Source organism: Lathamus discolor, chromosome 2 (assembly GCF_037157495.1).
Source record: "Lathamus discolor isolate bLatDis1 chromosome 2, bLatDis1.hap1, whole genome shotgun sequence".
In the NCBI taxonomy this organism is placed as follows: domain Eukaryota; kingdom Metazoa; phylum Chordata; class Aves; order Psittaciformes; family Psittacidae; genus Lathamus; species Lathamus discolor.
The window spans coordinates 92,439,795-92,728,152 of record NC_088885.1 but is presented as its reverse complement, the minus strand read 5'-3'; the positions used below and the strand labels follow the sequence as shown (position 1 = coordinate 92,728,152).

At 41.8% G+C, this 288,358-nt stretch overlaps 1 protein-coding gene and 1 long non-coding RNA gene across 3 annotated transcripts; one reads left to right on the top strand and one right to left on the bottom strand.

The window, feature by feature from the left end:
- Positions 1-19,689: 19,689 nt before the first annotated feature.
- Positions 19,690-58,096, bottom strand: LOC136009308 (uncharacterized). Its single transcript, XR_010610485.1, has 3 exons — positions 58,053-58,096; positions 20,433-20,501; positions 19,690-19,732 (listed from the first exon to the last, which is right to left on the bottom strand). It is a non-coding gene; the product is annotated as an uncharacterized LOC136009308 (long non-coding RNA).
- Positions 58,097-96,155: 38,059 nt separating this feature from the next.
- On the top strand, positions 96,156-263,800 carry EPB41L4B (erythrocyte membrane protein band 4.1 like 4B). Of its 2 annotated transcripts, XM_065667749.1 has the most exons (26): positions 96,156-96,505; positions 146,912-147,016; positions 157,417-157,459; positions 159,663-159,741; positions 162,669-162,713; positions 163,503-163,555; positions 167,705-167,825; positions 168,452-168,539; positions 169,101-169,189; positions 169,890-169,959; positions 170,132-170,301; positions 170,391-170,500; positions 172,453-172,483; positions 172,978-173,011; positions 174,066-174,133; positions 191,695-191,890; position 192,488; positions 197,488-197,603; positions 208,432-208,557; positions 219,805-219,872; positions 232,625-232,729; positions 236,887-237,025; positions 237,498-237,575; positions 257,810-257,878; positions 262,004-262,167; positions 263,731-263,800. In XM_065667749.1, exons 1-26 carry the CDS (start codon positions 96,224-96,226, stop codon positions 263,798-263,800), a joined length of 2,520 nt encoding a protein of 839 aa, XP_065523821.1. In that variant the 5' UTR covers positions 96,156-96,223. The 2 variants fall into 2 exon arrangements, with proteins under 2 accessions (XP_065523821.1, XP_065523822.1); XM_065667750.1 differs by lacking the exons at positions 191,695-191,890; position 192,488; positions 197,488-197,603; ... (6 more) ...; positions 262,004-262,167; positions 263,731-263,800 and adding an exon at positions 176,939-178,361.
- The last annotated feature ends 24,558 nt before the right edge of the window (positions 263,801-288,358 follow it).

Genomic DNA, 288,358 nt, shown 5'->3' with positions numbered 1-288,358 from the left:
CACAGTTGTATTAGCAATGCTGTATGTTTCCTTATGGAGATCAGCTGAGGAGCACTTTTCTGCTGTAGAGATTGGCCGGACAAAGGCTATCTCATCCCATGAAAAAAAAAAAAAGGTATATTGATTTCATTTCCTGTTCTACCTGTCTAGAAACCTCCAAATTTAGCTTCAAAATGTGGGAATATGTCTCAGCCCATCACAGACAACTACCCAGTGGTTAGCAAACTCATCTAAAGGGAAAATATGCAGGTTCAGTTCTCTACTCCGCCCTGCTACAGTGTCAGACTGTAACCCAAGTCACTCATATATTGTCATTCAGCGAACAGCTACTTAGTGGTTCAAGTAGCATCTATGGGCTGCACTGATTGTGCTCAGAAATCTCATGCTGAGCATAATAACTTTGCTGTGAAAAGCTTCTATTTGGAGGAATCATCATGAATAACTATGTTGTCAAAACAATCTCTGCTGGCACCTGACAAGCGACCAAGATGCTCTTACACAAATGCATGCAGAGTGTGTGTGGGGTAGGGACATTGTCAGGTGCTGATAAACATTTTCTCTTGTAAGCCATGAGGAAAGCTGATTAAATGTCTGAACATACAGCACAAGGACTGCCCTCAGCTTCCTCTGAAGGCAAGGATAAATAGGAGTTGCCTCCTGTTTCCATGTTGCAGGGGGATATCAACCCCTGGCAACTTGTTGATGCTCATCATGAATGCAGGAAAAGCTGCAGGACAGCAGCTTCAGGAAAGCCGTCTGGAGGCCAAGATGTGCTTGTGGCAACACAGGCCTTTGACCAGATCCACATTCACTCACAAGCCACAAACCCACCTGAAACCAGGAAGAGCCCTTCCCGAGGAACCTTCAAGAACAAGACTGTGTTCTAGCTGCTCAATATTAATGTCTTCACATAGAGATTTTTCCCTCTCCCACTGAAAAGCCACAGTAAATAGTAATGCCAAGGGAAAAACCACTTCTGAATGAGGTAAGGGGAGAATGAATGTCTGGACTTTTTAGTTTTAATCTTTTGCTCATTGAACCTGAATTCAAAGCCTAAATGATCCTGGGGCAGAGAATGACTGTATTGTTAGCTGTTGTGTGACGTGTGCTTTGACATCGATTCATTAGAACTCTCACAAAAGCATAAGTTTCTACATTCCATGTTTTAGAGACATGCATCTTAAAATCGCAGCTCTAATAGGCTTTATTTAAATAAAAAAAAAAAAAAGCTAATTATTATTGCAAATAGCGTTCAGCTGAAAGACATTAAGGGAAAAAAGCAGTTTCAGGTTTTCAGATTAAGTATTTCATCATATTTTGCACAGAAATTCCAATTTGCGTCTCCCCACGGTAGAGGAGAAAAACAGATTTTAAAGAAAGGCAAAACCCAGCTGGCACTGCGATGGTCAGAGGGAAGAGGCAGGCACTTCCCAAACTCATTCCTCAGATTTTAATTTTAAGTTAACTGTACCCTTAAGAGAAACAAAGGTTCGCTGCTCCTGTACTAACACTGCTCAACAGCTATAATGCAGCTAGAACAAACATGTAACCTGACCTGCTATCTCATATGCGTATAAGAAACCCTGAAGTTACACAGTCCAAAGTCAAGCTGAGACATTGTCCTGAGTGTGGGTGTTACTGCCCTGGTAAACAGAAACTGAGACTTTTGATAACCAGGAATATTGCTAAAGTAATAAAAGTTCATGGAGGCTGCAACCAGAGAGAATTTAGATGCAAAATAATTAACCATGAAATCATGATCTCAGCCAAGAAAGAAGTGCCAAGATTCATTCAACTAATTTCAGAGGCTTTTTTCATGGTCATTAAAAAGACAGGAGAAAAACGATCTTATCTTTCATTTCTCCTCCCACTGCGCAGGAGAGTGATTGCCATTACTTTCTGAGTCAATTTGTCTGTAATTATATTCATTGGTAAAAAGATAAGACAGTTTAGGGTATAAAAATTAAATAACAAGCCTGATTCGTTGGTGTTGTCTGATTACAGCAATATCACACGGAATTTGTGCACAAAGATCAAAGACTGGAAAGCTTCGGCAGCTGGTGCCAGGGTGTAGGTACAACATCACGTCCGTGTAACAGTACTCATCTGGTGGCCGAGCCTGACTCAGCTCCTACAGAACCACCTGGGAGTTTTCAGGGCTTTAAATCAATGTGATTTTTATATTTTCTTTATTTTGTTCCATCTAGGTTGATCTGAAGATCATTCTGTGAAAAGGACTCACTGATTCGACCTGTGGAAGTTGAACATGTGTGTGGGTGCTCTGAACTATTCACAGTGGCCGTGGGCTGGAATACAAGAGTGGGTGAAGTTTTTGCCGCAGAGGAAAAAGCATTTTAAAAATGGCAAATAACTTAAATAGAGACCATACCATATTTGAACATTTTTTTTTGTTGTTTCCCAAGAAATGTGCTTCAGCTTTTTATTTTGTGAAGCGTCTATCTTATACACTGTGCTGTAAAATGTTTTTTTCATGGCTGAATCATATAAAGTTAAATATGATAACACAGAAATTAAAAAGGTGGGCCAGATGGGAGAGCTGGGGAGGCACAAAACCACTGTGCAGTTGACAAGAGTTAACAAATACAAAGCCCCTTGGCCCAGAATCAACATGTCTAAGTGCAGGAGCAGAGGCAAGGCCTGGTCTGGAGGGCAAAAAAATAAAGTCTGGGGCTGATCTATAGCTACTCCATTAAGTGGCTGTTGGCAGTTTGGAGCTCAATCCTAAAACAAAACTAAAAGTATTTAAGACTGAGAGCAACTTGAAAATGCTTCTTATTGAGGGCAGAATATACAGGTATGTATAGACTTTAAATTTTTGCTGGAACATGCTGATTATGAACTTGGGGGGTTATTAGATCGTGACAAATTGATTTACTAAGCTTAATAAACACTGTCTCATTTGCAGTCGAGCTCTGTTTTCGGTTTGAAAGACAAGGCAGTGACTTTCCAGCTGTTAGCAAATTTCTAAACAGAAGAGGGAGGAGAACTGCTTGCAGCTTCTGTGCTATGTGTGTGTTTGTGGAACTCCGAGGCATTTCTACTTTAATAAGTGACAATGGAACATGAATAGCAACATGTTTACAATGCATGACTTTACTGTGATTGTAGCATTTTATTTCCCAACTCTTCTCATAATTCAGGGAAAAAAAACCAAACTCAAACTGGAAGATAAAAAAGAAAACTAGAGAGAGGTACCATGGTGCCATGTGGAATTAGTAATGCGTTACACACAAGTAGCCTCGGTTCCTGTAGCTTCCTGGATGACATTCCTCGCTGTCTCTGGAGGCCTGGTGCCTGGAAGAGCTCTTCCAATATGCAGCTTGTGTTGAACAAAATTTGAGCTTGGGACTCAGTGGGCAGAGCCCTGTGCAATAATGGAAGCCCTGGGTTGAGCTCCTCTGGATACAGAACTTCCCCAGACTCCCTTTGTCATGCCTTAGGGTGAAGGGAGCTAGCCCAAAAGCCTGTATGATGCTTCACAGGCTGGGGACCGTGTGTTCCCCAAGGCAGGGAGACCGCAAACAGCTGTTCCTCTTAGGCAAGAGAACACTGGGGCAAACACGCGTGTGTCTTTCCACAGAACAAAAGGGATGTGGGGCCCTTTCCACAGCCTGCACAGCAGGCAGGAGCTCTGCATTCATGCGGCACGGTGCTCCTGCAGCCCAGATGGTGACTGCTGTTGCATGCGACAGCCAAGTGCATCTACCTTCAGAAAGGCCACGGGGCACAAAGGGGAATAAAATATTAAATTGTATTTGATAAATTTTTAATACAGCGAGACCAATGAATTGAAGGCCAAAGCTACTTGCATTAGAAAATGGAATTACAGTATTTTGTGGAATTAAACCGAAGCTGGGATTTTGAAGAGCATGGTTCCATGCTCCACTCCAGCAGCAATACTGTGAGTCACTCCTTTCAGCGAATAATAGCCCTGTGTTCCACTCCTTGGTACTTTCACATAATTTACATTAATTTGAGAACGCAGCTCTCTTGTACTGGATAAGCTGCTTATCAAGGTGACATACAGCCATTGTAGCTTCACACAAAATCTGTGACAATTAGAAGATTTTCTATTTTACCCATATTCATTTTGGGTGCACTAAATATGGCAAATCAAGATAAAATATTGACCCATCTGTGAAAATAAATGTAACTCAGTTTGAAGAACAGAGCCTTCTTCACACATGAAGAACATGACATCATTTTTTTAAACCAGTGTTTTTCAGGCCTAAGGTTAATGCGCAGTCTGAATTTGCTCCTGCTGGCAAGGCACTTATCAGCGTACACTATTTTTTCCTTCAGAGCCAGGAGCAAATCATATATTTGCCTTCAAACTGTAACGTATATGTTGAAGTAAATAAATGGTCTCAACTCTCCCACACTGTTTTAGGAAGAGAGGAAGCAGTAAGTTGGAAAGACTGATGGTCTCGTTGCCATTTTTTATTATTATTGTTTATTTTCTACTTGATAAGCCAGAACCATGCAAGTTGGACAGAAAGATTAAATCAAAATGTATCATATCTGTGTCATGCCAGCTGCGAGAGAGAGATCTTATGTATTGCAGTCTCACAGGTAACGATGTTTAAAACATCTGTGGTAAAAAAAAATGAAAGAAAAATAAAGAACAAGAAGAACCCTGAAGACTTCTTCTTTGACTGACACAACTATGTTCCAAAATCAGGAAAAAAAGCATTGATTACACAGCCATTACAGAATACACCAAGGCACATAGGCTGACTTTGACAGCGAGAGGAAAGAACACTTAGATCACAGTCTGAGTTTTCCAGTACAGGGTGTTTTTCCCAAACCCCAAAACATAGTGTTTGGCCTTTTCTGTTATTAACAAAATCAGTAGGAACTTTATCTTCTAAATACACCTCAATTTTCTTAAAGACTGCAGCGAATAAATGGGGCATCCTGAAATTAAGTCAGCTGGGAGCTGTGCTGTATCAATGAAGGGATGTGGGTGCAAGCCTCCGCAAGTAACTCAGAGCAACAGCTCATGAAGTTTCCACAAACCTGTGGCTGTCAGGTGTGATTGCTCCTTCTTTGTCTTAATCTGCATCGATGAACTTCCTGCTTTATTTCACCTTCTAATTTGAACAAGAAATAATCACATGAAGAATTAAGTATGAATATACCTGGTGTCTTAAGAGTCTGCCAAGCCAGTTGCTGCTGACATATTCCCCGAGAACGGCAGGTCCCTGTGAGCTGCCATCTCCATCACACTGTCCTCCCTGCCCTGCCTGCTGGGGCAGTGTCCCCTCACCCAGCAGTGGAAGCTGAGGTCTGGGAGTGACTGGAGAAGCTGGGCCACAGGCTGAGTGTGTCTTTTACAGCTTTAAAATCATAGAATCATAGAATCATAGAATGGTTAGGGTTGGAAAGGACCTCAAGATCATCTAGTTCCAACCCCCCTGCCATGGACATGGACACCTCTCACTAAACCATCCAACACAAGGCTTCATCCAGCCTGGCCTTGAACACTGCCAGGGATGGAGCACTCACAACTTCCCTGGACAACCGATTCCAGTGTCTCACCACCCTAACAGGAAAGAATTTCCTCCTTATATCCAATCTAAACTTCCCCTGTTTAAGTTTTAACCCGTTACCCCTTGTCCTGTCACTACAGTCCCTGACAAAGAGTCCCTCCCCAGCATCCCTATAGGCCCCCTTCAGGTACTTGAAGGCTGCTATGAGGTCTCCACGCAGCCTTCTCTTCTCCAGGCTGAAAAGCCCCAACTTCCTCAGCCTGTCTTCCTGTGTTATCTTTGGATATCAGCGGGGATGGAGAGAGGGGCATTCAAGACTAGCACCCAGACTCCAGCTAGTCCTTGGTTTGTTATTTATGCTTTCTGCTTTCTCAGGCTGCTGTTCGATCATGTTTCCCTTTCTCTAGTACCTTCTGATGGGCTTCACTCAGGGTCTTGGGCTGGATGTCTGGTTTACTCATTTATCATCAAGCTCTTTGCTGCAGTCAAAACCTTTCCACTGCTGTGATTCCATCAAGCCACTGCAGTTCTGAGCAGCACTTGGTATTTGACAAGCATGATTTTTCTAAAGGTAATCTTTTGTTGTACAGTTTTTCCAGCCAAATAGTGTATTTGGTGGTTAAAACTCATGACACATCAAAGAGGCATAGAGATCCTTAAAAATGGGAAAGAAGTACCCATTTTTCCTTTTAGACTACTAATTTATTTTGATTGTAATGAAGACTGGCTCTAAAGCATTGCTAACATTGAATTGGTTCTTGCTACCATATAGCTTCCTTTTTCTTGTTGCTTTAAAGATTTGTTGCGACCAGCAGCAGAGTCAGACCTGAATTAAGAGTATCTGCTGAGTACATTTACAGATCCTCAGGGAGTACTAATACCAAACCGAGCACCCAGTCACTTTACAGAAGGAGTTGAAAGTCTTGCAGATCCATCCCTGTGGAACTCAGCAGACCTCAGCAAATGGTTCCTTAGGCATCTCCCGTGGGCATTGTCCCTGCTCCTTTTCCCCATCCCTGCCTCCCAGGCAGGGTTTAAGAGCTGCCTCAGGACAAGACGTAAGTTGATACTCTGGCACAGTATCTGCATGTCTCTGACTGCCTGCAGGACCAGATAACCTCTGTTTCTTAGAGGAGTCACTGCCACCAGCAAATATGCAGTGTATGTGAAGCCTTGTGCCTGTTGTGGGTAGCAGGTGCCTGACACCAGAGTACCCAAAAGAGATTTCTTCAACACATCCCCCAGGCCACAAAAGATTGCCACTTGAATTTTTCAGAAACATGTCAGTAAACTTTCCATGTTTGTTACCTACCTTGATTTCTTTTTGTATTCAGGCAGTCAGTGTAGGTTTTTAGCTTTTATATCCCAGCCAGTAGGGTTTTTGTTTGGCATTGCTATTAATTCCACTGGATTAGAAAGCGCTTCTGTGAAGGATGCTGTCTGAATGAGCAGTGTTGTTATTTATTAGCATGCACACATTTGCACACAGATCATGAAGGACAAGATGATTTCTGTTGAAGCTGGGAAAAGACAGCATGGGTATCATTTGTTCAGGCAGAGAGTAACCTTGAAAATGCCAAGAGGGAATGAAGCTGCCTCACTAGATGGGGGATGGCAGGGAAACTTGCTGCATTGAGCAAGAGCGAGCAGTATTTAGTGTATAATAATGGAAAGGAGGATAAACCTCTATTTTAAGACCGTATTCTGGTTGTGTAGTACCTCTGCTTTTAAGGCATCATCCTCTGCTACAAATAGTTAGCTTATATATACCCTTTTATATAAACACACTCAGTATGACTGATGTAAGAGTTTTGTATCTAGGTTTTCTATGACTATACTTATATGCATGCTTAGTATTTGTGGTATTCTACATGTGTATATACATATTATTGTACCTGTCAATACACTACATCATTACTAGCTGGCAAATTATTTGTATTATAAACCCATAATACACTACACCATTACTAGTTGGTAAATTATTTGTATTATAAACCCATAATAGAATACGGTTCTATTAGTTTACATATTAACAGGTATGTAAAACAGGAGCAGAATAAATCTCCTGCCCACTTAACAGGAAGGCGTTTCCTAGTGTACAGCTGCAGACCAGGACATTTTGCTATTTTGCATCTCTTTGTAGTTTGTCAAAAGTTTCCTGAAGGCACAGGTTTCTTTTTCTCCAAAGGCACTGATTCAGCTAAGCCAAAAACTCTTGGGTGAACAGAAACAATTTTCTTTTCATGCAGCTAAAGGATTTTTGTTTTTTTGCAACCAGGTGGAAATGTAGAGGGTTTGATGAAGTTGGAGTGGATTATGTCAGCTTTACATTTCCTATAGAACGACAGAAGCATGTAAATTTGTAGTTCTACCCTATTCACTTCATCAGATTGAAGTGTAATTTTTATTTGTTCCCTTAGGCAGTACCAGCGTGCCTATTTTTCTGTACTAGTTGTAATCAGGCAAACAGAACCTGACAAAGTCAGAATTACCCAATGGTGTGAAAAGTGAGTTTCAATGACCATAATTCTCATATATTGAGGTTTGATTTGATGAAAATCTGATTCATGTTTCTCTTCATTTCTGTATGTTTTTCATCCAGTGTAGCGAGTTCTGCATCTCTGCCAAAGTCCTTAGACACAAGGTGAGGGCAGAATGAGGCTGACTCAGAAGGAGAGTAGATGGATGTGAGCAACTTTTCAAGGTTGAGTAGAAGCAGGCCTGAAGAGAAGCACTTAAAATCACAGATGAATTGTCCATTCTGGATCAAAATGCCAGAATTCAGGAATTCCTGATCCTTCTTCTCTTCTCAAACCCCAAGACTGAAAGAGGTATTTTGGCAGCCATCCATACAGGTTGGGAAAGAGAAGCAATTGCTGGCAGCTGGCTGCAGAGGGTCACTTTTAAGACAGAAATATAAAAGAGCTTGTCTGATTTTTTTTCCCTCTCCTAATTAGGTGATTTGTGACTATATTCTTATCAGTGACCTTATTAATGCATCTGTAACCATTCTCATTAGCTTCAGAGTTATCCTTGGGATTTGCCTAATGAGAGTGTGCGCTATCAGGACATCAGATGCATTGCATACTAGCCCTCACTGGCAATATACTTTCCAGAGAGAACATAGTCTATGTGGGACTGCCTTCAAAAGGAGAAACAGGCTACATGAAATACACACATTCAAAATACAACATATTTTCTGATACTCTCATCAATAAACCGAATGGTGACGAGGCAAGGTGTTTCCGTGCCCTCCATGCTGAAGAAAAGAAGCTCCTGACACTGGTCAGAGTAACTGTACAGGCAAGCAGGAGGGATGGGCTACATCCAGGAGCTGTTTGCTGCACGCTGCAAATGCTGTTGTGCAGTAACTATTGTAAGACTGATGGTTTGGTCTACCCATTATTTGGAAGCATCAGCTTTCAACAACTACCAAAAAACCCAAAAGAAGGCTAATTTCATTACAGCAAATACATGGAAAATGAGCCACAGAGTATCATAAGCCATGAAGTATTTATTTCGATTCTCTAAAGTGGAAAAGAAATTAGAATTGTAAAGGTTATTTGATGAGAACTAGAAAGACTTGAGAGAAACTGAATCACACATGAGAAAGTGATCCTTCTTTGACTTGATCTCTGCCCTAGTCCTCAGTACTCATGTGAATGATAGGTAAAATGCTGCCAGATCAGAAAGGGTCAATTTTATACAAGTGCAAAAGATGCCACAAGGTATAGACTTGTGGAGAGTCTCTTTGCATTACCCATGCACAGCAGTTTTCATGCTTGCAGTCCAAGCTGGGATTGGAATTTGCAATGATCTACTGTAGATCTAAATAGCATCTTGTAGGCATAAGGCCCTCTTATCGCGTGCAGAGGCTTTCAGTCTGGGTCTGGTGACACTTTAATTTTGTGGCACTCCATTGAGGTAAGCTTTTGCTGGTGTGCTTATGGAGTACCGCAGCAACCTACCCTCCACTACACAATGTGTTGTGCTTGGCTGTCATGCTCATCTTGGGGTTGTCTCACCAGCAGTGTATTACCCTGGTCCTCAGCCATCTTCTCCAAGCCTTTCTTGTGGCCTCGCCTTGGGAAAACAGGGAGCACTGATGCCCATTCCACAGTGGGAAGCCCACAGGCAGGGACAAGGTCACCACCATATGCCAGACACATTGTCTTCTCCTGGGCACCATTCTCAAAAAGCTAAACTGTTTGACTTGTGTCCTGGGTTCAGCACTAGCAGACATTTTTCTCCTTCTTAGTAGCTGGTGCAGTGCTGTGGTTTTGACTTTCGGCCTGGGAACAGCGCTGATAACACCGATGGTTTTAGTTGCTGCTCAGTAATGTTTATTCTGACCAAAGACTTTCTGGTCTCGTGCTCTGCCAGGGAGGAGGGGAAGCTGGGAGGAAGCAGAGGCAGGACACCTGACCCAAACTAGCCGAAGAGATATTCCATACCACAGCACGTCATGCCCACTATATAAACCGGGGGCAGTTACCCAGAAGGGCTAGATCACTGCTCGGGTTGGGCTGGGTATCGGTTGGTGGGTGGTGAGCGGTTGTATTCTCTTCCCTTGTTATTTCCCTTATCATTATTATCATTGGTGGTAGCAGCAGTGGTTTGTGTTATACCTTAGTTACTGGACTGTTCTTATCTCAACCAAGGAATCACATTCTTTCAATTCTTCTCCCCATCCCTCCAGGAGCAGGGGGGAGGAAAAAGGGGGGGAATGACCGAACGTCTGTGTGGTTCTGAGTTACCGGCTGAGCTTAAACTATGACAACTTGTCACGCTTCTCACTATGCAGACAGCACAATGACCTTTCTGTTAGTGACAGCTTTTGCCATTTGCTTCAAAGTTGATAAAACCGCTGTTCTCCAGGAGTCCTATACTGACAGTGTTACCTAGGCCATTTCCACCCCATCATGTTTATTGAACACGGACTCTAATTTTATGAATCCTTCCCAGTGCCAAGCAGCAGGCCCTCATGCCACCAGGGCATGTGGGGAGAGGGGAGCTCTTCTGTGTCAGGGGAGAAGGTTAGAAGTGATGGCAAGGCAGCTCAGCCCTGAATTAATGAAAGTGTGCTCGATTGCTTGATCTGCTGCCAAGTTACTCCCAGCCTGGAGCAAAAGCAAGGCCTGGAACGGGCACATGTCACTGAAGGAAGCTCATTTGCAAGCTGAGGACTGTAGAGAGGGAAGTAAAACAGAACCAGTTCCCCCTGGATATGTCTCTTGTGATCCGCCTCTTTCTGTCTTTTCTTCCATGAGGAACTTGAAACTGGCAAGCACCAGTGGAAACAGCACCCCACACTTCACTCAGAGCCCTTGACATGGATGAATCACCACTGTATGCTAGGTCTTCCTATCCTTACTACGTAAATTGTCTTATTTCTTTTCTTTGGGTAGCTTCATGTCCAGTTTGTCCCAGAAGAGAGAGTTAAGGCTTGCATTATGAATATATTAGCTGTATCCTTCTCCCTCTTTGTGTCAGTTTTGTCTCTTCATCAGGTTCCGTCACCCTTTCCAGAACCGAACTCTAAATATATTCTCATTTAGTAGTCAGAAATATTCATTCTTCAAATGCTGAGGCTATTCTCCCTCTGTCTGTAGTTCCTGAGCAGACATGTTCCAAGGGCTTGGACTATTTTTCAAGCAATACATCCCCATTCTGGGTCTGAGGGTTGTGGGAAGAAGGACTTTTACTCTGCCTTGCAGAAATAGCTTTCCTTTAGACCTTGTGTTCAGACCTTGGACAGCACGAAGGTAGACTCTCTTAGCTGCTTTTCCCACAAGCTGGATCATATGGAGCAGGCAGAAAAGCAAATTGCATCAGGCATGAACAAACAAGGAGCAGAAACACCCCATGCTTCCTGGAGGTACAGTCAGCTCCTTATATACAGCCTGCTTGCTCAGGTGGTGTGGCCAAGCCAGGGTGCAGCCAGAAAGTTTGGTGTTGGCTGCCTTGTATGGTACCTCCAGAGGGAAATCGGGGGGACTAAACGTACCATCAGGCTACACCAACATGTAGTTATCATACTAGCTATAATGCTAGGTATTAGTGTGTCAACCATAAGACAACATGCAGCTTCTTTGTTGTCTTGAATGGCCAGTTTACAAGCTAAGCTTCCCCTGACATAGGTGGGAACTGGTTGCCTGTTGAGACTTCATATGCAGAGAAGGAGCTGGGCTCCAAAGTGCTTCAGAATCCATATTCTGTGTTATACGTAAACTGGATTTTGGTTGCTCTGTGTCTTTTACAGCCTGGATTAGAGGCATTTACAGTTGTATGTCTCCTCTGATACCATCTCTGTGTTCCTGTCTTCCAAGTGCTGTAGGAAGAGGAGGAGGAGGAGCAGCACAACCTCAGCAGTGCTAAGGAGCACAGCAATGTCAGTGCCAGCAGGCAGAGAGGAGCTGACATGCAGAGAGAGCAATTTAGCCATGCTGAGCTAAGGGCTCACTTCAGCTGAACAGAGCCAGATATAAACTTTGTTTCCCAATAAGTGCCTTTACATTATGCTTTTATAGAAGCTAAATAAGGGTACTCTGGCAGAACCATTAAGCTAGGGAGGTTTACGACTTTCAGCAGGATCGCACACAGCTTTAACTAAATATATGTCCTTTGCCTATGATCTTAAAACCAGCTGAATATGTGAGGAGAGATATACTACTTTTGGGTATTTTTTAGGAATCTATTATGGAATTAATAAACGGAGGCACTCAGCCACCTCTGGGGTTAAATCCAATCGTATGGAGTGCAACAGGGTACTCAGATAAACGGCTTATACAAAGAACTGCGGTTATCTTGCTTGTAAGGTGTTAATAAGGATTCTTTACATCATTTCAAACTGCAAGGCTTATGGAGGAATGGTATAACTCTATGGTGTCAGTACAATACTGAGTGCAGCTAAAAGAAGACCTGGAAGTAAACATTGATTTAAAGTGAGCAAGTACTGTAGTAGACATGCTTGTTAAAATAGGACTGCATTTGCTTTATCAGGTGCAGCAGTAATGAAGCAGTAATGAATTCTGCTTGGTTGATTTGTTCTACGCAGTTTAGCTGCTGGGAAGGAGCTTATAAGGGAGTTGGGCCCTACTACACTGCTGTAGTGATTTTTATAAATTCTTTTTATTTGATAGATTAGCTCAGATATAATTCTGCTCACCGAGTCCTCCTCTAGTCTTTTGGTAGAACTGTGGATGCCAGCCTACTGAGATTTTATGGGAGCTGTGTGTGCATGTCTGTTTTTTCCATTGCTCTCATCAAACCATCTCTGTTTGATCAATGGAAAAGGTGTTCCTCACACTATGGCAAAACAAAGCTATGCCACAAAGCAATATACTCAAGATATTAATTCTAAGGAACTTTCAATCAGATATGCAACATTGGCATGAATTTGCAAAGATTATTGCATCTTTAGAAAAATACGGAGCTCTCAAATCATACTTTCAAGTCCTATTAGGAATTATGAGAGTGCAACATGCATGTGGGATTTTTTCCAGCAATTTTTGCAATTTCTTTTCTAAGAAAAAGGTATTCTGCTTTTTCTGGACACATTATTTTTTCTTTTTACTTTAGGGACAAACGCTGTATTATTAGTATTTCATTTCTTCACTCTCCTATTGTCTAAAAAAAACCTCATTAATACCTATCTCTCAGTATTTCTTCTAAAACAACTGGGTTATGGAGTGTTTAATAGCTTTGTCTTCTTTAGTCAATTCCCCGTGATTTAGATAATTCCCAGTTTGACAGGGTCTTGGACTTTTTACAGCACGCCTCATTGAAGGATCCCAGAGCACTTTACCAGAAGGCTAAATATAACTTCACATTACCTTGAGAAAAGAAAGTGAAAGTGAGAAAAACTTTGGATGTGGGGGGAAACATAGTGACAAAGGATGAGGAAAAGACTGAAGTTCTGAATGTGTTCTTTGACTCCGTCTTTAATAGTAAGTACTGGGTACCCAACCTGCTGAAGTGGAAGACAGGGACAGGTAGTAGAATGAAACCCCTGTAATCCAAAGGGAAAGTCAGCGACCTGCTACACCACTTAGACATGCACAAGTCTATGGGGACAGATGGGATCCACCCAAGCGTACGGAAGGAGCTGGTGGAAGCACTCACCAAGCTGTGCCCTCTTTAATTAGCAGTATGTGGTGAATTAACATTTTAGGAATTAATATGCTAATGTTGCTGGTAATAATCTACATAAAAACTTTATAACAAGTTTAATGGTTTAGCCTGGCCAGAACAATTAAAATGCCTCAAATATGTCACTGCTTTTCTACAGGAAAAGATACCTCTAACATCAGTGCCACAACAAATGGCTCATGAATGGCATTAGCAATAAAACAAGGACATCAAATTAATAAAATTTCAGTAGAATGGTAGCTGTGTTTTGGTTTATAGCCATCTTCACTGGAGAGGTAGCACAGCACAAATGGAAGACAGTATGCAAATCTTGCAGGCAGGAGGTAGTCTTCTCTCACTTCTACAAGGCCCATTGCCTGAAGGCCAGAGGGTGAGTATCTGCAGTTAAGCCTGGAGGTGATGCTTCCTCTGCATTGCCTACACAAGGTGGGTTTAGCCTAAGTGAGGAGGAGCTGTCTCTCGAAGTGAGATCCTCTCTCCCGTGTTGCACCATTTGATAGTGATGAAAAGCCATAGCACCCTGTACCAAATATCCAGAGCTTCTCTTTCTTTAAAAAGAAAGTGCATGTTTTTAAATATGATACTGTTTAAACAGGATTGCATGTTTCAGTGGGAATAAAGACTTTCTTTCTAAAATACTTTTTCTATTACTGGACACCCAGATAAAGGTAGACACAACCCATCCCTGGTCAAATAATGGAATTTATAAGTGTCCAGAAGAACCAGAAGACACAGTTATTCCAGAAAGACAGAGGAAACTCAGCATACATAGAGTTTGACTTGTAAAGTCTCCACACAAGGAAGAAAATAGGTGCACTTGTGAACATGAGCTGGAGAGAAGAGGAATGTAACTAAAGGGGAAAAAAAGCCAAAACCATATTTCACTGGGATTAAGTAATGTTGTCCCAGGAGCTCATCCAAGAGTAGAGAGATTAACATCTTACAGAGAAACAAAATATATGTCCCCCCTGTAAGCACTCACCTTGCAACATCCAGTGTAATGTATTTACCCCCTGCATAGAAAGGGCAATATTAAAAGCAGTGACGAGCTGCTGTTGAACAGTTGCTGTTCACTCCTCCAGTGACAGATGAATATCTCCAGCCTAGTTGTGTAAATCAAAATCATTCAGGCATAGTCCTGACTCCTGACTACATTTGCCCATGTGTCTCAAAGCTAATCCAGCCCAGCCTCCAACCTCCTCCAGGTTACAGAGAGGGAATGTCCCTAGGAATAAGCTGTAAGGACTGCAAATGAGATATGCTTGAAATTCTTAAAAAGAAAGCTTTGCATCCATGCAAACCAATTTAGAATGATAGGTGTTGTTTCCCTACTCGATACAGGTTTATGTTAAAAATCTACATGGCCAGATGCTGTAAATATAAATCAGTACATGAATGTTCATTTAAGAAAATATAAACCGTTGAAGGCATTCCCCTGGGAAAGCTAGAGTACATTTTTCAAGATCCCTAAACCCAGGAAATTCTCATTTGCTTCATTTACGAGGCTATTTGGTTTTGCTCTCTGAGGTGGAGCGCTAAATCAGAAGGGAGTCAGGAGGACTCCATCTTGCAGGACTCTACGGGGTTCTGCATATGTTGCACATAAACTCAAATTCAGCACTTTGTGGTGCTGTTTTCTGCTGTTTTCTGGCTGTACCCTGTCTTCATTGAGACACAGCTACCTTTGCAAATGGCACTTTGTGGTCTGTGCCAGGGAACAGTAATGGTAATGACAGGTCTCATTGCAAAGACACAGTAAGGTTAATCAAAAAGCAGATGACAAGATCCTGAATTCTTTTTCAGCTGAGTTGTGTAAATAGTGTTATGAGGCTGCTGAATGGCTGTTTTGCATTATGGCTATTAATTACAGTGAAGGTCAGCAAGGAAGAATAAGCTGGTATTTTTCATACAGCGTGTCCTAGAGATTGCTACTGTGTTAGAGCAATGAAATACAGTGCTCCACCTCTTTCCACTTACCACTTTGTGAAAATGAGTTTCAGCTGCTGAAAACATTAGGTAAAACCCATTGCAGTATTCATTGGGTGTAGGCGGTAAAGTGTTGCCAGCAGTGGGGGCTATTACCTGATGAAAGTCGACTTACAAACACGGTAAGCAGAGGCCTGTGGCTCTCAGTGCTGAACGCAGCCAGTTGCAGCCATCTCTGCAGTGGACCCACTGCAGGACACAGCCAAGCCCATCAGCCATGGGTGGGTGTACCGGGGACAGCACAATTGGTAGCACTGCTTGGGGTGGGACGTAGAGGAGTCGGGCATGATGGAGTGAAGTTGAGCTTAGTTAAAAAACAGGGGTGGGGGCAGGGGAAAAGTGTTGTTTTCGTATGTATCTTCTTTGGTTTTCACTGTCCAAATCTATTTCAATTGGCAATAAATTAAGTTCATTATACCCAGGTAGAGTCTGCTTTGCCCATGATGCTAGCTGGTAAGCGACCTCCTTGTTATCTCAACCTGCTAGCTTTTTCATCTTATTTTCTCTCCCTGCCCTTTTTAAGGGGCAACTGCGTGGGTGTCTGGCTGCTTGCTAAGGTTAACACAAGTGAATATCTAAGAAGTTAATTTACTGGGTCCTTTCTCATTCCAGCCCTACATCTGACACCAGCTGCCTCCATACACTATACATGTTTTACTCTTGTCTCGCTGCTAGCTTTTCAGCACCACTGCCTCTGAGCCAAGAGGAGTTGGATTTCTCAGAACTGTAGAGGGAGGAAGAATAATTTGGAAGGACCTGCTGAAATCTAACGTGTAGAACGTAATAGGATGGAGAGAAAGTGATACAAAACACATAACAGCTAGGGAAAAGGTTAGCTGGTGCAAAAGCAAGGACCTACTATTATGTGGCTACAGGTCCATATGCCTGTTTACTGGAAGTGTCATGGATGTACATACAAACCTTATTGACACAGTGCCATATTTTATGTCTAAATACTTATTATAGCAGAGGGTCCTATATGTGTTTTAAAAAAAAATGTACGGGAAGGAAGATGATTTTGATTCAGTTGCTTATCTTCTTGGTATTATTATAAAAAATAACTGGTGATCAATAAAAAATACTTTTATAATTGAACACATTATTTTCATACAGACCTATCTACTTGTTATGTATGCTATTCATGGGCTCATTTGTTCCCTCATGACAAAGGCTTTGCACATGATACAGCTATTCTTTTTTACTCTGAAAGGTTTTCATTATTAGTAATAGCTTCCTGTAAAGTATCATGTTTCTGTGTGCTGGTTTTTCAGATGTACTTGCCAATACACCATTTATCAATATAGCAAATCAAGACATATTCTGAGATAATTATATTAAGTAAATGACAGAGCCATTTTCCTGAGAGGACCATTTTGGAAGGAGTTTATTGCTGGAAATTCGGAGATAGGTTTTCCTGTACAAGCTATTAGCAGCTTTGCATCTCCTCTCATTTATGTGCTTTGACAAACATTGCAGACTTCCTGCAGCAGGGAAACAATTTCTATGGCCAGGGAGTTTATTGTGAAAGTTTGTAGTTGAGCAGGTAGTTGCACTTGAGTGGAAATTGCTTGCCAGAATCAGCTACTGACCATCAGCATTTAATTTATGGTGTATTTTTAAGAAGTCTTTCATCATAAATGAATGACTCTATCAGGCACATTTTTGACATGTTTAGGGCAGTATCAGGATGTACTCATCCAGGAAGTTGGACAAAGCTTTGATCAATATTTACTTGAAGAGACAATTAATTTTGTTATTAGACACAGAGGGGATTTTATATATCGAGTTTCTACCTACTAAATCCAGAAAAGGGTGAGGCCCATCTGTCAGTGTGTGAGCACCAAGGTGATTTCCTCTCCTCCTCTGTATCCCAGCTTAAACATTTTATGATTAAAAACTAGTGACGAATAAATTACACAGCAGGTGGTTAGGCCAGGCAGGTAACTGAATGACAGATTCAATGTTGTGTCCTACCAAATTCACTTGGCAGATACCATAAATACAACCCCTCTTACAAATAGCTCGGCACTGTGAAGCTCTTCCACCTCTGACTGAGTTGTAGACATTTTCTTCTGTATCTGCATCTGTGGAATTACTGAGCCTTCACTGAAGTGGATGGTCGTCTCACCCAGCACAGTGTCTTTTCCTGTCCTGTTCTAGAATACTCTGTTTAGGGTTAGACTTCCATGCCCTGTAACTAAGATTAACCTACAGAAGTGCAGCATGTCTGCTGGCTTTTTGCACAGATAAAATCACAAATGGGTGAATGTCTATTTGTTACACATGTTGCCTTCTATACTACCACCTACCACAAATGCAAGCACCTGGATTACTCAGATTGAAATTTCCAGTGACTCATTTGGGGATTAAAAAAAAAGGAAGGGGGTAATATGAATTCAAATGTAGTTACTGACCCAAAGCCTTGATGAAATTGATGGGCCAAAGTAATTTGGTGTGGGTAGTTCTTAAAATGTATTCTGTAGATGTGAATTCTAGCTACTGCATGAAATGGAATAGATTAGGCAAAACACTTGTATTCTTTCTTTTCAAAACTGATGTATTATGAATAACCATGTCATCTTAATTCCTGTTGCTAGTTTGCAATGATTATTTGGGATGACTACTTTGAACACTTTTATTCCCTGATTTTCCCTGAGAATCTTTTAGCAGACAGCTGTCTATCAGCAGTGCCCTGTGATCTTTCCTCAGAGCTTAAAGATGACCTAAAAGGCTGTCTAAGGTTCCTATGAACATTGCAGTGCTGTGGCAAGGTCATAATTTTATGACGGAAGAGTTCTTTGTATGGCACATCTATTAACAAGTATAAACCAGAAATTCCCTTTCAATTAAAATGCCTAAGCAATCAAGGGTAAAGTTAGGGAGGAATGCCCCACATTTAGAGCTGATGAGGAGTCCAGCTGGTTTGTGCAGCTTCTCATGATCCAGGGAGGCTCAGACTTCAGATACACATTCAGATGGCACCTGTGTGTCGTCCAAGCCAACATGCCTAGTTGGATGTGCCTCTCTGGCCTGCAGCAAACAGCAGCAAAGCTCATTGAAACGTCATAGCTCAGCTGTGAGTCTGAGTCCTGCATCTCTTTCCAAAATAGCCCATGGGTTCCTATGTTGTTAAGGAGCTTCTGACAATTTCACTCTCTGGGCTGGTAAATAAAGAAAACCACGGAAGTTTAAAAGATGCCCAACCTTTCATGTATCTTATGTCACCTTCTAATAGTCTGAAAATCACAAGAAGCATGCCAGAATGACAACTTCAAATAAACAACCATTAATGTTGCTCACTAAAAGTAATTTGCATCTCAAGAAATAGAAAGTGTTCACTTCATAGATAGTTTTTTAAATTAAGTTCTTCATACCATTCCAGTAATCTAAGAACCAATTTTCTCTTCCTCATTTGAGGTCTAATCAAACCTGCAGAGAAAACACTGTTCTATTTGTGTTTGTAGAGACGTGAATGCACCCCCTTCACCCACTTAACTAAAGGGCTGGAAGGTTTTATGGTGGTATATGTAAATTTGCTATTAGCAGTTATAATGAAGTTAGCAAGTCAAAGGAGTGAAGTACTACAGACTTTCCCAAAGCATAAGCAAAGGGCTCCCATTGCCTTTGAAGAGCAAGACTTCTATTGCAACTTGTAGAAACACTAGAAAGTGAAACACAGAAGGTTTTGTTTGTAATATTTGTTTACTTATTGGGGAGGTTACTTCTAATTCAATTTTAAACTTCTTGAAGTGAGGGTCTAGTCTCAGCAAATTCTCTGTGTTTCTCCTGTAGTTAGGGAAGAGTGGCAAGTAGTTTCAGATCTTCTTCAGATCTTCGGATCATTCTTCCTCCTGATCTTCAGCAATTGACAGTGGTGTTGTTCGTGGAACATTGATAGGATATATAGATTATAGAGATCAGGGCAAGCAACTTAGAGTTCGGTGCCTATTTTTAAGATGTTTGTAAGTCTAAGTGGGACTAATCCTAGCCCAAAATTAAGGGCTTCTGAAATAGAATTACTGGAGACAAACACACATTGGGGTAACACAGAAAGCATTGCCTACTGAAGCTGGAAATGAGCTCTAGAAAAAAAGGAAAGAAAAACAATCAAAGCAGCTGTGTACAGTGCAGACCACAAGGCTCAGCCCCATTCTGCTTACACAGACATTCTGCATTGCGTTACGCACTACAAACTACCTGATCCTCAGCTGTTCCCCCAGAAGCATGGGGATCTCCTGTGAGGTTTGAGTTATGTGCCGCTAGCCTTTTCCCTGTTAGATGGATAGTCCTGTCCTTATCCAAGAGGGTCTGTAACTTCTCAAAAGGCAATAGAAGCCCATGATTAAGTAATTGATTCACCTCCACAATATATTCTATCAACAAACTACCCTTTCCTCAATAGATTCAGCTCTGGGAGTCTTTGCAGGCATGGAACTGGAGGAGGTATACCAAGTGTGTTTGAAACATAGACCCAGATGAGGCTTACAAATAATGGAGAATGGAGTATTTTGAAGGCTTCTATGATTCTGTCTCTTCCAGTAAGCTGCAAACCTCTTTTTTCTAGTCAGAGAGTTTCTCTTTAGCTTCCATATAAATAGGAAATTTCTCCACAACAGTATTTGAAATCCTAGATATAGCTGCAGTTTGTATTCGCTTTTGGGAAGAGATTTAGGCTAAGAATTAGATGATAGTGTCTCTCATCATCTCTCAGAAAAAGCCACATTGCAGCAGAATACTGAAAATGGGATACGGTGAACAAAAGGATATGGAAAGCCAAAATACCTCCACCGTCTTCTTTAACACTCTGTCCTCCTTGATCAGTGACAGGCAATCCTCAGACATTTCTGACACCTGCAAAAGCATAAAAGAAGCAACAAGTGGTATCTTCCTCTGAAGGAGTGAAAACTGGCCCTATTTTCCTCTCTCACATGTACAAAAATAAAAAGCGGCATTTTCTTTTTCAAGGTTATGCCCTTTGTAGCTTGCCTTTTCTCGGACCAAACTAGCTTAGATTATTTCAAAGAAGTTCACATTAAGTCACTCGGGGAACTGAGAGGAGGATAAAAAGAGAATAAAAATTATTAGAAAGCTAAAAAGTGGAGAAAGAAGCAGCTTTGTTCACCCTGTGCTCGAAGGCAGTTTCGTCAGTACACAGCACAGATACATGCACACATTCCCAGTCTACTGGGATGAAATGTCAGCAGCAAGAGCAAACAGAAAACTTCAGAGAGATTCACTATCAAAAACATCAGCATTGGGAAAAATATACCACTAGTGCACTTATAAAAAAAAATATCAGAGCAAAGCCAGACCCATTGCTTAAAATGTTTCTCAGAAAGAGCAAGAGAGGCAAGCTTGTGTTGTAAAGGCTGCCCCACAATTAGAGAAGTTTTTAAATGTGAATGACATGTTAGGTGTCATCTGCTGGTCTGTCACCTAGGCCAGTAAGAACTATGTGGCTTTTCCTCACCCACAGGCTTTGCAAGGGCTGCTTCCCAGGAGTCTTCACGCTGCATGTTTTGCACAAGCACCACTGATGTAGATAGACAACACTTCAGGGGCATCTGTGGCCTCCTGATCATTCACAGGAACCAATGTCAGCAAGACTAGTGAATGCCTCAGTTGCCTGTGAGAACCAAACTGCAGTTCTCCTGCCCTGCAGCTGAGGAGAGGGGGTAAGCAGCAAATTGTTGCAGTTCCTGATGCCAGTCACTTGGGAGCATAAACGTACATATGCACAAAGGCGTGCTAAATCAGTCAGGTTGCAGGTGGTTCAGGGGTCTCTTAGCTGGGTACCTTCAGCATGGGAAGGAAGCTGAATTTTGCATTCCTGCAAGAAGCAAACCAAACCATAGATTTGCTCATCCTGGAGCTATGGATGATCTGGGTTCTAGACCTAGATCAGTGCTCAACAACTTGCCAGTTTCTAACTGCTTGCCAATATCTTCTCACTGTTTCTTTTCCTTTTGTTTTCATTTAGCTGTGTGCCAAGCACTGAAGCAGCTTGTTGCTTTGCTATGACTGCCAGCTGCTTGAGTATATATGGCCCAAAAGCAGTTTTGGTGCTTGGATAGGAAAATATTGTTGGCTGTATTGCCATACTGGCAGATGGCAATTTCCCTCTTTCTGTCATCACATAACACATTTTTAGTGAGGAGTTTTAGCCAAAAAATGAAAACAGACCGTGTGCTTTAAGTAACCTGAGTGAGTTTTGACCAAACTTGACTCTTTTGCTGTCCTCCTTATCCATCTTTGTGTCATTTCTGTTCCCCAGGAAATGGACATGGTTTCAGCCCCCAGCAAGCATATGTTATCTGATGACAATATTGACAGCTGCCTGGCAAGACCATCATCACATGTACATGCCCTATGAATCTGCACTATTTCTCTATTCTTGTTTGTATTTCTCTTTCACCTCCATGAAAAATGTCTTCCTGCAATATTTATTCCTTCAGTGAGCCGCACTGTTTGCATGTCTTGTGCTGAGTCAGAAAATGGCAATATATAAAGCAGTTGTACACAGCAGGCAGTGCTAAACGGCTGTGATGCTCGCCAAGTAAAGAACTACAGCAGTAGAGAGTGAGGGGTTGTCGTCCCCCAGGTGCGATGACAAAACCTTCTGTTGCATGACTGCATAGTTTTATTCCCACAAAGCTCTAGCTGGCACAAAAAAGTGGATGATACCCAGCTTATGAGTAAACACTCAATTTCTGTTGTTCTTTTATTGTTTAATAGGCTATTTACCAAATGTTGTAGAAGCTCAATTCTGAGAAAGGAGCTGTTCTTTGCTCTGTGGTCCTTTGTGTAGCATCTATGACTACAGTTCTCGGCACTTGACAAACACTTATTTCTGCTGTGCTCCTTCAGGTCAGAGAGGAACCATCGTCATTCTTATCTAGAGAAGGAAGCTGAGTCCTGCACAAGTACTGCTCTCCTGCTGACTGGTGGCACTGGCACCTCTCTCTCTGGGAGGCCCCAGCACAGCACGAGCAAGCCTCCTTTCCAGCCTCCTCTCTTGGACTTGCACAAGCTGGACACTGTGGGCTCCAGTTTAGCACCCTGGCAGCAGAGACTCTGAAGTTCATGGCCATTGCAGAAGAGCTTGGTTTGCCTTGTTCCTCATTAGGGGCAGGGAAAGAAACTGGCCCTTGAGAATTTCATTCAGGAGCCTTGGTTATGAGATGGACCAGGGCAGAAGGAGCTGTTCTCCTCCTGCATGGCTTGCTTTGTTGGTTTCCCACAAGCTGCTTTGTATCAGAGATTAAAATCCAAATTTTAAAAGCAGCAGTTCTACAGATTGGTCCATGCTGGTTGAGGAATAAGACCAAAATTCTTTGAAAAACACTGGAGAGACAATCAGCAAGCTCGTTCAGGAAGTTTAGATTGGATATAAGGAGGAAATTCTTTCCTGTTAGGGTGGCGAGGCACTGGAATGGGTTGCCCAGGGAGGTTGTGAGTGCTCCATCCCTGGCAGTGTTCCAGGCCAGGTTGGATGAAGCCTTGAGTGGGATGGTTTAGTGTGAGGTGTCCCTTCCTATGGCAGGGGAGCTGGAACTAGATGATCTTGAGGTCCTTTCCAACCCTGACTATTCTATGATTCTATGAGGCAGGGAAACAGGATAATTTTAAATTACTTTGTTGATTTCAGTGTTAGCACAGCTAAGTTTTGGTATTTCACTTTGAAAGCTTATTTTTTTTAATGTACAAGAGGCATTTGAGTTTAGAATACAGATTAGTTCTATCCTTGTATTTATCACGTAATTCTAGGTGATGTGTTGTGTCTTAGGTTTTTAAAATATTAATGGGAAAATGCAAGGATCTTTCTTTTCTCCTTCACCACTGCTCAAGGATAACACAAGAGCCTACTCACACACATGACTCATTGAAATCCATGTGCTACAGTGCTGGGGCTTAAACACAATGTATTTGCTCTGGTTTAGTACCTGAAGTCAAGGAAATGCCTTTCTAGGAAGGTTTAGGGTCGTTACAGTTTTTCAAGTGAGTAATCTTGCTCTAGGTCAGCAATAGGGTAGGACGCTCAGCATTGCGGCAGCACGGCAGCACCGCAGTAGCACCTGATCTGCAATAAGATACCTGTGAAACTCGCTGCACAGGGCTTGCCCATGCTGGTCACAGAGCAAAATCCCCACAGACCAGGAGTTACGAGATCTGAAAAGTGGGCAGGCTGATAAATCACTCAAAAATGCAATTATCTGTCATTTTTCCCCTTTTCCTTCATTCAAGGCATTTCCTTTTCTCTCTCATTAAAGGTGACTGGAATAAAGAAAAACATTTTGTAAACATTTTGTCACATCAGACTTCAGCTTTGCCCTAAATTTTGTATTCTTCCATGGCCAGATAAAACCAAACACTTAATTTTATTCAAAGTAGTTCTAGGAATTTTTGGCGTGATCAGTAGGACTTAAAACCCATATTTTTTTCCTGTAAAATGGATTATTTTTTTTCCCTGATGAAGTTTTGACTTTTTTCTGTTTTATCCCACTCTATGCACAGTTCTTTTCCAGTCACCCTGACAACGGCAAGGCTAAATGCTGAGCATCAAAAGGCTGCTTCTTTCATACAGTGCTATGAAAAGTCCTTTCAGCTAGACGCAGTGATTGCTGTCAGGTTGATTATTGCCTGATGACCAGATTGTTCTGCATCTAAAAGGAGGGTACGAGTATTCTTCTGTGGACATTCCCCTTAATGAGTCTACTCAGGACGCACTTGTCATTGATGATGTTGTGTTAGCATTGAAGGGAACTGACTTGTCAAGTTCACTACTTTGAAATATTTGGATTTTTTTGAGCTTTTAGCTTTTTCACTGTCCAGTGTGTGCTCTCTAACTACTCCTTTAACTTTCCCTTGTTCTGTATGCTGTGGATATATATGCTAATTTAAGGCAAGAAAACTTGTTGTCAATCCATGTTATATTTCCTATGTATAATAAATGCCAATCTAGGCCTAGAAAAACTGGACCCAGCTGCTTGAGGTACGCTCAGATCAGGTTTTTTAACCCTTCCCAGAATATCCACTCAAATATGAGTAAAACAGAAATTAAGCAGTTGGATTGGCGCAAATCAGACCAGCTACAAAATGGTAAATATGAATTATCACTATATTACTATTTTATGTCTACATATGCTTAAAATAACAAAGCATTAAACAAGGCCCTCAAAATTCTAAACATAACACAGCAGCAGCAATATATACAGGACTTTTGAAAGCCTCCTTCCTTCATGTGACAAGTAATAGAAGGAAAAGTGAGCTGTAGAAAAATCATTTCCTATTTGATGTTCTTTATTTCTTTAACTCAGCTATTTATGTGATGAACAATAAATGCTATCGATATATAGGAATGCAGCCAAACATGCATTTAATTGCTGAAGCAGAAAAACTTGCCTGTTTTTAACTAGGAAACATTATAAACATTTATAAAAGATCAAATGGTGGGGTTTGAACATCTGTTTTACATTATTAGTATATGTGTGCAAACACAGACCCTGCTCTATGGCATTTCACAGCCTTTCTAAAAAGTAGCTGTATTACTCCCCAGAATAATATGGGCTTTTCTAGAGAAAGGACACTTCTTGAGAAAGCTAAAGTCTATTGGATTTCCAGAGATTTGGATGCGCACCTCCCTAGTCTTGTCTCCAAAGCATCAACCTACTCTTCTCAGTGCAAGGGGTGCCAGGCTGAGAGTCAGCAGGGTTGTGGGCAGGGATACTCTGTCCTGCTGGGATGGAGGCATACTCTGGCATGCCAGACAGCACAGCACAAAGACGTGAAGCTCCTGGGATCCCAGGCCATTCCTGGAGATGGGATGCCACTTTTGGGTTGGGTCTGCAATGGCTGGTGTGGGGCCAGCTGCTGGGCACCTTGTGATGGATGCAGCAGAGAGGTGGCAAGAGGGTGGCAATTGGGAACAGCAGGCTGTGTGGAGCTGTGGGCCGTCACCTATATATCAGAGAATTATAGAACGGTTTAGTTCGGAAAGGACCTTAAAGCTCACCTAATTCCAGTCCTCCTGCCATGGGAGGGCTACCTTCCACTAAACCGGGTTGCTCAAAGCCTCATCCAACCTGGGCTTGAACAATTCCATGGAGCAGCCACAGCTTTTCTGGACAGCTTGTCCCACTGCCTCATCACTCTCACAGTAAAGAATTTCTTCCTAATATCTAATCTAAATCTCTTTCAGTTTAAAGCTATTCCCCTTGTCCTGTCACCACATGCCCTTGTAAAAATTCCCTTTCCAGCTTTCTTATAGGCCCCCTGGAAGTTGTTATAAGGTCTCCCCTGAGCTTCTCTTCTCCAGGATGAACAACCCCAACTCTCTCAGCCTGTCCTCGTAAGAGAGGATCTCTAGCCCTCTGATCACCTTTGTGTAGACCACCCAGAGCTTCTAGACCCTCCAAGGGCCTGGCCGCCCTTCCACTGCAGTGCCACTCTGTATTCAGGGCCACAGCCTATTTAATGACAGCATGTGGGGAGGGCCAGCCGTCTCTCCTGGTCTGTCTCTGACTAACCCCAGGCAGCTGACGTAGTTTTGGCAATCAAGGAGTGGCGGCTGACTCACCGTGATGCCGGGAGAGTCAGGGGAAATGTGCCAGGTGATGGATTTTGGTCCCAGCAGCTTCTCCCTGTACCTCCAACAGCAACAGCAGGTCCCAGCCTGCCAGTGCGTTTATATTACTGATATGTTTATTTTTAGAGTTTGTTCTATGATAAAGCACCAAGTCCTAACCCCTACAAACAATGCATGATTAATGTCCCAAGCAGGGCAGGCTGCTATAAAACTACAGATTGTGTTCTCAGTTTGAAGATGTTAAGTTAGTGAGTGAAGTACCTGCCGGGCACTCCTGTCTAGAGTGAGGCAGGGTAAGGAGAAAGCAATGAACTCTTGAGGGAGAAAATAAAGATGAGAGACTTCAAGAAGAACTAAATGACTAAACAGAAAAGAAATATGGTTTTTATGGTGTAACATTCTTGCACACTGACTTTTTCCATGGCTATCTTCAGGATATGGGTGGAGCTGCTGTCACAGCTATGCCTGAAATTGAGCAAGGCTGGGCTTTTGTACTTATATGAGAACAGAGATCTGACCAAGAATTAGGTTTCTTTCCTATTTCAAACACAAACTGTTTCTTTAGCCCTTTCCTCAATATTTCATTCCCTTAAACAAAATATAGATGTTGCATTACTTATAAAACCCAAGCAGTTTCTCCTGTGTTTCTTGATCACTGTGGTAGCAGGAGTGTACGTGTTACAGCACAACCTTGGTAGGGGTTTCTCCCACTGGGGAATGCGGCTAGATTCATTTCCCCAGGGCTAGGGCTCTGGAACACAAATGTCTTGTAGAAGATGAATTCATATTATTTTATAATGATTTTTACAGCTAAGCAAAAGAACAAGAAATGTGGCTCCTCACAGATCTAGAACCCTTCATGTTCCCCAAAATCTTAAACCCAGACCTTACTGGGGAACATGAGAGTGAAGGTGTGCTGTGTGACATGACTTTCTGATTCCACAAAGAAAATACTGCATGTATTATGCATTCCCCGAGCAGCAAAATGTGAGGGTTTGACAGCTTTCTGTTGTGATTTTAATTCTTCTGCTTTGCCTCATAATGGTGAGGGTCTCTTCATTTGTTTATTTAAATACCCACTGAAACATGTACTAAGCAAACAAGTTATTTGCATTCATGTTTGGTTGTATCAATTCTCTTTTATTTTGCTGTGAAAACTGTACACAAAAGCTGACACAGCGTTAATAAGCTACTGTCAGGGTAATTATCATGAAGAAGAGAGAGGTTTCCCAAAGGAGCATCTAATCCTTTTCATTTCTGTTTATCACAACAGGTTATTAGTAAACAAATCCGTGTTTATTTTACTCTTTGTAACCCATGCACTGTTATTTCCAAAACAGGGCTCACTTTTGCAAAGGCTTGCTACCATAGCTACCAAGCTACCTATGCTTGCAGCAAGAAATGAGTCCTCTTCTCATTTGCTTCTGTAGGGAGAAGCTAATTGGTCTGAGCATAAAGAAGCAAAGTCTTACATACCTTACATGACTGAAAGAATAAACATTGTTTTAATGTAGCAGATCATTGTAAGAAATTGGACTATTATCAAGAAACTTTATGATATTATTAGTAATAGCATCTAGATTTGATACCTCAGTATTCAGTATGGTTATACCTGCACCTTGCTGTCCTGGTGTGGGCCGTCGCCTTTTGTACAGTTAAATAACAATTGTGCAGCTGGGAAAATGTTTTTTACAACCTTCTGGGGATTTTTGTGCTGTTGCAAGAATTCTGGAGCCAGTAACACAAGTCAGCTAAACCCAGCTTTTGCCACTGTGGAGATAAGCAAGCTTAAGTAGCAAGGCTGGAAGGAGGCCTCCAGGCACCCTGAGGGTGCAGAGGTGGATAGTCAAAGATCATATAACTTGGTCCTCTGCTGCAGCCTCTGCTCGAACCTCTGAAGAATCTGTGCCTGCCATTTCCCTTGAATCAAGGGGTTAAGGATGAGAAAATGTATCGGAAAATGAATGGTGCTTATCTGGACATGGAATAATGGTGTTTCTTATAAACACTGAAGCAGACACAGAAAGTTTAACAGCAATATATTAAAGTAAAATTTAAATGCAGACTGCTTAGGCAGGATTTTTATTTAATACCAAAAGCCACTTTTATAAAAAAAAATTGATCTGTCTACCAGTCACACTGGAGATACTCAAAATGCAGTTGTAAATAAATATGTTACATTCAGATAGTGTGTGGTATTTCCAAGAAGCAATACAGGGCATAGAGCCAGTAAGTTGTAGGGCTTCTGTGAGAATGCAGTACCTGTAACTAATGGATGCTGATGGTCAAAGCTTTTGAAGTACTGTTTTGCACAAAAGGGAATCACTCTTGGCTTGACTGGAGAGGTAACTCTTTCACCCAAGTAATTTCATACCACAAAATCATCACAGTGATCTGCTCAAACAGGTGAAGGTCTTTATTCTTGTCTTTCATTAAGGCTCTGATATGTTGACATTACTGATGTTAAAACGATACCTGTTAATTAGTAGTAGTGCATTATGTCCCTTTCCAAAAGCCTGAAAGTGACAGTGATTTGGTGGTTACTTGGAGACTTGCTTCTGCACCTGCTAAAAACATCAGGAATTAGTAGGTAACTGTCCTGGCAGTACTCATACTGTACAAAGAAAACAAATGTCTGTGGCATCGTGAGCAAGCACTGTGTATCTTCTTATGCCTCATGCTGCCATCTCAGCTTACTTTATGGCTATCCCTCTACCAGGAAAATAGACAAAAGCTGGAAGACTACAAAAACAGCTTGTGCCAGAAGACTACATTTATATCTTACCAGCCTGTCATACACTGTCCAAGTACATTTCTAATACTTACCCCATCCACTGTCCCAAACATGATTTATTAAGGTTAACGATTCTTCTGTCTGCAATAATCAGTCATTCTAAGCTTCATTAGTTCAACTCCAGTGTATTTAAGGACCTATCATTAATTAAATACAGCTAGTACTGAGATTTGTAAATGTAAAGTGCCATCTGAAGACTAACTATTAATAATTGTCAGATCCTTGTGAAAATTATGGAAGTACATCCGTATTTCCCCCCACGTAACATCCCTGTGGGGAATACAAGTTCTCCATCAAATTTTACCTGGAGAGAGATGGATATGAGTCCTCCAGAGCAACTTGTTTCAGACACCTGCATTTGGCGCAAGCTGCATGTTGCACCACATAGTCCCCTTCTCTGTCTAATGCCCCGTTTCTGTGTGTATGCTCAGCAATAGTGTGCATGGGCTTGGGAGCTGTGTTTTTTTTCCCTCAACTTTCTGGAAATATCAAATACTCTTCATCATGGGCTCAGTGTTTTCTATGCTGTAGTTGTGGCTTTAGATGTGATTTCCCACATCTTGCGCATGAAGGGGCAGTGTGGGATAATTCTCCTGCTCCGCCTGCAGTCCATCTGCAAATAGCTTGCACTGGGCATAAATATACACTTGCCTGCTACAGAAACTAAACCAGAGGTAACTGTGAGGCAAAGAACTTCCTCCTCAGGGAATAAGTAGCAATGGAGAGGATACCAAACTGAGAGCTTCTTGTTAGACCATTTCCACAGTTCAGACCTAAAGTTTGCTGTTGAGGATTTGCTGAGATGAGATGCACAGACCTTTGGCTTTAATGCTATTTAGAAGGAGCATAGCACTGTATTCCAAGTCCATTACGATTTCTGTGGAGATCTTCTTTCAGGGGATATTACTGCAAGGTTGAATGAGTCAGTGTTTGACAAGTCAGAAGTGCAGAATCCCACAAGTGATCTATCTGACTGAAGGTAAGTAGCTCTAGTATTTTCCCTTCAAATAATAGTAAACTTACTTAGAAAAAAATTAGCTCTTGGAAGTACATTAAGAAGAATACTTCATCTAAGGAAGCCTGAATCTTGCTGTGGGCTGACAGGACATGCCATGTTTCGCTCCTTTTCCTGGCCATATTGTCCACTGGAGCAGGGAACACTTCCAGTGGACACTTTCATATACAGGGTCTTGATGGAAGATAAGTTTGCAAAGGAATATCCAGCACCAAAAACTAGGAAGAAAAGATGTTCTCATGTCTGGTTTATTTTCTCTTCCATTCCCATCATATCCCATCACATGTAGATGATTTGTTCTGACAGGTCATGAGCAGACGAGAGTGTTAAAGTTTCCTCTGCATTTCAGGGTAGTTTGGTGGAACATTGATTCCATTTCCAGGTCCAAAATCTCACATGTACCACACTTCTGATCTCTATTGGCCATCAAGGGTTTACCCAAGTACATATAGCAGACCAGTAGACATCATCATCCAGTAGTATTTAAAAAAAAAAAAAAAGAAAAAAGTAAATAAAAAAGTAATGAATGAAAAATTAATGCCATTTACAGGATCTATAAAAAATTTTTGATCATAAGATCATTAAATATTTAACTGTGGCATTTGCCACTACTGCACATAATAGTTTTGTGTGTGTGTTCCAATCAGGAACTGGCATTTTCCCTTTTTAAGAAAGGAAAATTTTGCATTCCTTTGCTGTGTATGCCTTTAAGTGTAAAATTTGTCTACGCAGGATATACATTTCCTGCACTGCTAGAACTTGAACAAGAGCTTTTGATTTGTTGTTCAGCTCAATAATCGGTATCTTATTTGTTTATAGAAATATTTCTCTCTAGTTGATTCAATAAATTCCATAGACTTATTAATCAATAGTATTGAAAAGAAGCCAAGTAGTTATTTTGACTAGTCCATTACAAATTCATTATTAATGATCAAAATATTGTTAGCAGACCTTTTACTGATTTTTGCATGTGTGAATTTTATTCTCACCCTGTTGAAATAGTACATCTATTCAGTAGAATAAATAAACCTTCAATGAAATCTAAAGCTTTTATAGATCTTGTGAAACAATCTTCAAGAACTTTTGGCTTCATATTGTCACAGGTAAAACTTATACCTGACTAGGAGCAGATGATGAGACAACAGAGAAATACAATTGCTTCCTCTGAGAAAGTGTTTAAGCTACAAAGACTGAGTGAAATAGATTTGACAGAAAGGAAAAAATGAAGTGTACATCTAGCCACAGAAAAAGAAATGTGCAGTAAAAAAACTTCCTGGGGTTACTATATTATAATAAGCAAGCTTTAATACAGTCTTTTTTTCATTTTTCATCTTTTATTACAATTTTTATTATGATTTAGCTTCCAGGACATTCCCCTTCAAAATCCAGGCAAACCACTTCATAGTGTGTTTTATAATAAATATGAAAATTCTTCAGTGAACAAGTTAGTTTAAAAATATTCTTTTGCAGATGGTATTTGTTTTGGTGGTTGTTACTCGCTGCTTCTCAAAGCCCTGAGGAATTCATCAACAATTTTTCAGCTAGTACTTTTTATCTTTTGGCGGTTTGTTTCTTTGTGCTGTAGATACATGTGTTTGTGGGAGGGTGCAGAGGATAAATACTATGCATCAAAATACTTTAAAGAGATAAAAAGAAGTTAATTAATCCAAGTGCTCAATAGAAACGGCAAATTAGCCCCACCCTTTCTAGATATGTGCTGTGAAACCTAGATAAATTCACATTTGTGGATATGATTTCTTCCTTTTTTGCTTCACCACCGCCTTATAACACATATTCTTTTCTCGGGACTTGTCTACAGAAATGTTTTCTAGTCTTGTCATTTGTCTTTGATCCATGTATTTGCTTGGCGAATCCCATCCAGTCTTCACAGAATCACAGAATCACAGAATCCCAAGGGTTGGAAGGGACCTAAAAAGATCATCTAGTCCAACCCCTCTGCAAGAGCAGGGTAACCTACAGTACATCACACAGGAACTTGTCCAGGCGGGCCTTGAATATCTCCAGTGTAGGAGACTCCACAACCCCCCTGGGCAGCCTGTTCCAGTGCTCTGTCACTCTTACAGTAAAGAAGTTCTTCCTGATGTTAACGTGGAACTTCCTATGCTCCAGTTTACACCCATTGCCCCTTGTCCTATCACTGGATATCACTGAAAAAAGCCTAGCTCCATCATCCTGACACCTACCCTTCACATATTTGTAAACATTGATGAGGTCACCCCTCAGTCTCCTCTTTTGCAAGCTAAAGAGACCCAGCTCCCTCAGCCTCTCCTCATAAGGGAGATGTTCCACTCCCTTAATCATCTTTGTGGCTCTGCGCTGGACTCCTTCAAGCAATTCCCTGTCCTTCTTGAACAGAGGGGCCCAGAACTGGACGCAATATTCCAGATGCGGCCTCACCAAGGCTGAGTAGAGGGGGAGGAGAACCTCTCTTGACCTACTAACCACTCCCTTTCTAATGCACCCTAAGATGCCATTTGCCTTCTTGGCCACAAGAGCACATTGCTGGCTCATGGTCATCCTCCTATCCACCAGGACCCCCAGGTCCCTTTCCCCTTCACTATTTTCCAGCAGGTCACCCCCCAACCTGTACTGGTACATGGGGTTGTTCTTCCCCAGATGCAAGACTCTACACTTGCCCTTGTTAAATTTCATCCAGTTTCTCCCCGCCCAACTCTCCAGCCTGTCCAGGTCTCGCTGAATGGCAGCACAGTCCTCTGGTGTGTCAGCCACTCCTCCCAGTTTTGTGTCATCAGCAAACTTGCTTCATCTGATCTCCATGATTTGCCCTACTCTTGTGTTGTCTCAGTGCCATCTGTTCTCAACTCCTATCTACCTTCTGATGCTCCTGTCCAGAAGCAATGTCTTTCTCATCTCTGTCATTGTTTCTGTCCTGGGCTTTAGTTCCTCAAGATCATTTCTCCCTGCATCCCTCTTTCTTGTCAAAATCTTTCCTGTACCCTGCACGCAGTGGCTCCTGATGTTGCTGCCCCACCAGTTTCAGCTGCTCTTCTCGCCCTTTGTAACACGAAATGTATCAGTATACATATGTTTATAAATTAATTTCTATAATTATTTTGCCATGATTCTTCGATTACCTGCATTTTTTTTCTGCATGGAATAGTATCACATAACTGTATGTGTGCATATTGTTCAAACAGAAGTGGATGGTTTTGAAGGGATTTGAAATGCTGGTTGAGCACATAGGTACGTACACACAAATATATACATGTGCTTTGGTTAATCCTGATTTCTTACTTTAAAGAAGACTTCTGTGGTTTAGATATACATTTTTATATTCATCCACTTTTTTATTTATTCACATAGTTTCACTCTGCACCCTTAAGCTATCACAGATATTTTATATGATGGTACTTAACTGTGTTCATCCACCAGAAATGTTTATTGAAAATTAAAATGTTCCTGTTTGTCTCTTTCTGGAGATATGCACATTGAAGATTAATAGATTAATTTCTATTACATGAAAAGAAAAAAGACCTTGGTAGTACAGCAAAATGCTTAAGTTAATCCTTCTACAACCAGAAATCCTACCTGAAGCAGTTAGTTCAGGTTTTAATGGTTGTTCCACTTTAGCCATGACCAGCTCACTAACAGTCCTACTACTTGAGCTTTATCTTCATTATTGGTTTAATGAACTGAAGAAAAAAAGATCAAGCTAAACGCATGTAAACATTCTGTGAAGATGTGCTGAAACTCATTAAAGGTAAGGTTTACCCCATTAAACAAGGGGTAAACTGCCTTACATGGCCTTTGCATTGGTGAAGCCTGTTCCTGCAGTTTCCTGGGAAAGGAAGAGCAGAGGCAGAATGAGGGATCCCACAACATACCCCATTAGAAGAGTACATGAAGGGTGTTTTCATTTTAACACATCCCACTGCAATATGTTGGTGCCTGTTGAGTGAGTGGAATAGGCAACAACACTGGATAGGTTGTCCTCAGGCTGGCCTCAAGAGACTGATGAGAGTAGTCTCTTATTGACTCTGCCTCCTTCCTGGAGAAGTGGCACTTGCACGCCCTTCCCTTACAAAAGTGGACTAAGGGGTTTGAGGGGCAGAACCAGTGCCAAAGCCTCTGGGGAAGACAAGACCCCACAGGATGTGAGCACCCTACAGTCGCCCAAGTCTACCTGTCTGCGTGCATTTCCCTGCTTGACTGACATCTTCCCTGTGGTAAAGAAAGGAAGAGAAAAATGAGGCTGAGACTGAAGTTCACAGACCTCCCTGGTCTTTCACGGCTGAGGGAAGTTGCATCACAACTTCAGTCTTACGAATCAGGATTTGCTCACTTTTCTTTCTCTGCAGAAGCTCTAAGGGAGAAGCTGTGACTGTGAGGGAATACTAGAGAAGCACTGCCTATAAGGCAAGTATGTCAGAGAAATACAATCTAAATTCACCACCTACTGAATCTGCGGTCCTCCTGTACATCTAGATGTGGCATTGCCACTTTGGGCTTTAACCCAGCCTGCTCTCCACAGTCTCACCAGGTTGGGCTGGGAGAAAGGAAAGGAATATTTGGCCTAGCTACATGTTTAACCCAAAGGACAGCATGCCTTTCATCTTGAAAGACAACAGCAGATTGTTTGCTTTTGAACGTTCTTAGTTAGGAACTGAATGTTGGATGTCTTCAGCTGCCAGTGAATTAATTTCTGTCTGAGTTAAAATGAAGTTAACATTGTAGATGACAGTCCAAGGCTGGGTTCAGTATATTGGGTATGCAACAATTGACTGTGAAACCCTTACCCTGGAACTAAATTTTGGTCCCAGACATTGTATGTTTCCAAGTATTTCGATGGTTGAATACCTCACATCCTGTGACAGTCATGTTCTTGTGTCAAATCAGGAATACTGGTGGACAAGCAGAAAGGGTTTTGTTCTTCTTTGAGTTTCTCTAGCCTAGTTGCATAAGATTAGTCATTACAGTCTTACACTAATAGAGTTTTTACCAGAAGTATAAGTCTTATGCTTGAAATTAGGTTAATATGTGTGAAATGTCTTCTTTTGCTTCATTGCCTGCTGGCCATGGGCACATAAAATTGGGAAGAGGAAGTGCTCTTCTTAGTTCCAGAATCAAAATAGAGAACAATGGGAAGAACTGAATACTTTTCCATATTTTTATGGCTTGCCCTCAGCTCTAGCATTGGGACTAGCAGTCATGGACCATGTTAGAAACAAAGGCAGGTAAAATATCCTAACTACAATATAGAAGTGGTTTTGGTAGCTTCATTCGGAATTGCACCAGACTACACAGAGGGATCATGATACAGGCTTGCAAGAGTTAAATATCTTAGAATTCAGTGCATCTCTCTGTATGCACATTCATCACAGCTGTGAAAAAGTGACATTAGTCAGAAGTTCAAGACTCATGCCCAGCATTCCCAAACTGGCAAGTTTTTAATTACTTTAACATTCACATTTGCTTGCTTCCATGTTCCTAAAATGAAGATTAATTTTCATTATGCCAAAGTTCTGAATGTCACAGGATTTCTGTAGTCATCATTCACAATACTTGCCAAGAAGTCTTAGTGGAAGCAATTCCAGCTGTGATGGAATGTGTGTATGGAAGTCTGGAGGTTGATGAGGAATAATTGCACAATCCCAGTGTCTTGATATGCATAACTTTGTAAACGCTTTGCTTAAATCTTCAAGTAACAATGTGATTTCCAAAAACCTTAATGCATGCTTTGTTTCTAAATAGTGTTTTAAGGCAGTATAATAGCTGGGGGTATACTAGCAAGTAGAGAAGGTAAGTTGCTATAAACCGAAACAAAAACTAGTTGAAAGTTCTGAGTTGTAAGAATTGTGCTCTGTGGTATAATTTGGGCTGAGGGGGATTCATGATTTACACTAACAATAAAGAAAAGAACTTAGAATACTGTAGGTGCTTTATTAATATAGTCAATTTTTTTATTATGCGTATGAAGAAAGATGGATTATCTCATAAACATCCTTTCTTAAAGACTGGGCAGTAACTGAACAATGAACTGTGAACAAGGCAGTGGTTGCAGCAGCAGGTAGGAATAGAAAAATTACTGTTGTGCAGAATGAGAAAATGAACACCTTGCATTGAGGAACATCTGAGACTGCATTACCAATGTGGCTTTCAACCTTTCTATGCAACTGCAGCTGTGTTCCTGTTTTTTTCTTATTTCTTGTTGAAGCTGTACTACAAAGAACCTTAACAAGCTCTTGAAGTCCAAGTGATAGCAAGGTAACAGAAAACTTAACAACTACTACAACACCACGTGTTGATGCATGATGAGCACTTGAGCTGCTGTTTTAGCTCCCATGAAACCCTTCTAGAACATGGGTATTTGCTGTCAATTTTTTCTCAAAGAGAAACTCTAAATGCCGGCGGTGGTGTCTTAAACACCCTATCTCTTCATGAGGACAGGGCTAAAAGAGCCTGTCTTCTGCTAAAGCTTGGGTGTGCTGCCAGTGAAAAGTTCAAACTTAGTGCCAATGGCACTGAGGCCTTTCAGCTCATGCTCTGGAATTCACTTGTGTCAAAGCCAGTCTTAGGCAGACGTGGGCTGTCCCTGACCCCGCATAGCCCAGGCAGCCTTCACTCCATAAAGTTACATCATCCCATGAAACTGCCCTGCACCGGCATTTGTTCTGAGCTGACAGAAAGGCAGTTCAGCTCCTAAATTACCTTGCCCAGATCTGGGTGAAGAGAAAGGTGCTGCAGGCAGTTCTCATAGGGCCACCTCCATGTGCCTTGTGAGGCAGGGGCTCATGGCTCCCATGCTTGCTCTGAGTGACCCTTTGGCAACACTAAACTCCCACAGATGCTTCACCCTGGGGTTGTGGATGCTAGGCAGATACAGAACAAGGAAGTCAGAAGGCAGAGCACTGAGGAAGTGGAAAGACATGGCTCTGGTCTGAAACTGTGCAGTAGAAGGAAGACAGAAATTGGACATGTTCCCAGATTAGCACTTGGGAAGTAGATAACTTAATTTCTTTTGTATTGAATAATTTATTGAATATTTTAGCACCACATTTCCTAAGTGTAGCTTACTTTCACAGGCAAAACCACAAAAAGATGGTTGATTTTCAGACATCAAGTTTAACCATCTCTCAGTTATTGACAGCAGTCAAGTTCAGCACTGACCTGCTGCTGTTGCACCTCTGCTGCTTTGCCAACACAACTTCTGCATCCTCTAGACAATGCAGGAGTGCTTAATGCTCAAAGGAGATTTGTGCTCCTCCTGTAGTGCATCCCCTACTTTGTGCTGTAACCAGTTAGAAAGCTTTCGGTACGATTCTTCTCTGTGTATTTATTTCCTTTGTCTTGTAGATAGCAGAGAACCTCTGTTCCTTTCAGGCTGCCCCTGCAGCTGAGCCCCTGTCAGAAAGGGTCATCTGTCTGTCCCCCTGCCTTGTGTCTGCCTGCCCTTTTACTTGCGTTACTGTGAGGAGGGCAAAAAGACCTGAAACCACAAGTTTGAAGAGGGAATAAGACATCATTTTCAGCAGCAATACAATCTTAGATCAGCTTAAACTGACATAGAAATGACACCCGCCATATCTATATTGAGTTATTCCCAGATACTTAGCAGAATTGGTCCATTTAACCTATGACTTTGTTTGCAAGACAGATCACATCGTAACAATATGAAGTTAAGGTTTTGGTCTGTCCATTACTGACAACATGCTGATTTATGACTATTTCGCCAGTTATCTTCCATCAAGTACGTGTTGTTCATGCCTAACCAGAGTACCAAGATTTCATTGCCACCACAGCACCGCAGTCCCTGTTACCAGCAGGGGCTGCTGAGCATGTTGACACTGATGGGGTTCATCACAGCCCCATCGGATACTCAGCAGTTCCCGTGCACTGGGACTTGCTGGGTCATACCTGACTAGCAAAGCCCACTGCTGGATCATGATTACTCTGTGCTGGAAGCAATCTCAGCTGCTGGCTGAAAATCATTTTGTGCTGCTTGCAAAGAGAAGAGGAATTTATAGGGAAGATGTATATTTTGAACATTTGGACAGAGCAGAAAGGGAGAATGTGAAAAAGACATCATAAATCATACCTGTATTAAGTAATTTAAGAGTAATTGATTACTTACAAGAAGAGCAAGAAAACCATTTTAGGAGCCTTTGTTTTCAATTCACTTGTATCTGGCAATCAAAAGATATAATAAATCTGTGTGGGGGCATGACTGACAGACTGACTTACATTATGACTTGCTGGAATAGCATAAATGTTTGACATAGGCATAGTTTACATATGTTAAAAACTGTAAAATATATGCAGACCTTGTGAAATCAGTGGCAAGCACTGCATGCTGGTTGGACGCAAACTTATTGTATCTCAGGAGATGCCCCAAGCTTCAAACCACAAACTGCTACCATTTGCCCTTGTAAAAAGGTAATCAGCACGGCCTGTTTGAGATAGATCTCACAGGACTTCTTACAGTTTCTCATAAAAGCACTTATCTCATCCCTGGAGCCTGTTTTTTGAGAAATAAATTTACTTAAAATGTATGCTAAGGATTTCCAAAATGCAGATAAATAAGAAAACACTCAGTGTCACAAACAGGGAGAGGTAGTTGCAGTATATTTTCCAAGACATTAGGGATTCAAATATATACCTGGTGAGGTCTACAGGGGTATCACAGTGAACCGAAGCCCTCAGAAATAGATTACGAGCTATTCAGGGACTTCAGAAATCCTTCTGGATGCATAATCAGTTTCTTTAGGAACCCAGTGCTTCCAGAAAGCTGGCCCACCTCTCATATCTGCAAATGGCTATACAATGCAAGAAACACCTCCAAGGCAAAGGAAATTAATTTTCTGTAACCAGCTCCTTCTCATAAGTGATTTAGATGAGCAGCGTGAGTTTTAGTATCTGAGCCATTACTGATAAATAGTTGAGCTCCAGCCTTCAGGATAGCAAAATGTGTTTGAAATATTCCAGCCATCCCTGTTTACAAGAACATTATTTTTTTATTTTTTGCTCTCTTAAAACCCCCACCAATCAGTACAGTTTTCCCTTTGCAAAAGTATCAATACCATACTACAAACGATAATTGCATAAATGAGACCTTGAAGGTGAATGCAAATATAAAGCCACTTAATGTGAATTTTGTTCTACTTGATTTTATTGGTTTGTAAGATTTATTTTTGGTTTACTTTTTGGCTTCAGTTCTGTCTCTTCGTTTGCTGTGCCATCAAAAGTTTTCCCTCCCTTACCATTATATCATTAGCAACCTCCAAAAAACTCTAATGGACGAGTTCTGCCCCCACATTAATGTCTAGTGACAGATTGTAGCAATGAGTAGTTAGCTTGTAATCCTTACAACTGTGTCCTGGGAAACTGACTGCTGAGCTAAGCCATGTGCCCTGAAGCTGCAGAGCTACAGATTTCTTTGCCTCCAACAGCTAGTGAGCACTGAGCAAGACAGCTACAGAACAAATCTTTCTGTCAAAAGCTTCCTTGCCTGTTATGTTGGGAGGTTATCAGAAAGACCTGCAAAATCAGAATTGGTTTAGTAGCTTAACTAATTGTAATAGGGAGTAAAATCCTGGATTCCTGCTGGTTTTCGTCTTTGGTAATGATCTGTGATCCTGGATGGAGCTGAGGTAGAAAGTGGCACCGGGCTGACTCTGTTAGTGACAGACACTTTCTGCTCAGCCACCAGCCAAAGCTGAAAATTATTAATGGGCATGAACAGCAAGGCCAGATGGCACTGCCTCAGTTATAGGGCCAGTTTTGGCTAGTGAACCTCAAACACTGTAACTACACTGTTCCTAACCTGAAGCACAGGTTGGCTGAAGTACAGAGGAAACAGAAAAAAAAAAGGGGTATGAGGCATTTCTATGTTGAATGTTCACCTTAGTTGCAGGGGAGACAAGTTAATAGGTCATTCTTGCTTGACAGACTTTTTATTTAGGCACATCCATACTGAGATGAGATTTTTCCATACTGCAAAGATGCTTCAGACTAACTTGTTTGTATCTACTTGTTTAGAGAAAGGAGGGACACAGTTTTAGCTGCCACAGCTTAGCTATTTCCAAAAGTGAGACAAATTCTGGAAACCTTTGTCCAAAAAGCTCTGTCATCTTAGAGCTCATGGGCCAGCTTAGTCCTGTTTGTTGTGTGTAAAAGACTTTTTAACGCCTAACATGCATGAGGCTTGAGAAAAATCCACCTTTGATAGGATGGTGAGGTTGAGAACCACTCCATCCAGATGGGACATACCAGCAACGGTGTCATATAAGGCTTTCAATTAGAAGGTGACCATATGCTGTTCAGCATGACTTCACTTCTTGGCCAGCTCTCCAGCTTTATTTCACTCTTTGAGTGATGTTAAGCCATAATGACTGCTGTCTGGCTTTTTCGTCTCACGGTATTGCTTCTGCTGACTAAATGTCCGGAAGACAAGTTTCCTTCCTACCTCACCTTACTGCACTGAACTTAGCAAAGTTACTTTTTAAAGGCTGGAGTCAGCTCAACACCTTTCCTAAAAACCACAGGAGTGCCTCTCAAGAGGGAATGCTGAAAAAATGTTTACTGATTTCCCATGCAAAAGTGTTGGAGACAGAGCATCTCATACCAAGATGCCTTTGTAGTCTTTGTGCAATGAGGGATAAAACACCACTTTCCCTCCCTAGATAATGGCTGCTTTTAAGTAAAACAACACTATTTGCTGGGGGAAGTCAGGGTGGGGCAGAGGTTTTGTTCTCTTATTTTAGCATTAATGTCCAGTTAATACTAAAATAATTGGAATTTCCAAGCTAAGTATGCTTTGCTTGGAGCAAAGTTTAGTTTTCTTTTTTAAAAGGAGATTGACACATCTTAATAACATCAAGGTTCTATATGAATTTTGTGGTGCTGAAGCTTTTTGCCACCAAAGTGTATTATCTGATTACTGAAGATCGCAACCTACTGGAAAAATCATCCTATAGTATAGGAAGGACAAGGAAATGGAGAGGAGGATTTGGGAAGTTACACAACGAAGGAGTTTTTAATTCCAAAATCTCAGTTACCTCAGAGAATGATACCATATCACGCTGCTTAAAAACAGAATCTATTGTCAGTAAAGAGTTACCCTTAAAACTGCATTTTAACTCGCTTTCTGAGATAATTGCAAAACTAAGAGTGTCTATTTTTAATATACTTCCTCCCACCAAAGAAATCCCTCAAGAATGGGAACTAGCACCTGTTTATAGGTGAAATTAGTGCTGATTGCAGTAACGCTTCGTGCCAAACTGCTACATAAAGCTTGCTCAAGTCTCACAAATTGATAACTATTTGTAACTCAGTGGCCTCTGAAGGTCTCTGGAGTAACACAAAGCATTATGGCAGGATTACCAAAGTCTCCTCAGATTTCTTCCTACGAGAGAGAGAAAAAGAAGAACATTATTCTCCACTATCTATGACTTATACCAGACAATACTATGTAATTTTTATTATGAAGAGTTGACCGTGGGCCAATCAGGCTCTATGAGGCTGTACTGGACACCAGCATGTACAGGAAACTAGAAATGATTCTGGATATAGGAATGCAAAAGGACATGCGAAACAGGAGGAACAATGGGGCACGTAGAAACAAGACAAAACACACACAGCAGTAATTTCTGGGAATCTGCTGGTCTTCCAGAATTCAGAAGAGAGAACATCCTGCCACCTGAGTGGCCTGAGCCAATGTGTGTTTGTGGGTCAACTGAAAGCTTGAGGTAAAAAAATCGGGCATTGGGCACTTCTGGTCTTTGTATTACACATATTACTTTGTCAGTTTCCAATGAAACAACTTCCATGATTTCACTGTGTGTCTGCTGCTATCACTGGGCTAGGATTCATGCTGGTGGGGAGCTTAAGGTGCTACAGTGCCCATCCATCTGCCAAGAGTTACTGTATGCTGGCTAGGTCAGCAGAATGGGCAGTGCCTCTGCTTCTCAGCCGCTGCAGTTTGTTGCTGAAAATCTGTGAACAGGCTGAAATCAGCAGTAGTTTATGTCCATTTGGGGCATCGAACTACTGGGGCTCTGGGAAAGATGAACTGCTCCTGCCACTGGGACAGTAAGGTCTAGTAGAGGCACCAGCCTTCCTAGGGCATCTTCTGTGAGAAAAGTCCTTAAATCACAGCCACCACAGCCTCCTGAGACTGCAAGGCAGAGCCATAATTCTCATGCAACACAGGCTTTGGCCAGAGACCCCCAGAGGTCTGTAGGAGTGACTGTTGTATCAAGATAGGGGACAGGATATTAGAAGAACATCCCAAGGTATTGTAATTAAGTTGGAAAACAAAAGCCCCAGGACACATGAACACGTACACACACACGTTCTTCTTCCAGCTTGAGTGGATGTGCTGGTGTTGTCAGTGAACTTTAGCCAGTGCATCCATGCCCAGGGAAAGCAAGCAGATGTGGCACAGGTCATCTAGTCAAGCAGCAATTTTTATGCTGCTTCGGGAAGACCCTGCAGTCCTCCAGAAACTTATGCTCATCCTCAGTTTATCTTGCTCATTTATTCTGTGTTATGCTATAAAAGTAATGTACTTGTCCATCACTAGCTGTGTATTACCATATGGATAACCTCTGACTGAAGCCGGCATAGCAACAGAGCAGGAGGCAGGATATAGCTACAGCTGCAACAGAGGAGGGAGGCAGAAGAGAGAGGGCTGGGCTGAAGTCTGGTTTCTTCACCCTTAGGTGCTCTAGGCAGCCACAACCCTCTCAGCAAATCTGGCTGTGCTGCTTACCCTATATTTCTCCACATCCACAAGCTGCTTTTAAAAGCAGCATTTGGGAAACAGCTTGTGGTCATGTGTGATTAAAAGAAACAGTGAGACCTGCATTCATGCCCACCGGTGACAGAGGAAAGGGTGCATGTATGCTCTGAACATTTCCTTTTCTTGCACAGCCACCGTAACGTGCATGAATAGTTCCGTACTCAGGAGAACAAAGGAGCAAGCTCTCCCAGTTTGCACACCATAGCAGTTCTACAAGGAAACTGTCTGCATAGATGGTCCTTGAACACTCCCTGGAGACACGTGCCTGATGGCAGGAGTTCTTGCAACATCCGGGGACAGGGCAGGAAATCACAAAACATGCACTGTGCCCCTGATCTCAGGATATTGTGCTACTCCAAAGTCAGGTTGTAGTAGTCTGTTGCATTTGGGTGTCTAAGTCACCCTAGAAGGTCTCTATGGGTTTCAGAATAGTCTGCTGAACACCAGTGGGGTGGCCAAAAATGTTTTCAGAATGAGGCTGCTTATCCATGACCTGTTCTTTCTCTTAGTCAGCAGCACTGAAATGCAGCCTCTGCACAGAGGCTTCAAAGAGAGATTGGCAATCTGAGATGTAAGGTAGCAAGCTGCTTCAGCACAAATTCCTCTTTTCTGTCTTTTAAGATGAATTGAGTTAGTTTATGGCATGTTTTTCTGGACCAAGGACTATCTTCAGCTCTGTCATGTTGACATTATGACCTCTTGTGTGAGACATTTCCCAGCAGCAAACAGCCTGCTGCTCCCTATGTATGAAGCAGGTAGGACCCTGTTCCTTTCAGCCACGAGGCCGAATGATTCTCATTTAATGATTCTGAGTAGATCTTAAAATGCTGACAATTTTAGAGGTAAAAATCAGCATGCAGTTGCTGTTATGGAGACAGGTCAATCTGTAGCTGAATTATTTTCTCCTCCACAGGACATCTCTATTTCTTAGAGCATGATGCCTCCATCTGGAATGTGGGCTGAGGGCAGCTCAGATTAACTAGACCGTCTTTGCCCTAAAAGCTATCGAATGGTGGTAGTTCATCTCCAGCTGCTGTGCTGGAAACAAACAATCCCTTCATTACCTGCAGAGCTTTTGTATATGTCTTCCCCTTGTGCCTGGCTCTTATTTAGAGTCAGGCTTCTTTATGCTGTTACAACTACTCACAGTCAGCTTAAATTTCACTTGTGACCACTTTTAAGATAGTTTCGTGCTGTCAGAGAGGCCCCAGGGGCTAGTAGCAACAGGACAAAAGCTAAATGTGACCTTTGCAACACCCAATTTACAAGAACTTCTCTGCCTTGGAGCAGAGACCTGTGCACCTATCCTCCTTATATTGTTAATAGCATCTATTCTAGCCTGACTGAGGAGCAGCAAGTCACTTACAATCAGCCAATTTTGCAACTTGCTGCATCAATTGAGCCAGCCAATGCTTTAGGCACTCACCAAGGGCTACACAGCAGAAGATCCACCTGCCATCCAGAACATCATCACAGGGGAAGGCACCTTATATCCATGCCTTATTAAAGAAAGGCCCAGAGGATAGCAGAAGCTGTTCACTAGTAGTAGCATTTTGCTTTGTTTTGTATGTTTGTTAATTTCTGCAGTTACTGCACAAAATACAGTAGCAACCCTGAGAGTCCTCATGAATCAAAGGCATCTTCTCAGCTGCATGCCCCATTGAAACTGCAGATGTTTGACTCCTCTACATCTTGGACTCTTTTTGAGCAATGTGGAACAACTTCCACAGGGAGATTCAGCCTGTTGGAAAATTGTTGAGTAATTGTCGCTCTCCTAAGCAAACATTGTGACCCTGCACCACTGCTCTCATTGTCATCTGCTGAGTTTTGTGTTGTGCCTTGTCCCGTCATTCTAGCAGGCAAGGGGAATGATGAATGGAAGAGGTTCATCAATTCCCTTTGGCAGAAGTACCCTCAGCTCCTGGATTTCACCGAGGTTCAGCAGAAACAAAGTGCATGATCACTTAGCCCAGCCAAAACAGAAGCACCCTGTGGCATGTGGCAATGCCCGTGCATGAGCCGCATTTTGTGTCAGACAAGGCAGTCCCAGACACCTTCAAGATGGCAACAGCCAGCATGTCAGAAGCATCATTTTGGCTGTAGCTGGAATTTAAGTGCTGAAGCCTATGTCTGCTTTCATCTGCTGGACAGAATGCAAATCCAGTCCCTGTCCCCTTTTGGATAAGTATGCATCAATGCCCCATCTTGTGAGTAGTCAGAATTTTGTGTCAAATGTCTACACAAAATATGAATAAATGGAAAGCTGTATGCTTAGGGACTGAAATGGTGAAAATGCCCTACAGGCATAGCTTAAAATGAGCTACCCTCCCTCAGTACTTGCTGTGTGCACATGATCAGGTATTCTTCATTTTCTGTTACAAGATTTCCTCAGTTTAATTTTCTCTTTGCTGTTGAAACCTATTAAAAGCAAATGATGGAGCAAGCAGCTAGAACTTACAGGTGTGGTGTTCTGTTGTTTCCATAATCAGAAGAAAATAAAGTCCAATGGATCGTGTAATAGAAAAATGAAGAAAATCCAAGCACCGTCTCAAGCAATATTTGCTTAATTAAATAAGATGGTGTTGATGACAGTATTCCTTGTTGCTGGTACTTTACAATGTTATAGGAACTGCATTATGCACAATAGAATTCTGATGTGTGTTTTCTAATATGCTTTTAATGAAGAAATGTGCTTTAAATGAGTGCACTTTTTTGCTTGTAGATAGAAATAGAGGGAGGAAATGGCTTTGGGGTTGGGGGTAAAGAAGCATCTTCTATGTGAAAAAGAAAAGAATAAAGGGATCTTTTATGCAATGGGACGTTTGGGGTTTCCATGTCCTTTTCCACAAGCCACATGGATCTCTGTGTAACCAATGCAGTTTCAAAAGACCTTCTCATTCTGAAATCTAATTTCAAATTAGTAAGCACACATTCAGCTGCAGTTGCATTTTGAAAGGCACTTTTAGAGATCGTTTTGCAACCATATTGTCCATTGGTTATATTCTGAGGGCTCTCATGTGCATATACCCATGGACATTCACATGCATAAGGTAGTTGCTTCTAATGTATTCTTTTTTGGCTGATGTAAGTGGGAAACTGAAGCAAAAGTGTGTGCTGGAATTTCTTAATAAGGTTCAAAGGGATTTTAGTTATAGATAATATTTTGAATACATATATATATATAAAATCAAATTCAAAACTTGTTCTTTTTTAGTAGCTTCTTTGTCATTGCTATGAATTTTACCACAGGGGGTATATATGCAGAAGTGGAAAATTCATAGTACATTGCCCTCTCTGTTGGAACTGTTGTCTCTCATTATATAAATAACTGAAATAAACTGTTGAAAGATTGGGTGTGTAAAGAAGGCCATCCTTTTATTCTAATGTAATCCCTTTTACTTTCTTTTTCCTGTTACACAGGAAAACTATGTCAGTTGATATCCTTTCTGAATCTTTTCCCTGGTGTTTTGGTCACCTCGACTTTGGAATAAAGCAGAAATCTGCTGCAATTCATACTCTACAGAATCTTGTGCTAAGCCCCTTTAGCCCCTTTGTTAGCCCCTAACAAAGCTAAGTAGAGAGAGAAGCAATGAGTTAAAATAATAAAACTAATACTTAGGCAAATAGGGAAGGACATTCCCTGGTGGTTGGCAAGGTTAGCATACAGCTCATTTTTTCTTCTCCGTATATCCCTTTTTGCTTCCATGATTTATTCATCTTCTCATTTCTTCCATAAATCCTGGCCTGAGAGCAAAGCACAAATACAACTGTTCAAGCACACTGTTTGTGTGTATGAGGTAAACATCACACTTGTATGGGGATGCTTCACTATGCCGTGGTACATGATGATACATGCCTAGCTCAGTCAGGAAACTCCCATCCAGAAGGATGTTTTGATACGGATAGGTGTGTGTTATGATTTACCCCAACAATACCTATGAGTCTTCCCTGGGAAGTAAAACTTAATTGTCTATATTTATTATGCTTTTCTCTTTTACAGACCCAAGCAAGTGAAATCACAAACGGCCACATTTGAGTGGACAGCACCAACCTAGGAGACCAAGCTGGTGTTTCCAGATCTCAGGGAGACTTCTCAACACCCCACCTTCAGGGTAATCCCATCCTGATCTCTTCCTTCCTTCCTCTGCCCTTGATGTAGGGATTTCAGAGTGTTTATGCAGCTCATGAACATTCAGGCAGCAAAATATAACTAAAAAAGCTTTCTACACTGAGATTGTTACAGTAAGGAAGTCTTTCTTGACACCGTACAGCCAAGATACACCCCAACAGAAAGTCCCTATCCTGAAGAACCGAATGCAGAAATAGTGTCCTTGGCATATGTGGATGTGGTGGAGAGTGCTTGGGGTCCTGCTTACAGCTGCTGGTACTGCAGTACAGCACTTAAAAAATAATTGGAGCAGGTCTCTGTAGCATAGCTCTGCTCAGTCCTGACGTGCAACACCCATTATAGCTGATGGGAGTGCAAACTAATGGTGAGCTGAAGAAGCATGTGGATAGAAGAGATCTTGCAGTTTTGGGGAACCCAGAATACCCTGCTTCTCCTATCTTGCAAATGACAGACAAGATGTTTTCAAACATAATGGGCTTAAAAATGTCAGGTGTAATCAAGGGTGAGACTGTGAATGCAAATGAACTGGTTTGATAAGTGCAATCTAAATACCAAAGCCAAATTACAGCTTCCCTGTCACTGCAGTTCTGCCATGTGAGGCAAAAGCAGCACACAATCCTGAGAGGTGAGCAGAGGATGCACATCTTCTCACTGCAGCTGGGGCACAGGCATCCCTCGAAACCTGAAAGGGCAAAGGGCTGCCATTAAGTGTGGTCATTCAGGAGGGAGAGCTGTGATAAAAGTGCAGGGCGGTTGAACTGAAACAAAAAACCCCAAACATCTTCCTGATGTTTTCTTTAATTAGCGGCTCTGTCTTCTCAAACTATTGTGTAACATGCCTTCACTGGAGGGAAGACACCTTCCATCTGAATGATGTATAGGTGGTGCCGGATCCTGCTGGAGGAGCCCTGCTACAGAAGCAGGCTGTCCTCTCCTTCTGCATGACATATCCCAGCTATCACCCAGCACCTGCTTGTTTCTTTTTGGCATCACTGAATTACATAGCCTGTGCTCTGGAGAGTGCCTTCTCCCCTACAACCATTTTTAAATTACTAATACTTTATTCTGCTTTAGAAAGAAAGTCTTTCACAAAAGCAGAGATGGAGACTTTTAAATTATTCAACTACACTATGCAAATCGTAACTAATTTTTGCAATGCCCTGGTGAGGTACATAATTACATGGTATCCTTTCTGACAGGCAGAGACATTAAGTTTGAATCGCTGGCTCCAGCCCAGAGGAGAACTTTGAGCTAAATTTTCCTGGGTTCAGGTGAAATTTTAGATAAATCTCTAGTTTGATCAAAATGTGGTTTTTCATTTTCTGTTTTTGTCTCATCAAGAAACCGGGCTTGGAAGACTATCCCCTGGCTGACCTGCCAGAATATGCTCATAAATGATTCACTTGAACCTTTTACAGTCAAAAATGACACTGAGAGTACCACGGAAATAAATTTTTGAGGGTAGATGAGTCACCTGGGTTTTATTGCAAGTAATGACAAAAGCTGATTCTGTTACTCACATGAGTTTTATCCTTGCTGCCTAAAATTCCGTTCCTGCATCCTCTGTGAGTGATCTGGCCCAACTATCTTTCTGGTTTAGGGTCTTGTCACAGATGAGGCAGCATGGTTCTGGTGTGTTAAAATTGTGTAAGCCTGGAGCAATTGGCACCCATGTTAGGTGCAGGCCCTCAGTAATCCGAAATTGGTTCGTGGTCTGAAACAGATTTTGTATCTCTTCAAAAATCTGCCACCTACAACAGCTCAATTATCCTGTGAATGACTCACCGAGTTCTTGTGGCAGTGAGCTGCCATCCTAATTAAGGGAACAACAACCTGAACTCTTTCCTTGTATAGCTTTCCTGTCCCCTTTCCACCTTCTCTCTGTCATTCCTCAACTTACTTCCCTTTGACCTGTCCCCACCTGTTTGTGCCCAAGCTAACCTTCCCCACTCATCGCATTTGAATGCTCACCATCACTCTGAACCCCTTCTGTGTGATTTAAGGTGACAATGAGGGTGCATGATGCCCATGGGGCAGTGACACAGGAGTTACACAGCAGTGCTATGAAAAAGAGCACTACTTCTCCGTTGTGACATCTTGCTAAACTGCTGACTATAAGTGGGCTCTCACTGGCGATGTCAAATTGTACTTGCTGATGAAAGCCATCAGCCATGCTATCAGATCCCTGAGTACCCTGGGATAGGCACCTTCATCCCTAAGCGCATGCTACTCTGACTCCACCATCATCTTTAGCTTCAGAACAAAGCAAGAATTGTAGTCATGAAGAAATAAGGGAACTTCTGTAGCTTGTCCTGCACTACACAAAACCTTGGTCCTGAAAAGTACTCCCAGTCCAATCTTCACAAGAACTGAGCACTATAAAAGTCTTGTAATCTTTCTGAAACAACTTTTTATGTTTCTTGACAGGAACTTACAGTTTCCCATGCTTTGAAAGCTCATCTTTGGAAGAAGAAAAGAAAAAAAAAAAGCCAAAACCCCAACATTATTTCCTAATGAAGTAATGTACAGAATGTCACCAAATCTTTACCTCAAACATTCTGTAAAAGATCTCTTCATCCTGATTTTTTAGGGGTGGAGAATATGAGGCAAAGGAAGATGCAGCAGTCTGACAAAAGTCTCTCAAAGTCTGCTACTACAAATGAGAATTGAACTGAGAACTGTGCTATACTGCTACTTTTTTGATATGCTGTTCACTAAGCTACTCAGTATCTATGCTATAGTTGTGCTTACTTATTTTAAATCCAGTGTTTAGAAATCAGTTCTTCTAGTGATGCATGCATGTGTGTACAAGCAGATATGACGTGTAGCTCCTCACCTTTTACTTCATGCTAGTACACGTAGAAAACTGCCATCTGTCAACTGGTCAGGTATGGAACTATGATTTTTGCCATGACAGGTGGTGGGGTTCTGTTCACAGACAGGGTACAGTGAGATGTGCTCTTGCTTTAACATCCTTCATCTTAGATCTTTAAAATGGAGGATGAAGACTTCCATTCCAATATGGCAAGGCTTTTCCCACTATTCTAAATAATGCAAACACAAGTACCATTAAAGATGACAGTCTTATCAAATGGATATAAGCCATCCTTTTTTTTTTTTTTTTTGTCTGTTTTCAGTCCTCATTGCCAAAAAGGGATTGAGGATATGCTTGTGGCATAACTACCAACAAATCAATACAGTTAAATATCAATTTTCAAATTCAATATATCATGTGGGTTGTTACAATAATTCAGGGTTTTAGAAGCATATAAAAGAGAGAACCTGGAGAGAGGCCACACATAGGACAACTGAACTAATTTATCTGTGTTTTCTGGAGCCACCTCAACACATTTGCTGATTTAATAAGCACTCTTTCCTCCTGCTGGCTGGATTCAGTGCTCACCACAGGTGCTATTTACCTCTGAAATGCATGATGACTACTAGTTAGACTCAGGGAAAGGCACATTTTTCAATAGTAGATCGGTGTCTGAGTGTGTCAGCAACTCCTTTTACCTTATCCCATACTGAAGTCTTGTAACAGTAACACTGAAAACAAAGGTTCAGTTAATAGATTTAGAGGACTTAGCCAAGACAAGTAAGAGTATATCACCTACAGTTTTATTACTACAGTTTTTTTCCCATCTTGTTATCACAGGCATTGTCTCACATTGTTGCCAATATCCATGCATCCCTGTGAGTATACACTTGTTACAGCTCTCTCCCTGGACATATGTCCCAGGGCTACATGTGGAACCAGGAGCATCAGCTGTGAGAAAGAGTCCTCATTCCCATTCTCAGCAACTTTCATCCTGGCCGGAGGATAAATAGAAAGCAGTACATGAAATTACTGTGACTAATGAGAGGCAACCAAAAATAAAATAAGTATGCAAGGATAGAAATCCCACTTCAAGCACATTTGAAGATAGCTATGCTATTCCGGTTTGATAGGTCCAGCCTTGTCCAGGGGTATACCAGTAGAATGCAGTATTCTTGTGGCTTTAGCAATTTACATAGCTGTAACTTGGCTGAGGCCAGAAAACTGAGGAGCTTTGCTTTATTTTAAAAAATAGGAGTTTGAAACTTTCTGTTCTGAACAGAGTGAAAACTGTCTGGCTTAGGAAAAAGAACACAGATGGCAGAGTATGAGCATGTCCACCTGAATACAAACAATAACCTGGAAATTACTCTGCAGACAGAAATCACCTGAATGTGATGGTAAAAGAACTAAGTCTACCTGTGCTTACCATGACTCAAGCAGCTTCTTAGACTAACAGATTTACAAGGAAATATCTTTCCCTCCTTATAAGAACTAGCCTATTTTATGTATTTAGCCAAATATTTACCACTCTCAAAAGAGAGGTCAGAATTTCAGTTTGGCTGTTCTACATCTCAGGAGAATGCTATAATCATTGTGTACTTGTTGATATGAATCTCAGCCTTTTTCACCTCCTGGAATCAATTTAGTGCTTCATAAACCTTCTGGATCAATACAGTGAGTTAATTGAACCTTCCCGTAGAAAACTTCTTTTTCACCTAACTGAAGTCTTTTTCTTGGGAAAGACTCAGAAAATAACTCCATGCCATTATTGCTTCATATGTGCTGCATGAGAATGCCATCTATTTTGGCAACCTATTTTAGTAAATACATTTGGGTAGACCACAGTATTTTTTTCCAATTGCTTTTTCTGATTCTGCTTAGACACTACACACAAGCGGTGGTTGACAAATTCCTTTCGCTATATTTCCTCTCTGGATAGACTTTTTTTTTACAGCTCTGAGCTGCTGCTGAAAGGAGATGGGCATCAAAACCCAGAAAATACTGAAACCGTTTCCTTAAAAAAGAAAAGCCTTCTACTAAAATAAAACAGCTCTAAATATCAGAATGCCTCTCAAAAGAAGTATATAGTGTTCTGATGAGTCCACCTGACCTAGCATGGAACTGGAAAATGACAACCAGAAACAGAGTCCCATCACTCTGTCATGAGTGGCCCTACTGTGTTGTGTGCTCTGACTTAGAGTGAGTTTGTAGTGTCATCCACATATCACAGGGTGCTTTCTAACACACAATCAAAAATGAGGCTTACACAAATGTGATGGGTGCCATTCATGAATAAGATGTAGGATTCACAAAAATTACAACTTCCAGATACAATCATGAATACACAGTTTTCCTCTTGTTCATATTACTAATTGTTGTGCCCAAAAGAAGGCTCCAAGACCAGGCAGAAGAGATTAATGGGGTAATAGGTGGTGGGTACAGATTATAAGACATGGGAGAAAGAAGGGAGGAAAATAACTGTGAAAAATAGTAGCATTGTTCGAGAAATCAAAGTGCAAGTAGCCTAGGAAGAATAGTAAAAGTAATAAAGAACTGCAGAAATACGGAGATGTAGGCTTTGAAGTAAGCTTTAAAATCCTCTTTGCCTAAAGCAGATAAAGTGCCTGAAGAGGGTATTTCACAATATCTCTGCAAGTTCTTGGTCTCAAATCTCAGGAGCAAAGGAAGGCATCTTACTCACGTATAAAATGGATGCAGCTGAAGTGAACGAAGTGAATAATGAACAGCCACTTGGCCATGTGGAGGGACTGCCAGTTAGGTGCCAAAATAAATGAAAATAGACTGTTCAGCACCTATGCAGGGTCGGATCGCTTCTCATCTAGAAGTCAGAGCTCAGATGTTACAACTCTGCAGCTGTGGCAAATGATGCAGAATTAGAATGTGCTTGTAGAAAATCTATTAACAATTACCAACTGTTTCAAAGCCTTCCTTCTCCCTTTCTCTTTCATGAGTGTTTCTTAATTAGACTATTTTTCAAATGTGGCTACTAGCTAATGAGAACCTTCAAAACACAACAGGGCTAAATTGACAATGATTGTGAAAATATGCCCGAGTTTTTTGGCTGTAATCCTCCATGCCAAACAAACTGATGTTTTCCCTACTTTCATAACTTATTTCAGAAAATTTGGTTGCCTCACAGTGAGTATCTGCAGACAAACAAGAAGACAGAGTTTGCTATAAACGCACCAGCACCGTTTTTGTTCTCAGCTGCTCAGCATGGGTATATTAGTGCAGGAAAATAAGCAAATCCTACTGTAGCTAGAGTTCGTTACAGAGCTGGAAGTATTTATCACTCACCCCTTTAAGCACACTTTCCCAATGATGCAAATGCAGAGCTACCTACGGACCTTGTATTCCCTGGTGCACATTTTTACGATTAAACATTAAACATTAAACGATGTTTACAGTGCTCTTGCTGCCCATACGTGACTTGCTTAGGCTTCTTTAAGCAGGTGTGGATTGGAGCTTTCCTGACTGAAGTGCACGCAGCAGTGAAGCCTTTTCCCTGGAGACGTTTTGATCAAAGGAAGCCCAGGAGGTATAACGCGGAGGGGCACAGAAAGGCAGTTTCTGTCATGGGAACACATCCTAAAGCAAGAGGACTCACAAGAACTGGAGGGGGAGGAGAGGGCAAAAAAGGCAGGGTACACGGCAGGAGTTAATTTCAGGGGAGGGACTGTCAGTGTAAGGAGCCACAGGGAAAAGCAGGGCATTAGCGAGAAGTCAGAAAAGCCTCGAAAAAAACATAGTGAGCTGGCAAGGTAGAGCAGAAGATAAGGACAGAAGCGTAACTGAATGCTTTGGAGTTAGTTACACTGAATGTTGGATAGCAAAAGGGAAACTAGTCTGTGTGCCTGACATGACCTACAAAGTGAAATAGAAAAGTCGGTGATGGAAACGGAAAGAAATCCTTGATGCTGCTCAAATGTCTGAGGGATAAAGAAGAGAAGACAGGAGAAAGAAACTGCAGGTTACAAAAAAAACGCAGGTTCTCCCACGTTTCTCTGGGTATATCCTTTTCTTTTTTCTTCCTAAAAAATCTAGATGTGGAGGGCTGTTACAGCGCAATGGTTCAACATTCCTGGACTTAGCTTGGCTTTAGCCAGAGTCACTGAGATCCTCAAAATTCCTGACCCTGCAGAGAGTCCAGCTCGGTGGGACCACATGGGAAGTTGTCACTGCCCCCCCACACTTCCAAAACCTTGCCACATAAACCCAGCAATGACTTGCTTAGCTAAATAGGTCCTAAGGGTACCCAAGATGGAAACTGGGACTGCTTTGATCACAAGTTACACCAAAGAAAAGGAGAAGGCAGGTATTACCACATCCATATTTGTAGGACTTTTACACTACCACCATTAAAATAATTGGGATAAACCCCAAAGAGCATCACAGAATGCAAGTGTCTCACTGTCTGCCCTGAGTGGTGGGGCACAATGATGAGGATTCTATGGGGGTTTCCAGGTTTTGGCTCCTAAGTTGGGCTTGCAGGAGCAGGCAGTTGAGGGTAAGAGAAATTATAATGGCAAGTACAGGAAGGGAAAAAGATACAGCATATTACTTTTCAGGGGATTGTTAGTTATACGGTAAGACAAATATCATCTGACAACTTGACACCTTTCTATGCTTTTCCTACATATATATATATATGTATACATAGATATATAGGTAGTCTTTCTTTCACATGCATAGTTATATCTCAACAATTTCTTAGAAAGTTTCTTCTCTGGTACTTTGCATGTTTTATTCTCAAGACAAGAGAAAAGAGGTGGAAACAAAACTGTTCTCAATACAAATCAGATCAGCCCCTTCAGTTTCTTTGTTATGGTAATTGGTAATTACAGGAAAAAAAAATACCTTAATTTAAGATGAAGATTGCTCCAAGTACCTTCCCTACACATGATCTGTCAGCAGCCCACCTATGGATGACACCTACACTGGAGGTTAGAACAGGTCATACGAGCTCTCTGAGCAGCCACCAGCCATGGGTCTCTGCTCTGCTTTCCCCAGCATCTGGGGAACAGCTACAGCAGTACTGAGACTTTGAGAGTCGAAATGGGATCCAACGGGAGGCAGCTCTGGTGCACATTGTGTTTTCCTCCTTGTTTAGATTGGTGGATTCAAAACTGCATCGTGCTGGTGAAGCTTTTGAGCAAAACTCGGAAGCTTAAAGAGGTTTAACCCCTCTAAGGGAAGAGTCACTGCCTCATCATCTTCCTCTGATGGAGACAGACAGATCCTTGTCCCTGTGAGGATGACTGTGGCTACAGGGTCTCTGCACACCTGCCTCTATGAACAGAACCTTCAGAGCAAAAACCTGCCCAGCTTCATGCCTACCTGCTGTACTTCAGCAGAGTGCTTAAGTGACTTCCCAAAAGTCAGCTTCTGCACATCCCAAAGAGACACTTAATTTCTAGGAGACCTGACACATTTCTGACCAGCATTAGGCTACGGCACTTGCACTAACTTCCAAATTCAGAATAGTTCCTGTTTTCATCCTGGCTTGAACCCTTGGTCAGTTACAAGGTTCACTGCAGGTTTCCCATCATGGGGTTTGACACTCCCCCAGCCTGCAGGTGAACTTTCCAGGCAGTCTTTGGTAGGCTTTGCTCCCAGCAATGTGGGGGAACTGCTCTGACAAGTACCTGGGGACTTCCATGGGGAGAGCAAGAGGAAATGGCTAAGGTCTGACAGAGGGCTGTTAGACATATTTCCCCAGCTGCTTAGTTATCTGGTTGCCTTCCTGGCTGTGTTTCCTTGCTCACACACATGCACGTGTGTGTCTATGCACAGACACACACATTGATCACACCCTTCCAAGTTCAGATGAGAGGACTGCTATTCAAAACTTGGATTTCATTTTTTTTTCCTGAAGCAAATAGGTGTCATTCATGCTGGAGAGATTAGATATGGGTAAATTCAATGTATGGTTAACATCAGGCAATTTTCAGAGCAGAACCAAACATTTTGGATGTTGTGGATGCCCCATCCCTGGAAGTGTTTAAGGTCGGATGGAGAGGGCTTTGAGCAACCTGGTCTAGTGGAAGGTGTCCCTGCCCATGGCACTGGGGTTGGAACTAGAAGGGCTTTAAGGTACTTTCCAACCCAAACCATTCTGTGATTTTTAAAATGGTCTTGGGAAAGGGGGAAATATTCATAGTTCAGAAAAGTATTTGTTAACACTGCTGAAAGGAGTCGTAATTTGATTCAAGGATAGCCTTGTCTCTTTGTTTCCTGCTGAATGCTTTCAGGAGCTTGCTTTCTAATCTTGACAAGGTACGTGTGCTTATGTATGCCCATTTTATACTGCTGTGCTCCTGCTTTTTATTTCTGAACCATTATTAAAAAAAAGGAAACAAAGGAAAAAACACTGATGTGAAAGAAATTTCCAGCTGAATTTGGGTGCTTGCCAGTGTTTATAGGTGTCCTGAAATGAAAACGCAGCCTCTCAGAAAATTTAAAGCAGGCATTCATGCACACTGTATGCACTGCATGATACAGCACAATCAAATCTGCCAACAGGTAATAAATGACTAGTGGCAGTGACTACCAACCTCAAACAAATATATTTCACTGTTAACCAGGCGATGTGTGCACTCAAATGCAGTCACAGATTATACAGTGCCATTTTACTGGACGTTGTATTTGTCCGTAAAACCTTCAAATATAAAGGTAGAAGGAACTGACGGGGTATATTCAGTGAAAAACACCTAGCAATCATGCCACACCAATTGGAGATACTATTGTCTGGAATGGAGCAAACTCAGTGTTGAACCGTACTTCCATTAAGAGGCTGAGCAGTGTTGTATATAGATAGTGTGAGAAAAGCTAACAGAATCTGACATTATCCGGACTTTCTGGTGTGCAGCAAACACTTCTTTGTCTTTTACTGGTAATTTCTCTGTTCTAACGGACTTAAACTGTAATTGCATTGGTATTATCACTAGTGCTTTTCAATCTGGTCTTGCTTCATGAGATTTTTAAAGAGTTGTTTTGGTGTTCCCACTAATTCTTTCCTTTATCGTAAAACCAGTTACAGGATTGCACTCTCTCACTATCGATTTGGTATGTGCTGTGTTTGTATAAGATGCTGCATCAGAACTACAGTAACGATCTGTGGTAATTGAGCTCGTGTGGGAGCTTCTCACGGCGTGCACTGCCCATGAAAACATAGCCACGACATTAAAAATAACGCTTACCCCACAGAACCGCAGCAGTTTCACACTGTGAGTCACACGTTCCCTACTTTTTACACTTTTGGCCATTCGACACCAGATGCGAGCAGCCTCCACCAGCAACCTGTATCCCTGAGAGCTGATTCCCTTGGCACCTAACTGCAAAGACTTTCATTGGACCCAAGGCAGGCACTGTGGATGGGGAGCTGCTGACAAGGACATCACTGCTTTCCACAGAAATAAACCTTAGGTCTTTCAGCTGCGGGTAGGTGACAAGGAGGGGCCGGCAACAAAACTTCAATCCAAGAGCTTTCTTTGGGAGCCTGTTTTCAATGTCCACAGACCTCCATCAGAGGTCACACCTAATGCCACATCATTTCCGCACTGGTTCAAAATGCCAAGAGGTCAGCCTGCCTTGGAAAGGCAAGTACCATCACCTTCTAGGGGTCCTGTTGGGAAATGCCAGTGCTCTCTAATAGCCACAGGCCAGCACCTTCACCCTGTCTCGGTAATGCAGAAGTGCAAGTGCTACTGCCTCCACCACCCTCTGCCAGCATTTTATGGGTTCTTCTCCAGGTCCCCTGTTCATCTACTGGTCAGTCCAAAACCTTACTGACCCCATTAGCTCCATGAGTCTATAGCGGCTCTGACTCCCACACAGCAGCACATTAAAACTGAAGCTGTTATTACCTCCCAGCCACCCGTCACATCTTGCTTTAGCAGGCCAGGCTGAAAATTCACAACCACTCATGCTTCTCTGCCTGGGTTACTTAAAAACTCGCTGGTGCAGGGTGGCAGAATGTGGCACCAACTCCTCACATATATGAAAAGTGTCTTGTGGGTTCCCACTATAGTTTATGCCCTTTTCCTTGGTGGGTTTATGCTCCTCCTTAGCGTTTCCTGATGCACAGTTGTATCCCTGACCCATATGAAGCCCAGCATAACCTATTCCAGTCAGATGATTCTCTGACACTATTAGTGAACAGAGTGGGACCATCCATACAGGAACCAGGACTGCAGCCATAGCTGTCCCTATGTCAAGCATGATGACATCTATCATGAGATTTCATAGGTCACAACTTACCTTCCATTTTGTTTGCAGCTCTGCGGTGTTACCACTTGCCCAAGCTGTCCCACACGTGTCCAGTCTCAGGCTCTGAGCAGCATTTGGAGAATGTGCTCACATTGTCCAGCGTTAGCCGGCAAACTGATTGGAGTTGCAGCAGTTGCGCTGACCTGCCTGCAGAGGTCCAGAAACATCAGGCAAGACAGCTCTGCCCGCTCCGATCACCTTACAGGGACGCCCACAGTATATCTGATGTTGGCCGGCAGATAAGATGTACAGCGTGTGACCCGTGCTGCATGCGTCTACAACTGAGCAACTGCACTTGAAATGCATTTAGGCCACAGCTCATGTGGCACATCACACTCAACGCTTCTCTCCAGAACTTCCAGGCTGGTCTTACGGCAACCCCATTTCTATGCCCTTGCTTCTCTAGAGCTGCTTGTTGCAACATACTGGCCTCAGTCCTTGTGGGATTTGGCCTTGTTATCATCAGTGCAAAGGTTTGTGATATTTTTAAGGTATAAACAAATGTTGTGCATTAGGTCACTACTCTTATAGAGTCAAATATCTGGTGCAAAATCACATTCACACTTCATTTACCAGATCCCATATCTCCAGAGGAATCAGGACGGTTTGTTCCTAACCACACTAATGTAACTGAGAACAGCAATGGAGAGCAGCTGGGAGAGGTTATCTAGGTTCATTTTAAAGCCAGTTTAGTGGTCAATAAATACAGGTATATTCATTATAGCTGCATCCAGAAGCTGCATAGATAGAGTTGTACATTTGCAGACCATAAACTGTAACGTTATTCAAGAAGGGTAACACTGAAATTGCTTCCTCTGCCCTTCATGAAGGTGTGGTGTAATGAATGACAGAGGAAAGCCACAGCCTTTTCTCAGAGACAACTTCCACTTTCTAAGTGGATCCTGAACAGATGAAGTCAACCAACTCATGTCAATGAGAGTGGAGTCAATAAAGATAATTGTATTTGCTTAGCTCAGGGGACTGGAAGTATAGGTGAACTATGAAGTAGCAGGGCTTGCTGGGAACCTAAATGTCTTTTCCAAGGACAGTTCTGACATTTTTGGCAGGAAAGAAATCCTTCTAAATCGGAACCAGGAGACAAAACTTTCAAAGTTTACACTACATGCAGTTTCTGCAAATGCTGACTTGGTACTTCGGAATTTTCTCACGAGTCATGTCTGAGCATTTCAGCAAGGTAAAGACCTTTGTTTTTCTTTACCTTTGTAATTAGTTTCATTTACAGATATGTCATACAAAATGCAATGTAAATTCCCATAAATATGCAATGGGAATCTCTTCTGCCTCAAGTTTTTGACCCGTTACATATGGTATCTGCTTAAGAAATCATCACATTCCTGAAGGCTGATCTCTTTTATATGTATAACAGAGTTGCAGTTTTGGTTTTCTAGGTATTTTATAGTCAGATATTAATCCCACACTTGTTACATTGCAGTTTGGAGGGTCAGATTATTTCTCTGTTGGAGCATATTCTCAGAGGGATAGGAACGACTTATTGGAATACCCTCTGTCCTCTTTAAGTTTTCATCAGTATTGACCTGCAGCTTCCTCAGTCACTCTTGCTTCCATTTTTTCTCTTTAATGAGCACAGGGAGAACTGGTCTGTTATGAAATACCAGCAAGATACCGACAGGCAATATCAACTGAAAGCATAGCAGTTTGAATAGGTTTTAGCAAGATAGATAGCAAGAAAAGCTCAGGTTCTACTCCCACTCTCCCCATACCTTAAAATCCTAAGAAACTTAACAGCACTGTTGCTGGGACTAAAAAGTAACTTTGTTCTCGTGAGATGAATGAGGCCAGGCTGTACGTGGGGCTGTCATACCACAGTACATTAAAAATGGTCAAAAAGACCAACAAAAGCATCCCTGTCACACAGCTTGCCAAATCTGGGTGTCTCCTGGAAGGCCAGTACTCATTAGGTGCATCAAAAACCATCTCAGCAAAGGGGTTTGTTATGCAGAATTTGCTGTATTTCACATTCAGGTGATTTAAAGTGTTATTTCTCAGAAGATGTAATAATACGCTACTTTATAAAGTACATTGTATTTTAATTATTATTTCTTTATAAAAATGCATACGGCTACATTTCTATGTTTGTGCTCATACAAACTAAATTTAGAGCTGTGTTGACAATAATTTTTTTGGGGTTTGCCTTTCATCCCTGTAATTACCAGTTTGTGCATCTCTTGCGATTTCTTTGAGTTTACCTTGAATTAGTTGCCTAATGTGGGGACGCAATGGCTTTTGAGATGTTTTCTTCTCTCCCAGCAGGCCTCCAGCAGCTGCTCCAGGGACCTGCCAATGCTGTGCAGACCTCTGCAGCCTGAGGGTGCCCAAAATGACAGTAGAGACCTGAACAGCCGAATCCCAATTGACAGCCTCTTCATTGAGGGAAATAATGGAGGGAGAGAAGCATGAGACACTGACATGGAGATTCGGGGTTTCTAGCTGCTGCCCATATTGCTGCTTTTTCAGCTGGTAGTTGCTTCCTAAGTGCTGCTGCAGGATGGCTTTGCTTTTTTAATCTGCTTACACTGCTGCCTGTCAGAAGACACAGCCGTTCTGTTTCCTGATTGAGTATGTTTATGTGGGGTTGGATTTAGTGAGGATCCCCACGGGAATGGCTGATAGGTGTTCTTGGTTCCCTTCCCAGCCTGATTTCTCCTCGTGATAGACACCAATCCAGGTGCCTGGGTGGGGGTCTGGAATTACCTGCATTCCACACAGAGCAGGATTTAGGATGCTTAACAGAAGCAAAGGGCCTCATCTCTCCAGCTCTCTCATGGCTGCGGCATGTTGCCTGGACCAGAATTGCTTCTCAGGATGAAGTTGTATTGTATTCACTTCATTTGAGAAAGCCTAGCACTTTGAAAGTACTTGTGTGCCAGAACTCCATGCTCATTTTAGTTTACTGACAGGGGGTAGTTAGCATTGGCTCATGCAGAACAGACCTCCCACATATCTGGGGGACAGAAATGGCAATGCATGAATTACAGGTCTTGTCAGGCTGGTTTTAACCAATGGTCCCTCTTGTTCCACCTTCTGTGTCCAGTGATGAGGCATCCCGGTGATGCTGGTGCTCCTTTCCAAACAGGAAAATGCATCATAACCTCCTCAGATGCAGATTGTTCCGTGCCCTGAAACATGAAACCATAAATTCCTCCTACAACCACGTTTTCACTTCTGCGAACAGTTGAGCCATCTTCCACCTTTTTTGAAGCAGGAAAAAACGAAGGAGAATTATTAGAAGTAAAATATGTTATTAAATGGGAGCTGGCATGTGTCAGGCTTATTGATGGGAACTTGCATAAAATGTAATATTACTTCATTCCTACCTTAATTGAAGATATTTTCAGCCTAAGTGATGTGTAACTGCTCAGTGATTTAGCTCTCTTTTATGAATAATTACATTGCATGTATTCTCTCTGGATATTTCCATTGATACATAGGATGTATCTCTCAGAATAGCCTGTAAAGGGGTCAGGCAGATCTCGCTTTATTGAATCCCTTTGAAAACAGCATATATTGCCTTCTTGAAGTCAATGGTTAAATTAATAAACACAATGAGAAACCTTTCAAATGAGAGGAACATTCCCTCCGCTTATGATCTAATTCCCTGGACACCCACTTACTAAAGACTTGACAGGAGTAACATGAAGCTACAGCATTCACTATGTGGTTCATTTTTTATGAAACAAGACAGAAAGAATGAAGCCTTGTCTGTGTTTGAAAGCCGTATCGTGTTTCTGCCATTTCTTTAGGCATTCTTACAGAAACCTTTCAGTTCTCCCTTTCTCGTCTTCTGCAGGCTAATGCATTAGCAATAGCTTCTCAGCAATTAATAAAATGATGGTGACTCCTGCATGAAGCATAGGAAGAGCCTCATTCTTACCTGTGTACTCATGAAATAACCAATTTCAAACTGTGATGAAAACAGAAATAATTATAAACACTTCAGCAAATAACGAAATCTTCAAGAGCTGTATTTAATATTAAACACCGCACAGAAAATTTCCCAGGCAACAGGCCAAGCTGAGATTAACTGGATATTTTTTAAGAGGCATTTGTAATATAAATTCAAAACCAAACAGTAAAAAACACGCTGACAAACCTTTACATTATTGCCACAATCTCCCATCTAGACCCAATAAAATAATAGACCGGGAAGCTGCCAGCATCCAAGCCAGGAGTATGCAAATGCCCCATTCTGCAGCTCACTGATAGCAGCTGGAGAGCCGAATTTGAAAAGCACCACTTCAAAGCTTTTCTAGGAAATAATTAAACACTTAATGATTTTAAAGTTCCATGATAGCTCTAATGCCAAATTGTTGTTTAAATTAATTTATGTAACTAATGATCAACACATGTGTCTGGAGGATGTTTCTCTGTGCATGTTTGTGGCTCTGCTGCACTGATGACTTAAACAAGAAATATGGTGGGTCATGGGGCTTGTCCCTGGGCACCAGGGCAAGCTGGGTAGGCCGTTGGTTCTGGATGAGGTGAAAAGTCTTTCTTTCAGACCACAGAGTTACTTAAAATAGTATATTTGGTGCCAACTGGGTCTGCTTCCAGAGTGAACTAGGAGGGCATCCTTCTTCAAAATGCAACAAAAGACCCATACTTGCCTACAGCAAGGAAGAAATAGCTTTTGCTTAAGGCCTTGCTGGGTGATTTTGGTGTTTCAGTGACAGCTAAGGTGGCTCCTGATAGTTTGAGGGAGAGAAGACAGGGAGGTCAACCAGCAATGCCAGGACTGGGCAAGTACAGGAACTTGCATCTCTGTGACCAAGGTGGGGCAGAAGGAGCTCCCTGCAGAGCTGGTGTTAGTGGCAGTGGTCCTGGGGGGAGGCATCACAGCAGGGAACCCCACTTGGGCAAGGGGTATAAGGGTGTGTGGGAAGGGTAATCCAGCAGATAAAGATCCATGGTAACTTCAACACTTGTTCTAGCAAAATGCTTCTTGCACAGTTTTGAGGTCATTTCCCAGAGCAGTTATGCTATCACTTCATTTTGCAGTGATGAAAAAGTCTGAAGCACACGGGCTATGACTGTAAGGGAACCCAATGGGCTTAACAGAGCTTTGCTCTGAAGTCAGATAGCTCCTATTTGAAGTGAGAAATAGTAATTTGAGCAAGGAGATAATCTGGGTGAGAAAAAGACACCAGTCCCAAAATCTAGTCTCACAGTGCAGAACCCCCCCCATTAAAACTGCAGTTGTGTTTTCTCAAGTGTACTGATGCCATCAGTGAGGACATACATACAAAATTTATGAGGATTCTTGACAGAGAAGCGAGAGAAACATGACAGAAGCCTTCACGCTCAGAAAAGGTGGGAGAAAGATGCATAGGAAATGATAATTCACAGTTTCTCTGAGTGCTAAGGGTCGAAATGGTGGGGCAGCCCATTTAAAATAAAAGGCAGCGCTGTTCCACACCACCTGTAAATGAAATGTGGCCTTCATCTCCATGGCATGTGTACCTCCATTACGTGAGGTGAAGGTCGCCATGTGCTCCCCTCACTTCCCGTGTCCTAAGGGAACTTCATTTGCACCACCTCTAGGTATTTGCACTGTATTTGTCATGCCTTACCCCTTTTGCTCATTGTCTCTTCTGGTACCAGAACTTGATGCAACTTTGCCTGCCTTTCTACAGGTCAAGTTTGAAGTATGCTGAAGGGTTAGTGCAAAGATGTTCGTAGAGCCAAGGGCAAAATAGTTCTTGCCTTGTGGATAAACAGGAATTTTCACCCGCCGGGTCTCTGAATTAAAACATGTGGCCTCAAAAGGCCGTAAGTCATGTTGGTGAAAAAATTCTTCACAAAAGCGCTGTGCGGAAAAAAATTGAGAGCCTTGCAGCATGAAAAGGGGAAAGAGAAATTCCAACCAGCCTGGTCTTGCAGCGGGATTAATCCTTCTTTATAAATTAGCCTCTTTGTACCTTTGAAACATGTTTGATCAGATTCCAAATCGTGGCAGTGATTTGTGCCAAGTGGGAAGCTGAGGAATAGAGGAATGTCTGATATTTAAATATTTTACCAGCCCTCCATCTGGGTTAATATTTTATTAGCAGCAAATATGCCTCTTTGCTGAGGAGTCTACAACTCCTTGCACAAAGGTAGTGTAAAAGACAATTGTTGATGCCACTCACATCTCTTTCTTAAAGATGCACTGCATGCATCCGTATTGATGGGCTTTTGCACTCTCTGTGCCTTGATTTGCAAGTCTGAGGCATGTATGGGGCTTTTTCCCCATTCACATTGTTTTCTGTACATACCACCCCCTGCACAGCTGCATCATCCTAACCATAGCAAACTGCTGGGGCTGTGCCTGATCGGGGATGGTGCTATTGAGGCAGCTGACAGGTCAGCAGGATGGGGAGGTTTGCAACACTACGTGCTGCAAAATGTGTTCAAGCCTAGCTCTTAGAAAGTGTTTGCCAGTGGGACAGGCATGCCCGTGATTTGTGTTCCTTCATTCACCAGCAGATGTTTCACTGCAAAGGTCTACCAGCCTCTCCTTTGTAGGAGGCACAAGCGCAGTAAGCTCTCGCAAAGAGTCATATCACCAGGTCTCTACAAAGATCAGACATGGATATGGTAGGGCAATGAACAAGTCCCTTGACCACAGCAGGTATGGGTAAGCACCATTATTTGAGGAGATTCTGCTTTTTTAATGTGGCTGTGGAGACAAACTTTCAATTTGTTGCCTGAATGGACTATGCAACCAGAGGAGTGAAACAGGATGGTGGTGCTGCCTCTATAGTCACATATATATCAATAAAGCAGACGTTGTAAACATGACTGCAGGGTTCTGTGCCCTCCATAGTCTGAGACACTTCTTTTCTGGAAAAGCAGGATTCTTGGCTCACCAGGCACTCTTAATACTATTTGATCCTGGGACATTTCCTCTCTTCTCTTTGCTCTCCTTTATTTCTTTTAAAGGAAAGCAATTCCTTGAGTGCAGAATAGGATCTTGGAAGATGGTTAGCTCAGGGCTCAGGGTGCAGGGGCCAGAAGAGGATGCAGGAGTAGATTCTGTACTGTGCTGCAAGCTTATCCAGCCACTAGAAACCATCTTCAGTATAAAACGCCAAGACAGCCTCTGAGGAGCATATTAGACAAATGGCAGCATAGGGGTGAACTGGCAGGCTGGGGGTATGGGGGGATACAATGATAACATAAATCATCCACACAAAAAGCTGATCTATTACAGTAAAACTGATGCATTAGAGTAAAACTTGTGGGGGATTTGCCTGAGTGCGTGATACTACCAACTCTTGAAACGTTCATTTTCTTGTATTTTTATGCATGTCTAGCTAGTCAGTTACACCCAGGCTTGCCGGCTGGCCAGCTTATACTGGAATATTTATTCTATCAGGAATACTATATTTATTTTCATACACAGAAGAATACCTGGAATTTGCATGAAATTTAGGATTTGTAGAGATTGTGGTAGTGACTGGGACCACCCTGCTTTTGCTCCTTCTTCCATCCTTTCATACTGGATGGCCTACTAAATTAATTAAAAAATTGGGGAGCCCTCCAGTGGCTAAAATTATAGAGCCTAAACTGTGTGCATTAAAGAGGCATCCAAACATATGATGGTGTCTTCAGATTTCACGAAAATCCATACAATTTAAATATGGAACTTTACAAAATGGTACTTCTTTTACTGAAGAGAACTTTTTTAAAGGTAAATCCAGTGAAGTACATGTGGAGGTACTTGTAGGGAAAAAAATCCTAAATGTTCTTTTTAGAAAACACCCCCAAATGCAACATATAAACTATCAACATCCGGGTGTTAGAAACCTCCTTTTAAATGTAAGCTCCAGGAATTTTAGCATGTTCTGCATTTGGTAATAAAACTGTACTTCTGCTCCTCAGACTGGTACTTGGCATTCTGTTCCTCATTCCCCAGAAAAGTCAGCCTCCGGGTGGTGATGGCAATCAGACTCTTGACTCTCGGACAATCTCTACACTGATTCGAAAAGCCTGTATAGTGCAGATTTATCCAGAAGTGATAACAGCCAACAAAGGTTGCTGGTAAAAGAAGGGAGAACAGTATGCAAACCTAAACCCAGATTTGCAGCCCAGAGCAGCAGCTTTTTGAGGTAAACAAAAAGTGTGGAGGGACTCTGCTCTGGATCATCCTTGATCTCACTTCTAAAATGCTTATTGATTTCCATGGAGGGCATTTGGACTGGAAGTCTGTGGGGAGGTGCTGTGAAGGAATATACAATTGTTTTGTCCTTAAGATAGTGGTTGTGCCCTACTCCATGCTTTCACGGAATCAAGCACAGAGGGAAAATAAGTAATATTTTTATAAATGAGGACATTTGGGACTATTTCATCTGTGCCTCATTCCAACAAACTGGAAACCCAATGCAAAGCCTGTTTAAGTCGATAGCTTTTGGCTCAGGATCTTGGAGAAGGATAAGTGGATCAAACTAAGAAAAATGCTAAATCTCCCTTTGAGCCACGAGACAATCTTTGCACAGGAAGCAACTGCTGGGCTGCTGGCCGGCTTTGCTGTCAAGGGGGATGGAGATGCCCAGCCCAAAGCCTGAGCTCCCCGTCACCTATGGGTTGTCATCAGTGCAGAGCAGCCATGAGGCAGAGCCAGTCCAGTCACTAGCCAGGAAGAGCCTCCTGCCCTCTAATTAGCTGTGAACTGACGTTGGTACCTTCAAAGGCCTCCTGGTATGTTTTCTTCTGCTCTTCTCAAACCTTGCAACAGGTTTCTGTTGCCTTGAGCACTGCTCCACAGCCTACAGGTGATCACAGCGCTTTGTAGGCAGCCTGAGACAAAAGAAACCCTTCTCCCAGAATCCGCACAGTGGGACCTGCATCATACTCCTAACCACACAACAGGAGGGCTGTGCCATCACAGAGGCTTGTCTCAGGGTACATATCACCTACCCTAGCAGACCTAGGCTGCAGGGAATGACAGCTACCATAGGAAAGATGGAGCATCAGCTACAACCTGATGGAAACATCCTTTTTCACAAGTACGAGGATGGCCAATTTCTACCCTGCACCATGGGCCGCTGTACTACCACCACCATCTGACGCTGGTGCTGGTGCAGTCCGGAAGGCCCTCTCCTGACTGCCATCACTGCACAAGTCCAGCAGCTGTTCCCTGTAGAGAAGGAGGTGCACACAGCAGCCTTCGATCATCTGCAAAAGCACAAAAATAGCATGGGGTGCCTACAAGTTGAAAGCGGTCTGTGTCAAGAGCTGTCAAAAGCTGTGGTTGCCACAGGGATAATTGGTTTGTGCCAGCTGTAGTTGATGGGTACCAAGCTGATGAAAGGAGACAGGATAATATGCCTTCTGTTGTTTAATTAAGGATTTTTCTAAATCTGCAAAACTGAAAGTTCTGGATGAGGAAAACCACCCGAATGTACCCCAATATTCGTGGTAATGAGAGAACGGTGGGAAACAGGATTCCTCCCAGAATGTGCCGGCACCTACATAAAGCACCCCCTGTGCAAGAAGAGGTCATTTGGCGATGCTCTTGCCCTTTATTGCCCACTGAACTGCTCCCTGCAGATTAATGCTTGTCAGAATCTTCCCTTATCGCAGGGGATGCAATCTTTACTTAATACCCTGAAGGAGAGACATCTTGGGTTATTTTGCACAGTGCCAGTGATTGAAATACAACAGTAAACCCTTAACATGGTCCCAAAAGTATTGGCTCACAGCCTGATATCTTTTCTACAGTCATTTCAAAGAAGATGATTAGTAGCACGTCAGAGAGCTGCTCTGTATAAACACTACTTGAAGGACTGTAAATAGATAAACCTGAACAATCCATAAACATATGCTGATATAAGAACAGGTACCCAAAAGATGCTGGGAATGTCAGGTTTTGAATTCTACTTTTAATGATTAGCTAGCCATCAAGAGGGGATGTTGACGGTAGTTATATAGAGGGGATGAATAGCTCTCAAGTTAAATTTGCAGCTAATCTCATAGTAGGAGGCAAAGACTATCATGCAGGCAAGTAGCCTTATCTGGAGGGTATAGTAATAAAATCCAACCTGGACAACACAAGCTAATACACCCGGAAGAAATGAAGAAACATGTGTATCTGTATTGGGCTGGAGGTACTTGGGAAGCAGCAATGTTCAAAAAATGCTGAGGAAAATTACATGGGGAAAAGCCAGAAAACCAGCTGTAAACTCTCAGTGTGGCAGGCAATACGGCTGGGCAGTTTGTAAGAGCCTTGGCTCACGGTTGCAAATCTGGGCAACATGAGAAGGGTGACATTCTTCTCACAAGACTGACTTCAAGCTTAAACGGGAGATTTCAAGAGGAAGTTTAGGTTAGATATAAGGAAAAAGTTCTTTACTGTAAGGGTGGTGAGGCACTGGAATGGGTTGCCCAGGGAAGTTGCGAATGCTCTACCACCAGCAGCGTTCAAGGCAGGTTGGATAGTCTTTGGCAGCATGGTTTATTATGAGGTGTCCCTGCCCATGGTAGGGGGGTTGGAACTAGATGATCTTAAGGTCCTTTCCAACCTTAACTATTCTATGATTCTATGATTCCATGACATGCTGGGGTGAAAAAAAAAAAAGGCCACTTTTAGGCCACCAAGTATTAAACTTGTGAGGAAGGGGACAGTGATTTTCAGGGTGAAGGATCCCTCCGCAACACACCTCCCCCTTTGAATTTTCCCATCTCTCCCAGGCTACCCAGTTTTGCAGGGAAGGGACCCGCTCCTGGGGCCAACTCCTTTGCAGGAGGAGCAGTGGTGGCACAACTATCCATTCCAGCCAGGGCGCCCAGGGCACCCATTTCTGCTGGGGGCTGGTGAGTGCTCCGCAGCCCAGCTGCGCTCTGGTCCTCAGCTGCAGAGGTGATGGGCGTCATGAGAAGAGGTGACAGGAGCAGGAATACAAATGGAGCATCCGCTACCCATCCTCAGATAAAGCAGAGTGGCTGGGGGAGAGAAGAAGGAGGAGGAGGAGTGGGGCAGAGGAAGCAGGTCAGGCGTGCACTGACTAATGCTAGACGCAAGGTTGGTCTCACAGCTACAGAGATAGTGCTGGCACCACATAACTGAGGTATTGCTTAGCAGAGACCAAATTTGTCCTCGTCACAAATATGACAGGGTGGGAAAAAGTTTAAAGATGGGTAACCAGGATCCTCAGAGGTGTGGAATGGCTTTTACGCCAGAAGCAGCCTCCAAGATCATCCAGCCCAGGAGAAATGTATCCAAGGACAGACGTGCTACAGGTTCATCAAGTGGCATGAGAAAGTGGGTAGGGAATGACTGTGGATTGCCCCATGTGGGCCTGGTGTCCCGCCAGGACCCAGTGACACCAGAGGACGGCCAGAGCAGACCTGGCAAAAGGAAACAGGTCTTCACAGAGACGGAGTGAAATATTCACGTTGGATCAAAATCAACGGGGTGACCTCCAAACATCCAAACATCCAAGGCAAGCTTTTAAATACCAGAATAACCCATTGGATCAGGAGCTGCAAATTTTCGAAGGCTGGAAGAATATTCTGGGAAAACACGCCTAACCTGTTCTTGTACTCTTGCTTATGTGTCCACTACAATTGCGGTCAGAGGCTCGATACTGGCTCATGCTGACAAATAGTCTGACTCAGCATGGCCACTCTGAAGTCTCTGATGATATATATGTGCCACAGGTTTCCTTGCACATTTTGTCTTGCCACAGTTCCTCTTGCCACAGCACAAAAGCTGCACCAGGCCACTCTTCGCGCCTCCCTTCTCTCTGCTTTATTGAGACAGCTGGTCATGATGAAGCTACATGTTTCTATGCCTCCAGTGACTGTCTCTTCCAGAGGTCACTATCTTCTCCAAGGCAGGACAGGCAATAACAGCTTCCAGCCCCAAAACAAGCATATGCTGTGTGACTGCATGTGACTGAGTTGGGGTCTCAGGCTATGACCACTCTTCTCTCCCATGTGCATTGGGCTTGGATCAAAACCTTGTTACTCCGCAGGTGGAACTGGCAGTGGCAGCTCCCCAGAATATACACTGCATGTTCAGCTTCTCCATTTCTGCCCTGAGGTACACTCTGGCTGCTTTTGAAGATTGTAAAAATAATCAATAATAGATTAAACTGCACGTTTTCTTCAGGCACTGGGTCTGCTTACACATAATGAGTGTTTATGAACTCAGGAAGGCATCCCAAAATTAGAGAAACGCTTTGGTAAACCTGAACCTAGATTTTTTCTGTATCTGCAAGTTCTGTGATACCAATTTTATTGTGGTTGGGGGCTAAATTTAAATCACTAGCACTGATTTGGATGGGTTTGCTTTTATCACATTTGGAAACAGAGGGCTAGTCCCCCCTTACACTACTATTTCTTAATGATGTGCTTTTGTCAGTGAAGATGAGTTGGTAAAGACAGGAGGATTACATTTAAATTCAGTTGTATTTGTAGTTTAAACATGCGGGAAATGAGATGAGGGGAGGAAGAGCTTATGCTAATCCAAACAAACGGGAGAGCTCATAATGTTTTCACATGGTTTATTTGAAATCACATTAAATTCTGTTTGCAACCTGATGCATGTGTGAAACTGTGGGTGCCAAAATACACTCTCCTGTTGTAATACAGCCGTTTATGGTCTTTTTGCGACCATGTGCAGCCCCAGGGATGCTTAAGTCATGTGCTGCATATGCAAAGCACAGTAGAATTTATTAAATAACTAATCCATAAAGTCCATCTTCTAACTCATTCAGGTGGCCAAATGAAGGCAGAAAGACAGAAATGATCAGCTTGTGGCCCCACAGCAAACCTGCCTGAGCTGGGATGGCAGTGCAGGAATATGGCATTATCCTCCCAAGCCCTAACTGTCCTCCCAAGGCTGCAGTAAGCCTGTACCTTGACGCCCCAAATGAGTGATTACGCACAGTCAGCAGTGTGTCTCCCAGCTCCAAAGGAGAGATTACTTTGCAGAGGAAAATAATGCTGCCTGGGAAACTAATTAATCACCTCTCTCCTCTTTGAAAGTCAGTATCAGTCCTGCTTCACACCACACGCATGTGCCCCTTTGGCTTGGCTGTTTCTGGGAGGTGATGCTGGTTCCCTCTGCCAAGTGCTCCATCACCCCTAGTCATACCCCATCCCAGCTGAGGGGGACAGTTGGTCTTGAAGCCATTGAGGAGATGAAAGACACACAGCCCCTCTGTCCTGAGCAAAAGATTTGCATTTCTAGCTGCAGAGCTGGAGGGAGCAGTGCTTCTACAAGCGGAATTGTCTGGTCCGTGCTAACTTCATCCTTTACGAGGTAAAAGAAAACAGAGAGAACAGGGGTACTAGAAGAAATCATCCTGCCAGGGACTGGTGGGTTGGCACTCTTTGAATGGGGAGCTGCTCCCATTCCAACTGTGCAGATGCTGCCCAGATCTACAAAAAGAGGACACTACCCTACATGTATTAACTTTTTGTTGGCCTAATAAGCACTTTTGTGAAGAATCAGAGAAGGCAGCTCACCAGGTAGTTTTTACTGCTCCTTGGTAAGCTACTGCAGCACAAGGCATCAAAATGACGTTATGCATATCCCTCATGAAGCCATTCGAAACTGTGCATGTAAACTCTTTTTTCTGAACAGAAAGTGTTGTAGTCTTTTTTTTTTCTTAGGAAGTCATCCTTTACATCAACATATGTATTCAACTGATTGTTTCCCTAAGAAATAAATACACATTAGGGACTTTTGGAGGCATTTTATCCGCTTTTGTTTCTATTCCTCCCCCTTACTCCTTTAAAACAAGCCTGCTGGCCTACATTTGCAATGCTGATAAAAAGTGTAACAACATTTCCAATATTAAATATTGTTGTTGAAACCATCTTCAGAAAATAATTTTTAATGAAACACATTTACTATTTCTCATCTCTGTGCAATCTGATTTCCTGACTCCTCAAAATGACAAAAAAAATACATTTGTCTGTTCAGAGATGCTGGCCTAAAGCCCATTACACCCACAAGCTGTAGTTTTATCATATGAAACGTTTGCCTAATTCTCCATACCACGGAGTTAACCTTAGTTAAGAGAAGAAAAAAATGCTGCTACATAAGCAATCCCAACAGAGCATGGAATTAAAGTACAAATCCAATCTAGGCAACTCAGAGGAGTGGACATGTATTTACTATCCGAGATTACCTCTTGGCAAGTGCTAAGATACCACAGGGAGAGGTGCTGCTATAAACAAAAAACTCAGAATGCTGGAGCTAGAGCTGAACTCCTCCAGAGAATACTGGAAAATACTTCTGCCTCTGCTTTCTAGCACTTGCTCTCATGCAAGTGTAGCAGGTACCCATGTGCAGCATGGGAGACAAAAAAGGATGATAGTGCCTCATTGTGCAAGATGCAAAACAGTTCAGGTAGATGTTAAATTACCTCAACTCTTGATTTCAGTGAAAGCTAAAAGTGCTTTGTTACATCACCGGATGAGGCAGAAGAAGGAGGATGATGTGCTCAAGGCTTTCAAGAAGAAGCTTTGCACATATGACAGCTTTCTTTTGTTATGGATGGGATGTGACACAGGTGGAATTTCTTGGTGAATTGCAGGTATATCTGCAAATGGATTTCATGACATTGCAGCAATTCCAACAAATAATATGAGATTTTTCCCCCCTTTCTTTTACAAATCACTGATTTGGGTCTTGTAGGCTTAAGAGTATAATCATCGCCCAGTCGCATTGCTCGGTACAACATTATGTTTCTTTCTGACTTTCTCTGGTGACCTAATCTAACAAAGTGCAAACAGTTCTTGGTTTTAACCGTATCTACTTTGTACCTCCTGATACCACCAAACTTCACAAACAATAGATGGACTCTTTCTGCAGCTTTCTTTTTCCCCAAAATTGACATGGCAGCTTCATTTTGAATATGCCAGTATTTCCCAAACTCACATTTTTCAGGGACATTACGCTCTGCTTTTCAGCACATCCTGACGTGCTCCTGTCATAACGATGCTGAGCAGCGTGGGGGCCCTTCTCTTACCACACACTTCCCTTGCCAGCTTCTCTGCCTGTCCCACCAGCAGAGCCCAGTTTGAGGGCGATGTCAAATTCCTGCCCAGGAATGCACTGTAACAGTTGGGCATACACAACTGTCTTTGTCCAGGAAGGCACAGTCCCCTATTTACGCTGCTCCCTTTTGTATGGGATAAATGAGTGTTTATTGAGGGTGAGAAAAAGTAGAAGAATGAACTTGCCTCTGTGCAGCCACAGTTACAGCTGGTGAGTTTGTGCACAGGGAGGTGGGAGATGAGACGTGCTCCAAGGGAAGGGCTTGGAACACAGCCCGCGCCCTATCCCCAGAGGAATGCTGGAACTACACTGTCCCTGGGTCACCCATGTTCTCTTTCTCTCTTCCACTTGGTGTTTAGCAATGCCAAGTGAAGAGCAACATCTTCTCCGGAAGCATGAGTGCCCAAGTCCTGTCTCTCCAGGCGTTACAGCCTGGGGAGGTGAAAGACGCTGACCTAAGTTGTCCTGTGTAGGGAACAGTCTTTTGCCACCTGCCTGACAATGTTTTCTTTGGGCTACCTTGGAGCCTTCCTGTTGGCACACTGACTCTGCCAGCACCACTCCTGCAGCTCCAGCACAGGTCACCAAGTCAACCTAGGCACTGGCCTGCCTTGGGCTTGGGCCTTCTTAATGTAAGTGAACATAGCTACCACTTCACAGAGGATCTCAAAACAGAGAAGAGCAGCTGACAACATGGTGATGTGTGAAAGAAGCCCCCATGAAGGCAAGCACTGCTCATAGGGGCAGCCCTGCATCAATGGTGGTGGCAGCCACCACACTCACTGTTTTCCAGCCCAGGAGCATGCATCAATAGAATGGTGAGCATGATTGTAACTGGGTGGCCATTGCAGCAGCACCAGCATTAGACAGATAGAGCCCATAAGCTGTGCAATAGGATGTCCCTGCTCAAGAGGGAGGTATCAATGTCTCAGGACTTTGCACCCCTGGACAAACTGGTGGCTGCTTGGCAAGCAAGATGCTGGTGAGATGCTGTTTGCCAAGAGAAAAGGAAGTCCATGCAGCACAGCCAGCCCAGGGTTAAAAGAGGTCCTTGGCAAGGGCCAGCAGGCTAATGAGAGAAACAGGTCCGATTTACATCCTGCGTGTGCCACTGAGCATACAAGCACTGCAAGGGCATGCACCTGCGTTCAACAAGAGACTTATGCAGCAGCTAGCTCAAGGCCTCCTCTCTCTGCTGAGCTACTGTGCTTCTCCTCTTCGCCTGTGAATGGCTTTCTTCATAAACACCTACCAAGAATATACACAGCATATGCATCAGGGAACTGGCTAACTCCTGAGGACACAGTGAATCAGCTTTTAGAAATGACAGCAACTTCTTTCACCTGTTTCTTTCATCTGTTAGAGTAGCTGAAACAAATCAGCTACTCTGCTGCCTTAAATCACTGCTTAACTTCAAAAGAGACAGTGTTTTTGCCATGTGAGGTTTGTGGGGAAAAATACTATTGTTAGTTAGATCAGCCGGTATAATTTGAAAAGTAGCCAGGGTTTGGGGCATTGGTTTCTTTTTTCAATCTGGGGTAGAAGGAGCATAACTAATACATTTCTTTTGCAATACAAGTGAATCAAAGTGTTTTCTTCTTCTGTTTCGACAGAAGTTCATATTTTTTGCACCTGATTTTCACATCAGGTAAATATCCAAAAAAAACCTAAAATGCTTTGTTTTAATTAGTAATGGAATAAACTTAGTCAAGTGTTCACAACCAAAAGTCATTTTGCCAGGAAGATTATGTATTTGTGACAAAAAATGCATGTTCCAGACTAGAAATAGTTAACAAAAACTCCTTGTTCAAACAACATACACTCATAGCCATATTCAAAACTTATTGAAATCAGCAGCTGTATCTCAATAAGATCCAAATGACCTTTGGACAGGTTCTTTTTAAAGAGAAAAGAAAACCAAAGGGCTGTTACAGTGAAGCTCCCCTTTCATTAGCTCAATTAACAATAATGATTGAAAACACTTAGCTGCTTTTCAGGCTCTTCTTCACTGGTTTTTGCAAGGAGCAAAGTAAAAGTGACCGTATTAGTGTGTGTAGTTACTCTACACCCTAAAAGTTCAAAAGAGACTTGTTACCTAATACTTCAGGTTGCACTGTAAGGCTTCCAGCAGCTCTGGAAGAGGGATCAGAAATGCAATTGATTTGCACCCACTGCTGTAAATTCATTGTTTCTCTCCTGTCAGTCACTGTCAGGGGTAGTGTAGGAGAATGGCTGAGAAGCAGATGGCTTCATCTAATAAATTTTGCAGGCTCATTTTGAAACAAGTGAAGCAGTCAGCACTGACAGTGCTACGTAAAAATCCTTCTGCCCGTCCTAATCTCTGCAGCAGCACTGAAAATGCGTTGTGTCCCTGCTGGTTGGTAGGTCAGTCAGGTAGGCAACACCAGCTCTTGCGGGGACTGGTGATAGCCCATTTCTCAATTCCCAAAACAGTGGTGCAAGTTTCTCCCTCTATAGCAAATATCTCCTGGGGGAGCCAAGAAGAAACCTAGTGGATGGGAGGAAGTAAGAATATATTCTTCTTCGAACCATCAGCTTGCACCTACTTTGATGTTCCCTATTGCAGCAAGGTGCAGAATTGTCAGGTCCTCTTCAGTATGCATAAAGCAATGGGGACTAATTGGTTGAAGGTGCTGCTGGTGGTTTTGCTATTCTTAGTGGGATTCTCTTTTTCACTTCCTGATATCTCTGGCAGCTGTTCTCAGCACTAGGTCAGGAAGGCCCAAGCAAAATGCTGAATATTCCTCCAGCAGCTTTTCCAAGCAATGGTACTTTATGGTACTTATATATGCACTATTCATCTATATATACTATAAATACATGCACTATGCATATAAAATCATAGAATCACAGAATGGCTTGGGTTGGAAAGGATGTGAAGATCATCTTGCTCCAACCCCCCTGCCATGTACAGAGACACTTCCCACTAGAACAGGTTGCTCAAAGCCCTATCCAACCTGGCCTTGAGCACTTCCAGGGATGGGGCATCCACAACTTCCCTGTGCAACCCATTCCAAAGCCTCACTACCCTCACAGGGAAGAATTTCTTCCTTATACCTAACCTAAACTTCCCCTGTTTAAGTTTGAACCCGTTACCCCTCGTCCTATCACTACAGTCCCTAATGAAGAGCCCCTGTCCAGCATCCTTGTAGGCCCCCTTCAGGTACTGGAAGGCTGCTATGAGGTCTCCACCCAGCTTCTCTTCTCCAGGCTGAACAGCCCCAGGTTTCTCAGCCTGTCTTTGTATGTGAGGTTAGGCAGACCTGCTTTGCAGCTATGGGAAGCACCTTTTCTCCAAGGAGAATTCAGTGAATCAATTCTTGTTGTCTGTAGAATCCAGGGGAAAAAAAAAAAATCTGTCTACATGGGTTAATGTAAGTGAAATATTTAACATATTCTGGAGACAAAAGTCATTTTTCTCACATTTCTCCAATTTTACGAAGAAAGTAGTAGAGCATGCGTATTCATGAGTATATGAAATTGATGGGGAATAATTATGCTATTCCGGGTAGTAGCAAAAACGGTTACATTTTAGTCACTTTTAGCTTGAGAACCACTGTGGAAATAGTCAGTCAAATGTTTAGAAAATAGACTATTGATAAAGAAAGGGTTCCTGGAGTTTCTGTGTGTCAGAACAGTCTCCATTTTTAGAAGGTTTGCAGAAAGTTTAGTGTGAGGTGTGCCTGCCCATGGCAGGGGGACTGGAACTAGATGATCTTAAGGTTCTCTCCAAGCCTAACTATACTATGGTTCTATGATTCTATGAAAGTTGGCTTGATAGACTTTATATTCTTTTATATTTTATGTAGCATATACTCTGTATATTATAGAAAATATATATAATGATATAATAAATTTTAAATACATATTATATTTTACACACATAAAACATGAAGTGAAACAGGTAAATTATTGTTACACTTGTTTTGCCTCAGGACAGAAAGCGTGTTGCAGGATACTCACCAGTGTAACTAGGCAGCTGTCTTGCAGGACTTCACAATTATCCACGGGGAAAAGGAAAAATGTCAAAGAGCTGCTAACAGAGTTTCAGAGCAAAATCACATCAAGATTTATTCTTCAGCTCACATTGCAGTTATATGAAAATTTTGACTTATTTTTAAGCAATAAATTCCGGACTAAATCTGAAATGTTATTGGTTTGCTTTCTGTCTGTATTCTTGTATAAAAGCAAACATTTGGTTGAATATTCTTGAAAAGCTATTTTTGGTATGTATAACTATCCACAACTTGCAAATCTTACATATCAAAATGCAACTCACACTTCAAACATCATTTAAATACCATCAAACATATAATCACTTCCAGGTTGCAGAATGCTCCCTGTGCAATGATAAAGATTTTAAACAGAGAACCTTTGCCATGAAACCAGCCTTGAAAAAAATAGTCATCAAACACCTGATAAAAGGGCACTCTGCTCAAAGACAGAATGCCCAATTCACCGTCAAAGAGCAAAACTCTTCGCACCACTATGGCATCTCCCATGTGCTTAGAGAAGCCCTGGTTAAACCAGTGTCAGATGCAAAGGCTATACATATAATTAATGCAAATTATGCAGTGCTGCAAGAAGATGGGTTTTCTAGAGCTCATGTTCATTGCTGGCCTCTGCTACTCCAGGCTGCACCTGTTTGTATTATCTATTAAACATGTCCTTTATACCTTGTCAAATGCTTCTGAGTTTTCGTGTTAAGATCAAAGGCACCTGATATCTTCCACCTTCAAACAGGTGTGAAATAGGTGTAAATTCTGGTACAGGGAAACCGAAGAAAAGGAAATTACCTTCTCGAATTTCATATTTGGAACTACTAATATAGTATTAGAGATGGTGCTTTGCGATAGAGACTGCTGATAACTGCCTCTCCAGACATGCTTTCGTTAGAGAGAGGAAGAGAATCTATAACCTCAATGACCAAAAGTACCTAATACAGCCTATATGCCCCAGCACTATAGATATACAGGTATAAAGACTTCCTTACATTAATCTTCTTTCCTAACTAAAAATATTTCCTCATGGATATGAAAATAATGTAGAATCCAAATAATACTTTTAATAAAATAGTGGTAGGATTCAAACCCTGCTATGTTTGCTTACTGCAAAAAACTACTTTGTTTTTGTGAAGAGTCAAGTAAGACATGGCACTGTATAATTTGCTTGCTTTCAATGTATATGGATTGAGATTGCACTTAATTACTGGTTATGGAGAAAACCTTCTGAAACGGGAACGTTTTAAGCAGTATTCAAAGCAGAAGGTAAAGGGTTTTGCTGTTTCTTTTGTGTATTTTTCTCTCAGCAGGTATTTGGCCTATGAAAATAGGGCATGGCAAAAAAGCAGGCTTGTGAACCTTCTTCCAGATTCAAGAGATTTGGTCTATGACTGACATTTCAGCAGAGGCAGAACATCCAATTATGCTCGCAAAATACGGACATGCAATCCTTGCTCCAGGAGAAATATGCTTCAGAGCCCTGAACTAACGTACAGATGTGGGCAATTCTATCCTTGCAGGTGATGCTATCGAAATCAGGGAAACTTCTCTCCTGATGCAGTTTCTAGCAGCTGGAGATGTGCTTTTCTGATTCGGCCTTTGAACGTTATTTGAAATATGTTGTGATGCATTTACTTATGGTGGGTAACACATTACTCTGAGTAAACTCCCACCGACTTCAAGGAGTCTCCTCACAGCCCAAGGACCCATTCTGCAGTCAAAGCTTCAGGCACAATGTATATTTTCATAATAAAAATTTGCTTTGAGTTGTGTTTGAGGAAAGCCTTGTGCACCTCTGTGGGTGACAGCCATCACTGTGCTTGGTGCTCCTTCCTATTTATTCTCAACGCTGTAGGGAGGAAAATCAGCATCAACTCTTCTTTTGAGGCTACACGAATCATCAGGAGCACCAGCAGTGCATTTCTCACAAGCTGCTACGTGCATCGCTCCCATCTTTTATGGTTGAAGATTTTTGGGTCCCGATCAGCGTGCTGCCCTCCGCATTTATGAGATCCTGTGAAGGTATTTCTGTGCATTGAATGCATTTAGATGCCAGGACAGTGGGATGAAGTTTCTAGCCCAAATAAGATCGTTACAGCTAAGTTTAGAGGAAAGCCCACAATACCCTATTGATGATATATTTTTTTTTTCTTCTCAGTACTTTGTTCAATTTTTGCACTCTAGAAGTATAACTAAATGATTGGATTGCATGTCCCATTTACCAGGATGTCATTCCAAGATAGTGACTGCCTGCTTTTAAAAAGACATAGACTCTCTTCAATCATCTTATCTTAAGGGGATACATGCACAGAAGCAGGTAAGAATTTCTGTATTAGTTTTCAGTGAAATACTAGTAGTTATATGGCTGGGCCACTGCAAAACTTTGATCCGAAAACACCAACACTGTGTTTACAAATGCAGAGATTTTAGTTAACCTCTGTCAGTGTATAGAGGTATTTTTCATAACAGACAGTTTCATACTGAAACCACACTATTGTTCAACATAAATATAATAGAAACCAACCAAAACCTTTCTTCTGGGGAAGGAGGGAAGGAAAGAGAATAAGAGCCTCTTATTCCATTTTACTCGGTGAGGAATAAAAGAGTGTGGTCCCGTGCTTAAGACTGAGGTATAAATAATAGTCACTTTTCGGCCTCCAGCAAAACAAACCATATGTTTATGCTGCAGCCACAGCAGGTCGCATGAGCAAACCCAAGTAAGGCTTCAACTCGCTGGCTGGATATCGCTCCCAGGCCTGCCTTGGCAGCAGGCTGCTCAGCGGAGACTCACCTCTCCAATCAGTCAGCAACATGGACAACATTGCTGCTGCACCTATGGTCTAAGCAGTGCTTAATCCAGCTTTGTCTCTTGGAGCCTCACTAAGCTAAGGAAACAGTACAAACATAAAAAAAAAAAAGTTAAAAAGGAACAGTGAACATGGTAAAAATCAGTATTCTCTGTAACAACAGCAGTCACAGCAGCTGCTCTGGGTTAACTACTGAGCCACAGTTTAGAACTCCGACTCCCTTTGCTATGCAGGGACTCCGTTGATCTGATCAGGCTTCTCTTCTTCATTTCTCCATTCCAGGCATGGCAGAGCTGGCTGTCCTGCGTGCTCTCCTCATGCCAATGCAGTGCAGATCACATGAAAGCCTAGAGAGAGGGGAAAGATTGCGACATCAGCAAGGAACTCATGAGGGAGGAGAAAGCTGAGCAAGGTCTTGGATGGCTCACCCTGGGGTTTCAAGGCTCACTGGTAAGTGTGGCCAGTGGTTGCTACTCTTTTATTTGCAGTGTCTGAGGTCTAGGGGACCATGGATCTCAAGATACATGAGCAACTGGCAGTGCCTGAAGACTGAGCCACAGCAGCTTTAGCACAGTGTCTTTCTATATTTCATTCCACAGAAGGATCCTTTCATTAACATGTCCCCCAGAAGATATCAATGGCAGAATAACCGGTCTACACTTTCGAACTTTGGACACTGTATCTGTTACACCCAAATCCTTACACTTTTGACCATTGAATTCTGGTAGAGTCCATGCCACATTTCTCTTGTTTACCAGGCAAAGGAAAATAGGAGAGGACTAAACAAGTAATTTGGTCTCCCTTTGGCACTTCTCCAAACAGCAGCATTTAGCATTCCAGGTAAGTGGCACACTTTATGGTCCTTCCAGAGGTGGTTGTGGCAGCAGCTCCTGTGCACCCTCGGGTGCCTGGGACCAAGCCACAGCACTGCACCCTGGCAGGCGGGCACAGTAACTCCTGCACACAGGACAAACTAAACACAGCAGTAATTCACAGCTAGGTGATACACGGTTATAGGCACAACCAGATTAAAATCAGGGTTATTCCAATACAGAATTATGGTGCAGTTTGTTAGAACAGTCAAAGCCAAATGAGACCCACATTCCTGCTTCATTCCCATGGCATACTGAGATCCTGGCTTTGGTGTATTTATCATTAATAAGGGGTGATTCAGGTGAAGGTTAGATCCTGCTCTACACTCTCCCTCCCACCTCAAGTCAGGAAAGTAAATATAGAAAGAACTCCACAAGAAAATTAGAGTATTATGTTTCTATAAAAGAATTTCCAGAAAGTAACAGGTGACTAATATTACTGATGCAACACAAATACAATAGGTGAATTTCAGCAGTAAATCACAATCATGATACATATGCCTTAGGGTATTAAGACATGATGTAAACTTGAGATCTTTAGAGACCTCTGATCTGTGTTCCATTACAGGGACCCAAAAGCAGTGTCTCATTAGAACAAGGCAGGCGGGGGGATGATATAACACTTGAGTCTTTAAAAAGCTGCTGCATTCTGCCGTAGTTCTTACCAGACTTCTGATGTAATCATGAGCCTGCAGCGTGAGATCTTGACACTGTGATATGGTGATAAAAGCCTCACTGAAAAGTTTCTGTGGTCTCAGTTTTCTTTTGTTATATTTAAACAGAGGTTCAAACAAAGAAGAAAATTACTGGGAATGGCCACAACCAGGTGGAACAACACACTTCTTTCTAAGACAACAGTCCAACTGGTTCCAACTGGATATAAGCGAAAACAAATCACCATGAGGAAAACTGGGGATTGGAGCAGGTTGCCCAAGATTGTTGTGCAATCTCCATCCTTGCAGGTTTTCAGAACACAGCTGGATAAAACCCTGCGCAGCCCAGTCTGATCTCAGAGCTGACCCTGCTTTGGGCAGGAGGTGGGACTAGAGACATCCTGAGGTGTCTTTTGACCCAAATCCTTTATGTTCATCTGAGTAGTGGGTGACAATCCTGCTTTGTTGTGATTTATTTTTTAACAGGTAGACACAGGGGTTCCTTTCTTTTGGGGGAAAAATGAAACCTTTTGGACATTTACATGAAAATGGAAGTGTGGGAGTGTCCGTTGTATCCATCTGAGCCTTCTGGCTAGGGTGGTGGCTCAGAAGGTGGGACACCCAGTTTCACATCTCTGCTGCATGACTCAGAGTAGAAGCTTGAACCCTGCATCACTCCAGATGAGTTGCAAATAGCACTCCATTTGAATCAATGTTTGTGTCAGCCTGCCAGCCATCCTTGATTTGTTTGTGGTCACCTTTGTGCTTTTGGCTCAGCATGGTTGGTTTGGGGATTAAGTCCTAAACTGCCTCCAAACCCAGCAGCAGTCAAAGGTGGTACGGTGCCTGCTGTGCCCTGGCACAACCCCAGAGGCTGCTGTACCTTGTTTTTGGCCCCTTTTTGTTCGCAGGGTAGCTCTCTGAGACTCCACAACACCCTGAGAAAGGATATGTTGCTAATTTCCTCTTTCTCCTTGGCACATACCTGTCTGGAAGGTAAATATGGGATAAAAGGAGATGTCAGCACACAGATCAGTCTCCTTTGCCACCTTAAGGCCAGCATACAGAGACTGCAAAGGAGCCCTAAGGGGGGGAGCAGTGTTTTCAGCATCTCTCTGAGAGCCCATTCAGTACCTTTAGAGACTGAATACGCTGCACAGAGCAAGAAGCTTTTGATGGCTAACCCTGCTCCTAAAGTTGTCTCCTTCTGCGGCTTCAAGCACAGCATTTCACCTCTCTGTTGCAATTTTTTCATCTGTAAAATTTGGATAATGACATTTTACTAACTCGCAGGACTGCTGTGAACTTTAATTAAAGCAGGGTTTGTAAAATGCTTTAATGAGGGAAAGCACTAAGAACAAGTAGATTATTTGGTTAAGCTGGCTGATGTGGTGCTGCCAGACGTGCCCAAATAACTCAGGATCTGTATGTACACACCACAGATTGTTATTCTGTATGCCTTTAAAGATAAGCATTGCAGGGCTTGGGTCTTGGGCAGGCCAGATTCAGTCTGGAAGTGCCTCTTCCCATGAAGATTAGTGTACACCACTTACATTCACTGCCCACCTTGTTTTCCTTCATTTTGCAGACAGCAAACATCTTTGATCTACCAAAAGCCACTTTAAAATGAGGTACAAAGCCAGATGGTGGGATAGTCTGCAATACCAAGGACTGAATGCAGAATGTCCTTTCTGGTGCCTTGTTTCTGGGTATAGGGAAAGCTACTGGTACACACAAATTACAGGTAAGAAACTGAACGATTTCTGTACTGCAGTGGCAGGTATTACAAGGTGAGAGCACTGCATCCTCTTCCTTAGTGTGCAAGCAGGAGTGGTGTTCTATGATGGAACTGCTCTGTTTCACTGTCACCACATGGTCCCAGACCCTCCTCTGCCTTGGGCTGTAACTCGTGTAAGGCAGCTGAGGCAGAGTTTCTTGTAGGGAAGGAAGCACCGTCTCCAGGGTGAGCTGCAGGGAGAGGGAAGGGATTGCCCTGCCTGCTGTCTCCAACTCTTCACATGCTCTCAGACATCATGTCGCTATTTTCTCTACACTGGGAAGCCAGCCAGCAAGGCTTTGGGCATCTGGCAGTACTCAGCAGAGGGGTGACTATCACATAAATCTATTCAAATACAGCGTCTCACAGGTATAAGTCCATCCAGACACTGACTTTCATTTTGCACCTTACAGCAGGCAGCTGGTGATAACTGTCATCCTTGCATATTTCTTCCACTTTCTTTCTGCTTTTGAGCCAAGAAAGAATTAACTGCTGTGAGCTACACTGAACATCTGAGGAAGTGGATGGAGAAAGGCATCACCACAAGAGGCAGAACTGGAACCAGCAATTCAAATCTGACAATCAAAGGTAATTCAGGCCCAAGCTGCACCTCTGGTCCTTCAGGCAGGCAGTAACAAGGACACTGCTGGGCCAATGTTCCTCTCTGTGGCGATCTTTCACTTGCCTTCTTCTACACCTACAGAGGTGCAGGTGCCACTGCAGCCTTGCCTAGGGACCATGGTCCTGCCCCGCTTGCCGCTGCCTGCTTGTATCCTTCTGGAGCACGAGAAAGGACCAGTCCCTCCAGTTAATTCATATGGAGCAGTGGTGAAGCCTGGGACTCCCATGTTCTTCTCTGAGGAAGATTTAATCTGTCTGGCTCTTATTACCACCATGTTGCTCTTTGATCAAGGATTATTTAAGCTATTATTGCAATATTGTGCTCAGTCCTCTATTACAGCTGGTATTCACAGAAACAATACTTCTCTCTAGCTGAGCAAATAATGTTGAGCTGTTTCTTTTAGACAGAATTCCACATACTCACTTTATGTTATTTTCACGCGGCTGGTCAGGAACAATGATACTTGTCCAGGGCTACAAATAATTACTGGGAATCATATTTTGGTAACATTTCCAGCAAGCTTCTACAATGGAAAACCTTCTGCAGCATTTCCAATTCCTAGGCATTTCTTTAGGAATCAGACATCTGACTGGCTTTCAGGTTTTCTATTCTGACAAGTGCAAGACTTCCTCATTGTGTTTCCATTCTTTCCAGTTTAGCCATGTTTGCAAAACATGAGACATCAGAATCAGTTTTTCTTTTGTCAGATATGAAAGATCATTGTCTGGAAAAATCAGCAGCCACTAATTAGCTAAATCCATGCTGTTCGTTTGAAGGATCTAGTATAGACACCTTGGCTCCCAGGTATTCTCAAGATTGTTAGCACAATGTCTTCTTTTTAGGCAAGATTGTTCAGAACAGTGGATACACAGTCAGAGCCATGACCACAGACCAAGACTGATGTATTTAAATGTTTGATGTGGCTGCTCAGTTTAGATACCTAACACGGAATATAGGTGGGCGAGCATTTTCAAAAGAGAGATGCTTAGTCCAGCCTGAAAAATCAAGCTGCTGAAGTGAGCTTCAAGTCAGGCATAACAAATTAGTGGATGCTACAGATAATCATGAACTTACAGCAAAGTTCCTGACAAGCTTTTTTCTTGTTTTTAAATTGTTCCTGAGAATCACAGAATGCTAGAATGATAGAATGGTTTGGGTTGGAAGGGAACTTAAAGATACCCAGTTCCACCTGCCCTTGTCATGGGTAGTGACACCTTCCACTAGACAAGGTTACTCAAATCCACATCCAGCCTGGCCTTGAACACTGCCAGGGAGGGTGTACTCTGCCACCCTGTTTTGTTTGCTTTTAATGAAGGTTCACACAGATATTTCCAAGGTACAGGAAAAAAAACTGCGAATGCTGCCCCACTTAACAGAGAGTATTTGCACTTGCTGAGATTTGTCATGCATTCGAAAACCATTGTGTGGCAAATCCAATAATCCAAATCATTGTTTGCTAATCCAATTAGGCATTTTAATTAAACTGTACAAAGTTCAGTGCTGCTGTGAGTTTTTATATCTGGGGTTTGGTTCATTTTATTTTATTATTCTTGGGTGTCATCAGATGAAGGAGCTTTAGTTCAGAAAAACAAAGGTGTCTGCACACTGGCATACGCAGCAAGTAGCTCTCAAACATTCCCATCACTTTCTCTGAACAGCCAAACTAGATAAAATTGTAGATCCTATCACCAGCAAAGGCATACAGTCCATTCCTCTACCACCAGCATGCTCCCAGCTGTATATTTTCTTCTGTTTCCTTGTGACCTTCACTTAACCTTCAAATCAGGCCAGAATACTCTTACAGCCTCTGGACCCAAAATGTGATGTGAAAATTTTGTTATATAAACTAACAAACCCCAGAAACAGACTGAGGGAGGGGGTGCACATGAACTGTTAATTCCACCAAAAGTGAAGTATGGCTAAGCTGTAGTTGCTTTGCACTTGACAAAAGAGCCCTGCTATTCAAGCACATCCTTCACTTCCCAACATGTCTTGCTACATTCATTCTTGTGCTTGCAGGAGAGAAAGGAGAATGGTAACTCCTCTATGGCCAAACATGTGAGCCCCTTCCCTTTATACAAGAGAGTGAGTGACACACACAATGTGCTCTTCTTCCTAAGAAAAGCTGAAGGGATGCAGAAAATCAACCTTCCCAAGTAGAGAGGTCTGATGAGTTGATACATCCTGGTGTGCTGCTTTCAGGGTCAGCATGAGCTTCACGCTATCAGCCAACTAGGCTCCAAGAGTGCAACCTTTCCTTATCCTATGCACAAATAATACTGTTTCTGAATCAACTAAAAGTGACTGTCCATCCTGGCAGGCAAGCAAGATGACCATGACTCCTCATCCTCTGCTTGCAGACTTTGCTCACCAAGGGATGGATGGAAAAAATAGCAATACAGTGCCCTACACAGGGCAGAGGGGTAGGACAAGCACCCACCTCTCCTGACTCTTCTGGGGAGAAAGACTAGGTAGTATAGCTTAAACTTTCTTCCATGCTGCTACAACAACACCAGGTGGACATGAGGGAGAATAGAAAAGACATCCTATATTTTCTTAATTTTATGCTTACGAGCCTTACTCTTTTCTTTACCATGCTCAGATGATAATTTTATTTTTAATCATTTAGAATAGTATTTGATTATTTTATTTTCATTATTTTGATTTTTTTTTTAATTTCTTTCATTTTGAATTATCTTAGACCTCCAAATGTCTCCTCCAACTCTCTCTGTTTCATGGCCCTTTTCCTGCTGTGATGTGGCATGTTAGACAACCCTTCCAGCTGATGGGTGGAGAGCCAGGTTTCATGCTGGCACTGGGGTTCTCATCAATTGCTGATTGAGATTTGTAAAATTACACATTAGCTGATAGCTGAGATCTGTAATTGTACTACTAACTGTGCCTGCCAAAGGAGGCAGGAGGAAGATTCAAGTCAGAAAGCCAAATGCAGACTATCATTCTTGTTAGTATGATCATTTGTTCTGTCCTGCATCAGCATTTAGGATCAGCATTTAGGATACATATTACCTAGGACTGGACTTCAAGGCTACCCACAGGCAACAGCAGCCCAGCTACCCATTTGTCTGATGCTGTGGAAAACTCAGCATTAGTGTCTCACAGGTTGCAGTGCCTGCTCAATTGGTGGGTTTACTCTACAGTAAGGTTATTTATGACCTGGACTATGGCAACCATCCTGCTCACCCTTTTCCCTCACCAGCTGCAGAAGCAGCCAGGGAACTTTTCTTACCCCTCCTGACACTTGCTCTGTGTATCAGAGAGGGAGGTATTACCCCTGGATGGCTCCCAGCTCTTCCAGTTGGCCGGGCAGAACTCCAGTTTGGTATCCAGTTTGGGACTGCTGCCAGTCTTATCTAATCTATGGAGGTTGTTTTTTTTTTTCCTGAAGCCAGGCCTGAAGGGTTTTTGTTCCTCAGGAGTGACTGGGATTTTTTGGTCTGACTTTTTACGAGAGGAGGCTATATCACTCTGGGTTCCCTTTCTTGTTTTTATGTAAACAGCTCTGCAGTCTGTGTAGATGTGCCTCAAGGCAGGCATAGGTACACTTTAGGAATTGAATAAATACCTCAGCCACACATTTAATCTTAGCAAGTAGGGAGTTGCTTCACCCTGCAAGATGGAGATGGCCCTTGTTATATAGGTAAGATAAGAGGAGTTTTCAGGGCTACATCTCCATTCTAGCTTACACGTGGCAGCCTTCCTACCTGAGTTATCTGAAACCTCTAAAGATCTTTCAGTTCAGTGTGCTTGAAAAAAATCAGCCTTCATCCTTAGAAAACCCTAAAATTTTCATGACAGGCATGCTTAGTTTCAGCATTCGAGGGAAGGGAGATGCACGTGAGCCTATGACATGATGTTCAGAGAGAGCACACAGTGACAGTGATCCAGGAATCACAGAAGGCTAAGCTCAGTCCCATTTCTTCTGTTGCCTTGGAAAATAAAATGGGATAACCTTTTCTTCCCATGTCTAAGCGGGTCTTCCATAGGCACTGCCTGACTGACTGAGGGGGCCAGGCGCATTCATCTACAACACAATTTTCTGACAAGCTGCTCTTTCAAAGAACTTGCACATCAACAAGTAAACACTCGTCTCCATCCTATTTACTTTTTTTTTTTTTAACCTGAGACATGAGTCTTCCTCCCACAGTGAAGGAACACTTGGTAAACTCCCGACTGGGAGCCCAGCCGCTCCTAATATTAGCTTGCACCATCATGCAAATGCAGCCCTTGTGTTCCCACACTCTAGGGAGGCCCGTGATCCCAGCTTCCCACTGCATCTAATAGATGCCTACAGCCCATGTCCTACTACCACTGAAGACTGGATCACTGTGATGAGTATTTGCCTCTGCTTCAGTTCCGACTTGGTTTTGCTAGCCTCTGTCACTGGATGTAGTTGCTGCAGCTGTGTTTGAGTCTCTGCTCCAGTTTTGAAATACAGTAAAACATTAACTGCTGAGAATACACAACATCAGCTGCTAACATTTAAGAGAGATGGTGAAAGCAAGATTTTAATCGTAATGCTTTATCTCAATGTCTACATGTAAACCTAATTCAGTAACTTTCTGTTTACCTTTTCTGTATAACTGTATAACCCCGCTCAGCAGTTTCAACAGACACTGAAAAACCACAAAACCCTGGGTATTTTATTTTTTAATTTAAACTCCCAGCAAAGCCTGAGAAGACATTAAAGCTCCTGACAAAAGATAAGCAGACTTTCTCCACATTCAAGAGACATACCAGTAGCACACTGAACTTCTTTTTCACTTGGGTCAAGTAAACTATATTGGCTCCAGTTCTCCACTAAATAGGATCCTAGCCTGAACACACTGAAGCTTGAATACTACAGGGTTGAAGGTCGATAGATCCTACCACGTGGCTTGATGGTCCTGGGATAAGTTTTGTGTAACTCATGCCCTGGCTGAGATGGTAATATAGTGCTGTACCCCTGTGGAAGACCAGATCTACCAGAGCTGAGATCTCCCCACCTCTCTTCCAAAGGCCCCCTCACCTCCCTGAAGCATAGAAGGGGAGCAGCCAGCAAACCTCACTGCCAGCCACAGTCCCTGTTTCAGGGAAGCAGCTAGAAATCCTCCTCACTGTCATCGATCCTCTGCATTGCTCCATGCAGGGCAACCTCACTGGACAATGTTTACAGCCGTCTATTTTCCCATTTCATTTTGCTGAACTCTGGTGGTAAGAATACTTAAATATCCAAACAGAGAATACTTCTGTTTGCCTGCCTGTTAGCACAGTATTTTTATGCCTGCCTCAAAAACTGGAAACATGGGAATCAAAACATTTGTTGTGCTTTCAGCAGGGCGAGGGATCAGAGTAAGGTACAACTACTATAATTTTATTTCTGGCTTGGATTTTCTTCTTAATTGCCAAGAGTTTTAACACAATGATCTTACACACAATATAAAGGAACTTACATTTAAATAGACTTACAATTATTTTCACTATATATTAATAATTTGGATGACACATGCCTTACTCTTTCATGAGCTGCCAAGGCAAAAAAATCCCATCTAGCCCAGCATACTTCTCTCTGCATGGCTTCACACCAGTGAACAAGAAAAGAATGCTCCCCAAATCTCCAAGCTTCACCTAAAGCCACCTAGTGACTTTGCCATGTCTGCAAGTGGCCTCATCTATCAGGGTTTAAGACATGTTTGCTGCGCTGCAACTGTTAGGAGAATTCATGTCCAAACTTGTAAAGGAGTCAGGTCAGTGCGTCTGAAATATATATGCACCCAGTCAACTGAGTTCATGTGTGGCTGAAAGCATGCCAAGTATTTAGGAGAAAATGCCTATGGGGATTATTGTTCTTATAAAAACTAAAGGTGTGTAAATGGATTTGTTCATATCAGGCAGAATTCTCTTTATCAGTTGTGTTTGCTTTTAGAGTGATTTGATTTTTAGACAGATTTCTGGTGTGCCGTAAGGTGGACCACACTTACAGGAAATTTAGATAAACAAAGAAATAGTTGTTTCTGTCTCTTCATCAATATCTTCTAATATTGCCAAAGTTATCAAGCTTTCTTACGAAAATATCATAAAAACATTTCTTTATAATTAAGTACTGGGATACATATAAGGAAAAGGATACATATACGCTCACTGCCTGTCCTGATGGACTTCACAGGATACAAATTTCCTTTCAGTGATGCAAGTGATGTAAGGAGGATCTTTCTGATCTTTCTGCATGCTCCAACCACTCTTCATCAGTTTACTTTTGAGAAAGGGCTCCTGCAAACCTGCCAGAAGTTTTTGCCCAGTGACTCCACCTGCTATAAAGTATGGGAAAATCTCAAAAGGAAGATGAGATGAACCCTTTTCTACCCTCAGCAGCATCTTTCCGTGGTCTAAGCATCTCTCCACCTTACACTACCATCATCTGGCAGAGGACCTAGAGAGAATAAAAATACTGTTAAATAAAAATGGGTTTATGTGACAACAGAAAAGAAAATAGCCTCAGCAGAACATTAGGGTTCTGAGGCTGTCACTGCAAGATGGCACAGGACCATATATGTAGCACAGTGCAGAGCAGTAATAAGAAGGAAGTGTTGGGCAAGAAGGAACCTCTGTTGACAGTATATGTATACATTAATACTTGATGGAGGAGGTGAAGGAGAAGAGAAAGATTCAGAGAAGATTTCCTTCAGCTGGTGCTGTACTTCTGATGAAACAAGGCCCCCGCAAACTCAGTAGGAAAGCAGGACGTCAGAAAACTTCAGTGATCAAGTAGGTGTTAACAAATTTAATACCCTCAGAAGATTTTCCCCCTCTGGGTCATATATTACAAAGAGGTACTGCACTCCAACCCTACCATGGATTTTTTTTTTAATGTAAAATAATCTTGGATTGGTGGCTGACAATCAAACTTGGAAGCTAAAGCCTGTACACACACAAAAGAGGACTGTACGCTTTCCCATCAATGTCTCCTACAACAGAAATGAAAAGCCATACTGTGGGGTGAATAAGTGATTCAGTCCTCCTTCAATTTTCCTCTTTTGAACACCAATGCAGGTTCCACCTGAATGGCAGATTCTTGTTCTGTGGGAAATAGATGGTGTTACTTCACTTTATACTCAGGTTATCAGACAGACACTGACTGCATTTTAATGAATATATATTTTATCTATTAAAATAAGTTGTTTACTGCATAGGAAAATGCAATTTCTAAAAAAAAAACCAAAAGTGACAGAACATTTCTACTTTATGATCTACTTAGTAATAATTCAACAGTTTGCTTCCATGTCTCTCAGTTTTCAGCAAAACCAGTGCTAGAAAATGTAAATTTACAGAATGGAAATAAAGATTGTATTTTCTTCTTATTTCTATTTTTATTCAACCTACTGGCACTGATGGTTCAGTCTTTCAGTCCCAATTTTTCCTTCCATTTTTCTTGTTAGTGGTAGACACAGGACAAATAGACTGACTCAGCAGTCATGTCAGTGGATGCATCTTTTTCTTTTTGTTGCTTCTTTCTCTTTTGTTCCCTTAGAAATACTTTGCTTGACTCAGCTCTTCATTTGTTGACTAGTTCGTCTCCAACAAGCTCCCCTTCCTTCAGGTACAGTGCCCTGTCCTTCTGTCCCTTGTTCTCTGACTCTGAGGACAGTTGAAGAGATGAAGAGTCCAAGTCTCCACATGAGAAGAGGATCTCCTTTCTGTTGCCAAAGCTGGCAACAATGTCCTGGCAGTGGAGTAAAAATTCTCAAGCAGCTGACTTAAGCTTCTTTTAATTATCCACATCTAATGTGATGTTTGTTCTTTGTAACCTCCACCTTTGTTTTATTTCTAGGGTGATTTTTTATAAATACTGAAGGTTTCCAGAGGTTTTTCTAACCGGCTCATTGCTCCATCATACCTATACAACGTACCACTCAACGTTGCTGTGTCTGTCAAAGGGCTCTTTACTGCAAGATTCAGATCGTCTTAATTCCTGCACAGCACAAAAAGCCATGGGTATCTCTTTTCAGTGGAGATATAATTAAAAGACACATAATTACTGTCAGAAAACAGTCAAGGAAACATTACTCTTTCAGCATGTGATGTTTGTTTGTAGGTAATATTCTGAGCAGTCTCCAGCTGAGCATCTGATATCTTTGCACTTTAACACAGCACTGAAAACTTTTTCACTAATGCTTTAAACCTAATCATAGGTTTGAATATAAATAATTTCCATGCATTGAGGTCAGTACAAATCTGATAAAATCCTCACTAAAGGAAATCTGATAAAATCATATTGAACCTGCTTATTGTAGACATTGCAAAGTGTTCACTCAGCAAGAAACTTTTCATTTCTGTAGATTTTGTAATGGAAAGGTTTTTGCTCTTACATCCTTATCAATAAACCTCTCTGGATATACTAGAACAGCTCTTTGAGAGGACAAACTTAGTCTGGAATGAGCCACTTTTCTTATTTATTCTGACAGAAAGAATTTTTGTCCCCAGAACATAAGGACTGTCATGACCAGCAACAGCTGCCAAAATTCATGCCTACTGTAACAATGGTATTATTCCAAATGGAGAAATATTAAGTTTCTGTGCTAATGCAGTTCTTTTGTAATGCATTGGGTAGATAGCTGATGCAGTATAAAGGGAAACCCAGCCTATGACCGTGTGGTACCTTTTGCAGGAATACATCCGCTAGCCCCAGCATCATGGCCATACCATTTGCATAACAACATTCTGACTATCCAAATTCATACTTCCATGACAGTTATATAAGAGGGATTCTTAGTATTATTTCTTTTCTGCTGCTAAACTGCCACCGCATTTCAGTGTTGGTGAAATAGTTCTACATATCATTCTCTTTTTTCTTTTTTTTTAATGAAAGTGCTTTGGGCTCTCTCTAGCTGAAAGATGGCATAGAAGTGCAAATTATCCTTAGCTATGTAACTCAGAATTACCTTTGCATTTTATTCTTGATCTTTATATAAAGTAATCCTGAAAAACAGAGGCATTAAGCCTGCTCATATAACTGACATGCTTTTGGGGAAAATGAACAGATAGAACTGCAACTGCTACACGAATGTAACCCAATGAATGCTCATGCTGAACTCCTGAATCTCCTTTTTTTCAACAAAACAGTTTAATTACAAGTTTAGAAAACAAAACCCAGCAAATTCATACCCTAAAGTTTGAGTGAATGTATTTCTTTCAAGTTTCTTTCCCCTCCCCAGTTTTATTAACACAGACATTTACGGGACTGTTAGCAGTTTGCTCCCCATCCCCACTTGGGTGACTGCCACCATTAGGAAACTTTCAAACAGCAACCAGACAAGATTTGAACAAACCAAAACTCTGAACTGAAAGGGCAAGAATAAAGGGCTTATCATGCTTTTATTTTGTTATTTAGCCATGACCAGCAATACTGTCTCCAATGCTTACAGAGCCCCCATCTTGCTGTCGCTACTCAAATGTCAGAAAGGATTTTGATAAATGCTCTCCCATTTACATGCTGCTTAGCACTATGGCAAAACCACTGCTAAGGCTGGTTGCCTGCAAGGGTTGCTACTAGAACTATAATACTGGTCAGTACAACTACGTCACCACCTTTCCCGTGGCAGCAATCAAACACTCCACCAGATGTAGATGTTTTAACGGAGAGATATTTTGATAAAGATTTAAAAGTAATGCCCTTAACTACAGTACAGCTAAGGATCACAGCAGTTTCTGCTTGTGCTTCTTATTGAAAAGCAAGCAAGTAGTAAGCACTCTGAGGAGGGACTGCAGGGCAGAGGAAGCAGCAAACCAAACCACTTTAGGGTTTGCCCACCTGAAAATGGAGAGAGGATGTAGATGGGTGGAATGTATAAGTACAATCCAAATGTAAATACTAGTTTAAATACCTCTCATCTTGCAATAAATGTATCATGACATCCCCAGTACCCACAGTTGCTCAAGCCTCTTGTTTCAGGGCTAAAGATAGCTCTGCTGTTAACATGAGACAAAATACTGGTGGAATTGTTTTACTCCAGAAGAGGCTGGGTACTGAAGAACAAGCTTTATGTCCTCCCACCACCAGCTCCTCCGGGAATATCCTTTACCATGAGCATTATCTCATATTCTTACTATGAGATTCAATGGGACCTCAGCATCTCTATGGCAGTTCTGTAAATACAGCACTGCCTCTGGGGTATGACCACCATCGCCTGTACTCTGTGTGCTGCTAATGCAAGTCAAGCAAGCCTAGGTTTATGTATTTAGAAATACCAGACTTCTATTTTCACGACAAAAGTTGAAAGATTCAAACGGCTGAAGTCTCTTTACAGCAGAGTAAATAAGCTTTTTAGCATTGCAAAGACTTGCTCAGTTTTCTGCCAGGCCAGACCTAACTGATGACCACCTCCCTTCCACCCCACTCTCCTTTGCACCAGGATTGCTGTTGCTTTGTCAAGAGGCAACAGTATTTCTGCTGAATTTCTAACCCTTAAGATCATTTGTGTTGCTTATGGTATGCAAATGAGCTTTGTGGGACTGTGATGTCTTCATAGAATCATAGAACGGTTTGGGCTGGAAGGGACCTTAAAGATCATCCAGTTCCAACCCCCTGGCACGGGCAGGGACACCTTCCACTAGACCAGGTTGCTCCAAGCCCCATCCAGCCTGGCCTTGAAATCTTCCCAGTATTCAAGGCAGTGACAGAATCCCAAGGCATGCTGCACAAGATCTGAAAGAAATTCTAATTCTGCTCCTAATGCAAAGGAAAAAAATTAGGAAAAAGCCCCAAATAAGTGTCTGCTCTTGATGTGCACACTAGCAGGCAAAGATTAGCACCTTTACCCTCTGTTTCTAGAAAAGCTCGTTTCTGCAGCTACACAGTGCAAAAGGGCTGGGTATGCATCTTTGCCAAAGACCATGCAGTTTAGTGACAGTCTCAGCTGATGAGACACTTCAAGACCTGATCTAGTGCATTGAAGAAACATGGAAAAGGATGCAGAAGCAGCAGGTAGTTACCTAACACTACCAAGTCTCAATTAAAAAAAAAAAAAAAGACAAGCTGAGACATTTTGGCAGGCTTTCTGAATACCTAATAGGCGATGCTTGTGTAAAACAGCCTGGAAGCAAGGTTAGTAAACCCACAGCAGAGAAAAAGGAACCCACCAAAGTTTAGAAGCAGCAACTTTAGCTCAAAGCCCCTTATATCACATCTGACCATAGGGTGCCATCATTAGTCCTACTGATTGTGTCCATTCACGTCCAGTATTTTATATATAGCAACTAAACAACAGTGCTCCTGCCCGAGCCAGAATAACTAAATATTTAACTTATTGGGAGAGCGACTGCTGAGAGTGTTTGTACCTATGGAGTTGCTATGACACTTAAATAAACACGTACTGCTTCCTCACAGCTGCAGAAACTAAAGGGAGCGAAACCCCAGGAAGGTCTGGCTGGCCCGCTTTACCACGGGATCACATTTTCGTATGTTTCCTCAAACCACCAGACCACGCTGACCACAAAGGCAAATGCGGGAGCGTTTTCACACACCCGGCAGACGCGTTTGTGCTCAAGGGCTACAGGCAGCAGCACCACCGGCGATGCTGGGAGAAGCGGTGCGGTGTCCTCCTCCCTCTCCCTGCGGAACGCGCCGCTCCGGCCTCCCCCGGGATTGTTACTTCTCCATCCCCGCCTGTCGTTATTCCGCTATTAACCTCCCCCGTCCCCTCTCTCGCCCGTCCGAAGGGGCGGAAGCGGCAGACGGAGGGAGGGAACGCAGGGCGGGCGCAAAGCGGAGAGCGCGGCGCGAAGGACGGGCCGCCCCCGGCCCCCGAGTGCGCGGCTGGGCGGCAGGTCCCGCCGGGCCGCCCCCGGCAGCGGAGCCGGCCCCAGGAGGCGGCAGCCCCAGCTGCAGGCCTGATCGGCCCGGCGGCGGTGGCGAGGGGCAGCCACCGCCCCAACGGCCGGCGTGATCGTTCCGACCACCGCAGCGCCGGGGCAGTTGCTGGGGGAGCGGCGCGCCTTGGCACTGCTCTCTCTGCGCTGCGGTGCTGCGGCCGGCGGCGAGCGCGGCTGAGGCGCCGGGACCCCGCGGGCCAAGGGCGAGCGCCCCAGCCGCGCCGCCGCCACTACAGGTGGGCTCCCGGCTGCCGCCTCAGCAGCTCCCCCTGCCCGCCGCCCGGGGTCCCCCACCTCAGCGGCGGCAGGAGGGGCCGCACGCGTCCCGCCCCGTTCCGCCCCGCCGTGCCGTGCCGGTGGCGGGCGGCGCTGCAGAGGGCGGGGCGGCCGGCGGGTGGCGCGGGCTGGCTCCCGGCGGGCGGCGCTGCTGCGTTGCCCGGGGAGGCGGCGCGGGCCGGGCGCGGAGCTGCGGGCTCGGGGGTGTGAGCGGCCGGGCAGGGCGCCCCCAGGATGCTGCGGTTCCTGCGCAGGACCTTTGGCCGGCGGTCGATGCAGCGCTACGGGCGAGGAGCCGGGCGCGGAGGGCTCGGCGGCGAGGGGGACGAGCGGGACGGGGGGCTGCGGGGAGCAGCCGCCGTCGGCTCGGGAGGCTTCCCCTCCTCGCCGCACCCCGGAGGGGTCGCGCACAGCGCCGGAGCCCCCGTCCACATCCCGGCGGCCGGCGGCAATAAACCGGTGCTGCAGTGCCGCGTCCTTCTCCTGGACGGGACCGAAGTCAGCGTGGAGCTGCCGGTGAGTAACGTGCGCTCTCCTCCCCTGCCTGCGGAACGGCGCTTGCATCTCCCCTCTCCCCTCCTCCGCATCGTCCCCCCCTTCCTGGTGACAGGCACCTGCGAGTGCCCCCCGCCGGCTGCGCAACGTGCGCCGTTCTCTGGGCGAGCCTCGCTAGTTTCTTCTTCCCCTCCGCGGGCGTCCTCGCCCGCCTGCCTGCACCTGCTGCCAGGTGCGCGCAGTGCCTCCCCGCCATGACCGCCGCTCCGCTCGCCCCCCGCTTCCTGCCGGCTAAAGCTGCCTGCCTCCCTCTTCCCTTTCTCCAGAGCGAGCGTGGAGGTGGGCACCTGCTCTCCTCTCCCTCCGCAGCCAGTAAACAGCCCCCTGCGGCGGTGCCTTCAGCCGCGCCGCTCGGGGGGGATCGCCCCTGTGGTGCGGGCGCTACCTGTGTGTGTGTCCCTGACTGGGAGAGCGGGGATCGCCCTCATATCCCGCTCGGCGGCACCGCCGGCCGTGGGGGGTACCGGGGCGGGGGACGGGAGCTGGAGGGCTCTGGCAAGGAGCCGTGCCTTTAGGCTCCGCAGCCGGCCGTGGCGGCCCCGGCCCCGCAGCACTTGTGGCGCCGGCGGCGGGAGCACGGCGGGGCGAGGCCGGCTGTGAGGCGAGACCGCGCTGCGCCCACCGCGGCGGGGGGCCGCCGGCGCGCCGCCTCTTCGTCTCTTGTTTCTCTCCAGCCCCTCTGCCGGCGGGAGGAGAGCGGGGCTGGCCGGGGGGGCTGCGAGGAAGGGCCGCATTGCCCTCGGCCTGCGGGGTGCCCGGGGGGTTGCCCCTGTCCCGGGCAGGTGTCCGCCCCGTGAGGGGAGGGCCGCCCGAGTGCAGCCCCGCGGTCCCGGGTAAACCCTGCTGCTTCTGGGCGGCCGGGCCGTCAGCGCCTCAGGCGGCGGGGGGCCGGGTCCGCGATCCGGGCTGGTGCGCGGATGGTGCCGGTGCTGAACTTTTCCCCCTCCTGCTGCCGTGCTGGAGGAATGAGGAAGGGCCGGTGCCGGCCTGCTTGGTGAACTTGGGCCGCGTTTGTAGGTGTGTTGGCATCCCCGGAGCCCGTTGTGTATCCTCTTGTCTCGCTTAAAGGAAGTTGCACGGTGTATATTACTAATATGCAAGACTTTGCGTTGTGCCAGACATTAATTTCTCACAGCTGCTAAATGCGTCCTTTCTTGCCGACTTTTCCTCTCCCTCTCGAAAACCAAGCTTCCCGTGAAACAGGATGGAAGTTTATCATAATTGAAAAACATGTAATCTTCTTTCCATTCCAACCTAAATAATCACCAGCCATTAAGGCTGGTCTGCAGAAACAGGTGGAGAAACTTACTAATAATGAACGTCACAGTCTAATAAATTCCAAGTTAATTTATTCTCAAGTACTGTAAAGGAGATAGTTGTGGTTTTTTTCATAGCACTTTTCGAATCTTGTTAGGTGTCTTTCATATTAATAATTATCCGTGTATATTGGCATCATTTCACTAAAACATGGGATTTGGCAACCCTGTGATTTCTGTTTAAAACAAACTGAAAAGATGGAGTAAGACTCTTACAAGTGAATGTAGAAGTATGTGAATAGAGCCATCTAGAGATGCTTGCTGTAGAATTATCTGGCCTCTCTTACCTTACAGACTATAGACTGTGCATTTCCAGATATTGGAGACGCTAGTATGTTTCCTCTCATAACATCTCCTTCGTAACTTTCTGCCAGTCCTTCTAATATCCTGGCACAAAACATTCATCGTGTCATTTTAAGAAAATGACATCAGCATGCTAAGGATTTGCTTATAGAAGTCTTTGTAGGTAAGTTCAGTAAATATTTTGCTTGAGGTTATACTCCTGATTTATCAAGAGTTCAGCTTTTGCTGTAGAGCCTTTTTAAGATGATCTGTGGTTTTGAAGCACCAGAAAATGAGGTGATGGCAAACTTTGTAGTCCTTGAGGATTGAAAGTAGATGGGAGCATCTGCTTGGTCTTGCTTGAATTGACCTCCAAACGAAGCCTAAGCTGCCAGTGTTTGCAGAATGTGAGCTGCACATGTGGTGGCTGTAGTTCATTTGTCTGAAGATGGGGTCAGAAGTTGGTATTTTTTTTTCCACTGAAATATCTAGACTGGTGGAGGGCTCTGGAGCACGTAATAGCTGTTAATATTTTCAGGATTAAATACTGTTCTGTTGAATTACATATCTGTTCTTCATGCTTTTTCCCTTTCTTTCACAGAAAGTAACACCCACACTGAGAGTTAGAAAAACTGAAAGAGGCGTTGCACCATTTATAGCAGTTCATCAGTAAAGTTTCTCTGAGCATTGCAGCTCTAGATTTTATGGCCTGGAACAGAACGTGCTTCAGATGCTCTGAAGTGGTGTTACAGGACCAGTTAAGCTGAATGAATAAAGTAGCATCTTTTCCATTAAAAAATAAATAGTGTATGATGGTTTCTCTCCATTTCAGCTCAAATCTTATGGAAAGGGAGGGAATGTGAGCTTCATCAGCAGTGAGCAGCTTACCCATGAAGTCAAGTATGGAGATAATTGCAGAGGACTTTACTGTGCTGCTGATTGTGTCTGCAAGCACTTTTCAGGAGATACTGGCATCTGTAAAATGTGCTCTTTTTACTAACTACTAGGATTACACCCAGGTTGTCTTACCAGTGGAAAAAGGACCTTGTTGATACTAGGACATGATACTCTTGAAACTGCAACTTTTTAGGCTGCTATCTAGGGCTTCATTTAGTAGTCATTGAAAGGTGTATTAGATTTTAAAGATTACAGGGTCTGTTTGTTTGCAAGAGTGACAGAAAAGATGAGACTGATGGAAAAATGTGTAGAAAAAAAACGGTTTAGGCGGTTTTGTTGTTGTCCTGTTTTGTACTTTTAAAAGTAAAGGTAAATCCTTGAAATTTTTGCCCAAGGTAAATGTAGCATGCTCTGCCACAGTGTTTTCTTACATGTGGGGGCTGATGGTGGCGTTGGAAAAATAAATCCTACATCAGTAAGTTGGTAACTGTGTTTGGGGCTAACATTTTCATTTGTGAGATAGTGTCTGTATTGGAAACTGCACATCTAGTATGCTCTTGTCTGCTCATGCTGATAACAGAAATAAAGATCTACCCTTCTAATCTGTCTTCCCTTCTAAGGAATCCTTCCTTAGCTTGTTCTTCTTTAGGCTGCATAGCAATATTGTGACCACTGTCACCTTTCTTCTCTATTTGCCTTTCCATGCCCACTTCCTTCTGGGGCATGTGTACTTCATTTGTTTTACTGCATGTCCTCTGCCCCCAGACTACCCCATCTGCTATCCTGCTGTCCTGTGCTGCTTTCACTTGTAGATGTTCTCTGGTTTCCCTAAACTTGTTTTCCACCCAGCTGTCCCTTTACAAATGTCAGCATAAAATTATTCTGAGCGTTGGAGATACCCCGGACAGTGGTTTCTATACTCCGCATCTTGCATGAAATTTCAAGGATTGCTTAATGAGTGATGCTTTTTTTGTTCACTCATAAGGCAAGAATTGTGTACTTTGAAAGTATCCTTTCTAAAAGGGATGATGCACTGGATGGCTTTTTAAACCCATGAGCTCCTCAGGGCCCCGTTATTGAATATGAGATGCTATTAAGGTTGGATCTGTTGTGTAGGAGTGAGTGGCAGTTGACCAGTTCTGTTGCTGTGGGGTGATTTCCCATGGGAAGGGGAGCATAAATGGTGCCATTACTTCCTCTTGACCTGATGTCACATGTCTGCACATTTGAAATCTGGTTATAAAAACTGATGCAAGGAGAAAAATACTCGCATGGCAAGCCATCCTTTCCTCCCTCTCACACCAGATATCTGTGTATTTCTTTTTACCATTGAGAACCTATTCAGTATCTTTTATGTTGCATCTTCACTTACACAGGAGGCTGTTACTTGTTTAGGGTTTGTAACTGAGCTGTAGGTAGATGAAAGGCCACTTGCTCACTGCTGTCAAAGTGATCCTGCCTCTGTTTGCTGGAGGATTCATAACTTTCATGAAAGACAAACTGGTTATGGGTGATGCTGTGTTCTTACATAAAGAATGCAGGGAAAGATCATTGACATTTACAAAGTGGTGTTGATGCCTGCTACTTAATACGTAAACGGAACAGACTATAGAGGGCTTTCACACGAGGCCCAAAAGTCAAACCTTTGTTGACTTTCAGACATGGTTGTTGGCATTTCTAAAACTGGAGTCTCTGATTTTTAATTCAGTGCATCTTATGAAAGCTTAAAGGGAGGATATGAAAGATGGGTATTCAGTGGGAGTGTCCAGAGTAGCAGGAATTAATGTCCCTTTTCTTAATGCCACTGAAAACAGTATTCTGTGCTAAGGTGGGGGAAGGCAGGAGGGGAATGAACACAGGTAAGGTGTTCCTGGGTTTGTGTAATGTAAGTGCGATAAAAAGGAGCAATGGTAAGCCTACTCTATTTGGAAATTCTCATCCTGCAAAGCAGATACAGATTACCTTACATTTTCTGTGACTTGAAGCTACAGCAGTCAATGTGTTGTTTGTTATAAATACTCCTTTCTAAAAATCTCCTTGCTCTGATAAATTTCTGTGCTGTTACGAATGTCATTGCAAAGACTTGTGTAATGTACTGGAAGAGTGATGTTTAATGATTAAGCTAATGAACAAGTAAACTATGTTAAAATCTATGAATTGTTTTCAGATGGATAGCTTTTGTACTATTTCTTTGCCTTCCTTTTGGTGTGTTTTTTTTTAAATAATTGTTTCAGCTGCTATGGAAACACTTCAGAATAGGGATAGTAAATATTCTTCCCTACTCTTTTCTCATCTCTGGCCTTCTTTTTGTTGTATTTTTTTCTTGTTGGAGTAACATGAAAATAAAAAAAAAAAACCTGTTATCTGGCCTCTATGCTTACATCAAAGGTAAATGTAAAATTAACTCTTGAGTAGTCATCTCCATCTTACAATTACTGGTTAGTGTCTTTGATAAAGTTATAAATATTGGGAGAGAAGTACAACACATTTTTTCTCTCTTTTACATCATACGTGATTTCCTAATAGCATTTCAGGGATATTAACTCTAGAGAAATGCACTAATAACGCATGTAGACACTTGGATTCGGGTAATTCTCTGGAGTCTCCTAATTGAGGAGTTACCTTCCACTCAAATAGATGAATTACATGAGATGGGGAACAGGACATTTTATTAATTTTTAAATCATTTGTCACTTAAAAAATTGATAATATGCCTTCTTTATGCAGAAACTACCTTTCAACAACATAGAGTTCTTGCTGGAAAGCGTTAAAAGCGTATTTGCAGCAATGGTAATGCCTCTTATGCTGATGAAGTCCTGTGGGCACTAGCACCTGTAGTCCGCTTCATAACAGATCAAGCTCCATTTTTAGAAGGGGTTGGGTGTTTTGCTTCTGCAGCTCATGTTGAAATGCTTTTTCATTACCTTGCAGCTCAGATCAAGTAACTGTAGCTACAACTCAATGTATTGTCTTCTAGCAGTAGCCTTTAATTATGTTCTCCGTGTACGTTGATGCATTGCTATGAAGAGTATTCATAGTAGAATCACATGTAGAATCAGGGACATACACAGCCCCAGAGAAATAGGCATGAGATGGGGTAGGCACATGTGACCACATCTGTGCTTCAGAAATGCAGTGTTAGGTTCCTAAGAGAAAAGAGGTAATTTTAGTCCCTTCATGTACTCACCAAACATCCCAAATAAATCTACAGCAGATAAAAGACATTTCAACACTACATTGTAGAAGAGGGAGACAATGGACAGTGTTTTGTTTTGGCATATGTTAGTTCCATTAGTTATTTATGGAAACCAAAACCATTTCTTAGTGAAGTACAGATTGACAGGATAACAGGACTGCTGCTACAGAGAGTTGACAACCAGTGAGGGGGATAAAGCCAATGATGGCAGTAGTATATAGTAAAGACAAAAGTGTCAGCACCTGGTACTAATTCTCGGATGAAGATTTTCTGTGTCTGAAGAGATGAGGAGAAGATAAGGTTGTTGGATGCATTCTTTCAGAAGCCTTTTTACAATGGACTAGAATACAGCTATGCTTAGGAAAATAATCATGTGCAGCCTCAGTGTGGCTGGGCCTCTTGTCAGCACAGAAATGCAGTTTGGTAGCAGCTGTTTGCAGTAGGTGTAATTATGTGATCATAAATGCTGGAGAAACTCTGAAGACCACCACGGATTTGAATGGAGATGCTCTATAAGCAAGAAACTTTCAGAATAGTTAGAAAATAACTTTTTTTTTTTTTAATCAACAGTGAACACCTATTATGTTGGGTTTTGTTTTGTTTTTTTCCCAGTGGTTGTGTTCTACAGCAAAACTGTAGTTTCAGGCTCATAATAGTGGTCCTGCAAAGGAAGAAGAATGGGTATGTAAAAAGATCCTACGAGATGGGAGTTAAGAGCAAAGAGACTTTGGAAATGCAGCCCATATAGAAGAGCGAACAGAGGACTAGTATTTTTGGATAGCTGGAGGCATATTGTCTATGCATCCTTTCTGAAATTATGAGGGGACAGATGTCTTTACCTTTGCTTCTCTCTGCATGCTTTTCTTCATGTGCTTCCTTGTGCTTCTACTTGTGGCGCCTCTGTAAATATCTCTTTTTCCTGTAACTCTCTCCAAGAGTTTGGTTTCATTTAGAGTCTCTCCTTCTCCAAGCATAGGTCAATTTCCCAGTTCACAGCTTCTTTTTTTTAAATTCCCAAACATTTCCACTTACCCTTCGCCTTTGCAGTCTTCTCCCTAAGCAATTTTCTGTACTTTTTCTGTGTGGGTATGGTCTGTATTACTAGCATGATACCTCCTGAGTTGGGTATTATTATTATTAATATTAATAATAATAATAATAATTTTTATATATAAATGAGAACAGATTTCTTTTAATTTTGTGGGGTTCTTTTACCCTACTCTGTTTTCCCTATCTATAAAAGCAGTTTTCTTTGCCTACCAGGAGCAGCTATGTAAGCTGTGAAGCAGTTCACCATGGAGGATCTCTTTTTGAGACACTTCAAAGAGCACTAGAGGTCTGCTTCCTTCTGGATTGGGCCTCAAGCATAGTTCTCTGTCCCATTCCCTCCTATCAGTTTAGGTAATTTCTGTGGTTCTCTGAAGTCCTGTTCCTTCCCCATTCAAATAAATTTCCCAGCTGTGGCCAGGGTTCTATGGCTAGTTCAGCAGCTCATTTAGTGAGCTTAACTAGCCAAGTGCCCTGCCTGTCAGGGCACAGATGGTGCAGGTGACCACTTGTCCTGGCCATTCCCAGCTGTAGGGCAGATATTAGGGGAACATTGGTAGCAATTGGTGGAATAATTCATTCAAAGGTTAAACCCCCTTGCTTTAAAATTGGATGTTTTCATATGAGACAACAAAACTGGACCTGAAACTCAGACGGTGTGGAAAGGAGGTTGAGAGAAGTTGAATTTGTAGACCCTTTGCAAAGTAAAATATAAGTACAAATAATTTATTTTTTGCTAGAAGGATGAAGTTTAATAGAATCATAGAATAGTTAGAGTTGGAAAGGATCTCAAGATCATCTAGTTCCAACCCCCCTGCCATAGGCAGGGACACCTCACACTAAACCATCCCACACAAGGCTTCATCCAACCTGGCCTTGAACACTGCCAGGGATGGAGCACTCACAACCTCCCTGGGCAACCCATTCCAGTGTCTCACCACCCTAACAGGAAAGAATTTCCTCCTTATATCCAATCTAAACTTCCCCTGTTTAAGTTTTAACCCGTTGCCCCTTGTCCTGTCACTACAGTCCCTGACGAAGAGTCCCTCCCCGGCATCCCTATAGGCCCCCTTCAGATACTGGAAGGCTGCTATGAGGTCCCCACGCAGCCTTCCCTTCTCCAGGCTGAACAGCCCCAACTTCCTCATCCTGTCTTCATACGGGAGGTGCTCCAGTAACCCCCATTTTCAAGAAAGGGAAAAGGGAAGACCCGGGGAATTACAGACCAGTCAGTCTCACCTCTGTGCCTGGTAAAATCTTGGAGCACACTCTCCTGGACAGCATGCTAAGGCACGTGAAGCTGTTAACTGTGCGTACAGTGCTGGATTAGTATTTTAAGTCACTTAAGAAATGCATGGGTTTTTTTAGTATTTGTTTTCCAGTGTAGACTGTGGTTCTTTTATTCTTTTATTAGATGTTCTTTTCTTTCTGCATTAGAAATATAAGGTTTGGAGGGTATTGAAGTGTTTAGAATGACCATCTGCTCTTCATTTGACTTGCTATTTCCATTTATTTCTATGCATCAGTTTAAATATGTCCCAGACCATTAGCTATATAGTGATGAGATTGTTTTGAAATAGTTGTTGAAGTTCCAGAGTCAGACTCCAGCTATGAAGCATGAAAAAATATTAGGGATTAATTTATATTATCTGGTTTTGATTTGTACAGATTCAGGTTATTTCCCTTGCTTGTTGTTGTGGAACCACAGTTAGTTTTTCCAAACAAAAGACCAAATGCTGTCTTTTTTTTTAGTATACTGATAAGCATATTGAATCGAGATGTTACTGTATTTTATTATTTTAATAGATGTGATACAGTTTATATGATAGAGACTGGAAATCCTAATAGAGTCAATTAAATATGAAATACAGCAAGTAACTCTACACAAATATGGACAGAGTATAGGTCTTTTCTTTAGAAGATCTCATATGAACATACTAGTATCAAATATATGATTAGAAAAGCATGGTGCTTTAACTTAGGGATTGTAACCTCTAATTAAAGTATTGTAGACTGCAACATTATTTCACAGAATAACTTGCCCAAGGATGAATTGTGTTGTAGCTGATTGAAGATAATGCTTTTCACAGTAGCTCTTTGTAGTACTAGTAATTGATCTTATGTGTTGTTTTTGTTGGTGTTATTTATATATGTATATACATACATATATATAAATGTAGACTTGGGAGGAATTTTGTAGCTTAGCAGTCTTGGCTGGGAAAACACCAGTTTGTTTTTCTGTCTTAAATTGAGACTAAGCAAGAAAATCACTTCCCGTTTTTATGTTCAGAGTTTCTTACTGTGTGTGGACTACGTGAGGTCTTGTAGGTTAGATGATAAGGAATTTTAGTTGGCTGTGTTAAGCTTTAGCATTATTCTAGGGTGTGAACAAATCCTCATTAAGGATGGAGAAAATAAACACTAACTGCATCACATCTTTTTTGTTGGTGTTGAATGAAATTGTTGAATGTTCTAATGTTACCTGCTTTGACTGTGCAAGTGAAGGTTTTCCTCATTTTTGGGAACAAGGAGAAGTTCTATTAAGTTTTTCCTTCTCCCTTGCTCCCATCCAGAATTGATTGTGGCTGTCATTTAAATAAATCTCTTTCATACCTTGTTAGTGGTTCCCAGAGCTGTGATATGGTATGATTTTAAATTGAGGGCTTACATTTATGTAAAAAGGCCAAACCCAAAAACTTCAGTTTTTATAAGCAGATCTGAAAACAGCAGTACTCTGTACAATCGTTGTGTTGCAACAAAGATCACTATTCAGTGGAGATGCAGATCCTTAGTATGTAGGTTTTATATTCAGGCTACTTACTGAGTAGAAATTCTTCCCGAATAATGAACCTTCCATGAGTGCTTTGCTTTGAGAGATGATGAATGATGACTCTGTTATCTCTTTGAATTAAGCAAATAAGTGAAGAGTGGTGTTATTCTTCAAAATAGGTCATATCATAGGCAACACCCTGGAAGTGTAAAGACCAGTGGGCAGTATCCACTTACTTTCTCTCATGTTGTGATCTTTGGATGCAGATGTATATCTATGTGAATTAAAGCATCCTGCAATAGCTCTGTGGAGGAAAGAGCTGGTTTAATAAAGCAGCAGCGGAAAGACTTCGTTTCTTCTCCTCCCCCTTCTTTCTAATTCATGTATTGGGCTTGATTTAGATTTTTTCTTTTTCTTTCCCTGCTGTTCAGCAATGAAGAGAGGGTGGCAGGATGCTTTCCTCTTTGTTACCAAAATGCCCTTTCCCCGAGGAGGAGTGTTCCCAAGCCTGCTCCATGACAGCTCCTGAGCCTGAGTCTCATCTGCCAAGGCCGCACTGTGAGCTGTGGTTTGGAACGTGTAGCTGTAGGGTTCGCTCTGCGTGTGCTCAGGGTCAGCCTTGCAAAATTCATTCTGTGCACAGCTCTCAGCAGTGTGTTGGAGTTCTGCTCTTGACTTCCAGTTAATTAGAAGATGTTAATTTTGATGAGTTTTCTTTACTGCTTACTAAGACAGCAGAGATGGCTGATTCCTTTTACAGAGGCCAGTGAAGCCATTAAACGTTAACTGTAGCACTTTTCTCTTCCCTCTAAGCTCAATGCTTAACCTGTCATCTGCCTGTATGTCTGCTGTGTCTCCCTTCACTCCCCTCCTCTCCTGATATTTCACAGTTGGCTTTTGTCTATGGGATGATGAACTGTTGCAAAACTTGTAATATAGGGAATGAAACCCTTGTTTTCAGGTGTCAAAATAGGGGAGCCTTTGGATCATCAAAATGCCACAGTACTCAGATTGTTTGTTGCAAACTGTAGGCACTAGGAGGGGAAACTTTTTTTTAATTGATAGATTTTGGTAGTTCAGGAAAGGTGTTTAAAATATTTTAGGAGGTCAGTCTATGAAGAAATAATCCGCACAACAGATACTTGTATAGTAGTCTTAAATTTAGAATTGGAAGCAAGCTGAGATTGCTCTCTGCCTTCGCTTCTTTTTCACCTTGAATTCTCAGAGCCATCCCCTCTTTTGTTGGCATTGTTAACAATTGCTATTTTCCTGTCTAGCATGTTGATGTGCAATTCGCATTATAAATTTATCTGATAGTAAAGCCTTTCTGATGCATCAGAAGTTTACAAAGTATGAGTTCGAGCATTTGTCTGTAAATTAGCAAAAAATGGACTGGAGTTGATGACTGCCTTTCTTGCAGGGAGTGGGAATTGAAAAAGTCAGTGCTGAGAAACAAAACCAGTTGGGTTTTGTTTGCTGGTATTGAAATTTGCTGGCAGATATTCTCATTTTACAATTTGCGTGCTTGGATTTTGATGTATTTTCACATTAAACACTCAGCATGTTTTTGTTTATGATTTTAACACAAAGTGTATTTATTTATTTATTTGAAGTTCAGCTGTTTTGACAAGAGATTTTATTTTAAGACTATGGTTACGGTGAGGAAAGGGAATCTTGATTTCTTCCCCCCACATTACGGTATTAGTTAGTGATAGAAGTATTCCTTCTAGAAAAAAGTCATCTTTGACAGAAAGGGATCATCTGATAACATTTCCAGCATGATCATAATCTGAAAAATTGTCAAAGCGAAAAGATGGGGTCTTTCATAAATACAAAATATTGTTAATCAGAAGTTTGTTTCAGAAAGCAGATTTTTCTGTTACAGCTGTCAGTTTCTTGGCATTTGTGTAATCCCAGGAGTGGAGAACTTTCCCAGCTATTTCAGTAAGCTGAGTGCTGGAAGCTTTCTAGGAAGAGAAAATAGTTTGAAGAACCTCTATGGCTTCATTGTGACTTTCAGGAGCTGTTGAAAGTGGACAAACTGAAGTGCAAATGCTGTCTTGAAGGATAAACCTCAAAATGAGCTCTGTTTCTTTTGCTTTCAGGATTTCCAAGGCATCTTACTGTTTACTGGAATTAAAAGTTATTTCTTAATTTAAGGCAGCTACAGTTTTAAAGTAATATCAAAATCTTCAGCAGGATGTTTAGAAAAGCTGGTTTTGGCAAGCTACGGGTCAAATGAGTGGTTTGGTTGTAAAGAAGGTAGGGTAATATTTAAAGAATACAAATTCCTCCTTATTGCATATGTACTAACCTCATTAACAGGATAAGGCTGTCAAGACTAGGGCAGTGCTAAATGACTCGTGGGAGCTACTAAATATAGATCCCATGAAAAGTCCCAGGCCTGGGAGCTCTCACAGCAGAGAGTAGCTCTCCGAGCAGTGCTACCTGCTTTCCTGCAGGAGTTTTGGGTCAGACTCCAAGTCCCAGTACATTTCTGGGAATAAAACTTTTCTCCAGTTTTCCTTTTGCAAGTCTTACAAACTGATACAAGAAGTTTGCAGTTTCCTAAGGTAGTGCAGTAGTCTGTCTGCATTGCAGAGCTGGTACAGGTGAGATGGAGAATGAAGATGTTCTTTTGTTTCTGTGGTCTTGTACAATAAAGTGAAAGCACTCATTGGAAGCAAACAGCCAGATACTTGTCTGGTCCAGTGCAATCCAGCAGCAGTTTGTGGTGCTGAAAAAATGTCCCTGAAGGCAAAATATGAGTTCAGTGCAGTTCCAGAGAGGCAAGATGTGACCACTTAGTCTACTTCCAAGACTGTCACCTGCGTTGTTTGCTTTGTATGTTCTGTGAAATTCCAAACTTGGGTAACCTCTGCACAGATGGAGTACAAGTAAGCTCTTTGACAGACAAACCATGGAGTGAGAGGGTGGAGGAAATATGTGCTCTGGAAAATTCTGTTTCTGCACTATATGGGGACATAACCTGCAGTGTTAATAAACTTGGAGTGGTTTCATCACTAAAGGATAGGTTATAAGTGCAGAAGCAGGCACCATAGTTAGTGCTAGGAGGCAAGCATGCAGCTTCGGTTTCAGAGCTGGATGAATTTATAGTGTTCTTCAAAGTGACTTTTGTGTCTCAAAAGCTCTTGTGAGGCTGTTGGTTCCTATGGCAGAAAGCAGTAGAATTGATGTTTGAGGTAGCTAGGATTTATGGTTTTCTTTGTGTACTTCTGTGCTGGAGTAGGGCGGGAGTGAGTTTTCCTATCACCTAAATAAATGAATACAAACTATTCATGCTAACAGGACTTCCTGGTGTTTTTTTGGGTTGTTTTTTTTTGGGGGGGGGGGGGGTGTTTGTTTGTTTGTTTGGGTTTTTTTAATTTATTTTTTTTTTACATGCAATTATTTTTCAAAGAGAATTGTTAGAATGAAGGATTTGCGGAAAATCTCTTACGTGCCTATTGTTACCTCTTTGTATCTTCCCTTCCCAAAGTCCTGGGAGCTTCATCACCACTTCCAATAAAGCTACTGCGTTTACTATATAAGAAAATTTGTTTTGGGTAAACAGCTAGCAGAAGTTCCAGCTGTCTCTGTTCCCATTTGTTCCTCCTTTTAACATCTCATATTAAGGCTGTTATGATGATGATAAATGGAAGTCAACTGCCTATCCTCCGTAGATATTGTTTGGACTATCACTCTTAAAGAGTCATATGGCTGGCTTATAAAGGAATAGGTTCTGAACTGTAGATTTGTTTCAGGTCAGAAAGGATCATTGTGGCCACTTAGTCTGTTCTACTTCACTGATCAGTCTCTAGAATTTCTTCTAGAACATGTTTTAAGCCTGTCACTTTTTAGCATTAGCTCTTTCCGTGGATCTTGTTATTTTGTCTGCCTTTAAGTGTCTTTAATGAGGAGCTGTTACTTATTCAGGTTCTATGTGGACTCTTCAGAGTGATAACAGGTATTCTAATGATTCTGGTATTTTTATGGTTCCTGGTATTTTTATGGTTCCTGGTATCCCCCTGTCTTGGTTCTTGAGCAGGCATGTGATGAAAAGTCCTGGGATTCTGAGAAAAAAAATATTCTCTGCATGAAGGTATGTGAAGTTCAAATGCAAGCCACCTCTTAGGCTTATCTTTGATTGTCTAAATAGATAAAAGCAAAACTTATTTTCAGACTAAAACTATTCTTTGTAGCTTTTCTTCTGACTTTGTGCGTAATGTGCAGACTAAGCTGTGCACAACAATGTTATAGTGGCTTCCTGAATGCTGTGTGAAATGGCTTTGCCCTTTATTTGATTTTCCCTTGTTAAGTATTCATGGCTCACTTTCTTGGTGTAGCATGACACTAGGAGCTCAGGGTCAGCTGTTTTTCTGTTGTTACACCAGAGTTCTTACAGTGCTGCTGAAATCCAGGGCACTGTCTTGGGCCTGGTGAGTCTGAGTGAACTTGTTCCTCTGTGTGTGACCTGTGATGTCACTGAATTCAGCTGCAGTATATTGATGCAGTTTTCTGTCCCCAAGAGATGCAAATCAGTGTGTGCAACCAGCAAGACCCATCATCTCCTGCTACTGTGCAAGTTTTGTGACATTCAGCAGGGGGGATTTTACTAGTTCCCTCCCAAGAAAAACAAGAGCGACTGTGAGCAGAGCACTTCAGGATTGCATTGACAGTGCTGGAGGCTGCTTTCCTTCCTTCCCTTCGTGTTTTTTTTTTTCTTTTAAATCTGCCTGTTACGAACTATACGCGTCTATTTTAGGAATATTTATCCTTGGTTTTGTTGGGCTGTCTCATAGGCTGTGTTTTGAGAGTACAGGTATTTCATGATCAATAGGAGTTCAAAGAATTTTTGGCTTCCTGTTCCAGTCCTGGAGCTGCAGGCAGATACCTGCCCTTTCAGCTGTTTGTGGGGCTGTGATGAAAGCCAGGTCAAGGATCAGATCCAGGGATGTTTCACTGTAAAAAATAAAATAAATGCTTTTGCAGCATTGCATTTCAGAAATGTTAAAGGTATGGCATGAGTAAGGGGCCAAGCAGTACGGAAAAACCCTATGGGCATGGGGGCTCTTCAAAGTGCTTTAAAAGCCCATGTGTTGTTGAGTTAGGCCTTGAGGGTGTAAATAATCACTTTAGGAATGGTTTGATTCATGTACCTTGTGCTCTCATGGTTTGATCATGTGAGTGCTGCTTGTCTGCCCCACTGAAGTCAGGCAGATTAGTCTGAAGTGGAGAAGAAATGCGTAGTTGTTGCAGCAGTTACAGAAATTGTGGCAAGTAGCTCAAACTAGATCTGCAAGAGGTCATCTGTGCCAAAGTCGGATATCGTACAGAAACATATTCTAAGGTTCCTTATTGCACAATCAAATAAAAGTGTAGTCTTATGGAGGAAGAAGTTAGACTTACTTAGAAGACTTGAAATCATGGTGAGTGGTATAAATTATGCTGCTGTTCTTTAATTTATTGCTGATGAGACCCAGCCATCTCTCGTTTATTTTTGTAATGTAACAGGGGGCCAGAACTAATAAGAACAACAAAGCTGATACTGAAATTAGGAAGATTCTGGGAATTTTAGAGATGGGCACCTTTATCTAGGTTCCATCTGTGGGGATTCAAATAGAACCAGGACTGAAAAGTTCTTCTGATGGCTGTTACTTAATGTGAGTATCCTGTGAAGAAGTATTTCTGCACTCCTTTTTCCTTTGAGGCTGTTTGCAAGTGAGGTGAAAATCTATGCTGTTGAGTGGAAATTACATTGCGCTGAGCAGAGTTTGGATTCCTAACCTGTCAGGGATCCATAAAATTCAAGCGGTTTAATTGTAAATCTTTATTTGTAGATATTCCAGAATTGAGTCTTACTGCTAGTACAAATCCGGTAATTCTTGATTGTGAGTAAAATGGAAAGATATAAATTGAATTAACACTTGTAACTCTCAGTTTTATTTGTTTCTGAGTGAGAGACTGTAGATGAGTTTGACTTCATGTTGTCTTTTCCAAATTAACTTTACAAGCTTTAATGATGATTAAATTATCACTTTTATGGAAAGGACTTTTATTTAGGAACATGATCTAAACCAACATTTGTAAGAAGGAGGTGGAAGATTATTTATGTCTTGAGAGCACAAATGGACAGTTCTGAATAATGCTGAAAGAGTTTCAGTGGAAAATCTGCTTTTAGCTCCAAATCCCCAAGTTACAATAGAACGACAGGTTCCAACTAGAATGACAACTATTTTAAACATTTGAATTAACGTGCTTTTTTTTTTAAGGGGAAAACCAGAGAGAAACAGTTTATGGTTTTGCTTCAGGATTTTCTTTCTTTTTACCAGCTAGTTGTGTTCTTCTGATGGCTTGTGGAATAAATCCAATTTTCAAAATGCTTGAGAAAACAGAGTTCCCAGGCCATCTGGTGCTTCTTTGTGTGCATGCATGCCTGCATCCATTTTCAGTCAGGGATGTTGCACTGCAGCTGCAGGGCGAGTGAGATAACTTGGGTTCCTGGTTTGGGAACCTAAAGGGTGAATGCATCCTGACCAGGTTGCTCAGAGATGCTAGTTTTAGGGTTCATGGGTGAAGTTTTCCAGTTCAAGATTTGCTTAATTTTTGTTTATTATTATTTACTTATTTTAAGCTGCAGGCGTTTCCTGTTCCTCTTGTGATGCTCCCAAAGCATCTTTGGAGGTGTTATGCTGTCTGGGTAGTAAGGTGACAATGTAATCCCCATCTGGACAGAAAGACTTGAAGCTTTGATAAACTGCTGCGAAAAGATTACTGGAGATTGCCTAAGATATTATTGCCTTTAGCTCTCCTGCTTTGTGACTAAAGTGACAGAAGGCTGTGTGTGCGCCTGTATCTCAGCCTGTTGAATAACCGGATATGAATTTCAACCTTGAGATTCTGCAGTGCAGTGACCAAGATAAAAGTGTATATTTTGTGTTGCGGAGAAAATGGTGATCTCTAGCTGAGTCATGGGAGCAGGAGGTTTTTAGAGGGTACTGATCTATTCAAGTCAAGCAAGATTGCCCATTTGGGCTTCTTCCTTAGTTAAGGAAAAGTCCCCTCTTCTAGCATGCTTCACCAGCAGAGTAACCAAATCCTTTGCACTTGTGTTAACAGGAGCTCGCTGTTTCAGTTTACAGTCGCTCTATGGCTGTAGTAGGGCAGATGTTGTGGGAGTGGAGCATTTGTTGTTCTCCGAGAAGCTGGGAGCAGCAGTTGCTTGCCCTAGGAGGCTTCTTGGTATGATTCTGGACTGCTCTTTCTGCATTCGCAGAATTCCTCTGAAGGGATTTTTGTCTGGAAGACCCCCAGAAGCTACGGCAAATGTACTTCGGCAGCAAACTGAGTTTTATACTGGCCAAAATGGGATATGAAGCCCTGTCTACAAGAGAAATTGAGTTGATAAACTATAGAAACATAAGACATAGTCTGTAGATGCAAAGCCTTTTGACTATGTGAGATTGAGGAAATTAGTTTAGCTGTAGTGTCTTCTTATTTGGACTTTGTTCTGACAGCACAATTTCACCTTGCACAAATACTGGAAGTTGACTAAGGGTATTGCAGTGTTACAGTACAAAGTTCCTTTTGCTTTGACATTCTTTATTGGATTGAGATGATTGTCTTGTGATAACCTTGTAGGGTGGAAAAGATGAGCTTTCCTTGTGGAGCACCCAGTAAGCCTAAATTAAAAACTTACAGCTTTTTACATGAAGCTGTCTGTGAATTTGGCTAAGAACAGTGCTAAAATGTGGACAAAGCTATTCATATACTAAAATACAATTCTCTCTGTGCTACAGCTAATCTAGACAGATTATAGGTATTCTAGGTATATATTAGGGACTTGTGACACACTTGTAATCACAGAAAAGCAAACATTTGTCATAAACTTTTCAAACCAGTAGGTAAAATTTGATTTGATATTCCTCAGCCCAAGTGCTTTAGGTTAGCAGGGTGGAGGGTGCGGAGGCAATTCCAGACTAGTGCGGTTAAGCCTTCTGATCATCTGGGACTTTTTAAAAACATTTCTGCTGATTCTGAGAGGGGAAGGAAACAAAGTCCTCATGTGAATTTGTATAGTTTGTGACATGTCTAAATACATGAATTACTAGTTCATTCTGTCAGTGTACAATAAATAAAAATAGGCAGAATTTAAATGCAGTACTCATATCTTCTGCATCACCTCAAATGCTTTAGTATACTTCATTTACAACTTTGCCAGCCTCAGTGAAGTGTGTACTTGAGAATTGGCAGATTCCTGTCAAATCGGTTTCACTCTTAACTGCTGTCTTCAGAGTGTGTAGTTCAGATAAACAAGCAGCATGAGGGCTATTTGCAGTTGTGATAGAGATGACAAATCACTCTACTGTGCTATTTTTGTGTTTAAAACTTTGTTTATATATATGTATACCTATGTAAGCTTGTATGTGGTTTGTAATAATCATGTCTTAATTATAAGAAGGATTAATTTCAATGTACTTGGTTTTGATCAAGCTGCATTGGCCCTAAAGAGTTGCTAAAACGCTATAGCTGGGCTGCTTTTCCTCTAGAAAGAAAAGAAAAGCTTTCTCTGCTTATTGCTGATGCTGCTTTTAAGCTTCTGCATTTTAATATGAAACTATTGCCTTGAGTTGGGTGTGCTAGGTGCCAAGTGTAAAAGCTTTACTGTGCTTCTTGGATTGGGTAACAAGCCACAGAGTAGAAAACAGTAAAATTAGTGTTGCTTCCAGTATTTTAATTTACCAACTTTACATGCTTTCTCAAGGATGGGTCTTGGTCTGAAACGTGCCATTCTTGTAGTGCTGTGGAATTGAATAGGGTTAGTTGAACCTCATGTTAAGGAAGGCAAGGAGAGAAAAAACCACCTCTTCCTTTCTTATATTCCTTCTCTCCTTCTGTCTCTAAGCTGATCATCCTTCAAATTCAAGCTGGTGTCTCATTCAAACTAGACCTTTTCCTTTTTTTTGATACTTTTGGCATGAGGTTGTCACAGTAAATTATAATCAAGATTTCAGCTATTATTTGAGTCTTAAGTTGATTATCAGCATGGCATGTGTAACCTGAATTGTAAGTGGAATTGTATGTGAGTAACAGACTGAACGAAACCTAGAGAATATGCTCAAAAGAAGGAGTTCAGATCGTGTTCTTTCAAAGATACCATTTAAATAGAGCTGCTTTTCAGGCTGGTCTACCTGAAAAGTATTATTTTCCCTCGCTGATAAAGGTATGGGGGATGGATATCCACTTTTTATTTGTCTTGGTGTCATCTCTAGTTTGTTCTTTTTCTGCATGTTCCTGGGCAGTGTCTAAAAGCTGTGGATGTTCTACTCTTTTGATATGCATACCTCTGAGAATCTGCCAGGTGATCTCTGCAGCTTTCTCCCGATTTCATGCTGCTGACACAGGAGACAACTATTTTACTGTGATAATCTGTTCCCATCAGGTTCAACTGCATTGGCCAATATATTCAAGACTGTGCATCGATGTGGTGCTGTAGCTGGATTTTATTTTTTTTTTGTCTTAGTGTGCCTCTTAACAGAGCTAACCTGTCTTCCCTAGCTATTGTCCTTCTTACACCAGTTCTCTGCACTTTGAGTTTCATTCTCTGAACTTAAAATAATCTATGTGCCATGCCCATAGCATATTGCTTTACAGCCTGGTGAACTAAATGTATACTTGCATAAGTACCATGGGGAATGAGTCAGTCAAATGGTAGTTACCTTCCCCCATCTCCAGAAGCATACTCTTCTCTTGATATTTTGGGTTGAACTACATCTCTTGTTAGGAAAATTTCAAGGCTAAAATTTGTATTTTTTTATTATATGAAGCATGTTTTCGATGCTTCATGACAGGGTGTTGAAGAAGCGTTTACTACTTATGCCTTAACTTTATCTGGGATCTTGGTTTTGATGAATGTGGACCTTTCAAAAGCTAAATCTGTGGAGGAAATCTCATTTCTGTGGAGGAAATCTCATTTCTGTGGAAGGCATACCTTATGACTATCATCTATAAAGTGTGTTTTAAGAACAAAGACAGGAGAATGATGCTGCCAACCTCAGACTGCTAATGTGATTTTAGACAATACTTTAAGCGAAGTAGGACTATTGTATTTGTTTTTATTAGATGAGGAGAAATGTTGTAAACTGGCTTCTGTGAAGACCTAGCAAATAAAGCATTACTCAGACAGTAAACTAGTAGAGATCTTTATGATGCTCTGGAGTTTGGTACTTTGATGTACAGTTTGTTCAACCTGGGGGAACAGATTTGACAAGTTGTTCTGCTTCAGCCTTGTAGTGAGTAAGACCATGTGTTGAAGCTCGGTAACAAAATAAGTTAAAGGTGGGTTAAACTGGGTTTTATGACCTTAGTGATAACTTGGATTTAGTTAAATGGGATGTTAAGCATTAACACATGAAAAGATTAATGGCAAAATACTGAAGTTAGAAAATGAACAGCTTATAGCAGTCCATTCGATGTGCATTTTTCTAAACAAAGATGAACTCCTATATTTGTCTTAAAGGCACAGATTGCATTAACTCTGCTCCAAGCCTGTGTAATTTGTTGTAATTTGTTTATAATAGTAAGAAAGAATGTTACAAACCATGCAACTTGCCATAGTCATCATTCTTTTTGACACATTGAATTTGTACGCTCATGCAGCAGTCTTGACAAAAAAAAAACCCTGTCTCCAATTTGCTGCATGCTTGTAGGAAAAAAATGAAATCAACCTGAGGTTGTCCAGTGTTGACACCCTTAAGAATTTGAAAGTGTTTGCTAACTTGCATGGAAATAGGTGCAAATATGAGATTATGTGAGTCAGGAAAGGCTTTTAAAAATATATAACCACTTGGTATTCTTGAATAAATCTACTGCATTCCTCAGTGATCTTACACTCACAGAATGCGGTAACTTGGTGGTTTTGCTCTAATAATGCTAAAGTACAGCTACCTGTTGTTCGATAAAACATCATTATGTATGCTTTGTGACTATCAAATGATCTCTGTTTTGAGTTACCATGACTCATTTGGGGATGGGCTATGATGACAAACCAAACACATGACACTTAACTGTTTTTGTTACCTATGTTCTCTTCCTGAAGCTGTTGTACTCTTCACATGAATTTTTAGTGACTGGTTCCTGACTTCCGAACTTAGTTGTATGTTGGTGCATTCTGTATTTGCTTTGTGCAAAGGAAATTCCAGTGACAGCTCTGGGACCTAAAGATCTACAGAGTGATAAAAACTTGCTTCTAAATCAGTACATAAATAAGCTGGCACCAGTACTTAGCACAGTGTTGTGAAAACTGTCTTTGGTGTAAAACCAAACTTGAACTTGGGAAGATAAATGATGAGTTTATTTATAAAAAGAGGGGGAAAAAAAAAGGTGCCTTTGTTCTAGTTCAGTTGGAGGGGAGAAGTGGAGCAAACAAGAAAAGGTTTGTGGTCAAAGCTAGATTTACATTCGTGAAATAAAAAAAAGATTCTTTGCTAGGGGGAAAACTTGACTGCTGTCATTCGTATAAATATCTCCTATGGTCAAGCAGTAGGCAGATAATTTCTGATTGCCTTTATTACAGAGCTGCTGTTACAGCCAGCCAGAAGATCTTTTCTTTATATAATTTGAACTGTCATGCTTGCATTTTCTAGTGTTGGATTTTATTATTCTGTTCTTAAAAATTTTACTCTAACATTAGTTTTTAAAATCAGGGTTGACAAAAGGTTTCTGGAAACTAATGAGCCTCTGCTGTGGAAGGTGTAGTGTAAAGGTTGGGAACCTTGTGTTTATTTATATGTCACGTGAATAAAAGAGCAGTAAAAGTGAGAGGAAGGGCAAAGGCAGTAAGAATGTGACTTTGGTGGCTGACTGCAGTATGTGCGCACCTTTAAAGGCTCCAGACCACAAGCTTGCTTTGTTGATAGTCATCGCCTCAGTGAACTTCTGCCAGTGGTGTAGAATGAAGAAGGACTCCAGCTTTTCAACTAATTACACTGAATGTTACACTTTGCTAATAACAAATTCAAGCAAGGTACACATTTGTAACATACTTCAATTCTGATTCTTCTTCCTGTCCCCTCCCTCTTTCAGTAATCATGATGTCTAGTAATAAAGGTTTTCACAAGCGCTTCGTATAATTTAGAAGTCCAGAAAAGCTGAAGTACAAATTATGATGTTATTTTGTTGAGAAACTGGGATGACTGTGCCATCTTTCTTCCAAACTGAAGAATTCCTGGCAGCCCAAAATGGTCAAGAAGTAAAGCAGGAAGTAACAGCTGAATATCATTACTTTAAAAAATACAATTCCAGAATGATCTGGAAAAGTAGACACAGCTTATCCAGAAAACACTAGTCATTAAATATTGTCCATTTAGCATGTGGCCATTTAGTACGAGTGCTAATTTTCAGATAAAGGAAGTTGATGGGAACAGATTCAGGTCAACAGAGTTGGTTTTGTTCCTGCTGTTTTAGGGATTACATTCTTTTCGTTCATGTTGTTAGAAGCTTTTTGCCAGGAAAATGCATCAAAGATGAAACAAATCAACAATAAGAACTCTATTCAGTAGCTAAATCATCCTTCTTGGTGGCAGTATTTATGTACTGAAGTTGAATGCTTGTCTACTTTTGCACAGGTCTTCCAAAGTAATCAGCATGCATATACTGTTATATAGTAATTAAAACATTGGCAATTTAAAAGGCTCTAAACTCTAAAAATGCCAGGCTTGAGGAAACCATGCGTATGTGCGGTTTCTGGAGTAATTTGTCATGTGAATCGGGACTGAAGTCCCTATTGAAAGCAAATGAACTAGTAAAGAACTGATCCAGCTCAACTGTAAATGAGCCTTAGAAATGAGTATAAGGCCAGTGTTCATACTGAAAGTATAAGCTAGCTGCCTGTGACAGTGGAAGGATGTTTAACTGTTGCATGATGATTTTGTTTTCCAAAAGGGTGTGAGGTAAGGAGGTAGGAGGCAGGGGGAAAAAAGACACTTAAGGAAAAATGGTAGGGCATACTGTCAGTCTTGGTACTAAATGTGAGTGGCCTTAGGAGTGCTATTTAAATAGGGGCATGTGGCAAAAGTATGTCATTGCTAATAGCAGTGAATTGTAGTACATAATCAGGTATTTTTGCCTGCATGGATCCATTTTTTAATGATCTTCAGTAGGATATACTGAGATAGTGTTCTTTTTGTTCAGTAGCATAATGTATATGGCCTATATGCGCTTGCATTCCCTTCCTTGAAACCATGTTTTGTTCCAGTTCTTGGTCCCAGAGAGCTGTTTGACCCCACACCACTATGCATGAAACTTGGGAAGATACCACAAAAAGTTCTGGACAGAACCAGAGTAAGATTAGTATTTCTGAGTTTATTGTGGTGCCAGCAAGCTCAGAGCTGCTTACTCCGGTGCTCCACCCTTGTCAAGAGGCAAGTAGGCAGTGCAAACAGTAATATGTCAATAGGCCTTTCACCTGGCCAAAAGAAACAGAGATCTGATGGACTATCTTGGCAGATGATATGCAGCCAGCATGATGAATTTCTATTCTGTAGTTCATATTTGGTATAGATCTGTTTCTCTGTACAGAAAATACCATGCTTTGTGCTCTGAAGCAGGTGTCAAGCTTCAGACTGCCATTATTGTCTTAGTCTTTTTTATTCCTACATCTTTTAGAGTATGGTTTCAGGGAGTGGGGATTTGAAAAAGAAGAGAGTCAGTGCAAGTCTTGCAGTCAGCAGCATTTAGTTGCTCCTCAGATTCACCATTTTCCATTTATAAACTGGTTTGTTAAAAGAGTAGAGCAAGACTGGTATACTGTGCAATAGAAACTTGGCAAGATTGCATTACTGATAAAAGTGAGTGCTTTTTCAACTGAGCTCATCCCTTGTATTTCACTATTTGAAATTTTCTAGGAGGGATGTTTTATGCTTGCTCTAGTACCGTTATCTTCAGCAGTTTTTGTCTTGACAGTATTACAGCCTATATAGTAAGCCATTTTTGAGCCCTGCTAATGTAATGTCTTCAGTTGCTTGTTCCCAAAGTTTGCTCCCTGAAATCAATGCAGTATGAAGAGCTAGGTAAGCCACTGTCTGCTTGAGTTACTGTGCTGCTGTGATCTTTCTGTCTCCTTTTCCTACGCTTTCCAGTTGCTTAGCATGTTGGGTTTATTTCAGTTAAACAGAATGTTAGTTGTACTCATTCTTCTCCAAGTCACTTTTATGCCTGGGAGATTTTTAGGTCCATTAGTTTTGTTGGATGAGCAGATGAGGACTTTGTTCCTGTTTTGTCCAAGGAGACTGCTAGCTAGCAGAGGTGCTCTTTTCCACTTCAAAAAGAGGTCCTGGCAGCTTGTGTCAGCATAAAAAGTGTTTGTGTATTGGATGTCTGCAGGGCTGCTGCTTCAGCCTAGATGTTCCTTCCCCCAGAATAATTCAGCAGGAGCCCAGTTCTTTTGTTCTTATTTAGGTACCTAAGACTCAACTGATTCTTATCTTGCAGACTTTGAGATTTGCTGTTTGTTGCCACAAGTAGGAAGAGAGTAGGAGAATGTGAGGGAACAGTTCTTGCACAACCTGTGGTTATTTGGACTCTGCGGTAGTCTTACTTGGCTTGCATTCCTTCTCTGCCCGCATTTCTTTAGTGTGGTTGGTGTGGAGATGAGGCATTAGCAAGGGAAACAGGACAGCGGAGATTAAGCCACCTTTGTATAGAAGCCACACATAGCTGGGGTGATTAGGAAGTTCTAGAGCTCTGCACAGGTGAGCAGTTTCCATGGACAGTGGGTAGCAGGATACTGTGTGAGGAGTCTGAGGTGCTTACCTGGGAGATGAGGAATTCTCACAGACATGTTTTCTTTGTGGAGATCCAGTTGCTGAAAAAAGGTAATGGTGGGGAAGCTTTTTTCCTGTGTACAAGGCAGCACCATATCCTACTCTTTTCCAAGAGTGAGAGAGGGCTGTGGTGAGCACAGATACAGAACAGAGGAATGTTGCTGGGCATTGAAACCAAAATTAGGTTTTGTCTTATCTCCCGCCTGGCTTCTGATAAACATGGAAACTGCAGCTAAATTTCTCAATTTGAACCTTTGGTATATGCCTATTCATGTCAAATGTAATCTATTGTATGGTAATTAGTCATCCGGGACATAACAGAAGCACATAATGATTTTTATGCTAATTGTGCTGCGAACTTCATGGCTAAATGTTTGTGTATGGGGGGGGGGGGGGGGGAATCACAGCAGTATCCACACAAAATTAATGTATTGGTTGCAGATATCTCTGTAACCTTGTCTGGTCATCACAAATGGCCTTTGGCAAGAAATTTCATCATTTGCATAGGTACCATTCTTGCCGGTGATAACGAGATGTAGAGATGCAGTACATAACTGCATATGTGCTTAGAGGATAGGTTTTGCTACACTTCAAGTGAAGGCAGATTTCTAGTGGTGGTCTGTTGTACCTTGGCAAATCTCCAGTATATTTGCTGTTCACTTGTGCTCCGATCTGCTGCAAAGGAGCTAGTCATACAAACACATCCATCTCTCTTTAATCTCTTACCGTATAAATAAAATTTTGCTGAAAGCATCCAAAAATAGTTTTATTTTTTGGAATGCATGCCACAATCCTGTTATGTAATGTAGGTATGTATGACTTGTTGTTCAGTTGCTAAATGAAAAGAGAGAGGAATTAACATTCCCTTAGGAAGATGAACAGTTTTCTTGGAATAGCTGCTTAAATAAATGAGAGATCCTCTTTTACCCCTCCTCCCCTCAAAAACGGCTGAATTAATGGATGCTTTCATACCAGCCCTTAGGTATTCTGAATCTTAATTTAAACTTGAATGAGGCTGGAATGTTGTTTGCTCTTGTGAGTGTGTGTACAATTTGAAAAAGACATTTAAGCTGCAGCTCTTACTAGTGACACCTGCTTTGATTCCTGATTGTTCTCTTTTCTCTGCTGCTAAATGATGCACATACCAGTAGGAGTTTCTTTTTTTTAATGTAATTTTAAAGAAAACTCATTTTGGTGAATTTCTTGAAGTACTCTCTTAGAATAGAGGACCCTTACTCTTATTCCATGTAAATATTTACATGTCAGTTTGACTTTCTGAATGCAGTAAATCTATTCCTGAAAGCTGATAGCATTTAAGAAAACCAGCAGTTGAATGACTTTTGATGGGTCTTTCATGTATGAGAACAAATTACTGAGACAATTAGAGCCTTAGGAACAATGACATAGCTAGAACAGATAATTATTTTTTTTTTTTCCCCCGAAATAAATTGGAAGGATATGGAACAGTTCTGTGCAAGTAAAGGTGCTAAACCCCCTGATAGCAGGGAAGTTAGAAGTTTCAGTAAATTAGAGCATTTTGAGTATGTAGAAAGCGGCCTGATTGCTTGTAATAAAGCAGCAGTGCTTCAGGTGAAAGCTGAACCCACATTCCAGGATTATCTGATGTGTATTATCAAGAAACGTTCCTCGTGTTGGAGGAAATATAAACTAATGCTATGAAATAACCTGGAATAAAGCAGGCTTCTACCAGTCATGGCTTGCTTGTAGCAGAGTGTAATACACAGGAGAAACTAATGTGGAAAGAATTATTGCAAACCCAAATCTCTCCATCTGAGTTTTGGATGTTGAAACAGCAGAGTGATAACTGAGAATTTGCTTCCGTGCTTGGAAGCTGGCAGACATGCAAAGTGACCCAGAATAAAGAACACTATTACTAGCAATAGCATTGGGAACAAATACAGCTGTTTATAAACTAGGTTCCCAATGAAATTATTTGGACTTGGTGCAGGCTTAATTGAAAGCAGTCTAGACCTTTGCCTGTGCTCTACATTGTTTTCATCTCAGAACTTCACAGACAGCTGCTTAACAAAATGGAAAAATAAGGGACTGAAACAATAGCAAAATTTAGGGTTTAAAATCGTAAGTCTGCTTTCAGCACTGAATTGTGTTTGTTGTTGCGTGGATTTTTTTCTTTGCGTTGTTTATTTGTTCTTCATTTGAACCTGAAGTGTAGCTGAAGGTTATGTGCCTTGGAGGGTGGTGGTGTGTGCCCAGATTTTTCACTTCATTTCAGTTGGGTGCACGTTCCTTTGGGTTGCCTTGTAAATACCAGCCTCTGTGTATGTGTGTTTCTTTTTAATCTTGATAGCATTTGTTTTGATTTTGGCATGCATATATATTAGCCCCTGGTAGAGATGAGTCACAGCTGAGACACTGTACAAGTGCAGTGCTGTTTATCAAGTAGTAATTTCAGACTTCATTTAAATATATTTCATTTAGCTTGAAGGTGTGTGCGCCTTGAAGAACAGGCTTGACAAGATCTTGAAGTGTAAGTTGTAGCAAGGCAAATTTTATCTGTAAGGAGTTTATAGCTCTGAAGAGCAATATTAAGAGTTGTTGAAATGATGCAGTGAACAGAAGAAAGATTTGGTACAAGATGAAAAATACAGAAGAAAATAGAGAATGGATAATGTATAAAATCAGACAGTTGGGAAACAGATTGCTGAAGTCAGTCTCTTGGAAAGAAGAATATAACTTATAGAAGGAAAGTTCTGTTTACCATAAAGCAACGCTACTAAAAAGGATGAAAAAGAACAAAAATTATGAAGTAAAATTAAAAAGAGGAATAAACAAGAGGAAAAAGAGTGTTTGTCTTTTCTCCTTTTAAAATATGCCTTAATGCTGTGTGGCAGTGTCCATTCTCAAGTGTGTATGGGTGAAACTTCAGTGGCTTGAACTGTTCTGTCAGGACCTTCCTTGCATCTTGTGACTTCTAATTCTTGCACTAAAGCACAGAAGGAGTGCATGCCCCTCTCCCAAGTTCTTCTTACAACAGTGGTAGGGAGACGGAATCTAGAAACCGTTTAATCTTTTATCTTTGCTAAGTAGTCAGAGGCTGGCTTATTATTTGGTTAGAAGTCTTACCTGCCTGTTCCTCAGCAAAGGCAAGGGCCAAGTCCTGCATCTAGGGAGGAATAACCCCAGGCAGCTGCACATGCTGGTGGGAGGTGTGGGGGGGTGGTGGTGTGGAGCATCTTTTCTATGAGGGTGCAACGAAGTTGGAGCCAGGCTCTTTGCACTGGTGCTCGGTGGCAGCACCAGAGGTAGCCCTCACAAGCTGAGGCACAGGAAGGTCTGCCTGAACATCAGGAAGATTTTTACTGAGGGTGACCAAGCACTGGAGCAGGTTGTTCAGGGGGGTGGAATTTCTATCCATGGAGATACTCGGAAGCAATTTGCACAGTCTTGGACAGCCTGCTGTAGTTGGCCCTACTTGAGCAGAGGGGTTGGACCAGTTGACCTCCAGGGGTCCATTCCAACCTCAACCATTCTGATTCTGTTCTTAACATGCACAGTTATTAATTACAGAACAAACCTGGTCGAAAGATACCAGGGACTTAATACTGCAAAGGCATTTTGTACCACAGAAATGCAAGTGGTGCTGTTTGTTTGCCCAAGATACTGGGGCAGAATCGCATCTCTTTGAACTGTCTTGTTTTTGCAAATCGTCAAAGGCAAGAGATCCCAAAACATCCTTTGGTATCTTGTTAGGTTTTTTTAATGTTTTAACTTTGAAAAGTTTAGTCTAATGCAAATAATTTCAGATGCGAGTTTAAACTTCATTGTTCTGTGCAAAACATTGCTGACTGCTGTCTTCTTCCTAACACACTTGTGTGTGTTGAGAGAGTGTACATTTTGACTGTTGCGGTTGGGCTCTGGGTTCTTGGGTGGTAGGCAGAGTAGCCTTTTGCATTTTTGAGACAAGCATCCAAAACAGCCTTGTTACTTATTTTTTATAAGCTGTATTTGCTAAAACCATTATTCCTGCAGTTCTCTCTTGGGTGCTTTACCTTTCTCTGTCAGCAGTTTAAAGCATGAAGCCCCATACTGAGTATGGGATTCTGGTTGTGATTTGTTATTAGCACCAAGGAGCTGTAATTGCTTTCCAGACCTCACTGATTGTCCAGGATAACAATCCTCCTAGAACTGGGACTTAATTCTTTAGGCAGTGGTCTAGTATTGACCATATGCAGTGTCTAATCCACTGTGATCACCTCATTCTCCTCTGCTTCATTAGTTTATTTCCTTTGTGTAGTATCTTATATTTGATGTGGGTTTTTTTTGTGTTTAAACCTCCTTTGGTTGGTACTTTACTAGCACCCCTTTGACTTTTTAGTGCAATCTTTAAAAAAGCTTGGTGCAGAATTGTTTAGTTTGGACACACTTGCCTGAGTTACCTGAGCTGCGATCTTAATGCCATCTATAAATGTTTAAAAGCATACCCATTCTGTCATCCAAACCACTAATTAAAACTGTTGGAAATAATCAGATCCAGGAAATAACTTAAAATGCCCTTCTGCTGATTATTTAGCTGCTGTCTTGTGAGTGCAGTTGGTCAACCAGATGAGTCCCCACATTGTTGTGTATTGGATCATATATCTCCAAGTTGTTCATGAGAGCATTTAGGGAAAATTATGTTTGGAACCTATCGGGTTAGAACTATACTTTACCTGTGGCTTTCCTTTCAACCTCTAGGTTAATTCCTCTGTTGGAATTGAAAGAACAGGCTTTGCTAGGAAGTAACATCGATCTTAATCTTCCCTTCAGATGTATCTTCTGTGTTGGGGTTATTTGGACTCTTCAGTGGGGAAACCTGGATACCTGTGGAAACCTTCAAAATAGTATTTCCTGTGGAAATACTTGAAATACTCTTAGTGGGAGGGGAGGAAGTAATGTAACATCTATTATGTACTTCTCCTGTAAAGAGAAGCCAAGTATTTTACTGGTGTAAACCTCAAATACTGAGAATTTGTGGAAAGAATCCATCCTGACTATGGAAGGAGGACAGTCCTCTCCTATTCCGATAGGGGCCACAGGTTAGAGAAAGTAGCAGTCAAGAGTTTTCTTACTTTTTATTTAAGTAGTAGGATGGAAGAAATAGTCCATCAATAGGCTCCTAGCTTGTAAATACTTGTCTTCATACTATTTTTCCGTAACATTTCCTACACAAGTCAACCCCCCTTTAACATACACTGAGAATAAATAAATAATTCAAGAAGTGTTTGACCAGGACCTTTGTTCTAAGGGGATGTGGCACCTGATTTGTACATCAGAGGGATTTTTTTCTTTGTTCTTTTTAGTGGGGATTTACTTGCTAGTAATGAGTACAGATAGGATCCATTACTATGGAAGGACTTAAACTGCCTTCTTGGAGGGGACCAATTTATGTTTTGGGAGCTTTTCTTTTTGTATTTATCTTGCTGAAGTGCCACTGTGTTATTACAAGGATTTTCTTTGGATATTGCTCTTTTCCACTTCAGTGATAACTTCTCTTGTAGAAGAATTGGTTACAGAAGCAGCCTTGCTTTTCTGGTATCCTAGGTTGATAAAGGAAAAGAAATACATGATTTTTTTTTCCTGTTCCATAGTAGGAATTCCCCCCCCCCCCCCAAAAAAAAAAGGTGTATGGAAGGTTAGTTGGGATTAACAGTACAAAGCTTCTTTTAAACTGCTTCCTGCCTGACAGTGTGGCTGTGCGAGTGCAGGGTCCAGGAGCACTCTGCAGCTCTGGAAGAAGCAAACCAGCAGGCATTTTTGAGGCGTATGCTGCTGAGGTATAGTTGCATGTGCATCCCTCCATCTGTAATAGAGCAGAAAGATTCCCAGCTTGGCTTATTCTGAACTGAACTTCGTGGGGTGTCTGCAAACCAAGAAATACCTCATGACTTGTTCCTTTTTATTTTCAAATTAGTTATTCTAGCTTTCTGTAGAAAATGCCACTTCTTTGCACCAGAAAATGCTGTCTATTGCAGGCATCTCGAAGCATTGTCCTGTTGGCTGCTAGTCAGTGCGGTGTTTTTATTAGTCATTCTACTCTTGTGAAAAAGGACTGGGAATTCCCAGTTGGGAATTTCTTCATAGGGAAAGTGCTGAAGGTCTCCACTTGGGTTCATTTCTTAATACATGCTCAAGAAATTACTACCTAATAGTGTGCATTTAACAAGAGTGTGCTTACCCAATCTCATTGCCTTCTGTGGCAAAATGGCTGGCTGTGTGAATGATAGAAGAATAGTGAATATTATTACCCTTTGAGTTAACTGAAGTTTTGGAAACTGTCTGCAATTGCGTTCACATTTAGAAGTTGAGGGTAGTATGGGCTGGCTGAACAATTTGCTTAATGGGTTGAAAATCTGCCAGACTATTATCAGTTGTTCAACATCCAGCTGGCAGCTGACATGAGTGCAGTGTGGCAAGGGTTGATTCTGGGGCCTGTGTTTTTCAATACATAGTGATTTGGATATGACATATTTGTAAATGACACTAAATTAGTGGGAGTGGCTGACATGGACTATAGCAAAGCAGAAATCCCAAGAGATCTTGAGAGATTTAAGGATTAGGACATCAGAGGCTTCATGAAAAAAGGCTAATGCTGCAGCCATCTGCAAGAAAGTCAGGGAAAACTCTAAAAACATTCAGGCTTGTTGTACAAAGTTGTGCACCTGAGGCATAAGAATACTGTCAATCAGTACAGGCTGGGAAATGATGGGCCAAGTGGCACCTTTAAAGGGCTGGAGGCTATGGTTGAAACCAAGTTGAATATGAACCAGTAGTGTGCTGTCACTGTCAGTAAGTCTGGTATTGTGCTCTATTAGGAGTGTGGCCAGCAGATCAAGGGAAATTATTGTTCTTCTGTACTTGGCACAGATAAGCCTACACCAGGAACATTCCCTTTGGGCCCACTAATTTAAAATAAATGTCAAGAAACTGTAGATGTTTTGGTGAAGGATGACCATGGTGGTCTGTGTGACCTGCAAGGGGAAGCTGAGGGGAGTAAGTTTTGTCCGGTGTAGGGTAGTCTAAGGGGTGATGAAATACCAGCCTGCAGCTATTTGGAGAGCAGTTATAAAGGTGAGGAGGCAAGCATGTCTTCGTTGTGGCAGGTGATGTAGCAAGACCAAAGACCTGTTTTCAGCTTGAGAGGTTCATGCTGGACGTTACACAAAATTTCTTCCCTGAGAATATAGTGTTTCATTAGAGCAGGTTATTCAGAGAAGCCATGAGATCTCTACCCTTGAAGGTTTTCAGGAGCTGGCTTGTCTGTCTATACATCCATCCTTATTGTGTCTGTATCTGCAAGACAAAGGATATATTGGAACCTCGTGTCCTTTGATAATTTCACATTATCTTAGTTTGGTTTTCTTCTGTTTTGCTTAGGAGTGTGTATATATAGATGTGAAACCTCTCTGAATTCAGTGGAGATGCTTTGACATGCTCTAGCAGCATGCTTTGCAGTTAATTAATGTACCTCCAGTGTATAGAGAGGGAGAGGTAGGGAAAGAAAAAACAACACCGTTGTATCCCTTTGAACAAGAATGCTTTGTTCAGCATTGGCACCAGTACTCTCTTGGGCTTTTCCTAGGGGAATGTGGTAATCTTTCTGGCTCCAGGCTTGCAGTCTGGTTTTGATTCCTACCAAGGGACTGGAGTCCAGGGTGATCTACTAGGCAAGGGGTTTTTTTTGTTTGTTTGGGGTTTTTTTTATGTTGTTTTTTCAGAGTGTTGGGGCTTTTTGTTTTACTGTCCTCATAATGATAAGAAATATCTTTCTATTAATGGAATCCTTAGTACCTAGTAGGCTTTGCTGCTGTAAATCAGCTTCTTGACAGAAATGGGACTGAGAATGCGAGATCTAAGTGTGCATGGGTGCCTTCACATGTGCACCTGTGCACATGTTTGACTACTCTGGAGAGCTGGGAATTCCTCAGAAGCAGTTCTGTCTTGAGCTCCTTGTGTTTCACTAAATCAGCATCTCTGTCACAAGGGCTTCTTCTGTCACTGATGGATGCTGATTCAAATTCAGCATAATAGAAAGCAAGAAACTTGAAAGCAGTAGAGAGCTTGTGAAATTCATAAGAGTATGTTTAGTAATTCCTGTGTCTTCAAGAATTAGTAAAGACTGTGTATATTCACACAAGAAGACAGAGTTTATGAGTATAAACATTGGCTTGCTGCAGCAGGATAATAATCCAAATCTCTGTGCTTAGTATGTTTAATATGAAATAATCTTTTATTCTGAGTAGTACAACACTGATTATCCCCCTACCTAAATGTTAGTTGCTGCTTAATTATTATCTTCCAGGAGTGATATGCCATACCTCTACACCTGATATTTTTTTTTGTCTGGAACCGACGGTAATTTTGTACTAATCATTAAATCCACCTTTCCCATGGTGGGCATGTGCTGTGAATGTGAAGCACAAAATCTGAGTTACTTACGAGTTTGTGTTTGAAAGCCATTCCAGAGTAGTGGGTTATGTGAGAGCTCTGCTTGCTTTCTCTTACTCTGAGGCACAGAATTTGTTGCACAATTTTCTGGAGTTGTTCATCTGGGCAATGTGTTGCTTGGGCAATCCTTTGAGTATGGGTTGTTGATTCGGGGCCTTCTGCCAACTGATTGCCCAATTCATTTTCCTCCAGTACCTTAATTCTTGCCTTCCAATCTGTTCTCTAGTACAATTACATACACATGCAAGAATTTTGTTAGTTTTGGAAAACTTTCATCAGTTTTAATATATCTGTTCATATATATCTTGTCTGCTTTGTTTTTTTACTGCCATTTTCTTCCCCCCTGTGGGGCCTTCAGATTGGGCTTTTACATTTGGTTCTGTAATGAAAGAAGCTCTTAAGTAGCTTTAATTTACAACTGTGTTTAGGCAAAAGTTAGAATGTCTCCTCTCAAGTTCTACAGCAGTGCAGGGCCAATGGTATGAGATACTAGATCACGTTCGTGGTGTCCAACCAGGCACCATGAAGGCATAGCTGTACTGGGCATTGCAGGATCAGGTGGCAAGATGAATTAGTTACCTTAAACAGATCTTGTAAGACTCAGTAAATTGTGTTTACCATCTATTCAAGAAAGGTGTTTGATGTACTAGTACTGGCAATAACCTATGGGTTTCTGGCTAGTAGAAGATGACCAGCTAGCTTCCTGTCTTTCTCCACATTGCCTCTTCCCCAGGTTGCATTCCTCAAATGTACCTCATATATGTCAAAACTTGCACTTGCTTCTGTGGTTCTTGTTCCCTTCTTCTCAGTTTTATTGCTGTCTTCTCTTGGTTCTTACGTGCTCCACATTAGTTGTCAATCTTTACTTCTTTCAGTTAAAGCCTTTCTCTGCTTCATAGCAATGACTGATTCTTTAGTTTCTGTATCAGTAGCATGTGAGATGTTAGATACATACTCCTGGTATTGCATGCTTTCTTTGCCAGATAGCTTATCTGCCTGCTATGCTTAATGCAGACAAAAATACTCCTTTTGTATTAATATTGTAACATTACATGAACAAAAGGTTATTTGGCTCTTAGCCCCTACTCTGTCTGAAGACATCAAAGTGAGATTTAATTAGTTTATCAAGATGCTGGAAAAAGAATACAGGATCAATAGCTGAAAGTGCAAAAAATACAGATGCCATCTAGAGCTGTTAAAAAAATTAAGATGTGGTTTTAGTGCATGATAAAAATACGGTGTGATGATGTCTGTTCCAGTACATAGTGTTACATGTGTGCCAGCTTGTTCTGACATGTAAATAAGGCAGTTCTAGCTTCCTTATGAAGTTTTGTAAGTAGTACAGCATAACTGCTGATAGCTTCCAAAATGAGGAAGTTGTTTGTGTAAATCCTCATCTCTAACTATGATGTAAACAGCTCTAGTGAAAAACACCTAGTGCTCTACTTTCCACATTCAGTTCTTAATCATCCTGATAGGTTATATTCAGGGATTTCAGTATTTTGAGTAATGCCTTTGAAACTTTTTTGGTCTTTGAATCAGTCTCATTGTGCACTGGGAAATGATAAGTGTTTAATCTGGGTTTTAGTATTAAGATTTAGCAGCATCAGGTACATAGCCCTAGTAGTTCTAGCAGAGTTGCTCTGCAGTGGTTACCTTGTAGACATTCTATTCTGAAATGGGTGCTCAGCTTCCTGAGAACTTCCTCTTTCCGAGATGCAGAAGTTACTCCAGAATAAATTGCTTGTAGCACAACCTCTCCATGGGGGAAGTGGAATGTCAGTTACCTTAGAGGGATGCTTTCCCAGCCTTTTGTGGTTAGTATCAAACAGGTAAACAAGCTATACTCAGTCCTTCATCCATGTATCCCTTCCAGGCTCTTGAAGGTAACTAGCGGTTCTCTGGAAGATGATGTTTTAAGCATTGACTGTGTTGGGTTAAAACAAATGGGTTAGACATGCACATTCCTGATCTTGTGACCATTGAACCAAGTGTATGGATTTCTTTTTTTTTTTTTTTTTTCAATGCTTGCTTTTTTTAAGGCTTCTATTTTTCATGCGCTTGACTAGACATTATGGATTAGAATAACAGAGATGATTGTTTAAGCTAGAGTTTTACGTCTACCATTATCCTTGTGCTTCAGCAAATTCCTACAATTTAATACTCACCCTAGTCTGCGGTTTATCCTGAAAATCAAAAATTCAAAACAACCAGCAGCTTTAACGGTGATGAAAGCTAGAAGACAGCTGGAACATAACATGAGAAAATGCTTTGCTTCTAAATGCTGCATTGTAAACAAAACTGCATTAATTCAGTATGAGTTACACATAAAGTCAAGAAAGGCTTGTTACCAACACACTGTCAATCTTATGTCTGTTCACTTGCAGGAAGCTTAAATTAGGGGGTGGGGGAAAGTGGGAAAATTTATGACTCATGGATTGGGAGATAATAAATCTATATCTAAGTTTACATTTACAGTAACAAAGCTTTAAAAATGCTCTGAAAGTGTTAAGTATTTGTCACACTGTGGTTTATAAAATCTGTGTTTTTATGATTCACCAGGGAAAATGGATTCATGGGGAATGAGAGAATAACAGGCTGGACAGGGACAATTTCAGATACATGAGATTGCACAGCCCCTCGATGTTGGGCAAATGAAGCTGGAAAGCATTTGGTGTTGCTTGCAGGCACGTGTGTGCTCTCCACTGGCACTGTGGCTGATGCAGTCTTAGCACTTCACTTTGTGTGGAATCTCTGAGCAGGAAAGGAGGAGTGCTCTTGCATCAAAATAACCTATATTTTGGTGGGTTGATAGTGCTTATATCAGTAAATTTGTTATAAAAAAATTCTTAATGGAATGCCCACAGTTACTGAATAACAGAGTAGAGTTATTTCCTCCTCTGTTGGGGGTAGAGGAGGAGGATGAGAGAGACAGACAAAGGAGCTGTCCTGTTTCTCTGAGTGAAAGAGGTTTTATTCATTGAGGACATGAGTTCAGTCGTCTGTATTGTGAGTAGAGAGTACTGCCTTCCAGTAGCAATGAATGTGTCAGATCTAAGATAACCTTCTTGAGCTAGGACAGTAAGAGTGACTGAGGTGACTTCCTTCCCTCTACCCTCCCCCTGAACACTGGCTATTTTGAATCTCCTGCTGAAGGCCTAGTAATCTGAATGCGATATGGGAGAAGCCTAGACACTGAGGTCAAGACTGCAGAGTCTGCAGGGGAGGGTAGGCATTTGTATTGGGCTTACATGGCAAGGTTTTGGGATCAGGGGTGCTGCAGGGGTGGCTTTTGACAGAAAATGGCAGAAGCTGTCCCCATATCGGATGGAGCTAATTCCAGCCGGCCTAAAGACGCAGCTGCCACTGACTAAAGCTGAGCCCATCTGTGATAACTTATTTTAGAAAGGGTAAAAACCGCATAATGGCAACTGAGAGAAAGCAGTGAAAGTATGCGAGAGAAACAGGTCTGCAGACACCAAGGTCAGTGAGGAAGGAGGGGAGGAGATGCTCCAGGTCAATGGTGGAGCAGATATCCCACTGCAGTCCATGGAGGACTCCACACTGGAGTAGGGGGATGCCCAAAGTAGGCTGTGACCCTGTGCGAAGCCCATGCTGGAGCAGGCTCCTGTCAGGACCTGTGGCCCCAGGGAGAGAGGAGCCCATGCTGGAGCAGTCTGTTCCTGAAAGAGAAGGGTCCCATGTGGGAGCAGTTCGTGAAGAACTGCAGACCATGAGAAGGACCCACACTGGAGAGGTCCATGAAGAACTGTATCCCATGGGAAGAACCCCATGCTGGAGCAGGGGAGCAGCATGAGGAGGAAGGAGCAACAGAGAGGAAGTGTTACAGACTGATTGCTACCCCTGCTCCGCAGTGCTATTTGAGGAGGGAGAAAGTAGAAGAATCAGGAATGAGCTGAGCCTGGGAAGAAGGTGTGTGGGGAGGTGGTGGTGTTAGTTCTGTTTCTGTTTCTCACTATCCTCCTGTTATTAATTGGCAATGAATTAATTTAATCTTCCCCAGGTTGAGTCTGTTTTGTCCATCATCGTAGTGATCTTCCTGTACTTGCCTCAATCTAATGGGGTGTATGGTCCAGCCTCATAACACCATTGCAGCCTTTTCCAGATCTCTGGTTTGTTGGCATCCTAGCATGTTACCTTCACACGAGTCACCAGTGCACCCCAGCTTGGTGTCTTCCAGAAAGTCGATGAAACGTGTTCCATCTCTTACTTCGTATAGTAGATAGTGTTAAATGAGACAGGTTCCAAAACATATCCCCTTACATGCGGTGTCCAGGTAGTGTACAAACCATGAATTGCCACCCTTTGAGCTCAGTGATCCAGCCATCCACAGCAATCCAGCTATCTAGTCTATAGTGTCCCAGTGAGGATGAAAGGATGTTGTGGAAAACCATGTTGAAGCCCAACAGTTGAGATAAGTAACTTTTGCTGGTCTGTTCATCCAGGACTTAAATGGAGGGTATAATTTAAGATCTTCATTTCTGCGTGTCTGGCGAGTGACTGAGCATTCAGTTTTAGTTGCTTGTTTTCCTTCAACATATGGTATTTTCTGTACAGTGAAATGAAGAGCTGAGTCTCTCTTAATCTACACTCTCTGGCTGTATCAACAGTCATATGTGCTTTGCTGTTCAACCTGAATAAACTTCATCACATGCTGTCTCTTTCTGAGTTGACACAACTGAACAAGTGAGCTGACACTTTTCTTCTTGTGTCTTTGGTACAGTGTTGTATTCAGTTGCAGTTAAAGGCTCTGCTGGCTACATGTGTATGACTTTGAAGTCAGCTGAGTTGTCAGTGTCGTTTAAATGCCATTAGGCAGCAAAATTGCCACTATAGTCAGAGTTTGGCTTGCATAACTTTGCTTCAACAGAAGAACCGGAGTTTGCTTTTGACTCTCTCCAAGTCTGCAAGTCTGGAAATGGGAAGCTCTGTTTTCTATTAATAATCTCCCCAAGGCAACGGGGTACTCCCCAACATTGGACACTTAGAAGGTTCAGCTGGACAGGGTGCTGCGCCATCTTGTCTAGACTGTACTTTTGCCAAGAAAAGTCAGACCAGATGATCCTTGAGGTCCCTTCCTGGGGGACCTTCCTGGTATGCTATGATTCCATAATTAGTGATAGGATAGGGAATTAGGACAGCAAAATCTAGTTCTCCAGTGACCATTGGTATTAATGTGGGTGGTGTAAGCTGAATTGAATATACAGTTGAAGTATTGTGAGTTTGTGAGGATTCTCTGCTCTTGTGTTCACTTTTATTGTGAAATAAAAATCTTCTGAGATGGAAAGCTCCTTGTTGATTTTGTTTGCTTCATACACAAAGGTTTTTGTTAATGCCTACATGGAGGCTGTCCTTCAACTGCAAGGAACTGGTGCTACAGCATTTGCTGGGGCTACCACAAGTGATTTCATTTTTAACTAGTTCATTAACCTCCTACTAAAAGCTATGCCGTGAAGTGGCTTCATGTTTCGGTGGCCTTTGGATACGGACTTGACCATGCTGAGCATGATTTTCATACTGTGATTAAAGAATTCTTGCCATTTGTTTCCCTGAATTAGAAAAAAAAAACCAATGTTTGGCTAAAAGACCAAGTTACCGCTTTAAACGACTGAGATGGTTGTAGTTCAGCCATGTGTGACTGGCTGATTCGGAGTGTTTGATCTGATCTCTCTTGAGGTCCAGACTCTGAGAAAAAGACTTTTGCCAAAGACGTCAAGCGTGGCAAAACTTGTGTTGAGGTGAAATGCACAGGTGGAAAGAGCCAGCCACAAGGAATGCTCCATTAACCTGCCACAGTAAACTGGGATCCTCACCAGCTTAATGAGTTCTACTGAATCTCTGGCAGTCACTGTGGTGAAGTTTTTCTGTGTTGTGTGGAGGTCTGAATCAACAGTGTAAGCTCCTGTTGAGTATCTGTTAATACACAGCTAAAATAAGCAAGCAGAAAAGCAGATATGCTTTACTCCTTTATCATGCTTGGGGTTAATTTCCACTACAGTCTTTTATTTCCCTTGACATGTAAATGGCCAGAATTTGTTTAATGCCATGGAGACAGGCAGGGCAGCCAAACTTCAAAGTGAAAGACAAAACTGAAACCTTCCAGAAAATAACTGAAAACTGCAGCCTGATGCAAATGGATTTTCACATCAAACCATACGCAGGGTAGCCTTCTAACCATTGCTGACCTGTCTATATTTTTGAATGTATGGACATGTAGCATGTACCTTGGGTCTTGTATTTCGCTTTTCATCTGCAGTCTTTCGAAGTGCATCCAAAGGAAATGCTGGCATACAATATTCCCTGCAAGCAGACGGCAGAAATTGCAGCTTGCAGGGAACCTGACAGAGGAGAAGTCTGACACTTGTGCAGATTTGTGGTTCCTCTTACTTGTCTGTCTGTCTTTTTTGAAAATGCCACTTTCCCAGATTCTGATCAGTACTGTGATTTTCTGCATACTGACAATGGGGTCAGAGGTATGGTTAATAACCATTGCCTCAGTCTTCTCAGCCTCTTCCTTTAGCTTGATAGGATGATCTGTTGGTTGGCATGAAATATAAGTAATCAATTTTAGCTATAACCTGGTCTTTCTGCTTCTCATGTTGACACTCAGAACTTCTAACTTAAATGTGTGTGTGGGGGGGGGAGTTCTTTAATAAAATATGAAACTCCGGACACATCAGTCCTTGTTCATTCTTCAGAATGAAGATAAACAACAGCATGTTACGCTGCCGTGCCTATTTCAGTGCTTGTCATGGTTTAAACCGAGCCACACAGCTCGTTCATGCACTCCACCCCCACTTTTCTCCCTCTTTCTTTCCTTCCCCTCCCCCCCGCCCCCCCCTCCCCACTCCCGGAGGGATAGGGAGGAGAATTGAGTGTAACTCCCATGGGTTGAGATAAGAACAGCCCAGTCACTAAGGTATAACACAAATCACTGCTGCTACCACCAATGATAATAATGATAAGAGAAAATAACAAGGGAAGAGAATACAGTACCACCACCGAATGAGTTTGACACCCCCCCCCCCCCCCCCCCCCGAAGAGAGCCCGTGCCCTTCTGGATAACTCCCAGTTACCTCCCTGGGCATGATGTGCTGTGGTATGGAATACGTGTTTGGCTAGCTTGGGTCAGGTGTCCTGTCTGCTTCCTTCTGGCCCCGCCTCGTCTCTGGCATAGCATGAGACTCACAAAGTCCTTGGTCAGAGTACACATTACTTAGCAACAACTAAAACCATCGGTGTTATCAGCGCTGTTCCCAGGCTGAAAGTCAAAACACAGCGCTGCACCAGTTACTAAGAAGGAGAAAAACCTGCTACTGTGAACCCAGGACAGTGCTGTAAGGTTTACATTTCCCCTTCAGAGATGAATATTTATAACAGAGCAAGAAGCTGGATTCTGCAGCATGATGGGAATTTGTCTTGGCTTGTATAATTCCTTTGTGGCAATGAGGAGATTAGAGTGCTGGGCTTTTAAATACAATAAACCTCGGTCTGGAATTAGGGGCTTGTTTAACTGAGCAGTGGCATCATCTGAGAGGTGGTTTCTCTAAGCTTGAAATATTGTTTAACTTTTTAAACTTATACTAGTGAGGGTTTGGGGTATTTTTTTATGGGGGGGTGTTTGCTTGGTTTTGGTTTTTTTTTTTTTTTTAATTTATGTTTTATAAATCCACATCCACATGGCTGTTCCTATTGCATCTTCTGCCTTGCTAGAAATAAATGTAATTTGTAGTGATTTTCCTTAATTTCATCTACTTGGCTAATTATGTTTGTGTTTAAAAAGAATTATGTCTTCCTGGCTGCCCACTAAATAAAATATTTTTAGTGGCAAGCTTCCCTGGTCTTTCTCTGTTTTCTTTAAATTGCTGATTATAAACCTGCAGTAAAAGAGGTTTTTACTGACTTTTTGAATCTCTGGATTTCTGGTTCTCTTCAGAGAGAAGCAAGTAATTGGAGTTGATTCTTTGGAGAGATCCTATGACTTAGTGTATAAAGGAGCAAAGAGTGGAGAGTGCTGAAGTCTGTTGGTTGTCTGAATAAATAGGTGACTTCTGAAAGAGTTTGTCTTTGCGTTTTATATCCATAGAGCTTCTGAGGAACTACCACCGTAGAGGTTTGTCCTCAACTTCTCCCTGTGTGGTCACTGCTTCTGTGTTTGAGATCTTTGAACTTTGTTTACTGGCTGTAACTGCCAGGGTGATAAATAATTAATATGATTTATATGGAAGGTTTAGCACTTTGTAAGACTTTGTGCCAGGTAAGGGAATAGGGAATTAATGCTAATGTTAGCATGCATGTGGAATTAATTTTCTGCCTTGAAAAGTGCCACAAATAGTATGTATTTAAGTAAAAAAACAAAACAAAAAAAAAACCAACAACCAAAACAAAGAAACAAACAGAAAAAAACCCCCATAGAAACTATTGACTGTGAATTACGTGAACATAAGCAGTGTGCATTATTATGCTGGAGGAGAGGAGTGGTTCTAAAGAACCCTTAGTTTTATCTAGACGTAGGTACATTTCCTGCAGTATACATGATGTGATTTTTCTAGAGGAGTCTGCACCCTTTTGGTTTTACAGGTCAGCAGCTGGTGGTGGTGGTGTGGATCTTGTTCTGTATGTTCAAAGTGATGATCTATAAGGTATAGTGTAAGATACCAGTTCTTAGAGCAGCCCTCCTAGGTTTTGCCCTCTGGCCACAACACAGCTCTGTGCCCTCTTTCTTGCCTCAATACTCAACTTTTGAGAAACAGCTTTTGGCATGGCAGGCCACATACGAAGCTGCACAGTGTGACCCATAAGGGTTTATGTTGCGAGGGAGTCTGCAAGAATTGTTATCTTAAATTAACAGTGATGTTACACTGCTGGAACTTCCCCCTGCAGGCAGTTCTTTACTAGGCATATAGCTGTACAGCTACACTGGCAAATCTCTTGGGTATGGGTCAGAAACAGAACCTGTGACTTGGCTGGCTGGGGTAGCAGGGACAGGGCTTTCCTTTATATAAGCCAGAAGTTACTTCTAGCTTGTATGTCTGACTAGGCAGCACTGCTGGTCTTAGAGAAGTCTATGCTAGAGGAAGGTTACCAGTAGAGCCTAATCAGTAAACTGTTTTGTTGTAGACATAGTGTCCTATTTAAAAACATGTTAAAAAAATTGGGAAGAGTTGAGTCAAGCACACATACGTTCAAAATGTATATGAAAGACGTGTGTCCATATGGAAAATTCTGTTTATACAGTTGCGTCTATTTAAAACCTCTCTCATGGAGCATTCAAATGCATGCATATAACAAAGCAAAAATGTCCTTAGAAACTTTGGTACTGCCATTAGGATAAGGTAATGGAGAGTCTTTGCTAAACTCCCCTGTGATTCTCTTCTGATAGCATTTGCCTCTTTCTCCTCATTCTCTTAGGTCAGCTTAGCTTATGCCGATGTTCTGTGTTATTTTTCATATTTAAAGTCATTACCTCGAATCTTCTCTATCTCTCTAGAAAAATGGCACCTATATCCCACTGTTACACAGGTGCAGGAGGGCAATGGTCAAGTCACTTGAAGAAGAGTAGCATTCTGTGTCATGTGTTTGATGGTATCATCTCTTAGAGGCAGCTGCCACTTCAAGAAACCCATAGCTTAGCTTTGTGTCATTCTACCTCTTTTCTCTGGGGATGCAGAACTCTAAATTGTATTTTGAGTGAAATCATGTAGGTTAAGAAGTCTCAACATAGGTTTTTTTTGTCCTTATTCTAAGATACTTTTTATTTCTTCAGCTCTGTGCTTGAACCTGAGGGGCACGTAGTATTCCAAGCAGGTCAGGAGGGGGAGCTGGCAGTCTAGGGGTGAAAAAGAATCTTCTTTCCATACAAATAACCATTTCTTTTATTATGCCTCAGAGTGTCAAAGTGTGATGGGTAAGCTGTCTGTATCTGAAATAACAAGAGTCTGGACCTACTTCTAGAACATAAAATTACCAGTAAAGATTTTTTTACTACTTTGTTCTGTGTCTTATGGTAGTTTTTATCTGTTGCCTGAGGATCCCATTTAGAAGTGTTGACAGTGCTTTTCTCTTGAAAGAGGTCTGTGTTGCCAGCAGTACATGTGGGTGATAGGGACAGTAAACAGAAACTCTCACCTTTATCTGAGTCCAATAAAACAAAAATGCCGGTGCTGGTTGTAATGTTGCCAAGAGTAATTGCACTTATAGGGCACCCATCACAGTATCTGCTTGCCCTTCATGTGGCTTTTGGAGAGATTAAAGGCTCTCCAAAGCAGTGTGCCCTTCGTATGACCACTTGCATGATCGAAATGTGAAATTGTCCTGCATAAATATTTCCCTACTGTGGTGGGTTAGCCTTAGCCAACAGGCTCCCACCCATCTGCAGGATGAGGAAAATATGGAGAGGGAAAAACAGGAATAAGAAAGCTCATGGGTCAAGCTAAAGACAGCTCCTTCCCAGGCTGAAATCTACTCCCTTCACTCCTGACTTTTGTACCTGCTTTCTTCCCACCACCACCTGTGGCGAGTGAGTCCATTGTGGAGGTGGCTAGAATCAGCTCCAACATCTTCCCTGAAAAACCCACGCAGTGATGAAATTCTCCTTTTCCAGATAACATAGGTCTTGAGACATGGTGGTTTCATGCTCCTCTCTTAACCAGCTAAACGGACTTCTGATGCTCTAGGTATGCTACTATAATTAGTTCTTGAAGTGCTGTACTGTAAGGCACGGTTAGCTAAAGTATGTGTGTTGAAAACAACTGCAAGAACAGATTTCAGTAAAAGTTAGCATTGTGCGTATCATTTTACACAGTTGGTCCACTTGTATTTGCCCGCTTGAGGAGGATGGAGAATGTATTTTGGAGGTGGGGAAGGAAGTGAGTGGAAGCAGGGATGCTTGAACTGGCAAAGAAAACCTTATACTCACCCTTCAAATCTCACCTGACTTTCTTGAATGTTTTAAGTAATGCCGTACATATGACATCTTTCTGACACTTTATTAGGCATGGTTTTGGACTCTTAATTATTGTTCCGCTTGTAAGGTAATTCCCTCTTTGCTGTATTTTCTGTGTATTCTCTATGATGCTGTGCTGCTCCTCCAATCTTTGATTCATGTCAATGAGTTTGTACTCTAAGAGTAATTAGAGATGTTTTTTTCATTCCTATTGCAGAGCTTGAAAATAGCATGCTGTTCTTCCCCACCCTTCAGTCTTTTTTTTTATGTATATTTACAAGTGTCTGCCCTTACATAGCAGGCAGAAAGCTTAGGCTAACACAAGAGACTTGGCTAATGTCATGCTAGCATGGTAATGTTATCATGATTTGATTAGAAGCCCAGTGCCGTTTGGGTTTATGTAGTGCTTTGGCTGGTGCGCATATAAAGTATGGTGATCTATTTATTCTTCAGGTTTCTCTTCCCTGCCCGTTCTATAGACTTTCTACCTTCAGTCCTTGCTGCCCTGTGAAAAGAGGCAGAGGTGCTCCTTGTCTTTTGCAATCATTAATCGCTATTTCTAGCTTCTTCTAGCAGGGAGTAAACACTGATTCTTCTTGCCAGTAACTGATGGAGACATGAGAGTTTGAGTGCTGTTGGGAAATGCTGCTGTGCAGCAGTAGTGAGGCTTATTATACCCAGTGTTTGGTGATTACTTCTTTTTCTTGTAAATAGTTTCTCTCTGCAAATTCTCATTGTCATCTTAGTTGCAGAAACCTAGCTTGCTTGCTTTATGTACCACTCACAGAGACAATGTACTTAAACAGTACTGTGCTGTTTCTTGAGATTCCCCTATCTCCTTGATGGCCTGTGACTGGTAAGAGTCCTAGTATTTAAGAGTTATTTTTATCATAGGCTTTGAGAGTGGCTTGGTTTGTTGGTTGGGGAGGTTTTTTGCTTTGGTGTTTTGTCAGTTTTTGAGGGGTTCTTTAATTTTGCTTATAAGCTTCTTTGCTCAGGAAATCACAATTTTAGTTTAGGGACTTGACAAAAATGACTGGCAGTGAAATGTTTATGCTTTCAAGGTTATAATAAGTAAATGCCATTCAGTGGATTTTTTTGTCTTCTAATGAATGTCTGAGGGTTTGGTGCTGTGTGTGTTTGGCATTTTCTGTTGTTCAGGGTTTTTTTGCAGGGGGAGGTTAAGGCGATTTTTGGCTCTCATTTTTAGCTAATTTCTCAAAAGGGTTGGAATGAATTTTGTTCTCCTTCAGCTGAAAGTTCATATGCATCATCAGTTGCATTTTCTTCTGGGCACGTTCCGGAATGCTGCTTGTTTCTGTGGTCTGTACTACATTTAAACATAATTTGCATGCAGTAGCAGGCTCTGAAGCAATCGTTATTTGAACAGTGTCACATTTTCAAGGGAGCTCAGAGCCAGAACTGAAAACTTGAGTCAATGGTTGACTGGTAAGAAAATAACCTAACAACATCTTTGCATAGCTTGAGCAAGTTAGCCAGCCTCATAGAAGTATGATATGTTAAGAAATAGCTTGCTTTTCTTTCAGTCTAAACACTGAATTTATTTTATGTTGAAATAAAGCAATATTTGCATAATTTCAAGAAATACAACTGTCTCCACAGAATTATGAATCTGTTCATTAGGTCCCCACGGAAGAGGGTGGAATAGGCACCAATGTCATGGCTAGTTTGCAGAGAGCAGTGTGCCCTCTGCGAAGTGTCATCTCTGGTTGGAGGCATGGAAACTGGAACTTGAAAAGCGTTACCATCTTTGACAGTGCTGCTGGGATGGACAGCATGGTTTTCATTGCAGCTTTTGTAAGCCCAGCCATGCCGTCAAATACACATAATTGGCTGAAGCTGTTAGATATCATAGCAACTGTGATGTATAATACGTATCTCTTTTTACTTGTGCTGACTCTAATGTGCCTGCAAGAGTCATGATCCAAAGGAGGATTTCGCTGTAGTCACATACCCCCTAATGACTAAGCTTAGAGGGTGCAGAGGGTGGTGTCTGTACCACCCTCTTCCCGAGGGTCCTAATGAACAGATTTATAAGAATATAGAATTTTATTTCATTTTTGTACTTAAAATTCTGCAAATGCTGTTTTATTTCAGTACAGGTGGCTGTGTTTGAGAAACTGACTAGAAGAAAGCAAGTTAAAGAATTGAAGCATCATAGAAATGTTTTGACTTGGAAGGGGCTTTAAAGATCATCTAGTTCCAACACTGCTCCATGGGCAGGGGTGCCTTACACTAGACCATGTCACCCAAGGCTCTGTGTACCTTCAAGTTCCTGATACGGTCTCAAACCTCATCTCTTACAGTGAGTGGTTCTTCATTCTCCCAGTCCCTGCCTTTGCCTTGTGGCTGGAGCACTTGCTGCTGAGGACTGAGGCAAAAAAGTTGAGTACCTCAGCAGGGACCACCTGGAGTTGAGACTTGTTAGAAGCCCAGATGGCTTTAATCATGTTTAGCCTGTAGTATGTCTGAAATGCTGGGAAACAACTTTGCCAATGACTCTTAAAAAGCAGAGCAAATTCTCGCTACAAAGCAGTATGGCCAGCACATAAAGCGTTAGTTATAGGTTTGAAAAATGGCTTAATAACAGTTCAGGTTTAAGAGGACTGAGCAGAATATACTTAGCTAACATGTTCCAGGAAATGCCTGGGAGAGGAAATGCTGATGTGTCAGAGCAGTCGTGGAGCAGAGAATCACTAGCTACAAATGCTCCTTTAGTAACTTACTAGAAGCTAAAACCTGGTGTTTGTGGCCATGAGATCATAGCATCCCACTTTGAAAAAATATTTTATGTATTGCAGAATACATGATCCAGTGTTTTCTTTAGAAAAAGAATCTAAAGCTACACTACGTACTCATTCCTGCTATTATTCCCTGTTCAGGTTGGGACACATTACAGTTAATTGGCTTTGACCTTTTCCTTGGCAGTAGTTTATTTTCCTTTTTTTTTTGCTATCATTTTGTCAACTTGCAGGCTATTTCATGTACCTCCTGGCATATTTGACAGGTTGTTTTAAGAAGCACAACTTCACCTATTTCTGAAATCTGCTAATAGTTTGTAATACTGTGACCTCGGCTCTCTAGTATGACTTGATAAATACAGCCACTCCACTTGGGTTCACGCAATGCACTGTGCTTGGTTGCCACATATAGTTCTGTTTGGGGAAGATGTGTGGAGAAGCTCTTCAGCTTTGCTCTGTGTGCTTTGAAAGTGGTCGATAGCATTCTTGCGCTCTATCTGCCCTAAAATGGGACGTTTCTGCCTTGTACGTCTCCTTTTCATGCCCTTTGGCAAAAAGCTTTCAAACAACTCTGGAATAGCTAAAATCAACAATGATCAGACTGTTTAGACAGAGCCAGTTAGTATAAGATGTCCCTGGCTAGTGAATTTGCCCTTTCCTTCATGCCCATCAAAAGCATGTTAAAACCTGTTGCCTATTCACATGTCAAGTCTGGAAGAGTTTCTGATTAGAGAAGTTAATCTTTATTTTGTCAGGTTTTAGCTGACAAGAATTTCCACGGATTCCCTGAGACTGGAAGTCTTTGACAGCTAAAAATTTAGCCCACTTGAAATGTGGGCCATGCAGCTGTCTCTGTGACTCTACGTGGTACTTTATACTGATGCCGATTTGGATCCTTGTTCAGAACTTATTGAACAGCAATAAGTTCTCCCTAAATGTAAGAATTTTCTTTGATGCTTCATGGTCCCAAAGAAAATATGATGGGGAAAGGGTGAGGGGAGGGGGTATTTAAGATGGGTTTCCAGGTTACAGAGTGAAGGAAACTAGCACAACTGTCAGGCAGGACAGGGTGACTGACATGAAACACCTTTTCTTAGATTACAGATAGATTAAATACAAGAAGTTCTTTACTGTGAGGGTGGTGAGGCACTGGAACAGGTTGTCCAGAGAAGTAGACATATATTGTTTGTTGCCATCTACTCCCTTTTTTTGATATCGAAGTTACACTTGTCTTTTTCATCTGACAGTTCTGAACCATCTGTCTAGCAAGGTATGACTGTAAAATAGTTTAAAGTTGGGTATTTTCAGCTGTCTTTTCAAAAAATATGCAGAATTTGAAGGTCTGTAGAGAAACTGTTACTTGTTACATTCCAACAGATTAGACCTACTCAGAAAATTTTCTTGTATGAAATCAGTTTCGCGTTCTTTATATGGTACCAGGTTTTGAAAGAGGAAGCATTTTTCTATCTTCTTTGTTATCTAGAAGGAGGGTAGGAGGAAAAGACCGTGAAGATCGAAAGTTTCTTATAATAAGGACGTTTTTTTCTATTAGGGACCACTTATATTCATGCATATGCAATTCCTGAGGAAAAACCCTTCTATTTTGCCTTTACCAGTTATATTAAATGCAATTATATAGTATTTAATTCAACACACAGGTACCAAGTTATCATTTTGCAATTTGACTCCCTAGCTTGTCACACAGTGAAGAGGCAGAATGAAGGAGAACAGGTCATCCCTTACTATTAGTAGAGGAAAGGCATTAGTCACTTTTATCTCCCCTTTTAGTGTAACATCTCGAAGAAAGTTTTTTGTCAGCAGTTCATTGGCTGTAGCAGCTTTATCGCCTAAGCAGTATGAACTTGCTGGGAAAGCTCATTTAGCAACAAGTTAAATGTTATAATCTCCTGTAAACTATGTATGTAATACTGCATTTTATGGCCTAGCCGTGCCGTACAGAGCTATTCTCTGTGTAACACGCATGTTGAACATTAACTATTATTTGGGTACAGAAGGTGGAGTGTGCTCTTTCTGGTTTCTATTGGGTGTGTGGCAGTCGAAGATAAACATACTGATAGTTAATGCCATAAAGCAAGGAACCAGAAGTAGAGAGATCATAGGGCATCAAATCAGCTGTTCCTAGCTTTAAGAATTTCTCATGTCTTGATATTTCTTTTTTATTGCTTTGAAGGGTTTTCTCCTCATTTGAGCAGAATGAGGTTAAATTCTGTTGTGTTTTGGTATGGCTTCTCTTAACAAGTGCTGAATTGACTGCATAATCAGAAAATGTGTTCTGGATACTTTTTAGCAAACTTTGGTTTATAGCAGTTATTGTACATCTGAAGATGCTGGTTTCTTAGGAATTTATTGCTATAAGGAACTGTTATATTCTCACTTTCTTTAAGAAAGTCTATTATTTGCCTCTTGCCCTCCCAGATCAATCAAGCGGTACCTTACAATGATAAATTAGTGATTGATTTTAGGTTTTTTGCAGCTTGTTTTAATGAAGCTCCTAATACTGTTCCTGAAATTTGATGCTTTGAAGTCTGTGCTGCTTCTTTGTTAGTTTAAAACAAACAAAATACCCAAACAAAAACCCGCCAAACCCCCCTCAGTCTTTTTTGAAAAACAGAGTAAAATTAAACTCTTTATCTTGCCTTTGCTAAAGAAGGCAGATTTTAGACAGCTTGGAGTCCTGGACAGCAGTTCTGCACCTTATGATTGATGATTGATGCTGCTTTTGTGCTGAAGACCAAACTAATGGAACTGAATGCTGTTCAGTTCTTCATCTGAAATCAATGAATTTTGCTACATTTTGGGATGAAGTGTGAATGCCTAATATGTTAGAGCTTTAAAAAAAACACCGTATGAGGGACAGCAGGAACAAAAGTGTTTCCAGATCTATACTTTCCTGTATAAAATATGCCTGTAGCTTTGGTCTCTTTACTGAGATTTATGATCATCCCGGGTACTTTTAGGGGGTTTTGTGCTCAAGAACTTGAAAACTTCCTTCCCTAAGTAACTCAACAGGGTTTGCATGAAAACTTCTTTTGTTATTCCCTCTTAATTCTACCCACCTCTAACCTCCAAGCTTTGCCTCTTCTAATGGTTGAAGTTGAAGCAATGGTTATCTAAATTCTTGACTTAACTTCAGAACAAGTGTACAGGCCAATACAGACTAGCTTTAGGATCAGCTAACTTTTCTACTAGTACTGTAGCCCATGATTGGGGTTAGTTTTGTCTCCATGCCTGTGTGTTTCAGATGGCATGCCAAGTAAGAATTGTTGGCTTCTTTCTTTTTTCCTTTTCTGTTCCTCCGTTTAAAGGTTGTAAAAGTTATTGCAGTTAACAACATTACTGAAAGATTCTTACCAATTTCCATTGATTTTCCTTGAAGTGCTGCTCAGGTGTTCAAGCTGTCCAGAATTTATGTTGCAGCTGGAGTGGTGGTGTGGCACTGCATGCCTGCAGATTCCGGGCAGATGTCAAGCAAGCTTTCCCTGGAGAACTTGGCTTTCTGAGGTTTAAAATGCCGGCTCTGTGACTTACAGGATATAAGCCTTTCTTTTCTCTCCAATACTTTAAGTTACAGTGAACTTTTGTTAGTTTTGTTTGAGAGTGAAGTCTAATGCAGTTGGAATAGCTGCAGATAGGAACCATGTGTCACTGTGTCTTTCTTGAAGGAAATAAATGTCAACACAATTCTTTAGAATAATTAGTAATTCTATTTAGATACTGTTTTCTATTGTGCATCTCCTCTTCCCCATTTGAAAGAAACCCAAGCAAACAAACAAACCCACACCCACCCACAAAAAAACCCAAACCCTTTGTTTTCTGTTACAGAAAAATGCAAAAGGACAGGAGTTGTTTGACCAGATTGTATATCATTTGGACCTTGTGGAAACCGATTACTTTGGCCTACAATTCATGGATGCTTCCCAGGTTACAGTGAGTATAACTTCAGGTTGTTTTTGTGTTCTGTGGTAGGTTATGTTGCCTGTTATAAATGTTTCACTGGTGCTGTTGCATGGAGAGATGTAGGCATTAGGGGACATGCTGCTGAAACAGCTGGTACCATGTTTGGTTCTTGCACATAAAGCCAAATTCTCTAAATGAGTCATGTGGCACTCTGTATGATATGCACATGACATGATCGCACATGGCATGATTGCACATAATTGAAAAAACAATAATTGTGGGTAAAGAAAAATGTTTTATATTTAGTAGGCTCATGATATAAAAACAGTTTACATCTCTCTTGCATGAAAGGGTTTCTTGTAACTCTTATCTTTGCTGTTCCATGTAGAGATTATTTTACTTTGTAGAGTTTAGTTTCATTTAGTTGTATTTGAAATAGAGAAAATGTTTCCTTCTTTCCCACAGTGACCTCCAGCATCTACAGGTAAAATGAGGAAAAGAAAGGACTGTATTTACAGTTGCAGGTAGATAGATATATTAAGAAGATAAGGTTGAAAGACTGCAACCTTGTGGTTAAACTTTATTGCTGTATATTTAATCTTTTCCTTTCTTCTCCTTATGTGCTGAGGTATTGATATGACAGCAACCTGGGTTGTGAACAAAGAATATGCAGACTTGAAAAATAAGTGTTTGCTTTTAGGTTATCTAGTCAGTAAATAATTTGTTCCATAAAGCAACAGGTGACTCCCCCTGGAGTATTGTGTGCAGTTCTGGTGTCCTCAACATAAAAAGGACATGGAACTGCTGGAACAAGTCCAGAGGAGGGCCACGGGGATGATCAGGGGACTGGAGCACCTCCCGTATGAAGACAGGCTGAGGAAGTTGGGGCTGTTCAGCCTGGAGAAGAGAAGGCTGCGTGGAGACCTCACAGCAGCCTTCCAGTACCTGAAGGGGGCCTATAAGGGTGCTGGGGAGGGACTCTTCATCAGGGACTGTAGAGACAGAACAAGGGGTAACGGGTTAAAACTTAAACAGGGGAAGTTTAGATTGGATATAAGGAGGAAATTCTTTCCTGTTAGGGTGGTGAGGCACTGGAATGGGTTGCCCAGGGAGGTTGTGAGTGCTCCATCCCTGGCAGTGTTCAAGGCCAGGTTGGATGAAGCCTTGTGTGGGATGGTTTAGTGTGAGGTGTCCCTGCATATTGCAGGGGGGTTGGAACTAGATGATCTTGAGGTCCTTTCCAACCCTAACTATTCTATGATTCTGTGACAGATGTATTTAGTGCTATTAGAATAAGATAGTCAGAAAATATAGCCGCTATATTGACATCTTGTTGAATGTAGGTAGGTTCTACCTTTATAATCTCAGCATTCTCAGAATGCTCAGGTTTATTCTCTAGCAAGCTTGGGGCAATGTGGTCAGGTCAGATCAGTGTTTTATCAGCTTGTGTAATCATCTGGTTTACTAATGACTTTGGACAGGTCTTCTGTTAGTTGTTTAAATATTATAATAATTTGCCTATTGGGAAAGGGAATCTATGCTTTTGGGGAAAGCCGGTATTACCTATTTAAACATGATCCTGATATCCCAGTTAATTTAAGGGTATGTACTTGTCACTGGAAACTGATGTCTGTAGTATGTCCATAATGGGATTGGGGTTTTTAGGTAGATAGTCTGTATGTTGCTGATAAAATTTATTACATAAATTATGTGTCTTTTTATGATGGACCTGCTAGTAAAAGACATAGCTAGTAGAGCAGAGCTTCCTCAGAATAGCAAAAGAGATTATATTATTACTGATTGTCAGATCACCTAAAACTTGATAGCTAGGAGAAGTTACCTAGCAAGGAGTTCTGTAATGTTTTGAAAGAAGGGAAGCAGAAACGGGAGAGTGAAGCATTCTTTCCTAGCAAGAAAGGGGGCAGATGAGAAACAGAAGACCTGGCTGAGGTAGCAGAGAATGAACTTTTTCTTGTATATTTGCAAAACTGAAGGGCTCTTTTGAATAGTAAGAGATAAAGCAGTGATGTGAGCAGGTGTGTTTTCCATAGGTAGTTGCATTCCTGGTGTTCAGGGCAAAATGTGCCTTTATGTGGAAGTGTTTTAGCTTTGTATGCTGTTTCTTTCCTCTGCATTGGGTGGGGAGTAAAGCATTGTGTCTACAATTACAAGAGGGATAAGTGTCATGAACAGCATCTGGGGGTGCTAAGAAAGCCAGTGGTGGTTGGAGAGCTTTAATAGTAGGATTATGGCTACCTGGATTAAGAAGAGTGTTTAGGGCAGAGTTCTTCACCTCCGCTGGAGTGTGAGGCAGAAAGCTCTCATTTAGGTTGTGGGTTTGGGGTTTTTTGTCTGGCTCAAGCTGGTCAGAGAGTAGAGCTTAAGAGCTTTAAGACACAGGCTTTTGTCTTCCCCAGCACCCTGTGCAAACAGGTTCCATAATTTAACATCCTTCCTTGGTCTGTTTTGAACTTGTGATCTACTAATTTCATTTGCGTAGCTATTAATGTATAATTTCTGTGTGCTTCTGCTTAGTGCCAGCCCAGCCACAAAGTGGATTGGGAGGTTAAATTTCTGTAAACTCCTTGAGGCTCTGAGCCTTTCTCTTTGTTATATTTTGTTAAGTGCTAAACATATTTAAGCCCCCATTATAAACAAGAGAGCAGAAAATAGTCTTTGAATAATGGAAATTACTTCTGTGTGCTTCCAGGCCAGCAGCTTTTGAGTGCACTGTTTCCTGCAGACCTGTAACTTTGTCAGAGACAGAACAAGCAGTGTTGATACCCGTGATTTAGAACAACAACAAAAACAATCATTATTACAGCTGGTCTGTTTCAAAAAAGAAAAAAAACTTTGAACGGCTTCTTTTTAATACCCAAAAAAGAGTTTTTCAATACAAGCAAAAACCATAAAGTTGTGAAAAGCAGGATTTCAGCAGCAAGGCAGAAAATGCTGTAAAGCCTAATTCAGTGAACTCTGCAGCAGTTTGTATCTTGTGCTCTTTGAAGATATCCATGAATAGAAGAATGTAGACAGTCATCAAGTAGTTTATTCTAAAGCAAAGCTTTGTGTTCTGTTGTATTTTAAGTTATCTGACGGTAACTCCAGGAGTAGAAATACTCCAGGTGACATGGATTGTTAAGTATTATTAGTGTGCAGAAGAATTGATCTAGTAGAAAACCTTTACTCATAAGTGCGGTTTAAAAAGCAACACAGATATATTGCCTGCTGATGTTCAGCTTCTTGACAGATCACAATTTATAGGTTATAGTGAGGGATAAAACTGTACTGTAGTCGCATTATAATAGCTTTGGACCAACTCTTTTTTTTTCTAACAGACTCAGGCAAAACTGAGACTTGGTGCTCTGCAGCTGTTCTAGTGGTGGTTCTTTCATTGTTCGCATCATTTTTTTTTTAATTTCTATTTTTGTGTATGTTTTATAATATCCATAATATAATAGTACAGTGAGAACTAGAGTCCTGGATGTTTCAGCAGGTATTGATTGGGTCAGGGCCTTGCAGGGACTTGGTGCTTCACGACCATGTCTGCTGCATCTGAATTTTCTTTTAAGGCTCATTGTCATTCAGATCAAGAGTTTTTCATGTGGTTGCTTTTGATACTGCTGCTGTGACTTCTTAAGGGTGTGAGGGATATGGAAAAAAATGTGCAACTCAAACCAGTCAGCCTTAGTGTGATATCTGGGAGTCTTTTTGCTTATGTACTGCTTAATATTGTAACAACAAGGGCTCATTAAGCAGAACAAAATAGGGACAAGCCTCACTGTTCAATACATTGAATGTCAGGGGAAAGCGATACTGGTTAATATTTTGATAATGCAAACTGTTCCCTTTTCTGCTTCTAGTAGAAATATCCAATTCCCCCATTAAAAAAAAAAAAAAAACAACCATGAAATTCATCTGTGATTCTGTTTCCCCTCCATAAATCTCTCTTGTTCCTCTGGATTATGAGCTTTTTGGGACTGTGGTTGTTGCAGGACTTAGTCTGTGGGTTGTAGCCTAGAGCAACAAATACCAGTCACAGCTGTAGGGTCCCAAGAGCTGTACAGGTGACAATATCCTGTGGTACTCAGTGCTTTGGTTACTAATAATGGTAGTGATATGAAATGCCAGTTCAGTAACTGGACAGAGGCAACATGCCTGCCTCCGCAGCAATGTGGAACACGTGATCAATGACTGCTTCCAGCTGTGGCTGTCCAAGGATGTATTGCAATTTAGGAACACGTGGTGAGAGACTCCAATACTCCAATTGTCAGAGCATCTCCAGGTTTTCATCTTCCAGTAGCACTTGGTGTTTCAGGGAGGGTTGGGGACTCTTTCACTGGCACAGACTTGAGAAGCAGTTGTGCAAGGCAGGTGGTTGCAATATTGTCAGTGATGCTTCTCCACCTCTCTTCTAAGTGTAAAGAAGTCAAATCCTCAGTCTATCCAGTACAACAAAGAGCTTTTCCTGTTTTCTTTTGTCTTTGTTCATGGCCAGAGCGTAAGCTGAAGTGAGAGGGCTGTGGAGGTTACTTTTGGCAGATGCCAGAATATGCCCATGGTGGACAGAGCCAGTTGAAAAAGCTCCAAAAGAGACCCACTGCTGGCTAAAGCGGAGCCTATCAGCAGTGTTGGCGATGCCTCCAGTGATAACAGATTTAAGAAAAGGGGAAAAACTGCTGTGTAACAGCAGCTGAGAGAAAGCAGTGAGAATATGTGAGAGAAGCAGTTCTGCAGACACCAAGGTCAGTGCAGAAGGAGGGGAGGACCTCCAGGCACCGGAGCAGAGATTCCCCCTGTGGTGAGGCAGGCTGTGCCCCTGCAGCCCATGCAGGTCCATGGAGGAGCAGATACTCCCCTGCAACCATGGAGATGCATGGTGGAGCAGATATCCTCCTGCAGTCCATGGAGGACCTCACACTGGAACAGCGGGATGCCCGAAGGAGGCTGTGACCCCATGGGAAGCTTTCGCTGAATCAAGATCCTGGCAGGACCTGTGGCCTCATGGAGAGACAAGCTCACATTGGAGCAGGTTTGCTGCAGGACTTGTGACCCTGCAGGGAACCCACACTGGAGCTGGCTGTTCCTGGAGGACTGCACCCCATGGAAGGGACCCACGCTGGAGCCAGCTGTTCCTGAAGGACTGCACCCCATGGAAGGGACCCACACTTGGAGCAGCCTGTTCCTGAAGGACTTCATCCCTGGAAGGGACCCACACCAGAGCAGTTTGTGAAGAACTGCAGCCCGTGGGAAGGATTCACTTTGGAGAAGTTAGTGGAGAACTGTCTCCCGTGGCAGAGATGTGCAGAGCAGGGGAAGAGTGTAAGGAGTCCTCCCTTGAGGAGGAGGGAGCGGTAGAAACAACATGTGATCACAGCCCCCATTACTTGGGGGAAAGAGGTAGAACAATTAGGAATGAAGTTGAGCCTGGGAAAAAGGGAGGGTGGAAGGAAAATTAAGATTTGTACTTAGTTCTTGTTATCCTAATCCAGTTTGGTAATGTTAAATTAATTTCCCTGAGCTTAGTGCATTTTGCCTGTGATGGTAATTGGTCAGAGTGATAAGTCTGTCATGTTTACTCCCCCTGTCCAGTTGAGGAGGGGAATGATAGAGCAGCTTCGGTGGGCACCTGGTGGCCAGCCAGAGTCAAACCACCACACAAAAGCAAAAGCTGTCTCTCAGCTTCTTTGCTTGATCTGTTGGTATTCATTGTGTACTACCATGGAGAGTCTGGCTTCATCTTCAGTACACCCCTTGGGGTAGGCTTCTTGTCCTCAGGCCGAACACCCCCACCTCCAGGTCCTGAGGACCTCAGTGGTGCTATGAGAGCCTCCTCCTGTCACCCTGGTGCAGCAGCCCAGTGGAACCCAGGTGGTGTTCTTCTTCCTTCTCCCTTGGGGCTCAGCCTGTAATTTGGGAGTGCTGTAGTTGTCCATGCTGATAGCACAGAATCTGTTTTTAAGTAGTTCCTCCAGCCAGTTTAAAAGTGCCTTCCTTTGCCCCAGCACTCTCTTGCTCTCTCTCTGCAGTTGTATTGTGTATGCAGTAACCCTATGCAGTTGTATCGTGCCCCATCATCCTGCTACCTGCTGAAAATACTAGCCAGTGTCACCCCTGGTGTTCATTACATCTTCAGCTGTATCTGAGCAATTTATCTAAAAGCAATTCTTCTCTGCATCTACATTTTCAAGAGGAACATAACTTTCCAGGAGGGATCAAAGGAACTTAGATGAGTGTAATGAAAAATCTCCTCATCGTTTTAAGCTGTGAACTCCTGGGAACTTATACCATTTCTAAGTATGTGCTTGTGTAGTCTCTGAGTTTCTACATGACCCCAATTCTCATTTGGTTTTCTGCTTCTACCATAATATTATTTAAAAGGTGACCTTCAGAAGAAAAGAGTAAAGGGATTTTTCTGCTTTGTAACTTTATTAGAAGCATCCCAATCTGTGGTTGGTTGGTAGGGTTTTTATTGACTTTGTTTCGGTGATTCCTTCCTCCCACACATTACATACGCTTTTACCCTTTCTGCTTTAGAAAGCCATGTGCCTAATGGCAGACAGCCTGGGAGGGCTCAGGTGCCTGGGAAATCAGACAGCAAGAAGACAGTTGAAGGGATAATTGCCTTTCGGTTTGAAAGGTGCCACCTCTTGTTTAGCACACCTTCTTTTCCAGACCTGAGCATTTAGCGTGGTTCGCCCTCGTGTACCTCCAGGTAAGGCCTGAGAAAGCATTTAAGCAATGTTTTTCAGAAAGCAAATAAAACTTCCAGTAAGAATGAGCATAAGGAAACAGTCTATTCAGGACATTCTTCGTGCAGTTTAAGCTAGCAAAGCAAACCAGCCAAAATGGGTCAAACGCAATTTTTTTCCTTTTCAGGTCACCTTTGAGGGCTGTATAGAACAAGACAAGGATTTTTCATTCTTTTAGGAAGCAAGTAGAGAGACGATGGAATTTGCAAAGCTCAGGTGTGTGAAGGGTTTGTGTCAACCTGTGGTACTCCCGTTTTTTTCAGCTTCTTTTGGCAGTCACTCTGGTCCTTACGTAGACCAGAAACTATAGTTATCTGCTGTATCTTGACACAAATACATCTTTCCCTTGCTGTGTGACTATTTTGAGAAAATACTGTTTGCTGTCACTTACGAAGTGTTGAAGTATTTAGTTTTTCCCCTTCAGTTAGATAAAGTGAGTGATCAACAGGAGAGCATGCTGAGATACATACGTGCTTCCACTATTTTAAGAATCTTTTTTTTTTAAATGGCGTTTCTCTCATGTGGAATTGATTGGGGTGTGTTTTCAGCACATGAATCCCAACAAGTAACTACTGGTTTATGTCAGTTAGTACCATAGGAAACTATTCATTTGGCAAAGGAAAGAAATTACACTGGCATTAAACAGGAATAAATGGAATTTAATCCAGCATTTGAACTTCCTGTTTACTTGACAGAATTAAAGGAATAACCTCACTGCTTTCTGCAGCTTCCTGAGGAGGGGAAGTGGAAAGGGAGGTGCTGAGCTCTTCTCACTGGTATCCAGTGGTAGGACACATGGGAATGGTTCAGAGCTGCATCAGGGAAAGTTCAGACTAAACGTTAAGAAGCATTTCTTTACTGAGAGAGTGGTCAAACACTGGAACAGGCTTCCTAGAGAGGTCAATGCCTCAAGCCTGTCTGTGCTTAAGAAGCATTTGGATGCTTCCCTTGATAACATAAAGTAGTCAGGCAGTTGGACCAGATGATTGTTGTAGGTCCCTTCCAACTGAACCATTTGTACTGTCCTGTTCTGTTTTGTTCTGTTCTGTTCTAAAGTAATCACAGAATCTTGATTACCTGCAGTTTGACTGGGGTTTGTTTTGGTTTGCTTTTTTTCCTCTTAGTGCTGTCCAAGTAGCTTAGGTACACTTCCTATCATAACACAGTCCTAAACCAATTAATCATTTTCCTCCTCCTTGGATACTTCTGAATCCAGACTGGATATGGGGAATGTGGCATTGTGTAGTTGAAATTACTGTGTCAGCCTCTGTCCTACTCTTTGAGATTCATAGTTAAGTTTCTTTGATGGGTTTTGATCCTGAAATAGTATACAGTTGCTTACATAGAGCTACAGAGACAGATGCTGGGAGAGAAGTCCCCTCTTTTCAACTTCCTAGTGAGACTTCAGAATTCATTGCTTTCACTTTCCCGTTCTTGAGTCAGCAAGCAGTATGTAGCCAAGCCCAAACCTTTTTTTGGCTTTAGCACACAATATCTGCCTTTTTAAATTAGCAAATCTGCATGAAAACTGCCAGGACTGGTAACTCTGGGCCAATAATACTGCTGGTCCATGTCCTGCCTCTATTTTTATTTTGTCATCTGTGTGGTGGCCATATCACACACAGCTGTGATGTGCACTGTGGGATGAGGGTAAAATGGCAGTTCATTCTTGCTTCTGAAGAGGGATGAGTTTAATGCTTGCTGTGCTTTATCTCCTGGAGCAGTCTGCCTCTGGCTGCTTGGGTATGGAGAGTGAATGATAGTTCCCTGTCTTCGTTGTAGCCTTGTTTAATGGTCTGCACAAGTAGTTCCTAGAGTCTTGTGAGCTATTTTTAAACCTTCTCTGAAGTATTTACACTTACAAATAACCAGTTTGACACTTGCTGTATTTGAGTTTTAGTACACCTGGAATACCACACACCGAGATTGGGACTGTCAGCTGTTATTTCATTGGGAATTATTGTAGTTCAGGCTGTGTAGTGCTCATTTCTGAACATGGTAGTAATGAGCCACAGATCGAAAAGTAACTGGAGGATTTTTGCCTGTAGTATAGATGTTATTTATGTTTGATTTGATTTAATATGAAGCCAAACTTTTAATGGAATCTGTACATTTGTCTTTGTGAGTGGTTTATCTTTAGCCAAAATAAATATTGAGGTGAAAGACATTTTTGTAGCTAGGTGTTAGAAGCACAGAAGAGTAATCTGCCCTGGAGGTATGAAAGTAACAGAAAGTATAATTTCAGTTTAAAAAAAGCCCAAACAAACAAACCAAAAACCTGCTAAAAAAATCCACTGACGTTTCAATGTTACTATCAAAAACTTGAAATTTCATAAAGCTTCTGTGAGCTGCTGTGTTTTCTTGTGTAATTCTTCATAAAAGAGCAAAGTAGAGTCCAAATAAATGACTTGTAACTCCAAGGAATGTATTGGTATGAGCTGCTGTAATATTTTATTTCCATTCTGGTAGAGATTTCTCAGATTGTAAGGATGGATTCCTTGGCAGCCTCACTTAAGGAAGTCTAGCAAGTCTCATGCAAATAAAAGCACCTTCAGAATAAGTGTTATTTCTTTTTCTATTTCTCCTTTTGGTGAGATTTATTTACCTCAGGGGTCATAAGTTATCAGACTTTTGATCTGTGCCCTTCTCTATACCTGTGATAAGTAACTTTTGGCTTTGGCTTAGGACAGACTTGGTAAATAAATAGCAGCATTACTATCCAACAAATACTTTTTCACATTTATTTAGCTGTGGTAGCGTGGTGTTAGTGGAATGATAAGTAGTCATTTACAGATTCTCCTTTTTCTGAAAGCATGAATGCTTTAATAGGGAGGCAGGGTTTTTTTCCTTAAGATTTTGTGCCATAGTACCTAGTTAATTATTTTAAAGTTAATATAGCAAAATTATTTAGAGGAATTCCAAATACTGGTTTATTACCTTATGTGACTGGAGCATTTACATAGGATTGCTTTAAATCACATTGCAGCCTTGTGTAGGACATTGTGCAGAGACAGTCAAAGGTTTAAGCTAAGTTTGCGCCAGAGATTGTTCATTGTTACTCTTCTGTAGATACAACTTGCACTGACAAGAGAGTGCATAAACTTTGCTGGGAAGCATACATTTTTGTCATCATAGATGCATCTATTAAAGATCTTTTGATTAGCTCAAAATGAGGAGGTGGGTGTGCATCAGTGTTTCCCAGATGCTTTTAGTGAGGGTTAAGTATTCATCTTATCTTGAAAAAACTTGGCCATGGAGCAATGGAAGGCAGGACAGTGTAGGATCTGGAGGGTCTTCATCAAACAGGAGAGTTGAAAAGAGAATGAAACCCAGGGGTTTGGCCTGGTGTCCACAAGGGCACTTCCATAACAGATGTTAGACCTAGTATGAAAGGGTATTTTCCATCCACTGCGTTTTGGTTTTTGAGGTTTCCTCTCTGGAAGAGTGAAACTTCCCTGGCAATACTGATGCATTTGTAAATCAAGCTTTCCCCATTCAAAGAAAGTAAGTTGGTAAATGTGAAAATGAACATTTGTTCAAATGTATAGAAGTTTAGTAAATAAATATAGCAGTATTTCCTCCTAAAAGATATTTTTATCTGTTAAATTTTACTGTAATTATCATGTCAACAAAATCTTTAAATGGAACTGCTTTTAAATGTGGATTTTCTTTTTTTAGCACTGGTTGGACCATTCAAAATTCATTAAGAAGCAAATAAAAAGTAAGTAGCAGGTCTCTGTTTATTTTGTTACTTCCTTAAGAATATAAACTTAGAGTATTTGAACATGATTGTACATGTTTAAACATGGCCTTTAATGGAATAAATATTTCTTAGGAAATAGATTTAATGGCTAACTGGCTGACTATATCATGCTAAATGCAAGAGCACGTATAAGCGGTAGACCAGCCTTCAGCAGCCCTTGTTAAACATGTGCTGTTCGTCTGAGACAGAGTAGGTTGTCAGGTAATTTCAGCCTGATCTGTGAAATCAGGTTGCCTGGACACAGATCGTGGTTTCTGTCACTGCTACTGATCCGGAACAAATTTTCTGATTTTTATTTTATTACTTTTTTCGAAGACTGATTAATGGAAAATGTTTCGTTGTGTAATGGTTAACCTCCTTTTTTATATCATGAATAAAACCAGCAGAAATACCTGCTGTTTCATCAAGTGGGTGGTGGGGTTGGGTTTGGACACTGAGTTCTTTGTGGAAATTGGCTAAGGTGGGCAAGTTGCTTTTGGATCTCTTAATAACCTGGTTACAGGCTGGGATACAGTACAGCATCAGCACTAACATGTTTTGTTAGTATACTGCAGTTGGCCACAGCCATAGACAGGCATGGATAATCTTATGTGATATTGAAATACCATTTCTGTGAGATTAAAATATAGTGTTTTGAAAGGAAATTGTTGACCCTCTTGCAGGATCTCACAGAAATGGGTCTTGATTGCTTCATTGGTGCTTTGCCTTTCTTTCTGATAAGTATCCAAATATCTAGATGATTTTTGTAAATGGTGGAGTTCTTCAAAGCCCTTTAGGACAGTTTGCTTTCAATCCACAGTGTGTGGCTATTATTCTGCTAGAATAGACAGTAAAGATAGCTGAGGTAAGGTTTTGGTGGTTGGCTTTCTCTCTCATCTTTTCATCGCATCACAGGCTGCTTTACCTGAAGTTGCTAAGGGATTTAAAGGTGTACTTTCTGTTACAGCTGTGTCCTTTTTTTGATCTGCCTTAAAATGTGGAAAATCAATGATTCTGTAACACCTTCAACCAGTTTAGTTGCACCGTTTTGTCTGTTTAATCTGTGAAGGGCCTATTTTAAAAAGAAATTGGCCAAGCCATGCCCTGAGGAATGCCGAAGAGGGAAGCAATTTGATGGGTGTTGTAAAGGTCTGCCTCACAACAGGATACTTTTCTTTACCTTGCATTCAGCAGGTGCTTTGAGAAGAGTTCCTCTTTCATGATGGATGTGCTCACTGCTCTTTTTTTCCCAGCAGTGGGCAGGTAAGAGTCATTATCTCACTGATGCAGACCTTACCAGTAGTGCCTGTCAGCTGAGGGTACTATAACCTGTGTTCTAGGAGCTACTGCTGGAGACAGTGTCAAAGCTCTAATAATTACAGGTTTAGCTGCACATGTTTTAGTAGAGTGGCTCATTGATATGCACATACATACTGTGTTGATATGGTGTTACAGAAGACCTTAGAAGGGTGTGAAAGAAAATTACTTTTCTAGCACTTAATGTACCAGCAGGCTGTTGGTCTGGAAGATGATGTTTAGGCAGATGAGGAAATACTGGTCATAGTCTCATGGTATCTGATTTTATTATCTGTGTTACACAGAAAGTCAGACCTAGCATTCACCTTCTGGTATTAGAAAACAATTCTCCCAACACCACTTTGTGGAATCTGTTAGCTTTCTGTGTCCATGGGTGGCTTTCAGAGCCCTCTCCAGCATTTTCCACAGTATTTATCTTACCCTTTCTTGTTCACTTGTACCAGTCAAAATCTGATCTATTGGGTCAGGTGTTTTTTGGGGTTGTGTTTGTGCCTCATAAGAAGCATCACCCTCTTCCTCCCACTCCCTGCCATCTCCCTCTGCCTTCAGCAACAGGCAGCGTACCTGGAACTTGCTGTGGGCACACCTCTTTGAACAAAAATGTGTTTGCCCAATGGACTGTTGCTGGATTCATCTAATTATTAGAGTTATCAGACAGTATGGTGGTAATCTATTTTTTTTTTCTTTTATTGCATGCATTTTACAGTTTAAAACCATGAAATACTGGCTTCTTCGAAGAATGTGAAAAACACACCTCGCTTTGGGTTTCTTGGGTTGTGGGGTGGTGGTTGTTGTCCTGTCTTAGGAGATGCTCAACTAGTGTAAACTTTTTGTTTTCCCCCGTTTAAAATCTCTGCATACACAGTTGGACCTCCATACACGTTGCATTTTCGAATAAAGTACTATTCATCAGAACCAAACAACCTTCATGAGGAGTTTACAAGGTAGGAACTTTGTCCCCTTTGCTCTGAGAATTGGGGATGATTTAATAATGGTACAAAGGCCACAGAATTATGGGAATAGGCAGCTTGAGTTCTTGGTTAACAGCTGATTGACTGAATCTCTTCAACTTCCCCACGTGTTCTCTGTGGTGCAAAAGACTGCAATTGTATAAAGTCAGAATACCTGAAGGTCTTTTGTTTCACTTTGGTGGGCTATTTTCAGGGGTGTAAGAACTACACCTTGCTGGGTTCATAGCACCGTGGTGTAATCTGGAGGATACTCTGAAAACTGGGAAAGGAGCAGCTGGAGGAAAAGGGTTTAATTACCTTTTGTATCTGCCAAATTTGTGTCTTCTTTGTATAGCAATTATCTGTCGTAATGTTATTCTATCTTTTTTTTTTTTCTGTCTGTTTCTCACCATAGGGCATTTTCTATGTCTTCTAATTTGCTTGGCAATAGTCAGTGTACTCCCCATCAGCCTAAGGTGCTTAAAGACTGTTGATGGTTGTAGTTCATGTGCATGTGATGTTTACATTAAACTTACACTTGCAGATGTAAGTTTGCTGTCTCCTATCTGCTGTGTTGACCATGGTGGGTTTTTTTCCCACTGCGTGAGACAAGATGAAAGAGCTGATTGTCACTACCTTATGATAACTGACATGGAGGATTTAATATCCGCTATCAATTTAGTGCAACAGTGTTAATTCGATAAAAGGACATATTCCAATACAATGTATAATTAACCTATAGAACTCCCTGCCACTTACCTGATTGAATACAAGATCTTAAGGGAATCAAAAAACCTGGGTGATTCGAGGGCATCTGTAATGAGAAAATGCGGTTAAATTAGTAGGAATAATATATATTTTCTGAAAATTGATGTAAGTCTTCATACATCAGGGTGCATGTGTGACATGTATTACATTTCCCCTGTGGTCAAATTATTCCATTACTGTCTACTGCAAGATTTCTTGCTTAATCCTCTGAATCATATGATTCTAGTCACTGCAAGATGTGGGTTTCTGAGCTATGTGATCATTGCTGTGATCAAGTAAGACATTTCCTCTGAAAGATGCTTCGTGATCTAATTGTTGCTGAAATATGACATTTCAGAAGACTATTTTAATTAGAAAAACCACTTTAGTCAGCTGAATTTTCAGTGTTATGAACAGTTTTATTTAATCACAAGCTTGACAGAAGATGTCTGTGAAAGGAGGGAAGGAGAATGAAAATGAGCTAGAAATTGATTTTACAGTGAACAAATAGTTGTATTTTTCTTTTTTTTAGGGGAGAGTAATTTTGGATGTTGCTGGGTTTCTTTAAGGATCTTTATGCTGGCTGGATCATATTTTCCATGTAGCATGTTGAGTAAAAAATGAGGATTAAAAACTGTATACTCAGAATTAAAATGGGAGTAAGAGGTGGAGGAAAAATTACCATTAACAGTAACCATGAACTGACCTGGTTGGGGGGCGGATGTTCAAAATTCCTTGTGGAGGCTGTTTTCTAGTAGACTCCAGTTTGTAGTGAAGATGTAAATGTCACATTCTCATAATAAGCAGAGAGCTGAAACCCGTCACTCACTCTGTCTTTTAACAGTTCAACAACACAGTTTAAATCCAGTGCATTTTGGAAGACATCTTCTGTCACCTTTGTGGGACCTTTTTAGGTAGGTTAGTTAGAAAAATAACAGAGAATTTGCTGATTTTGGGATATCAGCAATTGAGATTCTGATGCTTGTCAGTCTGCGTGCAGAAAAGGAGCAAGAGTAAGCCATACCAACCAGAGCCTGGCCATGGTGCTTTACTGGCCAGCTGACACAGGCAGAAGAACTGCCCAGATCTTTCTTTCAAATTTAGAAGAGTTCATGAGATTGTGAATCATCAGAGGAAGACAATAGGAACAGGAAATACACTTGTCTATGTTTAATCTATGCATGCAAATACCCAGGTTTGATTGGCATGTCAGGTATTAGCCAAGTATGTGAATCAGAGCTGTGACACAGAGCTAACGTGGATAAATCTGATCCTGCTTTAGTGTGTCATGAGAAGTCTTTTTAATCTTCCTTTTTCATTCCTGTTTCCCTGTCTGATTCCAACTATTCATCCATCCTCACATTCACAGCACATCCTCTGTGATGAAAAACACTTTGTCTTTCTGGCTCCTTTGTAAAGGTAGCAGAGGTTTACTTACATTCACATTTACTGGGTTGACACTCAGTAGTGCTTTGTGCTTGCTTCTCTTGCATCGCGCATCATGGCAAGCCTCACCCCGCAGTGTCCAGAGCGGTGCAGAGCCTGTCTGTGCCACCTTGTCCTGAACAGAGCTCTTCCATTACCTTAGGTGCTTCTGCATGCCTCAAACCCTAACTCTGAGTGGCTGTGAAACATGAAATGTGCCTATAACTGAAAATTAGCAACAGCTTAAACTACTACTACAGTTTGAAGGCTATAAATTCCTACTTGGCCTCCTAAATATATGTGTGGACCCAGGTTTCTTCAGAAGTTTTCTGCTATTTTGAATGATAATTCAACCTGGGCTTTTTCTTTTGCCAATGTAGATGCTTTCCCATGTTGTTTGAGAAGGTAGACCTGAAGTCTTCGTGCCTTTGACTCTAGATCGTGTAGTTCAATTCCTCCTTGAACTGGGAAGGGCTCAGATCAGGAGAATGTCAGAATGTCAGTTACGTTTAGGTTGCTGTGGTGTATGCTCAGATAGAGCACATCTCTAAACAACAAGGCTTTGGACAATGTCCTGACCACAGCCAGCAGATGAAAAATATTCTTTCTGATTTTAATGAAAGCTAGGGGAAGTTTGAAGGTTGCAGGGTGTATCGGGGTGATCCCAAAGGCCCTTTTTCTTAAGAGCCATTGGGGTTAGAAAGAGGACATCATATATACTTCTGACTTTCTGAATTTACATTTGCCAGGTACCTGTTTGTATTACAGCTCCGGCAAGACATTCTTTCAGGGAAGTAAGTACCTCTTTGCTCTTGCAGCTGTAACTTAACGTATTTATTATAGCTAATTGCTCAGTGATTTAAAATTGTACTTTAACTGTGTGATCTTTTTAATTCTCTGTGGTGTTTGTGCACAGATTATAAGAATGATTTACAGTTCCACATGCATGGGTTTTTTTTGTGTTAGAATACAGAGATAGATGACTTTGTGTGCATCATGCTTATATTATTGACAAATAGAACGGGTAAAGACCTTTAATGGATCGACCGGGTGATGGAAATACTTAAAGAGCAAAGACTGTCCTGATTATTATTATGACTTGAAAATGTAACTTGTGCTTGCCATATTTTCCAGCATGGTAGGTAAAACACAGGAGGAAAAGATGAAGTGCAACACTTTCTCTGCAGGTCAACCCTGCAGAAGTACTTTGTGTGTTTATAGTCTCACCCCGGCCAGTAAATTCACACCTGCTCTATTTTTTTTTTTTTTTTAATTACAAAATCAAAGCCATGTTCTATAATACAGTGTGGAAGCAGAAAGGGTCCCTTAGTTTAATGTTGTCTCTATTAGTTCAAGCTTGTTTTATGGTGGAGTGTATCATGTGTTCAGTGCTAATTAGAATGTACCAAATTAGGAAGTAATGATATACAAGTAAAAATAATGTTAGATGTTTCCTATCATTAGTAGTTGATGGAAGTTAATGTTTCCATTTCTTATATCAAGCTACTTTTTAGCTTTATTACAAGAAGAATTCACTGAGAAAGACAACATGCTTTTTATACCTTTTTTTTTTTCTTTTCAAGACTGAAATGCCCATATGAAACTGCTGTTGAACTCGCAGCTCTGTGTCTTCAAGGTATGATCCCTTTTTACTCTTCGTTACTAGTGCTTTTTCATTCATCATATATAAATGCCATTCCTTTAGCTGGGGAGAAGAATGTTAGATCACTTCCGTGCCTTCCCACCGTTCGTAACTTCTAAACTCCATTGGCCAGCATTGGCACACTTGCCAAAGGGAAGAAACCTTAAAGGAATGAATAGGCAAAATGTCTCATGGCAACCAGGGGCAGACCAGGGAAGAAAGACCTCAAATAGTTACCCACTGAATGAGAAGCTGTAGTGTGTTCACAGTACTGCTGGCTCAGCCTGAAGAGCCAGGTGGCCTTTCAGCCCATGCTTCATAGAATCAGCTAGGTTGGAAAAGACCTTTAAGTTTATCAAGTCCAGCCATTACTCCAGGACTGCCATGTCCGCCACTAAACGTGTCACTGAGAGCCTCATTTACATGGGTTTTGAACAGTGATTCCACCACTGTTTTGAACAGCTGATTCCAGTACCTGACCACTTCTCTCTGTGAAGAAGTTTTTGTTAATATCCAGTCTAAACATCCCTTGTGCAGCTTGAGGCCGTTACCGCTTGTCCTGTTACTTGTTATCTGGGGAAAGAGAGCAGCCACATCCTCTCTTCGTTCTCCTTTCAGGCAGTTGTAGAGCTTTGCACTAGGCGGGTCCCTGTGGGTGTAGTTTTGAACATGGGCTTCTTGCTCCTAAAAGAAAGGACAGTGAACTGGACCACTGTAAGCATAGCAGCAGCAAAATTAATTGCAATGAAAAATGCTCTTTCTCCTTCATCTGGTGGTTGGCAATGGTGCATGGAGTGCTTAGATAGAGCCTTTTAATTTAATATGGCAATGGAGATAACTCAGTGATGCTAGGTGGACTTGACAATCAAAACTGGGAATTCAGTTCCAAACAGTAACAGGTATAAATCTTAAGGCAGTGGGTTATTTTTCTGCTCTAGTCTGGCACAGCTCTGATGGTTAGGTGTGCAAAGAACTACTGCAGGCAAACTCTGTCTTTTAAAGACAGAAAAAGTCTGGAGCTCATATTTAATTTGTTATTTCTGTTTTCCATTTTCACAGATAAAAACAGCAGTAACCTTACCCCTGGACTAATGAAGTAGAACTAAGCGAAAGGCAATAGGTTGATGCCTATAGTAACTGACATCTGTGATTACTGTGTAAATGTAATACCACAGCTATCCATCACGTTTATAATGTCCCCAGCTAGGTACCAAAGCTAACTCTTCTTGACGCTCTCTGTGGGAACATACTTTTTATACTTCTCTGCCTTTTTTTCCTTCCATTTCCTGCAATTTTGATATCATCACAACAAGTTTCTCCAAAATTCTTTCATTATTGTAACTAATTTAGTATCTCTGCTGACATACACTGTAAGTAGCATTTGCTATTCTATGATTCTATAATATAACATTTAGTAAGTACATTTTACTAACATTGGGAATTTAATTAAGCAGAAGAGTTTTAAGAAATGTCAAATGATTACTCCCTCCTCAGCAGGTTACATTTACCCTGTAAAATCTAATCTTGTTCCTTAGTGAGCCTTTCCTAAGAGTGAAGAAAAAGTTACAAATGGCTATTTAGAAACTGCTACGCTAAGGCCTCTGAAAGAAAAGTCTGTTCTCTTCACAGGGCAGCTTCTGTTGCTTCATACATTTTCTTTATCAACAGAGTTGTCCCATTACAGTAATTCTTTCTTTGTTTCAAACAACAGTTTCCAAGGCTGGTGTTTGGTGTGAATCATCTTTCAAATATAAATTGTTGGTTTGTTGCCAGGCCCATGAGGAAATTCTGTAGCAAGTAACATTGATTTGCAGTATGGGTAACTTGTGAAGCAGATACATAATAGTGTACTTCACCTAGGGATTATCTGCAGAAAGCTTGTAATCAACTTGAATTGTCACTCTTAGAATAACTCTTTAACTAACTCTTTAACTACCTCATTAGTCTTGCTTGGCTTTCCTATTCAACCAGGTATACTTATGAAACTACTAAACTCAAAAGGAAAACATTTTCTCAGATCTCCAGTATTCAGTTCTAATTGTAAGCCATCTTCCTGGGATAGTGAAAACTTTTTCTTCCTTCTGTATAAAAGAATGAACAATATAAACATGTCGATGAATGAACAATATAAACAGATAAGCATGCTTTTCTGGTTTTCAAAACCTTTCTCAGAAACTTCCTTTTAAATATTTCCCCAGTTCATGCAGTTATTTATTAAAGAACATGGATAATGTATTTAAATGCATTATATAACAACCCATCACCACCACCTCCAAAAAAAAAAAAAAAGCAGCAGAGGAGGGCATGCCAAAGCATAATATAAAACCTAAAATGAAGAGATGGGTCTTCTGCCGTGCCCTTGTGTTGAAAAATGTTAGCGCTACTGAGCCATTCAGTGAATGTAATTCCACAAGCAGATTCACTAGTGAGAGCATCTTTGTACTTAGCCTGCTCTTTTCCCCTTCTTCTGCTCTGCAGGGAGCTGGTGAGACTCTTGCTGGCTCTTAATCTTAAGACCTATTTCTTAGAGATCAAAATGATGACACAGTTTGTTTGCCTGAAAGTGAATAAACAGTGACTGCAGCCTTTGGGAAGCAAGGGTGATATTTTCCTTGTACCTAATACTTCTGCCCTAGCTTCTCTGTGTATCTTTTGTCCTACACACTCGTAATTCTTCTCATCCTTACACATCCTCTTTATGGCACAGTCAGCTTTCATTCCCCGCCTTCTCTCTCAGTTAACTAGTAGAGAAATCTCCCATGTTTTTCCTAGATGGTTGTCAACACATCCAACTTCAAATTCTTACTTTTTTTTCCCCCTGAAGTCCTCCTTGCTAATGTGTGTGTTGTGGCTCCCTCTTACAGTCTGGAGACTGGACTGCCAGTAATTCTTTGCAACATGTGTTAAATAGGCTTCCCACTTAGATGAAACAGCAGCAGAGCTGAGCTAACTCTGTTAAAGAAGGCATATAGATAAGAATAATGTAACTCACCATGTAACTTCCTGTGTTCTGATATATCCTGCTAGGTATTTTTGAAGACTGACAGTGAATTAGTTTTTTACTGTTACGGCTAATACTGCCCTGAAGCAATAAAACTGTTTTCTTCAAGGGAGTTTATTTCCCTCTTATTATGCTTGCCCTTTTTTTTTTCTTTTTCCCTTTTTAATTTTTTCCTTTTTCTTTTCCCTTTTTTCTTCTTTATTTTCCTTTTTTTTTTTTTTTTTTTTTTTAATATTTATTGTGGTGGCAGTAGTAATAGTACACAAGAAACACTGACTGCCAAAGCCCTGGTTTGGAATCATGTCATATGTCAGGGGGTGACAGGCGGTACTGCTGAATCATATATTGCTGCTGCTGTTTGTGTCTCCATGCTGAGGCGATGACATTGTAGCCTCTTTGTATAGCTAAAAGGTGCCAGGAGCAAAGCAGGTTGCAGGCATAAGACAGTCAAGGGTTTCAGTCACAGAGATGCCCAGCACATGCATCTTCTGCTGAGGTCAGTAGAGTCTGCAAGTGTCCTGCTCCTAGAAAAGAAGATACCAGCCCCTGAGCAGCTAAGTAGAAAGTGACACCTCAATATGGTAGTGGTTTTCCTTAAAAACTACTTAACCGGAATATTATAGGACCTCTGTGGTTTTAAAAAGAACCGCACAACTTCAGTACTGGTTTGTTAAGACTAAGTATTATCTTTGTGTTCTGACACAAGCAGTAACACAACTAAGCATGCAATGGAATGGGAAGCGTTTTGGAATGAAAAATACACAATGAGAGGAAATTTCAAAGTAACCTTTTTTGAAACAGTAGTGCATTGATTTTTGCTTTTGATAGAAACTTCATTCCTTTTTAATGCTTCAAAACCCAAAGAAGCAGCTTTAGTTAAGAAGGTTTAGTTCTAGATTCTTGAGTGTCAGAATTCTTTACCATAACCTTACAGTGCTCCTGAAAATGCGTTTGTCTGACTTGTGCTGTAAAATCTGGTTTGAGTTTGCAGGGAGGAGGTTAACTTACAACATCAGCACAAGTGCGTTCTTCTACAACATACTTAGAAACTTACAAACATTGTCTGTGTGGAGGTTGTGGACTTAAATGTTTCTGGTCATCTCATGATTTTTGTTTTTAACTTTTCAATTGATTCATTGCAGCTGAGCTGGGAGAGTGTGAGCACCCAGAGCACACACCAGAACTTGTGTCTGAATTCAGGTTTGCACCAAACCAGACCGAAGCAATGGAATTTGACATTTTTCAGAAGTGGAAAGAGTGCAGGTAGGGTACCTGTGTGGGAGTGGAGTCTCTAGCAACAGGAGGTTTTCTTCTGAAGTCAGATATGTCCTCAAGAATGCCTTCAGTAGATGTGACACAGTGATAATGTTTGTCTGTTGAAAAGTACTGTAAGTAGACTTTGAGCCCTCCCCTCCCCTAGAAATGGCAAGTGGTAATTTAGGGAAAGTTGGTGGGTGAGCTTTAATTCTTTTCATTTTTCTTTAGATAACTTCATAACAGGTTAAGCAGTCAGGTCTTCTTGCTGTTTATGTTGGGAATTGTTCTCTTTGTCTCTCCTTCTCTCACACATACGCACATAAAGTTTTGTATTCAGGGTAACAGTAAATTGTTTTTCCTGTCTTTTGTTAGTAAATATAATAGATTTTGGTGATTCTGTCTTACCTGAGCTTTCATCCATATTGTCACTTTTAGACCTTTTTGCATTTTCATCCCTCTGATTTGTTTTTCCTTTGGAGGGAAAAGGGTAAAAACATAAGCTAAGCTTAAAATATCATTCAGTGTCATTAAGATTGGGGTCCCAAAGAAAAAGATTAGGGGAAAAAGTTTAAAAGATTTTAAACGGACAAAAATTTCATACTATAAAGTATAAATAAATCTTATGTTCTTAGGGGAAAGAGTCCAGCACAGGCTGAATTGTGCTACTTGAACAAAGCGAAATGGCTAGAAATGTACGGTGTAGATATGCATGTAGTTAAGGTAAGATCCATGTGATTCTTTATTAATGTGGGGGTCCCTCAGGTGTGGGTCAGCCCCTCAGGGATGTCCTTGTGGTGGTGTGGGTTGCCCCATGGCCCATGGTCCCTCAGAAGCACCTCCCTCCTGCAGGGCTTCTCCCAAGAGTGCATCTGTAGCACACATGTCCCCCAGAGTGTCCCTTTCCACATGCCTTTTCCCATGTCCCTTGATTTTTAACTTTGGTGTCTACTTCCCCTGGCAGTTACTGCTTGCCCTTAAACATAGGTGAGCCGAGGTGTGGGCTTCCCTGGGTGCAGTACCAGTGCAGGGCTGTTTCCATGGGCATTAGAGCCATCTGGGGCAGCACATACTCCTCTCCCATGCAGGGCACCCTGCAGCCTTTTGTTGCCAAAGCCTGCTAGTTTTAACCCAACACAAATGTGTATTCTCCTGCTCTGTAATGTTAAAAAAAATATGCAAACCTTATTGTTTAGTTTAAAACCTGTTGATTTTGAGATACTACTCTAGTCAGATTTACTGTACTAATGGCATACTGATTATTGATTCTGTGCTTGCTTGCAGGGAAGAGATGGTTGTGAATATGCTCTTGGACTGACACCAACAGGCATATTGATCTTTGAAGGAGCCAACAAAATAGGCTTATTCTTTTGGTAATCTGTTTTTGTGTTAAATTCCTTTCTGCTAAAATGCTGCAATGTCTCTCCTTTGCATAGTGGCATCTTGACTGTACTTTGTAATGTAGATTGAGTCTGCAAGGTTGAAACATCAAGGTTAAATATGAAGGTAGATTGGCTTGGTTAAAAATACCACTTTCAAGTCACAGAGTCAGCTAGGTTGGAAAGACCTTTAAGATCATTAAGTCCAGCCATTACCCCAGCACCTCCAAGTCCATCACTAAACCGTGTCACTGAGCACCTCATCTACACGGTTTCTGAACGCTCCCAGGAGCGGTGATTCCACCACTTCCCTGGGCAGCCTGTTCCAATGCCTGAGCACCCTGTTTATGAAGAAATCGTTCCTAATATCCAATCTGAACCTCCCCTGGCACAGCTTGAGGCTGTTACCTCTTGTCCTGCCACTTATTACTTGAGAGAAGAGACCAGCCACCTCCTCTCTCCATCCTCCTTTTAGGTAGCTGTAGAGAGTGATAAGGTCCCCCCTGAGCCTTCTCTTTTCCTAACTAAATGTGAAACATCTGTTACAAAATAGTCACATTTCCAGGAAATCAAACTTTCATTGCAGTTCCTGAAGTGTTCCAGAATTTCATATCCCTCATACATTTTGGGGAATGGTCCTAGATTATAGAATGACATTTTCCCATTAATTTTCTTTTTGCTTTTCTGTGTTTAGGCCTAAAATCACAAAAATGGACTTTAAAAAGAGCAAGCTAACGCTTGTGGTTGTAGAAGATGATGAACAGGTAACTTTCTTCCCTTAATTAGGCCTGATCCAACAGAGTGTGGTGTGTGCTTAGGCTGGTAAGAACAAAAGAGAGGTTCAGCACACTGTTGGCCCAGGCTGTATTTCTCCTACCAAGGATAATAACTAATACCATGCATGCCAACTTCCGAAGCTTTTGTTTCTGCATTTAGGGCAGAGAGCAAGAGCACACATTTGTTTTCCGGTTAGACAGTGCCAAAACGTGCAAACATCTGTGGAAGTGTGCAGTGGAACACCATGCTTTCTTCAGATTGCGAGCCCCAGCAAATAGCAAATCTAATAGATCTGACTTCATAAGGCTGGGATCACGCTTCAGATTCAGGTATTTAGCAAAGTAACAGCAATATATTTGGGTTTATACAAAGGAGCAAAAGGCAGTGGTAAACTTCGGGTTTTTTTCTGTATTTGAAGTGGGAGGACAGAGTATCAAGCAACACATGGGACAAGGTTACGCAGAACTAGTACATTTGAAAGGAGGCCCAGCAAGCGATACCCTTCTCGAAGGCATTCAACTTTTAAGGGTAAGTGTTTGTACATGTGCTCACTGAACTGGTCATGCAGGTGTCCTGTTAACTTGTATAAATGTCATATTAAAACAGTAAAATCTGTACCACAGTGTAAAAAGAAAAACCATGTCAGATCACCTAAAAAAATCAGGATGTACATGTGTGGTTTTTTTCTCATTGTTCGTATCTGCCGGTTTTAATCTCTGTCTACGCTCAATTCTTCCATCCCAGATCCATGGAGAGCAAGGTACCTATGGTTTCTTTTGTTGCTCCAATGAGCAGCAGGAAAGAAAAGTTGCATCATGCTCAATGAAGGAAAGCATGTAACATTTTCTTTGAAGAAGCGCATTTGTTCTGTAGAGTGGAGCAGCATCCGAAAGCCTTGCTGACTTGCTTACCTAGCCAGACAGCAGTCTCATGCAGTTTTTGCTGCTTTCCTGACTGTGATGGCTTGTTATTCACCTATCCACGCTCTGACCTTAAATAGCTTTTTCTGGGAGTTGATATGTGCTGAATTTGAATGGAATGACAAGGAATTGATTTCCCTTGTGGTTTCTGTCATTTTTCCTTCAAAACTGAAGCTGAGGTTTTCATTCCTTGTAGAAAAAACAGGAGCAGTGCAAGACAACTCCCTCTAAATTCTGTATTACTTGAGGTTGAAGCTGTAGTTGCTGTAGGATGCAGGGTGACCTACATTCTCTTAGGATGTCTTTGCATTCCTTTGTGTTGCTAGAATATGAACCTCAGTGCCATGAGAAGTCCTTGTAGTATTATGGGGGGGCACTTTTATTTCTCATGTACAGGGGGGAAAGGGTAGCTAGCAGGCATGCTTCCTGGGGCCTGTAACGTCCTCCTCCCACCTTTAGTACCCTCAGTTTTTTATGTCAATGCAAATTCATTAGGTTTGTGAGATACTGTTATGTGATACATAATAGTCAGTTATATGGTAAGTGGGGTGATTTCCTAAGTGGAAGTATGGATTATTATAATTTTATTTTTACAATAATAGCATCTGTCAGACCTACAGGTTATACCTTGTGTCTCAGTGCTTGTGCACTTATGTCTGGGAGGTGGGGGAGAAGAGTGAAAGTATGGCTTATGCTTGGTTTAGTTCTCTGTGCATAGCAGCCAGGCAGAACTGTCTTTGTCAGAAGGCAAACCCAGATGATATTCCCTCCAGAGTGCTCAGCAACATGTTTAAAGTTAATGCAAAAACTGCCTTTAGATGACTGAGTCTTTACCTAGTAGCAACCCACAAGCGTTGGATTCTGTCCTAGCTCAGTCTCTTTCAGACTTCTACAGTGTCTCATGAAGTTTGTCATCCACTTTCTGTATTCAGTAGGGGCTTGGATTTTCAGCTGCATCACTCAGCAGTTTTTCAGTGCTCTTGAAATACATGCTGTTTGTCAGGAAAAAAATTATGTATCCCAGTTACTCAGCTGCGTTCTTCACTGTTCTTTCCAGCCTGTCCAAAGCACAAGCCAAGACCTTGTTGCTCAAGATTGCTCGATACCTTACCATATTCCCAACTGATGGGCTTTTTTTGCTACTATCATCCACTGTAATAAGACACAGGTTATTACCAGCTTCAGGAATACTCTGGTTTCAGTAAGGTGCAAAATTCCTGTGAGAAGTAGCTTCAGATTTTCAAGGGACCCAGTGTTACTGACGTGGTAGCTCCAGCGAAATGGGGAAGTAGTGTCCTGGTTGTGCAGAACTTGATCTGCACATTTTTTTATGGGCTTTGCCTCTTGCAGAAACAGAGGCTTGTGCCTGCCTCATATTCTATGTATCACACAGGAATGGTACAAAGCACAGGGCTGTACTTGTGACTGATGCAATTGTGCAAATATGTCTGTATGAGGATTGGCTTAAACCGTAGTATAACATCCCAATCACAATAGCTGCAGAATGACTGATACTTCACGCGTCTTAAGGTTTTTTTTTTTGTTTTGTTTCTTTTTAAGCAAACAATCCTGTGAAAGCAGCACAACTGTGGTGAGTGCTCAAGTTCTCTCTATTGCTGTTGTCAGGCAAAAAGGATTCTGAAGACCATGTCTGCATTAGGATTTGTCAAAACAAATTCTCTGGTGTGGGATGAATGAATTGCTTTGGGATCTCTCATTATGCAGCACCAGATTCTTCTTGGGGACTGCCTGTGAGACTTTAAGTGCTTTCATTTTTTAGTTTTCTTTTGGTGTTTGAGATCAGACTAAAGTAAAACATATTTCCTTTCTGCTCATTGCCTTTGAGCTAACTTATCTAGCATTGTTTGTTCCTGCTTCACAAACATAAAATGAAGACAAAAAATTTGCACCCCTTTTTCTTGCACTCTAATTCCTGTAGTGTATATTAGAATAAAATATTGGTGTCCTTAAGAATATAAATTTTACTTCACTGTAATACCTCCCTGAAGAATAGAACCCTGAACTATAGGAAATGTCAGCATAGATGTATTGATTATATAAAAGCTAATTTTCTTTCTCCCTTAGTGCTAAAAATACTCCTGAAGTCCATAACTACCAGGTAAGAGCAGAACAATTGTTGAGAATATTGTCATTTTGTTATTTAGAAGTAAACCTTTTTGCTCTCTATAATTACCACAGCTGTTTTGCTTCCCTTTCCTTACTCTGGGGTGGGATTCTCTGAGGAGGTTCAGAAATTAACAGCATCACATTGGGAGTTACAGGGAAAGTGGAGGGACTCTTCTCTATTCCCCTGTGTTCTTGAATGCTCTGCAAGTTGAATATGCTTCATTTGCCACGCTCTTTCCCTTCCCTTTCTGTGAAATCACAGGTTAAAGCCCTTGGGACGGTGAATATGATAGACCTCAGGAGACTGCTCTGTGAGCAAGCTTTTGTCTAGAGCAGCCTCTCACACTGAATGATCCTGCCAACAAGCTCAAAGTTTCAATTAGCTGCCCCATCACAACACTTAAGGAGTTCATTGCTGGTCAGATGCTTGTTTGTTGGTTTGTTGTTTGGTTTTTAGCAAGCTCCTTTACACACTTCAGGGAAAAACCTTGCCCAGTTTTCATTTATGATACTAGCAGTCATTGCTACTGAGAAAGCAAGCTGTGCTTTCATCCAGACTGAGTGTGTGCATCAGAACATAGTCTTTATACTTGGTTTTTTTTGTTTTTTATTGAAAGCCTCACTAGTGATTTTGTTTCACTGTTTCTCCTCAAGATCCCATGGATATGAGAGAGTAGTGCTGTCACCAAAGATAACTGACCTTCTGAAGACTGCTGTTATTCTTGTAACCTTTCTCACTCTCCACCTTTTATTAAAGCTGACATTCTTTTGATGTGCTTTCTGTGAGAAGCACTAGATGTTCTAGGTTGTCCCTCAGCTAGAAAGGCAATTTTCTTTGCGTTTTCCCATGAGTGTGGCCTAACAAGAAAGCTCATCACCAAGAAGTCTCCTATATATGTTTAATGGCATGGGAGAAGGTCTGAAACAGGGGGTTTCTAGGGCCCCCAGGGAGCATGTTCCTCATGGCCCCAGGAAAATAAAAAGTAAATGTTAATAGGTAGTTTTTATATGATTTCATTAACCGGCTTCAATGTTTTCACTTGCAGCCCCCGTATCATCCCAATATACTTCCTGCTCAGCCACACTGGCATCCACATACACCTGTGAATGTAAGGTAAGCAATCTTCACTTTGTGAATGAGATGATTACTTTTGTTATCTTAATCTGTTGGCATGAAGCTTTGGTGGATGTACTGGGCAGTTTTCTGCACATGAAAAGCAGAAGTTAGACTTACGTGACAAAGAGGCAGTATTAAGTAACTTCTACTTAGATTTTGCTTTGGAGTGGCCTAAGCTCCTTGATGGATTAATTTTTCCTTGATTTTTCATTCTGAATTTGAAATACAACTACAGTGTATTTCTGTAAAGAGTATGTATGTCGGATGGGAAGGTGCTCAGTAGCATCAATAAAACTAATTATAATTTGACCAGTGTTTAACCTTCTAAGACAAAGAAGAAACTTATTTTAGGGTAAGATGAAGTTATGAGTGGACAGATTTTTGCATTGCAGCACTTTTTCTCATCTTTTACAGAAATGTATGTGGAAAAATAGCATGTATGTGGAGCAATGCATCAAGCACTTTGAAGATAATTAGTATTAGTGAAATTATATTACAGAGTTTTGACAACTGTTTCACAAAAATACTCCTATATGTGGTTTGTGCTATCTTCTTGCATACTTTTAATTTTGTAACTAGTAAGGAGAAAAATTGTGTGAAAATAAGTTTTGGAAGAAATTCAGTCCGAGTTAGGAGCAGCTTGTTGGAATGCACAGTGGAGGCGTGCACCTGCTGATAGATACGTGTCTGTGCATGTACATGTGATAAAAATCAGCTGCTATTTCATCCTAATACAGATTAACCTTTTTAGGCTACTCAGTGTTTTAGACAAATAATCACTGTCTTGACTGAAAAGTACCAATACCCTAATCTTCATTCCTATTCATCTTACAATTTTATCTCTGTATTGTATAACCTTAGGGCAGGTAGACTTCATTCTTAGTGTAGGCAAGTTCTGGAGATGAGGCTGAGCTTAAAATGGTTGAAAAGACATTTGGTCCAAGTTTGAGTCTGAGAATGCAGGAAAGGGCAAATATGTTATTAGAAATACTTACTAGGCAGAGAAGCAGGCATACTCATTTTCATCTCAATTTCTAGCATAGAGCAGTAAAGCAGCTACTAAATTTTTGCTGCAAACAGAAGACTTTAAATTGGGTAATTAACTTTGCCTGTGCTTCATGTTCAGGATTCTTCCTGTTTAGAGTTTATTTGTCCTTCTAATTGTGCATGTTTTAAAATGTACAATTTCACATTACAGAAGAGTGATTGCAGAGAGGTTAATGGTTTTATAAATCATTTGAGGTTTTGCTGAAATTTTTTCTAAAGATTTCTTCACTTACGACACAAGTCAGTAACATTTTATAGCCAAATAGTTCACCCTGGAGCAGAGTGATATTGAAATAGGCACAGTAATGTATTGTGTGTAGACATTCTCCCCTTCAGCCCCTCCACTGCCTGGGCAAAAATAAAGGTCAGTGAAATATGAACAATGGCTTTATTATAGCTAGGCTTGTAAGGCTAAAAAACATACTTAAGAGCTCAGTCATGCAAGCTTGGTAGAAAAGTGCTCAGGTTTTTTTGTCCCAGTCAGGTAGAAGCATTTAAATATGTGGTTAAAGCAGAAGCTTCAAGTTGTTCTAACTTGGGGTCAAAGTGGAAGGGTTGGATGTTTAGCATTCTGGATAGCTTGATTTGAGAAAGCTTAATCCATTCAACTGTGAACTTGAGATCAAATCACAGATCCATGAAATTCTTTCTTTCTGCTGGGCATGCAAAATCAAGAATGGGCCAATGGCTGAAATGGAAATACCTGTGCAATACATGTTGTTATATACAGGAGTTTTTGTTGATTGATTTGTGAAATAATATGTGGAATTGTGTCTGTCGTCTTAGTAAGATCCTTTTGGTGAAATTGTTTGCTGTTAACTTAATATTCAGTCTTCTGAGAAAATTCATTCCAGTTAACATTTGTCATTCTATAACGTTAGGATATCTAAAAAAGGTAAACTCTAAACCTGCGCGTATATCTGCTATCATAACAAAACAAAAAACATTACCAGAATAAGAAGTGCAACTGCAGTTTGGTAATAAGGGAATCCCAAGTGCAGTGGCTTCCTACATACTGTTCAGATTTTGTTTTAGTTATTTATCCCCCCACACACACACGCACACAAATGATTAGGAGACACTGTAGGAGTGGTTGAGGTTGATAACTCCAAGCAGCAATAAATAATGAACAAATAAGGAAAAAAATATTTTTCTTCTCAGTACTTTGTGCTAGTTTCACTACAGTCGCAGACAAATACTGGTACTAACTATGGACTCTCAATGAAATGCGACTGTGTAGCTCACAGGCTGCTTCAGTGTGATTAACTGCATCAGTGCTGAGTGAGGAACAGTATTTACAGAAGAGCAATTTTTATTCTTAATAAGATTGTTTTTTTTAATTTTTTAGACCTTAAGGATGTATTTTCATGAGCTCAACTTTTTGCATGATAAGGTTTATTTTACTAGATTGTTGTTAGCATTTAGGTTTCCTATAGCCTCCTCTTCCCTCCCCACCATCCCTCTGGGATTCAGGAGCAGTGATGCACGACACTTGTCTGTAAGACTTGAAAACAGAGAAGGTTTTTAAGGACTGAGCTCTGATTCAAAGCCTTTTGAAATCAGCTAAAAGATTCCCTTTGATTCAGTGGCTTCTGCATCAGGCCTGTAGGTCTGTCAGCAGTTCCTTCCCTTGCTGGTAGCTGCCCATCCCACCGTATGCATGCTTAACACTTGCTGGATGAACTCATGTTGCTGTGTAGCACTCATAAGTTTACTTCCATCTCTCACTAACCAATAACTGTGCAAATGGTACAGGCCACCCTATCATGATGACAGGCCATATTGGAAACCCCCCACAAGTGGAGAGGACAGCAATTTACGATATATCCAGGAACAGAACCAGAAGAATTTAGGAGGCATCCAAAGCATGGCGTACCAAGATAAACTCATGACGACACTCTGAAAAACAGCCATCTTCATTTCACCTGCCATCTCAGACGATCATTGCATTCCATGGTCCTTGTCTGTCTGCAGTATGTTCAAAGTGTATTGTGCATAATGTGTGTGTCTTTGTATGTACATCCATCCTTGTTTAGTGTTCATGGACATTCTTGGGAAAAGTATTTTCCATATCTTCATAAAAAAAATCTTGAAAAACCTTTTGTGAAAGCTGGTGAGAATTTCCAGTGTCCCGAGACCAGAAATATTTCTGGGGATTTACATTCCACCATACTTTGGAATCTGTGCCCCTCTGCCTGCTGGTGAAGATCAGCCGTTTGTGCCTTAGTTATTTTTTTATCATCTTGGGGTTTTTTTGAGTCGAATTAATAGATGAAGTTTGAGAAACTTTGTAGTTGACATGCAAATAGGAGTTTGGAGGGAGGGAAGAACAGAATTCGCACTGGTGATCAAACTGGCTTGTGAACCACCAACAAAGGGAGCCTACCGAGGTAGTCATAGGTTTGGGTGTCTTTTGCTTTTAATCTTTTGTGTTCTGCGGCAAAAATAGAGGTGCTTGCCTAACTTAAAAACAAGTATGGAGAAAGAACACTGTCATAAACTTCATGGAGTATGTGTATTCCTTTTTTGACTTACTGATTATATTGATAGCATTCCCCAAAACCATACCTGCTGCTATAAAGGCAAGAATGTTAAAAATGGATCCTTGCTGAAAGGGTGCTGCTGCCTTCTTATTTGTAATGTGATTATGGAAATGAACTATACAATCGCATAAAACTACCTACTGATAACTTCTCTGAGTGGATTCAGAAACACAGCTCATAATGCGTACACTTCAGGATGAGGACAATCTGGTGAAATAGCTCTGTTTTTATAAAGGTAGATGTTTGCAAAGGTGAATGTACATTTTACAAACCTAGGTCTTTAAATAGGCTTGGCTGGTATTTTGATCACTTGCCGATTATTTTTTTATCGTATTTTTTAACCGGAAATCATAGTGCCATGCTCACTCGTGCATCTGTTTTAATTAGGCCTTGCCTCTGTGGTCTCTCTGAAGTTGTTGGAATAAACCTTCATTTGGGATATTATAAAAATGAAGTAGTTTTTTACTTGATTTTGATAAGTACACGTTTATAAATGGCTGTAACTGAATTTTTTTTCACAGCAAATTTGATAGTGTTTAACTTTTTGTGAAATATATTTGTTTACAAATGCTGTCTTAATATTTGTTTTGATCTTCCCTGTTTGTGCTAAGTACAAATAAAAATTTTCAATCTTGTTCTGGTTATGATGCATTATTTAATTTTGAAGGATATGGAGGGGGGGGTGGGTGGATATGATAGAGTTTATACTTGTACCTGTTTTGCCCTGGAATTATTAATGTTGTGTTGGATCAACGTTTTCAGTGTAGTCTGTAGAGGGGAAAAAAAAAAAGAAGCAATTGTGCCAGTAAGATGTGTTAATGCCAGGGTAAGGCCTGAGGTGGGTAATCACAGAGGCTGAATTCAGTTTCCCTAGTCTGCTTTTCCTGTGTTTCGGCAGTGGCTTATGTGGGGAAGGAAGGAAGGAAGGAAGAGAAACTTTGCTGGAGCTGTTGGAGCCTAGCTTAGCTGCCACGCTGAATGCCCTCTGGAGGAGGCTTTTTTTTTTTCCTTGAATACTCACATTAAAGTGGAGCATTGTTGCTTCGTGATTCACACTCCTACGTTCATAATACAGTATTGTTCTTGTCATATAACTGCATTGGCTTCTCTGTGGTTTGTTGTCATTGTAAGTCCTTATCATGTGCTGTTATCTGTGGTTTGGTTTATTGCTGAAGGTGCACTGAGTGAGAGATCTCCCTGACAGATGTCAAGAAAAGACAGCACAAGGCCTAACTGATACTGAAGTATTAAAATGCCGCATGCAGGAGGTCTGCCCACTGGTGAAAAGCAACCTGCGGGTCTCCTGTGTTCTGCAGTTTGTGTATGTCACCTCGAGGGAAGCACTTGTCACTCTGCTTCTCTGGAAGAGGAGCTCATACACTCTGCACTGTCATTTTTTCATCCCACATCCTACTTGCTGTGTGCAGAAGTCTCTGTACCAGCAAAATCACTGAGCAGTCAGGTGGGTAAGAAGAGATCAATTTTTCTGTCCTTCCTCACTCTAGTCTTAGTTGGCTTCTTGCAGCAAATGGGCTGGGATACAGTTGGGAAGAGGAGGATTTTACCCACCTGCTTCCTCTCTGACCCTAGCACTGCTATGACCAGCCTGTGCAGCTTACCTTACCTGAGCAAAGGTGGATATGGATAGTATCCATCTGAACAGGGTAATACGAATAAGTTGTTTAAAATTTGAAAGCACACTGGGTTTTCTAAAATTAGCACACTCATTACTGACAAAGTATTGTTTCTAACAGGTGACTAATACAGGCTTAGTGGTGTTAGGAATTCAGTTTTGTCTTTGATGCAATGCAGAGCACTGCAGGTGAAAACCAAATTACATGGGGAGAGAGGAGAAAGGTGGAAAATGTTTGGTTAACTCCACTGTTAAATGTAGTAGCACCTTTTGTTTAAAAGTCAAAACACTGGGGAAGTTCTGGCAATATAAATTGATACTGCATCCTAAATTTATGCTGCTACAGGGAGGCACTGGTGTTTATAGATGCACAAACTCAGTACAGGGACTTGGGAGCCCCGGTATGCAAGTGTTTATATGTTATGTTGGGTGATTTTTAACTGGGAGTCACTCATGAGGAAGTGCCACACAGTTTACCAAAGAGCATGTTACGCAGTCATGCTGGATACAGGAAACTCAACACACGTGTTCTAAATACACAGGGAAGTTGGTTTTGTTTTAAAAAAACTCCTTCAGACTGTGTGAAGGAGGTACCTACCACCTTCTGAAACCAAAGGAAGCACATTCTCAGGGTACCTGTTGAACCCTGCGTGCAAACTTTCTCCATCCCATTCTGAAGTGTGTTCATTGTGCATGGCTGATACTGTCTTTTTACAAATCCAGCACACACTTGGAAACTCTTATGTAATCTGATTACAGGTGATAAACACTATCCTCGCGTTGGGATGGAGGGTGGGTGCTATTAGTCATCTGGGTAATTACACTGATCTGAAGTCCAGTGTGTAATCAGCGGCATTCTTCCACTCGCTGGAGAATTGCTTCGTACTTCTTGGTCGAGTGCATCTTCTGATGATCTCTCTGCATACCTTCCTCCTGCATTCAATGAAGCTGGAAACCAGTTCTTCCCCAGCAGAGCTCAGGCCTAGCTCTCCACTCTGTAGATTCAGATTTGCTGGGGAGTTACTTTTGCCCTGTACCTCTGTAATCCTGTGACCTGTCCCCCAAGATGTGGTAGGGGAATCAAAAAGCTGGCGATACCACTTCTGTAACTTGGGCTGAAATATGTTGCTCTGCAGCCCCAACCAGGCCCTGGCATGCAAACTAATGACTAGTATTAAACACTGAAATACAACATTGAAAGTGATGGCACTTTTGGTTAATTGTTTTAGTGTGGGCTTTTTCTTTAAACCTTAATTTTCAGCTATTTTTCTCTCTCTGATGTGAGTCACAAGCAAAGTGAACAAAGGGATCGGGTTTTGTAATGCATTTCCAAAGCTGGCAGCAGGGGGGTTGCACGCTTGAGAAGAACTGACAAGTCCTTCCAGACCCTTTAATCAGTGAACCCACATACAGATTGACCAAAAGGAGGATTGCTTTCTCACATTGTGGTTGGGAACAAAGCATATATTACAGTCTTTTGATGTAAAATGCCTTCCTTCTGGATGAGTGTTGAAGAAGATGCCTTCAGCCTGCAAGAGAGAGTGTTAGAGCTTGCAAGTAATTTTGAGAATGGAACTTGAGCTGCTGGCAAGGAATGAGCTGGGAAATGTCTAAGACAGGGAAGAGTGAAACTGAGTATATCACTTGCTCCTCAGGCATTGAAGTTGGCTAGATGGAGCCCTCTCAGGGGAAAGAGGAAGACAATTCCACACTGCAATCATCTGTTTTCAGAGGAGGTTTTCCACAAGTCATTCCGGTTTGGGTATCGAGCAGGCTGGCTAGCTCAAAGAAGAGAAGTTTTGACACGCATCCATCCACCCTGACACACCAGATCTCTGGAAAGACTGTTGCTGATGAATGGTTTTCCTCATGCTCCGTGAAGGAGAACCAAGGACAGCAGACGTGAGGGGTGCTGTCATCGTAGCATTGCTAATGGTAGCCAAAGAGACTGAGCCAGAGCTGCTGTAGATCAGGTGGCATTAATGGATATAAAGTAGGAACTGTATGTTTTCTAAATTGATCTCAGATTGCGTGCTGAGGGCTGATCCACCGCAACCCTGCTTTTTCTGTCAAGACTCTGCTAGTCCTGACAAAATCTGCTTTGAGATCCAGCTTGAACTAGCATTTTGCTGTTCCAGCCTCTGCACCCTAGCTGAACTTGTGCTATGGTGTGAGGATCAAGGTTTTGAGCTGTTTCAGAATAAATGCTTTTCTCTATAGTCATATTGCAATGATTAGAAAAATACCATGCGCTTGTGCATGCTCCCTAGTTTTAGTGTCAAGGGGCCTGCAGGAAAACCAGTCGTCCTTGCTCTGCTGGCACCAGACATGTAGAAAGATGAAGCTTTTGGACAAAACCAAGGCTAGTCAAAGTAGTTAAGAAAAAACGTGTAAAGGGACGGACCACACTTTTTTACCTGCCTCTTGCAGTATATTGCAAAGCAGCCTGTGGAAATGATGAAGACCTTGTTTGGCTTCACTTGTTTCCGTGTACTGTTTGTTGTTCCCTGAAGTGCCTGGCCAAATCGGCTTCCTTTCTGATTACATGTGCTGTTGCTTTTGTTGCTGCTGCGTCGCAAAGAACAGGTGAAAACTTGATTCAGCTGGAGACCTCCCTTGATATGAGTCACTTCCAGTAATAAAGCTTCTGCAGACTAAATGCTGCTCTCAAGTGCTAATGACTGTTTCATGACTCCTTTACAGCAAAACAACTTACTTTCAAACAGTCGGTTTCACAAGCGTTAATCTAGATTTGGTTTGTGAAGTTCACAAATCGAGCCTCTCTGTGCACTGCCCACTGCGTGTATTAGTAGGTGCATGCTACAGAAAATGCAAGCATGTCTGTGATAATTTGCATATTGCTTTTGATTTCTGAATGCATTATACCTCCAATTTTGAACAGGAGGAAAAAGTATTGGATTTTTATTGATTTTTTTTTTTCTTTTTTAATTCTGTATTTCCCATCCACATTTCCTAAAGATGGTGGTGGTGTTTTAATTGTTTTTTTCAGATACAATCTTGGCAGTCTTGGCACACAGATTGATGAAGATGAGAAGTTCCACCAGCCTGATATCTTAGACCCAGTGTTACTTCTTTGGTTTGTGTTTCTGGAATACTGGCTTTCTCTTAACTCTGTGGGGCTACTTTTGGTTTGGTGGCATCTTCTCTTCCATGATCTGTTGCATGTGTCTTTCAGAAGAAATCTAGTTCATTTTCTCTCTAGCAGAAGCAGCATTCAGGATGACTGTCTTAGTCATCACACCTTCTAAGAACTGAGAAATATGCCAGTTTAAAACTAAGATAGATGTTGAGTTAAGGCTATTGGGGAACCAGTGGAAATGCCCTTCGGGTTCTGTTTTCAAGTTGCCACCACAATTACATTTCCACTTTGGATGTTTTCTATTTTTTTTTTTTCTTTTTGTACTTTCTGTCTTTTTAGTTTGTAATAGGCTTGGTTTTTCCTTTCCCCTTTTTCTTCTTCCTACTTTCTAGCACTAGTGATACGACCTTCAACTTTCAACTATCAAACAGCAAAACCTGCAGCTCATCATATCAAAGGTGAAGATGTATTGGATTAAGCAAGAAAAGATGTTTCATTACAGGAACAGTTCAGAAAACATGGAGTTCCTGCCTTAATGATGTCATATGTTGGTGGATTATAGAAAAAAAATGCTTTTTTTTTAATGAGCCAGTGAAAAATATCTTTTATTTTCTGTGCCCGGAAGAAAATGAAAGAAGCATCCATACTTAATTAGTAGTAGGAAGCACTGATCTAATACAATTAAACTCCATATAAGAAGCTAATTATTTATGAATCTTTTTTTTTCCTCACTAAACCTATAACAGTCTATGCTGGAATTATAACCACAGTGGTTTCCTTGCCATTATTAATTTCTGCAGTTTTGAGAACCTTAGAGAAGTAGAAATACAGAGCAGTAATAAGTCTCCAGTGCTCTCTAAATTGTATATTGTGGTAGCAATGAGCTGAGTAGCTAAACAAATGACACAGTGGCTGTGTTTCGTTTCCTCTCAGGGGCCAAGCCCCTGAGTTTTGAGGCCTCACTGGTAGACAGCAGGGCTAGCATGGTTGTGTCCTCGAGCCAAGTCTTTCTCATCAGTAGGTGCGCAGGAATCAGACAGGAAGGAAAAGCTCAGGATAGAAGTGGACTAGGGAAACAAAAGTGTTTATGAGAAGCAGAGTTTTACAGTGGAACGTGCAATGGGAGGAACTGGAAAAGAAAAAGCAATGAAGTCTGCTAGAGACCATGGGAATGGAGAAGAGGAATGAAGGAGGCAAGGGAGCTTTGAGACTTCAGCATCCGTGTCTTCAGCGCCTGAAGCTCACTGAATCAATAAGCAAGGCTGATCTGAAGCAAGGCTTCAAGGAACTTGAGTGTAAAACTGGATGTTGCTTCTCTATCAAAAGTTTGAGCCCAGGAGGGAGCCATTTATTATCATTCATTTTCAGATTCTACTGTTGTATTTAATGTGTCTCTCATTCTCCATTTCTGACTTTAAAAAACGTCTGAAAATCACTTTTAAGTTGTGAACGGGTTCTTGCTGTAACTCAGGTGAGTTGCCCAAGTGTTGCAGTGAGAGCAGAGATGGGACAAGGTGCAGATTTGTAAATAAGAAACACTTTGCTGTGCTGAATGATTGATTTTTGTCTGTCTTTTACCTGTTAATGCTGCCTTCTGAACAGCTAACTGGCTTCACTGGTAGCATGCTAAAAGGACAAAAACCTATAACCTAAGCTGAAGTCACTGGTGTGGCACTAGTGTCAGGTACGTTCAGGTATGCATGCTTGGGCTTTAAAGTTAGAGCCAATTACTGATTCAGAAGACCATGTATTTCTTTGTAGGGCATTAGCAATATTCAGAATCTAAATAATTTAGAAGTACGAAACTTCTACAGTTTGATTAATTTCTTTAAAAATATGGTGTTTTTCCCAGGTATTTTAGCTTTGCAGGGACAAATACAGAAAAGAGATTTTGTAAGATGGGATCTTAAGGGAAGCCAAATTGAGTGAACTGACTTTAAAGCTAACCTTCCTGATCTGCAAGGTGTGAGGCTGTTGTAGTTCCTGGTTTCTAAGCTCAGCCTGTAGAGATGGTTAGCATGTATTCCAGAGGTGTAAATGCACATAGAGCACGCATTCATCCAGCCACACAGCGGGGTTGGAGAATAGTGCCTTTACCAGCAGCCACTGACATATAGCAGCACACAAGCCTAGGACAGCACTGAGAGCTCAATCCTGTCTGCATACACCCCCAGAGAAAATTGGAGTACAGTTAAGAAGATGGCTTAGACTACAGTTGAACCCAGCTTGACCAGCCAAGCATACTGGCCAGCAGCTTGCTTATGGGTAGCTTGTTCTTCCCTCGTGCATACAGGGAAGAACATTCCCTTCCTTTATCTCCTCAGAGTTATCCCTGCTTTTCCCCTGCCTTGCTCCCTATTCTGTAAATCCAAGCCCAAATTTCCTAAGGCTACCTAGGTAATTTGGCCCTCATAGGTGTTACTGTCACGGGTTCCTAGGCAGTGCTGGCATTGGATGGTTGTTCTCCCCAGAAATGTCCTTGATACTCCTCTTTAGTGCTCTTTGTCCATTTCTCATGTAGCCCTCCTGCGAATTCGGGCAGTCCTTCAGGGCACGCTCTGTAACATTTATTAGGTGCTTGCGCTTTCATCTGCTATATCCAGCAGCAACTTCTATCACATCCCATGGTTTCTCATGTTCTCCTTTATTAGCTAAGCCTCAGGCCCATGCCTGCAACTCTGTCTACATGCTTTGGCAGGTATGTGATTCTGAGGAGAGGAGAAAGATAGGGATGTGCTTAGCTTACAGGACCCGAGTTATCTGATGGGTTAAGTGGTACGAAAGGTTGTAGCATGGTTAACAGCCCAAGATCAGCGGTCTCGGCGGCCTCGCTTGGTTTGCTCCTATTTTAACCTGAGTTATCTTTCTTGGATTAGCCTCTCCAAGCCGTATTGTTTCCCAACGACAGGCATACGTTGTCTGCCTGTGACTGAAAGGGGAAAGCAGCACTGACTTGGGGGAGGATTTAATCTGTTTTAGGAAATTTTCTATCTGCTCTTTGGAGTTTTTCTCATCTGCAAGGATATTGGGGACAATGAGATTTTTTTGGCAGGTGATTAAGTATCATTAGCTAGTGTTATGATTAATTAAAACCATTTGTAAATGAAGAAAAGTGAGTTTAGTTCCTCCTGGGCGTATTTTGTGTGACCGTTTTGCAAGGCAGCATGTTTTTAACGATCTTTATGTAGAGAAGGTGAAATCTGTGAGGACAATGGCTTTGTTGAGCCAGGATTTGTTTCTTGGTATTTTATTAGAGCATGCTTTGCCGCAGGCTCTGTTCTTCTTGTGGAGAATTCCAGATTCCTCCTGCTTCAGAACTTAGTTCAGCACCCTGTACTGCAGAAGCTGCTGCATATACTTTTGTTTCCTACGTCAGAAATTCTTCCTGTCTCGTCACCATTTCTGAACCCTTACTTCCGCATGGCCGTTTTCTCTTTCTTTCCAAGGTTAGGTTGTGTCTGGGAGAAGGCTGCTGGCTGCCCACTGCGCTTGCTTGAGGTATCCCTAGGAATGGATGGGAACTGCTGGTTATCCCTGGCAGCAGGGAGAGACAGCTGAAACACATATACCCAGGCCTTCCCTAAAGGAAGCAAATGGGCCAGGTCTCTGGTCATCTGGTGGTGTCAGAGCAGGAAACAGCTCAACTTCAGTGACACTTCTCACAGTTTAGGAAGCCGGTTCTGGCCGGCAGAGAAGTCTTGGCTACACAGTGTGGGGGATAAAAATGGCATAGGTTTGCTTTTAGTGATCCCAGTCCTCCTTAGGAGCTCATTGCTTTTATGTGTCCCAGTCCTTGGCCGCAAAAATGAAACTTCATCCTTTCTCTTTTATAAGCAGTCTTCTCGCTGGGGTCTGCATTTCCTTCTTATATAAGTGAACTGGCTGCTGGCTCTTCTCAAAGTCTTTTACTTCAATCCAAGGGTTCTGGCTATTAGTTAATACTCACACAGAATACTACCCTCCTATCCCTTTGTTTCCTCTTCATTCCTCTCCACGTGGAAATTTCCCAAGTATGTGAATTCCTAAGCTCTCTGTGCTACCTGACATGCTTTAACAACACAAAGGTGTGTGAGAGATTCTAAATGCATTTTAAGCAAGTTTGGCTAAAAGTTTGCTTGGGGCTGTTTGAGTGGTTTAAGCTTCTTTTGAAGTATGGGAATAAACCCAGAGTCTTTCCTGCCTTAAAGGGTGAGACTAAGCACAAAAATGAATGTTTGGCTTAACATGGCCGTTAAATCTCATCCCCAAGCTGCCACATTGAAACTTCACATGCAGTGATTGCTTTCTTTAGACTTCTGAGAGTCTCTCCATGCACACACATTGGTGCATACACATATATGTTAACATATACTTTAGCCATTTCACTGATGGCCATTTGGGAGCACAAGTAACGCCCATTCTGATGTTGGAGAAGGTATTGCTATGATATGGTGGTGGGTGAAATATCTCCTATTAGGGCATGATATGGTTGGAAGGAGCCTCCCAGTGCATTCAGCAGGAAGCCTGTTGTGTGGATTTGAGCTGCTGAAAGCAGCACAAATCACCATGAGGCTTGCTCTGAGCTGCGGATGGGGGAGGATTGAGAGGGGTTGTGAAGATGTTTGTGTAAAGCTTGAGGGTTTCTAAATATCAGAAAATTGCAGTGGTTTGGCGCAGAAGCAGTGTTCAAAGCAAAGAACAGAGGTGCGTGTGGTGACTGTGGAAGGTTATTTATCACAACCAGACCTAGAAGCCTGGGATGTTTTTAAACCACTGTTCAGCTACAGCAGGGAGGGCCTAAACTCAATGCAGAGTCATCCAAGAGGCGCAGTAGTTTGAGCCTGCCTTCTGCTGTTGCCCCACCAGAAGGGGAGAGAAGGGAGCCCCACCATTGGCTCCCCAAGTGTAACTTCAGGCAGGTGGGAAGTGCCTGCAGGAAGAGTGTTCAAGAAGGGGACATGGACAGGGTGCAAGAGTAAGCCATCTCTGGGATGCAGGTGTAAGATGTTTATGCAGGGCTACATAGTTATGTTCTACAGGACAGGAGAATGAGGGTGGCAGCTGGGAGGATGGCATGGAAAGGCAATTACGTTGTTTAAAAAATCTCTTGTCACTCACAGGTCACACCAAAATGGGAAGTCTTCTCACCCCAGCCCTGTTGTGGATGAGAGAAAAGTCCTGAATGAGTTATGATCTTAGCAGATTGGAAAGTTTAGGACACAGCTCAGGAGGGATTATATGTTTGTGCTGGTAGGGGTAATCTGCTTCATAGCTGAGGTTGTGGGGAAGTTTAGGAAGTGATCTGGTGTTCTTCAGAATCAGAAGATGAACATGAATCCATGACCCCAGGCTATTTAGGAAACAGTAAATGTCAAAGTTCCAGTGCATAAACAGGATCAGGTCCCATAGGACATGGGAAGCAACCCTTCCTCTTTGCAATGCACTTACAAAGCCCCAGCTGAAATGGGGTACCCAGCTCTGAGCACCACATACTGTAGCAGAGCAGGAGCCAGATGGGCAGATGGGGATGACAAGAGGTATCAGAGCTGTAGGAAATGCGTGACCTGTGAGGGATGATTGAGAAATCAGAGCTCTTCAGACTCTGAAGCAAGATGTGAAGAGCCTTTTACAAAAACACCGGTCTGTAGCAAGAAATAACCTGTTCACTGTGTCTGTGATGGATGAGAGAGGAAATAGCAGGCTTAAATTGCAGTAAAGCAGGCAGGATAAACAAAGAAAGTAAGTGTAGGCATGGCGAGACACTGAAATTGACTGCACAGGGAGGTCATGGAGTCTCTGCTAGTGAAGGTGTTGAAGGCTCAGTTCAGCCAATCAGTTAGGGTAACATTGGCCTGCTTAGTTTGGTTTTCAGGTGAAAGGTGGATAACTCAGACCTTCAAACACCTTTCTGTTCCCCATTTGTCTATGATCTCTTAACACTTGTACACTACACGTATGGTTTGGGGAGGCAGTAGATGGCTGGAGCACATGAAATACAATAATGTCAATTGAAAATAGCTATTAAAGCAAAGGGCGAGGAGTATAAAATTAAAGGACGAGTAATGTAAGATGAATGTAATGAAATGTAAAAGAACATGGGAAAGGTAGTCAGAAAATGCATATTATTTGCCCTGTTCCTCAACATGCTGCCTTTTTGGTCAGAAGAAAGTAATTACGGGAGGTTGAGGCCAAAGGCAATACCAAGTGTCTTCTGAACTTTCAGTGGCTTTTTGAAGGTTCAGCCTCTGGTAACAGAATCTTAAGGAGTGCTTTGCCAGAGGGAGGAACAGAGAAAGAAGAAATGTTTTCTTCTTTTACATAATAGGCTATGGATCCATGCCTCATATTCCTTGAAGGACAGGGATTGGTTTTACAGGGAGCAGCTGGAGCTTGTTGGGAAAACTACACAGGTTAAGGATAGAGGAAAAAGAGGAAACCTGCAGGACAGCCAATTGCTATTAAAAGGTAAAACAAAGGTGTAGCACTGACATATTAGAAGGGCCAAAAGACAAATACAAGAGGTAGGATGAAAAGTGATACCTGTCCATGTATGCATATAGTCTGAGAGCATTACTTAATGTCTAGGGAGCAAGTATGAAAACCTAGAGGATTTAGGATGCAGTCAGAAAGTTGGTTCATTGAAAGCTGTGATTTATTTGCATCAATGGTTTGAGGAGAGTGCATGAGCATGTTACCTTTTCAGGTAAGTCAGACAGAAGCAAGCAACAGAAAGAAAAGTTAATGGCAAAAAGATGCTTTGAGGGGAAAATCTCAAGTCTCTAGATTTAAGACAGTGGAAGCACAGAAAAATACGTGAAAACCAGATACTATGTATGATAATAATGATGTAGCACGAAATAACCCTTGTAGAAACTGCACCAAGATGTCCAATGTGCCCCTAAATTATATCATCCATCTGAAGTGCAAGAGCTGACTGACTGCTGAGGCGAGTTTGCCTCAGTATCTGTCAGCTGCTCTCAGCCGTGGAAGAGTACAGATGACTGCATCCTTTTAAATGGGCCAGAAGTTTCCATATGGGATTTCACATCAGAGTGCACTGCCTGGGTATTGACAGCCTGACTGGAGCTTTGCAGCACATTGTCCTCAAGGAGTTCAGTATATACTGGAACATCCGCTTTGCTGGGCTAGCTCTTTACTTCATTGAAGTAATGGTCTCCCTGGGTTTTATATGGTGTGAGCGCTCCTCTCTGAACAGTCAAGAAATACATCTAGAGAATTTGGTGCATGTTTGACCTCATGCCAAAGGGGTTTTGTCTCATTCCGTTGCTCAGCTAATTTCCATTTTAGCATGGAAGCTACCTCATGCCCGTAGCAATATGAGGAGTCAGTGTAAGGATTTGATGTGATCTCCTTCATTTTGAAAAGGCCAGTTGAAAATCTGCTAAACCAGCCTGCCAGTGGGTAAAAGGAAAGTAACCCCCAAGCACACGGGGGTCTGGGTCTTGAAAACTATTTAATCATAGGCTGAAAAAAGGATGTGCTGAGGCTCTGACTCAAAACTGATCCTGTTTCCAGTAAGGGTTTTAACTGTGCGAACAAAACCAGCTAACCTCTCAGTCAAAAAATGTCACTTTCATCCGAGGTGCTCAGAGAGAGAGTGCAGGATTGCTGCTACAATTAGTGTGCAATCTCATTAGCCTGTACCATTTTCCTCCAGTAGGCGCTTGCTTGTTTTGATTATAACAGTGAAGATCTAGTGCAGTTTCAAAGACAGACCAGTCCTGGATTATCTGAGCTCACCAAAGCTGTCCCCTGTGGGTCAGACACCTATTTGTGTTGTTTCCTTAAGGCAAATGAGGCATCAGAATTGACTTTATTGGCAGTTGTTGTTACGTGCAGGGAACCTGCCAAGATTAATATACACAACCTTCCCTTCCCCACCTCCTGCTTTCAAAAAGTAGCCAGCATAAAAGTGTTACTCAATTACTACCCAGTCAGAAGCCTCACGTTGTCAGGAGCTGTTACTAAGAAGACAGCAGTTATTAATGATGTACCAAGTGGCATGCTTCAGCATATCTTTGGAAAATATACAGATGTGTTTGTTTGCAGATGACTGGTTAATTTTGCTTTGAATCAGTAAGTAATCTGCAGAGAACATATGTAACAAGTAGCTAGGTATAATTTATTCATTGTTTTCCTTAATTATTCTGTTTGGGTTTATTCCATGCTGCCAGGCTTTCAGCTGCTGTTAGTAATAAAAGCTGAAGATATAATTTCTTTAGAAGATTTTGAATGGCAGGAGATCCATATTTTCTTGGAATGAATTGATTTACTGCAACTACTGTCTAATGTAATACTATAGGATAAGTTAAAACCTTGTAAAAAATGTGAGCATTCCTCTGAGGAAAAAGCAATCAAGTAATTTGCTGTATCTGCACAGAGTTATCTCAGTCTCTTTCGTTTGCTGGTATGGAGACAAAATATCATTTCTGGAAATTCATCATCATTTCAAACAGTAAGTTGAAACAGCAGCAGTTAAAACCATGGAGGAGAATCAACAGTGTCATTTGACGCTTCTGAGTTAGATATGACGAATTAAGATTTCAGCATGTCTCCGTTTCTCTGTATGTTGTAGACTGACAACGGTTTGTCTGACTAAACATATGCAAAAAAAACCCCTCTTAGTTTGCCAGAACATGTATGTTTCCTTTTTGACCATGCACTACTTTGCATGTTGTTCCCTCTAAAACCTGTTATTTCCAATGGGAGCTTTCTACATTTTTCCCAAGTCGCAGATTTTTCATACAGCTATTTTGCACCATGAATTTGGAGGCCTGACTTTCTCAGGAACGTAATGCTATTCTGGGACTGTTCCTTGATCTGCTCTTCCGTCAATTTCACTTTAAAGAAGCTATTGTTTGCTGCCTGTCCACTTTCCTATCCCACTTTCCTAAAGTTGCAGATTCCAGCAGGACAAATTTTGATGGCTTTGAGGATCGTATTCCATCAGCCATATGGCTCGGCACAGGAGTCTAGCAAAGGTTGTATAGTGTGTAAAATCAGATCTATTTCTTATAATTCTTAATAAAATCTTACCAAACAAGAAGAGGCATCCTTTTACCTCACCTTATGAGTCCCCTGCTAACAGAAAGCTAAGGATTTGGGATATAAGTCATTAAAAATTTTATTTACAAAAAATCTAAGCATTTTTTACCCAAGAAAGTTTGCATGCTGTCCAAAAGCACCATTTGTCCTACTGCTTACCGCTCTAATCTGAACTGGATTTATTTTGTAGCTATCCCTTGAACAACAGTGATCTGCATCAGTTCAACATTGAGGAGAATGGAGGAACGCCGTATACTGCAAAAATGCCTGCAAGGCACCACCACCACCACCGTCATCACCACCACCTCGCGAACTATGGCGCCCTTGCTCCGGAGAGCAAAGACATTGTTTCTGCAGTTCCAAACCCAAACAGTAAGTCAACTGCAGTAAATGTCCTTTCGGTAACTGTGCTGCTGTGATTTGTCTCTGGCGAGGAGGCAAAGGAAAAGAAAGGAAAACGACAGTGTGTTTCAGTTTTCCCTCTTGAAGAATATGCTTCTTGTTATTATTTGCTAGCTTTGTAAGTGTGTGCAAATGAGGCAGGTTTTTTGCAGTTTCCTGGCTTTGCTGCAGGGCTGTGGGATTGGTGTTAGCTTGGTGTTCCATAGCTGAACAAACACCCAATTAGTCACAGATACTGAGTCTCTAGCCACTTGGCACAGGCTATCTTTTCATTGTTCCTATTTATTTGTATAGTTTCTCAAACCTACCCTCATCTGCCATTGTGTTTTGCTGGTCTGCCCAGCTGTCCCTCAGCCCTCATTATCTGGATCTGACTTCTGCTTTCGTGTCTGGGCACAAACAACAGAAACTTTGGAGTGCTGGGCAATCAGCATCTTGCTCTTAGTTTCTGTAATGGGAACAGCTCCCGCTCAGCCTCACCTACCATGACTGGAGTGTGCTTGCTTGTTTGGTGGAGAAAGTCTTGGCTTGTAGGAAGCAAAGAGGAGAAAAGCCTTCCTGTGCTCGATGTAACCTTGGAGAGTTTGGTTGTAAGTCTCCGTAGCTAAACATGTACAGGCTTTTTTAAGGATGCATAGCTTGTCATAGGTTTACACAGGAAGAGAAACAGCCCTGCCAGTGAGCAATTCTACCTCTTGCTCTCCAAATTTATGATCTCTGCACTCTGCAGTGTGTGAGATGCTGAAGCTGTGTAGGAATTTCAGATGAGCAAAACAAGGTATGATCTATTATTTTCCTTGCTTCATGGGCATGATAAATTCTTTCTTTGCCCAGTTCTTGCCTTTATAATTGCAAATCACCTTGAGACAGGCATCTGTTGTGGAAACTTTCAGCCTGGGTTGTTAATCTGACAACTTCCAAATGCCTGAAACCAGGATCTTGTAATGGACAGTGCTGGGTGACAGTGACTTAAGGCTGTCCCACCTCTTTCATTCATTGAACACCCACTGCTGGCATACATTCGTGCTGGGAAGTGCTGAGGGCTGGTGTGGCACCCCCACTTCATGCTGCCATAGAGGCCCTGGCCAGGCAACTGGGTGCTCCAGCACTGCCAGTGGGTATCTTGGCCATGGTCTGCAGTGACCCGACTGCAGAGGGTCTCACAGGCCATCCTGCTGGTACCTGCTGGGCCTCAGCCAGCCGCTCATGGGCTGCCCTGAGGTGTGTCTGAGTGCTGGCGATGGAGGGATGCTGGCAGGGCTGATCTGGACAGCCTCGCTGGGCTGTCAGCCCGGTGCAGCGGGAGGCGGTGACCTTTCTGCGGGGTCTGCCAACCCATGTTTTTCTTTCCCAAATTAGAGTGAAGCACACCAGGAAATTGGGTCAGAGCCAGCTCTGCCGCTGCTGAGTGTTTCAGCCCTGAGGACACTGCAGACTCCATCACCCTGTCCCTCTCCAATGGGCTCCCCCATGCTGCCTATAGCCCACAGCCCAGTGTCAGCCCCTGGGGACTCAGCTTCTGCCCCAGCAGTGCTTCAGCAGAGCCAGTCTCCATCGCCCCACTGCCCTGCCGAGCTGGGCTCACCTGTAGAGCAGAAGGTGATTTGAAACAACACTAAAACCACAGCACAAGGTGCTTATTCCAGCCCTGTGCCTCCTTTTAGGCTGCACTGCTTTCCTACTTCTCCTTATCGCTGAAATAACCTTAGAAGCAGCTTAGAAAAGCATAAGAGCAAAACATCAGGAGCAGGTTTGCCCAGGAACAGGTTGCCCTAAGAAGGTATGGCTGCCCATCCCTGGCAATGTTTAAGGCCAGGCTGGATGTGGCTTTGATCAACCTGGTCTAGTAGAAGGTGTCCCTGCCCATGGCAGGGGATTGGAACAAAATGAGCTGTAAGGTCCCTTCCAGCCCAAATCATTCTAGGATTCTATGATTCTCTTTGTGCCTAGTGTTACCTTCAAGATGAGATGTGGGGCTGAGGAGGCTGTGTCCCCCAGGCATGGGAAGGACAAGCTGTCTCCCCCAAATCCCACAGCCCTCCTGGGGCACAGCCTCTCCAGCCTGCCCAGCAGCTGCAATGTTCTGAATGGGATTTCCACAACCAAGACAAGACTTCCATGGAACACGTATTCCTGAAGATTTACCTTTCTCTTTGTTTTGACAGCTTAAGGCTGTTTCATGCTAGCTATTTGATTAGAGAAAAGGGAATCAGTGCTGGTTCCTGACATGGCCTAATGCCACTAGCACAAAATGCCAATGCCTGGTTTCTCTAAGGCAGCAGAAAAGAACGGGGCACCTCCAATGGGAATCTATGGAGCAGGCATGCTGGCTGTGTCCAGCTGAGCTCTTCAGGCAGCTGTACATACCACACACTGGCTTGTCTTAATGCAGGCATGCTGCCCCACAGCAACCCATTACTGATCCCCTGAGGAGATGCAGCCGGAGGCACAAACATGATTTTCCTTGGAAGGCCAGTCTGCAGTTAGGCCTCGCATGTTGACTCTGTTAGAGTGGTGGCCGTGTGGGTAGGAACGCTTCCCTCAGGGCAGAGTCAAAGTTACTCATTTGCAGCTTGAGGTGAGAGGTCTAGGTGCCTTTTCAAGGTTGGTGCTCAGGGGGCTGGCTTTGGTTCGGTTTGTTTTTTAATGGAGTCATTAAAATGCTGCTCATGCTGCTTCAACTGAGAAAACCGTCTTGTAGAGAGCATGTGGAAAAGGCTTGTGGTCGATGTGCTGAGACAGGAGCATGCTGTCTGTCAGTCTGTTATCTAGGGCAGCACACGTGGGACAGTGCGGGACAAGAGCTCAGGCAGAGAGGAGGCACTATCAGGGGTCTGTGTCAGGGACATGGGGACATTGGGGGCTGATGTCTGGCTTCAGGCTGTGAGGAAAGGCCACTGCTGTAAAAGTTTTTCTAGGAAGTAAATGGTCACTAACCTGGGGACAGTGTCAGGGAAGAAGGTGCTTGTGACCAAAATATCTCAAGTGGAAATGCCTGGAGAGCATGGGGGAATACACTGTCCTAGTGGAAACTTCCTCATGAGGCTGACAGAGGAGAGGCCATGCACACCGGCGCTTCAGTTTGCCTTCCTTGTGGTTGTCCAAGGGATCGGAGACAGTTTGTGACTTCTTCCAGTTCCTACACAGTGGACTCGTCCCTGAGGTGGCTTTAAATTCTCAAGTGGACCATGGAGCAACCTGTCAATATGTACCTGGCGTCGTGTCAACAGCGGGAGGAAGCATGTGCCTTTACTCCACTTACCCTGATAAATGCCAGAATTCCAGTGCAATTCACAGAACATGGGCAGGGGAGAGGGAACTGACAGCGTGCCCAGCCAAGGTTCCCTTTAAATACTGGTGCCTGTTCCTCAGCAAACACACAGCCTGGGATTTTGTTACGAAAAACAAACCCCGGCCAGACCTGCCCGATTTTTCACATTCCAAGTAATTTGTCTGCTTCAATTACTGGAGGAAGTGAAACCCAGTGAAACAAACCTGACGTGTGTGTTTATGAAGGCAGTTCAGCGGAAGATGTTGTTTTCCTGCATTCAGCCTGATGATTGTGTTTGCGATGCTGCCTTTCACCTCAAAGCTAATATACAGGGATCATGTCTTCTGTGCAGCAGATCTTGCCCTGCTGTATTCACAGAATCCCGGTCCCAAGGACTGCTGTAATCAACAGCACTTAGCCTTACAGCGCCATCGCCACCGCACAGAGGGGTTGAGCTGCTTGCTAAGCCTAATCGGCATGGCAACGTCGTGCATGGGTTACCAAATGCACATGAGCAGATCCACTGGCAGCAGCTGGGGCTATCACTGAAAGCAGATGCCAACAAGTATGCAATGTAGCTTGCTGAATTCTTATGATGGAAAGCGATGAACGAGAAGAGGGATCCCAGCTTGCCTCTGGAATGCTGGGCTGAGCTTGCAGGTTATCACTTAAAAATAGGCATCCTTTACTCCTGAACTGCTCACTACAAAAGTCCTTGTGTAACCCTGAGCAGAGAATGATGTAATACAGACTGAATTTCAGGCTGAAAACAGTGATTTAAAAGACCCCGGTGCTGCCAGATCCGTTCTTGAAATGAAAGCCTGGTTTTGCCAAGGCTTAATGCTGACTCAGGAAACGTGTGCCTTTTGTAATGCAGGACTTCAAAGTTTTGCCTTTTTCTCTTTTTCAATCTGTTTTCAGGGTTGCGTTAGAAGGCTGCAGTGGCTGCCTTGTTTTCCAGAGCTCTCCCTTCAAACAAAAATACAGTTTAAAAACCAGTTTAAAATCACAGCAAACTTGAGTAAAATAATTTAAATAAGGCACTTTTCCCCCTTTGTGTTCTTTCTTGACAGGAAAATAAAATAACTGTTTCTAAAAAAACCTCATCCAAACAAAAAGAAAGCCCAAACCACTCAAACACACACACACACAAAAAAAAAAACCAAACCCAAATGGCACATCTTCATGTCTTGTTTTATGGCTGTGGTGATTTATTCCCAGATATCATCGGGCAGTTTCACAGTGTCATATCCGCAGAAGCAGCTGCGATGTGAGAAATGCCAAATTCTTGCATCGCTAACTTGGGATGAGAGACCACCAATGGGAGGTCAATGCTGATACTGTAACCCTTTCTAGGATATTATTACCTCAGGGTCTGATAATGTTTTGTAATGCCAAACCCAACATTTTTCTTATGTTCCTATAATCTGGTTTTAGCAGCTTATCTTTAGTCAGCAAAGCTCTTAATGTATATTTAAACAGCTGTAGAATTACATCTTGAATGGGTAATATTTAATATTCTTAGAACAGCTTGAGAACCTGATCCAGCCTAAACTGCAGTCAGTGCAAGGTTTTTATTGATTTCAGTGGGCTTTGAATCAGACTCCGGAGATTACAGACTGTTCCCAACTGTCATTACCTCGAATCCATGGTAAAAAGAAACACAGGAGGATGCAGAGATCAGTCAAATCATCGCATGCCGAAGCTCGTTTTTCTCAGAGTACTTGCAGATATACAGATATATGCCACACCATCCCCGAGATGTTGGCAGAGACCTTTCAGGGCTGTCTCAAGAAATATTTTTCCTTGTCTTTCTGTGTCGGTGGCTTGCTCAAAATCTCTGTTGACAAAGTACAGCAAATTCCTGACAACAGTCTTAAAGAGGCTGCCGTATAAATAAAGATGTCTGAGAGAAGCCAAAGCTATACTCTGATCTCTTTACACATCACATGTTCCGAGAGTGGCACCTTGGCTGCATAAATAATCCCTCTGGTGTCAACTGAGTTTTAGAATACAGGGGGGGTGGTGAGGGGGAGGTAAGGAGAGAAGTGTCTAGCCCAAAGCTGGCAAAAGCCCTGCTGAAATGAAGGGATGGGCGAGAAGGAGGAGGGGGAGGAATTGTTTGCTAAATAGAAAAAGGCAAAACGACCCAACAGGCATAATTCTGAAGCATTTTAGAGGGTCTTACAGGGAACGTGGTTTGCTGACTGCTGTCTCTTCGAATGCAGTTGAGTGTCTTGCTCTGCAGTTCTTCTGTAGCTTCCCTTCAGACTGTTTCTTTTTCTTTCTTTCCTTTGGGCATCTTTTTAGAACTGAGCTCAGGACTTCCCCTTTTTTATGATGAAACCTCTCATCTGAAGAAAATAGAAACGGAGAGTGTGAAGGTAGTTGGACCATGGCCAGCCCTGCACGTCAGCATGAACAAGGTATAGCACATACATATATGCTTTTACATATATATGCCAGAGAGCCCTGTTGTCACTTCATACTCAAAAGCTGCTGCTTTTTCACCTTCAACTCAAATCAACATTCATCTGCAACTGGCTTGCTTTTTAATCACCTCTCACCATCTCCTGACTGGGTTGGGGTTTGTTTTTTAGATTGAGCATCTCCTTCGCCTTTGCCTTTTAAAATTTCAGAAGCTGCTGCAACAATGTTATTGGTGTAGTTTTAGTTCAGTTGTGAAGAGTTAGTCATCTAGACAGCCCAGAGGTGTAAAGAAGAAACAACACTTTAAGTGATAGAAAAAAAAAAAATTGAAAACCTTGTTTTTCTACATGAGGAGCCCATATTATGCTTTAAACACCCCCTGGCATCTGATGGTAGTGGGTGTTTTGTGAGTGAGTTTTTGCAGGGGTGGCAAAACAGCCATGTCCCACTGCCTCTGCCAGAGATTAGAGGCCAGCAGGTCAATGGCTCCTTCTATCCACGTGAGGCAAAATCTACTGTGCCTCTGTTGTGGGGTGTGCCTCGAGCTGAATCTCAATAGAGCCACAGAAGCCTGGACCTTTGGTTTGCAACCGCATTAATCCTGAGCTGGGCCCGGTGAGGTCAATGGGAGCATTGCCTCTGGCTTTAAATGAGGTGGGTTTGGGCCCCCAGTGACTGTACAGATGTGTTGAAAGAAATGTGTTGAGTTTTCTGTCAGTTCAAGGGAGAGCTCAGGTTACTTTACCTTGGTTTTACAAACAGCCATTTGTTACTGATACTATTTCAATGAGCATTAAGAAATTAAAAATCAAATAGGATGCAGAAAAGTGTATCAAAAATACATGCACAAAGGGACTGTATATCTGTATAGCATAATCTTTCTTTCTCTGGATGAGAGAACCCAGGAGATGGAAGTCAAGGCTGAAAATCAGTGAATCAGGTGTTTCTAATAAAAAAACCCAAAATCTTGACTTTTTTTTTTTTTCCAACATTTTAGTTAATTGAAGTTAATCAGTAATGCAGATTTTCTGTCATGAACATTTGCTTGAAGAACCGTGTTCAGGATTGTCAGGGGGTGGTATTGTACTTCAGCTAAAGACGTTATGAAAAGTCCTTATACCTTATGAATGTGGTCATGAGGCAATGACCTATGTCATGACTTTTGGAGACTTCTGAATTCACAGATGAAGGTGGAATACTTCAGACATTGTCCAAAATCTGTTTGCTTATCAGCTGTGAGGAGGTGTCATTTTGTCCGACTGGTTGATCTGAGTGGGGATAAAAAGCTAAATCATAAAGTAGGTAAACTGAGGTGAAATGGAAAGGAAGCCATCATTTTCCCATGGTCGTTTCTCAAGTTGTTCTTCTAGAAATACTCTTATCTGGTAACAGGTACAGTTTTTTATAGGCCAGGCTAATTAAGCATTGACATAGTTTGCCAAAGGAAAATTCTCCATCTCACAGACTCATCCAGTGCATATCCAGGTCTTATGAGAGGAACACTGTAGTTCGGGTGTAATTACTGATACTCTATCTGAACCCCAGCTGAGACCATTCACTTAGGTACAGTGCCCAAAACATGCTTTAAAGGACGGTTCTACACTATTGAGCTTCTTGGCAGCTCAGTTTGATGTATCGAAAGGGCTGAAGTGAGAGGTCTCTCTCCATGTTGACCACAGTGCACAAGTGGTTAAACCAGTCTGACCTGTGTTGCACAAAAGATCTGAACAGGTGATCTCAATGGTATCCTTGTGATCTCATAATGAGTAGATTTATGGTCTCTTTTTTCTATAAATGAAAGCTTAAAAGTCTTTGGTCCTGTATTCCACACCACTGTGCAAGTAGTACCAATAGAGCCCCTGTGACTTCTGCCTGGCAAAGCCTGACCTCTGATCCCCTCACTCTCTCTCTCTGAAAATCTGCAGAGGGAGAGCTCAGCTCTTCTATAATTAATGGTTTTCTTTGGCTTGTCCTGACAGCTCTAAAATCTTGTCCACAATCAAATAGACTATTTATATAAGGACTAATTAGCAGAACCCAGTATCGTAGCAAGTCTGTACTTCACAATAAGCGCAGCTGCACACTAAACACAGCCTGTGTCTGCTGCAGCCATCAGTCAAAGTTTAGCTGGTGAAAAGCTCTTGCAATGAGTACCAGGAGCTGCTAAATACTTCTGTTTCTGGCAGAAGCTCAGCAGAAGGCAAGTGTAGAGACACGGTCTGTCTAATGAAAATATCTCTTATGGCAGTCAGTGGGTTTGGGTTTAAAAGCTGGACAGCAATCCCATGGCTAGAGGTTACCAAGTGAATGCAAAGGAGGCCATTTAATATTTATTAAAATTGCCAGTTTGAGCCATCTGAAAATTGTATGTGCTCTTGAAACAGGCCCAGAATCTCCACCCTAAAGCACCTCAGCGATAAAGTGCTCACTTTACAGGTTATGGGTTGTGACCAACAAATCATTCTCAAGTTCTTTTGGCCCCTTGCTTGTGGTTTCTTCTTCAAGCACCATTTTCTAACCTAGATCCTAGTGAAATGTGGACACAGAGCTTGTAAAGCTAAAACAAACAAACAGCAGGGCTTTGAGCAGAGACTCCATGGAGTTGCCTCAGCAGATGGCTGCTCCAATGAAAGAGGGACATGCTGTAAATACTGGGCTAACCCTGAGCTGAAATGCTGTGGAGCATCACCCAGCACAAAGGCAGGGGGCAGGTTAAACATGGTTGAACAGCCCTGATCTGGGACAAGCATTTTTCACTGGCCTTTAAAGCTCCTTTGGTTATGGTAGTTAACTGGCTACTCAGTCCAGCAGCAAACAGATTTTAATGGGCGATCTGGGTGTCTAGTTTCTGGCAAAAAAATTAAACATTACCAGCTCTCCTGCCCCACTCCACTGATTTCTATTCTACTAAGTGCTTTTTATTCCCTAGTTTTACATCTGAAATATTATGGTTAAACAAAACCAGTGAACCAGTTCTGAAGCTGCTTCATTTGCTCTATTTCTGAAAATAAAGCAATAGTTTGCACATCCATTTTGGAGTCCCAACTTTCACTCCCTCTCTTCCTGTTGCTAATTATTATTTTTTCAAGCAGACTGCTTTGGGGCTGGAATTTGTCAGGCTTAATAATCAGCCCATAGGAGAATTAGCAAGAAATTGGGTAAATTAGATTCAGCAGTTAATTAATTTGATTGTCTGCTACAGCAAACTTCGTCTCATGGGAATGATGAATAGATGTGTCCAATCTCCTTTCCAGAGCTGTTTGGTACAGTGGACGTGTCTGTCCACCTACTGAATGATAAAAGTCAGTTTCAACATGCATTTCATATCCTTCGGTGCTAGCAGATGCCCTCATCTCCAGGAGAGAGAAGCCCAAGTGTTGTAGCTGTGAATGTATTTCTGATTTTCTTTCTTGCAAGCCTTTCGTTAGAAACACATGTTCACCCATCTGCTTTGCTCCATGTGTGTATGCATAGCCACAAATGTATTGTTCGCATTTCTGAAATCTGAGGAGTCTAGTAGTTGGTCCAGATGTAATTATTACATAAAAAGAAAGAATACTAATACAGTTCAGATTTTTTCTTCCCATTTTCCTGATCTTATGCTCACCCTTCTCATATACGCTTGAGTTCTAAGGTTGGTGATTTCAGTCTGGTGAGGTCTCAGGAGGTGTCATAATGGTCACAGAATCATCAAATCATTTAGGTTGGAAAAGACCTTTAAGATCATCAAGTCCAACCATTAATCTAGCACTGCCAAATTCACCGCTAAACCATATCCCTAAGTGCCACATCTACACACCTTTGTAATACCTCCAGAGAAGGTGACTCATCAACCACTTCCCTGGGCATCTGGTTCCAATGTTCCATCAAGTCATGTTCATGGTTTCTTCTTCATCACTCTGGGGTCCACTTTGGGTCCTTTTGTATGTTTGCAAACATGCTTTTGCATCTTCTTTATTGAATGTAGACATTCAAGGCCAGGCTGGATGTGTTTCTGGGCAACCTGATCTAGATGAAGATGTCCTTGCTCATTACAGGAAGGTTACAATTGCATTTGAAGGTCCCCTCCAACCCAAACTATTCTATGATTCTATGGTTCTTCATTGATCTACATCTTCACATTGCACCCAAACACATTATACATGGTGGCTTTTACGTAATTATGCTAGATACTGTGTCTTTGCTGTCTTCATTGCCTCTAAAGCCAGTTTTGTCCAGGTTCAGGTCCGCACTTCTTTAACTGGCCATTGGCAAGTTGTTTACTGCTGTGGTGTCTTCAGTGCCAGCCTGCACCCCTTGTGCTATCACCCCATGCCTGCACTCCTCTACACCACCTCCTGTGTCTCCACCTCTTAAGACCCATGTTATACTAGCTTTGTGTAGCTTTATACTATGTGTTACAGTTGTAAATATTTATTCTACAAAAAATAACTGCTTGTGTTACTGTTTTCTATAGAAAATTATTGCTGTTACAGCTAACTGCAGTAAAAGTAGTAGTAAAACTGCAGGCAGATCAAGAAAGGTTCAGTGAGCCTAATGAGCCTCAATGACTTTGCAGGCTCTGTTCGAAGCTTATGGCCTTTTGTTGGCATGGTAGTAACACGTTACAGGGCTACCCAGTTACGTTACTGACTGCTTGCAAATGAAACCACTTCCAAGAAAGCTGTTGTGCTACCTGCCGCATGCAGAACTCCAAAGCCTAAAGCTGCTGCAGCTCCAAAAATCATTTGTGGTTTAAAAAAAACCCACAAAACCAACTCACTGTTTATATATTTGAGACTCTTTTGTGCTACGCACTGATCAGAGGTTATACCCTGGGAAACATGGCTGCCATGACTAAGGCTATCATGAAGCTTGGCACTGACAGATGCAAGATCTAATAATATTGAGCAATAGCATTTTATAAAATAAATTTGATACCAGGCATTAAAGAGGTTTGCTGCAAGGTTTGCTGCAAGGATAGAAGCATAGCAAGATTGCTGTTATTGGGAGTAATATCATTCATTAGACTAACTGATAGTTGACCGGAGGAAGGTCTTGTGTGTCTGACAGCTTAATGAGGGGTTCTTTTGCTTGTTGGTTTATTTCCAAATGTATTTTTCTAATAAAAGATGCATCGTCTGCTTGCACACTTTGCCTCAAATAAGAAAAACACATAATCCTACAGGCCTTGCCATTGTGGTGTCTGTTCATAATTTGTGTTAGCTGTTGCATGGGGAAAGGAAAAAAATCAATAAAGTTACTGATGGAAAGGGGGCAAAGGAGTCTGTAGATTTTCATGCACATTTGCAGATGTAGTTGCATCCCAGGAAACCAAAGGGTGAGACCTCACAGAGCTAATGTGCATTCAGAACCTATACATCCGGGTTGTCTTCATTAAAATTTTACTTCTTACTAGTAGTGATGACTAACAACAAAGAATAGACCTGCATTCCTAAACAAAGTATCGATTCTATTCTTCAGGTGTCTCCAGCTGTTTGACTGAGAAGAGACTATTGATAAATTCACAGAGGCAAAAGATCATGCATCTTGCTCTTGGTATAAAGTGTGATGTGGAACAAAGCATGAATCTTTCAAAGCAGAGAGAATTGAAATGTTAAGTACAGGAGTAGTTTTGCTGTGTTTCTTGCAACTTTTTATATTCTGTATGTGTACTTATATTCAGTTAGCTTTGCAAACCAAAGCCAGTGTCATCATTATCTAAGACTCTACAAATCTGCCTTCTGTTCTCGTATCAGCAAATGTAATTGAATTTAAAGTAAATGTTTGAGAGGAGAAAAGCAAACCTAAGACCTCAATTATAGAAAGAAAAAAAGACATCTAGTTTTATGCATGTATATATCTGAGCTTGTTCAAACCACTTCTATCAAGCCCAGTTAAGTGCAATTCTCCAGTGTTCTCCTTCTCTGGAAGAATAAAGTTCTCCATCAGTGGTGAAAGTGATGTGAATACATTGCTATTTTTTAGCACCAGCAGAAATGTAGATGGAAAATCGAACTGTTATCAGATATCTTAACTTAATGGGGTTTTCCGCATTTTTAAACCTTTTCAGAATGGTTTAGATTGCAATTTTAAGCAACAAGATGACTTCTTTTCGTTTGACTCTCAGACATTCACTTGAAAGGAACATCTCAGATTCTTTGGAATTGCATAATAAGAAATGATATAATTGGAAGTTTCAATAATATTATGCCATGTTTAGTTTTCTAATGACTTCCACTAATGACTAAGAATGCTCTTAGTTTATAAATGAAAATGAAATTTTAATAACTGCAAACCTGGTACAGCATTTGAATACCCAGCTGCTATCTTTATGCTTCACTTATCACTGCAAGCAATAAGGATTCTGGAAATATAAGATCTCTTTATTATACAACAAAATAAAGTAGATTACAGCTTTCATTCTTGCAGGATTAGTATATAGAAATTCCTAATGCAGGTAGGGTTTAGATCTTTGATTTTCTTATAAACCAGTGAAATGAGCCATAGATGGTGATGGATGTTTTTTCTTCTGCATTCTTGATTGCAGTTATACTTGAGGAGTTAAACCTGGGGATGAACAGTCTTCTATATAAAGATTAGTGGCATTAAGGACAACAGGAACTGATATAGATGCTTACAAGTACTGGTAGTCTGCCGTACAAAGATGCTACTTTCTTCTTTTTGTAGTCTGTGATTTGAGTTTTCACTTTTAGTCTGGATTTTCAGTGCCACTGACTGTATTACACACTGTATGTCTAATTACACATATTACACACTGTATGTGTACTAGTCTCAGCTAATCAGCTGTGTGAAAGCAGAATTCAGTAATGATTCAGGATGTGCTGCACTGTGGCAGAAAAGTGCCGGTGCCAAGGCAGGCTGGCAAAGAAGCTTTTCACAGATGCTTAGAAGCTAGAGGAGGTCTGGATCCCCCATATGAGGCTTGTGTGCAGTCAGCATTTCCACTGAGGCAAGGGAGGTGGTGGCCTTCAGCTGCTGGTTCAGCATCTGGTGAACAGGACGAGGCCAAGCAGTGGTCGCAGCAATGCCTGTTCTTCACATGTGATCAGTCACTAAAGGTGCTACTGGTCCTCGTGGGCTGCAAGCAAAGAAAATTTTAGAATCATAGAATAGTTAGAGTTGGAAAGGACCTTAAGATCATCTAGTTCCAACCCCCCTGCCATGGGCAGGGATACCCGGTCACATGGATAGACAGTCTTATGAGAAGCAGTTTGAAAAGAGCATCACCTTTACCCAGAAGAAATTATTAGCATGGTCTGAAACTCTTACGGGATGACTTACTGCCAAATTTCATACTCTTTGCCAAGTTTTCTCATGCTTCAAAAAGAGCAGATAAATTATCCAACAATTTCTAATATTGAAATGCAGGAGGAGAAAGAGGAACAAGGGAGAGATGACAAGAGGGTGGACATATGTCAGCAGTTCAAAGAATTTCCCTTATTCAGGGAACTCTCAAGTGAATTTCTGCCTCCACTGAAGTCAACATAAAACTCAATGGGCTCAACAGCACCAGTTTATCAGCCTTAACCGAAGCACTTCCAATAAACAGCCTTTCTCCCTGCCCAGCTCAGATGCCACTTCACATCCAAGCAAGCTGTGGCCCTGAGACTGGCCCCATTCTTTCAGGCACTAAAATAACAAATAAATAAAAATGATTTGCCCATCACAGACCAATCTGGTATGTATGGGCTCCACAACAGCACCTAATTATTTTACAAATGGAAAGGACATCACCAGTCACTGAAGTGGGTACTTGTTTTGACAGGGATCATAACTAACTATGGCTAGCCCAACTCACCCACTATCAAAGTGAAGCTAACTTCAGTGAGAGCTGGGTAAGGCCCTAATATCATGCAGCATGGTCACACCTTGCTATAGTAGGAAGGGAATATGGATCTCGGTTCAGACGCTGAGGACAACCAGGGCAGGTCACTGTCCTGGAGGGCACAGGGACAACTGTATCGCTGTCCAGGTGCTGCTTGGTAAATGGAATGGGCACTTCACATGGACAAGTCACCTCCATGACTTACTCCGTTGATCTCCATTCTCCACAGCCACACTCTTCTGCTGGCAGTCACACAACCACGTGCCGTTTCACAGCAAGTGCTGTAAGAGAATGAATTTCAATATTTAAAAGTCTATTTCCTTACTCCATACCTTCCTCTTTCCATATTTTGGAGAAGATTATGCTAGTTGAGCTTTTGCTCTTGTTTTTTCAGTGCAGTAAGTATTTTTAAGCTATTTTTCCCCCCAGAAAAATGAATGCTTCTAACATTCATTTTGCTTTAAGAAATTTATTCTTTGCTTGCTTGAAGGTAAAACCTTCAAAGTGTGACCCAAACAAGAGCTAAAGCAGAACTGAATGGCCAGGAATGGCTTCTCAGAAGTCTGCAACACTGCTGCTGCAAAGCAGCAGCAGCTTTGCCTTCTCAACCAGGTCAGTGAGCATCAGTGTTTGGATGTCTCAGGTTCTGAGAATCTCAGTTGGAGACTGGCACATCACATCCCACCCTGGGGACAGTCTCCATTACATGGACTCATCTGGTATAGTCTTGAATACAGCAGGACATTGAGACCTTTTGAGGGTTCCAAGTTGCAGGACACACCCAAGGGCTTTTATTTTGCTCTTGGTCAATGTGGGGAAGTTAGGGAAGGAAAAACTGAAAATATCCGTATCCATCTGAATAAGTACGGGACTTTGGAACTTTGCGTTACACAACAAGCTTGTGTCCTACACAAGCACCAGTTGTCTTGATGTAGCTGGTAAAATACAGTTTGCTTAATCTTGCTTGACTGAAATGATATTTAATTAGCATCCAGTGTAAAACAAAGGTGGAATTTTGCAATGGCCTTTTGAAATGCCACTGCTTAGTATGTTGTTCTTTGTGGTGTTAAAAATCGATGCACTTAAAAGTTGACCATAATAGAAGCCCTTTAAAAGTACGTAGTTGTGCACTGTGGCTACCAAGACTACTGGTGAAGGAAAAGTTGTGCTTTCTTTACAGTTAATTTTGTCCTTCTGAGTATCTCCACTCTCAGCTTCATGAGTACTGCAGAAAAGACACTTATGGCAAACAAATATTTCATGTTGGGGTTTTTTTATATGCTTGCCAGAACTACAATTATATTCAAGACTGAATAGATGAGTACAGTTCCAGAAGTTGCTCCAGCTAGATGCTGTCACTTTTAAAGTATTTTCTTCTTCACTTAGGAGGAAGGTGGGGAGAAGGAAAAGTCCAAAAAAATCTCCCACTAAAACCAGTAAAAGTAGCTTGGCAAATAAATATGTAAAAATTGTTAGGAATTTGCTAGAGAAAAAAAAAATCCCATGATGAGCAGGCCTTTAACAGTTGTTTGGTTGTTCCAAATCATGCCTGCCAGCTGTGGCATTTTGGATGCAGAAGTCCGCTAGGCCAACTTTGCTTACACGCAAGAAATACCTTGCAGTCTCAATAGAGCTCCGCAGAGGTCTGGCTCTTTCCCTCCCCAACGTTTGCAGAACACTTTCCTCAGCCAACATAATTGCACTGTGCTTTGCTCCACTTGCAGAGAGTGTCCCCCAAATCTTCATGTTCCCTTTTGCCTGTGATTGCTCCTGGGCCTCAGAGAAGAGTCAGTAAGACTGTAGTTACCATCAGGTGGTGGGCCATGCGGGAGGACAGAAGGAAGGGTAAAGGAGGCAGGTTTTGAAGTAAAAGGGCTGATCCTATGGTAATTTTAGTGGCTAAAAAATTGAAATACTTTGTCAGAGGTGGACCTCAGGGCTGTGCTGGACCTGGTTTACTGATGCCTTGTACCCATTCTGTACAAAATCTGAATGACAGCATTACATATCTGTTCTATCTGGGTGTATACGACCACTCAATCTTTGCAGCAATGAGAGTGGAAAATGAATGTATAATCTAGGCTGCTATTTGGTTGTAATCCACATCTTGTTTCCAGGAAGAATAGGGAAGTTTGCAATGGCTGCTATGCCATTGCCCAATTCTTCTTTAAAAATACATGAGATTACAGTTTGATTGTTAAAGAGTTCCCGTTTACAATCCTGATCTCATTCATACCCAGTTTGTTTATATATTAGTCTTACATTGTCCTTTTCTTTTTTTCCCTTTATTTTTGTGTTCTTTTTTTTCTGCATGGGAAGTTTATTCATGCTGACATTGCTGCTGGATGTAGTTTGTTGTAGGCACAAAACCTTTAAGTCATGTTTGAACAGGTCACTAAACCAGCCATCCTGAGGGCTTAGATTTCTGATCCGGATCGCTGCATATGTAAAGGGTTGGCATCAAGTGCAAACAGCAGCAACAGTGTTTAAATTCCCTGGATTTTTCTTTTCTTTCCGATGAAGGTGATTTTGCTTGGCTTGCAATTACGTGGAGATCCCTTCAGATCCCTCTGGTTAAATTTGCAAAGCCCCTTCACATTCTTAGGGTAGTATAGCAAACCAGCGTTCACTAGAGTTGGGCATTGTGAACCTTTCCTTCTTCTGCCTGCTGTGGGATATTTTGAGACAGTGTTTTGCTTCCTCAGTGTCATCACAGGTTTGGAGAACTAGTGCATGACGGGCTTTGTCCATGTATCTGCACATCTCTTTCTTGCTTTTATTGCTCAGGCTTCCCTGAGGCTTTTCATGTCTTGAAAATAATATAAAGTCATTAAATATTTTCCAAACATTTTCTTCTAAGACATATCCAGGTATGAACACGGAAGTTTTAACCAGTGTTGCTGAATCAAGTTGTTACAAGTAAAAAATCTGACCTTTGACCATTTTCTTATCTCTCGATTATATGTCACTGTGCTTGTCTTTTATATTAAATACAGGGCGAAGACAAGAAAGTACCTGAAAAGACTCTTCATGCCCCTGTTTCACCTTCATCTGTACCTGACCATATGAAGTGCAACATCCTTAAAGCTCAAGTGGAAGCTGCTTTTAGAGTAGGCACCCAGGTAATCTGTGTTTAATGTTTTTCCTTTCTAGTTTTGCCATAGCTTACACTAATTTTCCAAAATCACATAACTCCTGAGGAAGCACCTTATTTTATCTCAAGTATCCACATTGACCTAGCTCTCTCTAGCTGTTTTTCAGTTTCTTCAGGGCACTCAAAATGATCGATATGATGGAAGTAGGAAATTTGTCCTAGCTGACATGATTAATACAGTTGAGAGAGGCTGAGAAAACAGGAGAGAAGGCCCCAGGAAATCTCCACGGTTTGATTCTGTCACCGTAGCTTTTATTTACTCTGTAGCTGAGAAACAATAATCTCTGGAGTTTTCTGAGGCTACCCATCACTCATGGAAACTGTGGTTAAGGGTGTTCTAAAGATAGCATCTATGCATCCAGATGCAAACTTTTATTTCAGGGGATTAATTTTAGCTGTCTGAATGTGGAATGTTAGCTAGTCTATTGTTTTCTTACTTGGTTTTGTGCATTTGACCAAATTTTAGGCTGCTATTTTCACTATTTGGTCAGAGGTTACATCAAATGCATCCTGTTTCAAAAACACCTCTAGACTTGTAATGATGTCATGCAGCTTAAAATTGATGCTAGATGGCATGACCATAAAAAGTTAATTTTCCAACCAGAGGTAAATCCAAGTGAAACCTAAAATATGTGATTCTTTTCAAGTGTTATTTGTGGACAAAAGATAATGCCATTGGTGCCAAAAATAAAACCAAATAGAATGCTTTAGGAACAAAAGGAGAAGTAGAAAGACTGGTATGACTCCTATTCAAAGTTCCTGTCGTATCCTTGTGCATGCTATTCTCTTTGAATGCAAACTGTGTTGGTATTTCCACTGCTTTGTTTCTTTTCATAAGAACAGAACAGGTCAACTTGCCCTGCAAAGGATTTTGTTAACAATCATCTTTGTGTATTTGTTGTTCCCTAGCAGATCTTTCATTTGAGAGCCAGATTACATCTGGTCTAGCTAGACCTAGGGAAGTATCAAAATTTGTTATCCTGACTGCCCTAGATATCAGGAACAGAAACCATAAATCTGACAGCATGTGGGGGAAGGAGGTTGGGGTTTTTCTTTCAGTTTTTGCTTAAAGCAGTTCTCTCACCTCTCTGAATTCTGTGTTGTTTCAACTGTGGTTTATGCAGCATGTTTCTTATTTGATTGCCCTTGGGTTTGCCCTCTGTTTTTTCCTGTGTGTCTTTTCTACAGGATGTCATGGTATATTTCTCACATTTGTATTTTCTACTGAATATGCTTAATGGTCATGTTTGACTGGATAGTTAAAGACTGGAAGCAGTGTGTGCTGCTGCGTTCAGAATGCAGCATTACTAAGGCAAGATAGGAAATGTGCTTAGCATACGCATCCCTCAGTTCACCTGCCTGCCTCAATTTTACACTCCAAGGCTTTCCAAGGGAGAAAAATCTTGGGTTGCTTTTTCATGTATGCCGTAACTGTATTCTTTAACTGCTGCTCTGTTGTAAATAAGTTTCAGAGCAAGTTGACCATACCTTTTTTCCTTTTTACCTGTATTGTTTTGCACAAGGCTTTACCAGTCAGATTGGATTGAGTAGGTGTCTGTAGGATTGGCATCAATGAGAAAAGTCCTATGAGTTCAGGGTGAAGGAGGGGAAAAAAAGACTGTTGCAGGGTAGTATGTATTGTGGAAAAATAATGGCACAAGGTTCAGTTTGAAATCCCTGAAGTTTCAGTGCTATAACAAAGTACGGCTTAAGAGTTACAGCCAGTAAATAAGGCTGCCACCTTAGTCTTGGAAATTCTCATTCAGCTCCCTGCTTAGCCACAAAATTGCCTGTGCAACTATAGATGAGTTCTTTTTCGCTTGAGCTCCCCTCCTGTCAGCTATGAGATTACCCATTGCAAAAATAAGTAGACAGAAACCAGGCAATGGTCAGCCGTTACCATAAGAAGCTGTGGCTACACAAACACTGGTAAGGGTAGGCAAAATGTTCATGGTGAAGGAATGAGTAGAAATACACCATCTGTCACCTAGAATATGGGAGGAGAAAAAGGGGCTACAGGAGGCCCTAATAAACCACTGTACCAGCATACTATAAAATCACACCCCCCAAACATCAACCCAAACTAGCTGAATACCAGTATCTAAGCTATTTCCCAGTGGAAATTCAGTCATCTTCTGGGAAAAGCAAGCTGGGATGGCATTTCACTGCCCAGAGACACTTACAGCATCCTTTGAGGGAGCGGATAAGAAATAGTTGCTTTGTAGAAGACAACCATTTAACTCCATGTACTCCTCCAGGGCTGTGATCCTGCCCCTATTTGACCCTATCTGACATATCCTGCTGCCCAGTATACCTGGAGGTCTAACTGTGCCATCCTCTGCCCAATTCTATCTTTTGATGCCAGTTCCATATTAAATTCCAGAGAAGTCCGGCCTCTGGCCTTATTCTTAAGACTCCAATTTCTCATTTCTCATTTTCTGTACTGTTACATTTCAACTTACAAGGCAGCCAAGACAAGAAGCATATCTAGGTTCTGTAAGGCACAGCCTGTATTTCTTGAGCTGTAAAGCAACACAAACTGATTTTCCTCATGTGCAGCATATATGTTTCTTTATTTCATGGTATCATAAAAAAGATGGGGATTTGCTCCTCTTTGTTTTGTAAAGGAAGAAGAAAGAACCAGATTCTGTCTTATGCACACACTATTTGAAATTAAATTTTCCTTTAAAGGCCCCCAAAATCTATGGTCTAAGTCATCCTTTATGAAACTTCATGAAGCATCTTCATTATAGAGCTGGGTGTAAAAGCATGAGAAAAATACTGGTGCACTGTAGAATCGCATCCAAAATTAACAAACTATTGCTTGAAATGTTTGTAACAGCTCTCTATTCCTAAGAAGTAGGAATATTTTCAATACCATATGCTACTAACATCAGGATGTGACAAATTTATGAAGGCATCTCCTGCGTGTAGTAGAAGAAGAAGCTGTTCCTCATTAATTCTGAGAATGGAGTGAACGTTTGCAAGTGGAAAATACAAACTGGGACAGAAATTTTCTGCAGCTTTATCTTTATGGCAACTAGACACCAACACAAGAGAGAGCTACAGAAATGAATGATTCCAGTGCTTATGAGCTAAAAAGTAAAAAAGGGAAATTATTCAATGCTGTTGAAAATATATTCTGGAAGATAGTCTCTGCACTGCTTCATTTCAGAATTAAGCTGAAGAGCTCTTTATTGCGTTCCCAGGGGGCAATACCCTGTCTCCCATGGCTATAGGCCTGATTTAGAGACTGAAAATTTGTAAGATTATGGTGCCAATCACTGAGCCCTGCATGTGGTTGAGAGTTACAGAGCAGCAGGAAACTAACACGAGTGAGTTTGTTTATTTGGTGAAGATGGAAATATTTATGTGCCGTTCTGCTAGATGGAGAATCAAACTCCAGTGTGCATGGGGGTGCTGGAAGCTGAATCCAGGAGCACGCTGCCACAGATACCAGAGGTGAGAAACATGAAGAACCCATACAGAACTGTGGGGACCTGTGGTTTGCACAGGGCATGCCATACAATTCCTGTAGGCCTGGAGCAAACGAGTAGTGTTTCACAACACACCTTTCAAACTGTGCCAGAGGGATCTGCCACCTTCTAGCTGACAGACTGCGTATCACAGTTCCCACATAATTAAGCTCCAGGGGAGCACTAAACACTGGGAAGCAACTGACATCTTTTCTTCTTCTTCTTTTTTTTTTTTTTTATTTATTTTCTATTTTTTTTTTTTTTTTTTTTTTTTTTATTTATTTTTTCCAGACTCTTCATTTGGGAGGGAGTGGTATAAAGCAGCCATGAGGAGCTGACAGAATACAAAAGGCCAGCTCTGCCTGGCATTTAAAACCTCTTTGCAGCTTGCATGAGTCAGTGCTGATATGCTGTGATTGAGCAGACAACTTGTTAGTATCACAAAGAGTCCTTTTTGCCAAACAGTTCATGGTCCAACTGATGGAGAAGAGATGCTAGCAGGTTTTGGTTGCTATTTATATCCACTTTGGCTAGGGCAGATTCTAATTATCTTTAGAATTAAACACAGGCTCCTAAGCAAATGTACAGCTATCTCGGCAGGGCAGTGTGTCTTTTTGGCAGGCAGTGTGTGCTGTGTTCTAGAAGTTTGTCTTCTGTAAGTGGTGTTTGTGTTCTCCACCTGTTACCAAAAATTTCCTTGGATTAATCTAAATTTAGCAGGTTAGCACAGGCAAGAAACTAAGATCCTGTTTCTCACAGATTTCTTCCGTAGCTGATTTTTGCACTGCTCGTATCTTTCTCTGCAGACAAGGGAAGGCCAAGCTCATTTTAAGATACCTTTATGCAGTGTGGTTTATGGAAGACAAATGGAGGTAACATTACCACCCGAGCTGTTCCTTGCTGCACGTTATGGCTGGTTAAAGGTAGCTTGGAGAACTGGAGTTATTTACAAAGAGCATACAACTTTATCAACCCCAAGGGAAACTCCTGGGTATCTTTTATCAGCCAGGCTTGGGTTCTTGAGCAATCGATTCCTCTGCCTTGATTCTGAGTAAACAAAGGGACATTTATGCTGAACAAAGGAACGTTCAGTCATCTAGCTCCTTTCACATACTAACTTTCTTCACAGGCTTATACACATGTAAATTTTTAGGCCAGGTCGATAGCCATCTCCCTTTTTTTCCTCCCTGTCCTAGAAACAAGTACAGATCATGATCTTGTAATTTTGCTTCACGTATTGCAAATATGTAAGTGCGAGGTGTTTATGCTGTCAGGAGTTACCTCAAGGAAAGGACTGGACTGTGGTACAGCAAATGTCTTAGGACATGCACAGGTAGAGGCGTCATCCTGACACCTGTTCTCTCTACGTGGATGCAAGCCATGGCTGCAAATGCAAATGAGACTGTGGTCTATTCATTATTTATGGTAGAAAGGGTGCATAAGTGAGGTGACTCACAGTGCTGGTCTGTCTTATCTACATTTTTCATGATTCTTTGCCTTTTTCATTGTGCTGTCTCCTTTAAGGCGAAATTCAAGTGTGAGGACTTGTCAACTTCAAAGTCCAGGTACTTTTGTCAGAAGAAAATCTTTGTTTAGAAGAAAATCATCTTAGATGAGCTGGGTCTTCGGAGCTTTATTCACTCATGGGGATGGTTCTGGATTCAAACCTCAATCAGGTCATGAATGAAAATAGAGTAGGTATGGGGAAGGCACTTGAGGATTTATAATCTTATGTTATCTTTCTTATAATAGGACTTAAACAAATCCTTCTGGATGCCCAGAGGAGTTCTTAGCTTTCACTAGATGTTGGCTTAAGCACCTTGACAGGATCAGTTTTTCTGACATCTGAACATCTTCCCATCATGAATTAGATGCTGTTTGCTTCCCTTTCCTCCTTTCCTCCCTCCTTCCACCCGTGCTTATTCACAGCGCTGAGCTACTGCACAATTTGACAGTCTTTGCACAGAGATCAGAATTACGTGAGTATAACAGGTCACAGCTGAGGTGTTCAGGTTGTGGGCGAAGCCTGCACAGCTCCTTATGTACATGATGCCTTCCTTGCTAAAGCTGTTGCTGTTAGTCACCCACTTGGATGAGCAATAAACTCACTGGCAAATTTCAGGCTAAGAAGAAAGAAGCAACTGCACTGGAACTCTCAACTGGAACAGCAGCATCAGTTATAATTGCTCATAACAATTGAATCTGAAAATGGCTCAGCTTCGAATTCTCTCTGTTCAGTTGCCACAGGGAAACAGGTTTTCTGTGAGGCTACAGGAAATGAAGGGTGTCAGAGGTATAAAACCACAAGATTTTGAGTGTGCGTGATCAATATACAATACATGGCAGCTCATTAGAAGCATGTCAGCAGTGATACCTTAGACTCAGGCAAGGAGCTGAGGAGATGATGCAGCAGTCTTCCTGAGGTACAGAAGGGGAGGGAGGAGTTCAATAAACTGAATGTGGGAAAAGGGAAATCTTTAATTTATTCCCCAGGATGCTGGAGGTAAAGGTGGCAGCGGTGTCACAAGACTGTGACAGTGCATTGTGGATATGTCAGCTATGTCTGCTAGCTGGCATGTCTGTAAGTGCTAGTACATGATAAGACAAGTACTGTTAATTGCAGTTATGTGTAGGAGCCCCACTACAGCCCAAGAGACACATGGTGCCAGGCCCTGTTCAGAGGGAGAAAAACAGAGTAGTCTGTTTCCAAGAGACTCAACCATGATGCTTTTCTGCCTGAAAGGATACATTTGACATATTAAATCACCAAGGTAGGTTTATCTTGGCAGGACGTTCTTCCTGATGATGTGTTGCTTAGCCTGTATTATCTAATGGGATCAGCCAACAATCCGCTTGGCTGACAAATGACCAAAACGCTGGTGAAGAGCTGAAAAATCTGGTATGCTTCATGCCTCCTTAGCATCCAGAAACAGCCAGGATAGAGAAGTATTTAGAGGCCACTGCAGTGAGAGCCATTGCTCCCTTACCTTTAAAGATCTCCAAGCAGGGACTGTAGCAACAGGACAAGGGGTAATGGGTTCAAACAGGGGAAGTTCAGGTTAGATCTAAGGAAGAAGTTCTTTAATGTGCAGGTCATGAGGCACTGGAACAGGTTGCCCAAAGACGTGGTGAATGGTCCATCCCTGGCAGTGTTCAAGGCCAGCAGGACAGGCAAATCCCGCCAACAGGGCTTATGAATTCATACATGGAGCTTCTCCTACAGGCCAGAAAGTGTTCCCACCCCTGCTAGAAAGCTCAGCAGGGTTTGATGGAAGGTCCTTGCAGCATCCATCTCCTCTCTGAGGCTCCAAAGGACCAGGCTGCCAGGAGAGCAGCCAGGGGGTTATGGGTGCTTAGGAGTCAACTGACAAGCAGGCTGAAAACTGTCAGGATCAGCCTGGCAGCCCAAAGGTAGGTCTCTTAGGCAGCTATGAATACAATTTGGTATTAAGTGCTTTTCTCCTCTTTTCATCTTCTGGTGAAACTACTGTTTATTAGCAGTCATCTATGAAGAGAGCCTGTGCAATGGCATTTCTGTCCAGGCATGTTTCTTGTCTCTAGTATGATAAAGTAATGCTTTACCTTTGTTTCTGACACCATCCAGAAAGGTAATGGCATATGAAATCAGAATGTTAATAATTTTTCTTCTGCTCTGAGCCCAGTGCAGATAAGAAAAGAGAATGATATTGTGTGGATGGATTATATGGATCAACCTTTAATTTTGTTTGGTTTGCACTCTGGTAGCCAGCTTGTTTCTCTTTGGGTAATTATTAAATTAATTTGCTTCTGTATAAATGAAGTTTCCAGGTCTGCTATGCCCTCAAATATCTCCCTCTCAGAGCAGCATCCTCTGGGTGAGGGAAGAATCTGCTTTAGGTAAGGAGATCTGAACAGCTCCATGCTTTTTCCTATGTCCTTGCACGGCTCATTGCTGGGCTTTTTGTGGGTAACAGAGCCTCTGCCCAGCTCTCCATGTACGTTCCCCACCAAGTATCTCCTGGTAGCGTTGGCTAAACTCCCCTGTGCCACTGATGGAGGGCACCCTGCAGTAGAAACCCAAATCCTGGCCCTAGCATGTGTGCCTTTTTTCAACTGAAGGCAAACCATCTGGGAATCATATTGTGAGAGCTGTGTGCAAGTATAACTCTTGGTTTACAGTCACATAGAATCATAGAATGGTTTGGGTTGGAAAGGACCTTAAGATCATTCAGTTTCAACCCCCCTGCCATGGGCAGGGACACCTCACACTAAACCATCTCACCCAAGGCTCTGTCTGGCCTGGCCTTGAACACCGCCAGGGATGGAGCATTCACAGCTTCCCTGGGCAGCCCATTCCAGTGCCTCACCACCCTCCCTCACAGTAAAGAACTTCTTCCTTATGTCTAACCTGTTTCAGTTTAAACCCGTTACCCCTTGTCCTATCACTACAGTTCCTCATGAAGAGTCCCTCTTCAGCATCCTTGTAGGCCCCTTTCAGGTACTGGAAGGCTGCTATGAGGTCTCCATGCAGCCTTCTCTTCTCCAGGCTGAACAGCCCCAACTTCCTCAGCCTGTCTTCATATGGGAGGTGCTCCAGTCTCCTGATCATCCTTGTGGCCCTCCTCTGGACTTGTTCCAACAGTTCCATGTCCTTTTTATGTTGAGGACACCAGAACTGCACACAATACTCCAGGTGAGGTCTCACGAGAGCAGAGTAAAGGGGCAGGATCACCTCCTTCGACCTGCTGGTCACGCTTCTTTTGATGCAGCCCAGGATACATCTTTTCAGTAAGGTTGAGGAAGTCCTTGTGTAGTTAGTGAGTGTGATTTACAGAGTTAGGAGGAAAACAAAAGAAACATGCTGTCACCTGATGATTTACTGACCTCCTTCTGAAAACAAACCACAAGCCAACAAGTTAAGTAAGGGCAGTACAGTTCCTGATAGCTGAAGCCCTTTGCAGAAGTGAGAAGTGTTTGCAGGTACATTTTCCTGTGTCTGTTCGTTCATAGACATGGAGGAGAGGCATAGGGTGAAGAGAATTAGCCCATCCTTATTAATATGTATCTGCCAACGCACAGCTGTGTCACCTGGTGTACACACCTCATCGCCCGAGGCTGTTCAGGCCACTCCATTTTTTTGCATGCTGTTTCTCTCTCTCTCTCTCTCCCTTCAGTTTAGAGTGTGATTGCTTGTCCACTGATGTGCAGCACTTACTTGTGTGTACAGGAGTCTTTCATGTTGTCTAAAGCATGAGTAGTAATGGAGAAGTTCGTGAGGATGCTGATCATGCCGTTTACATGCCGAATACACCACTACTTGAGATGCAGGCTTAGACTTCCAATGCAGAGAAGAAAAAGAGAATGGTAATGTAGTCATGGAGCTGAAAGAAACCAAGGGTCAGCTATTAGAGACTAATAAAGCAAAGGCCTCTCTGTTGGCTAATAAGGTCCATGGCTTATAGTGTTTAAGTAGGTTGAATTCTAATAATTTCATTCCTGGTCACTGCCCCTGCACTGCATCCTTGATCTCCATAGTCTTTTTGCTATTGTTGTATTCAGGTGCATCCTAAAATGCAGCTCAATTAATTCGGTGAAAATTGGAATAAAGTAAAAATTATGGTATTAAAAAGTAGCCCATTTGACACATAGTAAGCAGCTAGCTTGTCAGGCTTAACAATAAAATATTGTTAAGACATCAGCATGGAAGAAGAGACTGCGTATTAAGTTTCTGACAGCCAGATTCATGTTTACAGCTTTCAGAAACCCAGCAGCTTTATATAAAGCATTATAATTTCTGTAGAACAAAGGAAGATTACTTCAGTACTCATCTATGCCAACAAAGAATGATTTTCTATGCTTTCTCTCAATTCCTTAAAACCCATTTTTCCTTTCAAGAAAGCACTCGATTTGGAATAAACAAAATGCTCGACAAAGCTACGAGAGCGGAGCTAAATTTCTTAAAGTTGTTAATTTATTAACATTTGAAAAATTGCACTCCTGGTCCTGAAATTATTCATGGTGTGATGCTAGTTCACTGATAACCTTAGCTGCAAAACATTTTGTGGCTGGGTTACAATAGTGATGCTGTCGTGATTATGTCCATTTTTATCTGACTCATTAATGCATTTGCCCACTACTAAGGAAACCTCTGGCTGACAGAGATTAAACCCAGATATATAAAAGCACAGCGCTGGGGTGGAGCTCCCCCAGTGCCTACTGCTGATCCTGTTCTCCTCTAAGCTAGCTCTATACTAGCTTTCTCTGTGTAAACCAGCCCCCTAGGAGAAGGACAAATCTGCTGATGAGGTTCGGAGGGTTTGCCCTTTGCTGATGGTGGTTTTGGCATCAATATATAAGGTGCAACAACTCTAATAGGAGGGGTTATGGAGGGACTTATTTAAAAATGCTCCCTAACCTGTACCCCAAGTACATGCCTGGGCTGGAGCAGACCCAGGACAGAGTTCATTCTCTGCTAAGCTCCCAGTGTTTCCAGTTTAATTGCCCATACAGTCAATTATGTGTACAAGCTGTAACATCCTGTTCCCACAGCGCTGAAGATCTGGTAAATAATGACCTGGGAAGTGGCAATGAGGGTTTTGTTCTCTCTGGCACAAGGGGGAAATGAACTTTGGGAAGTTTTCCCAAGCACTGAGTATTCCTAGTGATAGTTTGTAGCTCTTTGCTAAGGCATAGAAGAAACTCAGCTTTGATTTTGTTTCTTTTTCATATAAGCACCCTCAAATGGAATATATCAATGTGTACTGAATGGAAGGTCTCACATCAAAGTTACAGTATTTTTACATGCCTGTAAAATCCTTTAACTTGGATTTGATGGATTTGAAGGAATCTGTCTCATCTTATTTGAAGAGAGACTGACACATTTAATTCGATTTGATCTGGACCAATGGACCCAAATTATTATGGTTCAGATATTCAACATTGAAAAATCACTCTGTTGTTGGACCATTTAGCAGAATGGAAATGTCAGAGCCTGCCAAATCCATTACTGATTTGGAGATACTCGTATGTCTTCAGACAGTATTTTTGGTAGAGGAGTGCATTGTTGCGCTGACACTGGCATTTACACATAGACTGTGGAACCCTGCATCTCAGTTGAAGAGTATAATCTACCAACACCTGCCTTAATTGGGTGTTCTCTGTGTAATCAAGTAATTTTCATGTAAGTCATTTTGCAATACTAGTATTTTCAAATCTATAGACAAATGCTACGTGAGAGACAGGACTCTGTAATTTAGCAGAGAGCAATAATGGGTGAGATTTTCTGTGATTTGTATGCTCAGTGTGATTATATGTAGGGGATCCCATTTTTCAATTAATTTTTTGAAGTCTGTATGAGAAGTTGGCATCGTGATTTTGATTGGACTACATAAATATTTATTCTACTCCAATCAAAAGAACAACTTGACTACAGTATGTTTGCCTGGGCTGATTTTTATTACTTCTGCTCAAATGCTTTCTGGAGGAACCAATGGTTTCTTTCTTCTTTATCCCTATCCAATCTCTTCCTAATACTATTGCTCTGCACATTGTACATTGCAGCTCATTGCAGTGAATCTCACAGTGAAAATCAAGTTGAGATGAATTAAAAAAACGTTGCTGTGCCTTCTAAATGTGGGCAGAGTAGTAATTTGGGGAATTGCAGTTTCCTGGGGTGCTTACGGCGGTATATTTATAATAAACAGTTGTATTATCCTAATTATATGGATGTCATACTAAACTTTGGCTCCTTCTTTTAACAGGCTGTGAAAGAAGAGTCCTCTTTTGTAAATCCCAGTAAGACCTCCAGCCTGCAGGACCCTAATGTAAGGTCTGTTGTTTCTTGTCCATAGGGAAAACATCAAATAAACACACGATGTAGTGAGGCATTTTCCACACAGTATCTCCAACAGATGTTACAGGTCAATTTGCTCATCCCCAAGTTCACCAAGCAATGGCCTGTCTGTCAGAAGGGTGCTTATTTGATATGCATATACCACATATAGTTGAAGAATTAATAAAAGCTCAGCTTTACAAATTAGATGGAGTGTATATACTTAAACAATTGATAAATGCTGAAGGTAAAAAAACAGGTCCAGTGACAGACCTAAAAACCTTGTGTAAAAATAAGTCAGTTTTCATAGCTTCTGTATCAGAAGCATGATAGATACTCCAAACTGGAATATCCTTGTGTTTGTGTTTTTCTGATGGCTCATTTGCAGGCAGTAGTGACTAGTTTGGATTGTACTTTTATTCTGATGATGGTGGATAGAAGTCTTCTTTTTTGGAAATGGCCATTTTAAAGAAGCATATTAATTGCAAACGTTATTCGAATGGCACACTGTGCTATATCTTATCGGGTCTGTAGAGAGGAGGTTACAGCATATTTGGAAATTGCCTGCCTCTGTATAAGTGGTAGCACCACCACTTTGGACATCTTAAGTATCCAAATCTGAGAGGAGGGTTGAATGAAAGAGAGCTATGAATTCAAAGCAATCACACTGGCTGTTAATCAGCTAATATGCAAGTGTATATGCTATGTATATGCATATTCAGTATATACATGTATATGTAATATACATATGTACTAGAACCCTAGTTATCCCGTTATTTTATTTTATAACTTTCTGGTGGTGACTCTTGCAGTTGAAAGCAGACATTTAAATATCTTACAGAAAAGTCTGGATGAGGGGTGTAATGAATTACATTTGACAGATCCTTCTGAACGCAAAAAGAAACAGTCAGAGTTGTGAGAGTTTGTCCACCCTTTCTTCCAATGTGTATCTTTCCTATAAGGTGAAAAATCACCAACAGTCTTCAAAAAACATTTCATTGAAATATTTCTTTCAGATCAGATTGGACTAGCAGAACTGCTGTTTGCTTAGTGAAAGCATCTACCTAGAGAGCAATGGTGAGGATGGCTGGTGGTGCTGAGGCAGGAGGAGATGTGAGAGACAATGGTATTGCTTTCCATGGCAGTCCCTGTCTTGCCTGCAGTACAGTTGAGATTACCAGTTCCCCACGTCTGTCATCTCGGGACACCCTACAGAGCTGTAACTTCTAGCCTGGCAGGCTGTGATTTTCCCATTTGTCCAAGGGTCTGCAAAGTCTACTTGATATTTAGAATCACCCATTTTTCTCCTGTGCAATTGCCCTTTCTAGACCTCTACAACACTTTCTTATGTCCACTGAGAAAATTCATTACATACATTACACAGTGACCTATTTCTTTGTTTAATAGAAATAGGTTTCATATATTGTCTTTGCCACAACAGCCTTTGTTGGATTGCTGTCACTTCCAGAAGCAGTTCAGGAGGACCTGGATTGTAAGCCCTGTGTGATTTGGAAAGTGGCTACAGACTTGTTTTCCTTACCTTATGAAATTCTTATGCTGAACCTCTATATAACGTATGTAGAAAAGGCTTTCTATTTCACATTTGGTAGTGGATTCTCTCCTGCTTCAGCGTGCTGAGCTGTAAATGAATTGTGTGCTTTGTGAAGTGAAATACTATTCAGCAAGTAAGGATGGCAACCTGGCTGCAAAGCTGATGTTACTGTTTTCTTTTTCACACATCCAAGCTTATAAACTCATAAAATCCACTTTGGAGTTCTCAGTATGCAGCAGACTGGTGTATATTTGTCTAATATTTATTTTTATCTGGTTTATGTCAAGCATTGTTTCCTCTACCACCAGTTCTGCCAAATTATATAGTATTGTTTTATTGCTTTGTGTCTGTGTCCTGGAGGTACAAATATACAAGTAATCAGTGCTCAGGGATAGACCAATTTTAACAGCTTGCATTCAAAACTCAGAGAATAATGCAAAGTAAATTCAGTCTCTAACCAATTCTCTCTCTCCTTCCAGTGGCTTTCCTTTCTGCAGGGGCACATGCACTCTTGCAGACAGTCAGCATGTGACCTTTTTGCTAATAACGTCCTCTATAACCTCTGTTTTGTGGACTTGAATGGACACAAATAAGCCTTTGCTCTGCTAGGAACTGCATCTGAGTAGAGCTAAGGAGTAGTTCATACTGATCAGACAAGTCACCTGGGATTTTTTTCTCTTCTTTAGTTGAGAAATACACAAATATCCTTTGTACAAAAGCCCTCCCTGTGGAATATGTTTTTTATTCCTGCAAGAACCCATGCAGACATTCCTGTGGACAACACCTGTATGAATATTTGAGGATGTTTACTTGCTGAAATATCTTGCCAGTTGAAACCAGTGTCTGTTGCAGCTATTTAACAATAAACACCCTTTTTATGCAAGGGATTTACAGCAGGGACAATGAGTTCATGTATTTCATTACTGATGACTGTACAATGCATTAGCAAAATGCTCTGTTTTTTCCAAACCCATGCCATTGGGAAGTTTGTCAGGCTACCTAGTAAGCAAACATGCAGTTTTGATCATTAACTGAAGTATGAATTGTTCATACAAATAGGGAAATAGAAGGTGAGGAAGAAGGGTAGTAGTGCTTGTTTGATTAAAGAACTGTGCTCTCTTTGCTACCATTTTGTCTGCTCATCCATTGCCACTGTGAAGATTACACTTCTAATGAATTAACTACTTGGATATGGCCTATAATCCCCCTGAGCAATTATTTTAGCATCTGCCATGGCAGACTCAATTTGGCTAACAATTGCTATAGCTCTTTGTAGAATTAGTTCTGGTTCGACTAGTAATTACTCATATGTATGTGTGGTACAGCCACTTTCACTGCAAGCAGGTCTCCAGTCATTTCGTTGGGCATGGCCTCAGAATTATGTTGTGTTTATGCAAAGTTGCCACGTGTCAGTCAGTTTATCACTTGTTTTCTGTCTCTGTTGGCAAACTGCAGATACTTCTATATCTAAGTCAGTTTAAATATGGGGGAAAAAACACAGCTGAAGCTGAAATTGCACTGTTTTGTCAGCTTTCAGGAGGGAAAAGCTTGTGAAATTTGCTCTGTTGTTTGGTGCAAAGGCTGGAAGTGTAAGGTTGTCTCCTGATCTTTCTGTTAATAGCTCACCTGTACATGCCAGATTAGGCTGTGGGAGCATGTGGGACCACAGAAGAGTACAGTGCTCCCTCCTCCCTGCTTTTAGAGAGCAGTGCTGTATGTTTCTTTATGTCCTTTCCCTCCTCTGGATAGGGTTTTTTTTTTCTCTCACACTGTTTCAAGTGCTGGTCCCCACATTCAGTGAGGAAAAAGCTAGTTACTCAGTAACCCAATATGTGCTGCATTGTCCTAGCTTACACTCTCCTTAAGCCTCAGTTAAGACTGATATAGTGCATATGAATTGGGACACGGTTGTACGTTCCCCTTGCTGACCCTGCTGCTTTGCTGATAACCCCTAGCAGAGCAGCAGACCTGCACAGTGACAGTAGAAGTCATTTAGTTACCTAAGCTGGATCCATCCAGGCTGCACAAGATCAAAGTAAATGAGAGCAACTAATAGGAAGGGTATTTCAAAAGCGAGTTAAGCAGAAGAGCTACGAGTTACCCTGATAAGAGACAGGAGTCCTACCAAGAAGAGTTAGACATGGATTTATTACAACTCTGTTGTAACAGACTTGAAAGCACATGCGTCTTCATCAACATCCAAGTAATACATATAGAGAAGTACAGCCCAGCTATATAGCTGAGGCATAAGCACTTTGGACAAGGCAGAACTTAATGTTGGTTTGCAGAATAAGAAAGACTTGAAAAAAATTGTTATTTGTGTATTTGCATTATTTTGGTTTTTATACCGCCTGTATTTAGTCAAGAAGAGATACAGCTGGTTTGCAGTTACTGCCTTGCTTAGTGAGGCATGCTTTGCTAAGACATGTAGTAACAATGTGTTTGTGTGAACATTGGTTTCATTTGGAATTTACAATATCAGTCATTTTGCAGTGATTTTTAGTGGTACTTCTTTTGGGATGTAGGGCCCAAGTCTGCAAGGGAAGCAGTGATCACATCAGTCCTTTTTGTGACCAGTGAGAGGCATTTGTCTTCCACGAGAGCTAGAAAAGCCTTTCTAACAGAACATTTTCTTCTTTAGTGTTGTAAGAGAAGAATCTGTCATGGTGCTGAATGGGCCAGAAGGGATTATGAGGATTTAACAGAGGCACCTCCATGTCTGTTAGAAACTTCCTTACACCCAAGTATCTGAGTTGGTGTCCAGATGGAAGTGTTGAGGGAGAAGTGTTCAGGGAGAATTCACCGATCAGATATCTAATTTAATTTAGGTTTGAGATTACTGCATGTTCTTATGTATAATTTTGGTAAGGATCTCATCACCTGCCTCCGGATGGGATTTTTTTATTTGGTTCTTTTAGCCTTGAGAGATCAGGGTTCAGGCTGCCTGCCAGAACATTTGTATAATGAAGGAAGTATAAAATACTGTAGGAAATATAAAAATAACAATTGTGGTTGCCCGGTTTTGTATGACCTCCGATCGCGCTCTCCTGTGATCACAAGATCCAGCCTGTCTACTGATTAGGGATGCAAAGGTTTCTCTCCTGCAGCGTATCAAGCGAATGTGAATCGCATAGTCACCTCCTCACCTTTTTATAAACCTCACCCATTTCTTAGGAAAGGGGTGGGCTGCTGGAAAGATGACCTTTTAAACTTTCTTTCCAGAAATCTACCACTAAATTGTGAGCCTGCTTTATTTGTTAAATGTAATATATGGCTAATCACAGAACCCCATCAAGATAATTCCTTCCATTATTCCTCAAAGCTTTGCAGAAAGAAGCACCATCTGTATAACTTTCCCACTGCCTATACATGAACTTCTCTTGAAGTGTCTGCTTTCCCTCTGGCTATGACCATCTGAGTAAGCCTAAAGCATGTATATGCGTGTGCGTGTGCACACAGATTCACACACGCAGAATTTGACTATATTTAATACAAAGTCTGCACTTTCCTATTTTGTTCTTTTCTTCAAATGTATCTGAATGTAATCCCCAGATTAACACTGCTGTGCCTTCTTCAGGGATTCCAGTGAGTGAAGAATTAGACCAAAATAGTCTAGATGTCAGGAACTGCTAATACTTTTGAACCAGTCAAAATAGTGTCTGTCCTTGGGCATAGCCTGTTTGCCAAGCCAAGTATTCATCTTGGGACAACTCAGAAAGTGGAAATGTTATCAAAAATGCTTAAAGTTAAACAAAGTTTGGTAAGGAACAGAAGTTAATTTGGTAAAACAGGAATTACCTGGCAACAGGATTTGTTCGTAATGTGGTTTTTCTTCGTGGTCATTTGAAGCTCAGAAAAGCTTAGACATGATGTATGACTGATTCAGGTGAGCCGGCTGAAGGTCTCCAAGTGCTGGTACATGTAAACACTAACACCTTGTTCATTTGCTAAATGTTAGTCTTCATTTTGTGAGGAGCTATTTACTTGTGTGTTACACACACGAAACTATCCAGATGCTAAAATAGATACACTCTTCTGAGGTTGTGTTTTGGAAAATTTAAATAGTAATTGATATTGTTTCTGTGAAATTTTAGTTATCTATTGTAGTATTGTAGAACTGTTGACTGGAAGGGACATCTGGAGGTCATCTACTCCAGCCTTCTGCTCAAAGCAGGACTTTTACCAAGACAAGATCACATCAGCCATGGCTTTGTCTGTCTGGATTTTGAAAACCTCCAAGGATGAAGGTCATATAGCCTCTTATGCAGAATACTGATCAAATGTGCAAACACAAGTTCCTGCATTTCTGAAGCAGGTGCCCAGTAGTTTTGAGTCAAGTGCCCTCTTCAAATGAAGCCCTCAAGTTGGTTGGTCAGTTATTACTGTTCTTGTTGCTGTTGCCACTTGCTGTTTTGTGCCATGTGGTACATTTATGGACTGCAATATTTATTTTCCCTTATAGCACGCTTCTGGATTGCTACCAGCTTTGGCGTGCTTTACATCCCACATGGTTCAGGATTTGTCTGTGGATTTCTTTCTGTTTCAACCAACTGCTGCATCACTCTTTGTTGATCCTTGTTATCCAAATTATCTCATCTTTCATAGGATTGCAAATAGCAATATTCTTCTTCTGTGGGAGTAGGTATAAGCACCAGCTGGAGCTTTGTGCATTCATTTATTCTAATTTTCTTTGTAAATCTTCCCATCCAAAACCAAATTACACTATTACATTAAAACTAATTATATTAGGAGCTGCTCAACACGTAATGTAAAATTAAATGTTATCTCACAGAGCTTGATGATGCTGCACACCAGAAAAGAAGGGTGGAAAGTATTATATCAAGTTATACAGGGTACAGATGAATCAGAATTAATAGCAGGCACTCTTCTGAATGCCCAATGCAGAGTAAGCTTTGCTCATACAAATTGTCATAATGTGATTCCCTTGCTGAGGCTCGTGCATCTGCTGTACACCAGGCTTTGCGTTTGGCTGCCTTTCAGTTTATGTGAATACATCCTACACCTTTCCTGACCAAAGTGATGATTCTTCTTACATGTATCTTTTATATATCACAAAGGGAAGAGCGTCATTCAAAGTAATGTCTGTATTCTTATGCTTTTCCCTTTCATTTCTCACCTGCACATATTATATTAGCATTCAAATTATCATCTTTCAGTTTACCTAATCTAGACACATTTTGGATCTGAAACTAACCCTCAGTATCTGTCTTTATACATATGCTTCCACTGAATGTCAGGGTAGCTTTTCAAGAGCATATAAGTGTGTGCACAGGGAGTTTTTTCTACATTATCCAACAGTATGTACTCTGTGCACTGACTTTTGCTATCAATCAGTGACACTGATTTAGGACTCTTTGGAATCACAAGAGTCCCCAAGACAACATTTTTTTTTTAAGGAAAAAAACCCAACTTTCTTTTTTTTTTTTTTTTTTTTTTTTATAAGGAAAAGTAAAATCCTGAGGTAGTAGCAGATCTCTCAGAGAAGTGGAATTTATTGTACAGCTGCTTATCAGCTGCTCAAGACTTCAAGGAACATGAATGATTTTTGATTAGAAATTTCAATTGACAGAGATGGCTGTGTCCCACAAAGCTCTATTGGACGTGCTATCTGACAGCAATTCTTACAAAGACTGAAACTGACACCAGGTCTATTGAGTCTGTGGCCTTAACCGTGGACAGTTTCCAGGTAGGTAGTTTCTAAGAATCATAGAGTTGAAGTTTTGTACCAGCTATCCAAAGAGAACTGCAGTAGGAGATGTCCATGTTGACAATTGGAGGTTAAGAATAAGCGTGTCACCTGGATGATTCTGGACAGCTTCTTTCTTCAAGTCACAGACTTCAGTTCCGTAGAAGACTAGATATATATGAAAGAACTTTTAGGCAGGTCAGAATTGATGCTGATCAAAAAATATGTGCTTAGTTTTACCTGACATTAGCTTCAGTGAACACAAGCAGGTTGTGTTTTCTTAGAATCAGAATGGACTTACCTCTACGAGGCAGAGTCTGAAACCTAACATTTAAATATCTCCTTCTAAAGGGATCATGAAATATTCTAGGAAAACTTAAAACATTGTCTAAGTTGGCTTCTTCCTAACAAATATTGATTGCTTTTAGAAAGCTGCTTTTTGATTTAATCTTTACCCTAAAAAATAAAAACCATTCATTCTCCAACTGAAAAATTTCAACCAGCATTTCCAAAACCAAAGTGAGTAGCTAAATGTGTACTAGCCTGGCCTCAATCCAGTAGAAAGGCTAATGGATCTGCTATTCTGGCTTTTTACAGGAACTTCATCCAGTAATTTCTGCATCAGTCATAACTTCAAGCTGAACTCTTGCATACCCTTTGCATGCCAGTTTGCATTAAAGATTGTAGATAGGACACCTAGTTATGTTCTTTGACTTCATTCCAACTATTGAAGACCTCTTTGACCTGTTGCCTGAAGTCAGATGCTGACGAATTGTTTGTAATTGTACTATTAATCTCTGAACTACAGAGCAAGGAGCAGTATTCAGACCTTTCAGATGAGGTTAAACTGATGAAATACCCCACTTTAGGTGCATATCTTTGTGTCCTGTAAACTGCACCTAGGTTCTTTGAAAGCCACAGCATTTACAGTGGCTGTCCTGACTGCTGTATGGAGAGGTAGGATTTGTAGCTCAGTTTGACCTTAGATACCCAGTGTTGACCTGCAACATTATTCTGAGCTGGGGGAGACAAACATTTTCTGTATCATCGTTATCTGTCTGTTGGACCACAGAAACATTGCATTTTCATCTAGACTGCACATACATTTTCATTATAAGGACAAGGCAGAAGAGGGAATTCTTTGCTTTGAAAGAAACCGAACCCAAGTTTGGAGGGTAAGGAAAGCACACAAGCTGATTTTGGATTAGGCTGCTGCTCTGTAGCAAGGAGCTTTGATGTACAGCTGCAACCTATATAAAAAAAGGTAAAAAGAAAAAACCTTTTCTTCAGAAAGTTTGATGATGACAGTAGCTTTCAAATGGTCAAATAACGTTTTGGAGAGCTAACCTGTCTTCTGAGAAAAACTACTTTATCAAAGTGAAAAAGCACAAATTATTGTGTCTGCAGATGGCCGTAACTTTGGAAAAGAAGGAAGTGTGAAATCCTTAGAGCACAGACTTAGAAAAACTGTGCATGCTTGTGTGAGTTTCCTTAGTGTGTTAGGCTATGTCTTTGATGCATAAGACAATGAATCTATCAGATACTCTTAGTCTTCCCTCTTCCCAAGATTTCACTACCGTATTCCCACTCAAAGGAAGTTCTGAAGCAAAAAATCAGCCAGTATTTTTTTGTGGGCATTTTTGTTTGTTTGTTTCTTCCCCCATGAATCAGCACCTGAAGGTCAGCCTTCATGCAGATGGTTGTATCCTTATAAATCATGGGGCTTTTACTCTCTACCCCTTTGTCTTAGTCTGGGAGGGTGGAGGGAGAGAGATTGTTCCAGGTGGCAAAATAGGCACAAACAGAAGCAAAGAGGATAAAACCTATTAAAGACAAACGCAGAAAATGGGTTCACCCAGCAGACGTTAGTGGTTTTTAAATTCTGAAATGGATTCTCCTGGGAAAGAGAAGTTATTTTATCCCTTTCAGCTTATTAGGTGTACAGTTGTTTGTTCCCAGATGGTTCATTTGCCACATTTCAAACGAGTACGAGGTCTGCCCAGAGCCAGCTTAGCAGGGCACAAGGAGGCATGTCAGTCTACAGAAGCCATGGTACACAAAGAGGTGGTGTAGGCAGCAGCATAGTGCCCAGTCTCCCCATTACAGATGAGGTGAGGGTGGGGTGCGGCACCAGGAGCCCCTAAGCACAAGCATGTACATCATGTTCCCAAGAAAGATTCAAGCTAAATCAGTGGATATGTGTGATCACTTGTATGCTTTTTGTGAGCAGTTTTGGTTTCAGTAGCTGCTGAAACCAAACAGTAGAGCTGTTGGCTGCTACTCTGAGAAAAAGACCCAAATTCCTTGGTTGGGGGGGGGGGGGGGGGGAATGTCTCTCTAGGACTTGTTTATGTTTCTGTGCAGGCTTGTGGAACTGGCTGAAGTAGGTGTGAAGTAGGGTGTGCGGGCTGCTGCTCAGGAGTATTCTGAGGCTCTCAAAGCCCAGGCAGTTTTTGATGACCTGGCACTGTATGCTGACATTCGTGGTTGTTATTGTCATTCTCACCAGGAAGTGACAGATTTTTATGTAAGGTGCCAGATCATGAAGTAACTGTGTCTTGGTTTAGTACCTTCATTTTTATGCTGTAGTGGTTGGATACCATTATGGGAAAAAAAGTGTTATGAACTAACGACAATGAAACAGAACCTTATAAAGGCAATGTAATATACTGCACATTTCATTTTCTCTTTGTCTGAGTCCCACTGATCTTTCAACACTTCAGGTTTTGTTCAAGCTATATAGTTTATATAGGACTATAAACTACAAACAGTGATATCTGCGTGTGATGACTCTATTTAAATAGACAAAATAATTGCAAGGCTTCTCTTCAAGAAAAGAAGCCTTTCCATATACAATAATACATTCTGGCTGTAGAATTCAAAAGATAACAATGGAAGTTATTCTGCTTTATAGTCACGCTTTTTCCAAAATATCAATGAGATCTTTTTTAAGAGTTTGTGTGATATTAAAAGTCTGCCATTTTTAAAGCACAGATCAGGCTCTGAGTCGATCAAGCTGAGCGCTGCTTGCATCTGGTTGCTGATGTGAGAGTAGCAACAGTTTTGACCATGTTCAGACTGAGGAAGAGTGTTTACAGATGAAACAGGAGCTGTCACAGGATTTTTAGGCTCTTGTGGAAAGAGCTAACCTAGCAAGGTTTTAATGAGGACAAAAATCCAGCTCTGCAGTTGGTGGGACTAGACTAACTTTTTGTCTCATGGTAATGGCCTCTTTGGACGGAGGCATCACCACTACTCTTTTTCATTCAGAGATAGCTTCAATTTACACCCTAGCTAACCTGCAGCTTCTCAGAATGTGCGGTTAAATGGTGCTTGTGTCTCTCCCAGAGGCCTGATAAACACCGGGAGTAAGGTAGTCACAGCTTTGCTGTTCCACACTCTGCTGTTTCCTAACCCATTGATAGTGCATCCTTTGCTACCATTTTGAGGAAATGTATCTCAACTTAGTTTAGTTTATACCACTGGTTTTGTTCCTGCTTTCACTGGGGTGATGAAAAAGTTTGAAACTTTTAAGTACCCTCTTACAAAGGTATTGGAGAATTGTGAGGACTCCTCTTTCAGAGCAAGAATTTCAGCTAATGTACTTCAGAAAACCTGAGCTGAAAGTAATGGCTTTACAACATTCACACCCCTTGAGGGTTTGACCATCAGATCCAATTGTTAAATGGCTTTTAACGTATTTATCCTGCATATGTCAGAATTGGAACTGAAAATCACCTTGGGTAAATTGAACTAGTATTTTTTTTTTTCAGTCCTCAAAAACTACCTTTGGCAGAGCAAAAGTTGTCTAAGAAAACAATAGATAGAGCCATCATCCATTCTGAAGCCTGACTTCATGAAAGTACATTGTGAGCTTCCATCATGATGTTGCTTCACAGTTTCCCAGATTAGACATACTGACTACAAGACTGAAACACGATCATTTGGTCTTTTTTCTTCTCTTATCCCCCCCTTATTTGCCAGCCTAACAAACTCAGCAAAAGGTCTCAAAATCTGACTTGACTGTTCTGCATTAATTTTATTGCCAGTCTGAACTATAAATGACTGACCTTGAAACTGGAATTTGGGAAGGGGCAAAATATGAATCTTGCTGCTATCTTGCTGACTTTTTGAAATTAATGCGGTCAGGAAAAAAAATAGCCAAAAATTATTCCATGAGAAGCGGAACTAGTGGAGTCACATATATGATTTATGTATGTCCTTTCTAGCCTCATACTCCCCATCGCTCTACCTTATGTTCTGTGACCTCCCCAAAGACTAAAAAATATAACCTGAGGGCTGTGCCATTCCAGTAGGTTCTGTTGTAGCTGGACAGCAGGTTCAGAAGTTATCAGAGAGTTAATGAAGCTTAAAACCCGCAGGGGCATCAGAGGGAACTGCAACTATGAAGATTAAATATGCGTATCTTGTTACGGTCTTAGAAGGCCAGTAAGATGCACGTAGATTCAAAAAACTCAACCCAAATTTGTAATATTAGAGACAATGCTGTGCCACTTCTGCCAGCTGTGGAGTGTACCTCAGTGCACAAGCAGTCCCACCAGCAATCAGTATGGCTGCATAAGTACCAATTCAGTATCTGACTTCAGATTAGATGGCAGAATACCATTTCACAAATGATCAATCAAAACTTTCAAGTTACTCCTTTAATGTTTGGAATATTTATTATGTTTATAGCATTTGTAATACTTATGCAGTGTATTTAATCATAATGTGTTGCTTCAAATAAAAGTAGCATTTAAGACATTTAATGTGTCTTCATGCCACTCAAGTTTACAGTTGGAATGGTCATGAAGATCTTGTACTTAGTATTTATGCTATTTGTATTCAAGCCCTAGTTAACTCTACTGATAAATGGTTAAAGAAAAGATCCTTTTATGTGGGTCTCCTCATTCCCATTTCTATCCTTTGCTGGAGCTCTGCAAGTGTATTTTACATTGATGAGCATCTGAAATGTGCCTGAGTTACGCTGTGTTTCTAGTAAGTATCCTTTTCTTGGGTCAAACCAATTAGTTTATTTCCATTGAGCTGCTCTTTCAAATGCAAAAGGATAATGTTCAATTTTATGTAAAAACTATTTTAATCAGAACAGGTTTCACAATTCATAAAATAGCTCATGCAAATATTAAAGGCATTTTTTTTTGTAAAAACATTTCTCACATAACTGAATTGCTGGGCTGTCATTAAAATGTTGTATTCTGGAAACAGTGTCATTTCCACATGGTCTCTTACATAGGTTCTGTATTTGTAATCAGTTGCTGCTTTTATAAATGGAATGCAATGCACAGGAGGGTGAGTTCTCACATCCTTTTCTGTGCATGCACACTGGCCTGTGAACTATAAATGGAACAAAAGGATGAACTTCACTGGGCACTTGCCACTTTTATGTGTTGATGAGTTAGGACTTTGTTGATATGCCTGAAGTAGTTTAAATAAAGACTGGGTCACATATATTTTTCTTGTTATTTTTAGAAGTCCAGCTCCAGTGCGACCTGAAACTACGCCATCAACTGCCCCTACAGAGAAGCAGGAGGTTAAAGTTTCTCGTGTGAGGAAGTTAACAAGGCAGTATAGTTTGTGAGTAACGCATAGTACTGTCTTTGTGGTTTTGCCTACTACAGCTGAAAATGAAGGGGGATGCTAATTACTGTTCTAGCTATGCCTTCTGAAAGGCATGAGTGCAATTACATGATAATGATCTTATACTGATATCAATCCTTTCATCACTGAGAATCTTCAAACTTTTAATATGAAATGCATTTGCTGTCCTTAAGCAGTTGCTAACCCTCAGAATTGCAGGCCCTCTGCCTTTCTCTGAGTTTACAGATTACGAATTGAAAAGCTCTTTTCCACATGAAATGTCAAAGACCTCATGTGAGCTAAAGCAAGCTGCTCTGTCTGCTTCACTGCAACCCCATTTGCAAAATGAGGAAAACTGTCTTTGTTGGATGGTCAAGCTGTGCTGCCAGGCATTCCCTCCCAGAAAGTGCACCCTCTCTCCCTCTCGTGATTTTGTCACGTGCAAAAATTGCTGAGCCTGCTACAGCTACAGTTAGTCCTGCCAAGAGTGATCTGTGCCTATAGGGCTTTGGCATCCCATTTACACATAAGTCAACCGATTTTAGAGTCTCTAAAGGTGTGAAGTACTGAAGAGATGTGGAAATCGGTTTGTTGTTTGGTCATTCATATGAAGGGACAGACAACACCCCCAGAAACTAGGGTTTAAAAAAGGAATATACTTATAAACAGCATAAACTCATTAGTACAAGAACACGAGTGCCACAACAAAGAAAAAAATGTGTGTGTTCTATGCAGAATGGCAACTGTTAGTCCCTCCAGCAATTGAAAATTCTAGTGTCCCTAAGTATATAGAAACATTAGCAAACATTTTGCTTCTCTCCAGATGGATTCTAATAAATATTGATATGTAATTATTTTCTGTCTCAATCTTAAGAACACTGGCTTTTGTTATGGAAAAAAAAAAAAAGAAACGATCTACATCACCAAAACTAAAAAAAATTTATTTAGGAGAAGAAACAGAGAAATGAATCAATTTGAAACTAGGAGGAAAATGAGCGATTAGCCAAATTGGTATTTGTCAGAGAGACCAAGGCTGACATATGGGAACACACACTTGGTCTGCAGCCACATAGCATGCTCTCTCTTACAATGACACATCAGCCAGGATGGTTTGAAAATGAGACGGGAGTTGACAACTCAAGCTGGGAAGAGAACCCAGCTTCCCTTACTGCTTGCTAATCCTGCAGATAATGTGTGACAGGAACTTGACAGCATTTGGTAGGAGCAGTTTCCCAAGGCCTGAATGAAGCCGGCTCATTCACTCTGCCCAGCATAGCCCAGACAGCAGTGTGCTTTTCTTGAATGAGACATCACTTCTACTACCTCATTTTCTACAAGCCAGGAGAAGGAAATCTCCCATGTATTTCAAGATACTTTTTCAGACTTTTATATAATGGAGGGACTGGTAGATAGCAGTCAGCAAAGGAAAAGGCTGTGACACTGAGAGAACCAATTATTTGATCATATGGCAGGCAATGAACAGGATGCAGTGGCTGATCCTATTCTTTGAGCGCACTGATGTGTAAGGAAGTTCATGTCCTATTGCAGCTATAGTCACAGGTTTTCTAGAAACACTTGGAGAAGTTTTTAAGTTTTAACCTAAACAGGTTGTTAAACTTGGTCCTCAAATACTGCTACACGGAAAACAAAGAGAACAGGTTTATTCTATGTAGACAGGTATGTGTATGTGGGGTATATTAGGGTTGGAGAGGGCATATTTACCAGTAAGTAACAACCAAAAGAGAGGTAGAGGTAATAGGTGAGAATAGTGAAAATAAGTACCTCAAGGCATCATCCCTGAAGTAACAGCAGAATCAGGTATTACTAGATAGTTCTTGTCTGAGAAAAGTGTTTAGCCAATCTGTTCTTAAAGGGCAAAGAGAAACTCTTCAGACCAGACTGAGCCCTTTCCTGTACATGTTCAGTCATCTGGTCCCCCAGAGCTGCTGAGCACCTGCAGAATGGTACTGGGTAAAGGAGGAGAGGGTAAATGAAAATGAGTGAGAGTTTGTCCCAAAGAGAAGGGAAAAGATGCCAGGAGCCATTGGGAGTAACAGTACCATGGAGAATTCAGCAGTGTCTGGGAAAAGCAGAACCCAGGAAGGCAAGACCTGACGTGGCTATCGCTGTGGTGGAGGCAAGCGTGGAAAGGAGACTAGAAGCAGGTTCATGCAAAAAAGGCAATGGTGTTTATTATACACACATTGAGAAGCGACGTTTAAACATTGGATTTATATATAAAAAAAGAAAGGAAAATAATGTGTCCAGGAGTGAATTCTCAATTTTGGTTATTGAGGTTTTGAGGAACCCTTTTTAAGCATGTCTTGCCCTCATGTAGATTTTCAGTTGTACAGTGTTCGCCATGAGAAACAGCACATAGACACATCTAACCACAGGTGTCACCTGTGCTATGGCCATGTATAGGGCTGAAGACTCCCTAGTTAAAAACACAGGCTGTGATTTTTTTAATTTTTTTGAGACCCAAATTCCATTTGGTTTAAATTATCTTGTGTCTGGGATGCAAATATGGGAAATGCAAAGAAACAGGGAAGGAATATTGCGAAAGGAATACAGTGAAGGGCAATTCTCAGTCTTATATAAAGCTGGCATGCTAATATATTGATGATTGATAAGACTAGACTCTTACCCTTAGTTTTGGTTTGCAGATGCTAAGAAGCCTTTCTGAACTGGGAAGTTCTCGACAATTTTCCACTTTCTTGTATGCAGCAGAGCGGCTTTACCCAGCCAGGATGGGGAGGGTGCCAGTGCGTTCCTGCTGAGAGTGGGGAGCAAGGACTGAGGATATGCCAGCTACATGTTTCTGAGAGATTAACTAGGTCAACAGCCCAACACTGACTTGTTGCATTAATAAAATATCTATTGAACAGGTCCAAAAGGTTTTGCATTTTCTTTCCAGCATAAAAACAGTGTATTGTACATGCTTTGATACTGAATTGTACCCTTACCCAAAGGAAATAAACAGTGAAGCATTGGAAAGATAGCATTAATCACCATAGCTTTACATCACAATAGAAAACCATTGCTGTCACACCAAACAACCCACCATAAGGCTGTGTATGTCACATAATTTTGAAGTACTGTGTTGCCCAGGCATGATGCCTTCAAGTAGCACTAAACCAAATACAGTTCTGTTCTGGAAGTGTCTGTCAAACAGGCATAGCAGGCTTCTATGCACTGTGCCTACATAATTGGTAGTTCAAATAGGTGCCATTTTAGGAGCAGAAATACTTTTTCTTATAATTTTTCTCTATGCTTTAAACTGTCAAACTGTAGTTTTTCCTTTTCACACATCATTTCCAGTAATAAAGGTTCTGTAGGCCAAATTATGACTTTGTTTACCTCCATGCAATTGCAATTAGCAATTGGAAAAATCCGTGCTCAGGGTTGACTGATCCCAATGATTTGTAGTCAATGTAGCTCTACATCAGTAAATGAAAGGATAATATCCTCTACTAGCTTTCATTTAGTGGTGACGGTAGGTGAGATGGAAAGAGCTCAGCTTGACGGCCCAGAGCCCAGGGGAAGCATGCAACCTGGTTTTGAATAAAATGTTTTCTCTGTAAGAGGAATAAATGGGACAGGAGAAAGATACTCTCACACGAATGTTTCTGAAGAGCTCCTTTTTGGAGTCAAAGTCCTTTAAAAACAGTTTCAAAGCAGCAGCACAGACTAGTTGCATCAAATCTCCCACTGGTCTGAAGCCAATGAAGCAGTTGGTCCCATGGATGGATCTAAGCAGATCTGTTCTTATCAATACTGCCAGCCTTCATAGAAAAGAATAAACATTACCATCAGATAAGTTTATTTAGTCATATATGTGTGTGTGTGTGTATATATATATATATATATATATGCACTCAGTAGAAAGACTACTTGCGCATAAGATTTCCACTTGCAGATGGGAATTGCCTAGCCAATCCACTTTGGAGGAATCTTTAAAGCTTAAAAAATATAATTTACTTGAAAAGTAAATTAGAGCCTGACAGATAGAAGAGTAAACAGATCCTCCCTCCAAAGAACTACAGCTGACATATAGACGGGTTACCACCAGTGCCTCCTCCTGGTGAAGGAGTATGGTTAAAGTCTGGTGACATTTTCTAATGAGAAGATCTGTCTGCTTTCTTCAACTGCAGTGATGAAGATGACCTTCCTCCAGCACTGGCAGCAGCAGCAGCAGCATCCACACCCGTATCCTCAGCATCTCCTGGGTCACAGAAAACATGTACGCCACAGACGTCAGAAGGACAAGCACAGGTTTCACCTGGTGGCAAGGTAATATACAAAGAAATGAGCTTTTGTCAGTTGGGAGAGTATTCAGAAAAGGTGGGAGGGAGTGGCAGATATCATGTTTTCCTTAGATGGAGTAATTCTACATTTAGGAGTAGTTTTTAATGCAGAGTTGTAGTAAGTTTAACCTGTTGTATAAGGGAATATTTAAAGCTTGCTCCAAGACCCAACTAAAACCTATAATAGTTTTTCACCAATATTAGGGGGGCGCTGGATCAGGATTAAATTAATATTTACCTTAATTTCAAAGGTGCATAATTTTGTTGTCTCTCTTTCCTGAGTAGCCAATACTTAATAAATGGTGTGAAATTTGAAATCCATTTGGCAATCTATGCTTTAAGGTATAAAGAAACAATCAAACAAAAAGCCCCCCAAATGAAACAGAAAGCCCCAACAACCAACTGAATTACAGAAATACAGTGTCTTTTTCAACGCTGGGTTTCTGTGTTGTCTTTAGAGTTCCACAGACGCTGGAAGTACCTTCGCTTTGGAACCAGGTGACCTTCTGATGGATTTCACAGAGGCCACACCTATGGTAAATAATTTCAGTTTGCCACCAAAAAAATGTGAAAGTTTTCAGTAATTTGCCTGCAGCTAAAATGAATGGGATATTGTACCATGTGTTGGATAGTGCAAAGGACTGAAGTAAGTTTCCTTGATATTCCGTGGTCCTGAGCATCCATCAAACTCAGCTCAGCATCTCTGAAAATCAGTCCACATCAACAAATTTTGTGGCTGATCTTCTGCATGTGATTTTTTTATTGTTGGATGACTTCTCATTTCTCTCTTCTACCTGGGTATACCTTGCTGCACTGGTTTCCCAAGCTTCTTTGTCCCTTTAACGTAAATTCCTAATCTGATCATAGATTTGCTTTTGGCAGTTGTCTGAAAAGTCTCTTCTCCTCACAAGACCTTACCCAATAGCCAATCAAAAGACATATACCTGTACTTTCATGTTTCATTAGCAGAGTGCTTTGCTTCACTTTAAGGCAAAATAGTCTATAATGTATTAACTTCTTTTTTTAGAAGTATGTGATTTGTGATTTTGCTTAAAAGCCAAGGAAAGATACTGGTCCCACTGAAGTCAAAATGCCTCTTGCCTTAGTGATCTCAGGCTTTCAGCTCAGATTCTCAGCAGACTACTTGAAGGATCACAGTATGAGCCTTAACTTTCTCCAAGACATCTTGCATTGGAAATAGCTTTAATGTCAGGTAGCAACTCTGCTGTCCAAAGACATTTTTGCTGTCTTCTAGAAACCATATTTAAAGCATACAAGAAGCATGACATGGACAGCACTATGTGTTTGGCATAAACCTTTTTGTATTAGAGTACTTACATTCGAGGCATTGCTTTCACTACATGGTTAGGAGCTATTTTACAGTATTAGAAAGGCTCTGTGGGAATGTGCCTTTTCTTTGGAGACTGTATTGTATCTGTCTGTAAATAACTGCCTGTGTCCTGTTACCATTGGATGAGAGATGTGGCTTCCCCTGTCAGTCTAAAGAGGTGAAGGCTTATCCTTCCTAGGCCCCTCCCTGCTTGCAAAAGGGATGTGAATATTCAGCTGCAGCTTTTTGGCTTCAAAGGCATTCTGAGGTAGTCTTTATAACTAAAGACTTGCTGCTGTGGATGGGTAAATAGGTTTGATGCAGGGGACTGTGCGGGGGCTATGGAGCAGCTGGGACTGTCAATGTTACATTGCAGCTTGGGAATGGACACCAGCTCTAGAAGGATAGAAAGATCTGCAAAGCTGTTCTCTCTTAAGCAGCTTCAAGCATGTGGAATTGTTTCTTCACAAAGTCCTTGAGGATACTTGATGGTCTCTCTAATGCTTCAGGGGGTTCAATAAGCATGTTCTTCACCTTCCATTGACATGCTGTCTGCACCCACCCTGTTTCTCCTGACCCTCTTCTTATCTTTGCCCTTCAACCAAGTCAGCTTTGTGCCCTAAGACTTTCACAGTGCAGGTGTTATATCTCTGAACTGTGGCAAACTGAAATTTAAGGGGCCTTCTAGCTCCTTGAGCCCCTGGGTCTCCTTGGTGGGAGAACTGTTCCAGCACTAGCAGCTATGGCGACAGCACAGCACTTACTGCTGCTACATCCACCATATAGGAGTGACCTGCTTTTGCACCTGAAAATACCATTGCAGACTGAGGAGCATCTATGGAAATGAGGTTTACCTGGAAGCTCCTTGAATGGTGGATGATGGAACTATTCCATTTCAGAAAGTGACAGGAAGAGATGCATTTAAGGTGAACAATTCCGATTGCTCCCTTACATTTCCGGGGAAAGGGAAAATTAAAAGGAAGCAAAGTGAGAAAGAGGAGCAGCATTCTGCAGCCTTTTTTAGTAGTTTGGGTTGACAATACACAGGCAGACTGAAACTGGGCTACCTGAAAGGAAGTTGTAGCAAGGTAGATGTTGTTTTTTCCCCAAGTAAGAAGTAATAGGACGAAGGGAAATGGCCTAAAGTTGCACCAGGGGAGGTTTAGACTGGATATTAGGAAAAATTTCTTCACTGAAAGGATTATCTAGCACCGGAACAGGCTGCCCACAGAACTGGTTGTTTCACCATCCCTGGAGGTACTTATAAGACATGTAGATAAGGCACCTAGGCACATGGTTTAGTGGTGAACTTGGCAGTGTTAGGTTTGTGGTTGCGCTTGATGATCTTAAAGTTTTTTTCCAATCTATGTGATTCTGTGATTCTATATAGATTAGATTATCCTCTGTGTTAATAACATGTTTGTGGCTAAACTGTAAGTAATTATCCTTTAGATTTTACTAGTGGATTTCTTATTCTAAAAATCATCAAACCATATCTTACTGTATTAAGCAGATTTTTAAAAAGTGAGTCATGGAGACTTTAGCAACTGAGCTGCTCTAGATAACAGGTTTGGGGTTTGTTTCCCTTTAATAGGAGTCAGCATTAAACACTTTTCCAGCTGAGGATTTAGGCTTTTTTTCCCAAATATTTGACCCAGTCGTGCTTTCCCATTTCCTGCTCCCTATCCGCTGACACAATTTGTCACACTGTATGTTCATAAACTAACCTTCCATTATTTTCTTGGCTTTAATATTTTGGAGAGATGTACTGCAGAGCATCAATCAACCCTTTCTGTTTTGTTTAACATCTATAAAGGTCATCTTGTTCTCTACAGAGCAGTTATTGTTTACAGACCTTTCTCTGTAGCTTCACTGGCTACAGGCTGCTCTCAATTGAGGTTTGAATGAAAAGTTTACTCTTCAGGGAGAGAGGCTCCAAGCTAAAGCAAGCTATGGGAAATGCATAGCTCTGAGCCAGTCTGATTATTTCATTATTCTGTTGTGATAACATGTGCTGTCATTTGAGGGTCAAGATGGTGTAGAGCTTACGTTGTGTTGCTGTCAAGTCAGTGGTGGTATGCTGGTTTTGCATGCTATGACCTGGCCCTTGGGAGGTTGCTTGTTAATTGCACCCATTTGTTTCACATTCAGTGACAGGTACAATGTCTAAGAAGGTCATTCATGCTGCCTGATTTGGGGCATTTGCCTGAGGTGATAGGGTTAGAAGTTCAGGTTCCTACATAGTCAGGGGATTTCCTGCAGAGGGGCATTCAGAGCCATCTTCTTAGACTAGAGAATCTAAGGCACCTAAATTGGACACCTAAAATGAATTGTGGGGGTGTGTGTGATGTGTGTGTCATGATGTTTGCTGCCAAAATTCTCCAGTTCACTGGAGAAGAGTTAATTTAAAGCAGTTTTAGACATCCTCCCTTCTGTAATGTTACCGGTTGAGAGTGATTAATAATCACTGACTCAGCTGCATGATCTTCATTGTTCAGTGTCTAATCATTGATGCTTCTTGATGGCTTTGGGTTTTATGCATGTTTTGCTGCTGTTGCCCATACAGTGGAAGCTTTAATACATGCTGAGAGTTACAGTTAGAAGTGGAGCTCACAAAACGAAATTATAATATAAAAATGGAAGGATTACTGAATGGATTGGGTTAATAGAATTCATGCAGCTGTCCATGCAGGAATCAGAGCACTCAAATTTGTCCACCCGGTCAGTCTCGAGGAGCTACTGTGATATGTACAAGAACCAGCTGAGCTCTAATAGTCACTTAGTCATCAATACTTAGATTGCCAGTAACAGCAGGGCAATTATGAGGCAGACTGATTTCAGGAAATAATTTTTCAGGAGAAATAACATACATTTACTAATGCAGATTGCCTAGAAGGAAAGGTATCCTTTTGTGCTCTGCACTCCTCAAACCATGTGGTTTATTCATGCTTCCATTAATTTTTCAAGTAAATCCTACAACTAATTGACTGCAACACATTACTTGTCCTTAAAATCATTATAACATATGCAGAAGAAAATCCCTGTCTTTTTGTACTACTGAATTGTGACTTTGAGCACTGTACATGAGTTGTATGTAAGCAAGATTCAATTCTTTCTGCTTCTGTGTTTCACAAAAGAAGTGGATTTTAGAAAATAATACAGCATTATATATTAAGAATTTTGAGCATTCTTAGTGTTGTTTATTGAAATTAGTTTTATCAGTGTAGTAGGCTTTTTCTGCCACCAGCCTCTTTGATTTGACCCAATGGAGTAGGACAGGAGAAATAAGAATGACAAGGTTTATACACAAAATGGAGCTAATGGACTAAAGTTTATAATGCAAGGTGGATGGTTAGGACTAAATCATGATCACATCTGAATAGATATCAAAAAACACTGATTTATAGCTGGCTATATACTTGCAAACTACAAGCATTCTTACTTCTTGATGTATTAAGTGAACAAATTGCTAGAGCTTCACCTGCCATCTATTGGTGAAAAACGGGAAGTAGAAAATTTTTTGCCTTATCAAAACAAGATGCAACGTTTAAGAGGTATAAATCATCAGTATGATAGTTGAAAAAAATAAATGGTCTTCAGTTTAAAACTAGATATTTTTATTTAGGATGGGTTGAAAACAAATACTTCTATTTCAGTAATAGCATTACTAGTGCATGCAATCCTATTAGTTGAAAGTGGTCTCACTCTAGTTTTGAGCCTGAAAGAGTACAGAATTCGATGCATTAGCATCTACCATTTTGAAAGCAAAGTGAAGGTAACCAGATCAAAAGCCAGTCATCTCAGGGTGAAGCTGTACTTTAAGGAAGTACAGTAACTTGATGGTGATAAAACATCCTTGCAAACTCTAAGTGGATAAAGTGAGCAAGGGGTAGTGAGTGAAAGAGAATGAGTTAAGAATCTCTTCATTCCACTTCCCTTTACAATTTATGATGTCGATAAAGAAGAGTTGATTGAACTTTTAGTTGCTAAATTTTTGTGACACTTTTGCAAGGTTGCAATAAGCCAAATAACAGAGTGGGAAATGAGTTCAGTATTTCCTACCCTCATTTTAAAGAACATCTCACAGTGCAAAACAATTTTTCCAAGGAAGAGAGACAAACATATCAAACCCTAATACCTCCACAACCAGTCCTTTTGGCACTGAATTCTAAACAAAAGCAGCTATAATGTAATTCAAGACTAATATTTGATAAGAGTGTTAGATAGCCTGTATATATCATCTAGCTGGCTGAAAGTATAGATCAAGTATCTCTGCATGCCCTAGAGGTCTTTAAAACCTCTCAGTCAGAAACAAATTCATAAATGCTTTATTTATGATGAACTACATACAGAAGATAAAATAGGTCTTCTCAAGAAACTTATGAAGGCTGTGTGATATATTTCAGGATTAGAAGGTTTTTCCTTTTACATCTTCATAACACACACACACACAAAACTCCAAAACATTTCTTAGTACAAGATGAATTGGAAGCAATAACTCTGACCTGGATTCAAAGGAGTGTTCAAAAATGCCATTTTCCAAGCCAGCTTCTCAATTAACAGTATTAGCACATTCAAGTTTACACACAATGGCCAATTATGAGCAAAAGAATCTGTACAAGAGAATTAGTTTGTCAGTTATATGTACAGATAAGAACCCAAAGCAGTAAGCAACAGGGGAAATGTACATTTATTCCCAGTTTCAACTTCATGCCCTTTAACTCCACATTAAGCTAAGAAAAAGCAAAGAATAGCAATTGCTAAAGCAAACAACTTTAATATAAAAAAACCCTGTAGCAACAGGCAATAAATCTAGTTCCATATGAACTCAAGGAATACTCTGAATTTACTGATATTGCAAAGGACCGTTTTTTCTACTGCAAGAAAAGGGCATCAACTAGATAAGAGCACAGTTCAAAGGGGTGCACTCTAATGCCCAGTCAAATTCAGTATGAGACATATGACTGAGGGTTTGCAGAAAGTCCTCAGTGGTGCATGCAGAGCAAGGCTCCTCGGAGCACCCAGCCTGAACCAAGCAAATGCAAATTACCTGAGCATCATTTAGGTTGTATAAAGCATGCTAATAACTAGGGAAGGGACTTAGTGCGTTTAAAACCAATCATGGCACTTGGGCAGCCAGCATAATGGGTGAATACGTTTTGGATTGTTTTATCACACTCCCCGATAGCTGCTGCTTATAGTTTATGCACATAAAGCATATAAATAGGACTTGCAACTAATGTAGCTCTGCACTTTCAGGCTTTATTGGTGGGTGCCAGTCTCATAAGCAGTCTATTGAATTACTAATATGCAAGATAACCGAGTGTCCAGCTCAGAGACTGCCTCTTGGATCTTAGTTTAACATTCATTAAAAAATGTAAAACTGACTGCTACTCAACTATTTGGTGATTTGCTCCCATTCATCTATTACAGAAGGACACACAGAGTCAGTGAAGAAACAGAATGGGAGAATACTAAAAGATTAACTATACACATCTAGATTTAGTTTTTATTTTGCCTCTACTGTAAGTAATTTAAATTCATTGGCTTAATGATTTTTCCCCTGTTATCTGTACATTGAGCAGAACAACTTATGCGATCTGTAAATATATGACAGACAGTTCAACACTTCCCTGTTTCTTTAACTAATTACAAGTGAATTCAGCAAGAAATAAAAAGATCTACAAAGTGAAATCCATTGCTGACTTTATACCAGTGGGCACCATGATAAACTGGATACAATGTGTACATGAACAAGAAAAGGTACCAAAAAGAGGGGAAGGTGTTAAACGGAAAAAAAAGTGCAGGGAAAATTCTGCAGTGTGCCTACTTTGTGTGTTCTAATTCACTGATATTAAATAATGAATGGCCCACTGGATAGCTTTTTATAAAACCTGGCATGCAGGTAAGGGTGGAAAGTCATAAGGCAGTTTGGATCAAGAGGGTGTAAGTTTTTCTCTGAGAGGTGATAAATTCTGCCACATACAATTATTTTTAGTCTGTCACCTTTGTACCTTGTAAGATGATGTCTCAACTGTCCTCCAGCGTTCCCTGTGCCTGCCCCATGCCTGAAAAAAATGATAAAATAAGTAAAGCCTGTCCTTAAATCTGGTTTTTGCCACATCAAGAAATCAGAACTGGTCCTGGAGCTTAAAACTTTGGCTGGACTCCATAGCAGGCCTACCACATGGTGAGAGCTCGTTTGAGGAGACATTTGCACCAGAAAACTGGTGGGTCTTTTACCACCTGTGTGCCTGCAGGGAGATAAAGTCAGGAAAATAGCTTAGATAACCACTAGTGCTCCTTGACTGAAGTCTGTGATATTATTGCATAGTGGCACGATGTTTGCTGCGCCTCTGCAATGGGTTGTTTGATGGCCATTTGCAGATCTGCCTGTGAAGCTGGACAACTGAGGTTATGGTGACACAGCTGTTACACATAGGTCTTTCTGTAGATGGGTTGCTGGATGGTTTCTTTTTTCCCAGCTTCCCTAGTGGGGCTGTGACAGGAGCTGGATCACTGATTCAGCTGAACACTAACCTCACAAACAAAATGACTTAGCTATAGGTTCTCCTGTGGACTGTAGAAGTGATAAAGTACATTTGCAAACAGTGTAGTTTCTGAAGTAGTACTCCAAATAGGATTACTATGGCTGTTGAAGTAACTTTAAGATGAAGTTTGATCAGTATGAGAGGGAGTCTAGGGTGTGCTTGACTGCAATAACAGTAACTTGAGGCCAGCTGACAGGCAATATCTTAGGGAGGTTGCTCCCTTATTAATGATGCAGAGCATCTGAAACTGCCAAATACCATAGACAGGGCAGTGCAAGACTGTGTGCTTCTCTTTTAGTGTAATTAGTGCAATAACCATTTTTAGCTTTTCTAAGTGCCTCTGAAGTGATATAGATTGCCACCACTTCAGCAGTGGTTGGGAAAATCAGAAACTTGAGAATCATAAACAGTATTGTAGCTTAAGAAATATAAAATAAGAAAATGCTACATTCAATCTCTTTCTTCTGCCTCCTCATCAAAAACCTGTTCATTCCATGACAGTAGCGGCTTTCTCTTTTGCTGAAAATCAACATCAAAGTAAGAGAAGGAGATCAAGTAAATGCAAACAAGCAGATTTTAAACTGGCTGACAGCTACCTCCTGCTTCAAGCTGAGAAGGCAAATCTTTAGCAAATCATTTAGAACATGCTCATTGTTACAAATCAGGTCTGATATGTTCAATCATACTTTTGCTCAGTATCTTTTTATTTTATTTCAGATTATTTTATTTTTCAAGTGAATGTGTTTCATGTCCTCAGCAGTAGTAAGCAGGTGTAACGTTGCCAAGGAAGAATAAAAGTGAACAATAGATATATAGAGCTTTTCAGACAGTGCATCAACTTTTGGATGTACTGGCTAACTCTTCTGTTCCACTCTGCAGTAATTTAAGTAATAGAAAAAATGTTCCGCTTCTGTGCAAAAGCCTACTTCAAACTAGGTATATCGTTTTATGTTTGCTCTCAATGAGACAAGTATAGTGATGAAGCTATTATGGCTCAAAGTCTTCTGATGAAGGCCTATTAATCACTTTTCCTAGGCCTGAGAAGTATATAATTTCTTTTGTCTCAGCAGCTGTGAAGTTCATAATCTCTCTTCCTCAGTGTGATTAGTGACAATTGCATTTAGAATCCAGTGAGTAACTATTGTGTGTTTGTTTTCATTCCTACGCACTAATGAATTGATATATGTGTAATTCTAATTCACATTGTTCCAATTTGATAGCAAGTGTGATGCTAACTGGTTGGGCTGTTCTGTGGAATTTCAATTGAATGCCTCCAAGCTCCAACAGAAAATGGAAACATCTGCTTTCCGAGCTGTTTTTTGGCTGGTTGGGTGCCTCAACTTGTAAAACCCGCAAAAAGAGCAAGTAAATTTTCTTTTTATTTGTCATTCAATTAAATTGAACTGATAGGAAATATTTTTTTTTTCATCTTCTTTGGTCAAAGTAAAAGCTGTTTGTCTACATTTTCTTTCAAAAGCCTGTATTTTGGAAAACATCCTGAACCAAATGTCAGGGAATACTAAGAAGGGTAGAGAGAAGGATCAAGGCGGTTTGAAGTGTTTTCATTTCAGCAGTTGTGAAGTGTTTCAGTTTCAACTAATGCTTGTTAATTAATTTCAATGAACTCATGTTTCCAACCAAAACTTCTTTTCTTAATTAGGCACTAAAAACTCCTCTGACAAAATGATGAGTGAAACCATTTAGAATATATATTTTTTAATACAAAGAAAATTGAATCGGCACAGATTCTTTTCCAACACTTTCAGTTTGAATAAACAGGCATTTTCTGATGAGGATTCCCAAGTAGTTCCAGTAGCAGTGCCTTCTGATGAACCACAAGTGGTACCTAAGTGACCAGAGATTTTCTCTAGTGGCCTATCTACTGATTTGTCCTCTTCTTTTTACTGTTATCCACAACAGTGTGAAAATCCCCTAATGAAGCATAACACCTATTCATTTGTTGTAGTCTGTCTCCTAGCAAGCAAAACCAGACCAGAGACCCCATCACCAGCTTGTGAGATTTACATCAGGACAGATCTTTTGTTTTGACTTTGCACAGAGCCTAGTACAAGTTTTGTAAGTGAGAGGAATGGCAGTAGTAGAAATTACCAGTAAGTTGAACTGATAAATTTACATAAATCTCAGCATGTCTATGGTAATTCCACAGTCTCTGTGCCATGTCCCAAATATTGGAGATCATAGAGGAAAATTGTAATTTAACTGTGGAAGGAAGAATACAGGAGTTGTTTAGTTCAAGGTAACAAACTGTCGTGATAATTGGATTGAAAACCACTGAACTTGGTAGAAACTGTCTTCTTCTGTTCATTACCCCATTACCCTCTGGAAACAAAATCCTGAACTGTATTGGGCTGAGGAAGAAAATTTCTACATAGGTAGATGTCCTATATATCCAATTTAAAATCAGATTACTAGAAAACGGTCCTTGCGTACTCCTTAGAGTTATTCCTTGGAACTTGTCCACAGAACTGTGGAATAACTGTGGATTTATGGCTTGTTTTATGGCTTGGCATCTGTCTCATTCTCAGCAACCCAAGGCCAAATCCCCCCACTGTCTAGGAGGAACATCCAGTGAGGTCATGAAGTGAACCCCTACAGAACTCTTTTCCCAAGTTAATGCCATTTATTGATCCCCTGCCAAAACATTGGGTAGAGTCTTGCAAGTGCTCTGAAACATCACCTAGCCACTTCTGGCAAAGTGAGAGATTTTACCAGAATGGATTTTGATGAAGGAGCTATCCATACCATCTGGCACACACACCAAGCCATGTGGACATGCTCTGCTGAGAACCCTGTTGGCAGTGCTGGAGAAGGGAAATGTGTGCCAAGCACAGTGGGCTCTTACCACCTGAATTTGTGCACAATTTGGCACTCATCTCATGCTGCAACTGACTAGACCAAACTAGACAGATCAATATCCAGGAAGCTCAAGTGCTCATATCCAGATAAAGTCCATGTGTTTGCATCAGTGGGTGAACTGCCCAGCCTTCAGACAAAGCTTGTTCTCTTGAGAGTGTCTGCGGTCAGCAGAGCCCACGTTTGTATGTGCCTCTAAAGTGATTTTCTCCTTCAGATCTCTCCTGTCTTGCTGCTAGTGGTTTGGGAAAAAGGTTGAAGAAACTGTGCTTTCTCCTTTCTTCCTCACCAAGAGCAGGGGCACTGAGGCAGTGTGGGTAAAGGGCTTTCTTCACATCTACAGCATGTCTGAAGTGGGCATATTCCTGAATCAAGAACAGTTAGTTCCCAAGCTCATAGAGAGCATGCTCAAAAAGCAGCAGGCACAGGATTATAACCAACCAAATAAAAAACCCCAACAAGCCAAAACCCAGCAACAAATCAGAGTGATGCTCCCCTCACCCCCAAAACAGAGTATCCCAGGTCTTAGCTTTCATCTATCGCAGGGCTCTTGGGGAGGAAGTTAAAAGTAACCACTGTAAGCCCCCTCATTGTTCCCCAGTAACGAAGTTGACAGGTTCTGCTCCTCTTACATTTTAGAAACACTTCAGTGTTTTTCTGAGTCGATTGAGTTAACCATAATCTTCCCAGGGACCATAACATTGACAGAGGTTGCCAGACAACAGCATGTTTTGGCCTCCTCCATCAGGACACAGTGCTGGGAAGGGGCCTTGGAGGCAGCACTGCTGGAAACGTGCCTTGCAGGAAATCCCCAGCTCCCAGTTTGGCTTCCCTGTGAGCCCCTGCTGGGGTGGGCAGGAAGATACTGAGCAGCGACCAGCATCTGCCCGTGACATTTCATTCGCAGGGTATTTTTTGCCCTGAAGAAATGCCACAAGCAGACCTCCAGGGAGAGGACTGTCACTGTCTGGCCTTTCTCCCATTTCCCTTTTCTTTTCCTGTTCACTGCAGCATTATAATCTTCAATCGCTTTCACAGAGATGTCTATAATAATGGATCCCCTGGATCCTCTGCCCAATAAACAAATTATGGGGAAGCAGAGCTCTGCTCAAATGATAGAGCAGCTTTACGGCATTGAAAGTGCTGTCATTCCTGGGCCAAGCAGAAGAGTTCTGTACTTTTCTTCTCAGTCCAAAGGAGAAATTTCTGCTGTAATTAAGAATGGGTGAGAGTGAGCCATGTGCTAATAGCCCCAATCAATTGGGATTATCCCTTGGCTGGGACTAATCTCTTTAGCTATGGGACATGCCTGAGTGTAGTGTCTCTGACTGGGAGACTGGCTCTTAAGGTAGCATCCCAATTTATTCTTGAAAAGATGGAAACAAGATGAGAAAAGGAACAAAGGAGCAATACATTTACTTTGATAGTGGATTGCTTTAATGAGGGACTCAGCAGACACAGAGGCATTTGATGTGTTTCATGGCATCGAATTTGCAAAGTATTACAATGCAGGTATCTGTAATCTGTAAATGTATATGTCTAATGAGCTCTTGTGTTTGAACACAACAAGATAAAATTACAGTGAAAACAGAATCTTTGTGTTTTTCCAATGCTTGGTGGCCGATAATATGAATGATTCCATAGCCAAGGGTGTGAGGTTATGAATAAATAGGGTTTTATATGTAACAATCACAAAAGATTTATAGATATGGAATTGGATTTCCTCATGCATGAATCTTAAACCATGCAAAACATTGCTCTTTATAGACTTTCAGCTTCTATTCGAGTTGGTCTTATTTACAGGATCAAATGGTTTTGCATGCACTACATTTAAGGAAGCAGTGTTATGTTTCCACAAGGCGTGTTGGAAAGGGTGACATATTATGCTAGGAAAGGATTATTGTTGTACAGAAGCTTAAGTCAGAGCAGACTTTAGGAATAGTGAGCCTGGCAAATTGCAGCACAGCGCAGCAGTCAGCATGCCTATGTCTATTTGAGGAGATACTAATCCATGAGAGGTCACCAGAATTTGCAGGCAAATGCACTGTTAAAGGCTGCAGTAATCACTAGGACAAGTCACATGCTGAAGTTGAAAATGTGCTCAAGTGTCCTTCTGGACAGATATAAAAGTAGAGCACCAGTCTGTAATTTTAACACTTTTCCTGTAGCTCCACTGACTTTAATCTACCTGTGCTATTCTTTTCCTTTAGAATAATGAACTGTATAAACTCCTGGGGATTTTAGCAGAGCTCAATAGACCAGAAAAATAGGACAAAAAATTAATGCAAAGTATCTCTTACTATCCTGACATTCAAGGAGACTGTGACTGGTTGAATTTCTGGACACTTAAGGACTTTCAGCCAGCTTTTGCTCCTATACAAGTAAAGATTGAAAGCCAAACTATTTGTGTGGGACAAGGGTCAGGCAGTGTGCTGTTTGTGTCAGTCTACCATAACTGCTCAACAGAGGAATGTGATTCTGATACTTTTGAGAAAGTGCGGGTATGTCCCGTGGTTATTAGTCAGCCTTTGATGAAATGTCCCTGGGTCTGAATTCTCTGTGTTAACAAGGCATGGAGGTAATGGATGATGAGCTGTCAGTGTCTACACTTAGAAATAATCAGGCGCGGCTAGTGGTGAGTTTCCATCTGGTAAAGAATGCATGGACAGTCTGCTTGCTGTCAGTAAAATCAGGAAATATATGGCTTACCTGGGGCACTCTCAACTGGCAGAAATCACAATATTCATTTCCTCCTCTTCGTGTTATCCATCTTTAGTGACTTTCTCCTATGACAACAGCCTCCATCTGCAGAAGATGCCACTTGATTTTGTTGTCTGTGCACTGTGATCTAGGCACCTGGCACTGGATCATCGTGGATTTAAGTGGTAAAGACCAAGGGGCAAAACCGGTAACTTTGTAGTAGCTGTCCCAGCAATGCAACTAACTTACTCTGCAGCAGTGTTGGAGAGCTGCCATATCCAGCCAGCCTGCCTACTGCTTTTCATTTGCTACATTTCAGTGTTTTAAGCAAAGACAAGCAAATTCTACAACCTTCAGTCTGCGCCTTAGCCAATACATCAAGACTGCGACATCATTTTGCCTTGCCACATTTTCCTCAGGGGATGGTGACTGGACTGACGGCTCATGCAGATTGTGGTGAGCCCATTTGCTCACCTTCACAGCATCAGCAAGAGTACTGAATATCCTGAGGACTGTGAGAACATGGACACTGTCTTGCTTTTGTCGCATCTGAATTGTTCTTATCCTGTATTATTTTGAAGAATGTCTTCTCAAAAACAGTTCAAGGCAAAGCTACGTTGTAAAAATGACCCAGAACATGTATTCCCTTCCCATGTGCTGCAGAGATGCTGGGCTGACTTAATAACGTTACTGCTGTCATCATCTGTCCCTTCCCACTACCTCCGAAATCACTTTGCTAGTGACCCATAATTACAACCCTTGGAATGAAGAATAACAGAATACTCAGTCTTTAAAGGCAGCACAAGAGGGATACTAGCACCAACATGATTTGCAGGGCTGCCTTTGTAAGGTAGTACAAAAGTTGACATGAAGATTCAGGATTTTATCCGTGACACCTTAACTATTGTGTTTTAGGTAGACCTGCTTGTAAATAACATATGGCTTATATGGTAGCAATAAACTACTACACATTAAGTATATGTGAAATGTTATATCTGCAGCAACACCAAGCTTTAGCAGAAGCTGAACCTTGTAAATCACTCCTACAAACTTCCTTGAGCATCTGTTCGGGAGCCAGAAGTCACTGGAGCACAGCCAAGGAGCCAGGCAGCCACCTCCTGGCAATGCCTCTATGTTAGGAAGGGTTGAGCAAAGTCACTCTTAAGAGGGAGGAAAGTATCTGATGGAGAGGAAAGTATTAGCCCTGTTGTGCAAGCACTCAGTAAGACATCAAGAATGTAGTTCATGCAGCTGGGGCATGTTCTAGGACAGTGGACTCAGCCTGCAGCAAGGTCTAGAGAAGGGCTGCCGTATGTCAGTGAGCAGAGGAATGGCAAGTTCACCATTTGAGAGGACTCCAAGGGAGCTTGGCTCAGCAGGGATACCGTAGGATGTACATGACTTTCAAGGTGGAGTTCTCTCAGTTTTCCAAAAGGAATTATGTGATACCTGTGGGGAGATGGACTCAGTCCTGCAGGTTTGTGGAATCTTGAACCAAGCAGATAAATCTGATGAGTCAAACAGCTGGATTCACTTACATTGGTTCTTATGTGTCAGTGAATGTTGTTCACAGCATGTCCTTGAGCTCCAGTCTCTGCCAGATTTTTGCAAGATGAGCAAGGGAGACCCAAAGACCAGATGGAGCTAGGACAGAGATTTCACAGTATTATCACCCCAGAGGGAGTGACGATAGCAGGGAACATATACGTGTCTCTGGCTTAGTGACTTGTACGGAAACCCATCCTCTTCAGAAACCTCACATTTGGTGCCTTAGGGTATTTTTACAAGTACATTCTGCAAAACTGCCCCTCCTTAATGCGTGTAAATGAAATCTGTTTGCTGACACTGGCACCTGGATGTCATTTCAACAAGCGGAAAAAATCCTGCATCCGATGAGAGGAAGGTGGCCTGTAATGCAATGTGTGTGGGATTCGCACCAAGCAGGGTTCATCAAGGTGTTTAGTTCACACAGCCTTGTCCAAGACTGATTAGCCAATGGTACTGCTGATTTATATCTCTATCCTGTTGCAGGTTTATTGGGCTGCAGTGGTTTGGTCTGATTTTTGCCCTCTCCACCCAGGCAATGACCATGCCTGCCTACCTATCACACTGGTTTTGTTACCACTTGCAAATGGAGTGAACTGAGGTTGACATTACCTGAGTGACCGATCATTGAAGCTGAGAACTACTCCCACTCAAAAAAACTTGTTTGGGAGTATTATATGGTGGAAAATACCAGAAACTATTTGGTTTTACATCTTCCGCCTCATTATTCACTTCAGCCACTGAAATGGTATGACAGCAGACAAGGAGCTGACTGTTACTGAACAATTGCAGAGTCCAGAACTGTATCACTGGCTTTGGCAACCAGGTCTAATGGTTAACTGGTGTTTTTAATGTCACATCACGTCAGGCCTGGGAAATGCTAACGCAATTGTACTCCAGAAGTTTGGGCTGCTGATCTTTCCTAACTTGATGAGTAGAAACAAGTCTCTGTGCTGTACAGATGTGCTGGTATTCAACTTACGTGTTTTGAAATAAAGCACCACACAATATTCCTTTGTCTATATGTGTATACTGAGGGCTGTGTTTATGACACCCCTTCAGGTGTCAGCATCTGCTGTGATGCACAGGAATATAGTGAAGCATTTGGCCTACGCTTTGTCTTCCATCTGGCCAGTGTACAAAGTTACAGTGCAAACCCACTGAGATTACACATTTACTGCGTCACGTTGTAAAGGCCTCCAGTGCAGGGGATGGGAGTGAAGGAAGTGTTGACAGCTGAAAAAGTTACTGGACATTTGTAGAAGGAAAGAAAGTTATTGCAGAGCAGTGAATATAGTGACTACCTCAACAAAATACCCAAAAGTGATATTTAGTTTGTTTTTTTTTTTTTTGTCACAGAAGGACATTTGTAATATTCCCTTCTGATAGAAATACCAAAAATATCTATTTTTCTATCATTTAACTTGATAAAAGTACTCTGTCTCCATCCACTTGTGTTTGCATTTATGAGAAAGTTGCAGGGTGTTTTTCTCCTAACCCATCTAAAAGGCATTTCAGGAAAATACAATTGTTTTTAGTGAGATTTTAAATTCTGCCCAGAAGAACTCTTGGCACAAATGCAGATAAAATAGGAAGGTTCTTGTCCTGTTGTCCCTTTTCTTCCTTTACCCTCCTTCATTCTTCTTTGCAGTAGAAATCCAGCAGAAAATTAGTGCTGTTAACTCTTCTGGTTATGGCAAAGATGCCTCCAGAATATGTCAATTCCATAGACATGTGATAATGCAACAAGAATCTTTCAGTACTAGCAGAAAATTATCCACAGAGGAATAAAATTTGGCTCATTTTCCCACAAAATCAATGTGACTGTAATATTGACTGGTTTTTGGCTTTTTCTCCTGAAAGATTACTCAAGCACTGGACTTTTCCTGAGACTGTGCTGGTCCTTTTTGTATTATTCTTTTCTTTTTTTTTTTATTTCTTTCTTTTCGTTAAGGGTCAACTGTTCTTTTAAGCTGAATAAATTCCCCACTTGCCAAGCTAAATATTCCAGACAAGGAGATCCTTGTCTAGAGTAGTTCTTCTATGGTAATGCACCCTGACCTTTCAAGCAAGGGGCATTTGAGGTTGTGAAACAAGCCCTCAGTATGCGAGATGCCACTGGAACGTAGAACGCGTTCACTCCCCCTTCATGTCATACCCCTTTGACGTGGCAGTTACTTAAGATGGGACCTGCCTTAACGGTTGTTTTATGGTTGTGACTTTGGCTGCAAGACTGTTTTAGCCCTGCAGAGAGAGTAGGCGTGCTTGAAATCGAGTGTTAAAAGTCTGTTTATGCTGTTAGTGAGAGCACAGCTCTGACCTCTGGTTGCTCATGATATTTCTGTAGCCTCTGTGACACCAGTTATTACCATTTGCTCCTGTGGAAGGGACTGTGCCAGAACATGCTCATCTAAGCAGCTCTACAACATGGACACAATTGCTGCACCCACCTGCCACCACAGTAATTTCTGTGCTCAGCTTTAAACTTCAAAGCTATTATTTCTCTCTTTTTGTCTTACACAGAACTAGACAGAATAACTCAGCAACAATCCATGCACTAGTGTTGCTAGTCTGAGCAGCTATAATTCAGCTTCATGAGGCTGACTGTCTTGCACATAGAGATTCCCACCTCCTCTTCCCTCTTCTTTTTCCCCTTGTATTTGCAATCCCAGGTAAAGCCCAGAAACTGCTGAAGGTATCCAGAGGCTGGAGGAACTGAGGGTTTGTGAGAGGTGGTGGTGATGGCTCTACTCTTCTTTTCTCTGTCTCCAGGTGGCATCTTTCAACAGATGCTGCTGCAGCAGGGGAAAGAAAGCACCCAGGAGAAGTTTAGGGTCTACTTCTACCATGTGAGTCAGGAGATGTTTGAAGGTCTGGTCTGTCTTCCTCCTAGGGCAGAGAGAGTGGCTATATACTGTGTGGGGAATGCATAACGTTTAGGTCTTTGGTTCTGGTCAGGGAGTTGTTTTGCTTTCCCAGCTACTCTGAGAGTTTTGAGACCTTGCAATAGACTCAACCCCAAGTTAAGGGTCAGGAAGAAACTCACACATGATGCTGCTTTCCTTGTGGAATGGGAATCAGAGGTTTGTCTTCTTCATCCCAGGTGCTGGCAACTGCTGCTGTTGTCAGCACACTGCTAGCCATGGTGGACATATAGGACAGTCAGAACCAATTGTATTCCTGGGTGAAAAGACTGTTCACATTTCCAAATGCAGTGTCACAAAACCCAGTTGCTTAACTGATGTTTTCCACATGACTGTCTCCCCATCCTGCATATCCTCAGTTCTCAAATTCTTCTGAAGGTGTTCTCGAATATATAGAATTTTTCTGCTGTTGCATGGCTGAGGATCTTGTACGTGCTTCCTACTGAAAAGAGCCAAGCCGTCAATAGGTAAGAATTTCTTGCCAGTGTTGTGGAGACAACAGTGTTGTCCCTTTGCTTTGCCTGTGGGAGCTGGCAGCAGCACTCGTATTAAGATGCTGGCCAAACCAATAAACTCTGTTATGCCATCTGAGTAACAATGGTCTCTTCTCAGAAGGAAAAAAAGATGAGAAGAAGAAAGAGCAAATCCTGGGGGCTAAGCAGGGTGGTTTCTGTTTGTCACTCTGTAGTTGAACACAAGTATGTTTTTTCCCCTCTGTTCCTTAATTTCCATTTTCAGTTTCTTTAAAATGACGGAAATTGGTGGGTTTAGAACCTGGAGAGCTTTTCATTTGTCAAGATTGTCTTATTCCCAAGATTAAATAAGCACAGCTCCCCGAGAGAGGAACTCACACTGATAACTAAGCCAGATTAACCATTTTTGCTGCTCTGATGTGTAGGCTGGCCTCAGGAACATCCGCAGATTGCAGTACTGACTCTGCAAGAGAGTATTCTGCATGGCTGTGTGCCTCAGCCTGTAATCAGGGCTGACTCTTCTTATGTGCTGCTTGTCCCAAATCCCCAAGGGCTCTTGAATATTGTTCTGCATCCTTTTTTACTGTATTCAGTAACTGAGCTTCATTTCTTTAATGAGACCAACCTGCAAAATTAGAGAGATTTTGGCTGTAGAATATCAAACTCATACTGCATATGAACAACCAGCTTCCCATCCCTGTTTGCCTTTGGCCCAAAGATTGTGTTTGTAATGGAGTGCACTTGTATTTTGTACTGGAACACATTGTATACCCTTTATAACCTGAGAATGACAACCTGGGCTCGTGGGTATTTGCTGTCTGTCAAGAGTGAGACATGCTGCAGCCGTCCCTGTTTTATGTTGACAGACTTGGCTCTGGGTATAAAGAAACATAACAAACTTACTAGAAGCTATTGCTTCAATCCAATGAGTAAGTTCAATCAGCAATGTAATATGCATATACTTTGCTAACAGGCATGAATATAAGACTATAAAAGGAGTATGAGATTGATATGTTTGCATAGAAAGTTGCAATTTCAAAGAATTTCTCCCTTGCATAGTTATTCATTTATGCCTGTGTAATTGACTTATAAACACCCTTATTTTGTTAAAAAGGTATTTACATGCTTAACTGTTTGCTTGCTATCCATACTCCTCGTGTGTAAAAAGCGTGACAATGCCAAGATTAATTCCACATGTTTGCAGAAGTGGGCCCACAGATGACTGCTAATTTCCCTTGGCATCCTTATAAGCCAATATGTTTCTGTTATTTTATTTCCAAAATAAATACTATGCATTTACTTTATTATATTTGACATCATAATTTCAGGTTTTGCTTTGGACTAAGAGGCTCAGGGCTCTCAGGGTAGCTTTTCTCATTATTAAGCAACAGTCACATAGTTGTAGTTAGTGAATTATGTTTGAAGACATGCTTAACAAACAAATGCACAGCAGTTTCTATAAGAAAGTGGAAACCACACATTTGTAATATGTGATTTTCCAAACAGAAAGCATAAAGTGTAGTTCAAAATTGATATCTTTATTTTTTATTTTGTCCTTTCTTTTACTGAATGAAAAATGTCTGCATTCTAAAGAGAAAAATCACGAGAAACAGCATTCACAATGAAGTGGGACAAAGACTGTTGTTGATTTAAATATGTTTTTAATCTCAGTTAATGTTTGAAATGATTTTAAGGACAGAAGTGACTTCCAGCAGAGCCTGGTCCCACCAGTGAGTGTACACTCATGAACCAAGCCCTGGGAGCTCTCAGGCTTCTCAGCATATGGATGTGTTGGTCACTCACTTCTCCATCTCCAGGCACCTTTCCTAAGGTCAACCCTTTATCCACAGCCCTCCTCTTAACACGAGGCCTCATAGCTGCCTGAAACAAATGGTTGTCCCCAGTGCTTTTCATATGTATGGTGTTCTTTCAATCCCACCTTACGTGACTGTTTGCCTTCATGTGTGTACCTGAAAATCTGTAAAGGACAGGTTCTTTAGCCAGAGTTCCTGCACTGCAGAATTTGCTCCTGTGCAAAACGTAGTGCTGGCTGAAGGAAGCAGGTAATAATCCAATGGCTGTTGACAGAATTGGAAGATACATTATATTTGCAATCAGCTCTGTATTTACACAACAGATTTAATTACATGGTAGAATTAATTTATCAAGTTTTCATATTTATGCTTTGACCATCATCAGGTTTCTGTATGCATTTTTGGAGGGTCTTTTTTGGTCTGGTCCAATTACTGCTGAACTGCTCTAATTTGTTGGATATATCATTGTAGTTGCAATGCTTTGCTGCCTTTTTTTTTCTTTTTTCTTTTGCTTTTTTATGCTCTGAAAGTAACATCTTTTTCTTTATCTTTTTTAAAGATAAAGACATTCCCTGCTGATACATCTAATCCTTTTTTCGATCCTTTTCCAACAGTACCACAGTTTTCTGTAAGTAGAACATGCAACTAAAAAACTGTGTATTTAACACAATTCCAATTATTTTTTTAACAATGTCAGAAACTTGTATGTTAAGCAATCCTAAAAAATAAAAAAAATAAAAAAAATCCAAGTCGAAATTAGAGTGCGAATCAGTTAAATATTCCCGTTCTATAAATAACTTGCCTGCATTCAGACATTGCTGCTTACTAGACAGAGGACTAAGAGTTAATGGCCAAGGCTAAACCACTGAGGCGGTTGGTCCCAAAATGTTGTTCAGTCAGGACTGTAGAGGACACTTGTGAAGTTCCACAGCATCTTTTCAAGGAGCAGTAAGGGAACGGGAAGACTTAGTCCTCTGTCTAGTGATTGCATGGCCTCCTGCCTGAAACCACCTGCTGTGCCATCACAAAGAGGAGCCTGATTTTCATTGAATTTATATCTGAATTTTAAGGAAGAATTATAGTTAGTGTTGGTGATTACAATGGTATCCTCATATAAACTCCCATGTTTGCTTAATAACTTGAATCAAGTACTTAACTCTAGTACCTAAAGGGGGGCTACAAGAATGCTGGAGAGGGACTTTTACAAGGACAGGAAGGGATACAACAAAGGAGAATGTCTTTAAATTGAAAGAGAGGAGATTTCGGTTAGATATTAGGAAGAAATTCTTTACTGTGAGGGTGGTGAGACACTGGCACAGGTTGCTCAGAGAAGCTGTGGGTGCACTCACCCTGGCAGTGTTCAAGGCCAGGTTGGACAGGGCTTTGAGTGACCTAGTCTAGTGGAAGGTGTCCCTGCCAATGGCAAAGGGGATGAAGCTAGATGACCTTAAAAGCCCTTCCAACCCAGACCTTTCTGTGATTCTATAATTCTTGTTAAACTTCCACAGAAGTTGGGATTTAGGCATTTTGATAAAATAAACTATTAACAAAACAATTATAAGGAACATATAAGCAGTTAACTTATATAAACAAAGCCTTTATATATAAAGAAACAGTTATTTGAGAATTTAAAAAATAAGTCCAATCTTTAAGGTCAGAGCCATTATGTAGTAAGTATGACGAAATTACCTACTCTGTAAGAAACACTCTCTGATTATAATTATAAACCACAGTAACTGACTTACAGTTTTTAAATTACATTGGAAAAATGAAGCATTTCAGACTTTAACCTTAACTGAGACTGGTAGCAGCAATCTGTAACTGGCATATAATCAGAGATAAGTAGCTTCAATCACTGTTGGGCCATGTGCAATAACTGTCTGTGTTTAATGATTTAAAGAGAGAGGCTTTTCTTTCACAGTAAACCTGACCATGGGATTAATCTGTTGTTTTTCTCCACATAGGTATTTTAAAGCCAAAGTTAGTTAGCCTCCCCGACCTGTGTCAGTGCCACTGTTGAGCTTTAATTAAAGGTACCCGAAAATACATGGCAATAAGTCGCAGTAGGTCAGCCAAGCCCAGATAATACAATTGTGGTAGAAGAGAAATCAAAGTTACAGTGTTTGTGTCTTTCATGCTACTACTTTATGTAAGCAAGAAGATGCGCCCAAAATAGCTTTCCGTCTAATTAGAATGATTGTTCGGAAATTGGTTTTCTGCCTAGGAGAGTTATGATAAAAGCAAGATTTAGGAAGGCTGTATAAAATAATTTTTCATTGTTGGGGCAATGGAACTTTAAAATGTAACAGAAACTACCCTGATATACTTACCCACGGAAATTTCTATCTTGCAAAAAATGGCTCTTTTATGGTAAATTCAAATGCTGACATTTTTGTTATGCTCTGCTGGGAGAGAAGAAGCAAAGTAAAATTCAAACCAATCTTTCTGAAATTCCCTCTTCTTCCTATAGAGTCCCATTTCCCTGGGCAGAGTGGAGGGTAGAATCCAGAGCACAAATACTTGAAACACCATTACAATAAAAATCTGATGGTGTGTGATCCATTATAGGTTTCCATACACAAGGGAGTTATGTACAAATAGCTGTGGTAAACGAGCACCTACTGAGAGGACTGCATAAAGATGGGAAAAGAATGAGGGAGGTTAATTAGACTTTGGTCCTGTGTTTCATGGTCCTCCATCCCAGCCCAAAGAGACGTGCTTCTCCCCAGCAGCATTTCAGTTCATCCTGCTGCACAGGCTCTGTTGAGGACTTGAGCTTCTTGCTGAAGGCTTCCTACAGAGCAGGTGGGAGCTGTAAGAGAAAGGTCTAGATCAATGCTTGGACCTGCAGGCAGATTCAACTCTCAGTGTCCTCCAGTCACACACAGTCCCAGATGGTAACATTTGTTAATGCTTTTCCTTGTTTGGGTTTTTTCTTTTCTTTTCCTTGCTTCCCGTTCACTTTTTATTTTTTATTATTTATTTTTTTTTTAGCTTGGAGCAAAACACTGAAATGTCATTGAGGAGGGAAAAGCTAAGAATGGTGACCTTTAATTAAAGGGAGGCTTTACCTTTTGTGTAGGGCTTCTGATTTGGTGGTGTATATGTAGCTGTGTTGTTCTTAGCAGAGGTAAAAGAAGAGAACCTGGTTGCCTGGAATGTTTAAAAAGAAGCTGCATGCCAGAAAGCCCTCTGAATTTCAGAGATTTCTGTAGAGCAATGGCAGGCTCCATGACCATACTCACAGGCTGGTATGAGTCACACAGATTTAAATTAATGGAATTTTATCTGTTTAGACCAGTTAAATATTTGGCTCAAACATACTGTGCAAGCATATATATATATATATATATATATATAAAGATGCTTAGGATATATTTACTGTAAATATACTGTTATCCAGGGCAAATGCACTTTAGGACTCAGGGCAGATCTTCAGCGAGTGTAATTTGTCACTGCCCTGCTGATTTCAGTAAGGCTGGGAGAATTTCCATCAGCTTCACAGAGTGATGTCTCCTCATAAAGTAAATTAAGATCTGACAGTCCTCAGAGCACATGGGTCCTGTATGAGGAACACAAAATTTGGTACTCCTGAAGCTTGTAAGGTTGAGTTTTAAAAGCTGAATGACAGAGAAGTTCCAACAGGTTGTATTAGCTACTATTTACACACATAATTGGCCAAGAGTGGAGGAAGAGTTTCTTTAGTTGGTTTTACACTTTCCATTTTACTAATTTTATGGAGTTAATGGAATTCCTTTTGCTTCAGAGGTTGTTTTGGAGCACATCAGATGCATTTAGCTGAAATGTGAGCACAAACACATTAAAAAATGGCAATGGGCAAGCAAACCTAACGCAGCCATTCTTTCCTGGGCTCAAATAATTGTCCCACTGATTAAACTGGTTTGTTTGTAGTTAGCATTGATCCTGTGTGGCTTGCGGAATTTGAGAAATAATTAAGACAGAGAAAAAAAGTTGCTATTCAAGCAGCTGCTCCATTATGGTGACTTATCTTCCTCACTACCTTAAAGTCTGAACCAAGTTCAGAAGAAAAAGTTGTCAAGATAGAAATGAAGCTGATACCAGGAAGATACTAACCAGTGTGGTTTGCATGAGAAATAGTCCATGCCAAAAAGCAGGACCAAGGCTGTTTTAATTTTAGGGATCCTATCCCTCCACTTTTATTGTCTGGCCCAGTCTTTGCAGTGCTGAAAGACAGGAGGTGGTTGCTTGCTGTTTTGTCTTAGAACAGCACTTCCAATATTGCTTTTATGTTACCTGTCACTAGATACTACAAGAATATTTCTCTTGAGGCATGTTCCAGTTAGCAAGTGTGGAAAAGGGATGGACACTTTGAAACTTGGGACCCACCAGAAAATTGTATAGGATATCTGAAGAATAATCCAAATGTAGTCAGTGTTCTTTATTTTTAGGGAAAGTGCAATAATGACAAGCAGCATTCTCCAAACTGATTATGTCTTTTATCCAAATGCTGCCAGTCCCATACATGGAGTTTCATCTCACATAGGGCATGATGCCATCAGGCTTGTCCCTCAGGCACAGCTCTGAAAAAGCCATCAAAAGAGGTGGGTGTTCAGCAAGCGTGGAGGTGGCACTGAGCAGCTATAGCTACAGACTCCTATTTGTTCTCGTTATTACTTCTTACTGAATGTTTGGCAATGAATTGGATGGTGAAAGATAGCAAAAGCTAATCTACACTTTTTTCCTTTCTGTGTCTGTGTACTTTTTTTTGTAGGCAGAATTTGCAGACAGCAAATTACAATGCTGTACAGTGCAGTCATCCCCTAAGATAACGCTGGTAACTCCGTCACCCGTACTGAGATCTTTGGCAGACACTATACCTACTCCAACGGTGCAGACAGTATATACGTCACATAAACCAGTTTCACTGGCAGACAGGTACTGTACAACTCTTCCAGAGAAATGTTATGATGCTCTCTGCATTAAAGGAATCAGAATGATTTCTCTTTTTCTTATTATAATTACTATAAATTGCCATTTCCGCCATAGTAAAAGATTTCTACTTGCTGCTCGTCACCTACTTCAGAATACTTAAAGGGTTATATAAAGAAATACCTATAGCGCATATCTGCTCTGAGAAAAAGCCCCTACCTTAATTAACTGCTGCAGCCAGCAGTGTACAACTTCTGTGGCCCGTGGCCTGAAGAGGGAGGGTTGTGCACATTTTCCTCAGGCAAGTCTGAACCACAAAGGTTTCCTTTTAATAATTGCTGTTGCAATTTGGTTTTTGAAATGAAATATCCACGGAGGAAAGCTGAGGTTAAGAAATGTCTGCTCTTCTAAATGAAAAACAGACCCTGGTTTTCTTTCTTTTTCCTCTTTATTTTGTTGAGTCATGTCAAGCTGCAGTGGTCTTTCTTGTGGTTTCTCAGAGAAACAGTAAGACATCCCGTCTTTCCAGAGGCAGCCTGCTTTCAGTTTTCTATTCCTCCATCTTACCAGTTTTGCATGCTGTCTTCTTATTCTAGAATGTAATCACAGCTGAATTTCCCAAGCTGATAAGTTATTGAATAGAAATGTAGAAGTGGATATGCTCAATATTTCTGGGGAAAAAAAAGAGTCCTAGGGTTATGTTGAAAAGCATTTCTTTGGCGTCATTGTAAATGAGGCTTTTTTGCTTTCAGATTCATGGTCAATTCCCATTTTCATTTGTGAATTATTTCTTGCAGATGGTGGTTTAATTGCACCTGCACACTTGTTCAACATTGCTAACTCACTGAAAAATTTACCATCCCAGTGAACATGTAATTCTGGAGCTGTAGTGCTGAACTCAGCTTCTGTAGGATGTCTCAAACACTAGCGGGTGATTCCACCCCTGCTTGCTCATGAATGGGCTGCAAGGTTTCTGCACTGCAGTTTAAATTTCCAGACTGGTTTACAAGCATAAAGATACTTAACTGTCAGAACAGCACAGTAAACAGTTCTGTGTTGGTTTTCCCCGCCTTCCCTTACACACACTGTTTATTAAGAAATTGAATCACTAACTCAGGACATTCCCAGTGTTGCAGAGTGTGCTGGCTCTTATTTGTGCAGGGCTATGGTAAATTCCATGAATACAGATATCCCCAATATCAAACCACGCCAAGTAGCAGAAGGCTGTAACACCAGTCTTTTGTGATGGCATTTACTGTAGCTCTTTCATTTATAGAGTCCTAGTTCAGTTTCCTTTTAAATCAGTAGCCTTTAATGGGGGTGAGATGAAATCCTAAACTGTTTTGCCGTGTGGGTCTTTTTATATCCTTTTTCTTGCCTCTGTTTGCTCTTCAGAAATACCAAGCAGTACTTGTTTTTGAATTGGCCATCAGTTATCAGCCTTTTCACTGAGTTGAGCCTGACCTTTTCTCCCCTCCTTTGGTATTTTGAAAATGTTAATTATTTTAAATTGAAACCTGAGACTTATTGTTGTCCCCATAATTGGCTGTTTGTGCATTAATTACACAGCGCTGAGACTCTGAGGCGTGAACTTGAGAGAGAGAAAATGATGAAAAGACTCTTGATGACAGAATTATGAAATTCGCACTTCCGTCAGATGGAGACTGGATTGGGGCCTTTCATGTGCCTTCTGTCTACATTCCTCTGCTTCTGTGTACTCAACATAATGCACCAGGAAAACGTGTGATATACCTGGCTCACCTGGATTCACTATGGTTGGTTAAAATTAAGTCTCAGCTAGACTTCAACTTGAAGGAGTCCCTTTATTCATTTGCTGCTGGGAAATCAACCTTCAATCCTTTATCTCTCCTGAGATTTTATACTATTAACACAATTCATTTCTGGTTTGGTTTTGGTAAATCTAGGGCAAAAAGGATCAGCAAGGAGCATACTGATTTCTATTGGGAAACACTGTTCTGTACATATGTTAATAAGTGCACAGAAATTAATGTTATGCAGAATATTTTGATAGTAACATAGAAAATATGTCATTTTGTACAACTGAAAATTGCAATGAGCTACTGCTGTTTGTTAAAGAACCATTTTTAAAGCAGAAGAATGATTATTACATCCTAACCCCAGGACTGTTAGTTTCCACAGAAAAATAAACGGCTGTCTTATTCAGTTCCTAACCTTAACCTTCACTCAGAGATATAAATAGCTGCAAGGGGGAAAGACACCCCACCATACAGGTATACACACCCAACACTCCCTATAGATTGTCATCTTGACCTAAACCTTCAACTAAATCCTACCGTATTTCCATTAATGAAAAAAAATCAGTTGTTTATCGTAATTTGCTACTGACTTTCTAGCTTGATACTGACTTTTTTTAACTGAGTGAGAAGCTTTACCTTCTCCAGGTTGCCTAGGCATTAGGGCTTGCCCAGACTCAGACAGCTTCTGCCCCAGCACTGAAGGTTGCAGAGCCTCAGCGGTGTGGATATAGCTCATGCAGGGAGCTGTTTTTTCCTTCCTGGGTAGATAAACCACCTTCCTGACTGACAAGAATTTATTGATCACTTTAAAGAATAGTAACAATGATAGTTTATGGCATAGCTGTGTCTATACCCTCTTTTTTCACTCTACTAATCAGCACATGTGTACTGGCAAACCTGCGAAGGGTACGCCTGGCTATACGTCCCCTTCACCTCCAGCACGCAAGCAGCCTCTACATTCAGTGGAGCTATCTCAGGCATCAGGTGGCGTGGGTGGTCCAGCACTAGCAGAACCGCAGCCCCAGGGAGGGTGTTTATGGTATACAGGTAATGCTACCAACTGTTTCCTAGGTAAAAAAAGAAGAAAGAGGTTCTCCATTCCCCCCTGTTCAGTATTGCAGGGTCATCTAGAAAGCTACCAACAGCTGTCAGCTACAAGGTACTCTTCCAACAGGAAAGCTTTTGTGCGTTTTGTATGGCTGAAGATGTATATTTTTCTGTTACTCTGTATGTTCTCTTGTTTGTATTAAGATAAAAGATTGCCCTTAATTTGATATTGATTACAATGGATTTATCTCAACTTAAGCAGTTTGTGTGGAGCCTGGGAAGTTTTTTGCTGTGAGACTGGGTTTCCTTTGGAGTTAACTTATGCTGTTTTTCTGAAATGAGAGTTCTTGAGAGCATCGTAGCACTATGGTTTGCAATGTGGAGGTATAAAATGACTTGTCTATTTTATATTTACTGGGACAAGAAATTGGCATTAGTCTTCCCAGTCAAATCCACCAACCCCAAAATTTCAGTTTGCAATAAAACAAGGCAAAAAACCCAGCACAAGTATTTGATAGAAACTCACAATGAAAATGTAATGAAGTAGCTCAACATGAGCAATGGGCACAAGGAGCCACAGAAACACACCTGGACTGCCGATTTCAGAGTGCTCAGGTGACTTTGCGGGGTGATCAGGTACGACTTGTATACTGCCCACCTTCTAGTTACAGTCCCAGGACACTTCTGCTCCTTATACTCTAATGTACCATTCCATCAATCCAAGGTTATTTAAACCAGCTTAGGAACTTTAAATCCCTGTGAAAAAATCAGAAAGGAGGGGAAATGCAACAACCACAAGAGCCTGCATCTTCCGTGTCCTGTTGCTCTTTTCTTGCTGCTTCCCGGAAGGTACGGGAGGGTGGAGAAGAGCAGCCCATTTTGTCTGTGCTCAAGTGAGAATGAGCACTGTGAAGAACAAATAAAAGAAAATTATAATTAAAGCTGCTGTTTTGGGAGAGGAAAACAAAGTAAGGTTGAGAACGGCACAGCCCTCACTCCAGCTGAACTTGGTCTTCTGCCTACTGTTAGGCAACCCCCAGTTGCGTGTGAACTGGCAGCAGTTTCACAAAGTCATTGTCAAGGAAAAACAGAAAAACCCCTGATCTGAATGCACACATCAGCTGTACTGATTGCCATGGAGTGGACTTTGGGAACCCCGCAATATGCCTTCAGGTCTGGGGGCAAACAGATTCGATTACCCACATCAGGGCAGTCTGGTCACATAAGCAAAAGCCTTTAGCAAAACTGAATGCCTGACTCAGACCGGCCCATCAGATGTTCTGGCCTGTGATCAAGCTATTTATTTAATATTTTAAATGCAATCTTTTGCTCCCGTTGTATAAAAATTCTTGAGCTGAAATAGAACTGGAGAACAAGAAATGTGAAGCAAGGTTATTTTACAGCAGCCAAGTCTTTATAGCTAAGTCGTGCTCTGGCATAGTCAAAAAAGAGCAGGAACTCCTCCCTCCTTGGTTTCCACCAGGAGAAGAGAGAAAGGCTCGCATGGCCACTTAGGTCCTGGGGGATGTTTTCCACAGAACAACCCCAAGTATGTTGCCTTGTCTTGTTTTAGTGTCTTATCCACTGGCTGCCACCTATTCTGCAGCCTAATGGAGCTTTATTAAAACTGTTCTACTGTTATCAAACTAAACTTTTAACTGTGGAATGTCATCGCCTTGTTCTTTCTTACTGTGTACTTTCTTCAGCCACGCTTAAGTGTCTCAGTTTTCACATCCTCTGAATAAACACTCCTGCCTCACGTCTGGTTGGGAATTACAGTGTTAGGACACATGTTACCCAAAACTACTGTAAACAAGACAACGTCAACATGAACATATGCTGAGGGGCAGATAGCCTAGATTTGCCCCTAGACTTTAACTTTACAGGTGTTAAAGGATACTCTGCCGAGGGTATGTCTATATAATAGTGCAGAAGTATCTGAGCTAGCTTTAATGAGCTTGCATATGTAGTTGTGGCAGCATGAAGCCCAGCACAGGCTATCATTATCATGTACATTGACACGTGTAAAGATAACGCATTTGGACAGCAGCCTTCTGAAGCATGGTCTCCAGAGCTGGTGACAGGAAAGGGTGGCTGAAAGGAGTTTGTCTCTTCAGCTCTCCTGGGAAAGGGTTCATCTCACCTAATGTTAATATGCTCAACTCTCACCTGATGAGAGATCAAAGGAACTGTCTTCCGGAGGTGCCTCTGACTTAAATGTCTACCTTTATATTGCTTACAGTTAAGTGAGATGAATCCTGCTCTCCGTCCCTCTGGTTAGGTCTACATTGCAAACCCTTGCCAACACAGACATATCATCCAGGGTGCTTTGAGGTACAACTTGTGATCGATGTAGCTCTGCCAGCAAAAGCCTTGCACGTTAGGTGTAAATATACTACCAGAAACACCCTGTTGTCAGAACAGCTTGTGTCCCTTATGGGGCGAACAGAGAGCTGGAGTAACTTACAGTGGCATAGCAAGCTCAGAGGCTTCGTTATAGTTGTGCCCCGTTTGGGAGGCACTGGTTGATGAAACCTCCTGCTATCGCCAAGCTGGCAAAGCCTGCTAGGGGTGGCCCTGGCTTTTAACAGTGCCCCGAGTGACACTCTGACCCACTCAGCAGATCCCAGCTTTCCAGCGTGAAGTCTCTAAGCGGCAGAATGCAATGTTGTCATTGTTTGGGTGATTCCAGCAAAATTTATTGGCCATTTAAATCGCTATGCAAGGAGTTAAATATTTTCTCATATTGCAGTCTCCTATGGAAGCCAGCCAATTGTGCTTTGGCTTTGTGTGGTTCAGCTGTTTTCACTATTTTGTCTTAAAAGGAATAACCGGGTTTTCTTTCATTGTTTGGGATCCTACGTCTCTATCAGGTCCCACAGCGTGTGCGGATTTTTCACATTTCAAACATCCTTAGGCCCTGAAAGTGCAATGTATGAAAATTAACTCCTCCAAAGTTTCGTGGCTTCACAACTCTCTTGCAACAGGATGCCTACGTGCCCATTTGAAACAGAGCTGGCAATGCAGTGAAATGTTTCATTGGAGGCAGCATCGTGTTTTGTTTGCACTGTTTACAACTATCCTTTGGTTTTCTTTTTTGTTCTTTTTTTTGTTTCTGAATACATTTCTGGTTCATTGGCTACAGAAACCTACTCGTAATTATGCAATGGGACAGTGTTTCTTTTTTCCTTTTTCCTTTCTTTTCCTTTTCTTTTTTTTTCTTTTTTTCTCTAATGTCCTGATGTTCAAGGAGTTTGCAATAAATATACTGAGGCTGCTCTGTAATTGCATGTAAGATCAGCCTCACAACTGTGTTTTGTAAAGTTAAGTGCCGTAAAAGAACCTGTAGATGACGTGGAGAAGGAGGGAAGGGAGAGAGTAAGTGGAGGAGAAGGCTTCTCTGGCAGCTGCAGCTTTGACTGGTGGGTGGCAGCTTTAAAGCAAGACTGCTCACACCATTTTGTTTCATCCGAGTAGCAGCGTGTATCATCAGACAGTGTATGATGGCATTTTGTTGAAAACATGCCTAGAGAGAAACTTTTACGGCTCAGCTGTTTACCTGTTCCTGTATTCATGCCTGCAATAAATGAGATGAAAAATAAACCACAGAGTCTGAGCAGTTTGTAGTCCAATCAGTCATTTAGGAGGCATGGGGCAGTGTGCCAATTAAAGAAACATTTGGTTGCTAATGAAGTGGATTCATCTTTACAAAAAATAAAGTACAACCTAAGGAAAAACAGAGAATTTCCTCAAAACGCCCACAAGGTTGTATCCAGCTTAAGGTGACAGACTAGCGTTGCAGGGTACCAGTCATCTGTTGGGTCATTAGCTGGGGCATGCTTTGCTGAATACCAGAGCTGGAAAAACACGGGCAGGATCAAGGTGGAGAAACATGAAACGTGGCAGTTGCTGGTCTTTCAGCAGGGGCTCAACAGGGGGAGAAAAGCATTGCAGGAGTGGGAGGGGTGTGGAGAAATGTTCCTTTTCACACAGGGCTGAGACACCCCAAGTCATTAAACTGCTTCACGAAGGAAAATACAGAAAACCAAACCAAGGAAACAAGAAATCCCAAAAACACAAACAAACAAAAACCCAACAGCAACAAAGACAAAGCTCATTCTTTGTAAATATTTTTTTGTTTAACACACTTGAAACATTTCACTCAGATTTTTGCTCTTGATTTTGCCGTTCTTGAAATGTCTGAATGAAAAGTTGCTTCAGAATGAAACGTTTCCATTTTCTTTTGTTCCAAGATCTCTAAATCAGGACATTTTGACATTTAACTTTCCCAATGCACTTATGAAATGAAATCCCAGCAATGCTCACCCCATTTTCTGAGGTTGCCAGAACTCTATATTCAGAAGGAGTATGATCCCATCCCAGTTTCTCCAAATGGGTATTCTTCTATATTTAATCTCCATGCAGGGAAAGCAGAGGAGCAACAGATCAACGTTCCTCCGTCAGTACTCAATTTGTGCCAAGAAAATTGATTATCCAGCCAGCAAACCTAGTTAATTAATTCCCCTTAAAACACATCTTTACTAAAGAATTAGTGTTCTGGGGTGCAGGGAAATGAGAAGCTGTGTGCTAAAAGGTCAGCAAACACTCTTGTGTAACTTGGCTGCAACTGAGAAGTGCGAGGACTTGAGAGATGTAAATCTGACCAATGTTTTGGTTTATTATCATCAAGCAACCTATCTACAGGACTGGGTGCAAGGTCACTGAGATAAATCCTATTTCTCAGGGGACATGCTTTCTAGAGCAGAAAACCAGCCCTGCACGCAGGCACTGTTAATTCAGGGCAGGGGGGAAGATGAAGCAACAGTTATAAGCCTGGATGTGTTGCACAAATGCTGCTGCACTGGGGCAGGAAGGCACCCATATAGGTGCAGGCGGGTGGAACAAAACCCAGCCCTAGTGAAAGGCCATGGCCATGCTCTTTCAAGTGCAGTGAAGCCTTTGGGGCTGGCCAGCAGTGTGATCCCCATGTCGATGCAACTTGCCCTGTAGGGCAACCATGCAGCAAATGCAGTGCCACGACTGCCTGTCACCAGACCTGCTGGAGGAGATGCCAGTAAGTAAAAGGCCTACCATTTCTCTTTCCCAGCCACCTCAGGCCAGGCCCATTGAGTATCCCCAGCTCCTGGTGTCAGATGAGGAGAGCAAGCTTGCCCTTGTGAGAAACTGGGCATGGGATCAGCTTAGCTGTCGCATCAGATGTGTCTGACAACACTGACCATTGCAGTTATGTCTTATGTGCTGCCAGTAGCCCATATGGTATGTGAGGTGGCTTCTCGACAGGCTTTCAGCTCTGCAATGGTCAGGGGAGAAGGGAGGAAAACAACAGGGAGAACGAGGAGCAAACAACCCACACCATCACCTGCTGGGTGGCCTCATGGCAAAAGTATTGCCTAAACCAGTGTTTGCCTTTTTAGTTTATTTTAAAACTGCATATATAAAATTGTATCATTACATAGGTAATATGCAATCGATGCTAATTATGTGGGTTATAATGAGCATTTCTACAGTGTGTGTGGTACACGATGCCAGTGACAGCACATCTCTGCCATCAGAGTATCTGGCACAGCAGTGAGGCGTAAAAGCCGCATGGATCCTTACTGTTTCATGCACTGATTATTCAGCTCTTCAAGCAGAGAGCCACTTAGCCTCCTGCGTCTCTCTTCCTTTGCCTTTCGTTAGCAAACTCTTTTGGAAATCCAAGGAAAACAGAGCACAGATTCTTTTCTTTGAAGATGCTTGGTCAGTGATGCTTAGCATGACAGGGCCCCAGCGAGCTGAAGAACTCAGGTGTGGTTTGGGGTTTTTTTTGAATTATTTGCCTTGCTGCTTTCAAAAACAACAACCAAAAAAGTGATTTCTGTGCTAACTGCCTCCTGCTCTGCTCTAGCTGCTGGCCCTGTCCGGTGGTGCCAGGCTTGGCAAGCGCATGGGGTGGTTTGGTTGGTTTGGCAGGAGGGGACAAGGGTTGGGGTCTTTTTCTGGGGGGGGTTGTGGACTGCCAACACCCCCCAGCGCTTCCTTCCCTCTTGTGGTACATTTCGTGCTGTGGCTGTCACAACCTCTGCATCCTCTGAGGTAGGATGTGCACTGCCCTGCTGGGAGCTGGGAAGATGTCTGCAGCTCCACGGTCACCCAGGGAGGGTTGGGGGCTGGTGGGGCTGAGAGCTGTGGTGTTTGTGTGTGTAAGGGGCTGTCCTAGGTTCGACTGTAACACCATGAGAAGGACACATGCAGGAGTTTGGGCTGTGGAGATTTTGGAGACTGCCTTGCCCCTGGGTGGTGTGGACATGAGGAGACACGTGAGGCTGTGGGGAGCATCAGCGTGCCTTGCCCTCTTCCCTCTTCCTGGTGCATGAAACAATGGCAGGGGCACCACTGCAAGACTGGTCATTCCTCCCTCCTGCAAAGGAGTTTCAAACTTGTGCCCTGCAAAGCCGAGGAACAGAGTGAGTTCTGTGGCAGGGCTGCGGCCAGTGCTTTCAGCAGTACAGGTGCTCACTGAATGAGACCCTGCAGTACCCTCGTCACACTGGCTCATAGCTCTTTTGTGGCAACGCAAGGATGACAGCACCTCTGAGAAGCACCTCCACCTAGGCTGATGGCGTATGGAGACAGGGAGGGAGAGCCCTGAAGCCAACTGTCTTTGCAACCAAAGAGTGCTCCCATTTTTTCAATTCCAGCCATTACAAGCCAAGACTCAGTGTGAGTTCTGGCCAACCTGACAACTTGCCCTAGTGATCACAAGCCACTGGGAGCAGAAGGCATCTCCCCCAGCCACCTACTCCTCAGCCCCTTCCTGTCTTTCCATGCCATCCTGCTAATCCTCTTCCCTCCCCTGCTCATCACTCACCACTGACAGGTTCATGGCTGACAGCTTCCTTCATCCCCACGAGCATCCCTCCCCTCCAACACACACACCTCTGGCTTTCACAGAATCACAGAATCCCAAGGGTTGGAAGGGACCTAAAAAGATCATCTAGTCCAACCCCCCTGCAAGAGCAGGGTAACCTACAGTACATCACACAGGAACTTGTCCACTTTCCAGATAGAAGTCTTTGGCACTTCTGAAGCCCCTTGCCAGCCCTCACTTTCCCTTACCCTCAGCAGGTGTTCCTCCGTCCACACTTGTCTTTTACCCTGCTCCTGTGTCACGCTCATCTCTCCATCTCCCCTTCATCTGTCCCACTGCTCACATTGCAGCTGCCTCAGCTCACTGCCTGCTCATCGCTTTTAGGCGTCCTCAAATCCAGACATTGAAGCACTGGAAAGAAATAGGGAATATGGTAGAAGAGAGAGAGGTCTCATCTCTTGGTAAAGCCAAACTGCCAACTCATTAATCCCCTTCAGGTGTCTTCAAGTAAGTGCTCTCTTCCCAAAGCAACACAGCTGGAATCAATCTTGCTACACATTATGTGGTAATAAATCACAAGGACAGCCCAAGCTGAGTGCTTTTTGTCTTTACTCCAAGCTACTGCTCTGGCAGCAAAATCAACAACAAACTTCTGGTCTTGTCCACGCAGTCTCACATAAAAAACATACCGTTAAGTCTCAGTGAAACAGTTTTAATTGCTCTCTGTTTTTTTCCTTTGTGTATGTGTGCTGAGAAAAACAAGACAAAAATCAGGCCTGTAGAGCAGCATCTAACAAACCAGGAGTGTTAAATGCTTTCTTCTGACAGTCGTAAGGATATTTCCAAGCAACCTGCATTCTTCCTCCCCTTGTGGCATTTCCATCTCCCATCCTGCCCCAGCAAACACAGCTTTGGTTCTTTCTCTGGAAAAGCTGCATCAGCCTGGTGACTTGAACCCCTGCACTGCTAGTTCTGTGTCCTGTCCACAGTGGCTAAAAGCATCTTCCCACACAGGGGCTGTACCATGGCTGCTGCTGCTGCTTCCTGACCTGCCCAGCTCAGCATACCCAAACACCAGGAGGTGCAGGTAAGCTGACCCAGATAGGTCCCACTGTAAGTCCATGGGGAGCTCAGCAATGAGTTTGGCAAAGAGGAGTGTGCTCTGGTAGGTCTCAGCAGCCCGGTATTCAGGGGTGACCCATCTCCCAGCTGTGTGCATTACCTAGCAACTGAGTGGCAAGAGCTTCAAGCTCCACTTTCTAAGGACACCCTGCTCCTGAAAGTTATCTTTCTGCAACACTAAGGTGGCTCAGTTGATCTCCAAGGGCCACCCCTGCCACCCACAAGCCGCTGTCCCAGTGGCCTGTTCACCCCTGCTTGCAGAGCCCTGGCTGCACAGCTGTCTCTGCTTGAACAATGCTCTTGCAGGACAGCTTTGCTTGCTGGAAAACCCTTCCAAAGAAGCTGCGCCAAGCCCCAGGAAGGAGCTTTATAACATGCAGGACTTGTCCCCTGTAGCTGTGGGATAGTTCAGGGCAGCTGCTATCTGCCTGAGCAGCTCTTGCGCACTGTGTGCTGGTGCTGCTGTCTCTGGTGGGGAGAGCCTGGCACAGCTCTGGCAGGTTTAGTCTTAAAGCCCAATTAGTGTTGTTTATGCTCATATTGCAACTGAAAGAAAGAAAGAAAAGTGGTGCTTCAGTAGGTCAAAGAGTGTGAAGAGATGATAAATCCAATATATTAAAGATACTGCAGTTTAATTAAAAGCATATGAATTATGCATATATCTCTTCCACAGCCTGTAACCGCGTGGGCTCAAGCGGTAACTGCGTACGTTTAGCTCTAGCTACCACGTGAAACACATGGCTGCTTCGTTTCTCACTCACACACCTAACACCTGAACTTTTGCTAGGAGTAAACAAGAACATATGTGTGAGGCTTCTTGGGGTGATCTTTGCTTTTCCGTGCTCTCAGGTGCCTGGCAAGGGACGTGAATCTTATCCCACCAGTGTCTCCTGGAGGAGGAGACTGCCTTTTGGGCAACTTGTGCAATGTCAGACTTTAAAATCACACTATTTAGGGGTGCAGAGTTGCTGCCAAGGAGAGCAGCAGGGTGGGCTACCTATATCTGTCCCTGTGGGGCCATGCAGGTGGTACCATCCTGCAGTTTTGGGGTGTAAATCCTTATTTGGGGCCCAAAGGCTAGCTGAGAACTGTAGCAGCCCAGTAAGGATGGGACAGGAGGACAGGGCTTGGTGGTGGGAAGATGCCAGCACCTACAGTTCCCCAGAGCACGCCAGGACTGGCACTGCCACCACCTTTACCCCACAATGCCTCATGTCACCGTCAGACGCCTGGGGCTCAGCTCAGCTTTCAGTGAACTACTGCAAGCCGTTTCATTAATACAGGAAAGTGCCTTGTTATAAATGCTTTGCTGTCCTTTGGGGTAGGCAGAAAACCTTCCCTGTCAAGGCAGACAGTTGCTCTTTGTGGCGCTGCTGAGCCCATCCTGGCAGATTGCACCCAGGGCTGTGCCATCAATCTTCTGCTAAAGGCTGTTTCTTTCTCCTATCTTCATTTACCAAATGTGGTAAAGCAAACTCCCATGAGAGAAAACAGATCCCATTAGTGTTTGTAGGAAATTCAAACTGTCCATTATGAAATTAAAACAGGAAACAAAGCAACCTGGGGGGAGGGATGCTCCTCTCCCTAATCACTTAATAGAAGCCCATTCATCTTGTTAGAGCTTGCAATAAATCACACCTTGTTATCGGCCAGATGTGCAAGCTTATGAAATCTGAATCCAAATGTTCATCTCTAGCTAATGTACTGTTGATTTGTCCCTCATTTCCACATCTTATGGAAAACAGAATGGACAAGATTATTTTTTTCTTCATGCTTATACAAACTCTGCCTTTTTTTTCTAGGGAAGCTTTGTGGGGATGTGGAGAGAAGTCTGGGTATGGGGTGTGTTTCACAAACAGTCTGTGGGAGCTTCACACTCAGATGTGAGCCACATAGAAATGTATCTGTGACCCCTAGCTTGTCTGGTGATCTGGCTGCTTCATCTGCGGTGCAAGCATCTAGTCCATAACCCTCCCACAAGCCCTGCAGAGCACAGCACAGGAGGTGCATGGGGTTTGTGGCCTCTGAGGACAGGAGCAAGGAAGCATGGTTGAGGTCTTGCCATTCTTCTCTTTTTCTGAATCGGAGGAAAGGAATGTGGCAGGAAAGAGTTGCATCAAAGTCTGCATGGGTAGCAGATAACTTCGGTTGATTCATAGGTGATTTTTATATGTTGCTCCAAATGGATGAGCCCAGCATGTTGTGTTAACTTGTGGGATTCCTTCTTTTTACTATTTATTAATACAATACTTTAAAAGTGTGTGTTGGCAACTGGAAATGGACTTGAGAGACAAGAGAAATACTCCTCCGGGCCTTTTTCTGCTTTGAAAGCAATAAAAAATAGCTTTTGGCTTGCAGTTATGTTGCCATACTTGATTTATTTTTGTGTCCCGGCTTTTCTCTTACTTGTGTGTACATGATTGTAACAGAAATAAACTTTAAACAGCGGAATTTCATCGCAGGCATGTACATGGAAATGGGATCACTTCAAAAAGACAATTAATGCACATATAAATGTTAACTGCACATTGGACCCAAAGAACTGTCAGACCTCAAAAAAAAGAAGGGGAATAGAGAAATCTGAAGAAAATCCTGGTACAGGCAGTCCTCAGTGGAAAGACATTAGGAAAATGCAGCGGCTGCCTCACAACAGTGCAGTTTTGGCCCAGTCTGGAGCAACCGGGCTGCCACAACTGGAGATGATGTCTAAACAGCAAACCTTGCAAAAGCCTGGTTTGCCAGCATGAGGAATCTTTCTTGAAGTTGTGAAAATGTGAAAGCTGCAGTTGGTCAACAGAGTTTCTATTGGGTAAAATACCAGCAAGGTCTAAAACCCCAGCATGCTGTTTCAGCTTGCATTGTCTGGAGATAGCTTGGCTGCAGAGAGCCCAGACATAGCCCTGGGAAGAGATACATAAGCAGAGTGCATTGGTGTTGAAGTGTTGAGGATCCTTCCAAAGGCAGAGGCTGGTGATTAACATGGAATCCCTCCAAAACAGGCTGAAACCCTCAGTCAGGGCAGCCCTATGGAACAAGCTCTCTTTGCCTTTGAGCTCTCGAGAGGCAGGAAGAGGGCTCACCACTGAAAAACACTCTAAAATGGACAGGAGCTGTTAATAAAACATGCTCAGAGGCACCCACAGGCTGAGGGGAGGTGAGGAGGTTATATCCTGGCAGAGTTTCCTCAGCTGAATGGCTCCAGGGGGATGTAGATGGATATAGATCCCTCTCCTGTGGGCACAAGATATGCTCTGCAGCTGCCAGGCATGTTCAGGAGCTGAGAGGAATCTAGCATTGGCTCCGCTCTGAAGAAACCCCACCACTCAAAAGTGACAGCTCTCACTTCTTCTGAGAATGAAGACTGGAGGGTTTGCACTAGCTATGGGGGCTCATAGCATAGCAACACCAGTGTGTTTCAGAAATGCTTAAAGAGGGAAAACAGTAGGAAAACTAAATCCCTAGGAATAAAAGGGCAGAATTAGGATAACTCTCCACACATGAATAAACGCTCATGCCCACACCCAGAAAGAAACCTATACAATACCAGTGAGAAATAAATAACTGGGCTTATTTGCTTTGGTGTCGTTCCAAGCTCTTTTTAAAAGGCTTTATCCATAGTCGTACCTGTCTTCTCTAATCTATGGACTTCCTTTCTGCCCAAAAGGTTTACCCTCAGCCTGCTCTGCTTTGTACCTCACAAAGGTAGCAAGTGGTAGTTCACTGGCATTTTTGAAGTTCATCGATTTTTTTTTCTGCACAATGGCTCTGCCTCATGCAGGGTAAATACGCAAAAGAATAAAGCCCTTTTGTGGGCAGAGCTCTCTGCCCCACGTGAAAGCCAGCAAGGTGGGGCTGCTCACCCATCCTGCTGAGGAAGGTTTAAAGTTCACTTTTTTCCAGAGCTACCATGGTCTGTAAATGCAAAGGCAAAGGCAGAAATACAAGAGAAGAAAAGGCAGCCACAAGACCTCAGGCGCAAATAGTGATAACTTCTTCCTTGAGGCCTGGCTCAGGAACGGAGTTTTGGGCCCCCTTGGGAATGAAAACAAGAAACCGTCTTCCCGTTTGACTTGTACTATGACTGCGGAGACAAGACTTTGCATACTGGGGGGAGAGAGAGAAACCCTGAGAATATCTGTTACTAACTGGCTTAGAAAAAACCACACAGCCATAATCTGTAAAGGTACCACATCCTGTGGGGTGGGCTTCAAACCTTTTAAAAGATAAGTGAGACTTAAGAAATATTCAGGTGAGTAAAAGTTCTTTCCCGGACATTACTGCACTGAACTGTGCACAAAATGCAGTGGAAACACCAGTGCCAAGAACAGGGTTGGTGAGAAGGCAGGAAGGCCTTGCTGTAGCTTGGGTAGATTTTCCTTACTCTGTGAAGACTGCAGTGATGGTGATCGTGGGAGTTTTGATCTTAAAATCCATTCTAATTCAAAAGAGGGCATTGTGAGGAAAGGTGTTTCCTAGTGTTACTCAGGCCTCTGGTTTTGCACTGGTTTACATGCCCAACCAGATTGTTGGTTAGGGAAGAAGGAATGACTGCCACCTGAATCAGATGCTGTCCTGCTAGAGCGCATCTCTTACCACCTCCTTTAACAAAGAAATGGAGAAAAGTACATCTCCTTTTTTCAAGCTGTTCAAAAAAGCTATTCACCATAGTTTCTTCCACGAAAATAGTGATGCTTAAAAGTATACTCAGTGTCTCTAAAAGAAATACTCAGAGAAAGGGAAGGAATGTCCTAGAGAAATGGCTGTCCCACTGTGACCTCTGACAGCTTCAGGCAGCCTGAAAAACTGGTCAGCTAAGCCAAGGGCACCCCACAGACTGTCCTGGCCAATAGACAGAGAAATTGAGGCTGCCTTTATACTGTCTAATTTGAGCAAGATCAAAAACATGGTCAATGGTAAGCTTAAAGGCACCAGCGCAAGGTTGAAGGATAGAGCTATAGCTGGACAGTAGCCAGAGTCCACAGTATGTGACCAAAAGGAACGAGCATTTTGCACACACAGACAGGCGAGCTCTTTTCATCAAGCCAGGCTTTTTCATCTTGTCTTCTCAGTGCTCTTTAAAAGGACTGCAATAAAATGAAAATAGGATCAGCAAAGGTAGAAGGAAGGAAGGAGAGTCATTTAGAAGAAATAATCTTTTCTTTTTAGACATTGCCAAGCTACCCAATCTGCCTGCACCCAAAGGCTTTCATACTGTTTTTGTCAGCATCTGCTGATAAGGTCACATGCAGCATTTCAATTCGCACTGGTAAAAGAAATACAGGTTCTAGCAAGCTCTTACTTCATTATCAAAACCAACATCTCAAGAGGCTCTGGGTTTCTAGTTCTGGCCCTTTTGAGTCCATTATAACACAACAAATCGGGCAAAGCCATTTGTGTAGAGCTTGACATGGGAGAGAGTGAGTCATGGCAATGGTATGTCACAATACCATACCACAGCAACAAAATCAGATGAGTAATCTTGGAGCTTGAGGCAGCTGTCTGGCTGATCTCACAGATCTCACTGCAACAAAATGTCAATGTTTTAATACCTTTGACATTTCTTTAGCTTCAAGAGGCAATCTTTCTTGTATACTTACTAGCAGGTGATTGTATCAGAAAAAGCAGCTAATTCTTCCTATCTGAAGAGACAATACTGGAAATAATCTTTTTTTCATTGAATGGAAGAGTAACCAGCATCAAATAAAAACCTGGTTAATTAACTAAAGTCATTGAACAAGCCTCAAATGGATCTAGTTTCAAGTAGCAACTAAATAGATTTAATGCCTAGGAACTGTCTAGGCACCTCAGGCAGATCCTGCCTTTTCTGTTCCTCCAGAAATGTATGCTCAAGGAAAGGTAGTCTGTAATGCACAAGGCAGAACAAAGCAATACTCAGAGCTTAGTAAACAAGTCTTACTATGGCTTACAAGAGGGTACAGGCCAATTGCTTGCTGCCATAAGCTCTATTCAGCTTGAGGCCTGCACAAGTACTTTCTAAGAAATGGGAGAAAATAGAGCCTGGTGGAAATTAGCAGGTTTCTGAAGGGCTATGATAGAGGACTATGCTGCCAAGTAAAGGAAGATAATGTCTGTGACTTAGACCTGCTTGGGAAAGATTACATTAAATTTGTATGCAGCTATGGTGATGTAGATGCTCTACATCTTTTTCCCTGTAAAAAGGTAGATGCTGCTCTGTACCCATACTGATCCTTAGGGCAAGATACACACATGCAATATTTCTAGTGAGCTTCCGGGAGCAGCTTTGGTCTTTGAAGAGCTCTGTCAGGCAGCAACCTCAGAATGCAGTTGCCATCCAGCATATGTTCTCCTGCCCAAACAGGACAGTCATACAAGGACAAAGTTAGTGTGATTGTGGCAAGACAGCAAAACTGAAAGGTTTGCCATTTGAAGATAGCTTTGCAAAGCATGGTAGGGCTGAGGAGGGTGCAGAAGAGCAAGGCTTTACAGACGGTGATTGTGCGGGGACCTTACCAAGCAGATGTTTGGTTATGCTGCTGCTTCAGCATTGCTCAGTTCAGGGAAAGGGATGTTTGATCACCTCGGGCACCATGAAAGGGTAAGATGCTCCTTGACATTGCACTGCTCAAGACATCACAGAGAACATGTAGCATTTTGAAAGCTATTTTTAGGTTTTCTGCAGTTTGACAAAAGGCTTTTTGCAGAAGCTGGCCCACCAAGTTCCACGGTCAAAGCAACATAGCTGAGTTAGCACTTGGCTGTGCTATAAACCAGATGTAGCACTGCATTGTGTATCTATCTCATCTGTTGCCATATATGCTCCTTTTTCTGGATCTGCCAGGTTAGTCAGCTTGGGAAGGAATATGAATTCACAGCAAATGTGTTACGTAAAAGTCAGAGGAGTGCAAAGCAAAAGGGGCTTGATGAGCAAATAATCCTGCAACCTCCTCAGGTCTGGTAACACCAACAGAGTATGCCCTCAGGTTCATCACAGCTGTCCCGCTGAACTGCTTGTCAGTGTGTGAGAAACGCTGTTTCACAGTGGCAAAGCACCATCACATGGTGATATTTTCCCTGCCCGGGGTTAGGTTTCTTAGCAGGCAGGCTTAGTGCTGTGTGGGAAGCTCAGAGAGGTTTCACACACTTTCTGTCCCCCTGTAACAACACAGGTCTGCAAATCTGCCCGAAAATAAAGTGAACAGCCACCCTTGTCCCTTTAAGGACCGCCTCTTTCCATTCAGATGCCAGATTTCCTTGGGAAGCATCCCTGCTGTGACTGCTCTACAAGGGCGTCTCTGGTCCTATTAATTTTTCTCTTGTTCTGTGTCATTGTGATCTAAATAGATGGCAGCTATTTTGGAGGGAAGAGGAGAGCCCAGCGGCAGGCAGGACTTTGAGGCACTAATTGAGGAAAGGAGGGAGGTGCATTGGTAGTCCTCCCTCGCTCCCGAAGCATCATCTTCCCTTTATGGTGCTCACTTACAGGCTCTGCTGAATACAAGTGCATGGCAATATTCTGGCTGCTTTGTCATCTGCAGAATGGATAGGCTCTTTTTCATAAAGTTTGCTCCCAAAAGCACACACACAAAAAAGTGTGCTTTATACATGAGCTAGCATTGTATTTTTTACAGCACCTTTTGAGATCCCAGAACATTTGTGAGAAGAAAAGTTTTCCTTTTATGTTGTCTCAGTATTACTTATGGCCAGATAATTAAACATTTGGGAAGCCAAAAAGTAGGCTTTCTACCTTTTTCATTTAAATGTGTGGGCAACAGTTCAAGTTAAAATGTGAGCGATGGAATAGATTAAATGAATCTTCCCTCAAATAGAACTTTTAATGATGACTTGATTCTCTGCAAGGAAAAATGTTTTACTGTCCTTTTTAAAAAATTTCAAATAGAAAAATTAAGTACAATTTGTATCACTTTAATATGATTGAATGGGGGGATATTTTTAATTAAGACAAAAATCTCCATGTTAATAGTCTTGATTAAAGGAGCTTTTAAATAGTTTATTTGCCTGGCTACATTCCATCTGTAAGCTCTGCTGAGGATGATGTCTTTCATGTTGAATTTAAATGCTCATTATCCCTTTGAACTCTGCCAATCCACTTATTTGACGTATTATTTTTCCCTTCTAGCCTGTGGAGTCAGCTCACTAAGAGATTTTGGTAATGTCACTCTCTAGGGAGCTCTGTTGGCTTATCTGAACCTTGAGCTAGCAGCCAGGGGTAGTATTTCAAAGCTTGCTGTGATTTGCTGCCTCATTTCAGTACCAGCCCTGCAGCAGGTACCTGTACTACCCATGTGGATGCATCACCTGGAGCAATGAAGGTTAGGCAAGCAGCTCACCAGAGGTATACACACCTGTACAACTATGGGCCACAGGTACTTGTGTGTGTTAAGAAACTGCCAACCTGCTCACCCAATCCTGCCAGTGAAAGCAGTGAACATGGTCAGGGCTAATGAATGATACTGTCCTCTGTAGTTGAACTGCTCCTTTACTGCACGGTCACAGAGGTTTGCAGGACTAATCCGTAAACTGGGGTTGATGTGAGCAAATGGGAATTGTTATTCTAGAGTGTACAAAGATGAAGTTTCTGTCCCATTCACAGCCCCTAGACACACCATATTTGCTCCTCTTGGAAAGAGGAGAATTAAAAGCACTTGACAAAAGGATCAAAATGCTCCTGCTCTTGTCTATGCAAGTGTTACTCAGCAAAGGTTTCACTGACGTTTCTTATACCAGAAGGGTACGCACTTTGCTCTTTCTGTTGCCTGAGCAGCACACCCGATGAGCTGGAGTAGGCAGCTGGGTGAGCTGCTGCCTGTCATGGTAGTGTGCAGCCAAAGAAGGTTTCCTGCCTGCAGATGCCTAGCAGTGGGAGGAGGTGCAGCTTGCAGGGGAAGAACAGCCAGGACTGAAGAGGAAAATTTTGTGGATAACAGGAGGTTTGAGGGTTTACAGAGAGCATCCAGCATCTATTCAGGCCTTCTGTCAGTCCCTGCTTGGGATCAGGTACCTGTCAAACCCTCCCAGTATGGCAGCTGTTAGAAGGAAAGCAGCACAAGACAATGAGAGCTCTGACAACAGAGGACAATGAGTGAATAAAAGCAGAAGTGATGTGAGGCTCGATTGCTCAAACAAGGATCAAAGAAGCACCAGAAACGTTTATTTTTGCTGTCCTGCCTTCACACTTGTTTAGCTAGCACTTGTCAGCACAGCCCGTGTTGTCCCTGTGAGCATCCCTCAGGCCTGTGGCTAGCTGCCTTGCTAAATGTTTTACATGCAATACTTGTTAACAGTGTTCCTCTGTGAAATGGGGAAGGATGACTCTCTCTGTTAAAACTATGGTGCTGAGGAAGAGCTGGAAGAGATTCCTTCTCCCCTTGAAGTTGAAATACCAAACCTGCATCTCAAGCCTATGCAGGTCTCTGCATTCCCTTATGAGAAACACAAAGTGCTACTGAGCCCCTTCTTTAATAAAATCAGAAGAGTAAATCAAAACAGTCTTCTACTAAGAAATAGTGACTTTGCATAGCAGTAGTTCTGGAGGTCAATTTCATAAGCATGGGACCACGACTGGAAGTGGTGTTTAAGTGGTTAAATAAGCTTTTGACAGTTGCCCCCAAAGTAGAACTCATATTTTAAAAGAGCAGATAAAAATAAACATCATTCAGCCCTCTCCTTCATTATAGGCTGTCAAATGGGACAGGTGCTGCAGAAAAACTCAAGTGTGATTGTGTCATTAGAAGTTGAGTCATCGTGCGAGGGCAGGGAGCGGGGTGGAGGGGCTGCAGGTACTGCTGCCAACCTTAACTTTGACCTTCTTCTTGCTGGTCAGAAGCAGGAGTTCCTTGTGTTTTGAGAACTTCCTTCTAACAGAATGAAAAGCAAAAATGTCCCATGGATAAAACCAAACAAACGATCCAAAGTAGCAGTTTTCTGCAAACAAAATAAATACGAATATAGTAAGCACAGTAAGATGTCATGAGTTTGAATAAAATGGAGAATCAAACAAGAACTCTGATTCCCTGAAGAAAATAAGAAAACTGAAACATTGCTCTTGACTTTCACTTTGAAAATATTACCAATATTGATACTTTGCCACAAATGAGATTTCTGGTAAGTTGGAGGTTTTTTGCTTTGTGTCGTTTCAGCAAATGAGTGATTCTAAAAGTAGTCCAACTACATGCTGAGACATTTCATGAGAACAAGCACTGTTTACTATGGATGGAAAAAGCTGTGCTGTTTCACAAGCAGTAGTGCCACCTGACTCACTGACTCATCCTTGAGGGGCTACCTGGAGCTGGGACTACAGCAGGATCCAGCCCCTGCCTGGAAGTTACCATTCTGCCTGGAGGCTGCACAATTAAGTCACGGCCCCTCCTCATCCAATCAAATAGCCCAATCCACCTAGGATGTCTCTCCTCAGCACACAACCCGGGTACAAAAGAGCAAACTAATCTCTCTTGGGGATGCCCAGAAGAGAACGCAGATGGCAGATTTAAAGTGTCTACATCATGCAGCAAATACCAGCTTAACTGCTTTTTCTGTGTGTGGTTTCAGCGTTTGTGCATGTCTGCTGGCTGTACAAAAAGGACCTTGCCCCATCGTGGCTTGAGCTTAGAAAAGCTGCTGAGCGCCGGCACAGTAATACTACTGACTGCCTGTGAGGAATGGTAAGAAAGCCTCAGCTTAGTGCTCTTTTTCTCTCAACTGCTACATTTTGAGGGTGTTGACATATGTGAATATTTTACAGCGGCCGGAAGAGGTCTCTGTGCACATGTGGGAGAAGTGGCCGTTGGAACAGGGGAGTCTGGATTTCTCTCCAAGTGACAGACTTATGTCTAGATTTCCCCCCGGTTTTCTCCCCCTCCCATCTATGAGCACTGCTTTCAGTAAATGCTTAGAGACTATTTTCCTGTCTCAAATTGGCATAGCAACAGCATCAGAACAAAACTCAAAAGCATCGATTTAACGACATACTGAAATGGCTTCAGAATTCATAAAAGGCTCTCATTTATTTGAAGTAAGGGAAGGGCTTGTTGCACAGCATACACCTTAGGCTGTTGGAAACCTTTCCTCCATGCACATGTTGACTGCCAAATGAAGATAAGCTGCTTAAATACTTGTTCTTTAATTAGGTTTATCCTTGTAAACATCTGTATGAAAAACATTGAAGTAACCTTAGGCTGTATTATGCACCATAGAAACAAGAAAATGTAAGTTTTGTACGATTTATTGCTGGTGTCACATGAAGGTCTCAATGAGGAAATCCCAATCATTTATCAGCTCTACAATATTTTGGTTAGCAGAAACAAGAGATGTAACTCTGGTGAGAGATTCTCTCTCAAGGAGGCAACTCCTCCTCTAAATAAGTCAAATATGACAGTTTTATCCCCACACTAACTCTTATAAGTGCTGTAAGTGAATCTGGTGTAAGTGGTATAAGTGAATCCTGACCATTACACAATGTTTTATCCTGTTCAGTAACACTGTTTTATAAAACATGCCTGTATTCTAGCATCTCTGGGTGAATAAGCCACATTGGACTCCGACTTCATTTGTGCTATGGGAATAAACCTGATGTCATTAATTTAAATATCAGTAACAACCTAAGTAAATCAAAACGTTAAAAAATTCTCTTTTAATTTCGTTTACAAGCATTTCAAAACAATATATCCAAGTTCTCTAAAACTGCTGGCTGTTATGTCATTAGCAGATGTATGGGATCTTTCTACACCACAGTAAGCTGTTTTATGCTTAGTTCATCCACACAGCCAAGGTTCAAAGGCTCTTAATGCAGGTTGCGGATGTTAGCAAAGCCTGCAAAGAGCATAACTCTCCATTTGTGTACCTCTTTGGTACCCAGAGCCTTCAGAATAGCTGACTTGTTTTAGATGTGAATAAGAGAACAAACTATTTTAAAGTCAGTGAAGCCACTTGTGTGCCTGCCTCTGCCATAACGAATACGGAATTGCCTTTAGATGACGGGGGAAGCTTGAGAGAAAAACCGTGATTTGCACTGTGAATTCTCCCACAGTGCTATGTAACTCTCCCTACAGCACAAAGAGGGACTTTTGCAGTCCCACTTTCACAGTTTTTCAGTCATTTGCGAGCAGGCCTTGCTCAGCCCGTTCCTCCAACACTGATGGTTCCCACACATCGCTTTATGTGTATGCATGCAGGACCATAAGAGGCAGGGATGCACCGGGATGACTCTGGCTGCCTCAGGCTCCCCTAGGCCGGCTGCGGGGTGTCCGCTCTCGGGCTGGGTGCCTCAGGAAGGCCCTTCTCCCCTCCTGTCCGCCGCTGCGAGCCCAAGCTTCTCAGGCACCTCGCCGCACTCCGGTGGCTTGGTGCCCCTCGGCGGCGGGCGGCTGCTACTGCCAAACCGGGAAGGGAGGGAGGGAGAGCCGGGCTGGGGCGGCCGACGGGACGGGGGAGGCAGTGGTAAAGTCTGCGCAGGGGCCGGGGGCAGAGGGGAAGAGATATAGGGGGATGCAGGGGTGCAGCCCCCGTCAGCGGCTGGCAGCAGCTCCCCCGGCAGCGTAGGGATGGGTACGGAATGCATCCAGGAGAAACTTGCCTGTTTCTCCGTGCTCTTTTCTCTAGCCTCCCTTGCTCTTCTTCCCCCTTCCTCGAACAAGCTGTACTTGTAGCTGTAAGGTAATGCGCCATCGCATTTGAAGGTGAGAGAAATCACCTGCATCCCGAACCCAAGCAGGTATGGATAAGACATTTGGAGTAAGTGCTGGGGGGGGGGGGCAGCAAACGGGGCTACCGTGCTTCAGCCCAAAGCCAGGTTTGAAGCCTATTCCTGGGGGCTGCCCTTCACCTGGGCTCTAGCATCCAAAAGAGAAAGAGAAAACTCCCCTGATCCAGGCATTTTTCCCTGGTCCATTTGGAGCAAAGCATCCCCTCACATAGCCTTCACCTGGGAGGGGAGACAAGGCCCATTATCCTTGACAGAGGCACCTTCACTGCAGAGGGGCAAGCCAGGAGGAGCTGCTCTGCTGATTTCTCCTGCCCACTTACATTTCCCTGGCAGATAAGGGCAGCATTTTTCTTACCATTATTCTGTTGTTGCTATTGTCATTATGGTGAGGCACTGGAACAAATTGCCCAGAGATGTTGTGGATGCCCCATCCCTGGCAGTGTTCAAGGCCAGGCTGGACGGGGCTTTGAGAAACCTGGTCTAGTGAGAGGTGTCCCTGCCTCTGGCTGGGTGTTGGAACTGGATGATCTTTAAGGTCCTCACCAACCAAAAACATTCTGTTTATCATTAATATTATTATAATAATCCTAATAATTATTTGGACTCAGAGGTGTCAGAGTTTGGGCTGAGAAAAGTCTGTTTTAACTGACCGCTTTCCAGAAGGCAAACTTACAGAACTTTTATCATAACTCTTCAGATGGAGTCTCATGAGGGAACAGGGTTTTCTCTTTTCTTATTTCTGAGCTCTTAACTAATTAGGATGAAATGACATTGTCACACAAGAAATTAATTGAATTCTGCCAGTACTGCTTAAAGTCTTTAAAGCATTCTTACCTAAATAAGCTCTTTGCTAATGCGAGCTGAATTTTGCATCTCTCAGGGCCAATTTTTCCACAAAAGTAAATGGTATTTATGCACAGGGAGGCCTCAATGCAATGCCCTCTATTGCAAGTTCTAATAAAAGGCTGCTCTGTTTTGGCTCCTTATTGGAATAACACTATAAATAACCTCTTTGTAACAAGGACTTTTTCAAAAATGGAAAAAGTTTTGCTCCAGACCCTCCTGGTGCACATTGTGCCACCATCTGGCAGATCTGGCTTTCAGGGTAGCTGCACCTCCCAGCACTGCATTCACGCTGGGGAAGCAAAGAGTGCCAAACAGGTAAAAAAAAACACAGCCTTGGAAGGAAAGGTGCCTGATGTAAAGCAACACAAAAATAAAAGCTGCACAGTTTAAGTATACTTTGGGAAGTGTCCATAGTGCTTACTGAAGCAAAAAGTCATGCTGATTTACTTTCCAAGACTGCTGGACTTAGGCTTTAGATTGGTGTATGTTGCACTTGTGGAAAAGAGCTTGGAGACATCTCTTACTTTCCTACATTAGATTAATTTTACAGAAGGAGTGCTGTTGTGAGCAGTATTGGCAGCAGAGGCATGATTGCCCTTGGAGCAAGACCAGATACACAGCTCCATGGCAGCAGAAAGATTTACCAGTGCTGAGAAAGAGATGATCTAATGATTTAATGCATTTTTTATTTAGATGGTAATATATTTAGAGTTTATATTTTCTTGCCTTTCTCCAGAAGACCCAAAGCAGTGCCATGCCTCCAAAAAGCTCACTCATCTTTGTTGTGAGTAGCTTTCGTCTTTTTCCTCCATAGTGTTTTAGTTTATCTTAGTTTTTACTTTTTCCACATGAGATATTCTTAATGAATTGGCATCTGACATTTTTTCCTTTGTCAATCAGTTTTGTACATGGTGCAAAAGCTCTGCTTGCAAGAAATTCCTAGCATATTTTCTCCCATATCTTAGTCTAACACAGGAAGCATGTTTCAGTAGCATCACAGGTAGTTAACTACAGCATGGAATGAATGACTATTAATGAAATCAGGGTGATTTCTCAATTTCTACAATTTCTATTATTGTTTAATAAATGAAAGCCAAAGATAAATTGCTGGTAGATACATTTACCACATTGAACAAGATTGTGGTAAGAGTTTGAGAAAACTGTATGAATTACAAATTCTGGTTCAGGTTACTGCCGAATTATTGTAAGAAAACTGCTGTCTCAGGAGTCATTTTGTTACTCGGCATGGGTGAATATGAACTGATATTTTTAATACTCATTGATCTGATGGAAATAACCAGGAGCACTAAACTTTAAGGTGCTGTTCTTAAGGTGTGGACATACTCAAGAAGAAGCTGGGAAGCGGCAGGGTGGTATGAACTTAACCAGCTTCAGCTTTTTGGGGTGACCTGGAAACAGCAATAACTTATGAAAAGCTGATCAAGGAAGCTGAGCCTCTTTTAAGAGGTGAAATCCCACTAAATCATGCACAGAAGCAGAAAAGCAACTGGATTGGGCAGGATGCCAGCCTAACTGGCCATAGCAGGAGGGGTCTGCAAGGAAAGTGTTTGACATGGGTGGCCCCAAAGGTGGAGTGGGCACAAAAGGCATTGTATGAGGGGTTTATGTAGCCTAATGGTCTGCCAACATCGCTGGCCATTCCCCACTTGTCTCTTCATTGGTCAGGCCATGCTTTTATATGACTAGTGAGGTTTTACCCTCTTCCCCGCCAGTAAAGGAGCTGCAGCCACTCCTGAATAATGCGACCAGAGACTCTGAGACATCATTTTCCCCTTAATGTTATGTAAACTATGGCTTATTCCCAAAGCTTTA

Coding starts and splice junctions, on each gene's coding strand:
- EPB41L4B (XM_065667749.1), top strand. CDS start 96,224: ATGCTGCGGTTCCTGCGCAGGACCTTTGGCCGGCGGTCGATGCAGCGC. Junction 96,506..146,911: donor AAGTCAGCGTGGAGCTGCCG/GTGAGTAACGTG, acceptor TTTCTGTTACAG/AAAAATGCAAAAGGACAGGA. Junction 232,730..236,886: donor TTAACAAGGCAGTATAGTTT/GTGAGTAACGCA, acceptor CTTCAACTGCAG/TGATGAAGATGACCTTCCTC.